At 31.0% G+C, this 288358-nt stretch overlaps 8 protein-coding genes across 13 annotated transcripts; 5 read left to right on the forward strand and 3 right to left on the reverse strand.

Annotated features, from left to right (window-relative positions):
* Nucleotides 1-19994: 19994 nt before the first annotated feature.
* Nucleotides 19995-23065, forward strand: LOC131850798 (tRNA (guanine-N(7)-)-methyltransferase). The gene is made up of 6 exons (XM_059201159.1): nucleotides 19995-20223; nucleotides 20397-20515; nucleotides 20827-21011; nucleotides 21290-21403; nucleotides 22254-22355; nucleotides 22871-23065. Exons 1-6 carry the CDS (start codon nucleotides 20150-20152, stop codon nucleotides 23009-23011), a joined length of 735 nt encoding a protein of 244 aa, XP_059057142.1. The 5' UTR covers nucleotides 19995-20149; the 3' UTR covers nucleotides 23012-23065.
* LOC131850797 (superkiller complex protein 3) lies at nucleotides 23062-27895 on the reverse strand. Its single transcript, XM_059201158.1, has 2 exons — nucleotides 27754-27895; nucleotides 23062-27040 (listed from the first exon to the last, which is right to left on the reverse strand). Exon 2 carries the CDS (start codon nucleotides 27038-27040, stop codon nucleotides 23234-23236), a length of 3807 nt encoding a protein of 1268 aa, XP_059057141.1. The 5' UTR covers nucleotides 27754-27895; the 3' UTR covers nucleotides 23062-23233.
* Nucleotides 27896-28195: 300 nt separating this feature from the next.
* Nucleotides 28196-60970, forward strand: LOC131850811 (rotatin-like). Its single transcript, XM_059201174.1, has 33 exons — nucleotides 28196-28356; nucleotides 28432-28622; nucleotides 29396-29592; nucleotides 29969-30085; nucleotides 30239-30437; nucleotides 30562-30699; nucleotides 31043-31273; nucleotides 31513-31682; nucleotides 31758-31965; nucleotides 32045-32509; nucleotides 32596-32740; nucleotides 33027-33176; nucleotides 33539-33663; nucleotides 33868-34079; nucleotides 34376-34512; nucleotides 35013-35228; nucleotides 36413-36680; nucleotides 37171-37343; nucleotides 38185-38448; nucleotides 39321-39541; nucleotides 41505-41649; nucleotides 42232-42362; nucleotides 49671-49779; nucleotides 51655-51883; nucleotides 52654-52826; nucleotides 53589-53756; nucleotides 54242-54517; nucleotides 54835-55013; nucleotides 55483-55684; nucleotides 56394-56590; nucleotides 57275-57506; nucleotides 59117-59220; nucleotides 60666-60970. The coding sequence occupies exons 1-33, from the start codon at nucleotides 28320-28322 to the stop codon at nucleotides 60807-60809; spliced, it is 6153 nt and encodes a 2050-aa protein (XP_059057157.1). The 5' UTR covers nucleotides 28196-28319; the 3' UTR covers nucleotides 60810-60970.
* On the forward strand, nucleotides 44285-46846 carry LOC131850810 (cytochrome P450 6a2-like). Its single transcript, XM_059201172.1, has 2 exons — nucleotides 44285-45792; nucleotides 46662-46846. Exons 1-2 carry the CDS (start codon nucleotides 44478-44480, stop codon nucleotides 46826-46828), a joined length of 1482 nt encoding a protein of 493 aa, XP_059057155.1. The 5' UTR covers nucleotides 44285-44477; the 3' UTR covers nucleotides 46829-46846.
* Nucleotides 60971-62600: 1630 nt separating the features above from the next.
* Nucleotides 62601-151470, forward strand: LOC131850680 (inositol-trisphosphate 3-kinase homolog). Of its 5 annotated transcripts, none has more exons than XM_059200985.1 (5): nucleotides 62601-63012; nucleotides 65148-65264; nucleotides 67206-67259; nucleotides 149944-150117; nucleotides 150342-151470. In XM_059200985.1, the coding sequence occupies exons 1-5, from the start codon at nucleotides 62929-62931 to the stop codon at nucleotides 151269-151271; spliced, it is 1359 nt and encodes a 452-aa protein (XP_059056968.1). In that variant the 5' UTR covers nucleotides 62601-62928; the 3' UTR covers nucleotides 151272-151470. The 5 variants fall into 5 exon arrangements, with proteins under 5 accessions (XP_059056968.1, XP_059056967.1, XP_059056972.1 ...); XM_059200984.1 differs by having other exon boundaries at nucleotides 62602-63012; nucleotides 65145-65264; XM_059200989.1 differs by lacking the exons at nucleotides 62601-63012; nucleotides 65148-65264; nucleotides 67206-67259 and adding an exon at nucleotides 114411-114622.
* Nucleotides 151471-154865: 3395 nt separating this feature from the next.
* Nucleotides 154866-158076, reverse strand: LOC131850723 (protein claret segregational). Its single transcript, XM_059201060.1, has 2 exons — nucleotides 157761-158076; nucleotides 154866-156793 (listed from the first exon to the last, which is right to left on the reverse strand). Exon 2 carries the CDS (start codon nucleotides 156791-156793, stop codon nucleotides 154898-154900), a length of 1896 nt encoding a protein of 631 aa, XP_059057043.1. The 5' UTR covers nucleotides 157761-158076; the 3' UTR covers nucleotides 154866-154897.
* Nucleotides 158077-159561: 1485 nt separating this feature from the next.
* On the forward strand, nucleotides 159562-165587 carry LOC131850708 (7SK snRNA methylphosphate capping enzyme bin3-like). Its single transcript, XM_059201029.1, has 5 exons — nucleotides 159562-160909; nucleotides 161788-161978; nucleotides 162652-162998; nucleotides 163778-163999; nucleotides 164561-165587. The coding sequence occupies exons 1-5, from the start codon at nucleotides 159885-159887 to the stop codon at nucleotides 165116-165118; spliced, it is 2343 nt and encodes a 780-aa protein (XP_059057012.1). The 5' UTR covers nucleotides 159562-159884; the 3' UTR covers nucleotides 165119-165587.
* Nucleotides 165588-219968: 54381 nt separating this feature from the next.
* Nucleotides 219969-287194, reverse strand: LOC131850699 (G-protein coupled receptor dmsr-1-like). 2 transcript variants are annotated; one of them, XR_009357850.1, is made up of 6 exons: nucleotides 287038-287194; nucleotides 250998-251864; nucleotides 238300-238480; nucleotides 231073-231239; nucleotides 225958-226034; nucleotides 219969-220521 (listed from the first exon to the last, which is right to left on the reverse strand). XR_009357850.1 is itself a non-coding variant. In XM_059201020.1 (6 exons), exons 2-5 carry the CDS (start codon nucleotides 251757-251759, stop codon nucleotides 225985-225987), a joined length of 1185 nt encoding a protein of 394 aa, XP_059057003.1. In that variant the 5' UTR covers nucleotides 251760-251864; nucleotides 287038-287194; the 3' UTR covers nucleotides 219969-220521; nucleotides 225958-225984. The 2 variants fall into 2 exon arrangements, 1 of the variants encoding a protein (XP_059057003.1); XM_059201020.1 differs by having other exon boundaries at nucleotides 231048-231239.
* Nucleotides 287195-288358: the final 1164 nt, after the last annotated feature.

A 288358-nucleotide genomic window follows, 5' to 3' on the forward strand; every position in this document is an offset into this window, starting at 1 on the left:
CAAAAAGTATAACGGGGTTACAGGATTCCATGCAGTTAAGCGCAACCGCACACAGTAATAAACGAAATAGAATTCTATGTGCATATATAGGAATCTTCAATGATTTGAAAATTATATACACTTGTTCAGGCCACGAAGAAACGACTTCAAACGTAACACGTTTGAAGTCTACTATAATGATAACACAAAACTACTGGTCAAAATTTAACAACTATATACGTGGTCATGTCGTTCTCACATCGTTAGTTAAATAGAAAAATAGCAGTATTCAAAATGTACATTTTTTACAAGACAAGTATTTATAGTTTTTTTTAATTTGTTTTTCCTTTAAAATTTTAAATTTACACTATAGTATTATATGTCATTTTAAAAGTATTTAGATAATGATTAAGACGGCATGGTTAATTTAATTGACTTATATAAAAGGAGACAATTCTAGCTTCTAATTTTGAAAAATGACATTTTTCTGTTTAATCGATGACACACAAAATACATTTTTTTTAAATCGGGTCATCTAGAAAAAAATTTTGATACGTTATGTAACACACATAACAAAACTGTAGAATAGTAACACTTTTTAATTGATTTTGTATTTGAATTCGTAAATTAAAAATCCTTTAATCTATAATAGCTACATTATTAATACAATACAGTAAGATATATAGGCAATATAATAATATTTCCATAATGCAAGGAAATCCGGAGCGTGTTGACAATAATTAACATACTAGGACTAATAGTTACCTGTCCATAGTTTCTTAGAAATGAGGTCGCACGTAACATTTTAATCCACCATTAGATTGTTTTAAACTATTCTGATGAAAATCTTAATAGAAAATTGACCACCATCAACATTCTTTCTACTGGGTTTGTACCTCTTGAAGACGTTGCTCTTATACCTGATAATGTTTTGCAAAGCTTAAGGTGTATTAATATTTGATCACCATAAAAACTATGGTTCTCTAAACAAGAGATTTGTAAGATAACACATAAAATATGATTATTGCACCATAGTTTACCTATACCAAAACGTGTGGATATGATAATGATAAGAAAGTTTACTTGAATTTCAAAAGCAATGAATACCAAGATTTTATGGTGTATTTATAACTTCAACGGTTAAAAAGATTGGCGCCGCCGTGGCGATCAATGGACGCGGATTTTATTTTTATCATACAATAGTTATTCTATTTTTCGAAACCTAAACTTGGTAAAATGTCGAGATTATACGTTTGTTTCAGATATACCTATCATCTATGTCATTTAAACCCATATTACAAAGTGAAAAGATTTAGTATTTTGTTTGTAATCAATAAACGAAATAAAACTTTATTACATAAATTTTCATTACCAGCGACAAATATCGTATAAGGTTTTTATTTAAAAAATATGATGATCATTAAAAAAAAAGAGAGAGTAAAGGCACTGTTTTTATTTTTTATTCATCATTAATTTGAAACATAAAGACAGGCAAAGCCCTTGTTGTTGACTTTCTACAAACATGCCGTATGTCATACCAATTGTAGTAATGCTAGCTAGTTCCATACTACAAGTTCGATCTTTGTACCACCAATTATTATAGCAGAACACATTATAAATATGTACAATACTAATAAAACATCTTGACTAACTAAAATTTGAAAAAAATTCTCAGCGAGTGATTTTCGTCATGTCCAGTTGTCAACACGATATCTCGTGAAAGTTGGCTAAGGTCCATAGGGGATGTTTGCCGCTTGAGCGATTTCTAACGAGGAAATGAATGAAAATAAATATGGTTGTCACATGCAGGTATTTGGGGCCGGGATTTCAGCAATCAATCAATTAGTTTGCTGCCACCTAAGCATGCTGTCGTTCAAGGCACGCAGTATGTACGCTTCAACAACAGCCAACATAGTTGATTCACTAAATAAAACAATATTAATCCTGTACCCAATAGTTATAAAATGATTATAATAATAATATATTCTATGATGACGGTAGTCGCCTGCCATATTGCATTTTAAAATTGCGTTTACTTCTAACTATCATACCAACCACAACAGTTCGTATTGTATTGTTTGAATTAGAAAATTACAGCAGTTTAGGCCCATATATTGATAGGCCAATAACAAAGTTCGACAATTACCGAGTTAGCCCAAAAAGTCGTGTACGTGGGTACATCAGTTTCATGTACAGTAACAAATGTCAGTGAAATTACAGGCAAGACGTATATCACATGATGATATAATATCCGTAGTGTAGAATATGTATGTATATAAACAACGGTTACCATTTACCATCAGGTGGTTTTAGTTTAAAAAAGGATTATTTACCTATCGATATTTAAACACATGTATCGAGTAAAAATAACATCACCCTCGGTGAGCTATATTTTCGTGGCCGCCCCCTAGGTACTTACAGTTAAAACCTTTTTTAATCAAAAACACGGAGCAAGCAACGGTACAAGGTAAAGTTTTATTTGCGGAAATGTTGATTTATTTAAGGGACAAAACAGTCACTTAACACACTGAAAATAGTCGCATTTAAAATATTGACGCACCTAAAAATAATGAACATTAATGTTGTTAAACCATTGTTTATGGCACAGTAAACATATCATATTCTATATACGATAAAGAGTATAAAAAATATGTATATTACAAATAAATAATACGTAATTACTATTACTTATTAGTGATTCGTAATATATAAATATAATATTAAATTATATATCTATTTGTTAACGAATAAGAAAGTTAAATAAAAAATAAAATTATTTATGGGAACTTCACGAAACTAAACTCCATCGATTCCAAAACTAATAAATACTCTAAAAAAAAATATTACTTATTTTAAATATTGACAACATCTTGTGTAGGTTTCCATGGGAATAGGCTATGTCATCATGGATCATCAGAATTGATCCACTAACTGATAGTAACATTAATGCCTCTGTAATATTGGGCAATAGTATTGGAATCGAGTATTTATTGATACACTAGCAATTATCAATTAAAACAGTCTTTTCAATACGAATTAAAAAATATTAAGTCTACAACACATTTTGCTTTAGAAAAAAAATAATTAAATACATGTTTGAATTCATAACTAGACAAACAAGATATAATAATTCAGACTACGAACGGTACCTCACACACAACTGATTCGTTGACAGTATCTCTCACGAACTTGTAATATGGAAAAAGACTGCCGTAACTCCGAGGTACTCGTAGTGGCAACATGAGGGGTCGCCGCTCGGCCAACGGTGTCGAGGGACCAGCCCTGCCCATCCATGATGATGACATATCTTAACAATTACTATAGCTTTAGTCCGAACACTTTTATCACAATACATTGTAGTATGCCATTTCCACATTTGAATATAAAACACGAACAATTTGAAACGTAGCTGATGTTAAATAAGGCTTAATTTCAATTGACTTATTCATATGACGGGTAGTTTGAAAAACCTCAATAATAATTTTAATTAAGGCATTGAACGAGTCCTGCAACAAGCGTCACATCGCTACAGACCCGTAAGTACTGTAGAAGATAAGATTTGATTGAAGTAATAGAATTAAATTATAAGTAAGGGGCTGCTTATCAGTTATCGTTGCGTGTCGGTCTGTTTGCTAACTACGTTTACAGTGACGATTAAACTGTTCTCTATGGTATTTAAAAGCGAACTTTACAGAACATATATATATATATATAAATTAGATTTTATTGTACATTAAAGTAATCATATAAAATTATTGATAAGTATTCTTTTCAAATTAGTTTATTTTTTATCATTTTTCAACTTAATTTTACGTACAAGGCTGCTAGCGCCCTCTAGCGATATTTGATGGAATTTTTACAAGATATAAAACTTCCCATGCGCTTGAGCATGACGAAAATTCAACGCGAGTTTATTTCACTAATCGTGACATTAACAGTTTCGAGATGAAATGTTAGGTGGCGCTGCGATCACTATAAGAAGAAAAGGACAATAGAAGTTGAAACAATTAACATACAATGCAATTGAATTCAAGGTAATTGATACCTATACAATGTTTCGTGACACATAATTGAAGTGGATTTTTATTATGATCTATATAAAATAGTACATAGGGAATATATGTTAGGTACATCTTGGGAGCGGCATTTGAGAAATTAAGTATTTTACATTATTACTGGAAGTACTATTACATATTCTTTGACATTGATAGTATATAACACTTCTATTGTATACTAAAAAACGAACAACTACATACAAAAGAATGTGTATATACCTAATATCCCTACAAAATTTATTTCATTAGGTATATGTAAAGTATAATGATATATCACATTTAAATGTGACTAAAACAGTCGGATAAAGACACACGGACAGACAAAGAAACACCCTTATTTGAGTTCAAAAAGTCCACGTCATTCGTGGACTGATTTTTTTTTGTTTTGAAGTGGTATACTCCTGAAGAAGTGCTATAGTTCTCAATCTGGATAAATAGTGATAATGTAAAAATAGTATTAATGTTAATCATAGTTCCCGGTTTACTTAAGGAAATCCCCAATTACAAAAGCGTATTAGCTATATTATATATTTAGCTATATTATATATATTTCTGATCATGCGTGGACAATAAATTTTTGTGAAAATTATTTATTTAGAGAAATATTAACAGAAAAAGTGCCATTAGAGTAGTATATAACTTATTCAAACACACAATTATTATGTAAATATAGGCTCTTTGGGCCTATTATGCATATTTTGCATCACTATCTATCTACCGTTTAACTAGTTACTTCTACTACTACTATTAAGAGGAACTGGGAAGAAACTCAACTGGTACATTTTATAACTGATGTGTCCGACTGGCAGTTTGTTATCTTTTAAGCTTTGGCTAAGCGGATTTGAATCAAAAACGGTTGTATCATGAAGACAGACATAAATCTATATTTTATAAATAAGCAGACGAAATCGTGAATCCAAAATGCAAAGTATTATAAAATTGAAAGAGTATTTGTTGGTTTGTTGCATTTTGTACGACAAAACTTTTAAAGGTTATTTGATGAGTAGCTGTATTGTGTCAGGAGAACGGACCTTCTTAGGGTATATTTTCTTATTAAAAAGAAAAAGTGTGTACACACAAAGTTACTACGTAATGGTATATATATACGTAGTACAATATGTTAAGAAACTAGTTTATATAATTCCAACATATAATAGATTGCCAGTAGTGTCGCCCTTCAATTTACAGCTAAGTTGGTCGCTCTGTAGCGTATAAATTAAAAATACAAACACGTGATTCACATACAAAATGCCAATGCACTAGGTACTGAATTACTAATCACTATTCTATTTCAGTAGGTACCATTTGTTAACAAACGAGCAAGCGTAATTATAAGTGTCACGATTGACTGAAGTGACCTTAACCTAAACTAGAAACAATTCTATTAAAGATCTGTTAATTTAGCAATTTATTTATGTTTATTACGACAGTACTCTAATCAAGGACTGGCAACGACTTTGATTACTACGTGTAGTTTTTAACTCAAATGTATACACATGTGGGGAGCGGATTGTCAGGTACACGATGGCAACGATGGGCAAATGAATTCACTTGCTGCTCATCCCACTATTTTCCACTGGCATGGCCAAAGTATAACGTTAGCATAGGTATCATCATCATTCATTAAAATATACATATAATAAGATTGTATTAGGATGTATGTAGATATCAAGCAAAGACTAATATGTCTTAATTCTTCATGTACAGAGACCTAACCTTCGATATAAGCTCAAATTTACCGCAGTAAAATATCTTAATAGCAATATAACAAAAGCAACGTTGTTTGAATAGACCAATAGCTGAATTTCTTTGACACTAGATACTTATTATACGAGTAAGTCATAAACATTGACCAATATTAATTATCTGTAAGACATTATCTGATAACATTATTTACTTGACCATTTAGTAACATAATAAGAATTAGCTGTTTCCCGCGATTTGTTTGCATTTTTTAAGATAAAAGACAGTCTATGCCCATCATCGTGATACAAACTATCTTCAGGCGAAATTCCATAGTGCCGTTTATTCGTGAAAAGGTAATATCAATGTTTGTTTTGGTACAATTATGTGGTATATGTGTATATTACATTAAAATTTATATGTTTATGTTTATTAATAATCGTATCTATGTAGAATAATATGTATATTCAAATATAATACAATGTATGTATTGTGCTACGAGTACCTATACACTAGTATGTCGAATGCAATATTTACATTTCTGTAATATTAAATCGGGTTCAAAAGTCGGTCTACACAAACGCATACAGTTAAGATATTTACTACAACAAGCTTTATTATTAGAGCTGATGATTACAGCAAACATTCACATGACTTTTAACTGTTGTTAATGTTATTCCCTTTACTGTGGAACAAATAACACGCCACATAGAGGCCGCTATAAAACAACGTTGTAACCATCTAATAAACGTTTTATTAGATGGCATTTTATGATGTTTGTTTTCGGCATTGTATTCATAGGCATCATAAGTTTCTCCCTAACACCATAATCATTACAGGAAATAATTTGCCTACTAATGCTACCACCAAACGGACTTTCTGAGACTTAATTTCTCTTTGTTATAGTATAAAATTTTATTTCCCTACTTACGGTCATACATCATACATGATGTCCTGGAAATGAAAAGCGGTCCTAATAATAAGTAGGTATTGTTTTGTACTGCCTCTTCAGTGTTGAAGAATAATAATAGTTGACATTAACACTATAGGTATATATAGTATGTTATACGAAACTAGGTCACCTGTAGGGATATAGCGGGCACCCCAGCATGACCGGTGTAAAGAGCTCTGATATACTATCGTACAGCTATATATCTACCTCAAATTCTTATTCACAGTTCGAAAAAAAGTTTATTCACATAATATAATTGTTAGTGGAAATAGTAATATTACTAATACTGTAGTAATGCTGTGTTCTTAGGTCATTTTCATTCATAGATATGAAATCTTCGGCACGTAAACTTTGGTAACCATTTTTCATGTAATCTACAAAACCGTTAGTATTCTCGCGATTTCGATAGATAAACTTGTGATAAGAGATACGCATCGCCCCCACAGCTGGTGTCAGACAAACATAACTCCTCAATGCGATAATTTCTTTATAATCATACTCAAAACCTAAGATAATAAAAGCAAAGAAAAAAAAACACCGCCCTGGGAAATTACTGTGAATTTCCCATCATCATGTCGTGTCATCATGTCCAACTCGTTGGAAGTCTTAAATCTTCTTTTAAATCGATAGCATTAGTAGTTTTTGAGATATATAGCTTTGCGATAGACGAACGGAGAAAGTCACACATTTTATTTTACTGTTTGAGAACTTTAAAATCAATTCCAATCATACTTTTTCAGAAATTCGTAATACACAATTCAGAATTTAAAAAAAGTCAAATGGACGCGATATTTATTTATACTCAACTGTGGCGAAGCAAAAATAAACGCTATAACATATGTGCTAATATGTATAATCACTATAAGATATCGAAAAGATTAGTTCTGATTTAGTACTATTTATCAAATAACTTGAGCCTCTTTATGTTTTCATTATTGTGCAGAGATAATATAGACATATAGATATTCAACCTTTTCCGGCTTTTGCCAGCTGATACTTAAATAACTCATGTATTAAAATGCAACTTTAATAATTAAACCATTCTTTGAGATGACAATGATGACAAAATACAATGGCATACTTTTCCTGCCAAATGTAAAAAGTACTGAACCGATTTCGAAAAAGAAACATATGGCAGTAATCTCAATACATAGTAAAAAGATTTTTAGTGTCGGTTTAAAAAAAATGATTTATAGAAAAGCCCGCTTCATATCTATACATACATATAAATAAAATTGGAGTGTCTGTTTGTAATGATGAAATAACCGTTTTTTACTACATTCATATGAATATAAATACAGTACATTCGGAAAAATATTTTTTTTTACAATTTTTATCTGTCTGTCTGTTTGTTCCGGCTAATCTCTGAAATGGCTAGACCGATTTTGAAGGGACTTTTTTATGGCAGGTAGCTGATGTAATAAAGAGTAACTTAAGCTACTTTTATTTTTGAAAAATAAATTTATTCCACACGGACGAAGTCGCGGAAACAGCTAGTTCTAATAAAAATTCGATGATACCTTGTTCATCACTATTTCGCCAATTAAAAGCGTTCATTGCCCATTAGATATAAGTACATATTTGAACGGTGCCATTTCATTAAAATTAAAATTACTAAAATGAGAACACGTTTGTACCACAATAATATGTACGTATGTACATGTTGCATATAACTCTATAATAAATTACCTACTTCAGTTATCACTGTTTTAAATGGTTCAAAGACAAACTAATGAAATAGCCGATTAATGAAGTGTTTTTACTCGTTAAGAGATTATTTTATATGCAAAACGATATTGTAATATATTGTTATTGATATCAATTAAGTAGCTTAACATCTTGACATTAAATAATATCAATATTAAAAGGTTTTTTTCATCTAATTATGATTATTAAATAAAATAATTGTGATTAGTACCTAATAATTTAGTACAATATTTTGTCGAGGCGTTGAGACGCCAATTGGTACCTAACCAACTAGCAAACTTTCTAACAGGTAATACAATATGCAAAGCCTAAAATATTGAGTATTGTCTATTATCTGTGATATTACTAAGGATCATGTATGTTTTTGGATGGTTGTCATATTGTTAGCTTAAATGAAAACACAAATGTATTGTGGGACAATGAAATAAATTCATTACTGTAAGCATGATGTCATAGGCGGGAATAAATGACGCATAGACTAGATACCAATATAACCTTGTACGATTCGTGGCTCTACTAACTACCAATCCCTGGCCATGAAGTGGTCATCAAACAGATTGCTACACAGGCTGTTTACACACATTTTGACCAGTTTAAATAACAAAATGAGAACAGGAAAAAAATATTTGCTATCAAAGTGGAATATAATACGATGCACACCTATTATAATTAGATGATATAGTAACAATCAGTACAATTCAGTTAAACATTAAGTTAACCAGCCGACATAATATGTTAATAGAATGCCTTCTTCATCTTGATAATAAGTGTAAAGTTGTCAAACACCTGAACGGCTTTTCATATAATAGTATATTTAATATTATATATGATATACATATATATAAGAACTGTCTCAACCAAGTCAGCTTTCACACAATAAAAAAGTATAAAAATCCGGTCAATTCATTGATATACCGAATAACATGTTAAACATCCCACATTTTTCGTTGGGGATTAAGAATATCTAAAGAATTTAGAGCGTAATAAAATAAGTATCATATTAATTATAGAGATGTGTGCTACAAGTGGTAGTTTTGATGTATGTTCCACGGTTGAACGGATTTAAATTTGGTACACGATAGAACACTTGTGATATCATAATACTTTCATTTTTAGTTCTAGGTTTGTACCAGAACTTGTATCCTTCAATTCACTTTCTGTGATCCATTCTCAATATTAGTCTCCATCGATACTTACTGTTGATAACGTGAAACTATGTCTGTCTTTTAGTTTCTATTTCATGGTTAAATAGCTGATGTAAGATGTTAATGAAATTTAGTATGAATATACACCCCGATTAATCGAGAGGACGGCATAGACTATTTTTTTTTAAAAGCAAACGAAGTCATGGGAGACTGCTAGTTTTCAACGATATACATACAACCAGTAGTGGTAAGTAACCATGTCGAGTCTCAACTCTAATTATAAAAGTAAATCCTACAAAATAGATGTCACTAAAATATTTTTGTACATATTATCGTGACATAGCTTCGTGACTCAATCATTACTCTATAATGAATGCAAAATCACGTTACAAATTATGTTATATCATAAGCTTTATGTTCATACATAGGAGAGAAAATAGTATCATTACATCAGCGTAAATCATAAGTTGGATATACCATGGAAGGCCATGCTCATTGTCAGACCAATTATTAAGACGTTGTCGTTTTATACAAAACTTATTGTTAAATAATTGTTAAAAACTTATTTTTAACAATAGGTCTTACAAGGACCGTAACCTACCACGGTCCACCGAATTTGATGTCACTGTAAATAAAATACTGTCCGCAGCGCCATGTAAAATAAAAAACGGACGTCTTGCACGAACTCCATTTTTTTCTTCTATAATTCATCTCCGTCACACATTACGTTTCGATACCTTACCCCCTTACTATACCTCCAGTCTCTCACTCTCGGTCTCCTGTACTATCTAATAAATCATCTGATTTTAACAGCGAAATTAAAAAGGCCTGAAATTAAGTTCAATCTCTAGCCACGCCCACAGTTTAAAGTTATATCTGTCAGACAGAATACTATAATTGAGCTATCGAGCAGTTAGAAGGTTTGACTTTGGTCAAGAGCGAGCATATCTGACAAGACAGATAACAAACGTTGTTTAACCAATCTGTTAAACAAGGCAATGGGCGCGTCCCATTGTGGCCGATTGGAATTTACTCTACTTCTTTGAGGACATATTTTTATGTATCTGTTTGTAAAGCCAAACAAGCTGTCAGCTGGTACCCGCCTGTAACCGAAACAAAACTTACAAAGACCGCTGCTTGTCGGTTGAAGGTGCGGGTGAATTTGAGGTACTCACACCGACGAATTTTACAAAGTCGATACAACGAATTGTTCGCGAATATTCACGATTTATAAATAAAGCGTGTTCAGGATAAATTTAGATTCATAGGGGCGGCCCTACGTAGGCGAACACGGGGATGATATCCATCGATTTTAGAAAATCTATTTTAATGTTTATGTTACAAACTTTGACCATGTTATCGCATTAGACACGATTTAAAATATATTAAAATAAGCAGTAATGTATTAATTTATAACATTTTTATCAGAACATTATAGCGTTTTTATTTTATACTTGTACCAATGTTCTTTATAGTAGATATATTCATTTGTAATGAAGTACTGCTCAGTACTATTATCTAGTCCGTATCAGGCTATTGAAATCTGTTCCTTTTTTTGTTTCCATCCATTGATTAAGGTTTTATTGGTAAGTAAGCTATTTTGTATGTTCTTAAGATGGATACATATAGCATGCACATACTATTCCGTATTACAAACATCTTTAGTCTAAGCAGGTTGTATCATCGGTTTGCTTACTGGAGCAAAGTGCGCTTGGTAATACTGGACATAAATAAAAACATGTGGCCACTTAAATTTCGAATATAGAATAAAAAAACAATTGAAAATAAGAACTGGAATAAATATAATTTTTATGAAAATACACTGTAGAGTGCACTAAACTGTACTTACTACACAACGGGAAGTTCCCGAGTGAAGGTGAGTAAGATTGGTGTTACATTGCTTATTTTGGAGTGTAAGTATTTCTCCTACCATTTCCATTAATATTTTACTTTTTGAAATATAGAGTATATTACTAATACATTCTCTATTTCTATTTATTCTTTATACGGATTCGTAATCCAACACATACTATATTACATGTATCTTCTCGTATATACAAAACCCAGAGTTCTTGCTTCATTCGGGGCTGATCATAGAATCGTTCACATAAGATGATTACAAAATTTACGTATGAAAGTAGATTTTTTTTAATATTTTTAGTATTATTCAGTTACAAGACACAAACAAGACAAAATACATAGGTATATGTATAATAAAAAATACTAATAAGAAATGAATTATGTAAAGGTTAGATTGATAATAAACAGTTGGAAAACAAATATCTCTGGGGAATTACCAAAGACGAGCGACCCCATAAATAGAATAAACAATCTTTATTTAAGTCACCTGTTTCTTTGTTTCTTGCCTCTTAGCAAGCGTTTTTTTACTTATTTATAAAATGTTTTGGCGCCAAATAGAACTGTTAATAAATTTAAAATAATTTTCAATGCAGTGTCAAAAAATAATTTATAAATTAAATGGTATGTCTTTTATGTCGTAACATCTTTGTCAAAACAGTTTATTATTTATTATATTGCTAAAGCTGTTGTCCACGACATCGTTGTTGCATGATATTCGTTCGATGACAAATTGCTCCTTATGATCGTATTCGTGATATTAAAGCCAGTAGGATACGTGTTATGATAGTATGGAATATACATGTAAGTATACCGTCACCTGAATCTGTTCTCTCAGCTATCCTTCATACAAACATTTAATTTAAGAATAATTTGGCATCTTCATAAAATTGTATGAATTTATAAGTATTTTACCAAAACATAGTTTCATTTTTATCAACTGTTACTAGACAAATACTTTACGAAAAATCAAACGATCTAATCTAATAAGGATATCATGATAAAATCTAATCACATCTTGGATATCTCTGTAGTAGGTAGATACTCGCATCTATTATAGATACGTTGTGTCTTGGATATAGAAATGAATATGTACAACTGTTAGGTATTAAAGAACTAAACTAATTCAAGATATCAAGCCTTTGCATTAATACGCTTCAACTATCATAAATACAGATTAATTCCAGATTTGGATTCTAGATGCGACAAGGTTAGTATGCGATGGGACTGACACGGTTAATCCAGACTCCTGAACTCCCACGTTATGCACACCAAATATCTTTCCTATATGAAGCTAATAGAAGAACGCATTGAACACACAAACGGATCTTCCGTTAAATTCGTAAGCTATTTTCCAGGTAATAAGGATGGATTAACTATAATTATTTTAGATTTTTCCCTCGGGAACTTCCGAGATAAGGGAACGGGTAACACAGGTACGATAACGGGTAAGGGTGTAAGAAGTTATATTATTGTTACATTTTCAATTACAAGTTCAAAACCACGCAATATATAAAAATGTATTTAGTATTTTAGTACGCCTAATTTGAAATGTTGAGCTAATATTTGAAACTCTTTTGCAAAGAAATCATAAGTATTTACTGCATGTAAAATTATTACTACTTTTAGAATTTTTAAGAAAACAATAACAATTAGCAGTTTCTGAAATACAAGATACAGCTGACACACTTACAACAGCTAAAATATACATATTTATTACCATAGAATTCTTCACTGTGTCTTCTATTTTCGTTTTCTTAAGGTTCAATAAAAAAAGATCATAATTCCCTTAACCATGTTTAGATAGACAAATTGTTGGCTACGATATTGCTGCAATGCGACAATTTTACAACAAAATAGTGAGATAGAATATTTACATAAACTGGTATAATTTTTTTAAGATAATTCACATCCATTAACCCTCTAATGACATTCTTTGATAATGGCCGACATCTTGACGAGTAGAAATATGTAAAATCACAGTAGGTATTATTTGAGTAAATATCATTATTAGGTAAGGAAATAAATAGTGCCCGCAGCTCAACACCGAGTTACTGATTAGATTGGGCTGGCAGTATTCATCATGACACGCATGAAATAAATTGAATAACAACAAGACAGACCCATCAAAAGAATATTGATCGCAACTAGAATCAATTGGCAATAAATTTTAATTAATTAATTGCATCTAAACTAAACATATGCAACCACAGACCCTTCTTAGTAAAAACATAAAATAAGAATTGATATGCGTTGATTCCATATGATCGATTGTAACAACAATTACTACAATGAGCATAAATTTCGAAGATGAGATAAATGTGACTGCGTGATGTGCATGAATGTGTTGTATACTCCAGAATTTTTCGTTAAAAGACGGTAAGTGTTACTATTGAACCAATAAACCAGATTTATATCTACATTAATTGTAACAGAAAGAAGTTGTAAAAAAATCTTTGTTGTTCGCCGTAACAGGTATGACATACGAATACACAGTCCCGACGTTGGCAGGGGCCGGGGACTGACTGACTTGCTCTAACTCTCATACAAAACAACTTGTGAGCAAGAGATTTTTTTGCGGAAAAACAGTTTATCTTGTTTAAAATAAAAACTATTGGTTATTATATACATCTGAATTGTACTATTTATGTGCGAATTTAGTATAATGTATATTGGAAAATTCGAGTCTTAAATCAGTCCCGTTTTCTTATACGAATCAAAAATATATTTTATAAGACCAATCTTTGAGATTTTTTTCTCTGCTACAAAAGTTAATCAATCATGTAACGAGAACTGTCAATATGATGTCAAAGATCTGAAAAATGAAATACCTAAATATCAGCCCCGAATGATTTGTAATTGCTGAGAAAAGTTAAGGTATCTGAGGTCAATATTTGCGATGCGTCGCCTTAATTTTAACTACCGTACTTCAGAGATTTTACTATAACTACAATAAAGCAATGTATATATAAATGTGATCCACTTTGTGAAACATGAGTTTATATACGACAAAGGATTAGATTACGAGTAGAGAAAGATACACAAAGAAAATAACTAAAACAAACTTTAGATCAGAGTTTGTAATAGAAATTGTCTTTTATGACACACTATAGCCGCAAAATGATAATACTGACACAATATTTTTCAGTGACTATGATAAACACTTTCCTGTCGCATGTAGATGTATGACTACATCGTTCACCGTATAGAAAATTAGTCATTATAATCTGAATGAAATAAAATATTTTAATTCAAAATAAAATATTGGTGTGGGTATAGATATTATTTATAATTCTATTTCTGTACGATGTTCACTCTTCTTTAGGTTATTACCTACATCAATTCCCACGAACAAGCTTATCTATCATTTCCATAAACCGTTCTCTTTATTTCTAAGGTACTTACAATAATAACACCTAGTAGAAAAATAAATTTATTATACTGATGGCCAGACTTTACTTTGTGACAGCCATTTACTAGCTACATTATTTCATTGTACGCTAGCTGTTACCTGCGACTTCGATCTTGTGGTATTTTAGCAAAATAAAAGAAAAGTAACCTAAGCTACGCCTTATAATCTGCGAGTGAACGTCCCGTCAAAATCGGTCCAGTTGTTTCAGAGATTAGAACGGATCAAACAGATTATTTTAAATTAGTTTACGTTGTAGCGTACAAGTAAGTAAGCGTATAAGTACCGTATATACTTCATATGCATTTATGTGAAAAGCCGTTCATTTAAAATTACAAAAAGCCTGGTCTATTTTACTTCTTTGTATAGATTTCATAGATACAACTAAATATTTACATTGCTATCACGTGAGCATATAAAGCGAGTGGGTGACATGGAGTTCAATTGTCTGAATTAAATAGTGTCAGTACGCGGTTCGTTCATGATATTTTATTGATGTTGTCATCGGTAGCTTAAGTACCTACAATGAGAGTGACTGTGATGTGAGTGATGTTGCCACACTATCCAATGTGTATAAATAAAAACACTCCTAAGCCTCGTAACATATTTTTTATGTACTTATACATCGTGATCTTTATCTAGTAACATTGTGTAAATAGATATTTGAAAGAAGATGCACATAAAATAAGTTTTTATCTTAAGATTGTCTCTCATACAAATTACCGAACATACCCCAAGGAGTTTCTGGATACATACATGCAGTAAGACGAGACGCATTAGCGCGTGAAAAAAATAACTATATTAATCAATACGTACTAGCAATCCCGGACAGTAATGAGTTTAGGGTAAACCATATAGAGAACTACATGATGTATGACTATGTTTGGGGCGAATAGTGTAATTCATACGGTACCATAGTTAAAAAATCTCCTAGTGCGTATCGGTCAGTTATAATACAAATTAACCTCGAGAATCTTACTGTATGGAGTACAAGGCCAAGGGAATGCCGAGGTAGTATATTGCTTGAGTGCAACCTACTACCAATAAAGATATAAAAGAATTGAAAATTTTACCCAGAGTATGTACAGTAATAACCTATGTAATATCTGCTTGGGTTGCTTGCAAAAAAAGACTGTTAATTCTTTATTAATTGTAGAAAAACGAATCCTAGAGGGAGCGCTCGCACATTACTCATCGACGAAATGTAAGAAAATAAAAACATTGTTTCCATGTAATCGTAACATTGAATAGTACATATCAATTTCGCCTTGAAATGTGTCCGATTAAGTGATAACCTTTAACTTGATTTCATCGAACCCAAACCTAAATCAGCAAACCAAGAAGCTTGATACCAACTCTAAGGTTACGTCAATTACGGCCATCTACTTACGTATATATGTACAATATTATGACACTTGTTATAACTATATAAAGCACGATTTGTTTCAACTTAATTATATGAATTAACTTATACTATAAACCAGTGCCTTATACAGTCATAGTGAGTATATAAGTACCTATTGCTGTCAATTTCAGGATTGTTCCATAAAGTTTTGGGATATGCACCTAACCAAATTAAGAGACTCATGACCGATGAATTATTAATAAAATAAACTCTGAAGTCTAAAGAGAGACGAGATTACAAAATAGCCCGCTTTTTATGTTTTCAATCATAATAAAACTCTTTTGTAAAGTCATTATAGTTAGAGATATTTTTATGTCAATTTCGGAATAGAACTATCCTAGTAAGAGCTCTAACATAATGATGAGTGTTTATTTTCATCATTTTTAGGATCTAAACAGATCTCATAAACCAAAGATATAGTAAAAATGTCAAGAATCATGTAGTCTTACATCAAACTATTCGATAAAAATATTTTTGAGGACTGTTTCGCAAATTTAGTAAATTTTTTAAATTATATATTTACTACTTTTTTATTATCTACATGTTTAAACTATAAGATCTATGGGAACTTATATATGGGAGATATTTCGCTCATTATCTCTGCCTGGTTTACACAATATCGCAGATAGATCGCTAACGTGTACTCGCAAGTTTCACCGGATTTGTCCTAGTTTTGAAGGCATTGGAGGAACAATTGCGGACGGTATCTCCAGAAAGCTTATAGATTTGGTGGTAACACCACCTATGTATTTGCTAGCAATATTGCTCTGATTTTGAAATTATTAATATAATTATGTCCTTATTGTTCATAAGAAATTGAGTTTAGAAATTAGTACCTAACAAATATCTTGATATCCACATTATATTGTAGAGAGAAAAACTAATTTTAGTACAAGTGTTGTTGCACAATTAAAAAGGTCAATGCCAATACACTAGATAAAAATAGAAGACGGGTCGTACATTTTATTCGTTGAACATTATATTTTGACGTAAACTCCAGTTTCAAGTATATAATGTAACATGTGCATGTAGAGTTCGTATCCTATAGTGTCAATAGCTACTTGATAGCAAATTAAGTGTATTGTTACAATCACACATCGGAACCATGCATGTGGGATGTTATGTACCTACGGCTGTTTGCATGTGTGTCATAGCAATAAATGCAATTAATAAAATGAAATTAAAGTGATATTGTTAAGTTAATTAAAAACCTTAATAAGTAGCTAACGTAATTTTTATAAGGTGGTTACTTTAAGACATTTTACGGGATCAAGGCGAGCAGTGGAAAAATACTCTTTTGTGATACGTTACAACCTTGTTATCTTAAATTCACAAAAAATGTACAATACAGAAAATTAACTAAGTAAGAAATATGAAGGTTACTTATACGTAATGATATTATCATTGTTAAGGTGGAAGTCATAAGAAATAAGAGTACATATTTTATTCAAAACATTGTAACAATTTTCGTAGATATGCATCATATTTAAGGGAATAATTTTGAACTATGCTGATTACAAGTATATACTAAAAGGTAAAGCTGAATGCCACTGTACTACCTCGTGAAGTTTATGTGGCTCTCCGCTCCAGATATCTCTCCAATGAATGAAATGATGTAAATGATTCCGGTAGCGATTATCGCGTTTCTTTCGCGAATCCGTAGGTGAGGGTGGTGCCGTTAAGGATTCACGGCGTCCACTGGCGGTAGCCACCACCATCGGTGGTAGCTGTGAGCCCAGTAAATGTTCAGTCTCCGGTCCCTCATCGGACGACACGCTATCCATGAGCGAACGGACTGGCCTCGACCCACGTTCTCTTCCCATACTAGCCTGGGATTCTTGTTTCTTCATTTTGTTTTCATTAGTTTTAATTCACAACACAAAATGAAAGGCGAATGGAAACACTGAATTGAGTGAAAGTGTTGCGAGTGACAACATTGCGAATGGAAGCGATAAACACTAAACGGGTCAACGTGCAGCGCAGACGGCGCCGGTGGCAGACTGCTGTGCTGGCTGTATGGTGTGGCGTGGCGGTCGCTTGGCGCACGTGGGCACCGACGTCAAAACAAGCCGACGCTGCGATATTCGCGAATCAGAATGCGTAATTTACATATTATACCCTATTTATATAATATAGGTAATATATTTTATTAAACTGATAATCAATTGACACTATTTAAACATAATGTAAAATTTTAATTATATAATTAAGTAGAAGTAATATAATGATTGATTCTTTATTTTAGCTAAGAATAAAGACATTTTAAAAATTTTATTAAAGAAATATTGCTCCCAGTAAAAAAACAACTTATACAGAAAAAAAATACTTATATGAAAAAAAAATTTAAATCTTAATGTGTACCTTGGATCAAGTGGCTATAAATTTGGTTTATTGCCTTTGGATGTTATTACTGATTTATTTACTCTAAATTAAATATTATCTTATTTATATTCATAATGTAAATTATTTACAATCAAATTATTATTATTAAATTAAGCATACATATATAATAGTATAATCTTTTTATGATTAAAATAGATCTGTACACTTACTACATTCATTTGGCAATACTGTTAACTTCCTAAAGATATTCAGTAAGTGTTATATAAATAGTCATAGTAGCATGTGTCCAGTAATAAATTTATTTTCATTTATTCGGACTACTAACATTCATAAACCATAATCATGAACCATAACTAAATCCATACCTACATTTCAATTACTACGGTAAATTGTGACTTTATTTCAAATAAAGACAATAACTTGAATGAAACGGAGCAAACAATTCAATAGCCAAAATACATATTATGTTCATTAAATATTAGAAAACATTAAATGTGCTTAATAAATGTGGTTGTAATATTTAACAGATATAATTTAACAAAAGTAATTGTCATCACTGTTAAAATTGGGATGTTTATCAAACTATTGCAGCCATTTAGTTATATAGCTGGAATATATATTTTTCCAAAGGATGAAGATGGAATGTTGTACTAATGGTATGTGCTGACGAGGAGTCAGTGGAAGATGGTACAATGAGGATAAGATTAGGTAAATTAGACCACCAAATTGGCAAATTCACTCAGAATTAACTATCAGGATTTTCTAACCGCCTTCCCCTTCACCATGTTTTAGTGAGAGTAAAATTAGAGACACTATTTAGTATACTTTTTAATAACAAATTATTATAAATTAAGTTAACTATTGTGCTTACATTAACTGACCATATAAAATAAGATAGCATTCGAAATTTGATAAATAAAGTTTAAATAAAACTTACCTAGAGATGAATTAATGTGGAATTGAGGTAGTAACAATGCACTTCATGAGTATTAATCAATTATTTTACGATTTATTTCATAATTTTTAAAAGAATAAAATAACAGTCAAGTAAAGTCAAGATATACAAAAATTATTTCATTTTCTTTACTAAGGTCACCAATAAATCAATAACTATGATTTGATTATCATAGTGAATATTTAAATAATAATATAAATAAAACAGAGCTATGTTAAACGTCGTATTATGTCAAATCAAAAACAAATTATCAAAATACCAAGCACAGATCAGCTAGAATTGTCACTGAGGTCACAAGTGTCATAAGTTATAAATCAATGTGGCATTTCATAATTTTTTACTACGTCCTCTCCAGCATTCTCTAGTAAATCACTTCGCTACAAGTTACAGCCTACTTATCAGTACCTCTTAAAGCTTTTTGGTTTTTAATTTATATTGCAAGTACAATAAACTAGCCGGCTTTTGACGTTCTTTATTGACTCTGTGTTGGCTTTGCAGTATCTGTATCCTTTGGCACTAATCTGTGATTGTGTCAGTTCAATTTGTCGTTTGCATAATATCGATTGTTATAGTTTATTTTTTGTATATCTTAGTAATATAAATTATAATAAACCTTATAATTGTCCATTCATTTAAATACAAAGAAAAACAAAACAAAAATGTCATTGCCACAAAAGAAATATTATAGGCAACGTGCTCATTCTAACCCTATAGCAGACCATTGTTTTGATTAGTAAGTTTATGTTTAAACTACTTTTTTTGTTACGATACACACTATTTGTTAATTTTTAATTATTTAAGGCTTGTAATAATTACAATAATATCTAAACTAACTATATAAGTAAATTAAGTAACTATGTTAACATTTATTGTATTATTCATTTAGATCTTTTTTCACTTTTATAGTCCTGTCCATCCTAATGAGTATGACTGGTCATCATTGTATCCCTCATTGAAAACTCATGGAAGTACAGTAAATGAAATAGAATTTTTAGATGTTGGTTGTGGATATGGTGGACTACTGGGTAACTTTATTTGTAATACTTAAATATTTATAATAATTAAAAATTTTAAATTCCTTTAATTGCTCTTCAATTTATAATCTGAGATTAAAAATGTTTTTTTTTGCATTTAGTAGCTCATTTCTTGAGGGTCTTGTTGATGCTTGTTACTTATTAGCCATGACTACTATTACACGATTTCATATTTTTACAATGGTGTGGTATATTATATTGTATTTTAAATGGACTCATATCATATCTGTATTATGAATATGGTCTGTTGGTCTAAGTCTTAAGATTTTTAAAACTGTTACATGTTATTGTTTACTTTACAGTAACTTTGTCTCCAATGTTTCCCAAAAATTTTATACTGGGTTTAGAGATAAGAGTTAAAGTGTCTGATTATGTGAATGATCGAATCAAAGCATTGAGGTTACAACATCCTGATCAGTATCAAAATATTGCTGTATTAAGAACAAATGCAATGAAATATTTACCAAACTTCTTTAACAAGGGACAGGTATATTTTACTTAGTTATAATAATGTATTCATAAAAACAAAGTGCAAATAGAACGACAAAGTAGTTTTGTTCTTAAATAATTTTTCTTTTTAATCAAACTATTGGTTTATTGGACAATGAAACTCATTATGGGATTAAATATCATTCTTGCCCTTTCTAGTTTTCTTTACATGTCACAAAAAATATGTATTTACTTTTGCATAACTCATAAGGATATAATGAACTTTCTAATTATAATAATACTCTTACAGTAACCTTAACCTATTGTTTTTTGCAGCTAAAGAAGATGTTTTTTCTGTACCCTGATCCACATTTTAAGAAGGCTAAACATAAATGGAGAATAATTAATAAATGGCTTTTGTCTGAATATGCTTATGTTTTGGGAGAGCAAGTATGTATGTAGAATAAAAATTTTAAGTAGTACTGATTGATTTATCTAACATTACAATATGTAGTAATAATCCAAGGTAAACTTTATAAAGTCATTTTTGTTGGTGAATACCCCTATTTCTACATCCAGGCATTTGGCTTTGTAAAATGTCTTTCAGTCCAAGGATGAGATAAGGCAGGGAAATTACAGTAAAAGAGGCATCATGATTATTTATTATTCTGTTGTGTAATTGTCATATTTTGGGTACCACATAATTTAGTGATGTTACAAATGTTCTGTTCTTGTATATTAGCTTATTTATCATCTATACATATAAATAAAATTTGAGTGTCTGTTTGTAATATTGAAATAACCATGTTTTACTACATGCATATGATTATAATGCTAATCTCTGAAATGGCTGGACCGATTTTGACGGGACTTTTTTGGCAGGTAGCTAATGTAACAAGGAGTAACTTAAGTTACTTTATTTTAGAAAATAAAGTTAAATGCCACATGGATGAAGTCGGGTGTACAACTAGTTATAAATAAACAAAAATCCTAAGTTTACCTATGTTTTCTTTGTAAATAACTGGTCTACTTAATTTTTAATTTAATTTTGATTATATTCGTTTATTTTAAAGATTTCTATTTCTTCAATTTATACTAACCAATTTGAAGTGTTTATTATTTTCCCGATTTTGATACCATATGATATCCCACAACACTGTCCTGTAACAATTTTACATACAAAATCGCCTACTTCATTCACTTCTTTATATTAAAATTTTGTTTGAGTATTTTACTGTGAAATGCTTAATCATTTATAATTTTTGGCTAATTTAACTCTACTAAGTGATTATTATTGCAGGGTGTGGTGTACACAATTACAGATGTAAAAGATTTGCATGATTGGATGGTATTACATTTCGAGGAGCATCCATTATTTGAAAGGATATGTGAGGAAGAGTTGGTAAGTTATATTAGATATTTGTAATATCTGCTAAATGTAGTATTAAACAATTAATTTTTATATAATGTGCAATTAAATACAATTATTCATGAATTGTAAAGGTGTTTCAAAACTTGAATTTTGATGGCCCCAAAAAAGTAAATGTGTTGTAGTAGTGAAATAAGTATTCAAATGAATTTAAAGTTTCAAATGGTAACTTCAAAACTAATTAGCACACATCATAAGTACACATTATATAGTTCTCTATCATGCAGGGGAAATCTATATATTTTAAGATATAGTTATGATTTTCTCCACTCTTTAGTGCACAATGGCGTTCAATATGGTTAAATTCAATAGAAATTTATGATAAAGTATGCATAGGCATAGGACCACAATCCACAAACTGGCGTTTGTGGCCTGTGGATTAATGTTAACACTTCATTCACAATATATATTAGGTGTAGAGTAGAGCACCTCAATAGTGAAAGAGAATTGCAATACATTCTTCGAACTTATGATATTTTTGGTTACAGAAATTGGATCCAATTGTAGAAAAGTTATATGATAGCACTGAAGAAGGCCAAAAGGTTACACGAAATCGGGGAGACAAGTTTCTTGCTGTATTTCGAAGAATATCTGATAATCTTAGAGAAAATACAATAAATGATGTTTGATATTATTGCTTTATTCTTAAGTTATTATAGCATATAAAAATATTTTTTATTTTATTACAATGTGTTTATTTGAAGAAAGTTGTAACAAAAACATTAAAATAAAATAGTATAGTTAGATTTAACAAGTTTTCATAAATTCATAATTATTCACCTCGCAACTATAATGCATAGAAATATAATAAAAGCATTTGATACAAAACCTAATTATTGATGGTAACTTTATTATTTACCACCAATTTTTTTTTCTAAAATACTAATCCACCTACTTAGAGGCCTTGTTATGTCTAAATGACGACGCACATGACTTGCTGCATTTAATATCCAGTCTTTTTGGGTAATCCACATTTTATGTGTTATAAGTGAAAGTAACAGTGCAGCCCATATCTCACATTGTTCTGGATAGATATGAAGTCCTTCTTTAGCTAGTAAGAGTGCTTTAACATGGTCTCCTGCAATATGTTCTGCAATACTAGCTGTAGCAATAATTTTTCCTGGATTACAATGTTGTTCACTATCTTGTGCAGAACATAGTGCTTTTTGAGCGCAATTGCTAGCAGCTTTTGCCCTTGTTTTTGAAGCTCTTAGACAATACTCTGACATAAAGTACCACAAAAGCGAGTTACTTGGATGGTCATGTAGAGAATCACTTATTAATTTTATTGCCTGTTCCATGTTATTTTCACATACAAGAAGATATGACTTCAAAAAACCTATGTCAAATCCAAACTCACTTTCCTTCTCATATTTTTGTAATTCATGCAACGCAAGCTTAGTCAGGCTTTGATCAGAATGCAATAAGCCAAGAGAACAAATGGCAAATAAACTGTAGGCTGTAGGTTTTTTCTGTGATATTTGAATACTGTGAAACACTATAGTTTTAGCATCATCTAACCCTTTAAACTTATACATAATACCAGCCATGGCCACAAGTAAATCAGCCTTTTCACTATCTTCGTTACTCAGCCAATTCAAAGCAGTATCATAAACAGAATAGCATTCCTCATATGAAGCCTTTTTGAAAAGAGCAAGAGCTAGACCACAAGTGGAATCCAAGCTAGCTTCTGTAATAGCTTTGTAGGATTTAATAGCCTCATCATATTCTCCCAATCTGAGTAAAATTCTGCCAAGATTTTGAAGAGTTATATTTTTATTGTCTTCCTCGGCATATTCATGAGCTTTTTTATAAGAACTATGTGCTGCTCTGAGAAGTCCATTCCTTTCTTGAAGTATGCCAAGAATAGTACTGGCACATGGGTTATTTGGTTCAAAACTAGAAAACCATTCAACTAAGTCTATGGCATAAGGAATGGCATAAAGACCATCAATTTCATATTTAGATTCTGGGTTTTCTTTATATTTATTTTTCTTTAAAGTTCGACACACCCAGTCTGCATACCCAAGAGCACTCTCAGGATGGTAACCTAAACGTGCTGCATGTCTGAAAAGATCCATTGCCTCTTGTTCTCGAATAGCTTCTGCTATTAATCCTTGCCCTATCCAGCTTTGAGCGTGAGATGGTAATGTTGATTGCCCACGCCAGAAACAATAGTTAGCTAACTTATGAAGTTTTAATTTCAAATATAAAGTCCCTAAATTGCACCATATCTTTGCTACAGACCATTTACGGGTTACTGATAATGCTTTGATGAAACAATGTTGTGCAATATCATATTTTTTTATAAACAAACAGATTTTACCAAGCAAGTTCCAACTACGCCAAACAGTAGGATTTTCTTTAATGCAAATTGATGTTAAATTAAAGGATATTCTGCAGTCTGCCAGGTTTTGAGTGGCATGATAATAAGCAAGATATGCTGATGCTAAATCGTAAGAAGCCAATTGTTGTTTTTGTTTTGATATATGGGAATAACACGCAATTACTTTTAAAAGTATGTCAGTTCTTCCAAATTTAATGGAGTCTGCATTTGTATCACTGAACGAATTTTTTAGATATGCATAGGCATATTTATTTGGCAACTTTGTTATGAACATCAAGGTTTCTGCTAAGAGTTTCCAGAGGCATAAAAAGTTATTTTGTTTTAATATAGCCTTTATGACATATTCTATTGCATTCTGAGCACAATCTCTAGCATTTCCATACATTTTAGCTGCTGCTTTTTTCTTTGCAACTTTTATCCATGTTTCTGAAATTCCTTTAAGACATAAAAGAGAATGAGGATTAATCACTAATACATTTTCAAAAGTTGCTATTGCATCTTCATACTGAGTCAATAATGTATATATGTATCCAATTCTTGTAAGACAATGAACAGTTCTATTAGGATCAAGTGTTATTACTTTATTGTATGCTCTTAATGCAGATGTGTAAGATCCCCTAGAAAAGTATGCATCAGCTAAACATTCAAATGCAATAATATCATTCTTATCATTTTTAATAACATTTCTAAAACTTACAATTGCATTCTCCCATTCTCTAATATTTAAGTAATGTAGTCCTAATCTGAAATTTAACCAGGACTCACAAGGTTTTATGTTGGTTTCTGCTGTTATAAGTAATTCAAAATTCTCTTCCTTCATATTAAGTTTTATGTATACCTCACTCAAATGTTTAATAGTTTCACTATCTGTATTAATCAAGCTATAAGCTTTTTCATAGCATTTTTTAGCCTTCAAATAATCAGTTCTATAATTATATATATGGCCAAGATATAAAAATGTTTCACCATGTTCAGAATTAAGTTTAGCAGACTTTAGAAGGTTTATTAGAGATTTGTCATATTGTTTCAATTCCCAATATGATTTTCCTAAATAAAATAGATGTAAGTAATGGTTAAGGTTTTCTTCTAATAATGTTATTGCTTCATTATATTTTGCTTGCTTAATATATAGTTGAGCTTTAAGTTGTGCAAAATAATTTGTTGATTGCAATAAATTAATAATTTGGTCAGGTGATTCATTGCACTCAATATAACATTCAGCAAGAGTAGCTATCTCAGCTGTGTCCAAAAACTCTAAAGAAATATCATTAGCTGTGGAAATGGCATTTTTCCATTTCTTTTGATTTGCTAATGCCAAAAATAATTTTTTCTTCAGAAATACAGCAAAGTTTTCATCTTTTACCTTTGTCAAAAAAATTGAAACTAGTTTTTGTGTTGTACACCATTTCTTGAGCATCACTGTACAATTTATGATAAATGTAGCCTCTACAATATCAGCTTGATTATAATTTATTAAGGGTATGCATTGTTTGTAGGCATCTAAATACAATCCTTTCTCAAAATTAATCATACTTCTTAAAAGGCCAGGATAATTGGAGTTTTGTATTCCTTCAGTAATTTTGTCTACATACTGATCAATATCAAATCCACAGAAAGATTTATTTCGGATATACATCTGACATAAATATTTACATAGTGATTCTCGCAACACAACATTTGAAGAGAAAAAATTCAGACTAATAACTTCTTTAATTGCTGACATACAGTCACTTTTTTGTATGATAACTTTCATATACAGAATTTCTAATGCATCATTTGGATCCTTTCTATAAATTTTATCAAGAACAGCTAATGTAACTGGTATATCATCTTCCTTACAAGGAACATCAGCTTTTAAAATATGTATTAATTGATTTTCTGCTGCAAACAGCAATTTCTCAGCATAGTCCTTGCTCAAATAATTTGCAATTATCTTAATACTCTCACTATTCTTCAAAGTACTTCCTAGTTGACCTAATTTTGTCAACACTTCTAAAGCTTTATCTTCTTCTATTTGTAAATTGAGGATTTCATTGTAGATAGAAAATAATTTCATCTTATCATTGTTTCTTTCATAGTAGTTAGCCAAGCCTTGCCAAGCCAATGGTTGATCAGGTTTAGTTGATACAGCCTTTTGGTATGCTAAAGGAGCTTGATTGGAATCTTGGAGTGATTTTCCAAGTAGTACTAAAGCCATATAATTCTGTTTATCATTCCGTAAGATGCTTTTACAGCATTCTTGAGCTTCTTCATATTTATTTTCTACTATGAGTTTCTTTGCTTCTTTTAAAAGTGATTTTATATCCGCCATCTAGAACAAATAATAATTTGAATAGTGTAACACAGGTAAGATAAGTGATTGTTAAAATTAAAAGAAATCCTTAAAGAGTAAATGACACTTAAATATAGAGGATCTGTTTAAATGATTAACACTTATCCCTGTGAAAATGTGTCATTTATTTAGATATACCGGTTTTATTCTATTTTAATACATACTTGAAAAAGATGTACAAAGTTTTATGTGACAATACTTATGGAAGAGGATTGTTAGTAATCGGGACTAGTGGCCTCAAAGCCTGAAATGCCATATTTGGTTAACCTCCAAGCAATCCCTCTCTCCTGGAAACTATTGTGGTTGATTCATACTGAATTTGTCATGATCGTGTGTGACCTGACTTTATTGTCGTACTAATAATTTTTCACTGGTACTTAATTACCCCCTTCCAATCGATTCCCACCCAATTCAAACGGGGATCGAAATTACGACAGCCTGAGTCAAGGTTCGAATCTTCTGCGGTGCCCTCAGACTAAAGTCGTATTCGTTAGGCTAGAGTTGACCTTCAGCCACTCCAATAAGTCTTTCAGCAAGTTTGGAGTGCCATCTGCACTCGTCTCCTATCGTCCGGTGAAGCTGTAGTCCAAGTGCGGCCAGCAGCATTAGGGTAGTCCGAAAAAAGGTATTTTATTATAATTTAAACTTGGAAATAATTTTATACTGAAACTACATTAAGTTTTATAACTTACCGCAATATTCGCTTCTATAAAATCTATTATATTTTAGACATTTATTTAGCATATAAGTACTGTAAATTAAAATGAAATAGGTTAAAAAACTTGGATTCTGTTAAGATATGAATAAAATATTATAATTGAGGTACAAAAAGCAGCTTTATATAATTATTTTTGCATTATATTAAGTTGAATTTATTTGACAATGATAGATAGAAAGCCTTTTTTGAAGAACATTGACAATCAAGTGCCAGCACAGAGCACAAAAAAAATGTTCTATTTTTTCTATTTTCCCGTTACAGGGAACGGCAAAAGGATACTCATACAGCCATTGTTTTCTAATTCCCTTAGTCAAATATAACTGTCACTGTCATAGACCTGTGAAATAAATTCACTTGTAAACAAACAAAACATGATTTTTATACCGGTAACTGTTAAGTTTGAATGAAAATATAAATTAAATACTTTTGCTTCTAGTTGTTTAGTGCTTTTCTCGTGTTTTTCAATTTGATCTGTTTTTGTTGCAGTTATGTTTTTATTCGTATTACTTCTAAAGAATACGTCTTAATGCTTTTCATAAAATGTCGCGAGTGTTATCGTCATATATTACTAAGCTAAGTAAGTTAATATTATATAGATAACTCTGAATAAAGTAATATTTTTATTAAAATGAAAATATAATTCATTTTACAGATCATCCGCTCAAAGAGATAAGAGAACGTGCACTTAAACTTTTAAGGGCAAAGTTAGAATTAGGATGGAAACTAGAGGACGAATTGTCAAACACTAGAGAAATCCTAGAGGCTTTGTTGGCTTGGTTTCATGTTCCACAACCACCAACGTTGCAACGGGAGGTAATTGATTTATTACACACCACAATAAAGGTTAGTATATCTATTAATTATTAGTATATATAATAAAATTAGGCAAAATTATTAATTTTTAATGTCAAAGAGTTCCTTTATTTTTAATATTATGTTGCTGGTCACCTATGTATGGATTCTAAATGTATTAGCCCAAGCAGTGAGAACTGTCTTTATGTATACATCTACTCACTGTCATACACAATATGTAAAATTCTAATTGCCACCATATTGTAACAGTCCAATTTGGGTATACACAAATGTAGTGTAGGTTACCAACACAAGTTTTCAGCAGTTAGCCACTGTATATCACATTGAGATGCTGGTGCTATCATCGATAAGAGATCTTTTAGGTAATTAATCAATCCAAAATTATCACCATAAATTGTTAATGGTTATATTAAAAGTTGATGATATAAATACTTGAAACAAGTGTACCATTCAAACCTATTGTAGAAGTGTAATACGGGTGGGTATGAACTAAGCAGCTTCTAATACTACCATTTATTAATTTTAATGATATTAAAAGTATGCTTTATAAATTAATAGATTAATATCTAGTAATTTTAATTAGAACGCCATGTATAGTAATTTTTCACATTATCATAAAAACACAGAAAGAGATGGAGAGCACCACTCTTTGTTTTATTATATGTATATAGATTGGAATTTATTGTTCTAAGAAGGATTAAGTAGGGATTGTCTCAAAAATATGTATCCTAATAATAAGCGAATAGAATTGTAAAAGAAACTTAATATGTATAGTAGAATGTAATATTGTACATTTATTTTAGACTAAGGCAGGAACATATATTTGTAAAGAGTTTGGGATTAAACAAATTTTATCCAGCTTAGATCAAATAAAAGACAAAATTGATGAGGATGCATTGGAAATTTATGAAGATATTATAGACATACTCCGTTTCATAAATACAGTAGAGTCAGAGGAAAATATAACTGTGCCCCGACTGAACATACCTTCTATGTCAAGGTATGTATCACTGTTTATATACTTTCAAGAGGTGCTATAATATTAAATTAAAATGAAATTCCAGTTTTAGTTTTAAATACATGTTACAAAAATTCTATTTTCCTTGTTAACCTCACACTACACACTATACCTCATCTAGAGACTGTTTTACGCTGCCATACTCAGAGGCATCTAATGATTACACTTTATTTTTCAAGACTATGCAAGTTGTAGGTTTAAACTTCAATCCCAATGGAAATTTTTGTTGAAAATCATAAAGAACTTTAAAAGGCTTGAAATTTTTATCCCTTGAATTGTTATGCTATTAATAAAGTTTAGACAAAGTTTGATTGTCAGTTTCATTAAAGGATATAAGCAATAATAATTGGTTTTTCAGCTCAGAAAGTGAGGATGTATCATCCTCCAATAATTACTGCAACTTGGGTTGGAATTTTGGAACATCGAAAGAAACTGCAGATTCAAATGAAAAAAAGGAAATCAACACTTCTGATTTGTTAGTGGCTAAGCATTATATTTGTATGTTATATGTACATATATTATACTTGTGCCATACTGTGTATTATTTAGAAGGAAGTTAAAAACATAATATATTAATTTGAAACTGTTAAAAACAAAACAAACAATTAACACTTTAACACTATTTTAGGACTAACACTACAGAGAGTATCAAGCTACTTCTTTTTCCCTGGGTGGAGTTAGCTCCGTCGGATTTAAAGACAATAAACCTTATCGAAGATTCTCTTAAGCTATTAAAATCCACCCGAAGATGTTGTCGGTTTATTCGTGATGTGTTTTTACGTGACTTTCCTCCTGAAATTTTCTTGAATCGACCGAAAATAGTTAAGGTATTAACTATTCCATTTATTACAATTTAAATATTTAATTTATTAGTCATTGCCAAATTTAAACTGGACATACAAGTTTATGTCATTTCCAATAGTTAAATAATGTTTTATTGCTTTATTCCAGAATTTGCTTTCCATATCAGAAGGTGCAAATGGCGGTCGGCCAGGGGAATCTTTGCAAGTATTGCTATATATTACTCATGCATTACGCAAACAACTTATACAGTTTTCTAGTGTCGACTTGATTCACGAAACCAACAAGGTATGATTTCTGCTTTTCAAATATTTAGTATCAAATTAAGTGAATTTAACTATATAATAATACTAACTATGGACGATTTATACAGCGCCATCTAGTTCCAAGCGAAGCAGAACTTGTGAGACAACTGATATAATAGATTACTTAAATACATTTTTTTATACATAATATAGGTTTATATTATTTTATATAAAGAATATATTTTTTACATATTTCGATTATCTAAATTCTGAATAAACTAAATGAGCAAACAAACTTTTGTAATTCTGTATAAAAGCAGTAAAGGTACATCGAAAAATATTCCAGGGTACTCATCACATTAATTGTTATTATTTTCCGTCCACAGGTTTCAGTTGACTGTAAAGAATTAGATGACAATGTAAATATAGAGCTTGAACAAATGACAAGTGATGATGACATACTCCAAATATCACCTCACCAGGATGATGGTTTAGCAGCTTTGAGACAGTTGCCTGCACCCACATATGCCCATGATACTTTGCACTCTGTTTTGTCTATAATGGCTAGGAGTGTTGTATTAGTTAATACTGTTGATAAGACTGAAGTTTTAGATCTGGTATTATTATTTATATTTATTAGTTGCTTTTATAATTTATTATCGAGTAACACGTGTGCCGTGTTATTGGTCCAAAACTATACAAAAGGAATAGAATATGTATTTTCATAACTTGTTACAACTTATAAATCTGTTGATGGGTCACAGCATTCTAATTACCATTACAACACTATATCTATATACATTGGGAAATTATGCCGACCCGTAATTATAAAATCACCCATTATCATTTATTTCAGAAAGAGCTGAATACATGTTTAAGTTTAGTCGAATGCCTTATTAAGTTATTAACAGACTGCGTTAGTGAAACTTTTTGGAGCGTAGATCACAATTCAAAAACTCTTAGAGACATATCCCATAAAAGCTGTATGGTGATGCGTTTATTGGGAGATCTTTTAATGAAATATAGGTATGGTATTCTAGAATTATTATGAAACTGTGACAACGACGAGAAATAATATTAAAATGGACTAATTCTTTTCAGTAAATCTTTTACCGACGATTCATCGAGGATTTATCATCGTATTGCATGGTTACGTTTAGTGCAATGCGCCGAGTGCCTGTTGAGTTGGGCACGGGAGTCTGCTTTGCCTCCCACTTCGTTGATACTATCACTGCAGGTGGCTCAGCTCGATCCAGCACTGCAACTGTTATATCCAGAAATCCATAGAAAAATCGCACTAGCTTTACAGGTTTGCCCATCTAATTTTCTAAAAGGAATATTAACAGTTTTTTCGACTGTCAAAATATTGTAAATACTTTTTTTTCCAGAATGCAAGAACCTCTGTTGACCAGGAATACAAAAGTAAATATAGAGAACTCACCAAGTTATTTTCTTGTATGGATGACGCCGTAAAATTTATGAAAAATAAGAACCGTTGCCGCAATACCAAGGATGTTTTAATTTGTATAAAGAAATCTCTTCCCGTTCTGGAATTACATCAGAGTGAAATATATATAAACGATGTCGCGAATATGTTGTTAGATAAAATTAAAGATTTTAATTTGAATGATAAGGATTGGTCTATTGCACGTAACATTACTTTGAAACTAATGGCTCACAATTTAGACTGGGTGCGTGCAAAATTTTATATCATGATGGCAGATATGGTAAAGTTGGCTTTAATCACGGATGATGCCCACCAATCGGATATGGAAAATAGGTTGATGCTATTATGTGATGTTGAAATATTAACGGAGATCTGTTGCCAAGGACTTTCTTCAAATATAAAAGAGGCCAGTGTCATTCTTAAATCCATTTGAATACAAAGTATTAGCTTTATTGACATATACATTTATTTTTTGTTTTATTTATATTCTAGGTGGAAAGTAGTGCCTCTGAAATAATACTGTATTTATTGCGCGGGCGGATGGTATTCAGCGAGAGCTGTTGGTGGAGGCTGCTGGCTAGTATGCTGCCAGTATTCCCACTGTTGCATGTTTATGCAGCACATGACACACAACTAGGTGAACTTGAAATACTGTTAATAATATTTATATATACAACATATAAAAGTTTGTTTTGTAAATATATAACAAAATTATCTAATTGGGATGAATAAGGAAGGGGTCTTACGATTGTGGGTCTAATATTTTTAGTAAAGAGAAAATGTCTTACATCGGAATACAGACTTGAACATTTTATTTAGATGGGTTGTAATACGATAAAGGATATGATATAAATTAACTAAAATAGAATGGTAAACCTTGTCTATTTTATTGAATAAAGCAATAATTGTTCTTGATGTTGTAGGCCAAGCGATTTGGAGATCTGTAGAAGCTGACATAGCAAACTGTATGGGAATACCAGTCGCTGATACAATATGGGGACGAGTGCGCATGTTGTTTGTGCGCTGTGTTGCTATACAGCTTGAAGCTGCGCATTCTATTTGCCAGTCATTGGGTTCGTTGGTATTTTATTTATACATACAATTTTAAGCTACTCATTTTAAATAATATTAAACTTGGACAATTCACACAGCGCCATCTCAAGCTAAGTAGACTTTGCGTTATAATTACTAGACAACTGGTAGAAATACTTTTTTGTATTAGTATACATAATATATGTACATAGAATACATGCATTGTGTGAGGAATCGAACCCGAAAGCGCTAAAATGCTAGATTCCTCGGAGATTACTCAAATCTAAATCTAAATCATAGTCAAGTTTTGCGTCAACACATTATAGGCCATAATTTTGCTAAATTTTAAAGAATTTTGTGGGTAACTTACATATCATTTTACTAAATGTTAATAATATTTTAGATGATGACAGATATTTGCCTCCGAAGGAATCTCTACGAGCTGATGTACTTTTGAATGCGTTAAGAAGAGTGGAAGTTCAAGATTTTAATATAGATTATTCCAGTTCCCCTTCTAAAACTCCACAGGTTTGTCCTATTTATGTATTTTTTCTTTACTAGTGATTCAATTTGGCATGTAATAACTTTGTTTTGTTTGTATATGTTAGTATAATATACAGCTTAAAACTCTGTGGGATAATGGACCTATCCAACAGTGAAAGAATTTTCTCAAATCAGTGCAGTTATACATATATATATATTTTAATACATAAAATTATTTGTTTATTTAAGACTACCGGTCTTCTACAAATAGTGGATGTTCTGAAGCAAGACTTAACTCTGGATGAGGATGGAACTCGATTAACGAGTTCGGGTCATCTCACACTGGAACCTTCGCTTCGCCGAGGCACGTTGCAGCAGTTGGCCGTGATGCTTCGACAGCAGGAGTTGCATGAAACCTTTCTACAGTACGATGGGATCAAACTTATTGTTGCTATATTGAGGTGAGTTTTGTCTTATTACCGGAGTAGGTAGAGCTATTTTATGTACTTGCTATATGATAGAATAATATGGACATTCCCTGAATCCCAGGATTTGTTTTTAAGTCGAAAAATAATAAAAAGTCTTATTATTTTTACACAGAAGAAAACATATACTTCCTATAAGTATAAAGACAGTTTAAAGGATAGTACAATAAATAGATATAAACTTGATTCATTAAACCACATATATTTGTAAATCTAAAAATGTCTTATGTTTATACAAGAATCAACAACCATTTAACATTTTCATTTTACAGACTGTCGCTAATGGTTGATGACTATCTCGCCTTTCCTGAATGTGCGATCAGCTGCGTGTCAATATTAAATAGTATTTGTTTCGTGAGTCGCCACACATTGTTAAAGATACAGGACTTAGCGCCGTTATTAATTAGAGGTAAATTAAGTGTTATTTGCGGAGAAATCATACTTTTTAGTCAAACCTAAAGACGAATATCTAATTCGAGATACAGGCTATATACATCTTCAATACTTCAATGTGGTATAACAAATAAAACTACTATGAGTTCATAACAAATGATTCTGGAATACTATGATATTTATGTCTGAGAGCGTCACAAATATATCCAAATGTTTATTGTAATTTTAAATATTTAATATTTAGACAAGTTTATTGACAGCCTCGGTGGCTTAGCGGTTTAGCACGCCGCCTTACTTCCGATGGTCGCGAGTTGGAATCCTCATTCGGTACAAACATATGTATTCATGAGTATGATTGTTTGTATCAATCTGAGTGTTTTCTTTGTATAATATGTACGTATTTACATCAGTTATCCAGTACTCATAACACAAGCTCTGCTCGATTGTCCTTAGATATTATATTACATGTGAAACTGTAAATGAAATTAATCTCGTGTTATTTGGATTTACAAACAGTTATCCTAGTGTTCCCCGCCGATGAATCCGCTGTGTCGATGACCGCCCAGGTGTTATCGCTAACGGCCTGGGCGGGGTTCGCTCTGCAGGAACTGGCGGCGTCAACCCGCCGCCGCGTGCCGTCTCTACCGGCCGCCGTTGTACAACGGACTGCACTGCCATTCGCCACTAACACCTACTGGCACACTAGCCCCAATGCCGAGCATTCTTCTGTTGGTTAGTATTTATGAGATCAGAGCAACATTAACGGTCTTATTACAAAAAATCTATTAAAACTCGGACGAAACGTGGTCTAAATGGTCGAGGTTTAAACCATTCCTAATGTTATATTATTAATACTTGGAATAAACCAAGTTGGAATAAATTAGTACTACAGTTAAATCGTTCATTATATATTCCCCACAGATAATATACAGAAATCAGTCACTCATGTCTGTCAGCGGACAATTGCGTTCCATTTTACCAGAAAACTGAAATGATCAAAAAAATTACTTCAAAGATGAATGTATAAAGTAAAAACCAAAAATATTTGTATTTATCTATGTCTTCATTACAACTATTTCAATAATATATAATATTTATTACGTACTATTAAGCTAAAAATCAGTTTTAAATTACAAGTAAGGACGGAGTTACGAAGAAAAGAAACGGCGAGATATTTTTATTGGATCGATTCAAATGGTGACTATTTCAAAGTCAAAAGAGTGAAAAAAATAACAAATGCCGTCTTTTATATATTTTTATTATTATTAACTAGAAATATTTAAAGCTAATTGTACAAATTAGTCTTAAATATTTTTAGTTAATATATTTTTAATTTAGTTAAGCCTTTTTTCAAAAAACAACAACTTACAATACAATGCAAACTCCATTTTAAAACAATATTTTAAAATGGAGTTTGACTTTTTCCTTTCGACCACTGTTAAACTAGGGGCATCGCAGGTCTAACTTTAGACCAGAGACGAATCACGGTTTAGAGATAAACTTTGTTTTGTAATAAGGAATACTTTAGTCAATGGTTTATTACTAGTGCTAAACCAGATTTATCTTTTTGTAATAAGACAGTAATAGTCTAGAGGAACATTAATAGCATGTACTACGACAGTAAAGATATTGTCGGATAAGTCTGTGTGAAGTAAAGGTTATAGAGCATCGGAGCATCATATAATGATAGGGAGGGAGTTCAACTATTGCATTATCGGGGGAAGGGAATTTTAATAAAGTGTGCTAATAACTTCATTGCTAGTAATATACCATGTCAGTTTGATTTCCACGTGGTTTCTACTGACGTAATTCTAGTGCTCATCTTTTCATCCTCCAATGGTGCCAGCGTAAACCGTATCCGCAGCCAGGTGCATTATTCCACTTCTCTACAAAAAAAACTATATCGCTATCCACAGAGTGGTTACTCAGTGAGGAGCCGTGGCGGGCCGCTGTCCGTGTCCGGTGGTGGTGCAGCTACCACAGCGGCGCCTCGGGCCTGCTGCGCGGTCCCACGAGCCCGGGCCCGGAGCCCGCGCCCGCGCCGCTATCACTGCAGCCCACGCCCAGCGACCTGACTGCACTAAGAGCTGCGTGTCCTCTTCGTGCGGCTGTTAACGGCTTGCTAGCGATGGAAAACGCCACCTCTCATAGGCAGGTGGTTGACGCGCTCAATATTCTGGAGAGGTAATTGATTGTTGACGATTATTAACTGCCTTTATACGTACCCTCACTCATGCGCCAATCGCCTTGCAAGCGGGAAATTGTCTGCATGTAGCTAGCCAAAGAGAACCAAAAATAATAGCTAGATCGCATCCTCTCGTTGTCTGTAAAAAAATATGATAACTGCCAAATGGCAGGCATGGTACGCAGACAGCTAATTAGATTTGTCGATAATTTGTAAATTTTAACCCTGTCTTTGGAAAATAAAATCTCGGAATCGTCAACATAGAATTTTAAGACAAAATACATGAAATACACGGATAATAACGCTCTTAAGAGTGCACTAATAAAACAATTATTACTAATTGCGCGCGCGCTTTTCTGATTTTCCTTTGCAGGACAAGAGAAGTGCATTTATTTAAATCACTCGCAGCTTTGTCCCCGTGAATTTGATATTTAAATATGATAATCATCTTGACATTTATATTATTGGTAGAATTCAATTAATTTTTAGTTATTTGCATCTGTTACCATCGTCGTGTGTGACTGGAGCGGAGATGTCGGCGTTGCCATGGCAACATACTCGACGGTTTCTTGCTGCGCCACCGGCGTCATCGCGCGATTCCGCCCTACTTATCGCGCTCATGCAATTCATTCTGATTTATATGGATACCATACCTACTGACTGTGAGTTATAAAAGCGGTAAATATTTACGAATCAAATAACCAAACGTGCATGGCAATTGTTGATCTTTCACGGGATTTTCATAGGCACCTATAACCATAAATAAACTAGCTTTAAAAATAAAGAAAATCAGTTGAGTTTCTTAGTTATTATTTGAATCTGTATATTTAACTGACCGGTAGGAAAAAAATATTAATTACAAAAAACTTGACGTTCACGAGCGATTAATGTTCAACATGAAATAAATGATTTTTTAATTTGAATCATTATGGCATAGATGGTTGTAGCCAGGCAGATGGCCGGTTGTAACATCAACTCAAAAGCTTTAATTGCATAGGAGTAAGAAGATCATCAACATCAGGCCAGCAACTTAACGATGCATTAAGAAATATGTATTATGTTTATTGACTATGGCATTGTATTATGCTTTGTACATTCAGTAGTAATAATCTGTCGAGAACTTTACATTTTAATATTGAGCACTGCATTGTGTTTATATTATATTTAACAAAGCAGTAGAACAAAGGCTTTTATATAGTATAGAATAAATTGAATCAATTAAAATTGAGTAGTATCAAAATTTACAATAGCTCACAAAATTTGTCAAAGAGCAGTACTTCTAAACTATAGAAAACGTTACTACTATGTACGTCTTAGAGAATTAAATAATATTCTCCATAATAAATAAAATAAAATTTCTGCAAAATAAATATACGTAGGTTTACAATATACATAGCTAACGATGAAATATCAATACAATAGCAAACAATGGTTTTTTCAGGGACAGGTTATCTTATATTGTTATATTTAATGTTTCTTTGACATTTTATTGTTATTTTGAAGCTGCAATGATGTCATGGATAAAATCGTACTTCATTGGGAGCGACTCCATCGTCATATCTTTATTAAGTCGTGACGAGCAATCTCAGCTGACGCCACAAGAGAACATTGAAGTAACACAGTTGCACATACACATTGTCAAAGTAATACTACGTTGCGTTATGCTCTTAGAATACGATGACTATGATAGCAGCAAATTGGAAAGCTTACTAAAGATCTTGTTGGCTTGTCTGGAGAAGATTGATTTGAAAAATTTTCATATGCTTGGTATGTATTTTCTTTCTATAAATTCAAACTCACAGTTTTACCGAAGCAAACTTAGTACAGAGTCGTTTGTCTTTTATCAAAACCAGTTTCTGTTGATGATTGATATAAAAGTAGTTGTCATTGTCCTTCGGAATGGCAACACATGTGAGGTGGTATAACTGTGGTAGGGGTTATGTGATGACATGATGACTCTAGTGGTGTTAAAGTATTATAGGTATATAGGTATGTGTATATAAGCGACGATTACCACTAACTTTACTCACTTTACCACATGGTATATTAGCTAGTTTACCATTCCTATTACATAAAAAACATATTCTAGAAACAATTTTTACTTCTCCATTTATTATAGGATTAGGCATTATATATTAATATAATTACTATAGCTTGATTAATTGATTTGATAAAAGTTATCGTTTGATTTGTTTTCTTTTTGAAAATAACAAAAAAACAACTTAGTGATATCCACAGATTTGCACCTATATAATTAAAATTAATCGGGACATGATTGTACTTATTACTGAAATATGATTATTTCGCTTAATACTCTGGATTTCGCATGAGTACTAGCATTAATTTGGTTTGTAAGAAAGCAAAAATAGCGGTGAAATTATAAAGTGCGTAGAGGAATTTAATTAGCTTTTTAATACTGAAGTAATTATTTCAGATTAAATGATAGAAATGTGCTAATATAGTAAGGCATTCTACTTTAAATGAAAAAAAAAACTTCCTTAAACTTACTTAACAATATTAACTGCAAACATTATTTTTTTACATATGATGTATGTATCGATCGATGTAAAAAGTTATTTATTATTATTTACTTAAAGTTTGTAGTTATTAATTTAAATTAATGAATAATGTTCTTCTAGGGTACTTAAACGAATTGATACGCTGCATACGATACGTTTTGCATTCTCGTTATTGCAAATTGTCGGAAAATACACTTCTGCAATGCCTCCAAATTATGACGAACTCTCTCAGCGGGTGCGCGTCAGGTGGCGGCTGTAAAGGCCAGGCTTGTAGATTGGACATATGTTTAGTTTTGCTGGCTTTAATGCGACAGATTAATGAGGAACAGATACCAGTTCAGGTATGTGCTATAATAATGTAATAGTTGTATCTTTAAAGCTCGTCTTATAATTCTGAGATATAGGACTAAAACTACTAGGTATATACGGACGCATAACATGACTAAGTTAGTTATCAAGAATTGGGGCGGGGGACGGACGCCGTAATGTACATTGTGATGTGTTTTGATTAATATTATTATAAATGTATATAATAGTGCTCTCACGAAATAGATTATTATTATTTTTTAAATTATTAATTTATATAATATAAATTTTATGTATATTATCGGACGGTACAAAAATATGAACGAAATGTACAAGACTATATTTGATTTTATTGTGTTGTCTAGTGTGTAATAATGCATATATATTATTTTTTTATTTATGTATATTTTTTTTTGTATCTGCCCTGTTTATTTATGCAAATTGTCAGATATCAAGTTATGTGATTACATAGATTATTCGAAATACGTTGCTAGTTGATGATAGTCGTACTCTATTGTTTATTATGGGTAAACGACCGCCATAATAGTTATTAGCTTGGAATTGACGACGTAACAGTGATGACACTAACACTTACTCAGGTTATTCATATTGTATGACCTCTATAGTTTAATACAGTATTAAATTTATACAAGTCTACCAGTTGGATAAATTATATTATTTATTCCTGTATAATAATTACTATATTGTTTATTTTTAAAATTAGAACACTTATTCAAAATAAAATTACAAAGTACATTTTTAAACATCATCATCATTATGTATTTGACTATACTATATATAATGATATAATTTTATTGCTGTTCTATAAAGCCGCACAATGTATTAGACGCAGTTGTAGACTCGGGAAAAACTAATTAGTTCTATCTATGAAAGATAGTTCAAATTCCTAAGATTGTTACCAATGATTAATCAATCTTTCTACATATCAGTATCAGACAATTGTAGTATTGTTTTTGATAAAGGTAAAATTGATAAAATTCTTGTAGAATTTGTAAAAATTTTATTACTGTCTTCAGAAATTGTTCAATTGGAATAAAAGTAACAATTCCGTAACAAGGGACTGAGGCGTTTACATAATAATATATTAGGAGTACATATATTAAAGAACTATTAGCTTTATGCATGTAATAAAAAATAAATAATAATAAAATTATGCTAATATTGTATGTTTTATGTATAATATGTATTTTTTTATTCAGGGTAATGTTATGTAGTCGATTAAAGTTGTATAATGTGGCTGTGTTTGTATTAAACTGCTCAATATATCCACCCAAAAAACTCTATATAGACACAATTCTAGAAAATATTAGTGCATATAAATTTGAATATAAATGTATATCTCTAAACAATAACAAAAGATACGCTTATTTAAAATGTTTGTTGACATACAATGATAAAGTTTATATTTTTATACTGACAATAATAAGTGCTACTTCTTTGAGTACTAAATAACAAGATGACATGTAATATATTTGCTATATATAAATGCTCTTATGTATTTTAATTATATGTATGTATTTTTCTTATTGTATTATTTGAAAAACATAATATAGTTGAATTATGTTTCGAAATTATCAGCGTTCTTGTTTTAATTATTTTATATTTGCATGTGTTAAATTAACTAAGTTCAAATATAACAGATCTTCGGTTTAACCATGTATCTTTAGTACTAGTAATATTATGCAATATATTTTAGTAAAAACTTGTTAGCAATTAATGTCTCCTTACATACTATTAAAATGGTTAGGGTTCTATCGATTCTTTAAAACTATAATATGTTACTATAAAACATGTTAAGCGATTGTCACTTGAATATTTTATTTTAAATTTAAATTTTTATATTTTGTCTTTTGTTAATATTATAAAAAAAACTATCATATAGCCTGAAGTATCAAGACTAAATTATTAATAGAATTGATGTTATGAGAATAATACGACAAATAAAGGTAAATATATGTGAATTATATCCTAAACCAGAGATGGTGTGACTGTTGGAGCGGCGAGGTGATGCGCGCTGTAGCGAGCTGTGGGTTCGGTTCCAGTGCGTGTATTCGCGCCGCTACCCTACAGCTCATGACGTGTTTACTCCACCATGTGCAGCTACTACCACAACTCTTGCAAGGTAACCACAACATTTCCTTCAAATATATTATTTATTAACTTTTTATACCACCAAATGTGTATTATAAGGATAATTCAAAAACTACTTCTCAGATGTTGATCAAATTTGTATAGGACTACACCTGAATAAATTTGTAAAATATCAACAGCATTCAAGTAAAACCATCAAAATCGATTAATGTCGCACTTAGTAGTTTAATTGAGAAACTCTTCCTAATTATGTAGATGGATGACAATCATTACATAGTATTACAACAAAGTTGTCGCTGCTGTCTGTACGCTTACTTCTTTTAAAGTAAGTAACGAATGTTAATGCAAGTTTTCAGTACAATATTCATCCGACAATTTCAAAGATTTGTAATGCAAACCAGCGAAGCCGGGTCGGGTCGCTAGTATATTATAATAAGATACATATATTATGAGAAAGACGAGCGAATTCTGGACATTTTGGTGCGTTTGTTACGTGGTTAACATTTGTCAAATCTTCCTTATTTCCCCATCGTACATTAATAATGATAGTAATTAAATATATTTCAGTGAATTATATTATAGTAAACAATAAAATTGTTGACTCGTCCACTAGCGATTCCCGAAGAATCTCTGTCGCTTCGTGCCTGTCGTATACTTTGTGGGCGGAAGGAAGCGAACGTAGTAAGGGCAGCAGCTGCAAGGTTACTCGCTGCTGTAACTGCCCGCACTTCGCCGCATTCTAATGTAAGTTTATATTACTATATTTTTTTGTTATTTCTCTAGTCCATTCTTGCGCCAGGTAGCACTTTCTGTTTTCACTTCTATACCTTACTATAGTAAGTGACGTGGAGTTTGCAGTCTATTAAGTACACAACTTTTCATTGTATGAGGCCTTCAAGCTTTATTGCAAAAATTGAGAACTAGCTTTTTATTAAACAGCAGACTATATGAACTTTGGTTGCATCAGGTAACCTAAGGAATGTATAGAAATAAAACGTTTTTTATTCATTTTTATAAATACGTATCTGAGCTGAAGTTTTATGAATACTTTGGGAAATGTCTTAAGTTACATTTTGAACATTATTCTGTTGTCCTTACGGTGCTAATGGTTTATAAATTATGTATGTATGGCGTTGTGTTCGATTATTATGAAATTACAAACATAATAATAGCGACCACCTATGAAGATTGACTCGGTATTTCGATTATAATGGTCGCCATTGTGTTCGATATCGGAAAAGAATCAGAATAAAAATGAATTATAGTTATCTATACGTATATTATGTGATGTGTGCATAGTAAAGGCATACTTAAAAAACTTTAGAAGTATGTATGTACATTTAGAATTCTAAGATGTTTTAAAAAATCCATATTACATGTTTTGCGTTTTCTATTTCATCATATCTGAATACCATATCATTCGGACAGTATAAAGTACCTATAAGATATTGAAAAGTAAATAATGTATTTAATTATTATCCAATAGATGAGCTCATAATACTATTTGTAGTAAAGCTATTAAATATGTATGTAATGACTTCATATTTATTGCATTTAGAATTACAATAAGTTATGCCAGATAAGTAACATTATTGGTTCTTTACAATCTACGTAGTAGGCATACAGAACATCCGTGGACTGTAATAATATATTTTTTAACAGATTGCATATGGAATGCTGATCAAATTTATCGATAATCGTTTAATTACAAATATTATTTATATCGTAAATTACGGTTTTATACTTCAAACACACATTTGTAGTGCTGTGGCCCTATAAATATAATTACAATACTTTTGCCATAATCCTCTTTTCTTTATCGTATATTATTTGGCACCTGCGTAATGTCTTTTTCTTCCATTCTGGGATCCATTTTTTACAGATATCTTTCACATGGTCCAACCTTCTCATTATCTGATTTCATTTGCCTTTATAAATATCCACATTCATATAATAATACATTTTCATTAATATATCCTCTTTATCTGAATAGCTTCCTTTTTCAATTGTGTTTGTGTTAAAAAAATACAGACATCTTTACAAAGTTCACTTTTATATTAGTGATGTAAATTTACAATTGAAACTTACAAGGGTTATTTAAAAGAGCAACACACAAGTTTCTTGCTCGTTCTTCTTGTGATGAGACAGCTTTCCGAACGAGTGGTAGATAAAAAACAAATTGTTATGACTATTCAAAAGTGCTTAAATTAAGTTTATTTGAATAAATGATTTTCTATTCTATTCTAAATAATTAGAAATTATAAATCTTGAAATATTAGTTATATTTTTTTATATTGTAAAACATTTGACATTATATACATATGTATGGTAATGATGTCATATGTTGTTCTGTCTTTTCCAATCGGATATGATGTGTCTGTGAATTTCTCTCGACACCACACAACATAACCACTGCATAAACAAAATCTTAATGTTTGAGTTATAATACAGAAATAGCACACGATACGTATCTTATTACCATTCCTGTTTCTGAAAACAATAGATGTCGTAAAGTGGAAAATGCGGGTATATGCTAGTCACGGGCACCATACGTCATTAATCGGGGCCTTGAGTACGTGCCGAGTATAGGCAGGTCCTTATCATGAGTTGTGTTCGCTAACTGTCGGCCGATACACGTAGTACACTTCATTTGTGGGCCGGCAGTCCGTCCACACTGCCGTCAGCGTCGCGCCCTACAGAGAGCAGACGTATCGCGTACCGCGTAAATATACCACATTGTTTACTCACACACAATCGTACCGGCATGTTGTGTATCCCTTGCAAACAGTATATTAAAGATCGATAAGATCGTCGTACGTATATATTTTGTGAACCGGAAGTGCATTAAATCAAGAAAATATGTCGTTCATTGTGATATTGCTATTGATAATAGTAGCGTTAGTTGTGTTACTAGCTATTATTCATTACACAACAAATGGAAGGAAATATTGGCTGTTGAAAAAAGTGCCTTACAGAGAACCATGTCCGATATTTGGGAATTTTGGGCCAATATTCACAATGAGGCAGAGTTACACAAAAATGTTGCAATTTTTTTACGATAAGTACAGTAACGAAAAGTACGTTGGAATATTTCAAGCTCGTAGACCGACGTTAATGGTAATAGATCTGGATATTGTGAAACATATATTTTCGACGGACTTCCCTCACTTCAGCGACCGTGTGTCTGTTTCTACTGATACACGACGAGAACCGTTGCTTCGTAACCTGGCTAATATGAGTGGTGCAGAGTGGAAAGCGATGCGACAAATAGTCACACCCACCTTTTCCTCGGCGAAGATGAAAGCAATGTTTCCATTGATCGCCGAGTGCGCTCAAACATTAAATAAAGTGCTACAGAAGGGATCATTAGATGAAGTTAATGTACACGACTTAATGACACGTTATACGACAGACGTTATTGGTAGTTGTGCATTTGGTGTAGATCCAGAATCATTAAAAAATCCTGATTCTCCGTTTTTTAAAATGGCTAATAAAATGCTGAGACCTACTCTGTCTACAATATTGAAAAGGTATTGTCGTACCTTTTTTCCCCGGATATTTAGACTATTGAATTTGAAAACATACTCACGTGACGTTGAAACTTTCTTTACATCTATTATTAATCAAGTCTTAGCTGAACGAAGGACAACTTGTGTTCGAAGAAAAGACTTTCTTCAGCTTATGTTGAACGAACAACATTCACAAAATGCGTTTCCTATGACCGACGCTTTGATAACATCTAATTCGTTTATATTCATGTTAGCTGGTTTAGAATCGACAGCAACTACTCTATCATTTTGTTTATATGAGTTAGCCAAGGCCAATGATATTCAAAATAGAATAAAGCAAGAGATTTCGGAATGTTTGGATCGACACAATGGTTTGAATTATGAAGCTGTTTGTAGCATGCGGTTGACAACACAGGTGGTGCTGGAAACATTGCGGTTGCATCCTCCGACACCTCTAACGACTCGTCTCTGCACTAACCCATGTACACTCAGTGGGACTGACTTAAAAATCAAAGCGAAAGACCCTGTACTCATTCCACTACATTGTATTCAAAGAGATTCAAAATATTTTCCGAATCCCGATAAATTTGATCCGGAACGGTTTAAAGACGATTTGAATCCACCAGGGTTTATAGCTTTCGGTGATGGACCGAGGAGTTGTCCGGGTAAGTAGAGTTTAAAATTATGTTTATCATAATTGTTAATAACTAATTAGGAGGTACTTTTCTTCTAATTAAGTACTTTCAAATGCGGTAATTATTTTGTTTTCCTAATCATAATTTTTGTTTACTTATTTTTATCTTATAATAATTGTTCGAAGTGTGATAACATATCCCTAACGTGTTAATGTATTCAGAAACAGCGTTGACATGCCAGCAGTCGTAATTTTGGTACAGACTAATGATATCAATATTTCCGATAGATACTGATTTTCATAGAAACTTTTTATATCGATCCAGTAGAGGTTTAGAGAGTTTTGTTTATCATCTCACCACGATATAAATAAATTTCATTGTTTAAATAATATTGGTACCTATTAACATCTTTGTTCAGGAACATTGTTACATTGTCTCTTGAAGAATTATAAAGTAAACAAAAATTGAACGCAATTTGTTATATAAACATTATTCGAAAGGAGACATTAGGTAATGTTTAAGTAGACTTATCAAAAATATTTAAAATGTATTAAATAAATCCAATAAAAAGACAAATAATAATTATCATATACATATAAAAAAGTCTCTATTTTATGTAATAATTTTGAGCATTTATAAATAGTATATATTTTATTTAATTTTGACCATATCCTTTCTTCGACTGCTGTTTTTAATTATGTATTATAGCTAGCTACCTTCCTGAGACATAAACAGTTAATTAAGAAAATACTCGGTTTTCTTTAAACAACGCATAAGTAGGCACGGAAACAGCTAGTCATTCATAAAATATAATATTCTCTTTGAAAATTGACAGATAATGCATGCGTTGCGAGTCTTACCTAGTGAACGACTTTAATAACCAGCAAATTATTTTTCAGGTGTTCGTTTTGCCCAACTAGTGGCCGTGGCTGGTTTGGCAAGTATACTGACCAATTACGTCGTGGAACCGTGTGCCCGAACTACGCCACGTATCCATTATGACCCTCGCAGTGTTATGCTGAAAAATAAAGGCGGCATATGGCTTAAATTTATCTCCCTAGAATAATATTGTTGACCTAAAAGTCTGTACTTATACAATAACTATTTTAATTTAAGAGCTACTTGAGCAGTTTGCTATTGACTGAAGTTCTAATAGATTTAAAGTATCTGTATATCAATTTATCAGATTCGACAGAATACAAACAGAAGTATCTTATATTTATAGTATTTACGTGAATAATTATAAATTTGAGAAAGGTTTTTTAGTATAAAGAAAAAGATTTATAATTGTGGTTATAACAAAGATAAACAGTGGGAAAGCTAGTACTTATTTTTGTGTCTAAAAATACATAATAATATGTACTTACTTGTGGGTTAAATAAAAATATTTACACAAGCTTTTGATAAATTGAATACTGTGTATAATTGGTACTTATGCTTTATATAAATACAGTCAAATGTCATCGTACTGTGATATGTTTTTATAATAATACTCGTAAAAACAGTGAATGTTTTATGTTGGGTAGAGCGTGATGTTGCAATATGGCGGTCTAATTTCAATATATATATATAAAGCTTGGGTATAGCATAGCGCATTGCTGACATATTTTGCTTTCATCATTCCACGTATCAATTTGGACTTTGTATAAAGTCGTTTGCGTCGGCACCTCTGTCCTACCTATTTCAGTCGGTAGTTTGGGTTATAACCTATGTTTCGATTGAAGGACAAGATTTAGCAGTGAACAGGTACAGAGTGATGTCACCTTAGTCCTCTGGAATTAACACATGATAGGTAATCAACGTTACACAATATGAATCGGCTGGCTCAAGTACGGTAGCTGACACTTACCCTCAGGTGGGCAGTTTCAGTTTGATTGCCATTCTAGATACTTAAAATACCATATGGTACTATAATTTCTTGACTCGATTTACAGGAACTCCATGCAGCGCCTTTTTTTCAATTAATTTTTATTTACCTCAAACGGATTTCTTTATTCGGTGTGAAGATACGTATGGTATAGATATAGGTACATTTCGGTTAGCTATTATAAACACAGTAAGAATTAACATTGGCAGCAATAATTGTTTTTCTGTTTAAGTGTTATTTGTATGAAATTATTAATAACTGATGTTCTGATGCATTGAGAGTATGTATATTATACATACTCTCAATGCAGTGCACTGTGGGGTGTGTAAAAACGGAATATGTCTTTTTTATTTGTAGAAGATATAATCCTTTGACGCTTTAGTAGTGTGCAAAGGTATGTTTTATAGGAAATATTTGATTTCGTTTAGTATTGTAATCTATCTATGACAATCAAGCCTGGTAAACACCATTGTTATGTTTAATGAAACTGGTCGTCCCGTTCTAATGTATATTTAATTATTGTATTATCGTGTTAGGGATTAGCCTATGGACGTTTTCGGAGAAGGAAAAAAACTATTACTTGTAATTTTACCTTCTATCAAATTAATAAATTTTGGTAATAGCATGAGATACAATAGTACTTAATTATTTTAAAAACACGTGATGTAAATGTTCAATGTAAGTTTTTAAGTGGCAGTAATTATAAAATCATTTTATTTACTTATAATCAGTGTTAATTAAGTAGAAATATTGGATGTTTTTATTTTATACATTATACTAATAAATATCTCAATTTTGTGGTAGTATAACATTTTAAGTTTTTATTAAACTGTTACATTATATAGCAACATTTATGGTTTTATTTGTGTATCATCAAATCAAATCAATATCTTTATGCATGTAGGTCTATTACAGACTCTTATGATGTGTCAAAATCTATCGTCAGTTTGATGTGCATTCGAGCTAACAAGAACTGACAAGTACCTCAGCTCTTATTCTTTTCAAATGAGCTTGTTTACAAATTTATTGATTCATCTTATAGGTCTATAATACTAGACATTTATTTTATTTTCCAAATATTTCTAAATATGATTACTGTATTGTACAAAAAAAACTTTATAGAAGTAGATAATTATAGAAAAAAATAACAGTACTTTCTGTACAGTGTATACACAATATTACGGTAATATAATTCAGGGAAATATAAAGTAACTCTACAATAATATTATTTATATTTTATGACATAATCTCAAAGTATCATTTCTATTTACTATTGAATATTCCTAGAAATTAATTTCTCTCATTATCCTTATACCAGTATCTACATACATATTATGTATAAGTGGAAAAACCAACATTCTATTCGTTTATGAAGCATTATCATTGCTTTGAATGCACACTTTTACAAGTATCTGTATTATTTCCCTGTACTTAAATGAAATGTATTATTATTATTTCTATTCTACATTTATTGATTATTTTCAATGTGTATATGGTTGTTTGGATGTTTAAGGCGTTAGATATTATAGTCTATATAAATTAGCGAGTGGATTTACATATTTTTTTATATTTTTTATTTGGATAACAAGAACCTAGCTGGAATATATGGTAACTTATATATTAGCTTCTTTGGCTTATATATTGTCTTCGATTTCGACGCATATTATATGTTAATAGGTAGCACCGCTTACATATTTCTTGGTTAAGGTAATCATTTACTGATAAAAAAACACCTTCCCGTAGTAAATAGGTAAATTGTGCTGTACATTACTTTATACTGTTTATTCAAATTGAGTAATTACATTTATTCTTAAGTCTATATACAATTTATGTGGGTGTTAAACCGGAGTATAGTGACTTATATCTGCAATATTGTCAAAATAACTTCAGAATTGGTAAAAATATCATGTTAAACGAGTTTAAATGGATTTGAAAAGTTTGATAAAAAAGGTTTTTTTATATGATCAGATTAATGGTTAAACTAGGCAAGCTATTTTCAAATAAAATTATTGTAATGCAAATAAAATTGACTATGTTTCAGGTATTAGAATTAGAAGTATTAGAACATCTGAAGGAGAATAGCTTTTTGGAAAACTGTTTGGAGATTTTAATCGACTTTTGTAATGAGAAAGAACACAAAAGTTATTTTGGTAAGTTATGGTTTGGTTTGGTTATAACAAATTGTCAGTATTATTTAATTGTAATTGACATTCCATAAAAAAACCCTATCCCATGTCACCTGACTGGTAATAGATACCTGTATAAGAAGAGTACTTCTCTTATCGGGGAATACACGTGGCCTATAAAGTCAAAGCTATAGGTAATTAAATGCAAAATTATTTATGACTTATTTAATTCGTACTATGTTGTATTTTCAATCAATCGTTATCATTGGCAAATATTTTTGAAATTTACTTAATTTACTTTTAGCGATACTTGCTAGATAAGATTATAGTGAAAATATTTATTTATGTATGTTGTATGATCTGATATCATATCCGCATAATTTTTGTTATGTCTGTATAGATTATACTTTTTTATTTGTGTGTAATTTTCTTTGTTTTCATTGGCTTGTGATTTAAAATTATAATTATAATAATACATTTGTACAGCATGTAATAGAATTAACGTAACATAACTAGTCACATCTATCACACAGCTGTCATACAGTTTGTTTTTTAAGGGGTGTTTCGGTTGCAGGGAGAGATAAGAGAGAGGTCTGACGTCTTAGTCCTCCAGAATAGTAATGAATGAGCGCTCCATGATAACGTGGTGTCAGTAGTTCTATTCATTTATTTAGGCGACAGGTATAGTTTACCATCAGGTGGATAGCCAGCTTTTGTGCCATTCCAATTGAAAAAACATTTAAATTAATATAGCCAACATATTGGTTCTTTTAAGTTACCGATAGTGCTGGTTATTTATTAAATTGAAATTATAATCCTTATAACAATAATCGTTTAATATCTACACGTTTTAAAATTAATTTATATATGTTAGATACTATGGTATATACATAATAATTAAAATTGGTTTATCAAATTCGTTTAAGACTGATCATGGATCTTATTAAGAAAATTTTTTTAAATACCAATTTGTTTAAAAAATTATATGTACAACTTATAATCAAATTTAATAATAAATATAATATATATATATACTGTTCATTTATACTTGTCATTGCATGATAAAATGTTATAAAAGATAAAATGAAAATGAATTATTGAATGATGGATTGATTTAAAAATCTAGTAATTAATATATTTTTAGCTGTATGCATGCTACACCTGAGTCTACAGGGGGTCTTTGTTTGTGATATAATTTTGTATTAAAACTACTTTGAAATCAGTTAGGTATATACGCTATCGTGGTCAATTAATCAGTAATTAATAACGAAGTTTTCCAGGGCGTTGTGGAAATCAACTTAACAATATATATACGTGCAAAAGTGCCAATAGTTTCCACTAAAAACAATCAATTATTACAGTTTTGTGTGACTCGCTGGTATATAGGGTATTTTAGTCTCGCCTAGCCCTGTAGGGAACCGACATATTTGTACATTTGATCTATTTCAGCCCAAATAATCCAACATAAGCCTGTTTTATCTATTCCATGTTGTAGCTCTGGTTATGTTCCATTTATTGGTTCTGCATTGGCTGGCACACACTCACACATACACATGACATTATATTAACATATTTACTCAAACTGTTACCATAATCTTATTGTATACACCCATGTAGAACCGCACAAATGTGGGGTTCGTTCTGGTCTACTGAGATAGAGACCACGTGCCTAGTTCAGTTACGAAACTCATAGAAATAGCTTACATTATATACATTATTTTAACTTCTATATACTGTGATTGTGGTTTGATAAATGAATATTATTTTCATTATAAATCTAATTTAGGACTATAGTTATTACTGCATTCTTGTATTACATTTATTTATTAATTAATACGTAATTGTCAATATGTTTATATCTTAAAACTAATTATATATCTATTGATATGATGATTTCAGAACTCAACGTCCCTTTATCAATATTAGAGCGTCGTGCTGAGCTCGAAGTCCGGGCGCAGAAACGTGCTGACATCCACATATTACCGACTAGAACGCGGCTGTATGGCCGACCGCCGCCGACTGCTGACTTGATCGCCGTGCTAGCTGATGTGGTTCACAACACTAGTGCTTTCACACAATGCCCAGTACAAGAGTGGAATGAACAGGGATTGTACCGACTATTGTTCAGGTAATTCACAGGTCTAAATAATTTTCATATAATTATTTCTATTAAACATTAGTGGGCCGCTTAAGATGCACATGCTCATAACTTCGTGAATTTTATATAATATGAAAATATTTAAAATATATTATAATGGTACAATAATCCTTTTAAACAATAAGAGAAAATTATCAAATCGGGGTAGTGATTCTACCGTTTACTTTCATCGCAAATCTCATGTTATGATAATGTCATTACCGTCATTTTTCATATGAATGGCAATTTTTGAATAGGAATTTCATATTTCATTTCAATATGTTTGATTTTAATTTTAATAATTATAAGAATGTAGTAGTAATTATGACGGCGAGAAATAATATTGATTTATCTTGCCTGGCTGGGTGGGAAATTTATAATGACTCTAGGTGATACAATCTATAACAGGATTGAATGTGATGATAAAGCAAGTACTTGCCTATAAAGTATAAAGGTTTTAAAAGATAATATCAACAACGTGACTAAATCAATATATTAAACGTAATATTTACTTTGTTTTTTTACTAGTTTGTAGTGAGCAGCAACTGCTCTACCATATAGTAAACAAGTGAAGGTACATGCATACACCCATACATAAACAGAGTTCTATTTATGACGATTTGACATTTATAATAATAATAAAAAGAGTGTATTTAACACAACTCTGTCTAAAACAACGAATAGTGTCAATTTTGAATTAAGTCCCTTTTCAGTCAGTTTTATCAAAGTTGTCATGGTATTTATATAATAATTGTAAACAGATGTGCATCCTGGCGAGGCAATGATGAAAATCTCGCGCAGACGCAGAAAGTACGCGCCGCGTCTTGTCGTGCTCTCGCATTTGCATCCATGCAGAAATGTGTACGCAGTTCACTGGCCGCCACTAAAGACTGCTTGTACAGTCTACTGATGACATTAACCCCGTTGGAAGAAGGTGTGTTCATATTCCTATTCCTCCTTTACATCTGAATGAACTAACATTTATTTACTATAAGCTGTAATTCGCAACTTCGACTATACTAACGTTCATGCCCGATTAAACCTCGAATAACAATTTTCGAGATAAAAGATAGCCTATGTACATCGTGATACAATCATTTTTCAAGTCTTTCATTTTTATCCATTTAAAAGTTTAATCGTGAAAAAGTAATAAACGGACAGACAGACAAAAATTGGTTGGCATTAGTAATATAAGGATTGTAGTACAACATATGACACCCTTACATCTTTAATTCATTTAATTTCACTCATTAGATCAGTTTAGTCAGGCATACATTGAGAGCACTCTTATTTACTAATTTTATAAGTAGTCTAAGTATTAATAATAATTTTAAATGAAGTGAATAATTAATAGTAGATTAGTAGATTATAAAATGACGTCAAACATACATTTAATACTATCTTGTAAAGGAATCAGTAATTTACATTGTCATATATGTACATATTCTACATATTATAACTATAATTTAGTTTGTTCATTCGTACATGGCATATAGTGAACCAATGGTATTTCTTATGTTACTAATAATTGTATAAATCCTGACTGGCACAGTTTAGAACTGAGAACTTTGTATAAATAAATTGTAGCTGCAAACCTAATAAATTAATTAACGATATTGTATGGTTCCAAATTAAACTTTTTTATATATTAGTTATTTATATCGTATTGAAATGGAAACAATTTTATTTATTCCAGATGAATTTGACGTATATACGATAGAGGCCCGTTCTCAGGCTTTATTGCTACTTGGGTCTCTACTAGGCGAGCGTGCGGCCAGCGAGACCGTGTGGTATGAGCTCAGAAACCGACAACCAATACATTTCTTCAGTTTACTATTACAGAGCTTGCAAACCGACGAAATTGGTTAGTTGATAAGTAGATAAGTAACTATATTACCGTTATAAGGCCACGATTCTTCAATCGTATTTTAAAATATAGCTCAGAAACTGTTGAACATCAAATTTGGTTCTCAATTGAACAAATCTCTTTTTTTAAAGGTGTTCGAAAATAAAGTACTGTATAATTTGTATTCGTGTCTAAGGTACGACCTGTATATATCTGGATATTCATAGTCTTTGTATTACTCGTTTGTGTAATATATCATCATAAACAAGGCGGGTGGCTTGGTATATTGCTAGCAATATAGTATTATTAAATCAGATTAATTTCCTTTCATCCAGAAATGAGAATTCACCAGAAAATCTTCGGTGTTGATTCCTGGTAAAACCGATGCCCTAGCCCTACCTCACATCAAGTTTATCCCGCACTTCTCCAGTAGTCACCAGCGTATCTATAAACATATACCTACATGTTTTTGTGTACTCTGTCAATATAAAATTCTTTCTCAGAATTTCAGTCAGCTGGCTTGTACTGTTTGTCGCAATTAATCGTATCAACACACAAGAAACTCTCGGATAAGACTACTAACAAATCACTGATGGACTTCTTCGATAATGTTAAATCTCCATTTGCATTACCCGAGGGTGCTGTGACCGCAAGAAGCGGCGCAGGAGATGTGGTAACGGACTGTCGACCTGACTATATGGCGGAGGAGTTGTGTAAAGCGATTATACATATATGTCAGAAATCTACGCTGGAGATAAAGCAATATCAATCAAGTCAAAGTATGTAATCCATTTTACTTGATGTTTTCTTTAAGTACTTAATATGAACGATGGATTTAAAGGGAGATTCATCTGTTTTTTTTTTCAATCGGACGGTTGGAGTGTGTGAAAGATGATATGCACAAATAGAGAGTAAGCTCAGGTATGTTGGCCGATAGAAATCAGTGAAGATGACATACTGCGCCTACTCTTTAAATGGGATAAAGGCAACACAATGATGATGGAATGGCAAACGAACAGTTTATCCTATTGAGAGTTCTAGGTGAACAAAATTGTTTGTATGAAGTATGAGGTTTTATAATATTTTTTGACTGCAGATGATGCATGGGTGCGCGCGCACGCGTGCGCGGCGCATGTCATAGGCGGTAGCGTGCGCGCGCGACTGTACGCCGCCCACCGGCGACTACCGCGCACGCTTCTGCTAACACTGCAAGCCTTGCGCGATCATCTCTCGGTTGTTGGGAAGCCGGCTGATATTATCCGGAATGCGGACCATGTACTGTGTCTATATTTATTCATTTATATGCTATTTTATTATCATTATTATATATATCGCCAAAGACTAATACATAGTAAGGTCGTCATATTCCCGTACGTAATTATAAAAATATTAGTTTTAATTAAATATAAAAGTATTAGTTTAAGAGTTTTTTGTGTAAATAACTAATAACTTGATCGTAGACAGATTCGCATATAGGACTATTCAAAAATATAAATACCTATGTTTTTATTTTTGAATAGTTCTACATACATATCACGGTTGATGTCCAAAAAATATAATTTAACACTTGTTATAATTAATTTTATTCTTCTCATAATATATCTAATTCAATTGAGATCTATTTGTTATTTTGTATGGATTTATAGCTACATAATATATTAGTCTAATGTTTTCATTTCGTAATTTTTTAAGGTTATCTATCGTTAACATAGTTGTATTAAATATTACCTACACATTTTTACAGAATCCTGTTTTACATACCCTGTACTGGGTGTTGATCGTCATCGACTGTCAAATGGTGAATTGTATGTCAGCCAAAGAGGCATTCGCAGAAGACAACATAACAGTCTCCCTGTGTCGACTATGGCCGTGGTGCATGATGACGGAGCGCTTGCGATTTACCATCATACATCTGCTGTACACCTTTGTTAATAATAGTCCTAAAGGTATTTTAATCTACTTATTTAGTTGTACTTTTTATTTATGGACTACTAGCCATATGCCACGTTAGCCTCATGATTTATAAAAATTACACGTGTTGTATGTGTTAGTCTGGGATATGATCTATTTGTGTAACAAATTTCATACCAATCTGTCATTAGACTTCCAACCTCCTTACATCCACAATAGTCATATGACACAATATATTTACATGTCTATTAGTTATTATGTGAAAGAGTAACATATATTCATTTGTTCATCTTCATAAACTTTCGTATTTATAATTTTATAGCATCCTACTATAGTATGGTTCAGAAAACGTATATTTAATTTTTAACGTTTTATTATTGTTTGTATTTTGTTAATGTTGGCAATAAAGGTTTTATCTATCTATCTTTATCACGTTAAAGACCGCATGCCCACCGGTGGTCACTCCGCAATAACATTACCACCACGACCACACGAATTGTTTTAACTGGGGACCGTTTGTTCACCTCTAGGCATGATTTGAATTAAAATGTATGTACAGTAGTTCATTAGCTGGTCCCTCGAAGAGATACTGCATATACTTAGTCAGTTTGACATAGTTCCATAGTCTCTCTAGTTAAGAATAAAAAAATGCCGGTCCCTATGTGAGAAATAAGGTTTTTCATTGCGGTCTTCAACGTGTTATTAGTAAGGTGTCATACAGTAGACTTGTATCGGTGTCCGCAGCATGGTCGGCGATGTGCGTGTGCGTGTCGGGGCGTAGTTTGGCCGGCGAGGTGTGTGCGCTGGCGTCACGTGAGGCCACGTTGGTCACACGATGTCGCCGCACTGCGGCTCAAGCACCGCACGCGCTGCTGTTGCTGTGTATGGCCACGCTGCGCCGCATACTATCGCATCATCAATGCCGCTCTATTTTCATAAAGGTAGCAATTTTGTTAAGATATGTAATTATATACTTCGATAAGGTTACGGTTTCTTGGAATGGTTATCAAACGAGACTGGAGATAGATATAGTATTAGTTGTAATAGTATACAAAACTTGAACTTAGTTGGAATTATATATGATACTGAAGCTTTTTCACTAAGGAATAAAGTGAAAATCTGATAAAAAAACTTGAGTTTAGTTATTAGAAATAGAAATAGAAGTGGAGTCACTACTAAAACAAAACAGCATTCTTGTTATTTTGTTTACTTGAAATATAAATAATAATAAATATATCTATACTTAATAATATTATAAAGCTGAAGAGTTTGTTTGTTTGTTTGTTTGTTTGTTTGTTTGTTTGTTTGTTTGTTTGTTTGTTTGTTTGTTTGTTTGTTTGTTTGTTGGAACGCGCTAATCTTAGAAACTACTGGTTCGAATTGAAAAATTACTTCTGTTGGATAGTCCATTTGTCGAGGAAGGCTTTAAGCGTTTGGGCGTTTGCAAAAACTGTGAAAATTATTCATATTTGAGGGTTTCTGTTGCGAGGGCTGCGCGAACGGAATCGCGGGCACGGCTGGTGCAATATAAGAGTAAGTTAATCGAACGCATTAGAAGTGAGTGATAAAATTTCGTAAATGTGTTAAACAGCCGTCTTAATCGTGTAATATATAAATGATTCTAGAGCGAGGTGTTGCGGACGGTGTACGTAGGTGGCGCACGGTGGCGCGGTCCGTTGTCGCTGGTGTGCGAGGCGCTGGCGCGGCACCCGGAGGGCGCGGCCGCACTGCTGGCGCTGCTGGTGCCGCCCGCCTCCGCTTCCGCCTCCGCCTCCGCGTCCGCAGCCGTTCGAGCCGCACTACTGCCTGCGCTCGCGCATGCCGCAGCTCACCATCGTAGCGTCTTCTTGCAGTCGCGTAAGCACTGCCTATGTCCTAACTGCGATCGACAAATTTCTACAATAAGGAATGACACGATAGGCTGACTGCACTGGTGCCCAGCCAGCGAGGTCGGGTTTCGTTAGCGCGTGTACCATTCCATTATCAATATTTGTAAAAAAAAGATATCTTCCACAGGGAGGAAGAGGGTTCTTAGTGATGTGGACTGATGACTCTATTGCTAGCAGTGTACCATGTTAAGAAAACTGTCATGATAAATTCTTGGTAAATTTGTCACGAATCGTGATTCACGATAGACAAACTTATCTGAGTTTATATTCGTCTATCATTCTCCTCTGGTACCTCGCTGGCGTAAATCTGGAATCTGAATATAAACTCAGGTCATTGCCTATCGTGACTGGTGAATTTGTCATGATAGGCAATGACCTGAGTTTATATTCATCTATCATCCTCCACTGTTCCTCAGAGAGCGTATACCCTTAGCGCAGGCGGGTGCAATCATTCTATTATCATCCGTTAAAAATATAGCTTTCACAGAGCAATTAATACTACGTTTTATAAGAGTTGATATCGGCCTTATGAGAACTGTACTATTAATGAAATCTATGTAATAAACTGTAATGGTCCTAAAAAAAGTGTTTGCTGAGCTGCATACATACATTGTTTTGTTGAAAATAACCGGATAACCGGATATATTTGTAAGCTCGAACGCTTATAAATATCAGATATATTTGTAAGCGTTCGAGCTTCGTCCACTTCAAATGAGGATCGTAAATATGACGGCCTGAACCGAGCACCGAACCTACATCGGTGCTCTCAGGGCAGTAAAGTTGTATTCGTCAGTTAGGAGTTGACCTTCAGCGGTTCAGTAAAATAATATTTCTACAGTACAAACTGTCAATAAATCTATATTGAATAACCAGTTTTAAAATATGTACACTATCGAGGCGCTAAAACACCCGCACCATACCGTCACTTTCGCAGTTACTTTATACAATACACATTAGACAAGTATTTACAGGAAGTTAACACGTACCCGTGTGAAAAGTCACTATTTGCTAAGTTTATTATGACATCAAGACCGATTAACAATATGATCTACTGACAATACCCACCCACGCAGACAACTTAGTACAACATTCTTCGCCTTGTAGTCTTATTACATTTAAACTCCCTATTTCGTGGTTATACATCTATCTAATAACTTAGAATAAACATAAAGAAACCGCCAAAAACCGAGTCAGGGGAATGTTAAAAGTAAAATAGGATATATCTAGATTTATATATTTTTTTTGTTTCTCTGTTTGTACGAGCTAATCTCCGAAAGTGTTGGACTGATTCAAATGAATTATTACATGATGTTACATTAAATCCTCGGTCAACAATAAAAAAATTTATTTTTGGAAAATTAAAGAATTCCTCTGGGATAGTTAAAAATTTATATTAGTATTTGATTACTGCCTTATCTCACCTTTCGACCGAAACACGGCTTGTAAAGCTATTGATGATATTCAGGTATCCTCGCAGACTTTTACAAAGTGGTAAACTTTGTAAAAGTCTGCGAGGATACCTGAATATGCAACCTCATAATGCATACATGGCAACTAAATTGTGTATATTTTTTGCAGCTCATCTGCTGGAACTTCTTTCTGGCACTCTGTTAACTGGCGATACAGAGGAAGTGACATCAGCGTCCCGAGCTGTATGGGCTTTAGCTGCAAATAATCATAAGGTACAAGTACAAGATTTAAATAATATTTAGCAAGATATAGTAAATACATAAATATATTCATGAGTAAAAATATAATAATTTAAACCTAGCTAATCCGTTATATCACACCGATATTATTTCTGTTGGATGGATGAGTACAAATGTTTGCATCGGGCGAGAAATTGCAACCGCGACCCGATGAATGCGCGTCGACGATGGCGTCTTGTGACTAGCTGTTAATACTTTTTAATGTTTTAAAAAATATCTAGAACAAATTGTAGTTAAAGAAATATTGAACATATTTATCACTAAATACAAGGAAAGTAAAAAGGATTTCAATCTTCGTGTGATGCAGTATCAAATAAGCAGAAGCGAACTGAAGATTATATGACTACCTATATGTTAGTGGGAGATTCTAATCTTTTAGTATGCTACGCTTCATCATGTAGTAAATTGTTTGTTTCTTTACTATATCTATATGTAGGGATAGGACAGTCCTTATAATTTTGAAAAAAAGTTTCGTAACCAATTTTTGATAATACGTTGCTGTGAACTATCGTAATTCCCGTCTCTAAATTTCTAAATGTATTATAATAATATGTTGGCAACTATTACAGTTATATATTATAGTATATTAGTAATTGAAGATTTTGTGACTTTGTGTATTAATTATACATAAAATATGGTTTCAATGGTTGCCAATGTGCATGATATCAACACGAGATTTAACTCTATTGATTTCAAAGCCAGTCATCCTAAACCCTTTTAATTCAAATGAAAAAGTCAACAATATGAAGAAATGGTTATTATGATGCTTGTATATAGTAGTTTAGTTATTACCACGTTATCAATGCAGTTGTATTGAGTGTTTTCTTCCCCTATTCCCATCTTATTTAATTCTTACTACGTCACCAACGGATAATACGGATGATTTAATTTAAATAAATATTTAATAATATTTATTTAAATTAAATCATCCGTACGTAGCAATCGCCGAAACAGAATCCATTAAAGTTTCGACATATTTCCATGACACCTTTTTTTTTAATCTCATGAAATTTTACATACGCGTATGTAATATAAAAGACATGTATATACATTTTTAAGACAGATATTTTAAACAGTTCTGGATTTATCGTTACAATCAATTTTAGTTGAAATGGCACAGTTGGTGCTGTGAGCACTAATTTATATATTATTTTTAAATAGAGTTATATGGAACATACCTATGATTTATAAGTTATCCCTATGCTTAAATGCAGACTACTTTAACGATCTTGGAAAAAGAGGTCGTCTGTATTTCTTTATATTTTCCACGTCACATTAGTTGACTGAGAACCAATTTTCAAATTACTGTATTTTGCGATACTTCTATGTTCACTCATACATATATTTAAAGTCATTTATTTTGTGGAAGAAATATTATTAATTCTCAGAATTATATATTTCGTTTTTTTTTCATTTAGGCCAAGCTTCAGCTTCGAAGTAGCGGTGTAGTTGCAGCTGTGTACTCAGCATTACAGCGGCTGCAACGCGAACTAAAAGATCCTGCAGCACAGCGAGTGCTACAACTTCTCACATACACCAACAATATCTTACAAGCTACTTAATAACTCAAAAATAAATATACTCTTGAATATCATTGAAGAAAAATAAATCCGAATATAGCCTATAGAAAACTCTTTTCTGAAAGTTTGTTTGAACTTATTATGTGTTTTGAAATCGAACTCCACGTACCAGTGATCCTGATAAATACTCAATGAAATGCTGAAACAGTATTATGTGTTTTATTTCAAATACTACCAGTAAAGTTGTGTGTTTCAACAGGTTACAGCCTTTACCGTGTAATAGAAATGCCAATAACTGAAATACAACGACCTTACTCAAGGAAGGCCAAAGAATACAGAAAAATTAATTCTTCATATAAACTGCGCGGTTCTATGATCGATTATGCAAATTTTTCTCATATTTGCATATTGCAGTCTTTTCTTTGTCATATCTTACTAATATGATATCTGTGGGCGTTTATCTCCTCTACTTAAATACTTGTAAAAAAATGTATTATAGTGAAACAGTTAAGTGGAATTTAATGAAGCTTGGTATACAGATAGAGCATATCACACACATCTGATCTTAGTTCACGTGGGCAAGACTTAAAAATATGGATGCTTAACACCCGGGTAATAAACCAATCAATTGGGTAGTTAATAGCCCGTTTGTTGTAAGAAATGTAACACGTGATATGCACACATCTCCGAGAGTATTTGAATACAACCTACCTGGCTATTTAGCGCTGCCACAGCTTTTGACATACAAAGTTATGGTCAAATTTGATTTCACGATAGTCATAGCAGTACAACAGTAAGATCAGAATGTTTACGAAATTGTCCAGTTTCATTGATTACTACCACTGAATAGAAGTTTCAAAGAAAGTAGCTGTAACGTTTATCATTATTATAATTATTTGATTAAAATCATATTGAATGAGCTTTACTGTAGCCCAATATATTCAGATAAAGTTACCAATATAAAAAGAATATAAATATGAACAGCTGTAAGAATTATTATATAAATATAATATAAATGTAAGAATTGATCGTAGCTATGGTATATAACCTAATAATAACGTAAGTATACCCACAATTGATATTATATATTATTTTGATGCAATATTTTTAAATACCATCCGTTTACTACTAGCGAAGGTACTTAATTAAATGGTATTACTGTATAATATTCTCTTGTCTGTTATATTACGAAGGTACAGCACTCTGCTGCAAAAAAATCATATATAGAAAGAAGCTTTTAATGTAAGTACAAAATGCGTTAATAAATAAATGCCTATTGAAATAAGTCAGTAATTCAATAACTCTGCTTCATTTAATTCCTACCAAATAGCTCTGTGAATATATACATAATAAATGTATTCTCATGTGTTTTATTCGTGAATTTTAAATTGATGTATTATTGTAAATATGAATTTGAATAAGTGCGTAATAAATATTTACATTTCAAGAATTTTATCGACATTTGTCATTATAGCAAATAACACTCAGGCTTGTCTATTTGTTTACAATTATTTCTGCCTATCCTGTAAGAGCCCTCACGTGATAATACAGATGCATTTATTTAGTATTGCTTTTACTATTTGTGTGTGCTTTTATCATAATATAAATACTATATACTAAGGTACAAAGGTTCATTTTTGAAGACGGTCGTCGGTAGTTTAAATGTGGTAAAAATAAAACATTTATTATACATAATATTACGATATTCACAACAGTGTACCTATTAGTTATGCGTTCACGTCAATTGTTTGTTGCTTGGCGATTATGACGGTATAAAATATCGAAAAGCGACCGCTTACCCGCAGTTCCCGATGTTAAAATCTACAACAACTACATGTCTCGTTTATCCAGTCTCGCCAAGGCCGGGTCTGCGATAAGGTTCAAGGCGCGGATAGCGCCACAATCGGCGCACACGACGGCCAGTACGAATTTTATGGAAGTTTGCGTTACTCATTATCGGCATAAAAAACGATAATCCGCGTTTGTGCAGGCGCCAGTGCGTCCGCGTGCTCCTGCCCGTCGCACCTATGTGGTTATAGTTTGAAACGAATCGATCTTTACGGAACAATGGATTGGCGATGTCACCGTGCCTGGACGCGCAGAGACTGACTTACGTCCGTGCACCCTGGATTGTGTGTCAGTGTCAGTGTAGTGTTTGGGCATGGAGATCTCTCCGCGGTTCAACTTCCCGCCGGAGAGCTACTCAGCTGTTTACACGGGCGACGACAGTGCGACTAGTGCGAATGTGAGTACCGGTGAGTGGCGAGTGGCGTCGTTATCAGCGCGCGGCGTGCGTGTGCGCACCGACAAGGTCGCAACGGCACACATTGGTGCATTCAACTCGTTTGGTTAAACGAATTAATATTTGTACAATCGACCGGCTTCCCTGCTTCGGGTCCCTGTTTACGTGCTCGTAGTATCGTAGTTAGGATTCCACCAACCAAATAGCGATCTCTATTTGGTTGGTGGAGTCCTATTACCTTATCAAATATTAACCTTATTATGAATCTCTTTCTAATATTATCAATTACGATATTGTGTCCGTAAAACCATCGCAGTGAATCTTAATTTTAAACATTGCTTGCAATAGGGCTAATAGTCCTAGTATTAATTTGATACTAACAAATCCCTTCCTCTGTATACTAATATTGTTAAGAGTTAAACTTTCATGTTGGTCATGGGCTGCATACACATGACATGTTATGATCGGTTTTAATACTCTTGTTTGTTTAATTCCATTTTTGGTTAATAATATAATATACCAACATACGACAGATACCTAATATAATAAGTTACACATTTAACTTGCCTACGTAACATGAGATGGTAAATATAATATTTCAACTTTTATCCTTGTCCGTTAGGCAGTATTATGCGTCTAACAATAATATATAACTTAATTCACAAATACCGTAATGATAACTTGTTCGAGTTACGATGTTCAATAAATGTACCTAGGTAATGTATTTAATTCATATGAGCACCGTATGTGCCCACCAGCACCAGGTAGAGTTGGGCACTCGCGTTCCGCTGTCTGTAGTTGCGCCGAGATCATACAAATGTCTTCCAAAATAACGGAGGGACGCGGCTTATGAGGAATACCAGATATTAAAAATGTTATAACCGATTGTATATATCTTGAATGTGTTTCAAACTAAATATGTAAGTGAGGCCGCTCGTTATCCGTTAAAGCACGCACTCTGGCCGCATCTGCTTTGTTCTTTTGTTACGTCAAGGTTAACGCGATATTATTAATAACTTTGTATTCGATAATTTTATCATAAATTTATGTAAACATTCCAATTATTGTAACAACAATCAGGGACTTTGTAATCCTTAAGTTCTGGACACAGTGCCCGAGTCGGAAACTTCTATTAAGAAAAGAAATGTATTATGAAGCTAGTGAAAATCAGCTGCAATTCCAAGGGTGGGTTAAAGAACAGACGTGTAAAAAGAAATCAGTAATTTCCTCTAGATTCAAATTGCTATCAAATCATAGTTATATATTGTAGTTAATAAATAAATTAGCTCGATGTAGCGTGATAACTATAAGTACCCTTCGCTGATTCATATGGCTTTAATCCGGTGAAGCTGTAAACGCATAGGCCTTTACAGCTGACCATAATAGTATCGTCTTTACAACTTCAAAAAGGACTTACAACATAAAAAAAAATTAAGTTCAATGATAGTTTTTAGGAAAATTTATTAACCTAAAGAGTACTGAAATAAAAGGATTGTTACTACACAAATGTATAAATCTTCATCTACTACGGCTATCCGTTTCCTGTTTTCAAGAATAGTGTTTAAATAAAAACTCTTTCGGTATCTTCGGTACCAATTCCCAGAAAATAGGTTTTCGGTGCAGATACTGAAAGTTACTTAGAATCCACCTTTTGATTTCATTAATTAATATCATGAGTAAACCCTGTACTTTTTAAATTAATATACTCTTTGGCTATCTTTTGATATATTGTCAGATATTCACACTTGTAGAACATTTATATATTATAGAGCATAAAAATATCTGAAGCAAAAGCCAAAGTTTTGTATAATACGGGCTGAAAGATTGTTAAATAAATACATAAATATTGTTAGGACCCAATAGCGGTGTCTACTCCCAGATGGGGTAGACCGAGACATTGTCAACTAACTTGAGGTAAACGCAACACTTGCTTTCTGCTACTTAAATTATTATAAAATTTGAATTCGATGTAGTAGGCGAATCTACAACCATCAAAATTTCGGCGTTATCATCATCATCCTCTAAGACATTTATATCTGGTGAGATAGTTTGCTATTCCGGCTATAATAAAATAATAAATGTTCCTTTATGATGTTTCATCTGATAACTCTAACGAAACTCATATTTTTTCACAGCAGGCGGAATCCAATTCCAAATCGGCTATTTGTCACACTTGTGAGACGTCTCCGGTCGGATCGCCGCTGGCCTCAATTACCACTCCACCACCATCACTTTTCAGTTGCTTCCATTGTGCAGTAAGTGTATATTTGTTTTCATATCTAATTACATATATCCAATACTAGTGTTTTTCAATATTTTTGAATATGCGACCCTATGTAATTTGAAATTTTCTATATTCGCTATAAAACGTAGTGTATCTGTCAAACGTACACATTTTTACTTTGATATAAAAAAGATATGCTCAAAGCATTTGGAACAGAGTACAGGAATGGACAGGACGCAATATTCTGTTTATCCTGTTCAACAAATTTATCCTAGTGAGGCGGATGAAGTTGTGGATAAAATGAAGTAAGAAAATAAATCGCTTATTCAGTGTACTTATTTACATGACATTACTACTAATTGCTATGGCTCGTTCCGAGTTTATCTGTGTAGTTTATATTGGTATATTCTAATTTATAAATAAAGTATAAGTTATATACCTAATGTTTTAGTTAAACAGTGTATTTAATTAAATTTAATTAACCTAATGGAAATTAATAGAACTCAATTAGCAATATTTATTATTATTATGATTCCGAGTGGGCATATAGCTAAACTGTTTATTCTAAAATTTAACGAGACAGTATAATATAATAATTTTGATACAAAAAAACTATATAATATAAATTGCTATTTTTTGCATGGAAAGTGGAAAACAACAAAATGCCATTGTAATAAATATGATAACAAAAATTATTTCATATATTACTTGTAAAGATTCCTAATATATTATACATTGTAAAATGTTAATATTACATTTTTTCTATACAGTATATTTTATATTTTTAATGAACTTACAAATGGTAAGTAATTTCATTGTTATTTTACACTTTTCTGATTTCATGCTTGTATAAATTGTTTTTTGTGGAACAATATACAAATTGTTAATATTATCATTTTTTTTATGGATGATAATGGTATGATGCACCCGCCTGCGGTAATGGTTTATGCTGGTAGGGCACCAGTGAAGGATGTTATGATGAGCATGAGGTCAGGTCATTCTTACGTCACAGGTCACGATGGGTTACGTGATAAATTTACCAAGAATTTATCACGATGGTTTCCAGGGGGAACTGCTTGGAGGCCAACATGACATGGTACACTGCTAGCAATGGGGTCATAAGTCCATATTAATAACAATTCCTTTCCCCCCCCCGGTTAACCTTTATTGGTTGTTTGAATATTGATATTATGGATACTGTGAATAATAAATAAAACCTGGGTATATGCACATTGATAATATTGAGTTCGATTGATTAGATACAATCAATAGTGCTTATTGAGTTACGGTGTTTTTAGAACATAGAAATAGATTAGCGTTCGGCTAATCTATTTCTATGTTCGATTATGGGCGAGTTCGTACTCGGATAATTCATTATATAAAATTGGGATTTCGTTGTATAACCAACTGGAATAAACTAATACTTTTAGTGCCTATATATACCTACCACAAAGCATTCGCGAGAACTGTACCCGATGGGGTTAAGCCGTTTTCGTTTTCGTTTCCGAGGACTATGTGTGTAGACATATAGACAAATGTTATAATAATCATTATTCTGTGTTCTATTATGTTAATAGATTCTCCTTATAGTTTTCATCTTCTATGTATAGACGGCGTTTATTATAAGTCTTCTGTATAATAATTAATTTAATAATAATAATATCTAAGGACAATTCCCACAACGCAATTTAATCCAAGGAAAAGAGCTTGTGTTATGGGTACTACACAACTAATCAAATACTTCTTTTTACATATTTTTTTATATTAGCATAAAATAAAAATATTAATTATATAAACAGAAAACACCCAGATCACACTCATGATTTATTAATTTAATCAATTAATAATATATTAGCTTTATCTCTATCACTTTAATTGCTACATTCAGTGGGTCCGTTTAGCATACGAATGATACCATTATCAGTAATATACTTACACCTAACTGAATTTGAATTGTTTTATCTCATTACAGTTTAGAAATGGCATCAGGGTTATTCGGAAAGAGAAACATACAGCAGCAAAAAAGGTAAGTACATAATATGGTTTATTCTATATCGGAAGATACATTGGCCGTTTCAATAAATACAATAGTAAAAAATACCTATTAGATAAAGCCAATTGCACTCTAAATTTGACACATAAGCGTGTCTGGCATTACTTATTCATACTCAAGAATTTAGTGATTATTGAAAAACTAAGATAAAAGGATCACAAAAAATATATGCATGCTTAGTGCATGCATATATTTTTTGTACAGACAGCCCAGTATATAAACGACTACATTTGCCCGCGATTACGTTCGCGTGGCATAACTTGGAATGAATATTAATTTATTTTACAAATAGGTCACATATTGATAAATGCTTTAATAAGTTATTTGCAGTGTTTTAATTTAAATACAAACTTACTCTTATTTCTTTTACCCCCTTAAGAGTTCACTTCTACAAACTTTGAATGTAATGTTTACGTAGGTAGGTATATTTAATCAACAGATACACACTACATACATACAACTAGCTTTAAAAATGACGAAACTTCCATACAATCTTTCATCTCCCCATTCAACTTCTTAGAACCTTTTTTTAATAGTATTGTATTTGTATTAAAAAGTAGCCTATGTGCTTTCTCAGACTCTAGGCTATAAAACTACTGAACCGATATAAACTTGGTACACAGAAAGGTTGGTACCAAAATTTAAATCGGTTCAGTAGTTTTAGAAAGCGTCAGACAGACAGAACTACTTTCGCATTTATAACTTTAGTATTACCACAGATAATATAATTAGTACTATGCAACATATTTAACGAAGGAAGAACGAAATTGTGTCATAGGTACGAGTACAATACGATTAATAAGTCCAATATTCAGTTTCCCTCAGTAATGTAATATACAGTTATTATTCAATTAAAAATTACTTGGGTTCGAGTATATGATTAAATATGTACATATTTACATAGTGTGCGCTAGTTCGAGTTTATCAATACGTAAAGATAATATTTACTGATTGCATAATTTTGTAAAAACAGTTTATTGTGATAATATTTACAGATACTTTATTTCGGCAAGTGGTCGTGCGCCTACCTATTAATGAAACATAATATATGCTCTGTATTTATTAAATGATTTTTCACATCACATCCATTTGGAAAAATACCTAAGTACCTGCGTACGTACTTATACTCTGTAGATTTGGGATTTCCGGACAATTTTCAATATTTGTCAAAATACCTACCTAATTGTATGTCAACTAAACGGTCGATTGTGTAAACATTTTCTGTACCTACCTGCCATCTGTGTATTTTTTGCTAAATATGCTATTTATATTATTATAAGTATTATATACCTGATGTTAAGCGGTAACTGTTGCTTATAGACTCGAACAGCAACACCACGTTATTATGTGGCTACTGCATACCACGCATGACCATTTCTATTTCAGAGGACTAAAATGTCATGTCTCTAATATAATTAATTATATACGTAATATCATTTATTTCGTTGTAAAATTTAATTTTAAATAATTGCTCAATATTTTCTAGCGATTGATATCGCTTAATAATTAACAAATACTTGTTCCGATTTTTTAAATTATTTCACATGTCTAACTTAATTAGTTAATTGTGAATATTCTTTCTACAGGCTTTTAGTTTCATAGGATCCATGTATATATCATAATGAATTTTATGTCTTCTCTGTCCAAAAAAACAAAATCGTGACAACCAAGAAAACTACTTATACATTACAAAATAATTGTCATGGTAATTGTTCCGTTATAAATTGAAAACGAGAAAACAGTGATTTTACGTAGGCACAGGAAAATCACTAAAATATTTCTCAATTAAAAAATCGTTTACCTTTGAGCCCAAATTTCCAAACACAGGTGTCACAGGTTAAGGGGCGTCTTGATATCTTTATTCAGTTGTCATCTTCAGTGAAGTGTTTGCGTACATACGTGTGGGTATTGAATGTAGATTTGTGGTTTTTCACATTTTTTCTTTTCTGTCAACATGGGCAATCCCTCGAATACACTTATAATACCATAAATTCTTATTGAGGTGAGTAATAATATTACATCTTTATTTATATTGCTTTTGTGTTCAAAAATAACTTCTTTATTTGCTAATACTATAGATGTGACAGTTTGTACTGTGTTTAGATATTTTTGTGTCTATTAAACATCTGCCATGTTTAAATTTTTGTTACATTGATAGATTTACATGTTGTTACTTGTTTCATTCACATGTTTTGATCTAATTACGTTTTTTTTTCTACAATAATCCATTACAACTGTTGGGAAGTCCTGACTGGATGGTAAGTAGGTGAGCCATAGGATTATTTTGTTTTTCGAAACAACTTAGTAAGTATACATTGACATATGTAAGTCTTTTTTATTTTGTCTTTACTCATTGTGTTGTATTTTAATGAAAACCAGACATCCGGACGCACAGTTTTCCAATTTTTTTTTACAATTATAAATTAATTATTGTTATATATATGTTATATATTGGTTTTATTAATAGAAATATTCTATTTTTCATAATATCACGGCGAAGGTGCCTACTGAGGTAGACTAACTGCAGTTCAATTCGGATTTTCGTTTTGAACTTTATTTTGTGGAGCCTCACTTACATCCCCTGAGGTGTCCAATGGGCACTTTTCCACAATCAGTCGTTAAGAAATCAGGAGCACATATTTAAATCGTTTTATATTAATATAAATGCTGCCTTCATTATTCTTTTTACCATTTTAAATAATAATTTTATGCCCAATAATTGACAAAATGGGAATGCTCCTATTTATGCGGCAATGATATTAATGGTCCTATTCTAGCTTACACAGGGGACTTACTAGGGGACACATGATTGAATAATTGGACGGAAAACAACGAAATTATTCCGGTCAGGACTTTTGTATATAATTTGTGAATCTGTCCAGCTCGTAACCAGTGGTATTTGTGGATTTGGGAATCGAATTCTTTTTATTAAGTGCATGCAATGAATTCGGGCTTAGCTTTTAGAATGTTTTAACATTATGTGTAATTTAGAAATAAATTGCGATGCATTTATATTTTTCCTATCTATTGACAGGAAAATAAATAATAGACAATATTAATACTATTTTCTTTTATGTGTCCGATACTCAACATACTTCATAAAGAATGACTTACTTACTTCATTATTTTGTTATTATTTAAGTACCTAGTTGTGATGTTTCTATATTCGTAATAGTCGTGTTTTTTTAGTAATACCAAATTCAAGGACACTGTTCCAGTTTAAACAGCACGTAATTACGGAGTACTCTGTGATAGATCTATGATAGATATATACTCTATATCGCTTGGCGCCTACGGATAATAAACTCACCAAGTTGTAAAAAAATCATTTTACAATTCATTGGTTCATCGCGCGAGTCATAGGATAAACATGATTTTATGTCGGTACGGTTCACGGTGTATATTTATTTATAATTATCGAACACTATTATCGAATATAATTCTATACTATCCTTTTTCCATAGGATGAATGTAGTGGTGCCCCTGCCTGCGCTAACGGTATGAGCTGGCGGGACACCAGTGAAGATCATTACTAATGTATCTATAGGCCTCATTGTTACTAAATAAACCTCACTTTATCCTCCACCGGAGCCCCGTATAGTATTAGCGCAAGCGAGTGCACTATTCTATATTTTAATAACTTGAAGAAAATACGATCAACAGTGTTCAAATGATTACAATATCAGTATAAGTTTGTGAATTATAAATACCTATAAAAATATTTATAATTATAGCAATAATACTTTATCATCTTTATCATAATGGAGTGTCAAAGTAGTGACAAAATGTAACTAAATAAATAATAAATAAGCCAATCATTATCCGTAGATAAATTAGTCACACCCACGCAGTGCACATTTTGTGTAATTGGATTTTAGTCCCCAATGATTGGTTACAAGAGTTCGATTTTAATTTTGTTATACTAATTTGCTAGTTCAATAAATTACTAAACAGGATTAGTAGGCAGAGCTGTATCGGGTCACTGGTAGAGAATTCCTTGGATCACTCCCGAGATCGCCGCGTCTGTAGCGAAATAAGTACTAATTTTTCATAGTACCCGGCTGAGTCGATTTTACCACTACCGCAGCACCAGATTTCAGTGTCGTGTGTAAAGGGATTAAGAATACTCAGGAAATCTTCTTCTACTTTTAAACTTTGCATATTAAATTATTCATGCGCAGTTTGTATAAGGGGTTTTAAAAATTATTGTATGTTTTCTACTTTACTGAAAATTCATTTTCATTAATACTATCAATAAATTTCAGCGTTGTAGATATAGGTATTCTTAACAACTAACTAGAGATTTGCTTGAAACTGTACAAAAAATATTTTTACAAATGTATTACACATTTGTAAAAATAGATACCTTAATAGTTTTCTATATTGTATTTTAAGTTGTGTCGTATCGGTCACGTGGAATTTAGATTGAGTAATTTCAATAGTAAGCAGACTTTAAAATTATGTTCGTACTAACATCCGTTTATTCAAAGCAAATTTATTTTTAGACATTGATTACTTACAGACAGTTTCAATTTTACTTAAGCTGACACTTAACATTTTCTATTGTATAATATAGGTACCAAAAGTATCAATATATTATATTTATATACAATATACATATTAATATATCGTAACATCAATATTACAGATTTTTTTTTTCTAATATGCCTGTGAATACCTATGGAATTATTGAAAATTTAAAGATATATATTTAGTCAGCGTTTTCCAAATTAGTGGACGTGATCACCTTGTTTTTCTATTCGGATTTATCTCTTGAGAACGTTTACATTGTTTGTTAGTTCTTCAAGTTATGTGGCTAATCCATATTTTTATAAATATGGATTCTGTGATTGATGGTCTTGCGGTAGCGGTTCTATGTGTTTGGCATTCCAATGTTTGGAGGTTCGATGCTCGTTATTCACATCTGTAGGTATTTGTATTGGTCTGGGTGTTTTCAATGTATATTATTGCATAAGTAGGTACGTACCTAAAAAACAGTATTAAAGTTTATCTGTTGTTTTGCACTTATACTATGTATTTTGGTTAAGTTGAAGTTTAGCTGGCGCTCTGTGGATTGTTCTGGTTTACTATTACATATTTTCAACCGATGTCGATCTCACAAGTGATGATAAAACAAAAAAAATGGTCACAGAGCCCTGAATAGTTATTGCTCTATAAAGCTGGTGGATTATGGTAGACATGCCCCGCCCCTCGGAAAATCAATGATTAAAAAGACAACTTTTTAGTTATCTGGTTTGGGTTATTGGTTTTACAAGGAAAATTCCATAGCCCACCCACCTTACTCAACATGTCAATCCTTTGGGCTACATTGGTAATTTCTTTAAAACCTTGTCGTTCCAACGATCTTTATGTAGTTACTATATTGCAACAAAAGATTCAATTTGATTAAAACGCTTGTAACTATTTCTACATACTTAAAAATACATCCGTTAAAAATGTTTGTAGAAACATTTGGTGACTATAGTATTAGTAAAACTCTTTATACGTATACAAGTAGTTGATTACATATATTGTTATTCATTGTTTATCGAGAAATACAATAGCAACGTCTGGTGATTTAAAAAAATTTCTAATGATTCCTTGGTGTTCATTTGTTTTACTAAACAAATGAAGTCCAAGAATCATTAGAATTTTCAATGGAAACAGGTCGCGTCTGAACGAAGGGGAAATGTTCGTAAACACTTTTCCGCCCGAAATGTTAAGTCACGTGTATTTGGTTACTACTCGAGAAAGTTATTTCGTGTTTTACATTATTGCCGCTTGTTTGAAAAACGTGGTCGGAATATATTACAACTAGCCGTATACTGCTACTTTTCATGCGTAAATTATGATAAAAGTATCCTCATTAAGTATTAGTGTACGTTAGAACGTTACAAATGTATTTTAAGAGTATTCAATAACTCAGTAAATCATCCTCGAAATAGGGTGGGGATTTGTTAGTTTTGAGTGTCAATATTCGATTTGCCGACGATATCGTGGTCGTGGCTGAGACCCTGGAAGACCTTAGCAAAATGCTCGAAGACCTCAGTAGAGTCTCACAAGGAGTAGGTCTTAAAATGAACATGGACAAGACGAAAATTATGTCAAACGTCCATGTCGTACCTGCTCCCGTAACAATCGGAGATTCTCCACTCGAAATTGTCGATCACTACGTATACTTAGGGCAAACTATCCAGCTAGGTAGATCCAATTTCGAGAAAGAGGTCAATCGTCGAATCCAACTCGGATGGGCAGCGTTCGGGAAGCTCCGATATATCTTTTCGTCCAAATTTCCGCAGTGTCTCAAGACGAAGGTTTACGACCAATGTGTGTTGCCAGTGATGACTTACGGAACAGAACTATGGGCCCCATCAACAAGCTCAGAGTCACTCAGAGGGCAATGGAGAGGGCTATGCTCGGAGTTTCTCTGCGTGATCGAATCAGAAATGAGGAGATCCGCAGAAGAACCAGAGTGACCGACATAGCCCGAAGAATTGCGACTTTGAAGTGGCAATGGGCAGGGCACATAGCTCGTAGGACAGATGGCCGTTGGGCAGTAAAGTCCTCGAGTGGCGACCACGGACCGGAAGACGCAGCGTGGGAAGGCCTCCAGCAAGGTGGACCGACGATCTGGTCAAGATCGCGGGAAGGCATTGGATGCGAGCAGCGCAGGACCGATCGTCGTGGAGATCTTTGGGGGAGGCCTATGTCCAGCAGTGGACGTCTTCCGGGCTGCGATGATGATGATGATGATGATGATGAGTGTCAATAGCATCATTGTAGTTTGACACCTTTTCGTGATATATTTGATGGACATTGATATAACAATATCGGGTTTTTGTTGGTTATACTTAAATTCTAAAGTGTGCGGGTGAAACCTCTGTTAATGGCGAGCGGAGCGATCATAGAAACTTACAATAGGCATTATGACAAACCATTCCTCAGAACACAATTCATTGTACTTACATATATTCGATAGAACACGAAAAGCGAAGCGATGTCGTGCCGTGCCAAAATAAGGGGTTCTATATTGGTTGATATTGATATATATCTATATTTTAAATAATTTAACAAATTTTAGGTATTTATTTTTAATACCAGCACTGTTTCTGTTTGTTTGTAATATTTTAAAAATATTTGTTGGGACTTACGACTTAGGTATATGCAGAAATTACCACTCCATACTAATATATATATATTAGAGATAAATGCGAATGTCTGTCTGTCTGTGATCTTAATGACATTTGACGCTAATGTAAATAATAGCATAAGGAGAAATTTATCTCATAACAAAAAAATATGATATCGCTGATATCATTTATTTGACTAATCATATTTTTTACACTTTTACTAAAGGCATATTGTAGCTATCGTGAACAAAAGTAAAAAATAGTTTCATTTACTAATTCAGTTTTAAACATTTGCTTTAGGCTCTGCAGAATAAGTGTTTTTCGCTATTATTGAATTCTCTCAACTCAGTGGGTTTAATATCCAACTAACATGCAGATTACTCGTACATTATATATGCATATTATGCAGTTAGTAATTATTCTTTATGTTGCAAATGGACTCACGTATGTTGACTATTTCGGCTCCGATAAGTAGGCAGGCGGCAGGAGGCAGCGCGGTGTGGCCGTTGCCAGAGGTCAGTATTGACGTCAATGGAGTCACGTGACCGTCTGGTACATACCTATATACTGCGTTGGGTATGGCTTGGCTGCCACCACACCACAGCTCGATCGCACACATGGTGCAATTATTATATTATTTAGAAATACATTTATAACAAAACTCAGATTGATACCAGAATGTTAAATCAAAATTAGGTAGGTACCTACTTACAGAATTTATTATTTATCAAAAATAGCCCTGACTTATACCAATTAGCCAATATATAAGAAACGGATCCTAAATAAGCTATTTTGCATAGAAATATCTGTAAGTATGTATATATAGTCTAATATAATAATGAAACTAATATATAACAATATACAGCTTCATTAGAGGATATTATTGTATACGAATTTATACATGTAAACTGATATTAGTCATAACAATATAAGTATCGACTAACAAGGAAGGACACTCTAACTATTGCAGAAAGAAATATCCAGATTTATCTATTTGAAGTTTGTTTCGGGTATAGTGGGTATATACCCAAGTTAATGTGTAATATTTTGACTCAATAAATAAATATACAATAAAAATAAGAAACTTGGGCTTAAATTTGCCCAACTCAAACTCATTTAAACTTGGTATGTATTATGGTAATTAAGAGTAAATAGAATTCTGAGACTGCAACTGAAAATTTATATTTAACATTTAGGAATTAATTTAATCACTAATAGAAAACACAGAGTCAAAATTTATCGTTTCCTTCTAGCGTATGGTCGGCAACCCTAAATTTCTTCCACTTAATGCCGCTGGACACTGCATAATATTGTGGCTAATTCAATTCTTGGTAGTCAGGTCAACACCCCCACAATATTGACAACAGACAATTAGAATAAATAATACTAATCAAATTTCATGGAGAGAAATAAAGTGAATTAAATCAAAAGCTTACAAAATAAATAACAGAGATTTATTTTTTTATTATTATACTTCACTAACAGGATGAACGGTGAACTCTTACTGTCTGTATTATAATAAAATTATTAGAGGAATTAATATCACTAACAATTGTGAGTTATATATATATATATATATAATATTATTGTGCGATGGTTATGTGCCTGATCAAAGTGACATAGCAACGAACTTTGATATTGTATATTTTCCCACAAGTTTGTTGTAGGAGACGTGTCGCAACATATTGTTACGCTGACATTAAGGGCTCTTATAATGTTGCTCCGTCATGTCAAGTAATTAAAAATATATAATGTAAGAATAAAAAGTAGACTTTATAAAAAGTCTTCTACGAGGGTAGTTCTGTCTACGTACTTCAACCGCTAAGCAATTTTGTATGTCAACTGTATTTCAGCTGAAGGGTCAACTTAATGGATACCTTATGGATGTCAGCAATATGATGTTGATGTATTTATTTAATCTGTATTTTTTTATTATTGGGGGTTTTGGGCTTCTTTCAGTTACTTGTAACACTTCGACTTTCATAGATCTATTGTGATCATCCTTTTATATTCTCCTTAAGGATTTTCTTTGGAGTGATGATTTTGATCTCCTCAAGGTAGAGCGTATACTTTCCAAAGGAAATATTTCGGTTATTCATGAGTGGGCTACAACCACACAGGATGTGTAGTGGCGTTCCCTCTTCTTGGCGAAATCTGTAGATTTATTGTTTCTCTAAGGCGTATATTCCCCATGTATTTATTTAATTTGCGGTGTCCAGTGAGGACCCTAGTCATGATGCATATATTGTTGATACTTAATAGCAATAGTCTATTGGAGTATTGATTTGAGTAGCCCGCTAGTAGGGCTTTTGAATATACTAATACTGCCATATTATGCTAGTGATTTAGTGCTTCATTTAATCTGTAGTCCATTTAATCTGTATTTATGTTGATTATAATTTTTTTTAATACATATATTTTAAGAAGAACTATATAATATCATGTCATCTGTGGAAGAAATAAGCTGACAAAATTAACAATTTCGTTTTGTACTATTAGAAATTTTACTATAATTTAAACTATTACATTTGTTGTGTCTACTTATATATATATACATATTATACTATCAGTGCTGATGGACACAATGTTATGACGTCAATCATTTTTAATGAGATGATCTGAAGTTAATCACATTCACGATGTACACAATACTGAATACAAATGTGGGAGCTGCTCTGTTGCGCAAATAACTCTACCCAACTACAAAAGAATGAATAAAACTGTTTTTTTACTTCAAACTTGTATAAGTACTGCATAATAACGAAATCTTACACTTTACTATTTCTGGAAATATGTAGTTTTTATATAAAATCCTCACTATATTGACTGGATTATGTTTTTGTAAGAAGAATATGTACATATATTATATACAACTGAAGGTTGGTTAATTACTTTAACTAAATCATTATAGTAAAAATAAGCAATTACGCAAAGCAATACATTTTTTCTGTTAATATACCCATCAGAGCACGTAAAATAAATAAAACTGTTCATCTGGGTCTAGTTTACTGGAATTTTTATATAGGTCATTTAGAGCGATAGTACCAAAATAGGACAGTCTGATGACATATTAAATAACCTCAACTATTCATATTATAGATAACAAATAAGCATTTATTAATAGAAACCCCGGTATATTGTCAGAAATCATCATCATTATGAAGCCGGTCACCAAATGGAACCTAAATGCGTTTCATTAGGGCTAGGTCGGCGTAGGGCTCGCAGCCTGCCATCGGTCACGTAGGCTTCTAGTACAGGCTTGTAGCACGTGCTTCAGCTAATCACATTAAGATTTATGCAGAAATACACAATTACACTACGAGCAATTATACAATGAAATAATTAGCTATTGTTGTTTCCTACTTTCTTGCTTCTAGGTTCTATTATAAATAAAAAAAAAGTCATTAAGAATCTGTATTTTACCACTTATATAGGTAAGTGACATTATACATATATATAGTAACTTTATTACACTAATATTAAATTCGAACTGCTATTTCTATCTATGCTACCTAATAAAACAAGTTAGTATATGCATTTAAAAAATTCTAACTTACATTCAATTAATCTATAGATTAAAAAGATATAAACAAATTAACAAACGGAATAATCATATTCTAAAGCCACTTAAAAAAAGTATGTTCGAACTGTTTCTTATTTATTTTGTTGCTAGAAAAAGATAAAACTCGTAGCACGCAAGTGTGACTTCCTTTTGATTTATTGAAGAATTGTAATAGTGAAACTACAGTCGGGAAAATAAAAAAATGTATCAATGTAATTTTAATCACCAAGCTACGACAGAGTTTGTTTACTTTTCAAAATGCAAGATACAATTCTAGACGTACATGTATATGATATGTACACATTTTCTTAGAATATATCTCTGATGGATTTATGGATTTATTGTCATCTTTTTTTATCCGACAGGTTGACCAAGCTAACTTTCTTTCTAATAGTGAGTGCCAATCATCGTGTCTAAACATGAAGAGCACTAGAAATATCACGTTATCATATATTCTTCATGCAGATCTCGGAATCTAAAACGTTAGGCCTTGTAATTTCATTGCAATGTATCCCTTCAACCAAAAGGCAATTTACAAAATAAACTGCTTGGCGACAGAAGTACATGACTTTGTGTAAAATATAATTGTGATAAATAAGTATTTATTATGAATAATTTCTATAACAATGACATTAAAAAAATGGTCACATGTCGCATAAAGTTTTTTAAACTTGGTCAGAAGACGTACGTCAATACTTAATTACATTATGTGGTTGTACCAATCGATCAATTAAAAATATTGCTAAATGCCATTAGGGGCAGTGCGAGATTACAATATGATTGGTCTCATTAGCGATAGTGTCGTTTTAGAAAATCAATTAGGAAGGAGCGTACGTGACTGGATACAAGTGTGCCAATACCGATTAAGAGCAGAGGGCGGTCTGTATAATTGATTATTAATATATCGTATTCCGAAAAACAATAAGGTTTTCCTCATTCGTTAACTTAAGGTAATAACATGTAACTCGGATGTTTTAGGTAAAGATCGAGGAAATCTTTTGTATTTATGACTTTCTATTGAAATTACTTGTTATTTATGTAGACTCTCGTACTGTTTATTAATTATTTTGACCAAGATAAACCTTGTACAAAGTATTTTCCTATGTAACTTGGTAACTTGAGTATATGCAATCACACTGTAATTGCATACACACAACTCATGTTGGTATACCAATATAGAACATCTAGGTAAAAGATAATTGTTAGAAAACGTATTTGTACTCTTGGCACCATTACCGTTGCTGTCTGTTGATTATAAGTGTAACTGAAGTTTTCAGTATTGTATTTATTTCTGTATCAACGCATAATTATTTTGGTAGCAACATAATACTAAACGTCATACTGCTGCTTGTAGGGACTGGTCTGCTCTAATTCTTACGACTGATTTACTCTTATTAGTTGCTTAACCAGTTGGTTCTATATTTCATATTTTTTTCTATTTGAGTATTTAATTGAATTAGTGCTAATTGGTAGTTTGTTTTCACATACTTTACTTTTTACTTAAAATGTAAAGTAACAATAAAATTATTTAAAAGAGCAACACACAAGTTTCTAGCTCGTTCTTCTTGTGATGAGACAGCTTTCCAAATGAACGGTAGATTGAAAAAACTGTGATGACTATTCAAAAGTGCTTCAATGTAAGTTTATATGAATAAATGATTTTCTATTCAATTCTATTCTATAAAAACTTACATCTTATTCATATATTCTGTTTAAGTGTTTAAATGGCAATCTTTATATTATAATATTTTCTTATTTACTCTTATAATGTAGGCCATCTGCACCATATAAATATTTAAAAAGTAGTGAATAATCTATATTTACACAAAAAATATTATACTACAATAATTAGAGTCTATTGTTCCTAGATTTTCACTCAAGACATAGTCAAATATCGTAGAGGCGTATCAAATATAGATTTCTGGTACTTCAACTGTAATTTATGCATTTTTCTGCAGTATTGCTAAAGTGTCAATAAATAAGGAAAATAAATCCAGAAAAGTAAACTGTATAGCAGTAACAATAACACCTATAGGGTAAAGGCCAACGACCCATCACCCGGGATGGTGTTATAAATGCAGACACCGCGGGGTAAACGCTCTATTCTCCAGATACCATGCATTATGCATACGATGCATCATTGACCCTCCCATGATAGACCGGCCGTTCTTTCCATTGAAGTCGACATCTCCTGGTTTGCAATAATTTAAGTCAATAAAAAAGTGATGGTCTGATTATGAATTTTAGTAATCATTCGAGAGTAAGATTTTTGTACAAAGTTAACTGTTCTATAACTATACAATAGTTACCTAATAATTCAACTTGCATGGCATATATTCTCGTGGCCAAACCTACTAAGCATCTGAACTGGAACTGGAAAACTCTATTTCTATGAAGAACCATAGATAAGAGAATATGTACAACTAAATAATATAATGTAGGCATCGTATTTGAGCCTTATTGACGTGGTTTTGTTATGATACCTGTGCTGTAAATATTTTTGATAAAAATTATGGTAAATAGATAAAGAACAGCAGATGTTCAGTACATCGTACGTTAAATGTACGCAGTTAGCAATAACAATTAGACGTAAACTTCTCATACCCTACATATTGTTTATGAAAAGTAGGAAACTACATAAGTTCAAATAAATTCTAGCGAACTCTAGTTAAATCTTTCAAATATAAAATATTTTATTGGAACAACTGGTGATAATTAAAACTAAAGTCAAAACATTAATTATGGATATAATAACAAAATTACATATTGAAGGATTAATCTGCGAGGCAGAATAATTTAGCCAAATTTAATTAGGTAAAAATTAGGTTCTAGAGATATCTATAAGAAATTGGATGGAGGGAAATAAATAAGAGTAAAAGTTAAAGTAACCATTCCCAGTAATAAATTAGATGGCAATTAAAAATGTGTTATTAAATTAATATTATGGCTGGTAGCTGCTATAATTACGTTTGTAATATTTTACTGCTAAATGTTTGAACCATTTTTTTCTAAAAAGTACAAGTAAATTAAAAACCTCTGACATAAAAGTTGGTTAAGCTCCTTCGTCAACTAGAATTAGAGTTTGGTGAACCCCCTTAATTAACTAGAAATTGAGTTGATAGTCTTCAAATCTCTGAATGTCTCTCTCCAACAGTTTGGGAGCTATAACACCATATACTCGTATATTGTCACAGATTTGCAATTATCTTTGGGTTGTGAGTAGAAGGGACTATATTAGATAGAATATGTATTGATATTTATAAAGCCGCAGTCTCAGTAGAAATTTTCTGTATGTATGTGTAAATATATGTATTGCATATATTTGGACATATGTATTGCTGTTGCATTGAACTTTACCGTGACCGTCACACATGGACATGAACTTAACGCGACAAATTACGAACTAGGATGCAAGTAGGGATTACAAGGATTAGTCATATTTTTTATTTTTCGGTAAATTTATGGGCGACACAAATATTATATATTCGGATCCGATGGGTCCCTTCTTTTAATTAGTCTAGTTATTACTATTATATTTATTTTTACAGTACGTAATTAATTTCACATCATGTGCTGTACATGTAATGTATATAAACAGACAAATTAGACAAAAACAACTAAAGAAAATCTAATTCTCCTTGTTTTTTATTCTTACGGTAAGATCCACTTATATGGTTTAATATTCTAAGAAAATTAACACAGCATGGAATACACAAATGTGCTGCTAAAAATAGTTCTTCTACTATATACAGATTGTAATTATTTACTTACTTGCCATACACAGAATTAATGGTCCACATTGCCCTATTAAGCAAATTTATATATTTGGTGTTATAAGATACCAGGTACTTGGTCAACAAACCAGAATAGTATAATAGTAGAATATATATATGATAATAATGTATAACAGTAGCACCTATTATTTTATTCAATCTTTCTTCAATTTATTTCACAACTACAGAAAGTATACAATTGTACGTTCAAAATTCATTTAAGAAAGTTTATTTTATTATAATGCAAAATTGAACGCATTTTAATAGTTAGTTTTGCATTCTAAATAATAATAATGATACTTTTTATGTATCAGATGTATGTACAATTTTTTGAAATTTGTATGTATAGCTCACTGCCAATATGATGTGAATTTAGAATTACATTTATTATTTGCACATAATTCTGCTACTATATCCATTATAAATAAATTCAAAAATATATCATATGTCATATAATATTATTTCAGAGATCGCAAATAAATTTTAGTAGTTGTGACGGTTTCCTCATTATGGAGGTGAGGAATTGCGACGTTAGCCATACGACTTACCGTACAACTTTGTTACGGACTCGGTGCATAATAAGGCAAGCGGCATTGTTGTTCAAGTAACCTACGAGTATGGGGCAAAGGGCAATGTTCGTGACCCGGGATCAAGTAAAAAAGCAGACGTCCCAGGGTAAATGCACTCCTGTCCGGAGACTATGCATTATGCAAGCGATGCATCACTGACCCTCGCATGGGTTGGCTTTGTCTCACCAACAATGTATGTAGGGTTGGCAACTCCTTTGGAGTTGCCAGAGTTGAAATAACTTTTTATTGCACGTACTGTAAAAATTAAGAGAATAATAAGTATAATGTGATCGTGGCTTAGGTTACTACTCTGACTGCGAAGTCTCAATCGAACTTTCAAATTTTTGGTCTACCAAACGTAGCCATGAGTTCGAATCTGAGCAATACTGTAAAAAACTTTGTATTTCTGCGAAATGTGGATTTGTTAAATGTTGCGTTCATCACTACGTCCACAATAGAAAATGCGTCTGATCCCATCTGAGATAAAAGCCGTGACAGTACCTATATTTTATATATTTTTATGAATAAGTACAATTTTTTATAGAGAAATTTCTTTAGCCTGTATTATTTGTAACTAATTTAAAGAAAACGTAGTATATATAAAGATTAGTTTAATGTACACTAAGAAGCATAATGTAAAATATAGTGACGTGGACTTTTCTTACTAGAAATATTATTCCAGTCTTCGTTTCTTATGCCTGTTAGGAATTATGGATTTAAATTATGAAAAATATTATATATATAACAGAATTAGTATAAACAGTATTTAGATATACTTTTAATTGAATGCCTACAAAATTATCAAGTATTTGTAAGCTACTATACGAATAAAATAGGTAGGTACTTTTGACAACCATATACGTAAAATGTCCGTTTCAAATAATTCATAAATTAAATAAAAACAAGGAAAATGCTTTCAAAAATATATTTTATATTAGGGACGATTACGCACTATGGCGGTGATATCCTTTTATTTAGTAGCTAATTAAAGTTTTATTGTCTTTTATAATAATAAAAACAATATTATTATCCTTACTTATACTCACGAGGTCGTATGTATATACATTTATTCTGAGATACTCATACACAGATTTATTTTGAGCCTTGTCTAGTTTGTAGGACATTGTTTTTTTTTTATTTATATTTGGAATACCGAGACTATTGACTAAACACAACAATTAATATAATTAAAACAGAGAAGCCACCAACAGTTACACATTCACAGTACTAACACGAGAGACGTTATAAGATCTTAATATCAAAAATTAATAATAATATAGTAGGAAAAATAGGTGCGGAAACCCATAAGAAAACAAACGATTTGAAATAAAAAAAATTGCATTATTAAATATAGTGCTTAGAAATCAAAGAATTGCTTGCTTATCATGTTTCTCGCTGAAGTTATTCTATTAGAAAACAAATTACATATATCTATTACCCTGTTTCATTTATTGCTCGCCACATATAACTGTTTTGCCTATAGTTCGATGACACAGAGGGTATAGAGATAGGAGGAGTAAATCTGGTTAGTCTAGCTGTTTTAAAGAAAAGTACAATATTACTAGTTATATTAGGTAAACAATATTAATAGCATTGTTACTGAATAATATAGACAACTTAGGAACTATAAAATATTCTTATTATTGTTTATGGAGTCCATACTTAAATATGAAATGCATTTATTTTACAGGATTATACCATAAATTGGTGCTTAGACCTTTTGTCAATAATGAAGTCAACACGTGTAATTTTTCTAAGTTTATTGGTAGGTTTCTTGAAGAAAAAATAAAAAAATAAACCATTTTTTTAACTTCTACTCCAAGCTGATAAAGCTGTTAAAGTAATTTCTCTCCACACCACTTATGGTAGAAAATGCCGAAAACTGTACTATATTTTATATTGTGTGCAATTAAGTTAAACTAATAAATAAAAATAAAATAAAGTAACGTATCACCGACATATACGGTTTAGTAGTTAAAATCTTTTAGAATTTTACATATAGGTAGTTATTATTTACCCGTGCAAAGCAGGTCAGATTATTTAGTACTATTTATGTAGGTACATATGTATGTACATGTTACTACTTATTTATAGGGTAGCGTGTATCATACGATAGGAGGGCATTTCCTGTTTCCCATTATGTCAATGTCATCATAATTCCGTTTATTATGATTTGTATGTTGCGTAAAGGATATTTTTTCCTCGTATAATCAAGATAGTGCGCAGTTCCATCTTATTTATTGTAAACCTGAGGTTTGTTACAACGAATGTAACTACATACATTTCGATAACATCAACAACTAGAATTACCTATTACAACCTATTACGTCTCGTTTTAGGTTGTGTTTTATGTCACGTATCTGAACTGTGCGTTGATCATTAAAATAACTGCCACAGTCCTGTAATGTCTATTTTTGAACAAAAATGAAGAACCGCTCTTTGTTGTGCCAGATAAATACAAGTAGAAACGAAAGTAACATACTTTTTGTGTCTACTTAGTTTAAATTTTAAAGAATAGTGGTCTCCTAATTTTAAAACACATATGTCTAAATTATATTGTAGGAGCGATCAGTACTCTCATTCCATGTACTCGTTGGTATATCTAAAAGTATATTTATGTATCGACTGACAGTAACAATTGGGGAATCTACTAATGGTTTCTAAGTCAATTGATGGCCGTGCGGGGTGGTTAAATCGTACATTTAACTAGTTTCTGTAATATACAAGGATTTTGTACTGGTATAATTAATATCTATTTACTTGAACACATTTAGGGTTTGAACAGCGGATCACAAATAAATATGAAAGATGGAAAGACCTGAAAACAAGTATACAATATATATTTATATAAAATACTGTAGAACTCTTTAATCTAAACTTTTCAAAAAAAGACATTGTTATGCCTTTTATAATAATCATTGTAATAGTCTATCTATTAATAATGTACACGAGCCAATTAATGACTTAACATGTCTATTATTATTTAAGATATCATGTTCACGTGAATGAAACACAATCATTGAGTGAATTGTCTCAACACGTTTCATCGTATATATCTACGTCAGTGATTTTGTAAATTTTTTATTTGAGATATGCGTAACCTGATCCTGATATAAAATATTTGATGCCAAATGGAAGTATCATATTAAAGCTGAGTAGAAAATTAAACATTATTATCATTCGACCAATTTGTATGCAAGTATGGAGGCGTCGCCGTCACCGGAAATTAGTTAAGTGAAACCCACAACAATCGTGGTAATCGCTCGGAATCCTGTGGTTTGGATATTCTCCCTGGAACATTCTAGCATAAATCAAGAGCGTGAAATAACCGTGTAAGTCGTGTGACGTATACCAAATTGTACGTCTGATACCTAAGCAATTGGGGTTAAACGCGGGTTAAATTATAATTGGGTGTGACATCTAGTTGAAATATTAAACGATGCGCGTTCGATGACACGTGTCCAATGCGTGCTGAGTGCTGAGTCGGTGATATGTTTACTGGATAATATGGTAATTTCTAGTTGAAATAGAAAATTGTGAAAAATATATTCTTCACTACATTTTGCTTGTCATTGTAGATTGACGGTAGAGATTTCTAATGATGATATCTAATGTTTTTTTCATATATGTAAACTTACCGTAAGGATCAAAATAACTGCAAAACCTTAAAAGCATAATTAATAACGGTTATTCCTTTCTTTTATGGTAATTGCCAATTCATCGTACTTAGTAGTTTAAACATAGACATACTTAAAAATTAACTATACGTATATGTAACATAGTAAATGTAATGCACTAGTTCAAAGCAGTACATTAAATAAATAATGAGCGAGATGTTACAATCAATGACGTCAATGGTCGTTGTTTATCATTGTTTGATTTGGATGATCATGTATGTACCTACCTATGATATAGGTAGGTACATACAGGATTTATATTGACCGATATGAATGTATAGTATATGGACAGTGTTCTTAGCCTCTATATTTTGTATGCTAATTTCGATGATATAAGCAATGATATTATTAAGATAAGATATAAGCATTATTTTAGATTAAAATACATGGAACAATTTTAAATATTGTATCTTGTTGTACAAGATGAAAAATCGTACGGTCCCAGAATATATACATATAGTATAGAAATATTGAAACTAACAGTATTTTTTAAAGAAGTGTTATGTTATTATTAGAGAACATTTACAGATTTATTAAATCTTACTTGAGCCGGGAATCAAATGAACTGCAGTTTAAATATTAAAGATTTTGTCGTACAAACATTATATCTTATATTTAAGAAAAATCATAACTTCGCTTTCCACTAACTCTCGAACTCTAATCCCAAGTAATAATAGTCTAATTAGTAGATCTAAATAGGTTAATAGTTTCTTTTACGGCGAAACAGCAATGTAAGAAGTAAATGTAGCCGATATAGTTATCTATTACATATAGTACATACAAGGTGTAAATATAAGAATTGCTGATAAATTAGATGTATCATATACACATAAACAAACGTAGAAGGACTTTATTTTAACAAATTTTAGGTTTATAAAATGTAAAATACATATTGACTTTGTAAACAAATAGTCAGCTAATTGGTTATAATGGAAAAAAAGGTAAAATAAAAACACCTGTTTTTATTTTCCTTTAGAATGATTATGTATAATTACTATAATAATACTTTGTTGCACCAATAACAAAAGGGCATACAAAAAAGTCATACTAATTATGAATATGAAATGAAATTAATTAAAATTTATTTATAAAAAAAGGTACAGTAGTTATAAATTGCTTTACAAATTAAAATGTGATATAAAAATAGGACTGATATAATTTAATAATTTTCCTGACATGTAATATTATTATTATGACAAATATAAATATATGACACAATTAATCCATGACATTGATCTTGTTTATTTTTTATAATTAAATATTTACCGTGGCATTTCCAATTGATTAGTGACTGGCATAAGCTACAATTTCACCCCAAATTCTATGGGATTTACCTATAGAGTTGTGTAAACTAGTTTGAAAAAGGTTTTTTTAATAGAATATAGAAATACCTTATCAAATACTAAATAGTTTTTTACTTAGTATTTACAATTATAATGTCAAAGTACGTTTTGTCAATAAAAATTCTAGAATAAAATATTTGTATTTAGTCCTTAACTTCCTTAGTTTTTTTAGAAAGTCTCTTTTCTTAGGAAAACAATCAGTCATATGTTACATTAGAAAATATTTAAATAATTAGATTTAACCAGTTATAACCAGCCGGTAATATATGTAAAGTGATTGCACTTAATGATAATATTTATGGATATTGGCCTGAAAGTCAATTGCCCACAACTTTTATTAATTTTAGATAAGGTAATACACGTTTTGATTGATATATATATTATAATAATATATATAAGATATTGTTTGAACCGCTGTAATTTCAGAATGTCAGAATTCCGCTGATCCGATTCATGAAACCATGGCAAATGTTTTTGTATGTATAGACTGCTGCTATATAGTGGGAGCCTATATGATGTCGAGAAGAACAGGCGAGGTCAGGTGATAACGATTCTCATAAATATATACAGGGAATTCCATTTATACTTGTAGTATGTGGGTTATAGTCCATATGTTACCCACTTTACCGATGGCAGCCGAACCGTACAAGTGTTATATTAATACCAATTATCCTATTTTGCTATCTAATTTATGACATTAAATTTCGGAAATTTTATTGAGAACAAATAACCAACAATGATTTTTTGTATTAAGTAATACAATATGAAGTACTTATATTGAATACTAAACATAGATGATATGTATTTATTGCTAAATATTTGAACTTTCAGCCACTGAGCAATATGTAAAACAGTAATTTAAAATTTCTATAGAGGTAGGAATATGAATGTCATGCAAAGGTGATACCACTCCGGTTTGCAAATATAAAATCTTTGACCGCCGCCTTTGACGCATTTCAGAAAAGAAGCCGCATAATTGAGCTGGGTACTTAATTATTATTTAAAGAATGCGAATTGCTAAACATATGTAAGCAATTTTGCAATTCATGAAAGTATACCTTACATTTTGATTTATTTATGTCTTATTTGAATACCACGCTGAAGCGAGGGCAATGTGTTTCACAAAGAGCATTTTAATTAGAAACATCTTAAAATAGAATGTCTGACATAAGTTGATTTATAGCACACTTGTATTGTATTTAATAATTTCTTATTAATTCTGAGTTTATGAATTTCAGAGTATTGTGGCCTACTAGGCCTGGATAAAAGTCGGGTTAGTACACTAGTACTAACCCGACTTTTATCCAGAAAACTTCAAAAACTTATCTACTATATTTTCAAAATTTAAAATACTTGCATTGGAATTAAAGTCACTATTAAAAACTTTATAGACATAATAATCAAATCATTTTGTAAATGTACTCATAGCTTGTTTAGTTGGTTACTTAAATAACTGTTTAGCAAAAACTATAATACAAGCACAGCTTTTAACACTGATTATTTGAACTTTGATTGATTGATATTTTGGTTTACTGTGCGTCGACTTATCAACTTCATTAGTAAACATCAAGGATTATATATCACTATTCACTAATATCAATAGTAATAATAAGAGTAATTTTAATAAAATACTTATTTTATTTTTGACATGCTATCTACATGTTTTACATCTTTCTATTTTCTACACACTGTTAATGGAAATATAATTATTTAATGGTTAATATTATACACTATCTTACTGAAAACTGACGCCTACCATCCTCTAGCAACGCAGAATAAATATACTATAGTTGTACTGGGGTAGTATGTGGGTTATTCTTTTCTATTTCTCGAAATATAGGTATAATATATTATTACGTGTTCTTTTGTAATGGTCAGTAGCGCTGAATGTTATGGCATTTAAAATAAATTTTAATAAAGACAAAAGATGTGCCTCTTCTGTTGTACTACTCTAGTTGTTTTATTACTAATTAACTACCCGAAACTACTTCCGAGTGGATATAACCTTTTTTTATTAAAATAAATAAGAGTTTAAAAATAGGTACTGGTAGTTTAAGTTACCTACTCATTATAACGTTAGTCATCTGGTATTCGAATTCCCGTCAAAATCTATCGAGCCGTTTCAAGAAGAAACAGAAAGACGGACTGCCGTTTTTAAATATGTATGAACCGTATAAACTAACATAAGTATGTACCTATTTAGTGAGAAACTGTTAATTTGAATTTTACAAAATGATACCTTCATTTTATGATATATTTGAATAAATTCTGAAATAAAGTAAATTTTATACACTGTAAAAAAATTGTTGCATGAATCAAAGTATTTGCATTATATACAATGCTTTTATTACAATATATACATATATACAATATATAATTGCAATAGGATATCACAATTTCTTGTTACAACTAAAAATATATATATATTCTAATAATTTTGATATATTCAGTGTTGAAATATTAAATTTATGTAGTCTGCGAGTTATATTTATGGCGTGGGGAACGGAAGCAGGAAATTTTCTATAATATGTGTACCCCAAGCGATGCGTCGGGGCAGGGCGGCAGGTCAATCGCCCGGCGGCTACATCTACATTTCATTATCGCTTTGATTGTCGCTTGGGAGTATTTGAAAAAGTTTCCTATTAAATATTAAAGGAATGGTGCTGCATATTCAGCGTGGCTTCGGCCAAAGACCGGGCGTCCCGTAAATCGTGAGCACACACGACACGATTGGTCGAATTGAATTTAAGGTTCACATTGTATTGTGATGCACTTTCCTAAAAATACTCATATTCAGTATATTAAAATTTTACAACGTGCACTTTTAATAGTACTTGGAACTGCTATAGAAATTTTAATTATATTTGTACTTGAAGACCTAAAATAAGAGAGACAAGTCGGCACTAGTCTATTTCAAGATTTGTCGGTAGTGTTCGCATAAAATGTTAATGCATATTACAGTGAAAACAATTCATTTACACATTACGACCAAGACAAGTGACGATCGAGGGCGCGTGGAGCGACCAGGGTTCAATGTATCCCAGAATAATGTTCCTATAATATGAATTATTCCAGTATAAAATACATGTAAAATTAGTATTGAAATTCCTTTGTCCGGCAGCGATTTCAGAGTGCTCAATCTCGATCACTCTCGCTCAGTGACGCAGATGAAACCTTGTTACAAATTAGTTTACAGTCAGCTTCTAAATAATTTCTTTCAGGGTTAGAATGCTATGTTAAATTAGTGATTAAATTAATGGTATAAATTAATTTGTTATTATTCGTCTTTTACGTAACTTAAGTAACAAAAGGTTTGTGTTGTTTTATAAGGTTCATATTCTATAATTTCCCTGTAAAATATCTCTCTTTTGAGAACATTGAAGCTCGTGGCCAGAAATAAATAAAAGAAATACATATACTTACTTGATTTTATAAGTAATCATCTGGTAAAATAGTAAAATTTATGTTGGTTTAAATCAACAGTTCATAGTAATTTATAGGTACAATATAGTGGTGGGACAATATGTTATCCTGTAATATCATGCCTTATCTCAGCCTTCAATTAAGCAAGATGCTTAGCGGCTGAAACTGATAAGAAAATGTCTGTCTAATAATCAACGCTACCTCTCAGAAATTATTAGTAAATTAGCCCGTAATTTTTACACAATTATGCAAGTGTTCAACTATTATTAAAATAGTTGTATAATAAACAAAAATGATGTAAAGTTCCTGGAATGACTTAGAGCAGTAATTGTCACCATAATGGTCATCTAAGTAAGTAAGGTCAAGATATAATGTATGTTGCTACCATATACAGATATTATACTAATTCCGTCCTCATAATAAATATCTTTATGGAAACTGGAAATTCAGATTTTGAGAATTAGATGACTTCGTAGTATTTATTGTTTTCCTCATAATACAATACAAGCATTTTCTATCGTTTCATTCACGAGAATATGTTAACTCGAGATTCCTTGCTGGGTGTTGGATAGGTCAGTCTCTTGTGATCCCGCCTTACTGATGGTAAACGCTAGCAGAATATCAGCTAAAATAGATAGAATGTAGTTAAACTCACATATATTAGTAATACTACTAATGCGAATACTATTAATTAGGCTATAATTATAATTAAATACTACCAAACTGGTATGTCAAATACATATTGCCAGATGTTTTTTTCTCTTCATAGTCAAATATTATATATAAATAATATAGATACTGTTAAGTGACTCATAGTGAGCTTATTAGGAGAATTATGTGATATGATTTAATAAGAGATATTACGAGTAGGTACATCATTACATCTGTGTGTGTATGTTCATCTTTGTTTTATTGAACTGTCAGATGAAATAAAATGAACAGGAAAACTAACTTATTTCATATGGACTATATTTTAATATCTCAAGTTTTCAGGGAACGCAGAATAAATATATGTAGGTATACATCTATAAACGTCATTACTTATCAGTTCATTGACATCATTTTTATATTTCTATTGTATTTTATATTACCTTATTAACATTAAAGATTTCATAATTGTATGTAATTTAATGACATAATTGTTGTGATTAACATTGCAATGAACATTGACTTTTTCTGCTGAGATTTTTACAAACGACGCTGTCATTATGCACTTGTGAATAACAAATGCTATCACCAACCGTATTGATTTATAACCTACATTGTATCTACAAACAGAGAATTGGATCGATATATTGTGTAAATTTAAAATTATAAGTTATTTTTTTCTTTAAAATCGTTTAAGACAATATTTCATCGCTAAACTATAAGTTGTAACAGTTGAGACGGATTTTTAATAAAACAACATAGATCACATAAAGTATCGCGATACTACTAATATTCATAAGGAAAACCGTTATCCCATCCTTATGGAACTAGATATTTCCTTACGTTGATGGTGTTGTGTAAAAACAATGATGAATGAATACATATATATGTGTACAACACATATACAAATATTTATGTTTATTTATTAAATTTATATGATAAAATATTATTAGAAGAGTTTATGAAAATTGTTTAAATTTTAGGAGAGTATTTTTGTCAAATCGACGCTAAAAACAGATATGAAACATTAAAAGGTGTAATACGACTATATCGCATTAAAAAAAACGGTGTTGAAGTAATTTATGCCACTATTTTAAACTGGCTTCTTCTTCTGCATTGACGTCAAGAACAGGTCCAATTCTGTAGTTAATATAAAACAACCATAAATAGCCGTGTTTGCAACAGCGCTAGTGTTTATAAAGGCGTTCAACAAGTATAGATTACTGTTAACCTACATACACGTAGGTACTATATATTTGAAGGTATTTGAGGTAAATGGCGAAAGGTATTTACTAAAACCGATTTCAGTGTCGTGTGTTGCGACTGCGAATCAAGTGCTGGGAAGCTTTCCGGTTTTATTCCAACTTCGCCTTTTGAGTTTAGATAATCGGAGCTGATTCTATAATCATCAATATTGCTCCGGCATTGTATCTGATTTTATTGGCCTCTTTACGCTAATTATTACAGGTATTTAGAAAAAGTCGATAAATTACATAGGTACACTTGTCCTTAGATGTTTTTTTGGTACTAGGGGCGCCCTTGTTTTCTCAAGGATATTGAGAAAGAGAAAGAGAGATTGAGGTTGTGAAACTATGCGCAAGTAAACTGGGAAGAAATTCTCAAACAGGTTATTTTTGCATGGTTGATAAAAGTACCTTATTCATTTGGTCATTAGAATCTATTTGTTACACGTATAACAAATACGTGTAAGAAATAGAAGTTACATAAATGTTAAATAATATGAATTTCCTGTCAAAACAAACATATTTAGGATCTCATAACTCATAGTGTTTGTGTAGAGATTTGAATCATTTAGATATCAAATTACTTCCACATGAATATTGATATTTATCAAATTTGCATTTTCAAAAGGACTTAGGTCCCACTGCCCATATTCCAATACATATTGAAATAGATTATATTATTATTATCTTCAAACAGCGCTGTCATAGAAATGGGGACTGGATTATATTTACTTAAGATAAATTATACAAAATACGATAAGTATGATATAGAATATTTATAAACAACAATTAATATTTTAAATATATTCTCTAAAATATTATTTATCGCCACTTATTTATTTACAAGATCGTTGTTCACGTAAATTTTGTGTATGTTATGTATTTCAAGATCTTTTTTATGTAGACATTTAATTCATGTAAATATCTAAACGGAAAAATATAAATGTAAAATATTTTGTATCAGTAAAAGAACAAGTTAATTACATAACACTGTATAAGTGAAATATGTACTCATAATCATGAGTTTAATGTGCGCAATACAGGTTTAGGTAAACGACCGCAAACCTCACGTTCCCACGTAAAGCGGTTACTCAAAGTGAAGAGAAAGTGCAGGGTTGCGCTGAGCTGTGTCGGCCCCGGCCGCTGCTGCGCCATTGACGTCAAACAAACCACTGCGTTTCATAATCCCACAATGAGCAGCGCCTGCGCATACAACAAACGTGATAGCATCATTCGTAGAAATTCGATATCTACATTTTCACCCGGTGACGTACGTTTGACGTAATTACGTGAAATCAAAACGTGTCAATAGATACAAATAACTATCTGATTTCATTAATGTTCGTTACTTATCTTAAACTATCCGGTTTATGTTAATTAATATGTAACTACTGTTTACTGGCGCGACGCTTTTAACATTCGCTTTTGTATTTAATAGATATAATAAAATAGATATCTGTTACAAAAATAGCAGAAAGTGGAATACCTAAGTATAAAAATAAATAAAACATAATGGAATTTTGGCAATTAATAGAACCTGATCCTTAAATATTCTAATAAAATTATAGAACTACATCTGAATATTTATATCTACTGTTCCGATATATTAACAATGATTATGTTTATGAATGGATTAGATCGATGCTAGTTCAAAATGAACTCATAAACATGTTTTTAAATTTTTAAATTTACTCAATAGCAAACTGTGACTGATATAAAATTAGCTTAGAAATGAATAAATTTGTCGAAATTGGCGAACAAGTGTCAATTCAATAAAGTTATTGTCCTATTACCTACTTATGTCTGTAGCAACATGAAATGTTATCTACAAATATTTAGACAGATGTCGATATTTATAGATCATTAACACCTTCAATTTTATATTACACTTACAGATTTCTGAAAAAAATACACATGACGTTACAAAACAAAGTTACAAAACTCGGACGACTTTGTAAAGTCGTCCGAGTGGTTACTTCAGTAGGTTACTTTGTAAGCTGTGTTTCGGTTGTAGGGTGAGATTAGGTAGTGTAATTACAAGATAAGAGACATGACATCTTTGACCTCCGAAATAACAACGCTGATGAGGGTTTCACAAGCATCACATAATAACCTAATGTCCCTGCTTTTTTTGTATGAATGTACATATACCACTACCGCTTACTGGTTACCGGTTAGCCGTCAGTTTGATTGCAATTCCAATTAAGTACATAAAAAACAAATGTTGTTTTAAATATTTACCTATTTAAGTAATATTATAATATAGACATTAGCTTTGTTATTCAATATACCGCGTCAATAAATTGTCGCGCCAGTTGCGTAATTGAATGCGCGTACGCAAAAAGCTCAATTGATCATTCGGCTCACGACGACTTCTCTACTGGCATAATACAGAACTACCCACACAGTATGTCGTTCGTCTATTTATTACAATGAAGAAGTTCACTACGACTCATATGCAATGTATGGGCTAAACAGGAAGTTTACTGTCAAGCAGGTACTATTTAAGATAGCAAACAAGCTGATGGAAAGATGAGAAAGATACGAAAATAAACACGGATACCTTAAAATATGCTATTACCATTATGATACTCCAATTATATCCGCTAGTTTTGTATATTTTACCATTTCAACTCCTACATAACATAGTAAATACATAGTAATAAATACATAAAACTGATAAGGTAGGCCGTATGGTGTTAAGTCCGCCAAATGTACTGTACTATATATTGTATTTATTTATTTAATTTTAATTCACACAGAATTAAAGTTAAATAAATAAATACAGAATATAAAAATCTCTACACCTGAATATCTCATACATGTGTAGAGGTTCTCATGGAATTTAGCGTTAAATTGATGGCAAATCATCAAATCAATTTTATAGATATAATTACCTTTATAAACAATATACATAAATTATTCATTCCAGAACAGCGATTTTTTTAATTGGAGAGCACTAAGTTAAATTTTTTCTACGGTTACAGCAGGGCGTTGGTTGACATTCTAAATGGCATATTTTACGATCAGTATGCTAACTAATCTGATCTTTTTCTGGTCCAATTCGGTGTTTTTATTATAAAAATATCGATAGTCAACAATTATAGTAGATATCCAGATATTAATGTATTCTGCAAATGTAAAATCTTCCGTACTTGTAATTAAATAAGCAAACAGATATAGCAAGAAATAACAACATTGTATTCAAGTCTTGGCTTCGAACACTCATCAACATAGTTCTTTATGTCACAATTATGTACAATACACTTATGCTTTACGTGCGAAAAATAATAATGTTATTTTTTATATTATCTGTTTTTCTATACTTAGCATCACTTTGTAAATAAACAATTATAGGATTTATTTCTATTCATATATTTATATAATAATAATAAACATAGTAATTAATAAACACAATACTAATAATTCTTAATTTCATATACTTAATTAATTTTATTAATATAAATGCCAAGTTCAATAATTAAGATTATGCCAATTATTAAGCATGTTCCAAAACGGACAGAGTAAAATTATAAGATCCTGCTAAGTTATTTAATAATTATTATTATTTAAATTAATTGTAATACACCATTTTTATAAAATTGGTTAATTAAAATTACTTAATTTGTCTAAATCTGATATGTAAACGTAAATACATACATATACTAGTATTGTTAAATAATAAGGTTCACATGTATACATTTCCAAACACCATTATTTGTGCACGATCATAATAATTTTAAGTAAAAGTACAAAAATATATTATCAACTGTAATAAAAACACGATTTTCATGTAAATTTTTGTTATTCCTAGAATAATTACGCATTAAATGTAGAAATACTGCGTCAAATATTTTTGAGGAAATATTAAATCCTGAAACATTTCCTAGAATTTTATAGGAATATGTTTTAGAGATTTAGTAAACTCGTGTTTAAAAATAATAAGATCGACTAACTGAACAGAAGTATAGATTAATATTTACAAAACTTAATAAAAGTCGTTTAATATGCTACTGATAAAAAAAGCACATTTAATTAATTATATAGAGTCTTGTATGGGCTAACTTAGTCATCTGTCATTATAACTGAATATTAATTTAACAGCGACTAAACCACTGCGAGTAGAAGTAGTACTATTATACCAAAACATTACATTATTATTATTTTATTAATGTAGAATGAATATTCCATTATCGATATCCTTAGACGAAACATCCATGAGAACATTAATGAGGTTAAACAGGCGAAGCTTTTGAAAACAGTGAGGGTTACAGTATTTGATAAAGTGATACCTAGACGACGTTTAGATAGGAAAGACTGTTGTTGTTTTTCTTTACTTACATAGGAGAAATTTCAAAAACTGCAACACGTACCTAACCTACCATAGATTCTGTAACTTCTATCATCACCCCTTTAATTTGAATTTGATAATCTTCTTAATTTGAATAACAACTAATAGGTATGGTATGTATAGTAATTATTTGCATACAATACCTATTGCATGTAATTGATATTTAATGATATAAAAATTGCAATAATGAAGGGGATATTTCCCTTCTCAAATATCAAACCCCTGTGAATGCTGTATTCAGTCGTATATTTTGTCTTTCCAATAATTTTATAAACCATGAGTTGTAAATTATGTTCATATATTTATGAAGTTCATAGAAATGACTGCTTTGTTTGTATGTTCAAGAATCGGGATAAGTTTCCTGTTTAAAAAAAAAAAATTAATATCTGTTATTGTCCATATTATTCCGGTTGTTAATTGGGTATTCATTGAGATATTTTAACATGTTTGGAAAAAACACCGTGTTTACACAAAATGTAGGCACGCCTTTGTTATATGAAATAAATGACTAAGCATTCGGTTTCCTTATTATGTATAATATGCCTACTTTCCACTGTGTATTAGATTTTGTTGACTATCCACAATTTAAAATTTCTGGAGTTGTTAATGCATCTGGATTTAATCAGCATATATCACATTTAATATTTATCTGGGATAACTTAAATGCACATTTATGAAATAACCTACGGTAATAAATATAAAATAACATCAAGTATGCATATGATTATATTACATATATGCATATGATTGTATATAACCTACTTATATATAAAGACAAAAATAAACTAAAATCACTTTTTTGAACTGATTACTTTACATTATTATTATTTATTTCATTCTTTAAATCTATAAAACTATTACGATATTATTATGTTGTGCTTAGTTATGAATATCCCGTAAAATTTTGTCTCATTATTAACTTAAAAGAAAAGCAAAAGGGCTCAGCCCTTACAGCTATTGTATTCGATAGTTTCCCAATATTGATCGTATTAAACAGAAGAAATGTAAGGTAACGTCAGATCATGTTACAGAATACGCAAATACAAACTAACAGAAACTGTATTTGTCAACTGTGTGACATGACGTGGATGAGATGTATGTATTATTTATTTATATTCTGCGGAGTTGCATTGTTGCAGTATCTTTTTAATAAATTTGTGCAAAGGCAAAAGGACATGAAATATGCAGTAGTTGCTATATTCTTGTCTTGGAATGATCCGTAAACGTATTTATATTTATAATTCTAATTATTTTATTAACAAACACGTTTATTAGTGTACATTTATACTACAAGTATACGATACAGTACTTGATTTTTTACATTATGTATTTTCAAGTAACTTAGAAATTATAATTTTCTTTAAATTTTAAGTGATTAAGGAGGCGTGTCATTATTACACAATATTAAAGTATGACAATTGTCACAGTTGTTTACGTACTTACAAAAGGTTAAATTTATATATTTATCATTCAATACTGTAGTCAGGTTACTAATACTACATACCTATTGTATTCATAATACAATATTTCACAGTTACCATAAATACGATTTTTTGATATAACTTATCGGTGTTATACAAAATACCTCAAATAATTTAATTTTATACTTAGTGTTATTGTTGGTTGTATGACGTTTATTGGATTTAAAGTAATTATTATTGACGTGTAAACCATTATTGTAACTATTAAGATTGTGTAGTATTTTTGAAGCAAGATTTCTTGTTGTCAAGCCATTACCTATGTTATTGAAAGACGTTCACACCTTACTTATGGATTGTCGTGTCACATAAGGACATGTGCGTGCGTCACACATGGCCGCATTTAAAAATATTTTATTTATATATTTCATATATGCCATATTGCCGTCTTATACATAAATTGAACGGACAAACACTACCGTATAGAATTTGTCTATTGTCCAGCGAATGTACTTAGCAGTAGATGTAATGTTATCTATGGTAGCTATATTTTGTTGATATTCTACAATTATTTTCCTTTTCAGTAGTTATTACTTCTTAACGGAATCTGCAATCCAAATGACCGGATATAAAAAGATACATTTCAAAAGTACTTTTATTAGATTCTTTTTACTAAAAAATATTCAATTTTTATTGCGTAACCAATAACTGCATTAAAGACACCCCTTCTAGATACTAACGGGCCAGCCTTTCCACTAATCAGATGACACAGTACGTACGTAAATGAAGGATGTCAGGGTCGCGAGACGGCGCGGGTGTTGCTATTGCTATCAGATAAGAGGTCGTGGCCTGTCTAGGCACAAGTCTGGCCTCGAATTAGTACGTACCCACAGACACGGAATCAACTTGAGACGAAATTGTGTACAGTATTGCATACAAATGGACTTTGATTATGACAATTGTGTTATCATTACAAGATATTATGGATATACCCACAAAATATGTATATTAATGCATACTTACAACAATAAATAAAGGTACTGAAGTTCAGCTCTACATTACAAGCAAAAAAAAAACCTAATATGATGGAACTAACCAAATCAAAATGAAAGTAATTATTTTTATTTTTGGAATATTTTTCTATTTGGAAATGTTTATGTACTTTTTTCGTAGATAAAAATTTATCTGCATTTTATCAACATGGAAAACCAATATCCCTTTAAATAACCGGGTTATGAAGCAGGATTTTTCCTTCCTTATTGATAACCGACTGCTTTTTATTGAATTGGATTTGATTTCATTATCATTGATAAGTAATATAAGTACATAAATCATTTTTGAATGAACCACTAAGCTTGATGGTAAATGCCATCAAGCTTGGTGGCCATCTCATCTATGGCATGTCATCTAGGACAACTTTCAATACCATCATTGTGGAACGTAACAAGAATGGTTACATAGAACGAGAGAATTATGCATAACTATTTCGCATGAGTAACTCACAATAAACTGTAGTGAACGAGTGATGAGAATGAGTCGCATTCATGACACATGAATATTGAAAAGTAAAAATAAACTTGTTATATTGTAACTGTAGTGAATTATAGGATTAATGTTTTGCTTCATAGTCGACTTCAAAAAGGGTTTTTTAATTCGATTATTTATTTTTTATTAACATACATAGAATAATAAATATAATAGTGATATACAGATATCATGTGCTATCTGTATGTGCATATGGTGCTAGCATATACCTGGCCAATATAATTATTACTTACCATCAAGTAGGTAGTCAGCTTCTTACCCATTAAAAACATTTAAACATTTTTTCGAACGATGTCTTAAAAATTGTTCTTATGCTGAATTAAAACGTTGCAGTTGTATTCCACTAGTGAAATATTATTGACGTATTAAATCTCCAATATGTATATAGGTAGAGATTTTACAAATTGATTAGCTAAAATTCCGTTTCTTTATATAGATTTGTATATTTATGGGTTCATCTGTTGTCAATTAATGATAACCCGTTGTATTTCAAATACTATTTTGTAGGACTGTTAGGAAATGTCGCTCATAATTATTAATTGCTATTTATTACGACCGCACTATTAAGTAGGTGCAATTTCCCACGATTCGAATGCTTGATGCGTAGAAACAAGTAAACTTGTGATGTAAACGGGAAGTTGACAGCGTGTGAATCTGTGAATGTTTATCAGTCGTTGACATGACATGTTCCATGTTGATATACATATGTGTATATTTCCTTCCATTGACATAAAATTGACGACAAATAACATTTTGCTAGGACGACTTTCATACAGTTTATATATAACTACTTTATATACAGTTTTTATATAACCACAGTATTTATATAACTTAATTATTTATTTACTCTTGATAAAAAAAAAACTACGCGTTTATATTTAAAGTGTACTTGAGGTCTAATCTTTCTCTGATACTGATGTCCGCCTATAACCTTGTGATAATTGCCTCAGTATCCGATAAATAAGAGAATACAACGCGGATAAGAAATCCTTATGAATGAGCGATGTCAGAAAAAATAAACTGGTTGGTGTACTATTGTAGAAGCATGATCGTACACGTGATGTACCTGTAATTTAACAAATAACGTAATGATACAGTATCTACATAACTACTACAATTTAGTCATTAAAACTAATCTCGTAATGTGAAATACATGCGTGTCCATGTGACATTTTAATATTGAAGATATGATGAGCAGTATGGGGTTATTTTTGTTGTTATAATTATAAATGTATTCTTACCAATATATAAATTTAATTTACCTTCCTTTGGGGCTACTGACATACAATCTGAAAGTTGGTAGATTTGCTCGAAGGCGACTAATGTTATGGACGGTAGCTATGCACGTCAAGCGAAGAATAACAGAATGTCGTCTCATGTTGAACTTTAGCAAAATCGAGAAATATGACACTCTTGAAGTAAGTTGTATGTGTCGTCTGTTGGAATAGAAATATGTAAAATTTCTTATAAATTGCATATTCTTATAGTTGGTATACCATTAACACCTTTAATAACTTAAGGGACATTTTTCACAAAGTCATCTGTACTTAGGTGTATCTCACTTGTTCCAAGCCTGCCGCCAAGCAACAATTGTAATCTTTGTTTTGGATGAAGGGTGACATATGGAAGAGAAATTACAGGGAAGAGGGGTATAACATTGATTGTATTGCGAGCCATGAAGGATACCACTCAGGTGTCAGCTTGTTTACTTTTTCATTACATAAAAAAATAAGAATAATATATATTATTGCGATCAAAAGAGTCGAATGTACGACTGAAATCTAAAAAAATAACACGATAGGTATATTTGATTAAAGTATTATTATAATACAAAGCGTACTTATTGATAAACTTTATTTACATATTACATCAAGTTATATAATCAGCATTGTTTACCCACCACTTACATAATTTAAATTGACGTTTGTTTTTATAGTACTGGGATATTCTCCGTAGGTGTTTTGTGTGCTAGGAATAATCAACCATATGTTGACGGAACTGTTCCTGCTCTAACGGTATACAATGGCAAGGCTCCACTAAAAGAATATATGAGTAGAATACGACTGTTACGACACGACACTGTTACGACACTATTATATAGCCTATTGAGACTAATTCGGCAGGATAGTTTCCTGAACCTACTATGGTTCCTGTAGCAATGGGGCCAGTAGTACCCATTGCTAAAAAACCCTTTGCCTTAATTGTTGAGCGTGAAGTCCATAATATTCCAGACGGATTGGAAAATGGTAGAAGAAACAGCAACTATTTATAAAAAAATTTTAGGTCAAAATATTTTATATATTTTTATTTTATTATTACATACACAAAGTTATACTTCAGCGTTGGCGATGAGTTATTCTAGCTTACCAATTTCAAGTATCCAGTTTGCGTGGTATGCTGTGTTTGAAGACTGGTATACTTTGATGAATTGTGGAATAAGACATTTTATTAGTCCTCCAGAATAGCTAGGTATTAACATAACGTCGTAGGGACGTTACAGATAATGTTCGTGATGCTGTGTATATAGGTGATGGTTGCCACTTGCCATCAGATGGCATCAGATTGTCTAGCACCTCAATTATATAATACACACTCATTTAATTAGTGGATGTGCGTTTTTGTACCGATATCTACGTATTTGATTTGGCTGGCACTCAGATGCATGATTACATCACGTGACTAACCTTTGACAGCTAACTGACTAATATTAATATTTAATTAACTGTGCTATAGTATTGACATTTGTTAAGTATCTTTTATATAATTTGAGGTAAAAGCTATTGTTGGATATTATACTTAGTCGTTGCTTTAACTGTTTACGATATTGGATTTCAAAGTTGCGGAAAGTAGTATTATAATGAAATACGAGAAAGAGAGCAATAAACTTCTTAGCATTCCATGGATTCACGGTACAGGTGCCGGATCCATAGTGTGGCAGAGAGGGAAACTCCGAGCAGTTTTCGAGACTTGTGACCGGTATAAAGTGTATTGAGGCATATAATAATTATTATTCTAATTAGAAGATAAAAATAATCCATCACATTTAATTTAGCTATTGTATTGCACTAAATATTTTTGTCAGGACTGAGGTTGCTTTTTTATCGTGACATAATGTAAAATTATTTTCTTATATTTTCATGTTATTTTCTGGTTTATTGTATTGTTTGATAGTGAGTTGCGCAGACGATTTGTGACAGTACTAGTGGAAATAGCCAAAGACCCGAGAGACGTGATAACCCGGTCGAGGGCGTGCGTAAGTCTGGTGTAAATTTACTTTCCACTTACAGGAAAAGGAGGATATTTTTCACATCGGTTGCCAAATGTTATCAGGTAAGCCATCGCTCATTTGCTATTCCAGGTATCTGAAATGACATGAAAAAAAGTCAACATATCTTTTTTATGTTACCTAATATTTATGCCTTGATTCTAATATTCAGTTTTTTGTATTCAATAAGGCAATTATTTTATTTAAAGATTTATTTAAAAAAATGAGCAAGAAATTTTAAAATCAGCTTTTTTTATTTAAATCAGATTTGAGACGTTTGTTACATCCACTTAAGAATACTTTATACTATTTAATGAAAATATATAGGATATAAAAAACCCAAATTATCATACGAGGTTTTTTATCAGAAGTGGATGAAGGCATAATACACTTGATAATTTCACAGTTAAAATGATTGATCAATAAAACCGCGGACACTTAGATATAGAAATATTAAACAGTGTACAAAATCCTCTCAAACATTTTGGAACTTAGGCACTAGAACTTAATGTTTCTAATAAGATAAATCCGCACGAAACAGTTAGTATACGATAACACATGTTATTGTTTATACATAGAGAGTATATACTGGTATTATCTGGAAAAAGACAATGTAATCATGTTTTATATGTACCTATATTAGTTGGCGCCTTAACCGATATAATATGTACAAAGTTTACAACCTTTGATCTTCGATTATCGAGCTATTAAATGAGCCACAGCATAATTAATACATCTCATAAATTACTTTATTAAATTGACATCAACCATTGTTTATGGTATATTAGTGTGTTAATTTTATTTGTAACTATGGGAAAAAAAATTGAAAAAACAACTAAAGTAGCGTTAATTTTTCTTCGATTACCAGATAATCTTAAACAACAAAATGTATTAATTAATTAAAAAGAAATAATTTTTTAGATCTCTAGTTCTTGTTAAGTTTGTATTATTCAAATATCTGAGAATAGTACTTCATATATTTAGTTTAAGAAAAATATATATGGTAACAACATGAATAAACTTTGCTAATGTGGAATTGTTAATTATATCGTGACATATACCTAAAAAGTATATAATAGAATTCAAATACTTTAGTCGGTTGAAAAAAAGTGATGGTCCACTTCACAGAAAGTGGGTTAAATAAATAGGTATATGGCCTGCAGCGAGACGGCCGCGGCCTCTCTAAGTCACTAATCTAATCTTAGGGTGAGACGATGCTCGTCGATGCTCGTTTATTATATCTAATTAATACTACATAATGCATTTCGACATCGACCGAGTGACAATAATAAATTGAGTGATTTATCAATGAGAACAAGATTATTAATTAATTACCTATATTGGTAATTATAATAACAACAAATAGATTATAACTATATTTATACATTTGCTGTCGATAGTTTGTGTATAATAATGTAGGTATTACTATATGTTTACGGGAGACTTAAACTTTATTATTTAACTCGGTTGGTAACAATTATAAATTATGTCATTATTAAGTTATCGAGCTGTTTGAGACTTGTATGGTGACATAAGTTAGGGATGAGTTTTATGGTTCGCAAATGCAATCAAATTTGAAATGAGAATTCCTATCAATTGCGTTACATAATTAAACCAAAGAGTTCTAAAACAGGATCGTGAAGAATGCTAACGCAAAACTATTATTACTACCTACGGCAAATTGAGGTATACCACACCACACAGTAGGTTTGAATCACACATATGCCATCCGTGCTACACAAAATCATCCACCCCTAGAGATTCTTTGGGTGATTGATTGGTGATGATTTTCGTGAAATTTTTCCACAATTTAAAAGGACAGTATACTAAAAATGTAAATTTTCACGGGAATATGGCAAACTTTTTTGCGTCAGCGACGTCCCGTGTAACAGCTAAGTAATAGATAATAATATTCTCGGACATATATAGAAACGTGTTAAATGACACCAAAATAGTGACGTCTGTGCTTAGTAAATTTTCCAACTTAGTCTCCATTTTATAACAAACTAATTTGTAAATCATGAGTTGACATATATGTATAGGAGTTATATATAGATATTTTTTATGTGAAGTCTCTAAAATAGAAGTTTCATTCTATTCAAGATTTATTGAATGTTACAGCCGCTATATTTATTTTATCACATAATATAAGCATTTCTATAATGAACAAACATCTCTCGATACCCCTTTTATAATTCATCAAGTCGTTTAGGTTACATGTTGCGACAAAAATCCACACTAATAAAATTTTATTTCTATTTCTTCATGATCTGGTAAAAATCTAAAGGAGGACCAGAGCTACAAATACAGATCATAAAATTAGCAGGGAAGTGTCGAAGGACCGATGACCGCCGACATAGACAGAATGCCCTCTAGGTAGATCAACGTCCTGTATAACGTTGTTATCGGATTAACATAAAGCACATTTTTCAATTCACTACGACTGTCAGAAAAGGGTCCCAATTTGACTGACTATTATGTATTTATGTTATATATATTACACAGTGTCTTTGTGAAAAATAGTTTATTATTTTTAATCTATGGATTTGAAGATTATTTGTTTTTAAATTTGACTGAATAAATTATAGGTATTTTTTGTTTAACGAAATTTATATTTTATAAGCAAACTGTAGATGATATTTTTTGTTCTATGGCTACTTTAGAAGAAAAAGAAATTAAACCAATAAAATTTTATTAATTATATATTTCAAGTAGTAATATATTTATTTTATTTATTTTAGGTAATCAACAGCTTATACAATTTACAGATAATATGTATATAGTATTACTTAGTTAGTAAAGCCAATAACAGATACCTCATGAATTTTTCTTTAATATTAAAGTTATATTTAAATTGGTTATATAAAACAATAAAGTTACACACTTAAACATTTAAACAGGTCAGAACCAAAGAACCAAAGATATAAAATAATAATAAACATAATGAAAACAGGGAAGCGTGGCGGGTTGTAACTTTGTTTTTATTTAAAAGATTTAAGAACTAAGAGACCAACCATATTAAACCATCACTTGAAAGCATATATCAAGCTGCTTGACTGAGTGATAATAGTAAACATGATTTTTTTTCAGAATAATCTGTTCTAAAATAAAACGATGTCAAACTGTGGGTATTGTAATATTGAAGAGATGCAACGGAAAGATATTGCAATCATTGTATTATGTAACATTATCATTCCTACTGTTGGGGTTCGTTACGTTGAACTTCCTAAACCGCTAAGCCGTAGGTATAACGTCTCTTATAAGTAGACATTATGTTGCTCCGTAACAAATGTAATAAATTCAAAATTATGTATTTTACCAAACGAGTTTGTTGTTAAGTAATCTATTGGTAATGAATTAACAGATTATAAATCTGATGTACCCACTTACGCTATTCTGTGATGAGATTCTTTGATTTACATAGTGTGACGTCATACAGACGCTGGAATACTGTTTGTTTGTTCCCAATACATGGAAAAGTACATTTTAGTGATAACTTAAGAACTCAGAGTAAGAAAATGGTTTTTATAGTTGCTACGTATGAAATATGTTTAACATACTTTTATTAGCTTCTTATCAATTTACAGTTTATTACAAAAGTATTACAAAAATGTGTGTATACAATCATGTTTATAATAATAACCAAATTAATTTTACAGTTACTCGTAATATTATACGTAATATGTAAATTACTTTTCGACTGCAGTGAACTCATAACACTATGTTTTACCTCAATTGTTTTCAACCGACTTTAAATGGGGTAGCTTCTTTTGTTAAACCTTTTTATTTTCACATTGCCAGAATTTAAAGAACCCTGTTTTCATAATAAAATAAAATAAAAATAATAGTTCTATTGGAATTTTACAAATATACTGACATTTATAAATAGTTCATCACATCGTTTATACGTATCAGTATATTATTTCAGAGTGGCTTCAACTATATCTCAGGAACTCTACAAATTTATATAAAACAACATGATATGTAATCGTTCCTACCTATGATATCAATTAAGACACTAAGGGACATATTTACTTGCATCAAAAAGGAAATATGGCCATTTGTTATATTTTTATTATTATGTATCTATACAATATACAAGAAACATTTTATAGACTTGAATAGAAGAGGCGCCCTGACACTTGCAGTTATTAATTATTGATAACGATTCTGCTCGCTAACCGCTTTGAACCGGATTGCTATTGATAACCAAGAGCCGACGTTATTATTAAGTAAATATGTAAAACATCTGTTCATGATTTCATTATTTTCTAGAAAAACATACCTGAACGCTAGAAGCGTTTATGAAAAAGATATGAAAGTAATTTTTCTGTTCCTTGATGTTACTTTGTGAGTTAAGATGAATGGAGAAGATTCACCAAATTTGATACTACTTTGACTAAATAAAAAAAATAAATGACGTTTCAAAATATGAATAAATTAATTTTTCGTTTTTTTGTGTGACGAATAGCAAACAAGCTGACGACCCACCTTATGGTAAATAACAACTGTTGCTTGTATGTACTAGGTATGTATGAACCGAATCTAAGGACATAGGTAAGGCAAAGGTTCCCATGCAGACGAATTTGTACAAAGTCCACCCTCTTTATTCAGATATCACGAACATTATTGCACTTACAAAGAAGTCATACTAAGGTTTCTTGGAAGAGATCGCTATTTAGTGATAAGGCTATTGTTACCTCTGTGTATTGCTCATTGTGAGAATATGTTTTTATACTTAATAGTTTGTGTAATTGTATCAATTGGAAGAGGAAGAATAAAAGTACTCATTTTATTTCGTTATATTTACATATGTAAGTCACAAATTAAAAAAAATACTGTAATGAGCGCAAAAACTGTTCTGTAATCGAAAAGCAATCGGTTTTCAGTGAACGCCTTCAGATGTAATCGTATAGATACTCAATCAATATTTATTAACACGGGAAAAGCTGATTGTTAGTGAGAGGGACAAGTGGCTCTATTGCTAGTATATATAATATATGGTACATTGCTCAGGTTTCACGTGAGAATCATCGTTATTAAATCCTGGTGAATTTGTCACGATGAGCTGACTGAGATGTTTGTCCTGACTTCTTACAGCATAGCAGATGAATTAGCATGGGTGAGGGCTTCACTCCATTGTCATCAATTAAATACAAATATCTATAGATGTAGAGTTTACACAAATTCGTCTGCCTGGGTACCTTTGCCTCACCTATTTCTGTAGCTTGCTTCGATTCGTTCCGATTTCGTAATGAAATACTGGATACAGAGGCATAACTTTACTCCTCTGTATTGGCGACGCGACGCATTAACATGATGTCTGTGATGCTGCTCATGTACCTGCACGGTACACTGTACGGTTGTCATTTTCTATTAGGTGTAACGTGAGTAATATTATATAGGCGAATCCAGTTTTATAAAAAAAATACACATGTTTACTTATCTAAATATATATAAGACTACCACTTATTGTATTAAGTAAGTATTAGGTAATATTTAATTAAAACAAAATTTCATGTGCCTCTGATACGGATGATACCTTAGTCATTAAAGTTGATTCCGGGTCAAGTTCCTATGCTTTTGTGTGTCACGATTGGTTTGAAGTTGACGCACACTTACTTATTACGTTTTTGATAGTTTACCTCACAATTATAAAATAATAGACGTCAAGCAGCCTATTTAGAATGCAGACAATACACAAGTATAAACAGCATGAGTTATTAAATTCTTATGAATTTTGTATGACGACATATACGTACCTACTCCATAAATCGATGACCTATAGTGGTATTCTGAACAAAATTCATTTATGCCACTACACCACACTAATTTATATATTATTTGTGTATTAAATTCTACATTAAGTTTACTGAATATAAAATTTAAAATACAAACATCTAATACACAAATAGTTTTTTTATCCGTATAGTAATATGATTTTGTATCTGGCAATGGTTTTGGTTTTGATTAATGGGTCTGCCCGGTTGGATTTTTATAACAAAAATATATTTTATTATTTTGATAGGAGTCTTTTTAGGGGTTCGCATAAAAATCCATCCCGAATAATTATGCCACGTACAATACTTGTGTTTTATCATTAGACAAATTGAGTCCAGTCGCTGTGGGGTGTCATAATTCAGAGCAAATCTCTAGAAATAGTAACTTTACAATGTACATGTAAATTAGTTCTTGTAAAAAAGTTTTGCAAACTACAATAAAATGTAAAACAGTAAAGTTAGCTTATTATATAACAGTCATTCTGTGACTATCGCATAATTATTCACTATTAATAATAAATACTAATACGATCTGTGTTTGACATAATGACTGTAGGCGACAATTTTTACTGGAATAGATTTATTTAGTTATGTAAAATAAATGCAGCAAATTACTAAAACAGTAGTACAAAATTGAGTAAGTTTCAAGATATTAAACAAGTATACATGCTGCATTGGTTCTTACAAAATATAGTAATACAAAAATGACGCACTACAAGCGTCTTGTATGGATTTACGTGACTAAATTAGTTACCGTTGATAATGACAAGATTTGTTATAAGGTCACAAATAATATCTATCATATAAAAGTATTATATTATCAGGTATAAATTCATGTGTTTATTGTGCCGTAAACATAAACACATATAGTATATAGAATGTGCTTAATTTTATTAATATATGATATGTATCTAAATAAAACAAATATTACGATAAACAATAGTTTAATCATAAATATTTAGAGAACAGGATAACTAAGGTATTAAATAGGTATATATTTTTATTGTTATGTGAAAATATAGTTACAAATTACATAATCACATACAATTGTACTTAACAGTATTAATAATTGATTACATATTAGAATTGCTAATTTAAAAAAGACAGATGCACGTTGCCGGGCAGGCTATGATTTGCACGTGGTGTAGCAGCCTGTAGTAGCACTGCCTGTTAGCGGCCTCACAATTATGTTACATCTATTTTTTAGGACAGTATCATTTGTCATGTCACATAGTACATAAAGCCTCGCTTACACTGGCATATAGGTGTAATCTAATTATGATTTCAGTTGCTACTCTCGGTTTATTTCGAAAAAAAAAAAATATCAATTTACTTTTCGAATATGTTTTTCTTTTTAACCCCGTATGCTATTGTAGTAAAATATTTATTGGTAGAATGATATAACTTTACAATTTTCTAATTGTTATGTTTTAAAATAAAGCACATATCTTTTCCTTGTTATTAAAAACGTGAGCTATTTATTCAAACCTGAACGTGGTAGTATATTAAAAAAATACAACAACTATTAATTAAATTTATCAAATGAATATTTTTACTTAATAAATTGTATAAGAAAAATGTATAATGAATATTAAGTTGTCAGGAAAAAGTATTTTATAGTTAAAAGCTCGTTAGTTGACCTACGTGCGCACGCGCTTATCATAAGATGTATCATGATCATAGCTCATTGACGTCAGCAGGTACAGGGTCAAATCAAATAAGCCAAAATACGAACAGCCTTTATAACAACTTTGATAGTGCCGGAGGGTATATTATGTAGAGCTATTCTAAGCTTCAATAATTAAATATAAAATTTATTGCTATTATAAAAATATACATTAGGAACGTGTTATATAATTTAGATAATAGTAGATACTATTTTAACGGTACAGTAAAATATTGTTTATAGCTAAAATTAATAGATTATTAATAGGTAACACAGGACAGTAAAAAAGTTTACCTGTAATATGCAGATACCATTGGCCTAGTTTTTAGTATTTAAATTGTGTAAGGCGAAGTAGATTGATGAATATATAAAACTCTAATTGACCCGTAAACTAAAGTGATTTCAAGTTCTTTTCCATAAATAATATAATACATAAACTTACCGAGGCAGACTTAGTACAAAGGCGTCCGTGAAGTTACCTATTTCTTTTATCGCTAAGCAACTTGTTTTGTAAGATGTTTCGGTTGAAGAACGAGAACAGGCTGCGAAATTACTGGATAGGGAAGCATGTAATCGTAGTTCTCCGGACCGGTAAAGCATGAGAGGTATCACAAGAGGCAAGATGATGTTCTAACCGTAGTTCTGTTCATGTATAGATAGGCAACAGTTACCACTTACCATTAAGGCGTGCGTGATCTTTTTTACCATTCCAATGACATAAAGAATATAATAATAATAATTATTATAAGTACTACCGGTACGTTGAATAATAAATCCGTGTTTGACAAAAGACTAAAACATTTGACTACCATAAGCAGGTACGCAAGTCCATTTTGTTTTGTACTTTACCATCATACCAGAAATGGAGACTTTTATTACGTCACTATTTTGGTTTATTTAACGACAGTTCTAAGTTCACTGCCATAAATAACCAAACTAGTTTGTCCAGAAGTACAGTCGTTTTGGGATCTTCTTTCTTTTGAAGTCGTTAAAATATACAAAGTTTATTTATAACTGTTTCGGCGGTATCATACGCATGTTTATATTATATTAATTTCTGTTTGTTAGGCAATTACAATGAAGCAAAACACTAAATGAAAACAGGAAATTTGCTACAATATATCAGTGGAAAAGCAGTTAAAAATTGTAAATGATAGATTTTGCCTTTGGTAACGTAGGCGTAAACGTAATATCAACTTTGAAAAATATACACTATCTTGAGGAGATAATGACCATTGCTCTAAGAATGTCCCTGACGGGTCTAGGTAGGGTAATTTAAAATGGGGCGAGAACAATATATAGACAAGAACAATAGCAAGATGCAGAGCTACAGGACTTAGCACATGACAATAGTCCAAAACTCTCAATAAAAATTGGTCAAGCCATTTTTCAGATTAGCGCATAGAAACAGAAGATATTAGAGAAGAAGATATTAGAATATTGATATTTTCCTTCTGTATAATTCTTGAATTTCTTCCTTAAAAAAAGTATCTGTGTTTCAAGTTCTAACTCTAACAACCTCTAACAATACTCCGGAAAAACTGCATTGAAGTCCATGTAGTATTTTTTGGATGATGTGCAAATATACACTGTATGATGTATGTACTGATTATACATACATTAAAAACTGTTATTTTGACTTCTGTAGCTGTAATAAACACTATAAGTGTTTTTTTTATATCAGCCATATATACTGGTCCTTTACAATTTACTTATATGTATATTGATACATTGGCAGATACTTACTGAAGTGTTTTGACTCAAAACAATTAATAGAAATGCTGCCTAAAGCAATAAACATTTTGAATGCCGCTAAATGCCAAAGTCGTGACTCAGCACAGGAGGAAACGTCGCTGTGACTACCAAGTACCTATGTTAGATTTTTGTTTTGACATTTTTGTTAGGTATCGCTATCTAAGAAATATATCTTTTTGAAATACTGATGACGTTATAATATTGTTTTGTAATTAACATAATACACAATTTTGTAATAAACATGTTTTGTATAAAATTATATGATAATACAGCCCGCAGTCTGGAAATTTGATAAAAAAGTAAACAAGTACCTAATGAATTTGGTTTCAATGAGAATGAGATGAGATAAATTTATATCATATATGTCCCAATGAAACAATGTAATCAACAAATTATTATATATTAGCGGATCGGCGGCCTGACTTAAAAAAACTTTATATTATATTAACATATATATATCTAGTGGATACCATAATACATACTTATCTACTGAACCAAAGTAATTTAATATTTTCATTTAATTATTATGTAAAACCTTTATATTGGAGGTAATGAGAATAAATTGCTATTTCTTGCGGTTTCGCCTGAGCGAATCCGTTATATTTAGTTAACTGTACTCCTATTCTACTGTCTATATGTTATTCTATACTATTTATACACTAATTCTTATTGATATCGTCAGGGCACAGTTTTATATTAGTTCCATATTAATATTCTTCCAATGTAAGTTGTTAAATATATGTAAATAATTGAATGATATACTCATTCAAAAATAATTACGTATTATGTTAAAATAATAATAATTAAAATGCAATTTGTTAATAAAATAAACTATTAATTGAAGTCCGCACGGACAAAGTCGTGGAATGAAACTATTAAATTATAATTAAAAACGTAACATGCTAGCTAAGGGATCATAAATGATAAACAGGCCGGTTCTTTCTTCGTGTCTAAAAATAAATTAATATTAGTAATGGCGTTAATAGCCCCTAATGTATGTGTCGTTTAGATATATTATCTGAACCCTTTTGTCACTTCTACTTTCATTCTGTTTATCTTAATAGTCGACTTTCTACTAAAGTTCTGGACGTTACTTTTATGACGTTCATGACCTACACTAATTAATAGAAAGTAAAAAACAAACTCGCAAGTGGACCTTACATTAAAAAGCACTTCGTGCTAAGAATAGCATTATTGCGATCTCCTTTCTAAATTTGTTTTTTTAATCATTACTATTATACGTATAATGAAGTAATATTAAATGTTCTATCTATCGTGACACCTTATTAATATTAACAAATCGACAACGTAACTGCGCGTTTTGTAAATATTAAAAAGAAAAAGACGTGAGTTTTATTAATAACCACAATAATTTATATGAAATACCTAACAATGATATGGATAATGGAAACATATTTGGATGTTGCAATTGCATATAAGTATATAGTGTATGTGACATACAGGTGCAATAGCTATACTATTACATTATTGACTGCATTACATTATAGACATCTATCTTTTAGCACTAAGTTATTACAAGAAATATACATATGTTTTCTAAAAGCTAATATTCATGGTTAAGGACGAAATAAAATAAATCTCGCTATGCTTCATTATTATAAAGTCAAAGATACTATTTAAAATAGCTGTTATACATAGATATGCTAAAAATATAGGTACTATAACATTGTTACTCATAAATTACAACTCTTTATTTGTATTCAAGCCATGTCTGGAAGTCCAACCGTTAGGCATTTGAATAGCTTACATGACCAAAGTTTCAACCCTAAAGCGCTCGATATCGTCAATATTATTTAAAGAAATATGAACTCTATTCTAAAGGCAATATGGATATTTTACAAATGAATCCTTTGCATGACACGTGAAGCTTTACAGCGTACACAATAAAAATAACCGCTATACGAATACGAGTTACTACGGGACGCTACTAACACGGAGGAGAGGAGGGGTCTGTTCGTTAAAGACATCTCGGTTACTTGCACACAATATTATCTCATTCATTGTGCTTAGTGATCTTAAAAATATTAGAGATTGTACTGTATTTAATGGACAGTGATGTTTGAGAATTGAAAAGTGAATTTATTTTGGCTTTCGTTCAATTAGGCTAGCGTGGTGATCGTAATTCGTACAAAAGAGGTTATGTTGACTAAAGGATTTTGGACGAGCGTAAGTGTACAATTACTTTACTTATTTATCTATATCATATTAACTTTGTTTGATATATAACTCTAAGAATAAATACTTACCGATAGTTTTTATTGTGTACATAATGTGTATTTTAATATTTACAACCAAACGTTCAATACGCAATGTTTACAAAACCAAGTAATGTTTTTATTTTTTATCTATCTTGATAAGAATACGCGTTGAGTGTCTATATATGTATGTTCTGTTTTCTTTATTATTCATGCATGTATTATCCTTCTTAGTATTGATAAATATTATTTAAATACTATATTATATTACAAAAAATCATAATGACTTGTAAATGGTTTTTAGATATTACGATGTAAATCATCACTTTAAAATTTTACTTGGATACCTAATTATTTTAATTTTTCTATGTTTGCTAATAAATAATAGTCTGGATATTAATCATGAATAATGTAATAAGTATTTTAAAAAATGGTTGAATATTATTGTGATTAAAATATATCTAAGATTGTATTAAAATAACTTCATAATAACAGATCTTTGTTCCTAAACCTTAATAGCTGGTTGCTTGACACAGAGCAGGTAGAGACTCTCCACAGCCATATGCTTACACGTTGGTTTCGGAGATTTTTGTCGGAGGTCAGACAGTACTACATTATATTACCATAACTACTATTATATTAGGACAGGAATAGATTCTTACTTGCCTTTATATATTTTAGATATGTTGTATCAGTATGCTATTCAGAATTATTTTTTTTATATCAACCGGATTACAACAACATACTTCTGTAAAATGCTCCTGAACATGATGCCAGTTTTAATTTTAAAAATCTACGCGGTATTTGTCTTTTGACAGAAATCATTCAATATCAATTTATTTTCAGACACATAATTTTTCCTTCTGATTGCTAAATGGTTTCCCCATAGAGCAGTAACAGTATTCACTGAATTCACTGTTCATCCTATACCATTTTCCTCCATAATTGAATCTACATATTAGAATTAGGTACAACTGCGTCCATTAATTTTAATAACTCATTATTCATTATATTATATTCCTAATAGTGATTTCGAATTTATCTCTTTCGCAAATTATTACTTATGTTTTATTCAAATTCCAATGTAGCTTTGTGTGACACAGAATGATAAGGATATAAGTTGTTTGTTGTTATTTACAACACTAAAATTTAAGAAAGTATAAATGTAGTGTTGTTGTTTTGAAGTCCGAAGACCAATATAAGTGTAATATTAAAATTCTAATTGACTTTAAATTAGTGTGAGCTAGAGTATCGTCAAAATAACTCTTCTCTAATATGCAGCAGATGCGTTGATGAGATTCGTTCACCTGATGATGATAAAGAAGTGTCTGGTCATAGGCTACGGTAAGATATCATTCTTCCGAACTTACAAATCTTGTTGCATTGCTGTAGAAATAAGTGAGACAGACGTGCCTATATAGCCGATTTTGTATAAAGTCTGTCTAGCTTACATTCGTACTGTACACTACTGCTACTGTTGTTACTTGTACACTCATAAAAGAGGTTTCATTTGACTACCCTTGACCTTAATGATAAATATTACAGTATAATCTTCCAGTATGCTGTGAAGTAATTCTTGTTACTGTTATTTTATCTAATCTCCATAACGGGGTAAAAAAGTAATACGTCATCTATACTTTTTATCACCATTGAAAAAAAGAAGGATAGGTATGAACACTTTAGATTCAGTAAAACTAAAGGCTGCTTCGTATCAAGTTATTATAAACGTCCTTATTATATGAGAAATAAGAAACTTAATGCAAGGCAAACAAAACACGTTGGTTTGATGACGTCAATGCCATCATCGGATTAGCTTCCGCAACTGCTCAAATCTAGGTCACGTTGTCAAAATAAACTTTGCCGTATGTCATTCAATGGTCTAGTGTCTAATAATGCAGCCAATTTACTAATAATGCATTTATCAAAGTGGTACAAACTTTCTTAAAAGCTCTAGTTACCTTGTAACAAGGTCGGGGCGTGGGTTTGCCTCAGTAATGTATTGTATTATTGAGTACATAGTAAAAGCGGGTCGTGTCGGTGTCCAGTCCATCATATGGACCAGGGAAAGTTCAGTGAGGTGTGGATAACTCAGTTTCTTTTTCGCAAACGCCGCATGTTTCGCATGCGCGTCGCGTTCTATACGTCAGACGTCAGTGCTGCGTTGAACCTACGTTCACTTCGGACGCGCGATTGGCGCTCGTGTCCATGACGATACCATTTGGCTCGTGTTTATGAATAAAGAACAAGTGTTGTGTGAAAGATGAGTGGAGCGGGTGTGGCGTCCAGGAATGCGGAGCCTGTGTCCTTGCCCGCTCAGCTACCCGTCAGGTTGTACATGCGTGCTCTGCGACAATATCAGAAATTGCTCGATTTAAAACGTCTCTCCTTCAAGGACAAAGTAAGCATCGCATTTGAAAATCCTTTCCAACAGCATACAATTAACTAATTTGTGAATTATAACAATTATGTACCTGATTATTATAATGTAATTAATGCTTAATTACTATTAATAGGTAACGTATCGTTCATCTATTAGTATCTTGCGTATGAACAGTGTTCATGTTGGAGGCACACGGTAGCTTTAAGCTTTGAGTTTACATATCGGCGAGACGCGAACGTTCTGCATTACGTACGAGTGTATGTATATATGTATGTATGTAGGTAGGCATTAAATTATTATAATGTTATTCTAACTAGATCGATGTACGATTTACACACGATTTCCTTATTAGGTAATTAATTTGCAACAATGCTTTAGTCGATACGTTAGAAATCGTTGGACTACATATTTCATAATAAGCATAAATGGAGATTTTGTACAAAGTCGTCTGCGTGGGGACCGCGGTTTCATCTGCAGTCTGCAGTTATGCAATTTGTGTTCCTATTTCAAGAATAACATTTAGCTTGGGACTAGATGACGTTGAGAGAATTGTCCTGGAATGTTATTATTATTATTGTCAAACAGACAATGAAATTACATGATTAGGAGGATATCACAATAGTATAGGTATATTAAAGGCAAAGCATAAGAAGTACCTACTTCTGGTGTCACAATATATTTTGTAACGTCCGTGAGATGTTTTTCACATCTTTAGGCGATCGTTACAACTTTCCATAAAGTGAGCTGTCACTTTAGTCCTTACATTTACATAAAAAATCTTCTAATATCTAATTTCATTGTATATGCGTACTCTAATATTTATGCAGACAAATAAATCAAACCTGTAGGTATAATTTAACATCCTTATGTTAGCTAAATGAAAAATAAAATTATTATTCCCATGACCAATCATAGGAACAATAGTGCTATTATTGACATTGCGGTTAGCTCGACTTGTACACATTTGTCGATCACATTTGAATCAAACGTAGCAGGGGGCGAACGTCCTGCCATCTATGCAATATTTGTTAACCACCATCGCAGTAATACTTCTAATTTAAATTTACATTCAGTTTTTGGTATCGCTTATATTTTGTTTCAGTTTTGTGTTTTACAAATCGCTATTTAGCACTAAGGCTACTCATTGCTACCTTTTGTTGTAATTATATGTTTTTTTGGATACATATTATTTTATATATTGTTTTTTTTTCTATCAGAAGATCACAATAAAGAGTTTTTCATTAATTCATCCATGATAATGGCCGAAGTTACGACGCATGACTGTCATGTTATGTTATGATCAATATAAAAATAATAGGCCATACTAACGCTAGATACGTACGGAGCCGAGTGATTAAAGACAGTTACTGAATGATGTATAGGCGATTATGCCTAATAAATATAATAGGGACGTCAATGACCTTGAATTATGACGTTGTCACGGATCATAATTTTATTAGGTAAGTAGAGACCTCCTATTTGTTTCTCATATATACAATGTGGTCATAGCCTTTTTATGTACAAATTTCTTTTCTGTTTTAATTAGTAGGTATTTGCATTATTGTGACAACAGTAAAAGTAAACTAGGACACGTAGATAGCAATTTTATGAGTTTTCCTTTTAGGTCAGCTTTTGTAGATAATATTTTATTATTTATTTATTTTAGGATATAGGAATTTGGTCATAAAAAAATCTAAGAATGGAGAAACTTCTAAGGAGATATATCTGAGGTCTATCTCATCTACTTCCTCCGTCAAAAGTTCTTCCTCCTCCAAGTTGCTTTGTGTATTTCGGTTGTAGGGTGAGAAAGGCATTGAAATTATATGAATGGTAACACGGGAGTGTTATCACGGTGACATACGATAACGTGATTCTCGCAGAGATGCTATGTAGGTGACGGTCACAATTTACCCTCAGGTGAATTGTCAGCTTGTTTGAGAAAGGAAGTAAACGAATGAAGGGATGGGAAAAATATATTATGCCAAATAATTTGGGGTACTTCTTATGAGGGAAGCCGATGAAGGATATTGCAAATAAGTTCTAATGTTACAAAGCTTTTAATATAAGCATTTCATTAATATTTCAATAAGTGATCCAATTGTCTGTATACGATAGGCATATGAAAACGTTTGCAGATTTTATCATATTTGCACAGTAAAGTACTTCTTGTATTACAGATAAGATTGATAACAAGTCCTTTGTAATATATAACCTGGGTGTAGATATAGTTATTGCTACCGTGTATGAAAATAAACAGCATTGGATTTAATATTTTGCATAATACATAATCATGTGTATTATTAACAACTTTGTCTATATACTTATTGATGGTCGTTTTCGTTCTGAGTTTCTGCAAGAAGAATTTAAATCCCCAGTTCCATGTGAGCACTAAAAATATTCTTCATATTTTTGTTTTCCAAAAAGTTTACATAACTTTTCAGCGGCTATAATTTAATTATATATACATTTTGTCTTTACTGTTATACGGTTTAAGGCTTGACAACTCAAAGTATGTTAGGCTATTATCTCGATAATCGACATGAATAAATACCTAAATAGGTATGTACGTATACAATTGTGCCATTTACGCAAGTGTGACGGCATAATTGTTTCTTTTTAGCATGACATTAAAATGTAAAAACGGATAACGCGTGACAATGACAATACAATTTGTAATGGGCTACCGTAACTGACTATACATTTCAGGTGCTGCGAAAGAAATGTTGATATCATTTCTATTTATGTAGAGGAAATATTTGATTGACACGTGAAAGCTAATACCTTTTATTCTACATAACCGATGCTAATAATGACAAAACGATTGCAGATATAATAATTTAAACATTAGTAATAAACTTCATTGAAACACATTTGAACAGATATAAGTGCCCATGAGAGACGAACTTGACATTTATAATATAAAATTGAATCAATGTAGATCAGATCAATTGAAATTAGAATTAATAAAATCTGATCCGTTTTAGAAAAATATCGCATAACATATAAACAAATGTCAATTACGTATGTCTCTTTTTAGTGACGAGGTTAAAATATTTCTTATATTTATGTTAATAAATATTGTTTTATATAATCGTGTTCAAAATATTCTAAATTCTTGGAGAGTGCCGTGGGAAAGACAGATATTATTAATTCATACTCATATTCTTAGTTTTTAGGGGACTTTTTCTACACAAATACAAGTTTAATTACTACTGCCAAGATCCTAATAATCAACAATAAGTTCCAAGATTTAACCACTAGTTTATTTACATTATTGTTTATCAAACTGACTATTTAATGTAACATCCAGCGACCAGCAAGCATTGACTAGTTAAAAATTACTGACAGCAATCCGTGAGTGTCAATTAGTCAATGTTAATATTTAATATACTAATGGAGTCCATATTGCTACAATATTACATTTATTTTTAGATATTGATGGTGTAATTTGTTTTAATAATTATTAATTTAAAAAACCATCGGGTTTAGATGTCTATTATATATCTTTTGTTTGTACTGGACGCAGTGTGAACTGTTCAGGTTAGCTAATTAAAATTGAATTAATTAGATTATCGCAATATAATGCTATTAGGTGATCAGATGAGCTGAAAACTTGTATACGGTTTTAGACAAATTTTAGTTTTGACTAGGTATTGATTATAATGCTTAAGGAGTAAGTTTATTTAAAGTATGACGAAACTAATCAGCATCATGGAAATATTGGAATAGTTTTCCAACTATTGTTGTCAATAGGTAAGCCACGCTTTTACATATAAACAATACAAATACATATACAAACTGTACTACCTGTATACCCTAAAACTAATTATATTCAGTAAAGTTTTCAGTTCGTAAATCCTAAAAACCTATGTAATTTCATTTTTGGTGGTCGGCACTAGTAGGTTTCATAACCTACCGTTGCTCTCAATGCAATCGCACGCGCCAATCTCGTTAGCCGTCACACACGTGAGTGCATGATGGTCATTTGCACGATATATTATTTACACCTCGTTTTGTTAGAAGGACTATATGTTTGTACGTAATGTGATACAGAATCAATACGTAACTCTATTGTTTTACATAATAGGTAAAACAGAAGTACTCATATGTTTGAAAACATATGTATTTTGAGGGCTATATGTGATAATGTACTTTGACAATAATTTGTGTCGTATATATGATTTAAAAGGTAATTATTTTATTGAACCTAGGTAGTAAGTATTGAATTTATCCTAGCTAGAAACATAGGATCCAGGAATCCGTATTAGGTACTCACTTTTATTGAATAATTCTTATAAGCCTATAATACCTATACGCCAAAAATTTTTAGTACGATAAATCAATCACACAGTATCGTGTACTAGAATCGCAAGAAAAGTGCTTGCTACACAAACATACTTTCATTCCTTAATTCTATTTCTTTCACGTCCACAGTCTGGACAAGATAGGGTTGTCTATAACTCCATGAAAAAGGTGTGTAAGTCGAATATCGATAGCTGTCTATTGGCCGATGACAACCTTTCCGCGTTCATTACACTTCCTGTTGCCCGCACGCTGCGCTGTCGCCACGACCAATCTCAGCGTTTGCTGATTAGATACTTCCGTACATATGTCTGAAAAATGTATATTATATATACGTAGATCGACTATAGTCAGAACATTGCTGTGATTACTTTGTATTAATCGGGTATTAATTTGTTAGCTATGTTTCCAATTTTATTGATCTTCATTAATTTTGTATTAATGTATGTGTATGATTCATTAGTACACATGGAAAAATGGCGATATATCGCATATAGGAGAGGCAGCTATAAAATATGTGCACTATTGTTTGGTCTGCATTTTGGTAGGTTTTTGCCTACCCATTAATAATGTATACTCAAGTGTAAGTATTATCAGATAAATAACTCTTATTTGTACAGATATATACATATACTTTTACCTCCTTGTAATTATGAGTATATTGTATACTATTGCATTTCCGCCATGACTAAGAGCTTCATATTCTTGGCCTATATTCAGTAACTAACTTATCTAACTGCTTAAGATAAGTTTATTATGTATCAGAGATTGAAAAATTACCATTAAATTACAGGTATATGGTAAGCAATCTTGTCAATAGCTCATTTTATCAAAAACGTTTTGACGCCTCGGTGGTCTAGTGGTATAATATACTGCTTTACTTCCGAGGATCGCTGGTTCGATACGTCGCACGGCACAAACATTTGAATTCATGAGTATGATTGGCTGTTTTATATGTATAATATGTATGTATTTAGAAAAAAATATATATGTGTTAGTATCAGTTATATAGTACTCATAACACAAGCTTTAGCTAGCTTAACTTGGGTCTAGATGGCGCTGTGTGATTTGTCTTGAGATTAGTATTATTATTCTATTACATATTAATTTTATATACATATAATAATCGTGTTTTTAATATCGATATAAAAATTTGAAACCTTAACATAGAAAAAAATGGTAAAATATTATTGTAAATTGCTACTTTTTGAGGTTTGATGAAAATTAAACCACATTCATTATATATATAGGTAAGCGCTCTGTATTCATATGTTTATAGGAATTCACAGATTCAATGCTGCCGTACATTCCTCTATCTATGGCATGAAATAAAGCATCTGGTTAATATCTATGGAGATATTGTAGTTTTGTCTTTGGATTTAAATTGCATTCGTCTAAAATAAAGTAATATGCATTATTGTTGTAACTATATTTTAAGGAAGGAAACTATTATTTAAAACAAATACTTATGATTTAATCCTGGGATATAACATGAGTAGCAGCAGTTTAACCAGTTTACCAATCGTTATTTCCATTATAATATTACTCGTAATTTATTACAAAATATCCTTGACTCTTTCGCAAAAATATTAGTTAAAATAGATTCCAGCTATTGCGTAGATGCAATTCCTTAATAACTCAACAACAATAAAAAATAATATAATTGATACAAATACAGTAATTTATTTAAAACTACTCACTCTACGTTCTAATATCATAACTGCGTATGATAGAATAATTGCTCGTAATCTTGATTCAATTCTATTAATTCCCTTTACCTTGTTATTACCATTAGTTTAAATGTTTTTTTAATGATCTGGCTGTATAAGATAGTGCTTTATTATATTTTATTATATACTAAATACATTGTATACAGGCGAGGGAATTGTCAGTAATAGGGTATTCGATCATCATGGTATCTCCCCGGGAACTCCCGTAGTTAATTCCTGGTATATTCGTCAAAATCAAAGTTGACTAAGCTAATTTTATACTCGTCCTTTCCTACTCAATCATTATGAGAACAGGCAGGATGAAATTTCATCATAGTTAAAAAAAAATATATACAATGAATCTAATTCTGCCGCTAAAGTGCTTGTTTTGTAAAGTTTGTTTTGGTTTAGAATGGTGACATATGGCGGTGAAATACACATACAGAGTGTAGGGCATGATATGTTAGTCCTCAAAAATATCAATTCACTAGAAATAGGCCACTGTCGCCACTTTCCATTAGGTGGTCCGTCAGTTTGTTTGCCATTCCAGTAAAAAATTAAAATAAAATGATATGTATAACCTCGCATAGCTAGCATGGATCATTAACTAAACTTAAAAATAAAGCGACTGTAAATACTTTTATCACCATTGTTATTTAAGACATTATCATGAAAATGTTATTATTGTATCAAATGTTGTGAACTTGGTATCGGCAACGTTGAGTGGAATGTAAGAATCGTAACTATTATTAACAGATATATTTATACTTATATTTTAAATGCGTCGGTCTAAACAGATCTTAAATAAAATTTGATGTTAATTTCCCATGGTACAGTAAGATCATTGTACCATGGGAAACAAATATATCTAAAGACTAATAAAAGAAATATATATTACCAACTAGTAAAGAAATTACCTAAACATGAATATATGATTAATTTATATGCGGTCGAAGTGGGAGCAAGAGGACCTGCGAAATATTTCTACAATATTCAAAAAGATCTTGGCCTGTCTACAACTGCAGTAAGTTCTATATTAGAAAGGCCTACCAGATTTGACTTGGTAGGGAGAGAAATACGAGTGACAAACACGGGTTACAAGCTCCGAAACTGCTCGGAATTTCATTCTCTTCCACACCATGGACCCGGCTCCTGCATGATGAATTCATGGAATGCTAAGAAATTCGTCTCTAGACTGTATTACGAGGACAAGCAAAGGCTGTATTTTATCTCAAAAAACGATAAAGTCGCGGGAATCAGTAATACTACAGACTAGATATATTAGCACCACGATAATATTTATATCACGAGGATGGATGTAGACTAGATAGGTATATCTTTACTTTAATCCAAAAAAGCAGATACAGTCATGACTAACAGTAATATTTGTATAATTTAGAAATTCACTTCAATTACTCTGTATTTCAATTATTCAATTATTTGTAGAATATTTGTTTGTATTAAAATTTCACACTTTAGTTGGAAGTTCTTTAGATTGAGTGATCAGATTGTTTTAATCAGCAAAAATGATGACTTGATTAATGTTTAATATTATAATGCCGATGTTTATTTTAACTTTAATTTTTTTAATTTTCACAAGCATTTTGTACTTCTCTCATCAATAATTGGCACATAAAACATTAAAAATTAATACGTAGTAAGCCAAAACTCTGTTCCCATATTTGGTTATGTGACCTTCTTGTGTTAACTCTTTTGTTGTTTGATAGTGTTTATCTTTTTCTATAAAATACATTATAAAATAGTAAAATGCCTGAACAATTTATGAATGAACCAAAGTTAAGATACGATTGTTATTGTGATGTTACGAGTACTATAAATTAGTAATATATACCTAACGGCGTATACAATACTAATTAATAATAATCTCTACCATATGTAGTATATGATATAGACTAACGGTAGACGGACAAACTAAAATAATATCTCCGTATAGTATTAGTATAGACTCTACAGTAAGTAGTAATAATTATATAAAGAGCTTTTTTTCATATAAATTATTTTTTGTTCATAAAATATAACGTTAATCCAAAATTTAGATGCAGTAGGAACAACATTTCAACAACTCATTATGTAACTTTTAGAAAAAACTTTTTTTATATTGCAAATCTAATTCTCATTAAAATTTGTGGAGTATTTAATAATGTTTAAAATGACAAGTAATAAAGATACTGTTGCTTTTAGGAATCCCGCGCCCATCACATGGTTGATCATGGTTTCATCTTAGAGAAATTACCATATCGTGACAACCTTTTATCGGATCAGTGTCCACAATGACATTCATTTTGTTTTCTTATGCTGCAATTATGTTATATAGGGTTATCTACAATGCTCTCTATACAGCGTCTATTTTAGTCGGATAAGGCAATCCCGTATCGGACTACGTCAAATTATCGCGTGACATTATTATTATTATTATAGTAACAGTACAGATGATGAAATAATTTATTTCAACAGGGTATAGTAACTCATTTTTATTTGACCTTAACTACATATCGAATATTAATATAAATTGCTAACACATTATATTTGGAAAGACTTTGTTGAAATAGTTGAATCTCTATCACAAATTGTTTAAACTATGCAATTTATTTTTGTTCGGGATAATATCTGGTACTACTGATCTAATTTAGATTTTTTAGTTTTGGTTATAGAATATATAAAACTTCCACCAATATGAGCGGAGATGCAATATATGTTGAAAATAGAGGAAAATGTAACGCAGATGAATTGGCGCAACTCAGTAGTAGTCAGCTAGTAATATTTAAATATCCACAGCTCTGTCTAGATATAAAAATCACTGCGGTGATTAAATAAATGTCTCGATAATTCATAGATAATAATATTTTTTTCACGTCGAGATAACCTTCAATCTTTTGTTATCTTGATCTATCATTTACTACCTGGGTTTACTAAGGATGTTTTTTTGGTAGTCAGGTACATAGTTTGTGGTATTTTAGTGACTTTGTCTGAAATACAAACAAAGTTATTAAGACTAATATAAAAGACGACAATCCATTCAAAGCAGTTAGTATGTAAATTAATAATTATTCAGCGGAAGTGAGTAATATCAGTTGCGTGGGTGGAACTGCAATATGGGCACATAGATATAAACCATTTATTTTTATAACAGTTATGTATATGTGGTATACTGTGATTTTAAAAACTAAACTAAACAGTATTGCTTCTTTACCTGTATTATAGTAAATAAAGAGTTTATAACTTTTTTACCTTGCTATTAATAGGTGGTTTCGATATGTATTAATATTTCTTATGTTTCTCGACAGAGCCATTTCAGTACAACATTTTTTTAGAAGATAATTTTAGTTGTATTTTACATTACAGTGAATTAATACTTGATACTTTCTTTTTTTTTCTTATAACGGTTTACAGTTTTTATAAATTTATCTAGCTAGATCTCAAGAGTCAAATTCTCAATCTATGATGTATCACTACAAATTAGAACTTAAACTCGAGTTAATTGATTTTGGCCAGGCCTTGTGTGCCAAGATTTCATGTATCGTAATGTATATTATTTGATTTGTTTGAAGCTAAAATCAGAACGATACTATTAATCAATATAATAAATTAAACTTTGTATGTTCAAGTCAATATCAATATGTATTCAGAAATATAATAATGAATAATACTAGGTATGTATATTAAAATTAACAGAGATTTGTTGTGTCTATCATATTGAAACTTGCTGCCAATGAGGTTTTAAATTTCAGGGTGGTAAACCACTAGTAGGCCACCAAGACCGCAAGTTGCAATACACCAGTCAAGGCCTCTTATCTGCATTAAAACAGGCAAAAGAAAACCTAAAAATGGCTGGTTAGTTAATAACAAAATTGATCGTTATATTATCAAATGAAATAACTAAGTTACTAAAATATAGGTAATTCATGTAACCATGTGAGAAAAATTAACTAACAACTATCATCTTAATATAATACAACAGACAAATACTACAAATAACTTAGTCCTGAATTTTAGAAGGTATTTCGGGAATAAATCCCGATTGCTCTCAGTATGAAACTAGATTGAATATCCCGGATTTCTGAAAAACTGGTAACTGTACAAAATAGTAGACAACAACTCTACACTGTATATAGACTTGTAGTTGTATAGATACTTTAATAAATTTTAGAAAAAAATATTGGTGATTATAGACATTGTCTACTGAATACCGATCATTAGAAACCGGTTAGACGTTGGTAGGTAATTATGGCTGTACGTACTGCAGCACATAGAGGTGAACTAGTTGGGTACATTGAGATCTTAGATACTATTACATACCTACACATGGAATATTAATATTATTTATACTTATATAGGAATTAAAAAAAAATGAAGTAACATAGATATATCCTAAAATAGTTTTATTACGAACTAAACACTTATTCTCGTGCCACGCCGTCCGTTTATTCCCCCGTAAATTCAAACGGCCTTCAGCTGCTCTATAAGCCCTTCTATATCTTTTGCACTAGACCCGTCGTCGTCGTCACCGTCCGGTGAGGCTGTAAAGGCTAGTTGAGGCCCACAGCATTAGAACAGCTCGAAAAAAACCAAAAAGTACAGAAACAAATGCTAACGTAACGAAATATTTAATCAAATATCTAATCATATCAATAGGTCATGTCTTCACAGACACTTTTTTTAAATTTTATTACATTATGTATTACTAGAACCCAATTTATACTATATTGTCTTTATAAGTTTTAGCAGAAGTAATCAAATTGTAACATAAGATGGGATTTTCATTTATAAATAGATGCGAGATACGACGGATAGATATTGGATGTATGTAGTAATGTCATTGTACGTACTCGTAATAGTACTTGTAGAAGTAATAGTTAATAACAGCATTCTGGCCGTCTTTTATATCATTGTGTATGTGTGTACGGCCGGAAATTATGTTCATTTCCTTGTTGGCACTTTAACCCATTGAATATAACTCTTTATAGTAGACATTACATCTATAAAACTAAGTTAGTATTATAAATTAATTTGATTATAAGAATTTAAATTTCAGATTATTACAGAAATTTCTACGATAATAGTAATTAAAATAGATCAGTTTATATTCAATAAAGATTTGTTTGTGGAGGTCGTGGAATTTGATTAATATAAATCAATCATCATCATTATAATATACTTAGTACTTTGTAAAACTTCTTTATTGTTACGAAACTAGCCAATGAAAGGCGTCGAAGAAAGCATTGCTCTCAATTTTTGTATGAAAAAACTTGTGCTGTTGTTTATTGGGAGATTTATTAGTTACAATAATATCATATAAGAAAAAATACAAAATATTACATTGACGTTGTTTATGTCTTTAACAGGCATTGTAACAATAAAATTACAATTACCTAGGTCATTAGGAAAGTATACTCAAGATAGTGCATTCAAGTGAATAAGATACATACTTCGGTATAACAACTAAGGTAGCTCAATAATGTGTAATTAACGAAAAATCGTTACATTTGAATATTAAATATGCTGCACATATTTTTTTTGCCAGCATGTGGAACATCAGGACGGACCATAATTTACGAATATATTTTTTAATATTAGTTTTATATAAAGTGTTATTATTGGAAAAACAAGTGTTACAACGAGTTCATTTATTAACATTTCGATTACCACATTTCATGAATTACATACCTACACTATAAACTGATATATAAGAGTTTAAAACTGATATATGTGATGCATTTTTATCTGCAGTTATCTTTGTTGTGATTCTTTAACAATTACATACAGTTTAACCTATTTGGTATTATTTTCTTGTTTTTCTGAACTTTATCACACTGCGGGTTTGCATATGTATTTGTAGAGCATAAAATATATTTATAACCTCGGGTATTATGTTGCTAGGAGATTATGATATCGTCAAAGAATATAAAGATATTTAAACTCAATTCATTCAAACTTTAAATGATAATAATTGTTTGTACATTTAGTTGTCTTGTGATACGTAACTCACTTCAATAGACAGTAGCAGTGCAGTATACGCATTTTATATTATTTCTACCGCAAATCAGAATCACTACTTCATTGGAAGAATACCTAACAATTCGGTGAATTATAGCACTTTGGTCGGTACGATAATTTATGATAGAGAAGGTATACCTAATTACTTCTCAAGATCTACTGTGATAATTATATCATATTACAGTTTCATCGATGCCTTATAGAAAAAAGCATGGTATTCCTTTCCCAAACCGTTAACCTGAATCTAATGGTAGAGTATCCAAGTCGTTTGTGCTCGTTAGACGTTTTAGGCTGGACGTGATACTTGAATTAGATTATTGATCTCCTTGAATTTTCTATTGTCGCTGTAGGTCGTTGCCCAAGTCTTAGTAACATAAAAACAGTAGATAGGCGAACATTACAGATTATTGTTACTGTAGAGGTTATCGTAACAATAGGTACCTACAAGTAAAACATGACGTTAGTTTCAGTATAAATACGTAGAACTGTTGGGTTTCTGTGGTATAAATAGCAATATATGTATACCTATAGAATGATACCCTGTCTTAGGATAAGGATAGCAGACAGCACGTGAACTCATGCCTACTCACGTGCTCACCGTTATCCCATGAAGCATATAGATAAAAAATATTCGGTAGGTATTTTAAATGATTCGTAACCAGGCAAGTAAAATATACATAGTGCCTTTATATATTTCTCATAGACGTGCCCAAACTCGCTATTCTTAAGGTATAATGTACAACAATGCATTGCCTACTATGCGCTTGATTTTCACACTGTCAAATAAAAATATTTAGCTATTATTCCGACTTTTCACGTTTTAACTTCCCAATTTACTCTTGTATTGTTTTAATAAAAAAATATGTGGTTTATATTTTTTTAAGAACAAAATATTTACTTGTACTTTATGGAGTCATATCTACGGTCTATATATAGTAGTATAATATCCCCTAACAGCCATCCCTCATTATGATGCATCGTCTAATTCTGGTATACTACGTCATAATGTCTAATATAATTAAAATAAGCTTTTTCATTATTTTACCTAAACAATGAAGATTATCTATTTATTAATATGTTAGATACATATAATGCAAACGATAAATGCAGTGTCAATTAAAATTCATCCTTAATGGATATATAAATTGTAATGTTTTTACTATTATACTTATGATTTCGACTAATTAACTATTAAAAGCGAAACTAAACTGTATACCTTTATTAATTCCTTATTTTGCATTGAAATTGGATGTAACTTTACAATACAGTAGCGGTGAGCTACGATCTCGTAGCAGTATTATGTGTCTCTTTTAGAGTAATGTAGAGTGAGCCTGCTTGCGCTAACGGTCCATGCTATAGGGATATCATTAGAACGTGGATGAAGTCAGGTTAGTCAGCCTAATTTACCACGTATTAACTACAATGTTTTCCAGGGGAGACCGCGTGGAAGTCAGCCTGATTAGACATTACAAGCGATGTTGTCATTAGCCTCCAGTAATGATTATAATAAATCAGTCTAATTCTAAAGATACATATTTGGATTTAACATATAATTTTGTTACAATTTATCCGTAACGTCTGAGTTAAATGAATCTATACTTAATTTCTGTGTTGCTTTCAGCAAATATCACAGTTGTATTTTTTTCCTTGTAATATAAATACTTGTTAAAGTTACCTACCTAACCTACATTGAACATCGTTGAGAAATATATTATTTGAATAACAACGGGATGTTTGCTTAAAAAACTGACCTACTGTACCAACTTCCAAATTATTATCACAAAAAACTATAAACTATGTTTATAAGCTGTCCTATGTACATAACATTATCTATCCGGGGCCGTCACTATGCTAGTTGTAGATCAAAAGGATATGTGCACAAAATATGCCAAACCAGTCAGGCGATATGAATTGATAAGGAAAATGTGCGTCGTAGTACAACACCATCATTCATATATTCGATAAGTTATCTTTGTGGTATTTTGCCTCAATGATTCAAATGAGATGTTGCGCACGCGTCTATTAAATATTATCGATATTACTTGCGGCTTTAGCATTTCACGCTACGAGCAAAGTAATTGTTAATAATGAAAGAAAATATATTTGTAGAGGTTCTAATGAATGATAAAAACAAAACTTATCAGTTTGTGATATCTAGTTTCATACATCATACTTTTGCAACTATTATACCTTGAATAGCTGCAAAGTAATCATACTTATTTTTTATAGGAATATATTTCTATAGCTTCCATGGCCTTTAGATATTATTCCGAGGCGAACTCTCTTTTCATTTCAGGACGTCAAACATGATCGAGTTAAAAAGTTTTTATTATAATATCAGGCCTACTATGAAGTCTAAACTAAATGTCAATCTATCCATTTTAGTAGGGTTTATTTAAAATTACGACTAAATTGATTAAAAATATTACAACGCCAGTCAGTTCAAAATCTATGAAATATGGAAATAATACGATGCTAATTTCTAATATATATTTGTGTTTAAATCATAAAAAGCTTCAAAATATGTTATACAATGTTATTGGATCAGACTTGGTTACCAGAGAAGATAGACTGGTGACATGAAGTATTATTAAATAGAACTTATTTAGCAGTTTGAATATTAATTTATATTATTATACCATGTATGTGTGATTAGATTGAGAAGCCATCCTCTATTACTTATATAATTTAGTCACACATAACTTTGGATGTGAAACATCGTATTAAATCGATGAAGTAACTGACAGTCTTATGTGCTTAGTATGTATGTATGTATTCAAATTACATCAAGTATATCGTAATCGCGGATATATTCATATATAATAGATTGTTTTTGCACTGGTACATTAATATACAATTGAATTTCGTTTGTAAAGTTTTCGTATATATATATATATATATATATATATATATATATATATATATAATATTACGTAAGTGACTTGTATCGGGAATTATATGATGACTGCTAGATTTAACTGTTGTCTGAATGTTATATAAGGTCAATATATTGTAATAGGCAAAACAATTTTCAGTTTCTGTATTCTGAGTGTATTCTTATTCCTTTTACTTATTAACATCACCGATAAGGTATAATTTGGTTGATTTATCTACGTTTTAGTAGGAAATAGCATGGCAACATTGAACTATAGTATATTCTTAAGTACTCAAAACTAGTGCGTTCTCTAAAATAATAATATCTCTCTAAAGTAGAACATATTTTGTGTAATTTGGCTTTTGACTGTTCGCTCTAAATATGCAAGTATTTGTTATAAGTACATTTATACGACCGATGGTACTATCAATACGATATTGAAACCTTCAAGAAAAGAGCTTATTCCTTCATAAACGGCTGGTACGGCACTTGTAATCTCCCTTGTGTTACGCATCCTCATCGGCAGTCGGCGGCAATCAGTTACCATCAGGTGAGCCGCAAGCTCGTTTGCCCCTATGTTATAAAAATGACAATAATGTAATGTCATATAACGATAATAAAATTATTTCTATTATTACTTAAAAAAATAGTAAGCATTCGCTCTTATACATTAAATTGCTTCATGGTACATTCAGGTGTGCCAGTTACTTCCTCCTGTGCTGTGTATAAATTTGTACATACTATATACATAGAGAATGTTGTATAGTGATTATATATTATACGCGTATATTTACAGAGTACATTACATATGGCACGTAGCACTTGCAGCTGTTATAATCATAATAATGCGCAAATTTTTGAGTGATATAGTATATAACATAATATCTAATATCTTATGTTATATAAGTTTATGTATAAACATGTGCATTGCTCAATGACTCTATATGACGCAATAAAGTGCGTAATGATGATCAAAAAGATATTTAATAGTAAAACATATGCGCTCATACGTTATAATAAGCATTACTCCCTTGATGCCGATGGAAATCTTGACGATAACGTCGATTTCCTCGCATTTTAATAAAAGTATACAGCATGGTTACTAGCATACGATTTACTTCAAATTTGTAAACATATCTTGTGAGTTTTCAATGTTTTAGACATTTACCAGGAATAAGGGAATTCCCTGCCATTTGTTTTTCATAATTCCGATCAATTTAGCCTTTTACGTCATCCTCGTCGAAGAAATAATGTATCCTGTGTTCTTCAAAGGTACATATACGAAAAAAATCTTGCTAGCTTCTCAGTAGCCACATTTGGATTGGAGGACGCGACAAGTGCACGTGTTACATAATGAATAAGATTATAATATTTTTAAAGCAGCCAGGGGCCCCACGAATTTACTGGAAAAACATTTGCTCCCAAATGTCGCTCCTTAAAAATCTTTTTACATGAAAGTACAATAAAGGCATGGTTGTAATCCCGTTGCTTTACATAAAACCTATTGCTACTGTCTTTTTATGTGACGGCACAGAATGGCATCATAATTTATAATACGGTTGTATCTTTACAAGTAAAGACTAAAACTATTTTTATTGAGTATATATGTGTGTGGTATGGCTGGCCTGGCTTCATCCAGGTGCTCATAACTTTATTAATTTTATACATATAAAAATGAACATATAGGCTATGTGTCAGTGCAATAATGTACCATTAGCAAAAGAATTACTCAAATCTGTGCTCTCTCCTCATAACAAAACTCCTCTTTCTTAATAATATTAATATAAATAATATTGGTATAAGCTGTTTTCCTATCTTGTCACATTCGATACATATTCAACATTTTGTTATTATAATACTATTGATATAATTTATGCCCATTTATAAATAAAAAACGGCAACAAAATATTGTTTTAAACTAAATTTAGTTAGGTACTGTATAAAACGCTTGTATTTGGGACAAAATGTGAAACATGTTTATTACGTCTGGAGTCAATTTTTATCTTTTGGAAACGTATTTTGAATAATGTGACGCACATTGTAGCCTTGCGAGATGCGCCTTATTTCGTAATCGCTACTTCGCTGTTTGTGTGATCATGCGATATCTAGCCTCCGAACCTGTTACTGAAACTTTCATTGCCTCAATTCTTTTAATCTTCTATTATTTTTATTTTTGTCGAAATTGATTATACCGATTTTATTTAATTAAATAGATATATGTTGTCCTAAGATTTTATCTTAATCTTATCCCTAATGGGTAACTTTTTTAAAGCTAAAATTTAAGGTAGCTAAAAATCTATACAACCATTTTTTCTAAATATACAATACATAAAATATTTTATTTATAAACTAATGTAAACAATATACCGAATTAGATTTTGTAGAAAGTCGTCTGTGGGTACCTATGTATCACCCATTTCAGCCGTCAAGCAGTTTGCTTTATAAGTTAAGTTTCGGTTGATTGAAGGATTAGATGTACATAATAACACACGCGCACGCAGCGACACATTAGGAGTACATAATAACGTGATGTCCGTAGTGCTGTTCACGTAGATCCACTACCACAATCTGTTACATCCTTAGTTTGTTTTCCATTGTAAAAAAATAGTACGTTAAATGTCGATTTTCGTAATAAAACAATAAAAAATGGTTCTTTTTATATAAAACTAGCAGCTTGTCGAGGCTTGACACGGATGTATTACAAATCTTTATATTTCTCGACTGTTCCTATACTAGAAAATTCTGCATTATATATATGCCTAAACCTTCTTCTTGAATTACTCTATTTATTGTTGAAAACTGCATTACAATCCGTTGCGTGGTTTATAAGATATAAGCGAACAGACCGTGGCTGTGACTTTGTTTTATACTATGCAAAGATTGTGTATATAATAATGATTATATGTTATACATACTATATTTTTTATATTTCGTAACAATTTCGATTCGCAATCGAACACAATAGACACATACTATAAGTGATCAAGATTTAAATTTCCTCAATATATACTGAACCTTTGGCGTTGGCAGGATACAACTCATAATCACATCGCTTCCCGCTTCCGCGATCCCTTCTGAATTCTGATTCAAATTCTGCAATACTACTCTGTGCTTGTAAAACTTTAATATTTCAATAACTATAATTAATTTGTGTTTTGTATAGAAAAAGAGGTCGTCGTGTTTTGTATAGAAAAAGACGTCTTTTGCTCTGTTTACAATTAAAAGACGTCCGTTCTCATGATACGATCTATTTTGACGTTTCCTTAAAATCCGTACAGTCGTTTAGTCTTAAAATTGTAATAAATAGAGTAGCAGAAATTTATACTATTGTATATGTATATAACGTCAGTGTGGAATAGGTAAGTTTAATTTTTCCTTAGGTATACTAATGGAATTTCCAATGATACAACGACGTCATGAAATTTTAATGTAACAGACGTCATATGCATAGTTCCAAACAAATAAATAAATATTCATCGGTTGACATTTTTGTTGTAGACAAAATAATGTACTTTAACTAATAGTTAATGTACGTAGTTTAATTGCAGCGAGAAAATGAACTGGAAATAGGTATAAGTATGTAGTATTAGTTAATAAAAGTTAAAATACAGACATTGCAGTAAAACAGGACTGTTTTTAATTGCCACAGTTTTTGAGATATTTTCAAAACTGTAGTTCAAATAATATAATATTGTTAGCGTACGATATGCTTCATTTAATATCCTCATTTTGATCAATGTTAAAGGCTATCCACTTCAGTATCTAGCATTTATTTATTACAGATATAACTTATTAAAACATAATTGTACTTAATTAATTAGATTAGGTATAAAGAAAATAAAGTTCTTAAATAATAATTAATTATAATTTTTGTAATATGTTGTATATATGCATGTTTTATATGCGACAAAAATAAACTTTTCTTTATTTCTTCAAATGGTAGTTCGCAGCAGTTGGGGTTCCTAGGCGCATTTCGCTGGTATTTTCATCTGTTAGTACTTTTTGTTGTTATATAATTGTTTGTTATATAAGTCATTATTACTTTGATTAAATCTACAATATATATTAATTTATATAAATACCACCGAAACACCTCCCTTCGCAAGGGACTGAAGTACACATAAACTTTCTAGAAGAAGTCCTTAAATGATAGTGAAAACCGTTTCATAATCCATTGCTTGGTTTAAAAGAAGTAAGCTGAAAAACAAACAGATAAAAATAACTATAGTGTTTTATACTGCTAGTAGATAATGAACATTTTGACAATAATCTTACTAAAACCTCAATTACACGTAGTAACTATTTTGAGAGTAAACTTATGAATCACAATGTGTATATCTACGTACAACTTACTACGTCTGTGATTTGGTCCTGATTCATCTCTAAGCCAAATGACTCATTCGTAACATGATGGATACCTGGTAAATCATAATAATTATTGTCACTGATTTTTAACATAATAGTTGTTGCTTTACTAGAAAACATTACCATATCTATAAGTAGTAATGGAGGTAAATGCCCACGTTTTTGTTGGGTTTTCAGTTGAAATTTACCAATGTGTATTTTTATAAACTCATATTCTAAAAGTACTTTACAATTATTACAGCTCACAGCGTTATTATAGAGCTTAATAGGAAACCATAAATTATAAGCTATTGTAAAAAGAATGATGTCTACTAGTAATAACAATATGCATACACAGGTTAAGTACCATTGGTTACTGTTATGATTTTAAATGGCCGACTGTGACGAAATATTTTATTTCACTACAACAAAAGTAGCAATCATGTATATTGCGCTTATGGATAAGTTATTTACTACACAATCTATCATATTGACGTATACACATGCGACGTATATTTGACACAGGTGAAGATAATATTGTATGAATTAGATTTAACAAAAGGAGGAGTTTGCAGGCAGCTGCAAACTCTCCAGAACTTGCGGCCCTACAAACTCGATGAATCTACGATTATAGTAGTGTCAGGTTATATGGTTTAGCATATCGCTTTATGGTCGCGTGTTCGATTTCCCCCTCGATGCGATCTTTGAGTAATACAAACAATCATGCATATGTTCATGAGTATCATTGTTTGTATTGGTCTGGATATATTTTTTTTAATTATATTATTTAACTATTTCTATTATTTGTCTAGTATCCATAACAGAAGCTTAACTTAAATTGAAATTCTGTGAATTGTCCAGATTACTATTATTAACCTAAAACTACTATGTTGTTATATGTTGGTAGATGTTTATGATACCAATAATTATGTGCCATAATTATTGTCGAAACTTCATCTATAATTATATAAATCTACATACTCAGGCCGTCTTTTATAGATCTTATATCTTTTACTTTGACAATTAGTACATATTCGGCTATAAAAAATAGGCATACATCGTTGCTAAGCTCTTAAAATTATTGGCAATATATATCGCATATAACGCATAACATAAATCACATAAAAACGCAATTGACTTGATAACAACGAATACACCTGATTGTAGTAAATAACTAAAAAGTCGATACAACGACGCATAATAATAGCATAACTTTAACCCTTATTATTTTTTTAGGTTATTACACCCATATAGTGGCAAGTCAGAAATTATAGTCAAAGTCATCACTGAATATAGAAAAGAATGAAGGCAATAACTATCGATCTGAATTGATTTGATTTAAATTATTACACCATAACGGATCTCATATATATAGTATAAATAGGTGATAAAGTTACGTAGGAGGTTTTTCGTTAGATTGGTATTGTAATGCATCTGTGCTTCGGCGTCCTGTGTATAAAGAAGCAACTGGCATGACACTATAATACCTTGACCCCATTGACTTCGTTTATCCTTAAGTTATGGTGTCTGGCGTCCGCTAGTTCCGCTTCAGATCACAACTCGGCCTCTTATTTTGTATTCGCGAGCGCAAGTTTCCGCTTGTGATTATAAACATTTGACCCCGAAATGTGCAAATGGACAGCTTAAACAATGTGTACATGTCCACATGTCCTCAACTTTTAACATTTGTCTTTAGAGCAAATGTACAGTCGGCTTTACAGATCCGTAAGACAGGGTATAGTGTACAGGGTACAGGGTATTTTTTCATTACTGTACGAGTATAGAGGCAGTAGAATCAATTTAAGGCCGTATATTAAATGAACTATATTAGTAAATTACACTATAGATTGATAAATTTGTAACTGATTAAAATTTATGACGACAGATATGTAGACGTTTGATAAAGACAATATTAAATTGCTGTTTTGGTATTTTAGCTTTGTAATTCGCAATTAGTAGTGAATGATACCACTGCTTCATTCACGACATTCTCAATGTACAATATCTTATTTTGTCTGCATTTACACCTAGCCACGCGATTTATCACTATAAAAAAATACAAACGTTTGAAAGCAAACAAAAGCGGCGCGTTAACCTACAAGCACCTCTAATTAGATATTAAAATGCACATTTCAATATACGTATTACATTAAAGTTATTTTAATATTTTCCTTTGGAACACATAAAAGTATTTAATATATGCAAATATATCGTCTAGCTACGTTGTAATATTATTTCTACGTATCAATAATACTAAATAACTATTCTATTTTGATTTATGTAAATGAAAAATCAAATTATGTCTTAATACATATGTACGTGGTATCATTTTCCAACTGATTATATTCAGAGCATGTTTCTTAAGACCGATTTTTTAAGTCTACAATCTACGGTAATTCGGTTTGATATTGATGAATTTTATTGCTTCCTTGTTGCTCCCATATCAGTTTAGTCCCAATTAGGATTTTTTAGTTTTTGTTCAAGAAAATGTATATTACTACTACTCCTGATACAAACTATATTCACGACAAAATTCAATCAACCGTTTAGTTATAAAATTTAACACTGACTGATTAATGTACTTTCGTATTTATAATATTTTATTTGTCTATACTTAATTTGTGTATACTTCCCTGTAGTAAGTAGAGATGTGTGCTATGTCTAACAATAAAGAAACACAAACATATATTAAATGAATTTTACGAAATATTTAATCATATGCCACCCGTACTGAAGTGTGGTATGAATACATCGTCATACCACACTTCTGCAGTTCCATTACTGTGCGGTATCTTCCTGTCAGCTAATGGCCTATTGTGAGACATTTTATTTCAATTTAAGTACATCATTCATTATCGTTTTATGCTAATATATAATATTATTAGTTTTATTTTTAGCTGAGACCTTAAAAAGAGATTTGTATATTGATTGTACATGTTTTTATATACATAAAATGATTGATGAATAATTTTAATGTAAAATTACATATACCTATTTATTCTAAAGATATCCTTGTAATACTAGCAATTCCTAATCAAAATATTGTATTATATTTCATTTCTTATTATTTTTAACAGGAACGACAAAGAAGCTTGCAGTCCTCCCGTATATAACATACTTATTATATATAATGTACATGCATATTATAGATATATTTATTGCTAATAGAAATCCGCGCGATAACCCTATTCAGAGCAAGGACGATGTTAAGGGGCGAATTGGTGGAAAAAGAAAGAAAATTGTAATATAAAAAAAAAAATCGTCAAAATAAATCTCTAGACTTTAGGTTTTGACTTAGGTTGTAGATCATCTGAGTAGTGTGCAATTACCATTTACCATCAGATGGGCCGATGCTTGTTTGCCACCATAATAGAATAAAAAAAAAACGTTAGTCAATGTAAAACAAAATTTAGCAATTGTTTACTTGAAAACGGCATTGAAACACTCACTATTTTAGTAACTTTGAAATATTCAGAATAAGAATAGATATTATTTATTCATATAGGACAAGTTTAGAAATCCTTTTTTTTAAACAGCAGTATCGATTTTTTTTTCAATATTTATTAATATCCACAATGTAAATTTTTAAATGTGTCATCAAGAAAATTAGGACTCCTAACACCCCTTGGCACTATTAAGTGCCGACGACCGTCGACCCTCATTTACTTCTTTTTTATCTTTTAGCTTCCACCATGACAATGTTGATTTTCTTCCAATGTCAGGGTTAGACAACACTCCCTCCCTAAAGTCTATATATTGAGGTTTTTCGGTAATTTTGATAATTCAGTTCACTGTAAAGGACTACACAAGATATGAATGTAGAGCATTACATAATTTATGAATGACATTGTAAGGAGTTTAGGCTTTATATTATGCAGGACTTTAGCTTTGCAAAGACACCTTATCTATAAACATGTATCGTATGTAAATGCATTCTAGTATACATTTGTATATATAAAAATTATTATTCTATGACGTCTTTATTTATTAAATAGACTGTACCTTATAGAATTCTTAATTTGTGAACGAAGAATCAAGTCTCATGTGGAAGGTTAAATCGTGTAAATCATGCTTAATATTATGTATACATATAAAAAGGAAACGCTTCTTATTGAATAATCACAATTAAAATTACATACAGATGTTGTATATGTGGCGTAGGCGTCACTAATGAATTCTATAATCTATGCGCAAACGAAGTCGTTTTAATTTTCTTCCTAGTTGGATAATAAAAAGTAATTATACCGACAGTAATTCCAAAAGAAATATTCAAATATGTATAGGGAGCAGTGAATGCTGAATATTCCCATAAAATTATAGTGTATAATTAGAATCAAACATGTATGATTTAGGTTTATGGGCAAAACTTCGTTTATATTCGTCCGATATACGAGTTTCGACCTTGGTTTCTTTCATGGTGAGGATGTTTAGCTATTTTTTGTTGTTCTACACTTGGTTTGAAATTGTATCGTGACTGCTCAAGTGGTATGGTCATCATTTAAGGGACCCACTCTTTCATATCAGCGTCGTATTAAGTAGGCACTACAGACAGCGTATAACTAGTTTTTTATGTTAATTGACGACGTAACGAATGAACGTCAGGCTTTGCATTCGTGACTTATTATAATTCATAGTTGTGGTATCAATGAAAATGAGACATTGTGAATGACCTTATAAACAAAGAGAAAAATAAATTATTAAATTTTCATATTTTTAATCTTGAGAGCATCGTGACCTAATTTAGTAGTACCACATGTAAATTAAAATATAGCCCGCACGAAAAAATTATATTTCTAATGATAAACGTGCTGATAAAAAATAAATAAATGATGATGATATGGGTATGCACATGTTTTATTTTGCACATTGCATTCACCACGACATTAACAGTTGGAAATTCCTCTGACCACTTTATCTAGTATAAAAGTCGTGAAGATGTACTATTAAAAAAATTTGAATCGTACCATCATCTTTATAAAAAACTTGATCCACCCATTTGCAGCGTATCATAAACCTGTTTGTTCCGCGACCTAAACACCGGATGAGTCACATTAAGAAGTTAGATTTTGAAACTATTGTGGTGTGTAAAATATGGTGAAGTTGATCAGGCTCAGCAGTCAGCTGTGTCAACACCACCACCTGTTACTCGGCAAACACCGCCCTGCGTCATCTGGGTAATTTTGACACAACAAAACACCATTGAATAATATTACATTCATTAAGCCGAACTATTATTCATCTGAATATTTTGCAAAAGCTACCTGTACTATATTAATATGTACGGAATTAAATTAGTCTTCAAATAATGCTTATTTGTGACGTAAAATATTATCTATATTGATGTTACCAGTATACGTGTCGCAAACGGTTTGTACTACTACCTACTTTTCTCAACCGTTGACTGTATATAATAGGGGTGACGTTTTATATACGCCGATCATTACTTATACAGATATGACAGAATATACCTATAACAATTAAAAACTCCTATTTGTATTATGTCTATTTTGTAATTATTCTGCCTTGATTATATTTTTAGTGGTTACTGTTTTACTTTCGATGTTGCGGGTTTGATTCTTCGCACGGTGCAAATAATTGTATTCATGAATATGATTGTTTGTATCAGTCTACCTAGATACCTACCTGGTACAATATTGTGTATGTATGTAAAAAAATAACTAAGTATTTATATGAGTTGTATAGTACCTTAGGAATAGATGGATTTACAGATTGACTTCTAAAAGAATAAATAATGAGGTTGTTGTTAATTTTTCTAAACTGTGATGCGTGTGTGAGATGCACTTTTAATAATTACGACAATAAATATACGAAAAGTACTTATATATAGACCCAGTTATTACTCAATGTTAGCAATAGCATAGATAAGATAATATTAGCAATAGTAATAACAGTAGCCGAATCCAGTAAGAAATCATAAAAATAGATGTTAAAATAAAATAAATAATAAAAGTAACCAGACTCGCTGTTGTATTCTAATGTTTTAATCACATAATGTCTTAAGACATTACCAATTAAGCCATGTAGTTACTGATATTAAGCATTTGATACACTTGACATAACATATTTCTCTGGCTATCTACTTATAACCTATGCCTATATACTTTACAATCCTGCAATGTGAAACATTTGCGCGTGTCTGCCACAGAGTAAACTTGGCGTAATCTATTAGCCACTGTTAAACATATTTGGTTTGGATATTACGAACTGGTCTGCTAACACGACATTTTTAGCAACGCGGCAAACATCGGAAAAGTACGGGAAATATATCAGTACAATAATGTTGCAATAAACTGACAAGTTGATCGACATAACTTTGTCCAAAATCGTCTTCGGAAGTAATTCTATCACATCTATTTCAGCCGCCAAGCAGCTGGCTCTGTCTTATAATGGAATGGCAAATCATGACGGGTACAACGAGTGGCATATAACTTTCTTGCACTGTACTTAATATATAGCATAGATAACATAATATAAACGGTTGCCACTTACCTCAGCTAATTCTTAATAAATGTCCACTGCCTAAATACTATTAGGGATGATTGGAAGAGATCGTTACCTCTTTACATATTTCCTTTTTGTAAATATATTTTATTCTATCTAAACAATTTTTTTAACAACTACATTTTCTTCGTATGTCTTTAACATCAGTAAGTCAGAACAAATCAGTTTGTATTTAAGGTGATAGCGTTTTTATATTGATGGCGTGATTTATGTTATCATAGTGGGTATATTGTTTTGATATAGGTTTACACTAAAAATAATTAGGTATGTATATATATCTTCCTATTTTTTAATTATTTTGCTTTATAAGTTGATGGTGTTTCGCTAAGTAATAAGTAAGAATACCTGTCTACTATTAACTCTTTAATTAGCGATCAGGTAGATACGTGTACATATGTAGATGTGTATAGATAACACCCGTAAGCTATACATGTCAATGTTGTCAAAGTTAATGTCGGTTTTGGTATTTATATTAATTAAATAAACAAAAGCAATATTTAATAGAATAAAAACACAATTCTAATCAATGTTTATTTATAAACTTTTACCAAGTATCTAATTATACACATTTAAACATTAGTGATGCTTTACTTAGCGGCACTGGTAAACATATACCTACATATAGACGTGATCCTTGAAATCATTTGTAACAAAAAGTCACAATGCGGCGATAATTAATTTATGTCGCCATAATATTAAATCCTGTCATAACTCTACCATTTCTGTTAATTTTGCCATAATTGTTTTAATTGATTTTATAATAGCAATTAGCATTAAAGAAAATAAATTTAAATTAGTCACCATCACAATGAGTGTCATCCAAATTTTACACTTTAGTTTATTTACGAAGCACTGGTAAGATAAAATTGAAAATATTGTGTCCATAACCATAGTTAACGACAAAATGGATAAACAACCAACATAAAACTTACCTATCCCAAATTATCATATAACGAGTTGATTTTTACATTTCAAACATCGGGTGCATTTATAGTATCTAATGGGTCAAGGCTTTCGGTTTCATAATGATAAATAAAATAAAGTGTGGGTCAGACATTATTTATGAACAGCACTGTTGTAATTCATACCTATCTACTGCCAATTTTGTTTCCAGATATCTACTATCAGTTGTACAATATTTTATAATGTAAAGAGACAAAATATAAAAACAGATGAAGATTAGATATATGTTTAAGAAAACAGTACAGCGTTCTGTCTACCCTACGAGGTAGACAGTTTTCAAACCAAAATATATGTATTTTAATTTGACACTAAAAATGTAAATATTTTAGTGAATTATATTTCGAACCACGAGTTAGTATGCCATTAACTATAATAGTTATTTATGACGTAAGTCGATTAAGTAAATTGTGACTAATAAAATAATATAAGCGCTCGAATTCTATAGTAGTCAAATTCTATATATAATAAAGATTTAGTTATTTACTCAAAGAGTTCAATATCGGGCACTTTGTTTATTTGTATACTACAATATCGATCATTAACAGGTTATAGTTATAGAATTATCTTAGTCTAACTTGACACGAGAGAGACATTAGAGAATAATAATACTATTGTCTGCTATTTGAAAATGTATCATATTTATTAGTAACAAAACTTTATTTGTAACATGTAATATATTTTAATAATACCAAAATAATTAAAAATTTGTAGCGTATAATTTTCTGCAATGGGCACTTGGTACTGACTAGAAAAATAAACTCTTAGTGCGTTAACTAAATATAGGATGTTTAAGTTATTAACTAAGTACTGAAATACATTTTGCTACTATTTATATCACTCTGCAAGTTTTTAGTCAGTCACGCTATCATCCTTGTATGTACCATTCAAGGCGTATGAACTATAACGTCACACATTCACAATATTGTACTTAATCTTTAGAATAACAGTTCTTGCGTCATATATATCTTACCAAAACATATGACGCCGTTTAACTGCTGGCTACGAGATGAGCTTCTTTTAATTACACTGTATTCTAGCAATATTAGGGTATTTTTTTTATCCGGAAACTTTCCTAATAGATTCAATGACGTTTTTAATAATGACTTTCAAATATTTTTATTATATTCCGACGCATTCTCAGAAATAGTAAAAATTTTAACCAAAGTCAATTAATTTAATTTAGTCATTATTACTATGCTTGTGGTATTCTTCGATCTGGTCTGTATTTCACGACAATACTACATTTTAAAGGGTCGTAATGTACTAGATTTTAAATGGCCAGAAGAAAATAAGTTTTATTATTTTTAAACGTAGGTATTACTTGCATAATTATTTATTGCACACTAGATACTTATCGTTTCATTTCATTACCACAGCTCAGAATATATTACATAATGTTATTATTAAAATCAGATTAAAATTGTGTATAATTGTCTCCCTATTTATAAATAGGGATCATGGATCTGAACTGTGGCCTCGAGACATGCATTAAAGCCACGCGCCGTCTATGCATAATAGCTGAATGCAATGCACTGCACTATTGAAACTTTATAAGGCGACCCTGACCAGGCCAGAACGACTGCATAGAGGTTATAAACATCATTTGTCAGACGTCAAATTTACAAAGGATATCAAATTCACATACAAGTATGCTAGCTATGTTGCGCCACTAAAAATATTCAAAACAGAATTGAGATACTATACACAAGTTAATATATTTTCTAAACGGATCAGTTATGATTTAGTCATGAAGTCCACTCTGGTATATTATGTTGCATAATATTTTACTATGTAATCATTTCCTATAATTGATTGGTGTATAACGTAATTTTTTGCGAATTTATGTCATCCATGAGTTCCTAATAAGTCAGGCGAAATATTATGAGAGCTTATCAATCCAGCAATCTAGAACAAACATCAAGACAGCAATCCAGGCCATCTAATATCCTTGACACCATTCGTTTTCGCATATAGTGCAATGTCAAAGCTCTACCTACTTATTTATATAATGTGTTTTATGGGACTCTGTAATTTATTTTATGAAGTGCTAGTTGCTAGTATACTCGTATGTATGTATACTACTGTGACATACTTCTTGTTTGTAGGCATTTGCTGGTACTGATGCATGACTCTGGTGTCAATAATCCTTGTATCTATAATGTGAATAAAAGTGTCGTAAAATTATGACAGACTACAATGTTATTTTATAATTATTATGTAACTTGTAAAATAGCATTGTATTCTGCCATAACTTCAAATGTTTCAAGTCATTTGGGTATTTACTTATTATCATAACTGTCATTGTGAATACAGAAAAAAAACCCAGTTAAGAACGAGTATTGACAGCCTTTAAGACGTCGTTCTCGTGGTTATTAACGTAAAGCTATGATTAGCGGGAGAGGAAAGAATAGTGAATAAAATTTGTGATATTCCTAAAGACGTCAACTGCGGCTTATCAGAATAGGGATGTCAAAGAATTGATTCTTTAATGCAGTGGTGCTTAACAGTATGAAAAGTTTGAAGAGAATTATTTAAAGAATTCGAATAACACATTAATACTACGACCGGAATAATCACGTTAATTGCACATTTAAACGAATCGGTATCTACTTAATAAGAGGAAGATTTTGAAAACTACACTCAAATCGGTGAAGCTGTTTTTGTACACATAAATTTGACAAATTTTAATAATCAATATTTTGGTTAATATAATAGAAATATAATATTAGTATATTGATATAGAAATAATAAAAATGTAAACAGCGCTACATATACCACACTACCCACTAAAGAAATCTAGGTACTTGTGACTTGTATTGTTATGAACTTAATTTAAATGAGTTCTACTTACATGTTAATGCAATTGACTCTTATTGTAATTACTTGTGATTAACATTATGCGTCTTACGTAAAACGGATAGTAGAGCCTACCTAATTGTTTTTTCCGTATAATTATATAGCGCAAGTAACACAATAAACAATAGCATCAACCACGTCGAATAAATAAAAGATATTGTTTATTGTTAGAATTATTAAACTAAGAAACAAAAAGCACAAAATACTAACAGGTAACTCATCGCCTATACCATTGAACTAGAACTAGGAGTGAATGCAGAATGCAGTTTTGCCCAGGAATTCTCTCATATGTAGGTACATTACCTATGAAGCCTTTAAGGTTTTTGTAAATTTATCTATTGGAATTTTGTCGTTGCTGATGACAAGATGACACCTGTGCTAATTGATTAATTTATGCCAGTGAGGCGACGAAAAAATAAAGGAATAAGTATGTAGTCAGATCAGCTACCTCATTACCTACGATGACTGATGCTGGTGAAAAAACAGAACAAATTCAATAAAATTTATAAATAGAAATTATACTTATTAATATAATTTAAAACATTACCTTAAAGTTGATATGAATTTTACACTTGGTACCTGTAACACAGCTGATGAATTCCATTAGTGAATGTTCTTTCTTCGAAAACATAGAGCTTGAGAATTATAGTCCTTATTCAAGTTATATGATAAAAATATTTTAACTTACAGTATTGTAATTACTTACTCCAAATTTTACGATCTATTCCCAAATCATTTGAAATACATTAAAATATTTTTGGTCGAAATGGGTTTAAGTAAAAAAGGAGTGTTTCCTGCATTCCCTTTTTTACGATCAAATTTAATTCTGTAATATTAAGAGGTAGCAACCTATTGGTGTACAGATTTCATAGGAGTGAGATAAAATGTTATAGTAGGTCGGTTTACGTCAATAAAGATGTATCTACTAACAATAATAGAATATCTTTATAGACTTTTACACATACATACATATTACTATACAATGTACATTCCAAGCCAGCGATTACTTTTTACTGTACTGTAAGTTTCATCATACCCAAACCTTTACAACTCATGAACGTCCCTATATTGGTCATTGGTCCTATAATACAAAGACCCTAATTAAGAAATTTTTCCTACTGATAGGGTTTATAAATTAAGGGGTTTAATTGCGAGTTTGCGTACTATTAGACATAGTAGGTAGGTCAATGTCTATTTTTTAATCGCTCATACGACATTCTGGAGAACAATAGTGACACACAGTCTTCACAATCATTATAGTTTGAGGATACAACCTTTGGTTTTGAAAGATTAGTCAGGATTTTTCTTCATATTTTTTGTCTATTACACACTTCGTAGAAAGAAACATACCTACAATAAATATACATACAACGGAGGCCCCAAATAATAAGACAAAGACAACGCGGTGATGATGATTAAAGACTAGAAGGAAATTACGAGCCTTCTTGGGTATTTACAAAAACTACTTTCTTAGTGAGTGTATATGAAAGCCATTTTACATGACAATGGCAAATTATCTAAGCTTAGATAAACTTAACAAATATTGACATAGTGTTTATACGTTCAAAGTAATGCATATAATTGTCAGGTTTCTTAGTGATGTTATTCGTTAATAGATTGTGGGTTCCAATGACAATTTAGGACAAATATATCTTTATTTTTGTAATCCGAAAAGTCTACATTTTATTTTTAATCAGTAAAAAACAAAGTACTATACGTTATTAATTAATTTTATTAGGTTTCCTAATGAGAATTAAACGTTAGTTAGTTGTCAGTAGGTATTAATGAATAGAGTAAAATACTCGCAGTCCCAATCTCAAAATAATTATATATTTTTTCTTACAAACTTATTCATATATATATATATATTTAATATATAATATATAAGCTATTATTTTTATTTTTAAAGGTACTTGCTTATTATAATTTGAGGTATAGTAACTCTCTAACTCTAAACAGACAGTCATAAAATGTAATAATCACTTATTTGTGGTCATAATCGGATAAGTTACAGTAAATATGTATATTTATGTCTTATGTAATTGTGACTAGTTATTATTTAGACGTACATTTTGTATTCGTATATATAACCTATATATACGAATACAAAATGTACGTCAATTTTATGGCCTGGAACGATGTTCTATAGAGAACATTACCGTCATCTTGGATAACATTGTTCCTTCCCACTGCGTCACGCACACAGGACACCAGATATGGATTACGTCATATTTTCTAATGTGCGCTTTATACGTAGGTACGCTATTTGGAATTTGTTTTGTTAACTAGATTAAATATTTACCCCACAAGATATTTAGAGATAGCAATGTGTAAATAACAACTTTTTACATTTTTAGGTTCTATATACCACATAACTGCTTAATACTAGTATAAATTCATGTTCTTACGTCGTAAAGAGGAGATAATCGTAGTAAAATATAGAGATTATTATTGTTAAATAAAAATGAAACATATACATGAACTGTTCTTTGGTAAATCTTAAATTCTTATTTACGGGAATTTATATTTTTGGAGCACTACTTCTTAATCTTAAAGTGCAGAAATATTTAAAACTGTCTGTATGATTCAATTTTAATCAGTAGTTTAAGACAGAAATATTCCTCTTTCTCTATTTTCAGAACATTAATAACATATGGATTACTAAAAAATATTTTATATATGATAACTATATTTATTTCATGTATAGTATATAATAATCACTAACCGAATTTTCGAAGTGTTTTTAAATATGTAGCTGTACCACTCTGAAACAAATATCGCAATAAATGCATTCTGTAGCAATCAACCGTAAATCTTGCTGGTGACACCTATTAACAATGAAGACAACGCGCTGCATTCGTGGTGTCAAACCTATCAATGTATTTTGTGAAAAACAGTAACACAAGGGAAACTCATGAGGCAGCGCGGGCGGCGTCGTTCAGTCCGCCGCTACGTCACGAGAAAGCCGAGGTCTCTATATAAGATCGCGTGACCCTCCCACTAGCACCATTCGCAGGCTAACTACAGTCGTTTACGTACGACCATCGCTCGTTTCCCGCGCTCTATATCGTTATCGCTCATTTGTGTTCGCGTATTCATCGCACGCACTCGTACGCCATGACCGTCACCAGCAAGATGAACAGTGTTTCCCGCCAATCGGTGGTGAGCCGCCTTGGCCCTGGCGGGCTACTCTATGCTGCCAATAAAATATTAGCGGTACGTTATCATAATGTGCAAAGTGTTTGAAAACGAGTGACAGTATTGTACAGTGATTCGTGGTGTATCATTACATTTGGTGTTAAACGTGTGACTTTCGTTGTCCTCAGGTCGCTGTGCCAACCAAAGAAGAAGAACGCTGGCGTGGCAAGGATGAGGGTGCGCTTTTGTTCAAACGTTGGAGACGCACTCCGGCTTCTCCGGAGCCCACTCCCGCTTCTGCTGCTGCACCATCAGCACCAGCGACCGCACAACCCTCGGAATTACTCAAGTTCCTAGCTATTGTAAGTTGATAATTTTTATTGACATTTAATGGTACATAACTAGGACGATCAATTTCATAGTTTAGTTACTAATTAGTTCTTCACCCTCTTTGTAATTTCACCCTTAATTTTCATTAAGATAATAATAATTCTAGAGAATTTTCTCTTTTTTTACTTCATATTTGGACTAAATACTTTTTAATATCGTGTAAGCATTATTAACAGATTGGTTTTTTTTGTTACAGAATGCACTAGAATTGTCAGCACCTGCTTCAGACGCTCTGTTGAAGTCCCGCTCGTCTGAATGGTTTCAGTTGTCGGGTCATCCCGGATCTCTTGCTCCTGCAGGTCCGGGAACCGTGTGGAAGCGGCGTGCGGCTGGAGACCACCCCGCTCATAACCCTGAGCGTGACGCTTATGAAGCTCTCGCTGCATGTCCTCATATGCGTTCCGCAATACCACGTTACTACCGTGAACTCGAATATTCCGGGGAACGGTTCATCGAACTCCAAGATCTGCTGCATGGGTTCCGTGATCCTCATGTTATGGACATTAAAATGGGCACTCGCACCTTCCTCGAGGATGAAGTCAGCAACGCTCGTGCACGCTCTGATCTCTATGAGAAGATGGTCCGTTTGGACCCAAACGCTCCCACCGAAGCCGAACATGCATCACGCGCCGTCACTAAATTGCGTTACATGCAGTTCCGCGAACAACGCTCATCGTCGGCTCAGCAAGGCTTCCGCATCGAAGCCGTGAAGCTCCCTGGTCAACCGCCTCTTACTGATCTCCAAAAAGTTCGTGAACCTCAACAGTTGGCAGCAACAGTGGCACGATTCCTTGGACACGATGAACGTGCACGTAAAGCCATTGCCACACGACTTCGTGAAATAAGAGAACTCTTCGAGCGGTCGGAATACTTCAAAACTCATGAAATTGTTGGTAGCAGCATTTTCATCATTTATGATGATGAGCGAGTCGGAGCTTGGCTTATTGACTTTGCTAAGACGAGACATGTACCGGAAGGAACCCAGGTGGACCACCGTTCACCTTGGAAACAAGGAAACCACGAAGAAGGTTTCCTGTTTGGATTAGATAGGTTAATAAATACAATAGAGACTGCTAAGTTACCACAGGGAGATGAGGCTTCGAAAGAACCAGATGTGTCACGCTGAATTGTAGGCGAGAGGACCCTGGACTCGCCCCGCGGTCGTTGTCACCGTTCGCTTGGCCCCTGTGCCCTAGTACTGCTCCCTTGCGCTCCCAGGCCGACGCACGGAGATGTACAAAAAATTGCATAACTATTTGTGATGTTTATATGGAAGAGAAATGCGATGGATCGCTTTATATTTTGATCTAGTCCTTAAATATTAAATATCGTATTTTTTATTTCATTGTACTTATTTTCTAACCTAACTCTATACCTTTAATATATTTAATGAATCTTCACCCAAGTCAGTTAACTTTAGGCATCTTAACTAGTATTATTGTTAACGAAATTGAAAATCTTTAACACAGAACATTAGGTGTGCATAAGTATTACTACAAATATCGAATAACCTGATGATCCATCTGATGGAAAATGGTAACCTTTGTCTACAATCATAAACAACACCCTCCATATCAAACAATACACAGTGCTACTCATGCAACGTATTTGACAGCCTCGGTGCTCTAGAAGTTTAGTACATCGCTTTACTTTCGATGGTCGCGAGTTCGATTCCTCGCGCGATACAGACATTTGCATTCATGTGTATGATTATTTGCTAGATTCTGACTAGAAGGCGCTTTGTGAGTTGTCCTGGGGTATTACACAGATGTTAAAACGCAGTAGAATTTAAGTATATGTTGGTACTTAAAATACCCCTTTGGTCTTCAGATATAATTAGAAATTAATTTCATTAGAAAACTCACTAAAATATTATTTTTCATACATAAATATAGATATTATAAGAGATTTTTAAAAAATGGCCAAGTATATACTGTGGTGTAACTATAAAAAACCTGCTAACTTTCATTTTCAAACTTATACAATGTGAATTAATGTACTACTGTATTTGTATTGATTGACACACAGGTGACTAATTGAAATCTAAATTATAAAAGTATAAAGTATCTATTATATTGTAGATATTAATAATTAGGATGCACTCGATAGTTGGCGATCTGATACTCTGCTTTAGATGCTGGACTAATCTATGCACAATAGACACATTTCTTTAAGTATATTTTTATTACATGTGTATTTACAAAAACAGAATAATATTAGTTGTATAATATACAAGGCACATCTTTTAATTCGTGAAAATTTATTAAGATTAGACGGCAAACATGTAGCGGGCCAAGTAGCTGCGGGCTGGTAAGTCATAACCGTCACCTATATACATGTACAGTACTACGGACATCACATAATCATGTGAGGCCGGTGGTACCATCACGTCGATATTTTAATGTACAAAGGACTACTACAATTTTACTGTCATTATCTCGAACTTCGAACCAAAATACAGGATACAAGTCAAGCTACTTGCCAGCTGAAATAAGTGGGAGAAAGTCACTCACTCATTCCATATCAATACCGCCATTACACACTTTTTGGTGAATGATAATGAAATAATTATTCAACTTGTATACACTGGCAGGTCTCAGATATGAAAGGCTGAATAAGAAGCCAGGATGAGGATGAGCCAGTTCATTTAACCGCACGTTGTTCATTAAGTAAATGTAAGGAGTTATTAACAGTAGTTTTCAGCGTAAACGTTCCATACGTACCTCGGGTTTTTTTATGGATGATGAAAGAATAATGCTCCGGATCGATACGATAACAATGGACTCAATTTCTGGTAATCTACTGCCCGAGGTCTATAGACCTATGTTATAACATTACACCTTAGTAGAAGAAGCGAAAAGTTTGGTGCTAAGTTTGTTGACACAAAGTTCTCTGAAGTCTGTTTACTGTTATGGTGTTGTCATAGCCACACTACGGTTGAATGTCTATAGTGAAATTATGTAATTCTATTTAAGTATACTAGCGCCATCTACTGTCAAGTTCATTCATCCTATCAATAACTATTAAGTTCGTGTGCTAGCGCCATCTGTCGACAAAATTATTATTTATAACTGCAAGTTACAATTTTAATAAGCATATGAACAAAAACACTGATATACGCAGTTTGTGAACGTAAACATGTTTAATAGAACGACGTTGAATGGATGTAGAATATACATTCAGCGTCGTTTTATTAAACACACAAATAGATAATATCCTAGAGTAATTGCATTTGAAGCAAATTACAAGGATATGAAGTAATAAGGTACAGTTACATAGTTATGTCGAAACAATCTCTTCTAGATAAAGAAAAAAAAGGTAGAGGAGAGAAAACAACAGTGGTGAATGGAATAGAAAAAAATATCATTACTCTTCTTCATACCAGATCTTTTTCGGGGTAAACAGAGAAAGTAGAGGTTATTTATTCTGCTATATACGAGGACACAGCCATGTGATATTTCTAATAACGTAATAGGTACAAATAGTCCGCTATAGGTTGATCTCCACAGAATTTCTGGTGGATTCGCCGCCATAGCCTATCGGAGTGATGACCTCATGCTTATGGTATCCACCTATGGTAAACCGCCAGCGTATACCGTTCACGCCTCAGGACGCATATTAATTCATAAAAAATATATATAAATTACGCAGTATTGACTTACAATTAGTACTAGGTACTGGTATATAGGTCGTCGTAGGTATACTACAATATAAGTTGACTGCCAACTGCACTAATTGCAATTCTGAATTAGTAAATTTTGGCATTTAAGTAAATTTAAGTAACGCAACAGCTTTATAATTAAAAAGACATTCCAGTTGGCAATGCTGAAAGAAATCCAAAATCTAATTTTACATTATCTTATAATAATGAGCACATGTATAAGTGCTTATATTAAAAAATCAATCGCAATATTCGATGGAACTATGGGGATCGGCTTCATACTCGAACATACAAATTCTCGATCGTTTCCAAAACAAGGCATTAAAAACCATAGCCAGAGCTCCTTGGTTCATAAAACATAGAAGTACATACATATCTAGAAGTGGCAACTGTAAAAGAAGAGATACAGAAAGCCTGTGGAAAATATAAATACAGATTAGCCGGCCATAAGAACACAAATAACTGTCCATCTATACAAAAAAAGGGCTCATCTTGCCAACAAATGAAGAAATTAAATTAAATAGCACCTCACTGGATGTGCGATATCCAAATACCCATAACACCACACAATCTGATTATAGCTGGAGGGGCTGATTGCAGATAGAAAAGAAATGAATATGAAAAATAAATCTCAAAAGGGCCAAATAAAGTAAAAGAGTTGCAAATATATTTCACCCAAACAAAAATCATTGAAATGTGTAATTCAAGTAATATAAAAATATTAATATTATACAAAAAGAGCAAAACGGTAGCAAATAAAACATTATTTCTAAGTACTTACATAATTATATTAGCATATAATAGACAAATTATTATTGATTATTACACACAAAATTGTATTCAAAACCAAACAAAAAATGAATCATTAAAACTAGGTAAATCTAATTTAATAGAAAGTTAAAATCTATTTGTAACTAATATCTATTCACTTGGTCAGGGTTGTTAATTTTTAATATTACCTTACACTTTTATTCGTGTATATCTTTTGGGTAATGAAGGACATAATATATTATATCAATTGAAAAGCACATTTGACCCAAGAAATTATACAAAATTATAAGTCATTTAAAATTAATGTATAACAAAAAATATTATAGTGAGTCAACCATTGTCAAATTTTTCTTTGCTTTTATTGTCCGGCAACTGTTTACCTTGGTAGCAAAGCGTAAGGAGTTCAGAGTTTCACCAAAGCATTCATCAAATTGATTGATATTGACCAACATCAGAGTTTTGGAATTACCTCCAAGACTAGGCATCAACAAATGAGTAAGTTTTGAGTTTCTGTATGGAATATGGGACTGATTTGTCTGCAAAGACAAAATAACTTTAGATAGCTCTGATAAGGATCTGTTAATATGTTTAGTTTCATCCATCCTTTGCGAAGTTTTTCCACTTTCAGAACCTGCCAGATCAACCAAATTTAATTGACTGGTGAACTTTTCTTTACGCTTTTCATTGATAGCAGATATCTTAATTTGTGCAACTGAATGGGATCGAGAACTTCTTTCATTGTTGAGCGTAGCTGCAGTCTGTCTGTTACGTTGAGCAAATATCATCAGTCTGATGAAATCATGTGAACTCTTAACTTCTTCTTCTTTCAAGTTCGAAACATACACATCAATGCCTTTAGAGTTAACCATTTTAATGTCATGGCTTTCTTGGTCCTTGCTTGAATTTAATAAGTCATAAATAACCTCATTGTATATTTCTAAAAAGGATGCTTTAATTTGTAATTCCCAACCCATCCTTTTTAAATCTTCCATACATGTGAAAATCATATTAAAAGCTCTTGGAATTATACCATATTGCTCTGTGCCACATCCACCTTCCATGGTGAAAGTTTTACCAGAGCCAGTCTGACCATATGCAAATATACATACATTGTATCCATCTAATGCAGATTGTACCATTGGGGAAACCTCAGCAAAAACATCTTCTTGAGTTGCATGAGGTGTGAATATACCATCAAATGTAAAAGCATGCTGTGATTTTCCTTTTCTTGCCGAACTGAAATTTAATTCAACTTTTTCAACTTCTATAGAGCATGCATCAAGGACATTCAAATTGAACAGTGGTTTTGAAGTCTCTGATTCTAAAGGTGGTCTAACTCTGCAATAAACTCGGATATTTCCTTTTAAGTCCTGTATAGTATTCCTCAAATCTCTTTGTTCTTTATACATTGTAGCTAAAATATTTTGTAATCCATCTGCATCTGACTTATATTTTATAATTGACTGTTGGGCTTCTTTATAGTCCAGTTGTAATTTATCATATTCAATAGATACTTTCTTCAGATGCTCAGAAAGAACCCGTAATGCCTCTGCTTCTTCTTTAAGACTATTGTGATGTCTGGTCAGATTATTGAACTCTGACTGCAAAATTTCCAACTCGATTGTCTTTTTCTTTAAGCCATTAGTAACTTCTTCTAATAACTGAGTTTTACGGTGTAAATCTTCATTCTCATGCTTCTGAATATCGAAATCTATTTTCATCTTTTCATATTCAGATGTTTTTTCTCTTAAATCATTAAGAGTATTTAATAACTTTTCTTTAAATATGTCTCTTTCATTAGAACAACTCTGTACAGTTTCCTTGACCTTTTCATATTCGTCAGACACCTCCACATGTTTGTCTTTTAAGTCAGTAAGTTCACTTTTAATTGTTTTATGTTTTTGTAATAAGTCATTAAACCTTGCTTTATAGTCATATGGTGGTATTTTAGGAGCTACTGTAGATGGTTTCTTCTCAATCTTTGTTATCTTTGGAGGAACAGTAACACTTGATGGTGCTGTTGCTGACCTCTTAAGACGAGGAGCAGGTACTGACACACTTGGTCCATTACGCATAGGTCTGGTGTGATTCAAAATCAAGTTCTTCTTATCTGCATCACTCAAGCCATTAGCAATTGTTCTAGTCAGTCCACTGGTTATCAGGCCAGGTTTATTCTCTTTAGCAGTAGCTTTTGGTAATTTTGGTATTCTGGACATCTGAAATCAATAAGACAAGAACTTTTTGACTGACTAATATTATAAATGTGAGCCCATAAATAAACTTATAGTCATACAAGTGTTTCACATGTTGATATGATATGTGAGTGATCTACTGGTACATTTTGTCCACATCAGACACCAAAGGAAAGTCTATCCCTTAAAGCGTGTTTGAAATCCATGAAGGTCAAAACTTAGAAAACATTCAAATTCCAATACTGGCATCTCTAATTGTAAAAAAAGAAAAAACAAGACAAAATTCCATTTAATAATGAAGAATAGGGCTAACTGTACACTTTCCATCACATTATCAATTTCCAGTGATGACTCAAGGCACCTATATCCGTGACAAACTATCCTATATTGTCTTTGCAAGTAATAGGTTGCCACTGTACACAGGTTTCTTGCTATATTACAGTATATAATACATTTATTTATTAGAAAAATTGTTGTGTCTGCTATAAAAATCAATTTTGTCTTACTTTTTAAAATAATATATGTGAATAAACAACTACAAGTAAATGTAATAGAGTAATTAAATCCTTATATTAAAATATTTTTTTTTATTTATTAGGAAATCTTCATACATCTTACTTAATAATTTAAATAAATATACAAAAATTTAAATTGTTTTCGAAAATATAAAACTAGATACTTTGTTTTAGTTGCAAAAAACACTATCCATTACAGTAAAATAAATTATTTAAAAATAAAAAGGATATGAGGACTAATTTATAAAAATAAAATAAAATATGTTACTGTAGCATCACTGAGCAAATAACTTAACTATACTATAATTGTGATCACAATCCAATTTTTAAACATGTGAAACTATTCATTATGAATAATAATATTATTAAAATTGTGTGAAGAACACATAAATAGGGTTTTTTTTTTCAAATTAGTAGGGCAAAGAGGAATAACTAGAGAAACAATACTTTGATTAAACATTGAAAACATCACAAACCTTGTAATGTTAATCTTATTGACCGTCGATGTACACACACTACTGTGTATCATGTAGTTTCTATAACGTTGAAAAATATATACTAAGTATTAAAAAAATCTTAAAAACTTGTTCAATAGGTACTTATTATATTTATTATAATGAATCAAATTTCAATGTATAGAAAATATTTAATTAAGCACAAAAAAAATACGTTGACATATTAATCACTAAACTTGCAAAAAAGTCCAATATTTCACATATACCTAACAACAATACTAACATTTATAAATGAAACAATTTATAAAGACAAATTATGTCCACTATATGTTAAAAAAGAAACGGGCATTCAGCAATTCAAAATTCAAAATTGACAGGACGCTTTTATATTTTTTTTTACTAATGATTATTTGGAAACGGATACTTACTCTTTTGCACAATTTTTTTTTCATTTTTTATACCACGTATTTGGTAAAATAAAATTATAGAAATATAACATTATTAAACATTGAATTCTATGCTAAAAATTGGCGTTTTCAGGAAGGCTTTTTGTTGGACAGTATTGAAAGGATTGATAGGAAAAGTACAAGTCGCTGTGCTGTATTCTATGCTGAAAAACTTATTTCCTGGTATTCTAAGAAATAAGCTTCTATAGCCATATCGACTGCTGAGGCTGAATACTTAGCCGGTGCTCTCACTGTTTGTGAGATAGTTAATTTGAAGGGCGTCTTGTCAGATTTTACCTCACTAAATATAAATTATAAATTATTGATTGATAATCAAAGTACTCTGAGATTAATTGAAAGCTACGAAAATAGTAAAAGATCAAAATACATAGATATTAAAGCTCATTACGTGAAAGATATTATTGCTAAGAAAATAATCAATTTATCCTATGTAGAAAGTAACAAAAATATATCCGATGTATTTACTAAAACTCTATCTTTCAACCAACATTCTTATTTAACTTTCAAAATGAATATAATGTAAACTTGACTTCTATTGTATTGTATAAATTTCAAGAGTTAAAAGATTAGTGTTGTTACACCATCTATCGATATTACATACGGTGATGTTCGATGTATGTTCGTATGTATCATAGTAACAATTTTAAATTTACTAGATTAAAAATTGTTACAGTAAAATGTTGGACATAAAACTCCTTTGTTATATTGACATATAATTTGTATATAAAACGAGAATACATACTAATAAAAAAGACGACTGCGAATAAAATGGTGTTTCCTTATTTGCCCTGTGCATAAATAAAATCCCAATACTTTTGAGCTAATAAAAATATTGTTTTTTGTCGCCAAATGAAAATTCCAAGTAGCTGAAGCTGTATCAAATTGTTAATTAGAATATCTTTTCATCAGCAGGTTCTCGGTAAGCCCGTTGGAGACTAAACGCCTAATCTGGCAACCCAATTTAGACCGAAACAAGCCAAATGTGTACCTACCTATAATGTCACCGTTGAATAGATAAATAAATATAGATACTGTATTGACGAAAAGTATCGATTCATCTTATTTGATAAAATGTATCGATACCTTAGGTAAGGTACGAATGGATTATTCCTATAAAATCTTTTAAAATACTCCATAGTTTTATTTAAATTTATTCATTAATTATTTTAGATTTTGGTACCATTGTAATGGATATGATTTTATTCTTTTAAATAATTTCCAAAAATAAGTAAATGTATCACATTACAGGTATCGAGAACAGAATATCGATTTGATTTGTCATGTACTTTACTCGATAGTAGATACATGAACTCGATTTGAAAAATATCGATTCACATTACATGTCCGGTGTCGCTATGAATGAATAGATGGCCATTTTCTTAGCTGTCTTATGGTACTCTATATACTGTCTTGAATCTATATTTGTGTCAATGTGTAGTTTTCTCCTTATATTGAAGATAAAAGTGATTTCATCGCAGTAAACGTTTTATATTTGTTGTTATTGTTAATTGTGCACTCTATTTTGCGCCATTATTAACATAAATAAACAGAATTAATAACCTGTTTACCACCATTGACGGATGTCCTTGCACATTTTGCAATAGCGTAGTGGCGGTAAATTTGATATTTGAAATACTATGGATTATAATGTAGTTATTGTGTAATATTATCTGGTGCAATGGGTAGTCCGGAAGAAAATCAAACTGTGAGTAATAACAATAGTGAATTAGATACGGTAGAAAACGAAACAGGTGGCGAAATTTCTGAAAATGAGGTGGCCGACTCATCCGCTTCTTCACAGAATGTGTCTGCTTGTCAGGATGCTAATACTTCCAAAGAAGATGGAAATGGTGCTGGAGGTGCAAAAAAGACCAAAAAGAAATCACGGCATGGTAAGAAAAGTCATGTGCCACCGAAAGACAACCCTGATCGAAGTACGGTGCGTAGAGTTCACTATACAGCCACAAAATTTAAACAAGGCAGAAAAAGAGCCCAAAGTTTTCCAACAATTTCCAAATTTTTTCTTCCACATAAACGCCCACGGAAAGACGCTTTTATACCACCTACGAAATTTCTTCTCGGAGGGAATATCTCAGATCCATTGAATCTAAACAGCTTACAAGACGAAGATATTAACAGAGCTATGAATGCTGTCACCCCAGAGTCATCACCATTGCCTACACCTCCTAGGCACAAGGCAAAGATAGATGTAATTATTCCTCCTAATATCCGAGATCCACTTAATTTGATGGAACCTGTGGATAATGAAGAATATGAAAAGAGGTTAGAAATGCTACAGCGAAAACCCCGCAAAAAAGCAAGGATTAGACGACGTACAACTGACCATGTTTCTCCCTCAAAGGAAGTGCCCATAGAAAAAGTAGAAGGTATTAAAGAACCTCCTCCTCCTGAGGCATCAACATCAAAGTCAAGAAAAAGATCATGCAGTGACAGTGATAATTCATCACAGAAGTGTAAGGATAGTAAAAAGTTGCGACGTATGGATTCATTGGATAAAATTGTGAGTCCTGTGGTGCCTCAGCCAGGTGCATGGATGCGACCAAGACCACAAACACGTGTTGTCCCTCCTGAGAGACCAGCGTCACCACATCGTGCTAAATTAAAGAGTGAATCTGAAGGAGAGCATAAATTGCCAACATTTCATCCAAAAAATTCACGCTATCAGTATGGAAATTATGATAGGTAAGACTAATATTAACATTATTGGCTTTGTAATATTTTGTCTCCAAATATCTCGATATAAAGGACACTGTCTTTATTTACATGATGTAGTGAGATGGTCGAACTAACTATAGTAAATATGAAAGGATAGTGTGTATCTGTCTGTTGGTTTACTTGTTACACTTTCATGTCTAAGGTATCTTAATTAAATTTAATTTGAAATTAGATTACATATATCCTGAGGAACAATGTAGGCTATCTTTTATTTCAAAATAAAAGCAGATAAAGTTGCAGGTAACAGCTAGCCTTCAATATGTTTATGTTTGGAGAAGAAGACTAAAAATTTGTTTGTATCATTGGAAGCTTAGTATGCTGATGCCTAATCTGAAAATTATAGTATAAGAGGCATTACATCATAGTCATCTGGATTAGCAATGAATGAGTGGTATTGTAGGTGTTACATGATAATGTGATGTACTTAGGTGTTCATGTATATAGGCAATGATTACTGCTCACCATCAGGTGTGCCTACAGGTTGTTTGCCATTCATTACATAAAAATGATATTTGTTTTTAGTGAATATACATTTATTTGGTTAAATAATGCATATATAGTTAACTTTAGTTTTCTAAAACAGTATGTTTAAACACATTTCTCTGCAATAGTATTATTAATTGTATGTATCATAATTGTTTAATTAATTCCGAGACCATAGAAATTGAATGTATTAAAAAATTTTGAACCATTTACTGGCATACTAGTTTTTGCTCTTGACTTTATTACCAGAATAAAAAGTAGCTAATGTTCTCTGTTCCAAGCACTATTTGTGTGTCATATCTCAGGACTTTAATTTATAATAATTATGGTATTAAAGTAGGCTTTATTAAATATCATTACAGGTATTATGGATACAGGAACTTAAATGCAATGATGGATGTCCGCCTACAAGTATTTGAGATGCATAAACATCTATTCCAAAACAAAGACGTACTGGATATTGGGTGCAATGTTGGTCACATCTCCACTGCTGTAGCTCGTACACTTGGTGCTCGATCTGTCATCGGCATAGATATTGATCCTGTACTCATTGGTATGTAAAATATACTATTTTAAATTAATATATTTAATATGTAATATAATTAAATAAAGCATACAATTATATATTTGAGAATTTTGCTATCATATCGCAATGAAATATCAAAATAATAAGAGTCCCATACATTTCTATAATCTAATCCGATTGTCTGTGCTGAGGAAAAATGATGTTGTTGATGCTCCTGCTTTGAACTGACCCCACACTAAACATATTTTTATTGCATGTTCTATCATAGATATATGATAGTTTATAGACCAAATACTCATTCTCAATAATACTATTAGTATGCTAGTCCTAATTATCTGTAATTAGATCTTGTTATGGTATTTAAGTTTGTTGGAAAGTCTCAGATTCTAATAACTCAGAGACTTTCTTTACTTGATTCTTCTTTTAAGTAGACTGTCAAACATTACAATAAAATAAGTTGTCAATAAAATATATTCTTAAATATACATCACTTATGTTCAATATATATTATGTGCAACATATACAATTTCAAGTTTATTACATGATGTTATGAAAATAAAAATTATATATATTTCATTTACAATTTATTGCACAGAATTATGAAATATAAGGTTTTATAAATAAATAATTGACTCATTTTATCTACTAGTTTTAATTTTCGTTTATTGATTGAAACTTAAATATTTTTTTACATTTTCAGGTAGAGCAAGAAAGAATCTTCAGTCCTTCATACCTGTTCCAACAGAATTAATTAAAGAAGACGAGAAAAAGATTGACATGGATGATGACAAAAAATCTGAGTGTGAAAAGTGCAAAGAAGATAAATGTGAAGATTGCAACTTGGATCAGAAGCAGGATAAGGGAGAAGACTCCAAGAAGATTGGAAGGAAATTTAGGAAGCCAAGAAAGAATCGGAAGGCCATAAACAGACAAGAACCTGGGAAATGCTTTTTTCCAATGTCAATGGCAATGCTGTATGGACCCCTTGGCGACTCAGTGGCAAATCTGTCACCACCTACATTCCCCTACAATGTTACATTCAAGCAGGTGTGTTTGATTGTTGTAATAACTGATGATTATGATGTTTGTCTATTTGTATCTATTCATGTTTTAAGTGTAAGTAACAAATTTATAAAATATCAAAGTTAATCACAAATGTAGGTCATACATACCTATGATGTAATTAATTTGTCAAATTATCAGTAGACATGTTCGATATACACAGGTCAAGTACTCTTTCAGTTTGATTTAATATGTTGTTGTATTGAAATGAATCAGTATATGCCATAAAATCACATATATTGTTTCTGTATTAAGAATACTTGTATATGGCATATATAGGAATAAATGCAATAACTAATAAACCATTAATTTATATTATATTTTATACCCTTAAAACATGAACAGATACAAATAGACAGATTAACTCTTGGATATGTCTTTTAATTGATGCGGACAATGTTCATTTCTTGATTTATTATATAATCATGACTTGGGTTAGATTTAAAATCTCATCTGTTTTAGTGCTAATATAGACCATATAGATTGCAGCCATTTTGCTTTTATTTTTACATATAAATTAAAATTATGAGCAATTGTATATATTTAGTACTAATCGTTAATACCCATGTTTAGCACAACACTGGTTGTTCTTAAAGATAATGAAGATTTCTTTTATTATTTAATTCTTCTATTTTAAATATCTATTAACAATTAAAATTCATACATTTAATTACTACTCGAGCATGTGGATTGCAGTTCGCCATTTGACTGAGCGTTGCCCAGCGGTGACATATATGATTAAAATATTTTTTTTTCAATTGCAGGGCAACTATGTGCCGCGTGAAGATGTAGCAGTAGGCTCTGGCGAGAGCCCGCAGTTCGATTTGATACTCTGTCTCTCCACTACAAAGTGGTTGCATCTTAACTGGGGTGACGCCGGTCTCAAGCGCGCTTTCAGGCGCATGTTTGCCGATTTGCGTCCCGGAGGAAAACTCGTTCTCGAAGCCCAGAATTGGGCTAGCTACAAGAAGAAAAAGCGTTTAACGGTAAGACTATATTCATATTATTATTAATTATATAAAATACATAATCTGTATTATTTTTAAAAGGTCTCAAATAGAATCAGTCAACTTATTTAGAGATTTAATAAGAAAGGACATTTTTCTAGTGAGGATTCAAGGCACTCCCTTTTAAAATTCTAAAACTAAATAATAATTAAATTTTCCTTTTGTACATCAGTTGGCATTTATATTTGATTAAAATTGAGATAGCTTTTTCCGTCCCCATTTTAATTATGATAGTCATTATAAAAGTAAAAAATAATCAATAAGTACAATTAAAAAAAAAGCTATTCCAAAACACCTATTATTGTACATCTATCTTGTATCATTGTGCAAAAGTTGGCATTTATATTTGATTAAAATTGCATTTTAATTATGATAGTCATTATAAAAGTAAAAAATAATCAATAAGTACAATTAAAAAAAAAGCTATTCCAAAACACCTATTATTGTACATCTATCTTGTATCATTGTGCAAAATAGTGGGTAATAGTATATATATAATTTCAGTTATAATAATGATTAATTGTACTTATTTCTTTACAGCCCACCATTTATGAAAACTTCAACGCTATAGAGTTGTTCCCGAATAAGTTCCGCGAGTACCTGTTATCTCCTGAGGTTGGATTCAGCAAGTGTTGCATATTGGGCGTGCCACAGCATGCCAGCAAGGGCTTCCGACGTCCTATACAACTGTACATTAAGGGAGACTTCACACCGAGTAAGGCACGGTGGTCAGATGCGTACGCGCCCTCATCCCATCACCGGCAAGAGGCGGAGCCGCCGCGGAGGACTGTATACGCACCGATGGCGCCGGCGTACCGCCCTAGTGACGACGCGCCCTCTTGCGGTGCTGCGACTCCATACTCACCAAACTTGGACTCGTGCGCTGATGATTCGCCGTTCTACAATCCTCGTAGCGACTCGTACGCGCCGTCGTACCAGCCGCCCAGGCCGACGGTGTACGCGACGCTGCCGTCACCGCTGGGCAGCGCGTCGCCGGCGGCGTCCCCCGCTGCCTCCCCCGCCCCGCACGCGTCCCCCGCGCCCGACCCGATGTCGGCCCGCGGCTTCCCCGAGCCCCCACGCCCGTACGACGATTGAGATCCGCCGAGCGGACTTCTCGCCATGGACCACTATTAGAATGAGTGGACGTGCCTTTAGCATTTACGAAGCACGTATGTTGATACGACTATTGGACGGTGTACCTTAGAACTGGTGTTCGTTATACTTGGCTGGATGGGAATAAGTGAACGCCAGTTTTATAAAATAAATTTTACCTGTGATTTAGATAGGGTCGCATCTATGTACGTGCCTTTATAATAAGTGTTGATGATAAATGATTTCACCACTGGTCGGTAGGTCGGGTTATCGCTTCAACATAAGAGTGGATCATTAAATGATTACAGTGATTCCCGATATAATGCACGTCTTGTCATTTCTAAGTTCCATGTCTCCCGCCTTTCTTTTTAATGTAAATATTGGTTTAGAACCATAGGATTATGTATCTTATAGGATGAATGTATTTTATAATAATATACTCGCCCATTAATCTATAATTGTATTATTTATTTTCCCTTTTATAATATCGCAACATACGAAGTTGGATCCAGGGAAGTATATTATCTTCACAAGCAGTTGTTATTCTAGTCTCATACGATATTAAATAAATATATATAATAAGGCGAACTCCACGCGGTTTCCCCTGGAAAACAATGTGATTAATTCCCGGTAAATCGTCACAATGGAGTAACTGGCCTATCTTCATCATCTACTGGTGCCCTGCCAGAGAATACTGTTAATGTAGACGGTTCCACCATGCCATTATCGTTCACTAAAATGTACTAGTAACTATCTATAGAATATAAATTAAAGTACACAGTACCAAAAAAATATAGGTAATAGTATTCTTATCCAAATTTATTATGTTATACCTAAATTAAAATTTGAACACTTTCAGCTCACTCGTGTGCATTTAAAAAGCAGATAGTGAAGTTATAATATTCCACAACGCATTATTTGCTATTTTTTATTCAAATTTCGAATTGAACGCCCAACCAACCAGTAGGCAGCGCGCTGATATAAAAAAAATGGCGGGAAAGAACAGTGTCCGTCACAGAAAAAATGAACAAAATATAATTTTGTGGCTTTTTTATTTTTTTTCTCGCACTTAGTATGCACGTTTGTTATAACTTATAATGCGCTTATATCGTAATATACCAACTATTATCCAGTAATAAAATATTAAAATAGAGGGAGCCAACAATTTCCGTTGTTGGCTCCGTTGGTCCCAGACGGATAAAGACCACAATACGCCACTGTTATTAAATATTATTATATATTAAAGTCTATCAATACTTCAGTACAAACATAATAAATATTACGATATGCACAATAATATACACAATATTTATTGAACGTGTTGTCTTTACCATACTGTAACAGTATGTACCTATAGTAATAAGTAGTAATCACATGTGCACGTTCCGTTGAACACGTCAATGCGTGGGGTAATGAATGCTATTATAGTCTCAAGCGCATTTACCTAACTCCAGTAAGAATATTTTTGTTTTGGTTTATATTTCACGCGTCATGGCATGGTGCGGATTGTCGGCAGAAAAGTCATGACGAAAAAGAACGGTCGTGAGTTCTAACATAGTTTGCATAAAAAAAACGTGTGTGATTGATTCTCTAGTGATGCAAGCGCCGATAGCAAACGTTAAGTGATTCAGAGACGGTTGAATCTAGCGAAGACAACCACCGTGTTCGCTATAAGTAGATTCTTATCAACGACTGGTCGAAATATAAAGTTAAAATAATATAAAAAAATAAAGTATTTTTATTCTCAATGTTATGTGAATATGTATTGAGTAGTTCACAGTTTGAAGTAAAAAAATACATTTCAGTTAGTCACAAACTTCTCGCATCGATCACAAGAAAAACTACTTTTAAACTTTCTATGACATTTGAATTTTAAGTAATCTTTAGTAGGTACCTGTGTCTGCGATCGCAAATAGCCATATACTACATTAAAAATAAAATTATGAAATTTCAAATTTGGAACGTCACGTATGGAACATCAATGTTGTTTTGTTTCACTTTATAGGCATACATTTTTCACTTCTCAAACATTCCGTGGCATCACTGTTAAATTCAGTGTATAATAAATTCTAACCTATTTTTATTTCCTTATTATAACAACTTAAACATAGCAATATTCTTCTATCAAACCTGTTTCTAAAAATTTGATAATTTATTGAATGATACGATTACGATACACGTCAGGGTATCGTGGCTGTGATATATTCATAAAAAATTGCGTAAGAACAAATAGTAGGTAGCTATTTATTCTCACGCAATTTTTATGGATTTACCTATATATACTACCACTACTGTTTAGGTGTCCCTTAAGAAAACGTTTTAATAATATTTTCAAGGATTGAGATTCCAGTGCTGCAGCTATACTACCATTAGTGCAGACTATAACGCAAGGAAGAGGCTCTTATCGTTATGGTATGTAATTATTGTATCTGTGTTTATGGAATACACGACGTCTTCTAAGCAAGATATGGTCATCAACCTGGCAAAATATATTGTTATAAACTTATTAATTAATGAAACCAATAACCTATTACTAAAAATGTATCCTCTATTTGGTTCCATACGCATTTTCCTTTCATTACAAATATGTAAACTCACTGTAAATTCAAAGATCGTAAATTTGTAATGGCATTAAAATGTTTATTAGATTTTTTCATTTAATTAATTCGTTTTCAAAGCGCTGCTCTTTCAATTTCTAACAAATTACCGCTTTTAACGGGGCTCCGGTAATATTATTGCGTCGTTAACGTAATATGCATTTAACCCAATTGCAGCAATGTGGACGATGTAAACAAATATCCATTATCGCATATATATTATAATAATGGCTGAAGACATTTAAATTATATTGTTTACGCCTTTCTTATTAGCTTTCTTCCTTCATCATTTAAAAAGTTGACTATATTGTTCTATAATGTGCGTCGTCAGCTGATATGTCCGCTATAGGGGAGACCGGAGTAAGATGGGATACTTAAGAGAAAAAACATTATAATTAAAAATAAGAAGGTTTGATAAAATCCGCTTACGAAAAAGGGAACACTTACAGTTTCAATTAATATAATGATAATATTTTATGACGCAAAATCACATACTTCTTTGCCAAATAGGCATTATGTCAAATATCCTGTCTTGCCCCATCATCATGCCTATTTACGAAAATGATATAAATTAAAACATTAAACGTAATTTTTCATACTAGTTCATTAGAATTAGTTTGTGTAATTATATTAACAATAAAGATATATATATACAGTGGTGGACTTTAAATTGTGTGTTATAATTGGTATAAAGATGATGAAGAAAGGTCAGTTAGGTTTGGTAAAAAGTAAGTAAATATCTATAGGTCCTATACCTATTGACGAAATATCTCATTATGTTTCGAAGGTTCGGCGACATTGTCATCGTTTTGTTCGTTTTATTATTACATCAGACCCTTCCTTCAAATTAATTTTGTGATGGCGAGATTGTACCTACCTATTAAAATAATGAAAAAATTCTTTGCAACATATTTGAAGGTAGGTAGGCGATAAATAAATAGTAGAAAATAGTAAGTATGTAAGTATTACTTAATAAAATAAATATTAATATATACGTAATATAAAAAATCAACTGAATATTAGGAAATATAGTTAAAATCAGTAATGTTTAGTATGAAAGAGTAAACGACGTCCGAGAAAGCATCAATTTCAGAAAAGATTCACAATACATTTTGTCTGACCCGATTTGCACTCTGGCTTTAGTAAAAATATTTTTATTTCCATTATGAGTAGGCTGATAGTAACAACCTATTTTAAAATTTTAAATCCATAGTTCTGTATCCGTAAATCTGTAGTTTTTAAATATAAAACAGTGACGAAGAGTAATAGATTTTCATACTAAAATTACTGTATTATAAACTAGACAATGTTGTGTTTGACAAAGAGAGTAGATACATTTCCCTAATAGATGTGCCATAAAGTTTTAAATTAAAAACAATTTCATTGTACCTAGATAGCCGTAAGCTACGTACACAGTCGTAAGATTATCATCACACAGCAATCTAGGTAAAAGAAAAAGGAGCAAGTAGTTAATTATGAAGGGCTCTGTTCTTACAAAGTAAAATTACAAATTAATGACGAGGAAAATTTTGTTTAAGCATACTTTCCGATGAATATGAAATATTTAATCCGGGCTTGTTATTATTAAGATAGGTACAGAGACAGAGATTGGCTTTACTTTGAATCAATACTGTTTCTGATATGTACTAAAAAGAGGAGGGATTAATATGTAGATGTACCTATCTATACATATAAATAAAATTGGAGTGTCTGTTTGTAATATTGATATAACCGTTTTTTACTACATGCATATTAATATAAATACGGTACATACACCAATATAACGTTGTTTTCAATTTTTGTCTGTCTGTCTGTTTGTTCCGGTTAATCTCTGAAATGGCTGGACCGATTTTGACTGGACTTTTTTTGGCAGGTAGCTGATGTCATAAGGAGTAACTTAGGCTACTTTTATTTTAGAAAAATAAAGTTAAATTCCACGCGGACGAAGTCGCGGGTCGCTATGGACGCCTGGAACACCCCTGGTGTTTCAGGCGTCCATAGGCTACGGTAACCATTTACTATCAGATCGGCCGTATACTTGTTTGCCACCATAGCATATAAAAAAAGTAGAGTTAAAAAATTCAAACGTGACTATTGAAAAATCATACCTTAAAAGCATGAAAAAAAAATATCCTCCTTTGGGATAGTTAGGCGTGGTGGTATGACATTTCATATATACCAATATGGTCATATGTTTTATAATGCATAGTTTTCTTGGTGTCTCTAGTTTTCTACATTATGAGATACGAAGGAGTAGTGTAGTACGCACTTCAAAAGAGTTGGCTTCCATTGTGATAATAGAACTCTCAATTGGGTACAGTTTTAGGAATCAATAATAAACTGAAAATGAAATAATGTAATAACTATGATTGATGTATGAATAATATTCCATTCTATTCTATTATAATAATGACTTAGGCATGCGTAACATTCACATCATATGTTAAATTGCATCTCTCCACAAAAACATATAGTAATGGTTTTTACCTCAGTTAGTCCCCCCTCCGATCGATCCCCCGTCATATCAGTCCTTCCGCAGGTTTGGAGTGCCATCTGCACTCGCCCCCTAACGTCGGGTGAAGCTGTAAAGGCCAGCGGCGGCCAACAGCATTAGAGTAGTCCGAAAAAAAAACCTCAGTTAGTATTATTTCAAATATTAAACATTAATAATTTCAAACTGTTATTATGTTAAATTATTAAAATGTATATTTACTTTTTTCATAAGTGGTTACAAAATATGTTATCTTATGCCAGCCAATTCTCATAGCTAAACAGGTAGATTGAATTCTGTCAAACGAATGAGTGGGAAGGTAATATGAGTCAGTCTCCTAATATACTTACCTACTTAATAATATGTTAATCATATACATGATGTATATACATACCTATACGTGTGTTGATTTGTGAGAGGCAAGTATGATTTACGAGCCATATAGCATTAATTACGTAACGTATTAAAGGTTCCCTAGTTCAGGATAATATTAAAGTAAGTTTGTAGAAAATTAGGTACAGGTTTGTGCTATAGTGTATACATACTAATCTAGTACTATTTACTTTAAGGGACGGTACTTTTTTATCTGTCCTCTGTATTAGCACAGATAATATAATATTACATAGTATTATATTATTGTTAAAATATTCTGGCAGAAAAACGCTTAGGTTTGGCCTGTATGAAACGTATAATTTATTATGCCTACACTTAAAACCACTCATAATAACTTGTTATTTTTAATTGGGAATACTATTTTTAAAGTAACTTGTTGATGCTAGCAATATTCATTGTTTAGAAATAAAATTAACGATGAATTGACAAATGAAATTCAATAATATTTAATATTAAATGTGCTCGATTTTTTCACGTACGGTTTCAACACTACTTACTACTCACTACTATTCTTAACATTAATTCTTATATATATTTTATTTTATGTGTCTGCTAAATGAAGTAACGTGATAATTGAAAATAAATATTAGGTATAGGTGAATTATAAATTATTAACAAAATTAAATTAATTTAGGACATTATCGGCTCCGAATATATTCAAGCTCTCAAGTTAAATGATCGTTTCAATTAATTATAAGGTAAGTATGAAATAATAAATTTTCCATCAACATTCCTTATGCGTCTTATCGTTAAATTAAACGAATTCTTCAAGAAATGAGTCCAACACAATTCCTTGCCATTGATTTTTGACGCTGGACTCTTCTGCAAGATAACACTTCAACATTTAATTAAGAAGTTCTAAGGATTGCTCTGAATCAAATATAAAGTTGGGGGCAAAGTCGCTGGCTGATTTGCGCTTCGTTTTCGAATTACATTATTTTATAACGGAAATACCTGGTTTGCCTGAATATAACAATAACTATGGTGGTCTAGTATATCTATATACTATAAAACCTTCAAGGTTTTCTGACAATGGTTTACTTTTAATTTATATGAAGAATCGAAAATTAAAAATGAATAATTACATAAGTTAGATACCATAGTATGTCGTGTTAAGAATACATTTTTTTTTTGTAAAAATACTTGTTATGAACACCAATGAATAAGAAAGTGGTATTATTTTTTGGGTTCGTTATTCACACGGATACAGCGCTATTTAATAGTAAGCCATGCAGAGCTTGTGTTATGGGTATAAGACAATTGATAGATACACCTTGTATATTTTTTTATAATACATACATTATATATATATATATATATATATAGAAAATACAGTGTTTAATACAAACAATCGTACTCATGATTATAAATATTTGCATCGCGCGAGAAATAGAACCTGCAACCTCGTGCTAGGCCGCTAAACAACCGAGGCTGTCAATGATGCAGGGCGTGGATTATTATAATAAGATTACAGGTGCAGCAGTTGATGAATCTATTCATCCGTGACAGTAAAGTACCTACGTTCATCTATCTAGCATTTATACAGGTGCTCGATGATCTTTGCTAGTCTCCGCACAACACACCAGATACGCACCTAAAGCTAGATAAATTATACTTGTGGTGATGAATGGACGTCGTCTACGCCCACGTCCCATGACAATAAAACAAATGAAACTCGGTGAAATGTTTAACTTTCATTGAAGCATTGACAGGCAATAGTTGAATTAGTTGTATGGGATATGCTTCCACATTTGTTATGAAAATAATCACTACTGAAAATTTCAATTTTAGCAGTAGCCAGCATAAATTTTCTCAACAGAATCTATTAATATATATAAAAAAAATATGACTAATAGAATAAAGAAGTATGAAAAAAATATAGACTTTATAAACGTAATAGAACTCAAAACAATGTTTGTTGGAATATATTTGATTGTCTGTGCGATAGCTAACTCTAGTCTTAGAAATAGCTTAACCATCAGTAATATATTGTTATAATGTTTAATGATAAGTTAGTAATAAGTCCAATTGAATTGCAGACAAAAAGTTATACATGTATAAAGTCCGCGACTTTATACATGTATTAATCATAAATCAGCTAATCATAAATAATAGAGTCATTATTATGTTTAGATTCTAAATAAGTCAAGCATAGAATTAACTACAGCTGTTGTAACTATTATTCAAAATTTACTCATTTTAGTATTACAGAGTGAAAGTTCAATAGGCGGTAATCGCTGTAGCTGCTCCAAATTAACGAAATTTGCTCCCTTTGCAAGTTAATAGAATTGTAAATTTGAAATTTATCGTCTTAAGCCGTACATATCGCTGTGAAATACGGATACATTAGGGTACCTATTGTTATTTAACTGTTAAATAGCGTAACTATATTATTTCTTACATTTAATTTATTAACAGTAAAGCATTGATATAATGATTTATCAATTTCAATGGGTAACCAATACCATTACAAACCAAGACGGAACCTAATTGTTGGCGACAGACCTCTTTTTATAAATCTTTTATTATTTTGAACAATGATTTTTATTTTTGTCATTGTCGTTAATAGTGCCGTTGCTTGTCGTATTACCAGTAATAGAAGTTGGAAGCTGAATAAGTTTTTTCAAGAAGCAAAGTGCTAGTCTAAAGCATCTTACTGAATCTTATTGAAGTTGAACATTTGGAACCTCTCATAAAAAACGCATGGTCATGTAATCGAGGTACAAAGTAATGCGTATACTGAGGCATTTCGGCACTAACTCTGAACCTATCTATTTCACATTAGATACGAAATGAGACGGTATATATACGAGCATAGTCTGTTTATATAAAGAGTTGTTAGGTCGGTGTAAGAATTGTGACTATCATTTACACGCTAGTTCCGGAGAGTTTGATTATACATCACACAGTACATAATCTGATCAAGATCATTAAGTCAATCTTCAATCAGGACTTTCATTCACTTAAGTTTGACAATCTCCGGGAAAGGGGTTGTTAGTAATATGAACTGATGACCCTAGTGACGACAATGTTCCATGTCAGGTTGACCTCCACGCGGTTCCCTTTGAAAACCATCATGATGAATTCCTGGTGAGTTTGTCATGATACGCAGACTGATTTGACTTCATGTTCACTTTATCATCCACAACTGGTGCGCCGTCAGGTGAGTACCACCTGCGCTAATGGTTTAATCAATTTAAGATAATCTGATATTACTTCTTTATGCAATATGTGGATTAATTTGCTCACGTAGGCACATCTCTATTTATTTGTGGATGTTAATAAAATGGTGCACCCGCCTGCGCTGGTTTACGCTGGCGGAGCACCAGTGGAGGATGATAAGATGAATATGAGTTCAGGTCATTAGCCTATCCTGACAAATTTACCTAGACTTTATCACGATGGTTTCCAGGAGTAACCGCGTGGAGGTACATCTCTAATTTAGAAATGCGGTCTATATAGTGCTTGCGTTAGTCACAAGCGGTTTACCTCAATTTATTTTCAATCTCTTTCTTACAGGACAGCCTAATATTACAAATGTCAGGCTGTCCTGTAAGAAACTGCTTATTTTCACCTTAAATAGGTATGCAGACAATTAACAAGTTGTTATGTGTGATGTCTGTGGTGGTATTCATGTGTAGAGTATTGGTGTGGTATAGGCGATGTTGCTCATCAGGCTGACCATTAGCTTGTTTGTCATATCAGTTATAATAAACGGATTAAGCAATTGAAACATTTTTATATATTTACTTTTAATCAGTAAGCATTTTTATTAAAAAACAGGGCCGCGTGGTTAAGACGAACTCAGTAGTAAATTTAATATAAGGTATATAACTAACTCTACAGTTTTTTTTTCTTGTTTTTCAAATACAAAATGAAGTTTCTTCTGAATAAAATACGTACACGTGCGTGCGTGCCAACATGAGTCGATTTCGTAAGTTTTATATTCTTGTTTTCCAATTTAGCTCCGCAATGTAAATAAAATAGTGAAGTGAGGGTCTGGTTCGCAACCATTGGGGACCCTTATTTTGTAATACATTTGCTTTTAGGTTTCGGGAATATATATTTTTTAATAACTCTTTATTGAGCACTGATAACATATAAAGAAAGAAAATGGTATGTTATAAAGTACACTACAAAAGGCGATCACAACGTTATGTTATAAACAATATCTTACAGAATTAAAAATTTTGAATTAAGGTATGGAATATGTTTACAATTCATTATTACTTGTAAGAGTTCAAGTAAGTAAATACTGATGCCATTTAATTGCTGAGTGCCACGGCATGCGAAATACTATAGTGTCTGATCCTTCAAGATTTACTTCATATTTACAATATGGCAGTATACTTAGTTGTGGCAACCTTTCATAATATGGAATTTATATTGTAGTTCTCAGTTATTATCATATTAGCATTATCAGCTGAACTTGACATTAGTCAGGTGAACTTCGTCTAAAGCTCTTATACTTTTTAGAAATTCTGAGCTACATATTTAATTTATCAGTATTGAATCTCCTCAGGAACGTGGAATGGAAGAATTTAAGGGTAATAAGATCTTAATTTATCGACTCAACTTAATCTTGCACAGTTAATTTATGGACGGACTCCTAATACTTCAGTCGTTCGAAGTAATTTCACGGTAAATAAATAACCGATTACTTAATTTAAATTCTAATCTAACACATCTTTTAAAGGGAAGATACGTGTATGTTGAAAAGTAAGTAGAATCCGGAATCGTATGACAAATGTCGGATATAGTGTTACGCATTTTTGTTAAAAGAGACGTTGTGAGTTAGCACCATAAAGTTGTTTTTAGAATATATGCGGTTAAGATGTCGAGGAATATGAAACAGCACTTAGATCCAATATTTAGGTTTGTGATAAAGTCATGTTTTCTAAAGAGTTTGGAAGAGAATAAAAGAAGGATATCCGAATATAAAAGTATAATAGTGAAACAGCACATCATAGCTGTTATAAACTGACAATCATATTACTTGTAATTGCCGATCATCTGATGAATGCTGGAATAAATCCCAGGATTGAGTAGCATTCGCCTAAAGTCCTTTTTAGTAATCGCCACTATTACGTACGAATGATGGTGAGAGAAATGAACAAATGTTATAATATCAAATGAGAAGTCATAAATTTACCATGTGCGTTGAAGCCAGTGGTAAAAAAGTTTAAACAAAGTTCGGTAACATTCGTCAATAAGTATTGGAATACTGACATGTGAATGACCATCTTTCGTTGCAAAATGTTGTTGAAAAATCTGAAGGAACCAACCAACATTGCTGTATTGTATACTAGTCAAAACGTCTGGAGACGTAACTAACTTTATTTACCATTTATATATTTTTTTCGTGTTAAGCCCAATTGACTATATTGACAATCTATATATGTAGTAAACGTTTGTAAATGTTGAGTTGTAGAAATTCTAGTTCCTAATGATTTATAACTCTGGTAATTAAAAGTAGATTAACAAGCTTCTTTTCTTTGTATTTAAAAGTTTTTCATTTGACTTCTAAAAGTAATGTTCATGTGATGCAAAGGTCACAGTCCAACCCAAACATTTAAGTTTGATTATTTATTTAAATAAATAAATAATCAAACTAAAATGTTTCTCTTCATTGCACCAATTACAGAATAAAAATAACAATTAAAATAGAAAATATACATTGACTGATACAAAAGGCGGCCTTATCGCTAAGCAATTTCTTCCAGACTACCTTTGGGTGGATAGAGAAATATTTTTATATGTTTTAAAAAGAGTTTTGTATTTGTACCAAAGATAATGATAATCTTCCATGGATCATCTCTTCCATGTTAAGAAATGTACTGGAGGCCTCGTTCTTGTCCATAGATTTCTGTATGTTGGAATTGATACTCTTAAGCTTAATTAAAATTTCACTTATTAGCTGCTCCGCCTTTAATAAAATGGACTACGAGGGTGAAGAAGTCAAATAGCCTTTGCGGGGAAAATAAATAGATTGTTTAAATTAAATACCTGCCATCCCACAACTAAATCTGAAAAACACAGGTCTAGCGGTTTAGGAAACCGGCTTCCTTGCGATGTCTCGGGTACGATTGGTCGTAATCATTTGTATTTATGAGTATCATTGTAATCATATCGGTCTGGGTGTTTGCTATGTATATTATATGTGCATTTACAGAAAATCTCAGTATTTACATCAGTTCTCTAGTACCCAAAATAAGCTCTGCTTAGCTTGGTATTAAATGGTTTTGTGTGAATCAACCCAGGTTTTTATTAATATTATTAAACATGGCAGACATTAAAATTTTGCACACAGCGATTGCCATAGACCCGTCGTAATCTGTGAGGTTAAACAAATCCGATGGGATTTGACCCATTTCAAGGTAGTTAGCGAGGATCACATTAGCAAAATTTGTAGCAAATTTAACCCCTCTTAGATTTAAGCATAACTTATTATAATGTACATATATATATGTATATATATATATATATTTATAAATATACAGGAAAATATTTAAAGGCTAGCTGTCAAATCAATGCACACCCCAAATCACTGAATCTAGAAACTAACAAAGGGTTATTGGAAATTCCCACACGAACACGAACACGAACGGGAAATAACAAGTTCTGCGAGGCCTAAACCGCGGGGTTTCCTCCCTGTTGATACAACTATATACAAATTATATCGCTTTTACCCAACTCCTTATAAAAAGCACCGGAAGGCAATTTTATATACATACGTAACATAAATCCTTAAGCAACGTTTAATTAAAAAGATTTGCTACATTTTAATAAATGTGGTGCTTACTACACTTAGTTAAGCAAATTCTGTAGAAAATAAACAAGACAGCCATAATCTTCGTAAAATTAGTTTGATTATTCTTTTTGATATCAATAGGTATAAATGGTTTACATACATCTCAAATGTGTTTTTTTAATATACAGTATGGCTTATGGCTAGTACAGTAAGGCCGGACAAAAGTTTTTTCAATATTGAAATTGTAATAGTATGTAATATTATGTTATCTGTGGTAATAGCAATGAAACTCAACTATTGTATTATTTGTAGAATTCTTTCCTTTTTGTAATTGATAGCTTGAATGTTGTTTTAATATATACCTAATCAGAATTACTTACTTACGTACTTAGTCAATATTAGTGGACTTTAATATGAAATACAATTCATCCTATTGTATGATAGGGAAAATATGTGAAAACCACATATAGTAAGTTAAATTAACAACTCCTAGCAATGGTCAACTTCTACCTAACATTTGCATGAACAGCGTTCGTCCTTCCAATGGTACTTTAATGACCCAAATTTATGTTTGCTTTTCTCTAGATTGTAAATTAAGGGTCACACAGACCCTTTGTAATAATAAGTCTTTATTATTTTCATGAATTTATTGATAACGTTACACTGTTTGCTTCAGGCAATCATGTAGAACATTTTATTCACTTATAAAATATTTATATATACGTACAACTGTCTCAATCCTTATCCTTACTAATATTATAAATGCGAAAGTAACTCTGTCTGTCTGTCTGTCTGTCTCGCTTTCACGCCAAAACTACTGAACCGATTTAAATGAAATTTAGTACGTAGATAGATTAGACGCCGAGGAAGGACATAGGCTACTTTTTAATGCGAAAAAGGGTTGTAAGGGGTTCAAAATGGAAATACAAGGTTATCTTTATGCGGTTGAATACATCGCACACTTATTCGTCATCTTTTCATTTCACTAGCTAACAACCAATCAACACATCGCGTGCGTTTGCGCCATTCGCCATCTTTTCATTTCACTAGCTAACAACCAATCAACTCATCGCGTGCGTTTGCGCCAATAAGGTATCCATCACAGAGAACAAAACCACAGATAAAATAATGTAAAACGAAAGATCTTGCCGAAAACATGACGTTGACGTTTAGCGAAAATATTGTTTTTCGACACTTTTTTATGATAAAATCGTATATCGTGTATATGTGTTTTTTCTTTAAACCTGAAATTGGCCGATTGCGATACAAATTTGGCAATTTTTTTTATTAATTTGTTTTATTTTAGCCCAACTTAAAGTTTTACAATATAAGTTACATAAAGACCCTAGAGCCAGGGGGAAGGGATTGTTAGTAATGTGGATTGATAACCCCATTGCTAGCAATGTACCATGTCATGTCGACCTCCACGCGGCCCCCCCTGGAAACCATCGTGTTAAATTCCTGGTAAATTTGTCACGATGGGCTAACTGACCTGACCTCATGCTCATCTTATCATCCTCCACTGGTGCCCCGCCAGCGTAAACCGTTAGCGCAGGCGGGTGTACCATCCAATATCATCCACAAAAAAAAATATATAAGTTACACAAAATAAAATCAATGTCCAATGTCAAATAATAATAAATGTCAAATGTTGTTTCTCTGTTCTGACGAATTTATTAAAAAAAAACTTAATAACAATCAGAATTTCTTCACATTTTATTATTTACATTTTTTAAATAATGTTGTGGTGTGGCACTATCCGAAATTAAATTATTTACCCATTTTTGTAGGTTATACAGAAATAATGTGTGGGTGTTTATTTAAAAAGCATTAACACAAAATTAATTAAGTATAGGTATTAATAAATATATGGTTGTTGCATCAAAATAGAATTTTCTTATTTCTCACTAAAATAAAAACTAACTGCATTTTTTATAAAATAAATAACCTTTTCATTGTGTCATATATTATGAAACTATTTAAATTATTTAGCTGATTGTAAGAAACAAAATGTTGGTTTGTAGATTAATACTGTAAAGTTACTATTTGTACGGAAACGACAAAAATATATTTTTGTGCTGCGACAAAAATCCTTACTAATATTGTAAATACGAAAGTATCTCTGTCTGTCTGTCTGTCTCGCTTTCACGCCAAAACTACTGAACCTATTTGAATGAAATTTGGTATACAGATAGTCTAGACCTTGAGAACGGACATAGGCTACTTTTTAATGCGAAAAAAGGGTTGTAAGGGGTTAAAAGGGGGATGAAATATTGTATGGAAGAATCGTCATTTTTGAAGCTAGAAGCTTGAAACTTATTTTTGAGGCTGTTGATTAAATATAAATAAATATGACATTCAATGTTTGTAAAAAAAATACCCTTAAGGGGGCAAAATAAAATAGGGGATGCAAGTTTTTATGTAAAATCGTCATTTTTGTAGCTAGGGGCTTGAAACTTATTTTTGAGGCTGTTGATTGAAAATAAATAAATATGACATTCATTGTTTGTAAAAAAATTGCCCTTAGGGGTGTAAAATAGTAAAATAAAATAGGGGAATGAAAGTTATTGACATTTGCTACTTAGTTTATTAAATACCTTATTGATATTATAAATGTGAAAGTAACTTTGTCTGTCTCGCTTACACGCCAAAAATACTGAACCGATTTAAATTGAAATTTGAAACAGACATAGACTAGATCATGAGAAAGGACATAGGTTACTTTTTAATGTGAAAAAGGGTTGCAAGAGGATTGAAAGGGTAGATCCAAGGTTATATAGATGTAAGCTAAAACGATTAAATTTATTTATTTCATTTATATTGTGTTAATTGAGTTAAATATTTTTTCATTATTTACGCGGACGAAGTCGCGGGTACAGCTAGTGTATATATAAATTCACTACTTCATCTTCATATATTTTATCCTTGAGTATAATGATGCTTCCGATACACTGACAGTATCTGATGGGGCACCAGTGGAGGATTATAGCATGTGATTAAAATTAGGTTAATTAGCCCCTAGTGATGAATTGACACAGGATCAATCACAATTGTTTCTAGTGAAGACCCTGTTGCGGGCGACAAAGAGAACGATTAGTCCGTCCTATTTTAATTATGCAATTGGGATGAACTATTTACATATTACTAGACTGAGAATTACTGATACACGAAAACACAAAACAATTTCAAAATAAATTACAATTACTGTATTCCTTTTATTTACTAAATTTAATCAACCTTTGATATACTGTACAATGAAGTAATTAAGGTAGCTTTTATTATTGAGTACAATTGTATAACTTTTCGTAGGCATTTCATTATCATCACAATTGTATTCTGTAAACAATATATTTACCATGTTAATATTATTTAAGGAGCTCCCGATATTTAGATGCTGTTACAAATATTCTGGTCACAGACTCATCCCTCGACTATCGAGTATCGTTTTCTAATATACGACGTTGTACGTAGAAAGCAACTAAGTGGGTAGACAGTTGTCTGTTCCTAATAATTGTTTGCATACACCGCCATCTTCAGTCGACCTACATCAAGATAAATATTCGTTTATGTAATGTCTACAATTGCATATCGTTACATAAATTTTAAATCATTACCGTTATAGCGCCTTTTGTATTTGTCAATTATACTACATAATATTATTAGTAGGTAAGTAGATTTTCTTCCATTTTGGTTAATATCCTTTTTATACATACATATATAATATACATTATTTTAATTTCATTGTCTGTTAAAACAATGAAGTCATACTTAAAACATGATTAAAGCAACCGAAATTATATGACACGTAGTTAAAAATTATTTTTTCTGTATATTTTATCTTTAAAACAGCAATATCTTTGCTAAAAACAATGGATTAGACGATGATTCTATTTACATGAATGAGTAGATTACTTCACATGGATAATTACAGATTTATATATATTTTTTTAATTCCTTTACTATTACCATGTGTGAGACATTCAGTGCGGAAACCTGATCACCGCTACTGGAAGCGTCTTCACTATATAAAACGTCCTTCTCTATTAGTGATCAAATTCTTTATTCACCTACATTACGCCATATGTTGATTGTCGTATGCCTCCTTCTTGTTAATGTGTATTGTATGAATATCACAGTTTCCACATCGTATAGTAATTATTATATATTACTATTTTAATTGTGACGTAGTGAAGTGTGTCTGCCATGCTCACTTAAATGTCCAGACAGGAAGTGGCGTGCTGGAACAGCTCATTGGACAACAAAATAAATCATTATTAGTTATAATTGATTATTTTTGTTAATATTTATTTACTTAAGATGATTGTGTGATGCAACATTTACTTAAAAGAGTAAAACGCTTGTTCTTGTTGCTAAGTCTGCGTTTCGAATGCTTGGTGGAATAAATAAAATATGACTATTCAACAATGGATAAATAAATCCATCCATAATCATACAAACAGTCCAAACAAGTGTAAATTACAGTCTCGTGTTCTAAGAAATTAAGTAACCATCGTAATTTTGCATTATGATAATTACTTCATTACTATCACGAGCTACTTTAGAGAAAATCGTTTCCCATTTTCACTAGGATTACCTATAGCTATAATTTCCGTTATCTGAAAAAAATATAAAAAAAATAAGTTAATAATATTTTTAGGGTAGTTCCAACGTCAATATTACTGACAAACGCCAATTTTGGCATCCTTATTTCATTTTTAATAAGAGGATTAGGTAGATTAGGAAGAGAGTGTGTCCACGCAATAAATTTACACTGTAGGTATTCTTCAGTAAACATTCTATCTGTAGTCAAAGATCTCTGAGTAGTAAAAGAAAGAGTCTGAGTAGACCAAGCGTTGGTGAGAGAGAGGTTCACCCAAGCACTATAGCAACACTTTCAATCGAAATTTTGAAGAAAATATTTACGTTTCGCTCAATTCTGTTTACTCTATCATCAGTAAATAAAAATAAAGATATATTTTTTGTTATTCTGAAGATTCTTTATAATTTCAATGTCATGCTATTTTTTTTTTAAATTTCGACTGCTTTCAATTTTATAAAAATGAGCTAAAAATATTCTATTTATTTAGTGTTGTCCCAGTTTTATAGTTACGTGTAAATCTAAATCAAACTAGTATAATTACTGTGAAACGTATATATTGTTTATTCTATGGACAACAATTCATCGAGTTCAGAAATTATATTATATTATTGATAGCAACATGTCTTGTATGGGGTCGCCTCTGGTACATGTAGCTTTAAGTACATGTCTATAGAAGTGCTTCAAAATAACGCGACGGGTCGTAATGTTATTTAGTTGTAAAGAATAAATACATTACTATAGTATTAATTTTGTTAGTTTATCTCAGTGCTAAGAGTATAGATGATTTCCTTTGAGAAATCCTGCGCTCTTTCGAGGGGATCTAAAATTTCAATTTGAAGTAGTTAATTACAGACGCAATGTAGGTATTGGTAAATAATTATAATAATTAAAGGACAACAACAAATACATCATCTATGCAATCCCATCTATTACTTAATGACGTAATGAAAAATATCTACAAATTTCATTATATCACTCCTTTGGGATATTGTTCGCAGCTCTATGTTTAACATATAAAAAAATAAAGTATTTGGACGTGAAACCTTAACACACGTTGTCACGTTTTTATGTTAATACATATGAATCGTAATTATAAAAATAAAGAATATATCTAATGATTCTTAGTAAAGAAATTTTTTATGACGTATCATTTCATTTTACTTTTGTATTTAATAAATTTAAGGTACCTTTCATTTTAGAAACCCATTAAGGGTCTAACGTGATTAAAAGAATTGTAATCAGAAAGTTTAAACATTATGATATTTCATATGCACAAAACCACCGCAAAAAGCCTAGTATCAGATATATTGGCACATAATTTTTTTGGGACGAGTATAACGGCTTTTGTTTGCAGTGTTGTATTAATTGGTTTGGGGCTTGGTTTTTCAATGAACACAAATAAATAAGGTGACAATTAATAGGATATTCTGATATGGGTTTAATTTCTGATAATTTATACAATTAAAAATTCAAATCTTTGGGGCCTTTGATATGAATTGTCCATAAATGGACTTACGCCAGTCAAATTTTTATAAAGCATATATCTAATTCGAGTTTCCTTTATGCCATAACACCGAATTGTACGTTTAAAATTGTACCCCTTCAGTATTTTAGTGCGGACACAAAACGTAGCTATAAATCGCTACAGAATTCGGGAACTTTAATGAAGTTATTTCGTTTCAACATCCATTTTGTCGTATATAAATCAAGGTATAGATAAATATAGGTGTAGACATTGAGGCGCTGACTAATAGATCAACATATAACAGAAATTGCTGGATCTAGTAATATAACATTTTGCACAAGGATCCTTTATATATCATAAGTGAGCATTAAAGAGACATAAAGATCTCCTCGGACCAGATCGGACAGTCGTAGAAAACAGGTGACATGCGTAAACGATAGAAAAGAATTTGGTGAAATTTTGATGGTTTGGTAAGTACTGGACTAACTATATTGCCACAGTATCTTTATTAAACATAACACCGTGTTCTGATCACAAAAAATCCTACTACAATCGTTGACGATATGTATATATATAAATAATAAATGGGATTTTAAGAATGTGTGCATCTACAAAAAACACTTAAAAATATGTATTGTGGTAATGAGAACCTGTTAAGTGTTATAAAATGATTAATATGGCCGCCAAATGAGTAAAGAAAACTGAAAATGACTTTAGCAAATTTAATTAAACTAGGTAAATGTTTCAATATGTCTAAAGCCGGTCGATGCTGACAACGAAGTTGATTTCATTAAATTTAATTAAACTAAACATAATTATGTATATTTCCGTTTGATGCTAGTACCGAAGTGGTCCCATTCTTGTTGACTCAAAACGCGGTTCTAGGGTGGAACAACCGAGTCAGCAACCGGATGCCAAACAGTAGATTGCCACTACAGTCAGTTAATGGGAACTGCTTGCACCCGTGATTTGCAAAATGGTCAAACAAATGGCCTTAGTAGGTACCGGTAAATAGATTAAATCATTGCAAAGAGAGTTGACTTTGTGTGTAAGTATATTATGGTATTTTATTGTTTTATATTTCACAAACAGGTCAGTGAGCGAGCCAAACGTTTGCTTTCGTCTGTTTGTAAATTATATTGTTGAACTTAATTTTCTTGCCGTGAGGAAACTTCATTTGTGACAAAGGGGTATAATAAAAGTAATTTGTATATTCTAGACAGTATATTTATATAATTTTAATTTAGATCAGTTCTTTATAGAAAAATCTTAACAATTATTGATATTTCGGCTAGTGTCTATTTATTATTAAAACATACGTACTTCTACCTGTATAAATGCTTATCTATAGAACATCATGATATTTTTCCACAAAATTCAGAAGTTACTGGTAATCTTTCAGTAGCGGGACACACGGACATATTTATCTACATACGAAATAAAACATCTAATTTTCAAAGGGTTCCTTTTGAAAATTAGATCGAGACTGGGAGACACAGCTATGTAAACTATCTCCACGTGTTTCCTTTTGGAAACCATCGTGATTAATTCGCCACCATGGGCTAATTGACCAGTCTTCTTTCTTATCCTATTATCCTCCAACGTTACACTACACCGTACGGCTGAGTACCATTAAAAAAAAAATATTTGACGTCATGTAGTAAAAAAATAATTTTCATATTCCATTATTTGAATGTATTACAATTATATAAATATAAAATATTATAGTTATTAATGAAATCATTAATGATGTAGGTATAATATGTACAATGTATTGAATATATCCTTAAGATGTCAACAATAATTAATTATTTGCATTCACAATTAAACTTAACCTCAATAATACCTTTACTTACCCTTGCTTACTAAATTGTAGATGGAAGTTGTACGATGTAAGGCCCTAAAGTTGTTTTAGCTGATTGTCCTATCCAATTTAGATAAAACTATCTGTACATGTATGCATAACAAATTATTTTCGTAAGCCCTTGCGTGATGCCATCTTATCTGAACAACCCTATTCAAAGAAAATTGGTATTGGTACCTTAGGCTTATTGTTAATAATTCACGCTAAAGCGTCACTTTCTGTATCAGTATTTTATAATCAAATATCGAGTTTTTCTGATACATTTATACTAAATTAAATGAGAAAACACTTATAATACACAGACACTTCTAATATTGCTCATTAGATTCAATAATTAAACATTAGAACAGAAGCTAGTCACTTATGTAACAATAATTTCATTAAAAAAATACACGCAATTATAATTAATGAAACTAACATTTCAACTTAACTTAAAATAAATATCCAGTATTTAAGATATTACACATTCATAATGGAGACTATTTGTAATAAACTAAAGCGCACAAATGAAAAGAAGTTTATGAAAAAGATATATCTCGTTTGATATATAAAAAAGGGATGAATGGAAATGACGGTGGAGGCTTAGCACTAGGTGATTGTACCTACGTCGACCTGACATGCTGAAAAGACCCAAGTAAAAAGTATAATACGAGTATACCAAAAACCGGCGAGTTATTTGTAACATGAGTTTGAATGTAAAGGAAGTTAACTAGATTTGTTTGATTCAGAAAGGCTTTCTCATGTGTGTATAACAATTTATGTAGACATAGCTATTCAATATTTAGCAATAAGTTTTACTTATAACTACCGGTTTTGGTTTTTGTACCATAAAAATAAATTTTACTTTAATTTGATTAATATACAATTGATAAAGTACGTCATTAAAAAAGAGAGGAATAAAATGTGGGCCTCAAATGGACCTGGTATAATCTGAAATATTGAAAACTGCTTCTACCAAAATCGTGAATAAGCAATTTTATTGAATCGCTGGCATATTGAGTGCTACATGCTTTGTTAATACAAAATGTAAGTACCCGTATTATAATTTGGATATTTCAATTGGGCAGCATTATAAAAATATAGTATAAAACAATTAAAATGTCTAGGATACGAATGCACACGTTTAATAAAATAAATCCACCATGAAATCCCCATTTTTAAGAATACCTAATATCCGGATACTGCATTGTTATTCATGTAGTATCCGGATATTAGGTATTCTTAGAAATGGGGATTAAAAACCACATTAGTAGCAATATATGTACTATAATACAATACTATGTTAAACCAACTTCCACGCGCTGCTTCTTGATACAATTGTGTTTAATTTCGATAAATTCGGCACTGTGATGAACTGAGCCGACTACATGTTTATATTATCATTCTCGAATCATGAAGAATAGTTTAAACATGACCAGGCTTAGGTTATGACCCTTACTACATAGGTATGCATACATACTAGATGCATCATCCTATTGCCAATCCTATAAAAAAAGTACGCATACTATATTTTTTGTTGTCATTTAAGTGATATTCAAAACATTATTCGTTTAAGGGGGTCTTCCTATGTGATGGGTTGAAAAAATCGATTTTTTTTTTTTCATAAATTGCTCCCTTAACATGTCTAGAATACGGTAGTAAAGCGATTTTAGAAAATTCGAAGTCGTTTTAAAGATACAGCAGGTAAAAGAAAGAGCGGTTCGGAGCGGTGAGTTGGCAGTTAGAGACCGGGCCTATTGTGTACCGTCGGCTTTATACCTGGCCTCCCTTTTATTAATATATTTGTTTATACAAGTTTAGACACGTTTCTACAGACTTAAACAGAAATTTCTATTGTTATAATATTTTACCGAAGTTATTTTAGTCTTGGTTGAACTTCGAAGAGAGCAACAGTTACAAATTATTTTTTTTCATAATGAGTGGACGGAAAGGAAGTACGAGTGGAAATGTTCATCCTGGTCGTAGTAAAAAAAGAAAGTTTAGTGGAAACCGTTTTACCCACCAAAATGATACGGTATTTACATCAGCTTCGGCCAAAAAACTTAAAAATAACATGAACATGAATGTTCCCATCGCTTCGAATTTCGCATATTGCATTTTGGAGTTTGTTTCTGTATTTGCTGCTGTTATAAAAGGATAAAACCAATAAAGGAATAGGAGGAAAAGAAGCAGGTAAACTTACTGATAAAGTTATCCAAGAAATTACAAAATTCTACGGATTAGCAATTCGACGCCATCCAGATTCGCTTGAAGATATGAGAAAGGAAGTTTGGGCAACGTACTATCACAAATGTTCTTCTGATGAAAACCCTCAGCATCAATTTTGTCCAGAAGGCGAAGACAGTTGGTGTAAATGGCGTAAGGCTGAAGCTAATAATGAACTGGACCAATTTCATCACGATAAACCACCTCTAATTCCGCAAGTCCAAGAAGCTATCAAACCGGTTTTCGAAGATTTATCGAAAGACGAATTATTAATTCGTTGTTTAGGAGCAGAGACACAAAACAATAACGAATCTTTGAATTCTTTGATTTGGACTTTCGCTTCTAAACATCTTCATTCTGGTCCCAAAGTTGTTGAAATTGCTAGCTACTTAGCAGTTATTATCTTTAATGAAGGTTTTCAAGGTATTTTAAAAGTTATGTCGATTATGGGATGCCCTGTTGGTCGTGAAGCCCAAGCGTATGTTGAGAAACGGGATGAAAAGCGAATCTTACGCTCTGAGCGGCGCGTAAGTGATGTCGTTAAACAAGCCAGGATTGACTCAAGAGCTGAACAATCTGCTTTAAAAGAGTTTCACGAGGAAGAGGAAGGAATACTCTATGGACCAGGCATCGCCGATTGAGAGTAAGTTGATATTTTAATAGCTTTTAACGGACTTGAAACTTTAAACGCGTTTTTCTCAAAACTGTGTTTTTCAAACTTTCCTCCATTGTATCTCAGAAACGGCTGGACCGAATTACTTGAAATTTACAGGGCACACTCAATATATGTAAACGCATGGAATGAACTATTATCAATCGAAAATTTTCAAAACTTCGATTTTTTTATAGCAAAAAACAAAAAAAAAAAACGCCTAATTTGCAACTTTTATTTCAAATGTCTATCAAAAATCCAATTTTTTTTATATTCATTTGATTATAGGTCATTCCGTGCTTTTAAGCCTACAAATTAAAACGCCGTTTTTTTTTTTTTTCAGATAAGCCGATCAGCCGGAATCGTGGAGGAAGTGGGAGCTCTTTTTTTCGAGGCGGGGGTGTTCAGAGCGCTGTAACTCTAGTTTGACTGAATATTTTTAGCTGAAATTTTATATTTATACTGTCCAAATATGTGTTAATAAATGATAAAAAACTTGAAGCTCTAAATATTTACTGGTCGTAGAAAAAAAAAAAAAAAAAAACGGCGTTTTAATTTGTAGGCTTAAAAGCACGGAATGACCTATAATCAAATGAATCGATTGATAATAGTTCATTCCATGCGTTTACATATATTGAGTGTGCCCTGTAAATTTCAAGTAATTCGGTCCAGCCGTTTCTGAGATACAATGGAGGAAAGTTTGAAAAACACAGTTTTGAGAAAAACGCGTTTAAAGTTTCAAGTCCGTTAAAAACTATTAAAATATCAACTTACTCTCAATCGGCGATGCCTGGTCCATAGAGTATTCCTTCCTCTTCCTCGTGAAACTCTTTTAAAGCAGATTGTTCAGCTCTTGAGTCAATCCTGGCTTGTTTAACGACATCACTTACGCGCCGCTCAGAGCGTAAGATTCGCTTTTCATCCCGTTTCTCAACATACGCTTGGGCTTCACGACCAACAGGGCATCCCATAATCGACATAACTTTTAAAATACCTTGAAAACCTTCATTAAAGATAATAACTGCTAAGTAGCTAGCAATTTCAACAACTTTGGGACCAGAATGAAGATGTTTAGGAGCGAAAGTCCAAATCAAAGAATTCAAATATTCGTTATTGTTTTGTGTCTCTGCTCCTAAACAACGAATTAATAATTCGTCTTTCGATAAATCTTCGAAAACCGGTTTGATAGCTTCTTGGACTTGCGGAATTAGAGGTGGTTTATCGTGATGAAATTGGAACATTCATGTTCATGTTATTTTTAAGTTTTTTGGCCGAAGCTGATGTAAATACCGTATCATTTTGGTGGGTAAAACGGTTTCCACTAAACTTTCTTTTTTTACTACGACCAGGATGAACATTTCCACTCGTACTTCCTTTCCGTCCACTCATTATGAAAAAAAATAATTTGTAGCTGTTGCTCTCTTCGAAGTTCAACCAAGACTAAAATAACTTCGGTAAAATATTATAACAATAGAAATTTCTGTTTAAGTCTGTAGAAACGTGTCTAAACTTGTATAAACAAATATATTAATAAAAGGGAGGCCAGGTATAAAGCCGACGGTACACAATAGGCCCGGTCTCTAACTGCCAACTCACCGCTCCGAACCGCTCTTTCTTTTACCTGCTGTATCTTTAAAACGACTTCGAATTTTCTAAAATCGCTTTACTACCGTATTCTAGACATGTTAAGGGAGCAATTTATGAAAAAAAAAATCGATTTTTTCAACCCATCACATAGGAAGACCCCCTTAATATGTGTAGTAAAAATTTAGGCATCTGGCATTTTTTTTAATACTATAGATCTTTAGCTAAAGAAGATGTTTGTCTCATACTGAAATTACAACTTCACAAGTTGTATTATCTATTAGACTTTTTATATATTTATTTATTATTAATAATTTTAGATATTATTTATAATATTATGAAGGAATTCTTACTTAGAATACAATTTTTTACATTCTACTTGTCATTTCGTAGATTTATATGAATAAATATAAGGAGAAAATGATATATCGGACACAATGAATCTGATCTAATTTAATCTGATTTTAAGCGACGTTGTAATAAAATAAATAACTACATTCATAATCCTTCATAATTTCCCACGAAATAATGTGTGTGTGTGTTATGTAATTATTAGGAACAGATCAGCGGTTTATAGCACTCATTGGTTTTTTTTTCTGTAATAATATGTCATTGTAATAAAGTTTTACAAATATTTGATAGCCATATCAATAATTTTGAATATATTAGTTTTATTTCGCGTTATGCTTAATATATCCTAATATCAAGTATCTATTACTGCACTTGATATTGTAATGACTAATACCACGCATTATCTATTATAGATTTCGAGTGTATTAGAGTAGGAAGTATTATCATTAAAACAATGTTATTTGAATTATTTCATATTCATACATATGTTTTATAGATTCCGCCAATTTTGTCTGCACACAACAGAATTTTATTATTCTGTTCGAACATTGTCCGAGATTTTACTTATCCGGTAAAAATACAACTTTTAATTGTCACTGGCTATTCCTGTGAGTTATGTGCTGCCTATGTTGGGTTTTGTTACATTAATTTTATTCATTAAAATACCCAACACTTTGTCAGGACTTTTAAAATTGCGAAAGAATATTTTTATATATTTTTTCGTACACATACGAGTATAAACTTCACTGCTTGTAAGAACTTAATCTTGAGAGATATTTTTATACCCAAGGCCAGTCCTTGTAGTTGTCCTACATTCTTACAGCGTTTATATTTCTTATTTAAGGGAGCTAGCATGCTGGATTCTATATGTAGTATAAATATATTGTATGAATCCTGGTTTTGTATGAATCTTTACGATCTTCACAATAACTGTTTACTAGCTTTTATGTTATCCTGGTATGATCTCGACGTAGTAATGGCATCGGTTCAGAGTTCTTGTTCAGAAAAGTTGTTATTCGAACTTAACCATAATAATGAAAGAAAAAATATATAATTAATTTTAGGTATATATTGAATATCCAACCAAACTTTATATTTAAAAAAGTACTGGGCTTTAAATTTATTTCGTAACTTAATCTTACCCGTCGGAGTTGAGATAAATGGTTGCTGAGATTTATTCGAGTTTTTGCTGCAACATTTTTGGCATTTTAAAAAGACAATGTATCCGCTGTTCCTCTATATATTTTTCTTTATTTATTTTTACCTTTACACGTCAAAGATGGGTACTTAGATTTATGACTTATATGGTAATTCATACTACGTGTGATTTTATACAAAAGAAAACGTAAGAGAAGAAGTATTATCGGTGGAAAATAATCTATGACAAACCAGATAATCAGTGGAAGAAAAATAGTAGATTTAGTATCCATATTAATAATGGTACCTACATATGTGAAAGTGGGTCAGTAAATCCGCTTTGCGATCGCGATGTTAAAAACAAAAAAATGAGTGTATGAGTGCCTATTTAACGAATGAATCAATAATCTTTATAGAGTCTTTACGCCCTATTTACTCATTTTTAAGGACACAAAATTTAATATTTAAATTAAATAGCTATCTATTGTTTAATCTTTTGCCCTAGTATATATTATAATACAGTCTGATTAAATCAATCGAAAATATTTTCCTGAGAACTATGACTATATGCTATTTTCATTATTGTTTTATATTTCGAAAATATAACGTCATGTATTTTTTACAATAATGACTTAATTGTGATCAAATTAGTATAATACGTAGATAATAGTTATCTACATATCTTTCCCACGACGTTTTGGGCCTTTAATTGACCATATAAGCTAAGTACGATTTGGGTTAACTAAACTGTAGGCTTTCCGAAGCACCAGAGGCCGTTTAACACGGGATAACGACAGTTATGTAATTGGTTTAGGAACGCTTCTGTGTGTAATATCTTTTAAAGCAGTTTAGTTTTGAAACCCTATATATTAAAAAATATAGGTATTTATAAAATTCGTTATCTTTAATAACAGTTTTTTGGAATAATTAATTTTAACATATATCGATACATATGTAGATATGATAAATTTGGGTTATTTCATAACTAACTGTGATCACACAACCGCATAGAATAGCCTTTGTATTATTCTGCTGTATAAGCTAAATTACTGTTAAATTTAATTAAAATCCGTTCAGTAGTTTTTGCGTGAAAGAGTAACAAACATCTATCCATCTATACAAACATTCGAGATTATAATATTACTAGACATTCCCGCGGTTTCACCCGCATTAAATTTCAATATAAAATATAGCCTATGTGTTATTTTGATACATAAGCTATACTATTGTGAACTTTTATCAAAATCTGATCAGTAGTTTTTGCGTAAAAGAGTAACAAAGATACATATTAACAAACTTTCGCATTTATAATATTGATAATAATAATAATACTAATAAGATAGAGAGAAGATTAACATCCTTATTTATAAAATGTAAAAAATATATTCATTTTAATATAGACTGACAGCTGATAAACTATGATCTAATATTTATCTGTCTCCATGTTATTATCATCTCATTGTAGACGAACATTCGTAGATTGAGTAAATAATTTGGTAGTTTTCCTACAACTGTAACGCGCTTCATTGTTCAGTTAGCTATGATGATTCCCTTCATTTTTGTATTTACATTGTGACTTATAAACCTATTTGGCTGGATATGAGTATCATGTACGCTTTAGGATTTTCGTTTCTAAATAAATATTGGAACTATTTATTGTGGGAGCAATGTTTTGTTGTTTTATTTGTTTGTCATACTATATATTGTACAGAAGAGTTAGAGATAATAGAGCTTTATGTTACTCGCCTTACTAGGAAATAATATCTTACATATTGCTGTCATGACTCCATAATGCGTTCGTTCTTGTTCCGATTATGAAGTAGGACATATTCTATATGCATTGCATGCTTCCAACGCTAGGTGAATTTAGGATTTAAAGTTCTATGTACAAAGGTTTAAGAGTTGAAGTATTATTCTTGTTGCGTATAGAGAATTTAAATTCTCTATATTATATATAAGATTTCCTGTGTTATTCAAAGTAGCTTCCTTTGTAAACGGTATTTCGGTTTGATGAGCGTGATATGGCATTGTAATTACAGGGCATGGCGCATGTAAGACATGGCGCATTAGCTCTCCAGAATGGCAACGCATAAGGAATACATGCTGCGTTTGTTATTTCAGTTGATATAATATATATTATAGTTTTTTTACCTGTTGTATCTAGCAAATTCTGGCGACTAGTATTAAGCTGGACATTTTAATGTTTCCAAAGTTATTTCGAAATTAGATTAGTAGTAATTTATGTAGGCAACTCGTGTTGGCGACAGTTGGGGAAAAGCTACATAATTTACTTTAATGTTGTTGTTGACAAATATTTATTTTAGAACAGTTTCTAAATTCGTGTATATCATGGTAATAAAAATCAATTAAATATATAAACATATATAAAAAATAATATTTCGGATATATTAACTATCGTAATAATAAGATACATTCTGTGCCGTAACAGATTTTGCGAGTCTATACATTTATTTGTATCTATACAAAATATTTTATTTGAACAGAAAATATTTTGGTATCGTTTTAAATCTTTATACCTATTTATTAGGCATTGTTCGGCCTAGGTATTATATTAGGGTATTATTTTTTGAATGGTGTACTGATTTTACGCGGATTTAGTTTTCCTATCACGTATTTAGGGGATGGAGCGGACATAAGATGGAGCTTTTTATACCTAACAATTCAAACACCGCAAAAAAGTATTTATTTGATTGCGAAGAACTTGTTTTTATTCAACGTGACGTTAAATTTTGAAATTAATTACCTATTGATTGAATACAAATAATTGTGCTTATAAAATTATTGCTATATCATGCTTTTGCTTAAAATAATACAAAGCGTTTGATTCGCTGATAAAAATATCCGTTTAACTAATCCTTTCTTTAATATCTTTAAAAAAATACGATATAATAGTTTTAAAGTGTACTGTTAAATCTTTATCATATTTAATTTACAAAAATAATGTACCTACGTAATGCATCTAAGTCTATTTTACTTTACTAGTAAAAACCAATTTCCTAATATACTGTAGATTCTATTTTTCTATCTATAAGAAGAAGCTTTCCGGTTTCCTACCGACTCGTCTGATATTATGGTAACTTTCATTTAATACATATTTTGTAGTGAATATTAATATATAATCACAGGTAGGTAAATGCCGAAGTACACCATGTGCGGAATAAAACTGGTTGAGTTACTGCCACTTAATGAAGTTTTTCCTGGAAGACAACCGATGAATGGCGTTCCTGCGCTACGCGTGTGAAGAATGCCTTCTTTTATTGCCACATACATTTACTATATGAGACTGAACTTACCTAGCGACACAAAAATACTATTTATTTCCCAAGAGAAACATTCATAGAAAGATTTGATCTCGGGATGATAATCCGCAACGGATATGTTCACCGCAATACCTTTTTATACCACGGCACGAAACTTTTTTGTACCGATCAATTTGTAATGATCTAATCTAAATGCAAATGTTGTACAAATTCAAATAAAACTCAAACAAGCTACTATAAAATCAGCACTTCGTTGCCACTTCCATTATCAACTTAATAATATAAGATTTTCTTTCAGTAAATAAGCGTTTTCAGAAGGGATAAAATTACAACGGGTCCAACACAGAAGCAGAGACTATATATTTTTTAAGTATAATCTTTAAATAAAATAGGAAATAAAGTAGTACCACAAAAGTTTAAAGAGAAAAGGCAGATTATAAATATTGTTGAAAATAGATAGGGGAAAATGTTGGGACAATTAATACGGTACCATCAATATATGAACAATATATTTTATATATAGATGGGAAAGGTATGATCGTGGGATAACGTACGACTAGGAAAAAGATAGAGTCTTGTCGTGCCAACATTTTAAGGGAAAGACGGAAGATATAGTACCTATAGTTTTTGTGACAGTAATATGTATTTACGAAAAAAAATCTATGTATTTGTATCAGTTGTCTAGTACCTATAAAACAAGCTAGCTTAACATGGGTCTAAATGGCGCTGTGTGAATTGTCCTGAGACTATAAAAAAATATGTACATTATAATTGTTTATTAGCCGCTAGAAACAAAATTTGGTATTTGGGGTATATATGATATAAAACGTGTATATGTACATTACATTTTCAATAGGTATATATATTACAGTCAATCAAAAGTTAATGACAATTCAAAGTTGTTAGTAAGAAAATTATTGATAAAGTAAGTTGTTACGAAGTTTTAATTAAGGTTCACACACATTCACGATACATGTAAGTACATGAAATGAGTTCCATTTCATGTACTTACAAATAATTACAAGTTGATATTAATTTATCCATTCAGGGTCTTTATATATGTATTATAAAATACGTATTCAATTTTTTTTGTACATTACGAGAGCTTTATTACATGAATACTTTGTTTATGGACGATATAAACAAAGAATCTGCGAGAATTTGTCATCATGGTTTCGAGGTGGACGTCAACCTGATACACTATTAGATATTATTCCTAGTACTGATGCTAATAATCCTTATAACTAACAACCTTGATTGATTTATAAATTCTGTATAATTCAGTATAATTATGTAATATTATGTTATTTGTGGTAAAAGCTATACTATTACATTTTTTTGTAATACAATGGTGGCACCATTATAGTATGAAAAAATCGAAATACCATTTAGAGAGATTTTGTTACGCGGAAAGTGAATTCTGGAACCACTGCACCGAATCGAAATTCATGCATTGTTTATAAGTTTCATAAATTACTATTTGCCGGCTTACTTTGAATAAATGCTACATATAAAGTTATCTTATACATAAACTTATCTTAGACTAAAATAAATGTGTGCGTATTTACCATATAATAAATATTTTTATTTATATATTGTGTGTTTACTTTATGTTCATTTACATCATTGTTACAGTCTGAAATATTTAAAAAGTTGACGTAACATCAAACTTTTGCCCTCTTCCTTTTACGCCTCGGTAATTTGTAACTTTTTGCTGATTCATGGAGACTTCATTGCAGATTGATTCTTAGCGATTCTGTGTTGGGTTGATGAGCGTGGAACGGTTTCCAAGTCACTGAGCTACGTTTATTTTACATGAATTAATCAAGGTTATTTCTTTGAAATTATTTTGTTGGCTTATTTTGAATGTTACTTTGACCAATTGATCGTAAATTGCGGCGAACACTGGATAGAGCTTTTAAATAGGTATGTTTCTCATAGTTCTAGTATCGGTATATTTTCGACGAGGCAGATTTTGTACAAAGTCGTCAGGGAGATTACTAAGTGCGGCCGCAGGAGTCGCGGTAGAATGCGAATGCTCGCTACTCTGACCATGGTGATTATAGGCACACCGTGTGTTTTTTTAGTGGGTAAGAAATAGAAATAATTTTTATTCAAGTAAACTTAATATAAGCACTTTTGAACATTCAATTTTTTTTATACTACCTCTCATTCCGAATGTAGACTCATCACAAGAAAAATGAGCAAGAAACTTGTATATTATTCTTCAATTTTATAATAGGCTTTTTTACAAAGAAAATATTTTATAAGACATTTGATTTTTTTTTTCCTAGCAAATTGAGTACAGACTCTGGCAGTTTGTTGTAACGTAATTTCGCAGTTTCCATAAAACGAATTACTAATTTTCGCCAATCGGCACTTAGGTAAAACTAGTTTGTTGAAATTACGTAAACTTTTATTAGTGTAAACACCTACTTTTCTTTAAGAATACGACACACCTCCTTCTTTGACGGAGGCACTGTCTTCTGAAGATTTTTTCACATGATAAAAAACGGGTCGTTACCTATTTCTGCGGCCAAGTATCTTTCTTAGTCAGGATTGTGGTGGTGATGGTCATGCAGATATCAGCGATGAATTCCACTTACCATTTGTCGGGCTGTCAGATTGTTTGTCTTTCCTAAAAATACTTTTACCTTTAATATTTACTTAAACATTTCTGTAAGTAGATCTTCCTTATTGCAGCTTGGATAGTTTTTGATTTAATTAAATTGAATTCAAAGTATTTATTCATGTTGGACAATTCAGGCATTTATAAACGTTACATTTATAATATTTGTGCGGTAGTGCTTTTACTCGATTGTAGATTGTAATTAATTGAGTTGATTGAGCCAAGTAATCTAAATATCGATAAATTTTTATTCTAAACCAGCCGATGTAATAAAAATATTTTTGAAATATTTGTCCTTTTCGAAAAATGTTTCGTTGTTATTTTTTTCATAGTAATTTAGTTTAAGAAAATGATAAATACGGCACTGACTTACTTATTCGCTATATAGTGATACTTATATTTACATTTAACATTTTGTAATAATTATTAATTATTACATTTCCGCAAACAGAGATTAACATCCTTTCATCAACTTTTCTTTTAGGATAACCTAAAATGAATTATATATCAATTTTATTACCAATAAAAGGGATTATAATCTGGGACACTTTATGGGTCACTGTAGTCCAATAGTATCTACCTAATGGAGTGTTTTATTGAGGATTATTTCTAATACACTGTTAGATAGTAACTATATATATATATATATATGTAAAAAGTATATAATTCAAAATTAAGTAATAACATACTAAATATATTCAAATTTTATTAAATGTGAATATATTTAGTAAGTAGCTCTATTAAACGAAGCCATTTGTATCGTAGGTAGGTACATAGATTTCATCTCTTTGTATGTTTATACCGACAAATACTTTGCTTTTCAATCTGTGGTTCAATTTAAGTGAAATTATAAAGCAAGAAAGTATAATGGCAAATACGAGTCATTATAGGTACCTATCATTAGTCACATCATTAGTTATTGCGTAGGCCACGATATATTTTATCACGTCAGTGACAGTGGTTGGAAAGATTACGGTTTCTACTTTCCTTCAGTTTAAGTATTCGCCATTTTTGTCACAAAAAATGCATATTTAATATCCAAAGTAACAGCTACTATATTTAAGTAACATAGATAGAGATAAAATCTACAAAGTTATGAAACTGTTTCTGTAAAGGTTGTTGATAGAGCTAAATGAATAACAATTTTAGTTTCAATCTATTTTATAGATGTATAATATGCAGTAAAAAACGGAGTTTATTTATGACTAGTAGTCACCGTAGTATACGTTTGTAGATGCCATCTATTGATCAAACGACAAAAATAAATAAAACATTTGTACAATGTTATTGAATAATTTATTAACATTAATGAACAATAGTACATGGCATATATAAAATCAGGAAAAAACTACTAATAATTTTGCCCTTTGTAGGGAACCTAACTAAATTTCCTTTAGTTTATATGACCCACATTTAACAACGTACACTCGTACTTCTTACGATTACATAAATATAACTATGACTATTCAAAATAAAATTCTTGCTGAAATTAAATTTATTTGAATAAAGTAATAAATTTTATATTATACGGAAACTATCTCCAAATTCCTTCAGTTGAATACTTGAAAAAAGAATACACAAATAGATAAACAGACTAGTATACAGGTTTCGCTTCATCACTATTCTGTTATATGTAAAGTTTTATATCGAAGGTACTCAATTTAGTATATATTTTTCAAATACGCGGATACATATACATATAAAGTTTGAATAAAACACCAGTACAACGCGATATTTTTAATACTTCGTCAATTATTCATGTAAATGGATCCGACCGAGGTCCTCTCCTTGCCGTTTTTCATTTTTAATTTGAGTTAGGAAAGTCTAGATATGGGTTATTTTTTAAACACATCTAACATTTAGTGATATATCGCAGGAATTTATAAAAAAATATCATTCAGACGGGAATCTACCGTATATTAGTAGAACTGGAGCAATTTCACAACTGTTAATACAGAATGCATATGAGTACCCCCTTCAGAGGCATTGTCAATTGTCGATGTTGTGGTGAACACAACACTCGCAATGCTTACATTATATTATGTATGTATATTTGATGTTAGTTTTTTGTTGTCGAGAAATTTGAATTTAAGACCTCTCGGATCAGGACAGTAAACCACGATGCTATTATTACCTGTTTTTAACTTTTTTCACAATTCAACACATTATATAAACGGTATATTTACCCTCATAATATTATTTGTGGGCTCCTGATAATACGCCATTCTAGAAATTTACTTATTATACTTGAACCTGTACAAAGATTACGACCAAACTCAATGTTAATATTAAACCAAAAGTACATCTTTCCATTATATTGTATTGTTTCTGTTTAGTTACAGTTAATGTTTACAGATGCGCGAGCCAAATTAACATGGTCTATCTCATCTATAAGGATTTTGTCTAATGGTATTGTATTGAATTCTATTAATACCTCCAACGTATCTAACAGAACTATTTTTCTAATTAGCGATAAATTGTTTCCTGTATCGGAAATAGTTTTCTATATAAAAGAGATTCAGGACGCCTACAATTATTCTCTCTCTGTAATTATCTTTAGACAGTCATTGCATAAATACAGTTCTATATATTTTTATACATTTTCGCACCATATAATAAATGTGGCTAAGAAAGATAAACTTCTAAATGAAGTAATGCAAAAGATTGTCTCAAGACTAAGACTAATTTCTTCCAGAGAAACTGTACTTTTTACGATGGAAGATCTTAGTTTATGTGGATTGTCGTGTGTCATTTAAAATTGTATCTTTATTAAGATTATATAGGTATAGGTATATATAGGTACACAAACGGAAATACAGATAATAAATTAATAAAATGTGATAGAAAATTATTTAAAATTGAATGCGGGGAAAATGGTCATCATCGTAGGGTATAATAAAATCATAAAATAGTACATATGCGAAAACTGTGTGTTTGGGTGTTAAAGTTTTTGGCTAAAACGTCATTAGGAATTAGGATAAAATTTTCAGGATACAATAATATAGAAGATATGATAGGATAGGATAAGTTGTTTTTTACTTTGGTTGTTGATTACTTTGGGATTAAATGGGACTAAATTTGGAAAAAATTGTCCTGATTAATTGTTGAGGAACCGTTTATTTCTGAATATCTACTATATAAGTAGTAAACGAGTTCAGGTTAAGTTACCATAGTAACCGACTGTGTTGGTAGGCATCATAGCATCGTCCTACGTGAATATTTGGCTTTATTGTTGCGATGTGAGAAAATGAGATCACGTTTTAAGGTAACCGCTCCAAGTGAAATGTTGTACTAACGCGAACACTGAAAAACTGCTGTTATTTATCGTACCTATAAACTGAAATTGGCCAATAGAAATATCCAAGCATTTTCTAATGAATATTATTAGAAATGAAATATTATAACAAATGATATCCCATATAGGGCAGTCGACTATTGGTTAATGACAATAATTTATGTATTTATTACATAATTACACGGAATACATAAATTCAATAAAAGTCGAAGATATTGTTTTTTATATAGTGAACAGATGAATAAATGTTTATTTAAATGTAAATAAGTTGTGTACTCATAATTCATCTTAGTTTTGAATTACATATTTATAACTACTGATATTAATTATTTTTGATGAGTCTGAAGCTGTCGCACGTCTCAAAGGAAATCTTTGTGCACGCTAATGTTATTTACTTGATAGATTGCGTGTCTGGCATAGTAGACTCTCATTAATAATTATAGTTACGAACTGATTTTTTTGTGACATGAGTTAGAAATTTGAAGCTGTTGTACTGAAGTGAGTCATTGTGTTGGCAATATTCGAATCTGGGTGTCCATGTTCACTGTTACTAAATTCTGGATATAGTTATATCTATTATTTATGTAGTTTACCTAGAAATAAGATTCTTAGAGATGCTCATTTAGTGAATTTTGAGTTTAAACCGTCTTACGTCGTAACTAATGTATTTTTATTACTCCATTTTGGGAGTGTCACTATATTGTCATTACATTTTCAATTGATCATGAAGAGTACAAATATACATAAAACTGATCAATCAAAAGAAACAAAATGGAAAATTTAAGATAATTATTAAAACATTCATACAAACTAAGAGGTCACGTGATCTATTTGGTAAATTGTAATTAAACAAAAAAGGTAATTTAGTTTTCTGTATTCTCATTCTTCAATTATGTTGATGAAATTGGTTCAGTGTGATGAGTGTTCTATTTGACTTTCGGTTTTTACGCTAACCCTTTATGACTAACCCAGAATACATGTGTGTATGGGATGTAAATGTTTGTAAATTTCCTAATTTCCCCATGCGTTCCAACCCCGTCGGCGTAAAATAAACGTATGCATACACCGCGTAACAAAATACGAGATCCGAGAGAAGGTATACGTAGCGGAATAAAAATGTGTGCTACATATTATGAAGGGAATAAATAGGAATGGAGCTTGCTCCTCCGGTGTATTGGGCAATAGGGACCGTTGTGACATGTTGTAATGATTATCATTACAACAAGTCACAACGGTTCCTATTGTGACACGGTAAAGGTGAAATATTGTCTAAATAATGAAATGTTTGTTATTTTTATAACACATATATCCATTGCTCATGTCTGTCGTAGTTACTGTCATATAAAACGAAAGCAAGTCTAATCAAGGAAACCGCAACAGCGATTATCATTAAAAACGTTTTAAAATAAACACATTAATAAATTCTATTTTGTTAACGTTAAGTATGCACAGAGTTTAATGTTCATTGAATTGGAATATTCTTCCAAAATTAATTTTGAATAATTATCTAGCTAACTCGGTTTGTTAACAAAAATAGAAGAGCATAATATATCCTAAGTATATACTTATACGCAATGAAATTCAATAATTACCTACAGATTCAATATTCCGGTGAACAGGGTGAGCTAAAGTGTTATTAAAATTAATACATCTAAATTAATGGATATTAATTTGAAGCAGTTAATTAAATTCTAATTTGGGCTTACCCGTACGAGTGGTTTTTGTTACGGTGATAAAAATGTTACTAACATTAACTTCATACATTTTCAAAGAAAAGTGCACTTCTAAAGGACAACTGACATTTCTTTTTTTTCACTTTCACAAGTGATTCGAATGTAATAATTATTATATATTAGATTATAAAGGAGATATAACTGTGCTCCAAGCTAAATTAATATTTTTAACTCACTGTTTTTCTTGTGTAAGTACGAGTAGGTATTAATTTTTATAACTGTTTTTACAATTGAAAACATTTACTCGAGCCATTCGATGTTATAGAAGGATCCTTATTTTTTGTAAAAAAATATTCTTTTCACACACTTTGAATCATATGAATGAGCTTATTTTAGAATTAGATATTAGAATTTATCACATTTTGGAAAATTGCCTCTCTCTTGATATTATCAGAACCATGATATGTAATAGTTTTAAAGACATTATTCCATACACAAATCCATCATCAATAATATTATTTGTACTAAATACCTACTTTGCGATCTTGTTTCCAGTTGTCTATAACGTGACTGTAATTAATTTTATTTCATACAGATTTTGTCATTTTATTACAGCTTTGTGCAGCATGTACTTACTACTTATAGTAACAACCTTATGCATGCCACTGTATACTTTTTTTGAACATCTTAAATAAGTCACAGTTAATCATGCATATTACGTTACAGAAGGATTAATCCACTGCCCAAATAGATGATGCTGTCTAGAGAGGATTATATTGATAAGAAACTTCTCCACTGTCTTTGGTAAATGCAAGATCGAAGTTAGATTACTCATGAGATAGAATGAAACAGCTGAGTCAGATGTCTTATTCTAACTCAGGCGTGTGACAGCGGATATCTATCTATCGATAGATTAGTTCACTTTACACCGCGGACACCAGTAACAATTGAATCTATTCGTCAAATCTGTCAACGACATCCGTGAGAAAGACCAAGGCGTTTGTTTTGTTCATGCGTGTCATTCATTTCTTATTGAATTCATTTGGCACTCGGTAAGGTCCTTAATCTCATTCCGTGCCTAATTATGCCCGCCGATAAGAGTTTTGTAATATGCTGAAAGATATATTAATTATAAATATTATTTAATTTACAGACGATATTCAATAGATATTTCGTATTTACATCCAACACTTGATGACATGGAGATTGTAAAGTAACTCAGTTACGATGACATTTTTACATATTACCTGAATGTTGTATATAATAATATAGTAAAATCGTGAAAATCTATTTGAACGGTCGTATGGGATAATTATTAAGCAATATGGGCGGATGCTACCGCGCTCATGGCTCGGTACGGTTCAGTACCTACTTTTAAATAAATCTATACACGACAGAGCAATAGAATAATGAAAGTTTGTCTCTTTGAACTTAAAAATTAGTATGTGTTTGTAAATAATACTAAAAAGAATGTTTCTAGCAAATATATAAGAAAGAGCCTGGAAATATTATTCCTCTACATTAATGGTATATTTTATTTCTCTATTTTATGATATAATAAAACTAGAATATGTTATTACTAGATCGTAAAGAGCACTTGGTAAAGATCTATAAAATTGCAAATTGGTTCTTACTATAATAAAATGAAGACATTTGCTTCAAAAAGTCAAACGACGATGAAATTTGTAATCGCCTTCACCTACGGCATTACAAAGACGCAACAATTTGATGACTTCAATTTTCATTCATCACAATCATCAATTTATAATAACAAACGGCTATTTGGCTCAAGTTTATGCAAATTATTTAATGAGGTACGTCGCGAAGAGTGTCCTAAATAATCTTTATTGTTTTGACAACCGAACCAAGTTGTAAAATTAATTACGTAATATTACAAATTCATCGTATTGAAATATTAGTATTTCGTGTTGTAGGTATGTATATTATTATGATAAATATATGTATACAAATAAAAATAATAATTTTATCTTCGCGGGTTACAGCTTTAAAATCTGGTAGTAAGAAAAAACTTTAAATGTTAACTGCTCGTTTATTGAAGTATAACGGTTACCCAGTATCCTGTATCTAGGGGCTAGGCGGGGCAGTGCCCCTAAAGCTCAGGAGGCCCTCGAACCCCTACCAGAAAATCTCAGTCTAACTGAACTTTCAAAAATGTCTCCCATTTTCAAAATAAATATGACAGGTTGCAACCCGACTTTACTCATGGCAACTCAGTTGAGATAAATTCGAAAGTTATGCCTTCAGAACTCTCCTAAATTCTGGCGATATGTGCGTTTTATTAAAACTGTAATGTAGGACCCAACTGCTCAGCAGTTTTTGATTTGCCCCAGGGCCCTTGGTTACCTAACTACACCACTGCCTGTACCATGCTACCTACATTGGAGATTAATTATTTCTATTTGTTTTAGAATTTTGTAATATGTAATAGAATTATCACTTGGCAACTGGCATCGTAGTAAAAATGAACAAAACTGTAAACACAAATTTATTCTTATGTCGTCGCAGACACATCTACGTGAGTGGTGTAAGCTGTCGTTTTGCTACGCTTGCGGACTGTACTACTAAACCTCCTATAATATTATATGGAAGTTGTCCCACTATATTGCATAGAGCTCTTGATATTTTATCATTCAGAAATACAAAAGCATCTATCTACTAGTATGTATAAGAATGGCTGATGGTTGATTAGACCCACTCAGGCGTGTTATATAAAAGTCTACCTGTCATTCCATACAATAGCTTCTCAAAAGAATTTCATTCATTCGGATATTTGATAAATTTCCTAGAACAGTGAAAGTACGCAGATATGAAAAGAAATTTCATTTATTAAATAGGGCAATAAAAATAAAATTACTTCTATTTTATTTGATAACAAATAACGTTGACTTTTACGTCAAATATTTTATAATTTTACTTGTTAGAAAAAAAACATTACACTATGTTATGTTTTATTCTAACATATTGATGGCACATATAGTCAGCCCAATGGCACTCACTAGTATTTGTGTATCGATTTGAACATTGCATCCCAATGAACGCGTCTTTACCTTTAACAAACCTAACGAACGCTTCCGAAAAATATATGTATGTTCAGAGTGAATTAGTTAATGTCAGCTCTGACTGACGGTACTGTAACATTGCGACTTAACGAATGCTTAAGATAATTCTTTGATATATCTCTAATTATTCCGTTCAGCACATATGTTTACTGGTCTTAATTAATGATTTGTCTTAACAGGCACTATTGAGAGTAAGTAAGTAAGCAAGGAGTATTTACTCAATCCTTTATGGGCCTACACTTATCTTATATATAATATAAAAGGAGAGAATAACATGATAGTGCAATCAGATAATTTTTTAAGTTTCTCTAATTTGTGTGGCTTTTAAGGCAAGCATTAAAATTACTAGCAGAAACATACATAAAAGGTTACTTACTTAAAGGTGGTAATAAAATTTCTAATGTACAATACTGAAACAATTGTACATTGATTAGGTTTCAACCTAATCAAAAATGTAAATGAAAAAGTAGATCGTTCATTTTACAATGCTTTACAGAGTAATATATTATAACAGTATAACAGTGTATTAAATAAGAAAGTAAAAGTATTTACCACGTAACAAGGATATGACAGTCAGTCGCTACCTGGAAATACATACAATAAAGACTCAATAATAACACGAGACATGTTCATAGAAAGAGAAAATACGTTTGAAATGAATGTGAAAAATGTTATGACTGCCAATATAAATAATGAAATAAAGAAGAATATTTATATTACATTAAATAATATATATCGACATATATACAATTTGTTTGTCAGGAATTCAGACACATCAGCATTCCACCAAAGGTAAAATAAAAAATACTAACATTCTGAATTTTAAAACATGTTAATGTTAATAGCGATTATTCCAGAGTAACTAACTGATACACACCGTGCATCTAAAAAATCATGGACTAAACATTACTCCATAATAAAACCCACTCTCATCCTCTATATGTAGCGTGCAATCACTATCATTTTTCACAAACTTTGTTTCTAAATAACTTTTATTTTTATACTGTCCTACTTCACCGACCTACTTGTCTCGTTATTAATTGCGTGTCATATAGTTGTTTTGTACTTATATAATACGATGTGAACGTTGTATATTTATTAGATTTATATACAAATATATAATTTATGTATTATATGTTCAATCTGTCTTACTTCTTGCAACCGCAGCTCAATATAGTGTAAATTTATGTATTATATGAAATTAATTTGACAGATACATATACAAAGATCTCTTGATGCATTAACTGTTCGGCTATTCGTCATGAAATCAAGCCTATATTTACTAGTACATTGTATGTATAGAGTTGAATTAAAACATAGTGATTCATTGTCTGGATCACTCGTACCACAGATGACATAATATTACATAGGAGGCGGCGTATATACCTACGATAATTTAGTGTAGAATAATAATGATTATTATTTAGGTAAAAATGTACCAAACTAGGATATTGTAGATTTATGAAAAAATATTTAAAATATTTGTAAACACTAACCAAAATGTTAAATCGTATATAACACAATCTACTTTCAGATTCAAGCAGTCAAATATTTATACAGCCATGCGGAAGAAGTGTCTACGCCTGCGAGCGACAAAATATAGACATCGGCAGAATACGCATCATTAAAGAATTATGGTAGTTCAGTGCGAGAGTAAGATGAAATTGTGTTGATAAATGTATTATTTTATATTTCTCTAAAAATCTATAAATAGAGAAATATAAAATAATCGTATATTCATATAAACTCAATACAAGCATTTTTGAATAGTCTTTTTTTATTCCACCACTGATTCGGAACGCAGACTTATCACAAGAAGAATGAGCATTAAAATTGTGTGTTGCTCTTTAGAAGTAGGTATTTTATCAAAGGTAGACCGTAAAAAGTTGTCTGCGTATCAGTTCACTTATTTCAATTGCCAAGCACGTTACTTAGTAAGCTGTATTGCGGTTGTAGTATGCAGATTAGGCACTGTAATTAAAGGATAAGGGACATGAAGTCCTACTTCCCTGGAATGGCAACGTATGAGTGGTATCGCAGGTATCATATGATAATGTGATTTCCATAGTGCTTGTTCATATATATTGACGACGGTTGCTGCTTGCCATTAGTAGGTTCGCCAGTTACTATTTCGATTGCTCGTAAAAATATATTTTAAGTAAATAACCTGTACAATCATATTATATACCCCTGTTAATTAATACCTGTGTCCGTCTTAACTATCAATCAAACAATAAAGAATTTTCTCAAATACGTTTCACAGATTCTTCCTCTTATATACAAAATTTGGATGATTTTAAATTTTACTGTTGATTTACTATTAGTATTATTATTATTTTTAATAACTATATTATTAAAAATATTATGATTGAAATAAAACAGCAGAATGAAATTTCTAACATATTTATTCACAAAATTCTTTATTCGTGTAGATATCTGTAAAAGTTTAGGTGGAATTACTAACTACTTACAGTTTGAAACTTGACGTTAAAATAGAATGTATAGTATAGAGACCGTCTCACATAGACCCTTGGCAAGATTTTATCTTATTAAACTTTTTTAACTTAGTGAGAGCAAACGATAAAAATCCTTCACAGACTTACACCGTGGGCGGCGCTTACTCAAGGGACTGATTACATAAGTAGTAAGTCAGATTGCACTTTGATATTATAACATTAAAGGACACTGCTATATAACCGGCATATATATATAAAACATATACATACACATACATATATAAAAATAACAACATGTTTAGGTTGAAAATGATATACATATATCTGTGTAAAAGTTGTACACTTTCACAAAATATAACATAGAATTTCTTATTGTTAAATGAATAAAACTGTCAGTTCAGATCTCGGATTTGAAGGTACGAACGACCTCAGTGGTTTTCTGGTAGCCGAAGGTCTGCAAGTGTGTCACAGCACTGCTGTTAAGTTAACATGTTATTTTTTTAAATTTAATATTATTGGAATCAACTTTAAATACCATGAATTCTTAATTTGTATTTTATTGTAGTAATTCTAAGGATATATTTCTTTCGACATAACAATAAACGGATATACTTTTTCCAAATTATTATATCATACGAGTCTGATAAAATCGTGATAAAATCTTTTATCTTAAGCCTAAATGTTGCGTTGTTTCCCACATCGAGTGCTATTGCCAAGATTTGAGAGAAAGGCTCATCAGGATTGGCAATGTGTACGTGACGCCCATAGCACTGCAAGATTAGGCTAAATTGATCGTTACCATCAGTCGCGTCGTATGCTGATGTGCTACATTTGTGGTAATAAAAAAATATTGTGAATTTACTAAAATCGAATACGCGTCGCTGCGGCGCAGGGCTCTATATATGATCTAGATATATAAAATATATGTTTTTTATTTTATTAAAAAAAAGTATATAAAATAAGAGTAAATACAGTTTCAGAAACATGCATGATAGATATAGGGCATATTATAGCTACAAATCTCCTTATTTATGGTTAAAAGAGAATAAACAGAATTGTTATTATAGTGAGAATCGTGATTGTCACAAATATGTCATTGTAGATGCCCATCGACTTTAGATATAGTATATATCTATCACTATACCCTATATCTATCACGAACGTGTTTCACTTCATCGTTATAAAAATTTATTATAAAAAAATACGGGATATTCAAACAAAATATTGAGTAAATAAGTTTGTCAACCAACTACTCTCATTTGTGTTTGGCCAAAACATTGGACAGACAACACATTAAAAATAGCTTGTAATGTATTAATTACAAGAAATTAGTATACACGATTTAGAGAATTGCGAATAGAAAAATAGAAATAAATGCAAGTATAAAAAGGACTATTAAATGTTTGCTTGTAAATATAATTACAATTGTGACAGCCTGTTTAATAATAATAATATTGTCTATTTAATATACATATTACTACACGGATTAGAATCCGTGAAATTAATATTTAAAAAAATATTTTTTTAGAACACGTAGTTCTTATACTAGATAAACACATACGATACATTATAATCGCAGAATGGTGAGTAAATCAGATAGATATAAATATAAAATAAAATATTGCAAGCATGTTTGTTCCGAGATGTTTGTTACTTAAACAATAACAACGCACTATTATAAGAGTTCCTTAATCCAAAGACAGCAATAGGTATATTATACAATATTAATATTGGTATTCTGTCATCTCATCCTATTTTACTGGGAAAGTCGTGATTGTAATAATAACGAGAGAGATTCGTTTTTCTATTTGTGTATGCGCTACATTTTCAATATTCACTACAACGACATAATATAGTAATAGTCTGCAGACGTTACAGCACAGGATTAGAATTGGCTTCGGTGGTCTAGCGGCTTAGAATACCGCCTTGTTCAGATAGTCAAGAGATAAATTCTTCATAATATGCAAACATTGGTATTCACTATCATTTTTGTTTGGGTGTTTTCTATGTACATTATGTATATATACAAAATGTATATAGAAAATACCCAAAATTGTAATTTTAATTAAATTTGTAATATTTGTAAAAATATAGATTTATGTATTTCTATTAGCTATCCGGCGGTACCCATAAAACAAGCTCTGCTTAGCTCAGCCCTAGATGACGCTATGTAAAGTGTCCTGAATTATTTATTATTAATATTTGATATCACACAAGATGTATTTTTCTTTCTAATTAGTGGTAGATTATAAAAATAACTAGCTCATATTTAAAATATTTCACTGAATATCTGTAGATATTCCCAATATTTCTGATTTGTTGTTTTCTGCTGGTATTTATGGATAATTTTATATATCAATACTATTTATAATTCTTTAACTAATCATACTTAATTCTTTACTTTTACAAATAATAACTCGAAAATATAGATATAAGATAATGACTCGAAAAAAATGTCGATAATCGCATTGCATCACCGACAGCGTAATACTGTACACATACATAAATACGTCGACTTTATATCTGTTATTTTATTATAGCGTTATCCGGGCGGGAACGTACTAACATTTTATGATGTTTCAAAATGTACGACAGGTCATTCCAGAAATTCATTCAATGTAACGTATACTAAAAAATAATATTTATTGTTGTGATTTAAATATTATGTGTTTCGTTATTTTTTGTTTCAATGCATATATGAGTAGTTATACATTAGTAGTCATTTCACAGTAGTACTGTGAAATGACTACTTATGCAGGAAAAACTACTCAACTTTACAATTAGGCTTGCGAGTCTAGGAATAAAACTGACAATGTATATTAGTGATAGTGTTTAGTAAATTTAAAATCAGTTTGGCTTATTATGAATAAATAATTGTACAAATACGTATACAGTAGTTTTAACGATATAAATTCATATTAAGTACTGTGATTAATAAAACTTTTGTGATTCTGACAAATAATAAGCTCAGGATAATATTGAAGTAACATATATGGTATATTACTATGTTAATAGGTATGGCGATGTAATGATGCAGTTATTAAAATTAACCAATGAAGATTAGCTTTACTTATTTTTATATAACTGAAAAGATAAACAAACAGACCGTACACATGGTGGCAAGTGGCAAATATCACCTGTATAAATGAAGAGCGCCACGGATATGACGTCCCTAATACTAATAAACTCATGCAGATGGAAAGGGAATTGTTAGTAATGTGGACTAATAACACCATTGCTAGCAATGTTCCATATCAGGTTGACCTGCACGTGATTCCCTCTGGAAAACATCGTCATAAATTCATGGTGAATTTACCACTATGGCCTAACTGACCTTACCTCATCTTATCAGCCACTTCACTGGTGCCTCGACAGCATAAACTATTAGCGCAGGCGGGGTGTACCATTCCATTATCATGATAAGAAAATAAAATAACCTTATGAATGGCATGCGCATTCTGGAAGACTAATATTGTGCCTCAGTTATGCATATAATTTTGTACAAAATCTTCCTCTAGAAATTGCTGACTTTCTGCATTATTAGTTGCTTTACCTCCACTTCACATTACTGTCAAGCCATTCTCATCAATAGGTACTTATGAATATGTAGGATTTTCATATGTAATGCGATTCGTCAATGCGTTCAGTGACGTAATATTACAGGTCCCTATTACGCTGCTAGGTCACGCGTGTAATATAGATAGACAGATGAATGAAACAAGGCAGCGGTGCCCGTAAATAGTACGATCTGAAAAACTGATCAAAATTCCGATCGCATATGCCAATGCTCTTCTCTGTTAGTCGATTTATTGAGTAATTGTACTTGGTTTATTTATTTTAATACCACTTAGGTGTGAAAGTAAATAGGATATGGCAGGTTAATCTAATTTGACTGATGGAACAAATCATGGTTTATCATCATCGTTATCATATATTTATAACTTTACTAGCTGCCTGCTGCAATTTCATTTGTTTTTCTTTTATATGTAGGATATCACGAGGGTGGATATACTTAGTCAGTCCTTATGATACCCTACATATATCTTCACGCTAAATTCCATTAGGACCCGTTCAGGCGTCCTAAAAGGTAACAAGAGTACTTTGAAATTTATAATATTTATTGGATTCTTAAACTTAAGCATTTAAGAAAAATTCTTGAGATGTCAATACTAGATCATTACTATATTGAAGTTAGATAAATATGAAAAAAGTTGTTCTGCGATGTGTGTACGAATGCATAATAAATTGCCAAGAGAATTTAAACTTTTATTAAATAGACTGCATATATTGGCATAAATTGCTGTAAAATAAAATATCGCCTTAAAATGATAATCAAGAAGTATATTTATTGATTTATTTCATGTAATTCGAATAGCAAAGAGCCTGACAGCCCACTTGATGGTAACCGTCCCTAATATACCACAATATCTAGTGGTAATGTCATATACACATATTAAATACATACATAAATAGGCTGGTGCCTATTACCGTTCTACTAAACTAAGATATAATATTTATTATCCTGTAATTTCACTGCCTAATCTGCATCATACTATCAAAACAAAGTTTGCAAAGCAAGTTGCTTGGCGGCTAAAATAGGAGAGATTAAGGTACCAATACAGACGACTTTCTACTGTCTACCTCTGGTGAATAAATAATGATTTTTTACTTACATAGCTTAATATTTGCATGCCAACCACAAATTAGCGGACCACAATTGCCTTTGTCAATAGTGGACCGCTCCGCTTACAACAAGTTTTGTGTATATTATCTATCATATACTGTATGTAAAACTGCATCATGTACCTTTGAAACAGTGAAACAATTTCTCATATCGATGCAGTAGTTCTGAAGTTAACATTCATCATAACACGATGTGCCTTCTCGTTAGCAGTACAAATTTTAAAATATACTAAATCTATATATGTATATATATAAATAAATCTCATGTAACAGTGTTAATTGGCATAGTTCTCCGAGACGGCTTAAGAACTTATGGTGAAATTTTATATACATGTATTTTTTTTATATCCCTGGTGATATGGTGGGCCCACCCTAAAAAACATTCCTAAATTTTCACTTTTCTGTGAATGTGAATGTACCCATATTTTTTAATAGGGATAATAATTTATATGGCAAAACACCGTTTGCCAGATTAGCTAGTGTGTAAAATATTAAATAATGTACGTATGAATATATGTGTATATATATTAATTAATGATCTTTACTCTAATATCTCTAATGTAAAGTTAAAAATAGTCCTGATAGCTTAATTGAGAATAGCTTTACATAGGTTTATAGATTCTTCTTGTAATCGATAGACACACAAAATGTGTACCTATAGGTAGGTGTAGCTAAGTAATATTATCTTATCTACGGTATAGCTATGCATTTTCAAACGAGTTCAATCGATTCCGTACGCAACGAAGATTATTAGAATCAGAATTAGATTATTTCTGATCGCTTCCCGTCAATATGCATATATTTCAAATAACAGAAGCTAAAATGTTCGCAAAATACACAATCCCATGTATCAATACACCGGATGAATTCGTAATTTGTAACGAAAAGTTTCTTTTACTTTTTGAGAATTTTTATTAAGATTTGTTACATGTAGGCATATCTATTAGTATTTTGGATATTATATAACTATAAGTTCATTAATACAAGATCGTAGTAATTAGTTATCTAACCTAGTCGTTTGTACAACGGATTGAATTTGGTTTTGAACGCTAATTGGAGAAACCTTCAAGAATAATTGATAGATTGGACTGAATAACTATTTAATAATTAAAAAAATAACAGGATTATTGATATTTTGTTATTTGACTAAAAATATTATAGATAAATCGTATATACCACTGAACTTTGGTCGTAGTGTTAGTATTATAACCGACTTAAAGAACATCACTTATGCCAACATATCTCTAAATTTGGTTCGAGTATCTGTCTATGAGAATATATTGTAATGTATTTAAATCATCTCTTTTATCATTACTATTTTTGAAGTGTTCATTTAGATGGTTGGTTTTTGTAATTTTACATAGTTTTTTACTTTTACCCTCAGAGTTATTCAATGTGCATATGTAATATATAATAAGGCTTCTTTTTACTTTATTTTATTAATATGAAATAGGGATATTCTACAATTATTAGGGTAAATTATTTAGCTTTTTGATAAGGAAACAGATGTCCTACGTACATGGAAAATGGCGTAATAAAGCCATTTATATTTTACAAAGTGTTTCTGAAAATTATACATGCAGAGGAACACGCAAACATAAATCAGAGCCGTGGCTTAAATCTGGCAAAATGCAGCTGTGTAAGGCTTCGCCAATGTAAAAGGGACTCTCGGTACAACTTTATTTACTGGTCACAAATCAAGCCCTATGCTTATTTTTCCTCGTAGATACTCGTAGCTATACAACCCTGTACCCTACGATATTTCATTTGTGTTTAAAAAGAATTACGATTTCTCAAACATGTGTATTCAAATTAATTAAACAGCTGCTTCGCCCATATCCCATATCCTTTTTCTTTATAATTAATTAATTAATTAATGGTATATTATATTTTATTTATTAGTTCCGATCAAAGAATGGTTTGTATGAGCTTAAAAATAGTTAGTCCTTTTCCGAGCAATCAGTAGAAAATAGTGATTGTCTACAGAAAAATTATAATGTCGGTGGACAAGGTTTAACACCTGAGTTAAGGATAACAGTCGTAACTGTATATTATTATTGAATTGCCTACACAGAATGAATGACATTATCTACATCTGTGTCGTAATGTAAAAAAATATTGCAAACCTTAGAAAGTATCTAGTCATCTTTTTTATGCTCAATAAGAAAATGTTACTGTCATTTGAAGTAATAGAAAGGCGAGGAAAAAATAAACTATATATATTTCATTATTTCGAACAAAAGCTTCACGGCATCTATACAGCTTTTGTAGCGTTAGGTACGTACCTACCTACACATTTTTTTATAATTTTTATACGTTTCATTTAACAAACCTCTAGATAATAATACTATAATACATCACGGAAATTAGAGTAGCATCGCATAATGAATATTAACAGGCACGCCTGTAAAACTTCAAAATAATCGTGGAAGTGTTGTGAAACAAATTAACATGAATATAGGGTGTGGTTGGGTCAGTGCTTACAAATTAGCCCTTTATTAAATGCATGAAATAGAAAGTCTGTGTTTACGTAGCGTACCACAATGTACGTAATTACAACTCGTGTTTATCATTTATATACAGTATTATAGCACACTAGATGACTCGGCAAAAGTTCTTTTACTCCATAATTTTTTTCGATCGTTTATTTGTTGGGTTATAAACCTATCCTTTAAGTTCCATAGAAAATATATTATTTTAACTCAAATGAAATGTTCAACATGGTGACAGCTCGTTTGATGGCAAATGGTAAGCGTCGCGTATACTCATAACGGCAGCTCCGCGGACATTACGGTATCGTATGGATGTGCTAACACCCATATATTGCCATTACGGAGGACTAGGAATATTGACATATTGTATTAGTTATCTAGTAACACAAGCTTAAGCTAGCTTAACTTGAGTCTAGATGGCGCTGTCTGAATTATCCTAAGATTATTATTATGTGGACGTTTACTAGTTTACCAGATACAAACTACTATATATACGTATACTGTTCAAAGAAACTTCTAAATTATATAGTCACCCTTACTAATAAACGTTTTATACAAATTATTTACCTGAGACCAAGACATTAAATAAGTCTTTGCAATTCATGCGAACGTAAAATGTAGCTAAATTAATGTAAACATTGTTAAATTAAAATATAATATTTTCCAGTTTTGGAGTATTTTTCTTTTGTCTTTAATAATATATATTTTTTATTAATCTGTACATAGTATAAAATAAAGAAACCGCCGTTGTCTGTTCGCTTGTCTTTTGAATTAGGTAAGGGATTTTAATGCTTCAAGAAGAAGTTTTATATGTATAATACATTCGTGTATGTATAGCATAGAACAATCTATAGAGAGAGATATTCCTGGTGAATTTACTACGATGGGCTAACTGACTTGGCCTCATATTCATCCTATCATGATTCAATGCGTAAACCGTTAGCGCAGGCGCCATATCATACCATAATGATCCATTTAAAAAAACTCACCCCTTCACCGAAACATAGCTTACAAAGCAAGCTGTTTGGCGACTCAAATAGGTCAATGAATTAACTTTTCTGATTAATCTTACCGGTTTATTTTTTAATTAATTAACAGAAATAGTACGTTTTAGTACGTTTTATTTATGCATCGATATTTTTTAACTTTTTGTATATTTTAAATCAGTATTATTTCAATTGCAACTGTATTGAGACTTATTGGTTGCATCTATAGTAATATTTTAAGCAGGTAAAGGATGTAGGTATGGATATTTGAGATAATCTCCAGTACTACTGATCCGATTTTGAAAAATCTTTTAATGTTGAGAAATCTTTTAATGTTAAGCCCGTTTATCGAGGTTATAAGGCTAAATTAATAGAAGCCAAGCTGGTATGTTAAATATTTCAAAAACAACGAAAATATCATGTAATTGCGCGGGTCAGCTAGTATTATATACATATATCTACATACGCAACGACCCTTTTAGAGATCACAGTTATAGTAGATAACAAAAGAAATGCTGAAATACGAAATATTCGGACTTCTTTTAAAATAATCCATACTTTGATGTTCCCAAAATACTCTGAAGCTATTAAGAGTATTTCGTAGGAAGACGCTTTTAGGGAGGAAGATTTGTTTTCAAATATCTACGTAAAATACGTAAACATTAATATGGTGATATTTCCAGAAAATATATTTTTTTATAATCTTGATAAAAATAATTAAAACCAAGAGCGTGATGAGCAGTGCTTTACGTGTATATTTTTCAACTGATTGTAAAAGGAGATTTAATATATTTTCTGCTTTGTATGTAAATATTCAATGTCAGCAATACAAATGTGTATCTCATCTACGATCACCATATCTGATTCGAAAAAAAAATATAATATTTGTTGTTTGTTTTTAATTAAGTATGTACATGTTATGCAGAAATGACAACTAATACGTATATGGTATACTGCAAAAAAACAATAAATAAAAAAATAACAAATATAAAGTAAAATAAATTTACATAGCAATATTTATTACCATTTGCTAGAGTTACCACATTGTGTATAACATTCATTACCATATTTACGGACATTTCCGATAAAAATTTGCAAAATACGGAAAGTTTATACGAAACAATTTGTACAGGAAAAATTTGCAGCGTGTAGAACCTCAAGAACAATAATCCTCATTTAAATCAAATTTCTACAAATGTATATATTAAAAAAAAGTTTATACATGCATTTTGATATTTTAGATAAGATTTCGTAGGCACCTGTACACTCGACTTCATACTCGTTGTATTCGAAATAAAAATAATTTATAACTGTTTTACTGAATAAAACAAACAGTATTTATTAAATGAATGAACATCGCAACGATATCAATTAATCTGTATCTGAGATTAGCAGCATTAGGTAGATTATAAACACTGCATGTTTATGTTACATTTTTATAAAAATAATCTAACATTGTTTTGGGTTCCATTACGTTGATAAAGTTCCACATTAATAGTTTTTATCTATCTTCCATGTATAGATAGCAACAATTAAAAGTTTTAATATATGTATGGATTTCCAATTAATAATGGATTTATCAACGAGAACTAATTGAACATACTATTATCCTAGATGGAGTAGTCAGATACATTGTAAACATGTTATGGTTAGCGCAACACTTGACATGTTCACATTTCGTTGTGTATGTATATGTTTTTAAATCCAACATTGCAGAGAGGGAGCGTCATGCGGGCGAATCTTATGCTCCCGTGGGTCCGGCGAATTAATCGCGGCGTATAGGAGAGGTTTTAGTGGGTAAAAGTCCCACAGTATCCGTTCGCATTCCTTTGCAATGACGGGCGGATCTTTTTTGAATATTTCCCGTCATAAAAAAAGGGGGTAGCCTAGCCTAGGTCAGTCAAGTAAATAAATTGACACAAACTGTTGTTTAGGTGTACGCCTGATTTTAACGCACGGCCTCTTGATTAAAAGTCAGGGTATCAAATCACTAAACTATGTAATAAAAAATAGTTATATCTATATTGAAATAAATACTTACGTACAGGTACAATAGGTTTTCAGATTCCCAGTATTCTTAATGCTCAGTAGCGAATAGAAAACTTCCTTATGTCGTAAATGGGTCCCTTGTGATGTATGAACGACGAATGGTTACCATTATTTATCCCGTCAGTTGGGCCGACACCTTATTATACGGTAGTTGCATTCATACTTTTTATGAGTAGGGAATCCATAAAATTATTATTGCAAATAAACTGCCATATTTGTTGGCGTAATAACTTCCGGAAACACTTAAAAATTTTATTCTATTGATTAATACATTGAAACTATTAAATATTGCCCTAAGGGAAATAGACTTTAAATTTTGACAAATTTATTTTGTTCTATAAAAGAAAACGTTACCTACCTACTATTAATTGAAATCGTTTTAGGTAACAAATCGATGTGGTCACAAAAACTGATAGGTATCCTAATATAATATGTTCCCGGAAATTTTAATTAAACCCGTGTGTGTTTCTTGGACATTATATTTTGTCTATTATGTAGACATAACAACATGAAACCACATGTTGCTTTAATGTGAAATAATCTCAATTTTGTAGGTATTTTAATCTAGTGCATTTTTGTACTGTTCTTTTAAAACTTAATACTGACCAAACCTAATAAATCGATAACAAAATCAGTCCTTTTATTTAATACGATATATGGAATTAATACGTTACTATAGTTGCAGACTATAAAACGGTGCAAAACAATGCGATTAAGTGTTATTAGATTGAAATTATTTTTAGAGTAGACAGATTTCACAGGCAGATTCTAGTCCAATACGAGTATTTGTAACGGTATCTATGACTATCTATGTCACATAAATGCTTTACTTTATACTTATCTGATTTAACATTTAACTATGAGTAACTACTTTTGCTATCAAAATTAAAATTAGTGACATAATTTTATGCAACAATGATAAAATAAGATAAAATTATATACCTATTATATACTGGTTAAATATGAGGATTGTCACATTCAGCGGTAATTGCATACACTATGCATTAAGTGAAAATTTTGAGACATTTATTATTTCTTTCTAAAATAGTTTCTCTACTTTTCATATAATTTTAATGTCGGACATAAGCTAACGGCCCAACTGATGCAAAGTGACAACCATCATCCTAGACATGAAGAACACCACAACATCACGCCATCACGTAATGCTATACTATAGTATAGTAGTATATTATATTAGCTATACTATAGTTTTATATTCACATTTACAATCACATCTTAGAATCAATACATGTATGCTTGTAATGCTCCCGTACTCTATACTCCATAATCTATCTCAATCTCACAAAGCAATCTGGACTTATGACTTTGTACACAGTCTATCTTCAATCGACAATCTTTCATAAACATCAGAGTATCAATTCTTCTATTAAAATGACTTCGTAAAACGTTCACCTTGAATTGTAAACTGACCACGAGGGAAGCCGCGGTCATCTAACGATGATAAACGAAGTATTTTCCTACACTTCAATGGTCAGACATGACGGTTGTGACCCATCAAATTACTGCGCCATATTTACAGTGAGCATGTGGTAATAACATATTTACGTTATTTGAACAAGAAATATTTAGCCTAGTACAAATGTGAATATAAACCGATAATTGGATAGACTGTTCAATACACGTCAGTCAACCTGTGAATGAACTGTAAATCAATTTATGACGTCTCGAAAGACGTGCCTATAGAATATATGATATCTTCTATTTTTGGTAGGTAGGTATATTTTGTTATAATATATAATGCTAGGTGACCCCCGCAACTTTGTCTGCGTTACATTTTCTCCGTTTTTGCAACACTTTTGTTGATCATTAAATAGCTTCCTACGATAAATAAATTAAATATAAAGAAAATTTCAATTCCTATAAATATTAAAATTTATGTCTAAAATTAGTACGTTCAACCATACGAACAAACTCTTCATATGTATAATAAAATTACACTAAATTCTTACGAAAATATTAATTATTATTAGTAAAAGTTTTTATTCATTTAGTTCCATTGACTCATAATAATAAATATTGAATGATTTATTAAATATACATTATGAAATAAAATTTTTGATTAGGTGGATTGTTTGTAAAATAAAACAATATGTATTGTTAATATGTGTAATTTTGGCATTCAGAGTGATGAAATACGTGACGTGAGAACAACGAACACATATCATTTTACAGAATATTATGTATTTGGTGACCAAAATATTAGATACTAGATACACGTTAACACATTACACGAGATTGAAAGTCGGTAAAAATATAAAAAATATAATGACTATACCTATTAAAAAATTCCTGGGATAGTATTATTTACAAAATTTATAATGTAACAAATGCAGTATGTACATCAAATAAGACATATAGATTCCTTTAATTAATCGAATTAATAATAAATCACTGTTTGGACCCTAAAATAAGTAAAAAAATACCTACGTATAATGAAATTAAAATTATTTATATACATAATTACTGCCTATACCTTAATTTAAAAATGCCTTGCATACTATTCTAGTCTAGGTCTTGCGTCGTGGCTCAAGAGACGCAAAAACTAGTCCATAATAAATTAAAAACATTACATGCTTATGATTACATTAAACTTTACAGGACTATATTCTATATTAATCTTCGCAGATATTATTCTTTAATATTGATGTCTTAAATTAGAGAGCGTAGTCATCTGAAAAAGAAAATAAATTACATTATTATTATATATTTATAATCGTATATGTATTATTACTACTACTTTCATTTGGAACATGTTTAAATATAACGTTATGATTCTAGAATAAAAAAGGTATCTAATATACCTAATCTTTTTCATAAAAATTCAAAAGTAATAAAAATAACTGCAAATAAAAAGCTAAAACATGCGAAACACGAATTTCATGTAGCAACAACAGGTACATAGTTTTAAATGAAGTAACTATTTCTCTATTCCAGATGAATATATTATAGAATATTGAAATTTCGTCACGTGCAAGTCGACTTCTACTGTACGTGATATTGCGATAAATTGAATGTACAAAAAAGAGTGCAATTTTAAAAATATCCTCTTGTACTATATCTAATATTTTAACAAAAAATATTATATGGTGATATTTTATGTTAATTGTTTTAATCTGTGTCATAAATTATATACATTTCATTCAATAATATTATAGTATTGCATTAAATTATGTTTTAAATTTGAAGCTAGATCCCTCACGACAATTTTCTGTTTTTACTTCAACTAATTGCAAGAGCGTTATCAATGGGACTGTTTTTTTGTGTCTACGGTACGGGATACAATATGACGATACACATAATAAACAACAAGGTGTTTTAATATTATAATTATAATATAATATAATAATAATATATAAATTATAATAACACTTGACTATAAAGTAGTATCTATATGGTAATAAATGAGAAACGTAGAATCTTACATAATCAAAGCCAATTCTAAAATAAAACTCTAGAATAAAAGTCCAGACTTGTAGCTAACGAACAAGGGTGAACAAAGACGAATTATATTCACAAGTTTAAGACTAAGGCCCCTCTAGCGTTATTATTATAAAAAATGTTATTCTTGTGCAAGTATAATAAGACCTACTCGTGAATATGAACAAACTTCGTACGCTAATAAACATAATTGTATCAAAAATACCTCAAGATTTCTAAGGAACACATTTGCCTAACTCTAAACTTCAACAAACCGATAAAAGTCCAGACTTGTTCTTTGTTTACCCACAGGCGGTTGGCGATGGTAGAGTCTCAGCCTCAGCCTCAACTCTTATAAATATTTTAGTAGCTATTTGGTTTATAAGTACATTAATGGCGTCGAGTAGTTGTAACTTAGAACAAACTTTGTGGGACAATTTAAGATTAATTCGCCAGTGATAGTTAACTGCAGATTTGGTTAGTAGTGTGTTAATTAAAATTGTTGTTTCTTAATGCTTCTTTACATTTTTCTACTCAATTCGATTTATACAAAAATAAGTATGCTGTTTGAGGTTCGACCTGTGGAAAGGATGTCGAATGAAAGAGTGAGAAGAAAAGTAACTCCGTTGCATGAATCTTCCAGTGGATGAAAAAGAGTACGAATAGAAGTTTTCAATACTAGGTATTCTATTTATCTTTCTTCTCTAGATAAAATACTATGTTATTCTGTTTCAACTAATACCATAGTAACAAAACTGTACATAGGTGAATACGCTGACTGTTTATTATTAAAATAATTATTATTTCAACATACTCATATATAAATATGAATAAATGGAAATCTGGTACGTGTCACAAAAACTTGTAAAAATTAATTTGTGGCTGATTCTCTCTAATGGTAAACGTTACTTGTACTTAAATTAAAATTCTAATTAAAGTCCGCTTTGCGAAAATAGAGTATTAGCGGAAATTATTATAAGGACTTATTAGAGTATGAATTACCTACCATTAAAATATAGAAAAGAGGCAAAATCATGGCATGGAGGCATCTTACATGTGGGGTAAAATATTATGCTCTTAGCGCAATATTTTTCATTAAATTAATTAAATTTTCGCCACGTATTATAAATTTGCAGATCAAATCTGAAGCAACTTATCATACTCACTATGACGTACTCGAATCATATGACTCACCATTATTACTATGTATTCAGACACTTACGGATAAGAGCGAGAGTAACATCACAATATTACTAAAGTAATCAGACATGACAAGCCATTCTTCTGATTATGACATAATACTACGTAAAATATATGTCTAGTTATGTATTTCTCTATTTTGCTACGTATTTAGGTTTTTATTTAATATACACATATATATATCTAATAAATCAACAGTGTCTGATCGAAAAGACATTCTAACAATTACTTTTTTTATAAAAATTGTTTATGTTACTTTTTGTTAATGGGATAGTTAGAAAACTATTTGTAGTTTTCTTTTGTTTACTTAACAGTAGAAACTGTCTAAAGAATTAGTTGATTTATTTTCAGAATACACTGAATAGATCTTGTTTTAATCAATCTAGTCTATGATGGTAGAACATGACATTAGTAACCTTGACAAATTGTTACTCTAAATATCATATAGCAGAATATTAGATAACGCAGATCACCTATAAGGAACAATTATTGTAAATATATTCAAAATACGATTGAGGATAATAAATAGGTACCTACCGAAAAAGAATAAACGCGGTAATTGAATACATATTTTATTACTTTGTTGAGTTTCGCTGAAATTGAATACGCAGACAAGTGGAATTGGCAGACGGATGTCTAAATATTTTTTTATGCTTTAAAACTATATTGTATTGGGTATAATAAGCACTGAAAATGTAAATTTTTTTTCTGTCATATTTAGCTCCGTATGAACTGCAAATAAATAAATGTATATGTAAAATAGGAGGCATAGACTAAATTATTACTTTAGAACGGAGCGTTTGTAGTTCTAGCACCTGCAATTATTTTCATGAAAATATAGACAAATAACCATAACATAATATGACATTTTTAGAAATGAATAGACCAGTTTAAATTACCTAAAAGAGGAAGTTTGAAAATATTCACTACATATATATTGCACTGATTACCGTATACGTATGCGACTTTTACTCTTTGATTAATAAATGATAAAATAAAATTTTGTAAGAGATCAAACATAGAATAATGGCCAATATATTGCTATTAATAATATTTAGGAATTATGTTCATACAATAAATATATATATATACGATATTTAAATATTAAATAAACGAGTTCATTTTCCCAATAAAATTGGATTCACTGTAAGCTTCCTTTTATGTTGGTTCTTCGATAAATCTTATAACAAGAATGTATATTCATTTAGATTAAGATATAGGTAGGTACACGTCATATGATTAACTTTACCGATTTTCTTAAAAAGAGGTGTAGACGCCAACAGTGTGTATTATTTATTACTATTATTTTATCTTTTTTTTCTTACTACTAAGCAACAAGTAAACTTTACGTATTAGTCATACCGCGTAGGTCGTAGCAAAATCCAAATAATAGATCTTATCGTATGGTATTCTGAAATAGTAACAATAACTACTAACTCATCCAGAATGGGGCAATAAGAAATTATTATGATTATACATGGGTCCTATTTATATTTCATTAGCTTATCGTAGTGGAGCAGAAGCTCATTAATTATTATGCAAATATGTAATCACATTCAAAGAATGGGACTAAAGGCAAGCAGTGTTGATGATTAAATTTTCAAATACAGCGTTAAATTTTAGTTTATCTAATGACCGTCGACTTTATATTTGAAAATTTCAGGATACTTCATACCTACATTCTTCCTTATACATCTTACATAAAGTAGATTTTCTGAAGTCGTTTAGCTTTTGTATTATAATATCACAAACAAAAGCTCTTTGTAAGTGTAAAATTATATTTTTATCCTAAATTCTAAAGTTGCTTTATTCAATAGCTAAAGTTATAATTATTCAAAATATGCCGAATTGAAACTGTTTGAAATAAAAGAGCCTTTTAGAGGAAACTTTTTATATACTTTTTATTCTGGATTATAAAACAATATTATAATATATACATTCTCTTCACATTGAAAAAACAATTCATAATACAGGGAAAATGAATAAACGAGGTTACTCTCTCATTTTTTAGTACCAATTCATGGTACACGAGTCCACGTTATACATATTTTGTGTATATTCGTCTACGACTTGTTTCCATACTAAGTTTGTCCTACATTAATCATTGTTTTCTGTCGATCGAAATATGTAATATTTTTTTGCTAAATAAGTATAATGTAACAAATATCTATTTCTTCTTGGTTTAAATTAAAGTAAGTACTTAAATGTAATTTTAATTCTATTTTCAATTATTTAATACGATACTAAAATAACCCATTTAGGGTACACAATTAAATAAAAGCAACTGATCTAAATTTAAAATGTGTATTAATATTAGAGAAGCAGTATGACTGTTTGGTATAAAAACAATAACAATTTAAACATTAGTTGCCAAAAACTGGTCTCTTTTTTAAATAATAAAATGGGATTTTTTAGAATCACTTTTAGTTCTTTTGGAAATAATTTTATTCAAGTCAAGCTGAAATGAGTAATGGGCACTAAAACATCATAGTTTGTTTAGTATTTTTTTATACGTCAGATAGCTGTCTGTGTTCAATCTCCACCTACGCGTTCCCTCACACAATCGATCCATATTTTCTTTGATCGTTCCATTAAACGCATCCACATTTATAAAACTTTCTTTTATCATAAATTATTTTTGCATGATGTAACCGGAACATTAGGGCAATTTGTTTAACTACCAGTAGGAATTTCTTTTTTATATTTTACAATAGCAATTTCTATTTGCATCTTTGTCCACGTGAACTAAATATATGGTCAATGAATGAATAATCGATTCTGAATGAATCTACTGAAAAATAGTATATTTTCTTCACCATATCGTATGCAATTTGATGCCAAGATTCAAGATTCAAGATTCTTTATTTGTAAATAATTATTAATTGAATCGTTGACAAAGACAGTACCAAGTAAGTGTCAGATATATGTGAGGTAGCTTGGTTACTTCTACTTCACTTGTTTCTGCCCATTACCAGACTTTATACGATGTCTAACCACGTATGTATATCATCATGATGTCATGATCTGTCATCTTTCTATAATTACTACGCTATATATATAATATAATAAGCAAATAACTTTGGACTAGATGGCGTTGTTTGAATTGTCCAAGGGTATTATTACATTAGAAATATGTACATTAGGAAACAAAAAAATACTAAGTTACGTGTAGCTACGTCTAACTCTTATTTAAGGCAATAATTACTATATGTATTAAATACTATTACTTACTTACTTACTATCATTACATATTACGTTATCATTACATAGTATGAAACAAAGTCGCTGTCGCTGTCTGTTCTTATATATTCTTAAATCTTTAAAACTACGCAACAGATTATGAAGGGATTTTTTTAATAATATTTTTTTTTATATAAAACATATACAATATAATACATTGTATTGTATAATATATGTACACTCGTGCGAAGCCGGGCGAGTAGCTAATTAAATGATAATGTAATAATTATAAATTAATTAATATGCTTACCTTATTCAAACTTATATTATACTTTCTTCAACCACCCTGATTAGGGTGGGTATTTGTCGCTATAGCGGGCCGGTGACCTGTGTATGTCAGAAGGCAACTGTTAGTTGTTAGGAACAAAGAGATATACCTACACTATAATGTATATAATTGTACTGCTTTATTATTATTAATACTTATTAAGCATTAGTGTGGCCAATTAGCGATACGAATAGATGTTATTGCTTGTATATAATAATGTACTCATATTATTAAGTACCTGTTCATTATGTGTAATCGTCTTTAAAAGTTTGATATATACATTTACTACGATATATATATAATGTACAATGTATATATAAATAATAATGAAAATATAAGTATGTACCTAATTTATTACCTAAAATACCGTCCTTTATAATTTAGGTAATATTAATAATTAATTTTCAGCTGTAAACATCTGACTTTAATTTTGACTAATTGTAGAGATATCTCTTATATCGTGTGGATAAATTGATTGTAATATTAGTTAATATAACGACTAGTGTCCTGTACCGATTATACCCGGGTCATTATAATTTTTAGGACTATTATATCATATTGGAACATAATATATAGTTTCTGTTACTTTAAAAAGAATGAATGTTACAAACAGTAAAATAATTTCTCAAAGTGAAACCATGGTCCCGGAGTATTCAAATATACTTCTCTCTCTATAATATATTAGTATAGATAGCACCGTTAGATTGAAATGTCAATTGAAAGATTAGATTATTTCATAAGTAAATTATAAATATATTATGTTCCATAGGAAAAGACTAATAGTTCTAACAAAATTTATGTACATACAATATAATTAACTCTACCCTTGTAATACGAGTATGAATAGCATGAAATATGAAAAGATCGTAGAACTGAGAATTCGGTCCTTGCTTTCTACATATCCTGTCATCAGTTCTTGTCGTGGTCAAAACACAGATTATTATAATTTAGAGATTATGTAGTCATTACACGTGTTATCGTAGAGGGTAAGGACGTGTCTACATGTCACTTATCCGTCAGTTGATCGATGAGGGAAGATAAAGTTTGGCAAGCGTGTATAAGGGTTCCGATACGAAATACGACGTAGGAGCACACAAGAACTTAATGTCAATCAGCGGTAATAACGAGCATCCTATCTTTATCCATTTTATTTATCTGAAACATTACAAATGACATAAATGTACTAACGGAATGAGATATCAAATGAAATAAATCTCCCAACGTAAAAGCTTTAACCAAATCATTTTGTCAGCATTTTCCTCTTCTTTCTATTATCTTTGAATTGGAATTTAGCCAAATATGCCAATTTATTTACCATTTTAATATTTTATGTCTTTCAATTAGGTAATATTAAATGACTACTGTTGTATTATAATACTATATGTTACTATGATATTAAATAACTACTATACATTATAACTAGTGGTTTTCGTGATTTTAAACACGTGTACATTTGTAGATCATCATCCTATTGATTTGGAAATAGAGATTTACACATTTACACCAGATAAAAAAGCAGAGATACGAAAGTGTCAAGATTCACAAAAAATACAATACAAAAGATTTATTCCATTATGGCCAGCATTATACTTTCAAGTAATTTTCTTTTAGTTATTTTCCTCAGCTTTCAGTAGCCTATATGTTAACCCATTATTATAAAAATATTCTGTGAATGTTGTCATCTTAATTCCTACAACCATTTTTAAGTAATATATTAATACAAAGAGATGAAAAGAAAAACACACAGTTTATGCCTGATCATGATTATATTACAATTTTATTATTACTATAACAATAATAATATAATTTTATTATAAGTCATTCAAAAGAGATATTTAATAACAAATAACAGATTTGTACCCAATGAATTTCGGGATTAAAAGTTAGTCTGTAACAAAAGAAGTTTATTTGAAAGGCTTGTCAATTTACTCCAGTGAAATGTCGATTTAATGCTTGATCGTGTTGTTGAAATTTGACATTTATCTATCCTCGTCCTTATAAACCTTATTTAGTGCTAGTTTTTTATGATGTCTTTTAAAGCGTTGATTTTTTATTTTTACATATTTATATTATTTATCCATGCTTTTGTATGCTTTGCTATAAAAATATTACGTACCTACAGGACTTGACAGAAGCCACCTGTGCCCGTGATGGGTCTTCTGTAAATAATTCCACGTAATATATATATTTATTATTGTAGAGTGTTAAGTTTTAGAGTTTATATTCAACTCTTCGGATTACAAATTCAGTTGATAAATATTATTTTATTGCTGTCAGTATGGTTTTGACCGTCTTAGTTTCTCATACCAAGCAAGTTATATCAACGCTTACGAGAGCAAAAAACGTTCGATAATGCTTTTTTAGAAAAAAGCATGGCTTTAAATATAGAAAAATAATGAGAATTTAAAATCAGAATTTGTTATTATAAATAAGAAAATATTCAAATAAATAATTGTTGGTAATAAATCTACACTCTAAATTACGTACTCTAGAGTGTATTTCGGTAATAAATCATATCAATTTATAGTAACACATTCTAACTTTAAATTAAATTCATTTTTTAAATTAATTGATATAATAAACTTTGGGATATTCCTGAGCAAAGGCGACATAGAAAATCATATCGCCTAATTGACGAACTATTATTTGTAAGAATTCACTCTCATTTTTTTCTTAAAACGGATTCTTAATTAGACATACTTATTTTAAAAAAATCCTCTTCTTATACTTCTATACTCTTATTTTACAAGAGGATAGATTTGCTTATTTGGTTGTTATTATGGAATGTTGTTAAAATTAATAAACTAAACTGTTACAAAATATCAGCGAGACATTAGCTATATTTAATTCATAAAATGTAATTAATTTAAGTATTAGGTAGAGAGATATAAAATACTTAGGGAAGTCGGAAGTTGATATACTACCAATTACCGTATAATTACAACGTTCTTAGACTACTCACGAATTAAGAAAGTTATCACTTATTCGAATAAGTTCGATACATAAATAATATCAATTTTATTAGGTTACATTTTTTTACTTTGTCTTGACACACATAAGTATATACTAAATAGGATTTCTAATCAATGTAATTATAATGCCCTTTTTTATTAGATAATATTTGCCTTCGTGATTTAAGTTGTGACCTAATACGTTTTAAATGTTTTTGAAAACAAAATACAATTTATTAATTCTCCGGGAAGGTGGGTTCCGTCCTCTGACATTTGTTCTTATTGTACACAGATATTTCTGATGTAGCATATTGTACCAGACAATTTCTCTAATATATCTTCACTGCACCAAATAACATTCATTGTAATAAAGGACAAGAATCAATATTAAAACATCAGAGTGTCTAAAGATGACTGAATTTTTGAGAAAATAAATATATATATACATATGATTATTTAAATACGTTTACTCAACATGGATCGATCGAACATCGATGATTTTCTTATAATCATTATAGCATACTGTCCTGTAAGTCTACATAAATTTTGGCAGGTTTAATGTGTGGAATAAACTGTTAAAGGAACAAAACACAAATAACATTAATAACAGCCTGTATTATTTTGATTACAATGGGAAACAGTAGGGTCTATTCTAAAGTTTCACACGTTAAACTTTTGTCTAAAACTAATATTTATGTTTCGTACTCAGTACTGAATGAAAGTATTATTTTATAGACTAAAACTAACTGAATATAGTTGCAACTTTTTATTGTATAAATTATTCATAACATCTTTTGTATTAATAGTTTCCCTATTATAACAAACTGAAATTATAGTTTTAAAGATAGGTTTAGAGATGATGCTTCAAAACCAATCCCAGTGTTGAATAAATTCTCTCGAGTTGTTTTGTCTAGGAAGATTATTGCGTCTTAGTTGGAAGAAGTTTGAAAATGCTGTAATTGTAGAAAACTCTAGCATTATGAACTTCTTATCACAATGTAGCATTTCGTTGTTTGTATTACCGTACTGTGTTTAGGTATTTGCACATATCAGGTTTATTGTAAACTGAATTACGAAAGTGAAAATTAATATTGAACATTTTATACTAATAACGATAACTTAAGACAATTTACAGTGTTATCTAGTCCCAAATAAATCTTATCTTATGGGTACTAGACAACTGATAGAAATACTAAATTTGTGTTTGGAATACATAATTCATAATAGACATTCAGACCGATACAAAAAATTATACACATGAATGTTGATTAAATACTAATTTTAAGTCTTACCGTCCGAGGAATCAAATCTGCGACCATCGAAAGTAACGCGATGTGCTAACCTGCTAGACCATCTACATAGGTCATCGAAGCTTTTAATCTAAATCGATTAGGTGAATATTAAATATTCCACTTTTGAGTTTTTATCGTTTAGTTTTATGAATAGTATCATTTTCCATGAATAGGCTTTCCCTGTATGGCCTTGTATTGTTGTAGTTGTAAATATGTTAAAGGTGTAGACAGCTTGAATTTTAAAAACGCTTTTTAAAAGAATACAATATTAAAAAAACCTGTGGCAATGAAACATCGGTACAGACTCAATTAGGTACATACGATACAATTGCTTTTATAATTCTGACAACAATACATATCTATTTTATATTTTTATTAGAATAGTGTTATTTTGTGCGCATGTATATAAAAACAAAATAGTAAACGATTCCATTGTGCAAATGACAATACTCAATTTTTTACATAAATATATTTCAACTGAAAATATTAAATTTGTAGGTATCGAATTAAATTATAAAATAATATTTTGAATAAGGTCATGCATAAATTATACAAAAAAACATATTTTATACAAAAATAACAGTAAAAAGCGTTTATGTTAAACCATAAAAAAAGTTTAATAGTTTATATACATTTATATTTACATTACAGTTTTCTATACAAATATTATACGTATCATTTATTCGAAGAATATTAAATGAATAATTACAATACAATTAGTTTGTGAAGTTATAATCTATAAGCAGATATTTAAATGTATTTAAATACAGAACATACCTACATTATATCTACGATCTACGTGGAATACTATTGGCGTATGATCACTTACACAATGGAATCTCGCCTTCTGATACCTGCGTTGTAGGCTCGAGTTTTGTGGCAAACTTTGCTGGTTCCTCGGTGGCAGACAGCATGCGCCGCGCCAGTCTGGCGAAGGTACAGCGAAACTGCCTGCTCATGCTGCAGTACAGCACGAAGTTTACAGAGGACGTGAATAATGCCAAAACGTCCATTAAGTCACCTGTTAAAGAAATATTTGCTAAGTCATCATTTTTGATGTTCAGTATCCTCAAATTTATACACATTAATAATACAACAAAGAAAGATATGTAAGAATACAGTAACTACTCCACGTACAATAAATTTAGAACGATTTTTAAAGACTTGGATTAAAATGGGAACTGATCCCAATTGCCTAGGGTTTTTCGTTGTTAATCTGTTTTATTTATACAGCATCAATTGGAAAGGATAGTATATTGGACTGATTCCCTAACATATAAAATGGAAATTTTGGAAATAAAAAAAGTTTGAACTTTATTATTAAATTTACCACGTGGCCGCGCAGTACGTATGATAGGAATGGTAATCAACAAAGGAGTGGTATCACAGGTGTCATATGATAGAGTGATATCAGTAGTGTATGTATATAAGTGACGGTTATCGATTACCATCGTCGATAGGTTGGCACCTGGGGTCAAGTGGGTTGGCTAACAACCATTCCAATTATGTAAAAATAAAGCTTTTTTTATAATATTTCATATTTCCTACTTTGTTTCTAAATGGAAATGATTGGGTATTATACTCACAAGTATACAACTTGGCATAAAGCACGATACGATAACTAACCTTGTATTGATTTGTATTGATTGATTGTGTATTGATATTGCGTGCGGATTGATCCGTAAGTAATATGTGACTTTTTATTATCACCAAACCAAAGCAAAATCGAAAGCTTTTACCTTAGTTAGATTTGTTTTTTTTAATATCCATGTACAATAGTAATATAGTAATAGTAGTAATAGTAATATATTATTGAGCTTATATTTGAACATATAAAGCTACAGTAAAGAAATGTACGCAATTTTTCAATGTATAATATAATACTGTTGTTTATTCTTCTTCTGTTTCAGAGAGTTAATTTTATTGTAAACTTTATTGTTGTTTCCAAAGTAGAAGAACAATTTAAAGGCAGATGTGCATAAAAGTTTTCAACCAATTTCAGATTGTCATATAACAAATAACAATAAGTTTCATGATATTTCAAAGTTGGGCAAATTTTACCTTTTACTCAGTAAACATTATTAAACATAAAACTTGTATCATGAACTTATGTATTTGTGTTTCTACAAATTTAATATTGTAAATCAAATATCGTTATATTACGACTTTGTATCCTGCTTTACAAAAAAATAAGCACTCGAAATATAGTCACTTCACATTTTCATATCATCTTATATGAACTCCATAAGATTTGGCAACTTGTCTCATGCTGTTTTCGCTGACTATCAGTTTTCGCAAATAGATAAATCTATATTCGTTTTTTTTTTACTTCTGTGCTTTTGGGAAAGTGACTGTATTTATCATTACGCTAGTGGGGTATTTTAATTTAAATTACATAATTTGGAAGTGCTTAATATCCCTTAACGAAATCAATGATAAACGAATGCAGATTATTCCTTGGCTTCCGAACTCTATTCGTGTTCCGAGTTCAAAATGAGTATGCTTCAAAACTACTTATCTATCTTGTATATATACTTAGTATATAGTATCTTCTTGCTTTATGCTTATAAGAATAGTGGAGTACAAACTAATGTAGTGGCGTCATAGTAAAGCGCTTTGAACTAATGGACAGCACGAGAAGTAGCAGCACTTGAATAGCCGTTAAAACATATTTTATGAAAGCGGGGTTTAAAATTACAGCAAATCTAAAGTATATTGGTATTGCGTTCATGACGCAAACAGCGGTTTAAATAAAGTTACTTAAGCTTAGCTTAATGTGATGACTTTGTGCAAAATTGGAATACATGCTGTCACTGTGATTGGCAAGATTAAATATACCGGATTAGTTACATTGCTCCAGGTTTTGCTATATATTTTTTCCATTTCAAACGTTTTTTCTGATTTACTATACTAGATACTACATTAGATAATATTTTTCAGGTTTGATTTATAAACTATTCAAGTAAAGAGAATATTTTTTAGATTAATTGTTGCCTTAGCGGTTAGCATACCGCTTTATTTCCAATGGCCGCGGGTTCGATTCCTCGCATGGTGCCATAACCTGAATTCATAAGTATGATTATTTATATCGGACTGGTTGTTTTCTATGTATATCATCAATGTATTTATAAAAAGTAATTATTTCCATCTGTTGTCTAGTAGCCATAACAAAATCTCTGTTTATGTGAAATTTGATGGCGCTGTGTTGTGGGCTATATGTAGGGTAAAATATTTTAAAATGGCACCACTATGGCTATAAAAATCCAATATCGTGCGTGTACGTTATTCCTTGATCATCTCTCTCAAATTACGTTTTTACCTACATTCTCGTACCGCCTAAAATAACTGGCATCACTCAAAACTTTATGACTGATTGGTCTTTTAAAATATATGAAAAATAAGCAAGTAGCTACTACGCAAAATAATCACAGATTTTATTGAATGTTAATTGTTGATATTTTGCTGTATTGAAACAATTTAAAAAACTTGTTAATATACTCGATTCATAATATCGCACACAAATCAATATTTAACTAAATGAAGTATATTCAATTCTATTAATGAAGTTAAAAGTTACAACTAATCAGCTAATATTTTGTAATTACAAATAAAATAAATGAAACTCATTTTGTACCTCAAAATGAATCAAAATTAACGTAAAATATAGTAGAAAAGTAGAGTGTATGTACCTATATATGTTTATGTCAATGGAAATACAGACTGATATTATGTATGATGATGACCCCAGACGTACAGACTGATATTATGAATTTCATAATATCTGTCTGTGACCTTTTCAATACTAAATAGTTGAACGAATCTTGATGAAATTTGACATCAAGATTGATCGTATAACACAAACTGGCTATTTTATCTTAGAAGATGACTATCTTAGATCTCAGAAGACGTATTTTTTTTGTAATGCACACATAGTCGCGAGCGACATCTAGTTCTCTACATTTTACTCAGAATATTCTCGCATCATTACGTAACTACTGTAATATGTAATTAAAAGGCGAAAATAGATTCTGAGAAAATACTCCATAAGCTCACAAACCACAAAAAACTCGTTTGAACGAAGAAAATGTACTTGTTTCTTGGCCCTTTATTAGCTATTCGTTGTTACGCGAACTGTTTTAATTGATTTTTAATCCTACTTCGTAATTACTTTCGATTGTAGTACAACTACAAAGTTAAAATGTTTTTTGTTCAACTTGGAAAACATTTTCTTTTGTTCAGTATCTTTAATTATTTGACTGTATTATTTTTAGGGTCGGTACGCGCACGTGACACCCCTGGTATCTCAGGCATCTGTAGGCTACGGTAACCGTTTATGATCAGATGGGCCTTATGGTGGTTTGCCATCATTATAATATTATAAAAACTGTGCTCTGAAAAAATGAGTTTGTGATGTTATAAGGGACGTTATAAGAAATTATCGCTATTATATAGGTAAATAAATATACAAAAATTTCATACGGTTATCTGAAATTATATTATATAATAAGCTGGTAACTACAACATAGTAGTCACCGGGTGACCACGAGCTGCAACAAAGTTGAACATTATGCAAGGCTAAAGTACCATAGATGCTTGAAAGTGCACTATTACAGGAATCTTGACCTCGTTATGTCTAAACACGAAAATGCTAATCTCTACTGAAATAATATATGTAAATTATTTTAATTAGGATACTATTATATTATGTTAGTAAGCGATACTATTGGTTTTAATTTTATTTTAATGTACATATATATGTAAATAGATAATACAATGTTCATATATAAAATCTCCGATTTCCTAGTATTTTTCCTTTTTCTCTATTTACTTATATGCGTATAAAAATAAAACTACAACATATATTGTTAAGGTCCGACAAGGTCGCTACCACGTGGACAGGAGGGACCCCTGTCCTGTCGTGATTAATTCTTGGGAAATTCATCCGTAGGACTAAGTAATTAGTTCATGCTAATACTATCATCTACTACTGGTGCCTCTATAATAGAATAATGTAGGGATAAGGATAAGCTATAATTACACATTAATTTAAAAAAGATATTCTATTTTTTTTTCGTTTTCTAAATTACTGGTAGCAGAGTTATGAGTTCAAATGTTTGACAAAATGAATTATTTAGTGCTGTTTTACTTTTTTGTAAGTTTTTATGTTGTTTTTAAAAGTGATTAGACAGCTGTTATTTAGACTGATGGATCGTAGCATTAATTTACGTAGCAATGTGAGCAGTTTATTTATGGGGCCACATGACGCAATATTTGCCGGTTATAATATTGGAATGCGATGCTTGTATAGCTAAATATTATACTTTAGAGAAATTCAGAAAATTGTCATTCCATTATTTATTTTTCTGCTAATACTATTTTCTCCAATGCTGAACTCTTTTTTTAAATTATTTCTTAATAGAAAACATTTGAAGATGTTGTTATATTTTTGTGGATCGTAATCCCATAGGTACAACAGTTCAGGCATATATTTTGGCAGTTCAAAAAACTTTATTTTTATTTGTAACATTGTTATTTAAAAAAAAAAATATTTCCCAAGACTATTTTATAAATAGGCCAAGTAAAAGAAAAAGTTTACATGTTTTTTATTATGTAAATACTGGCGCACAATCAGAAACTAGGACGACTTATAGACACTTTTCCGATATTTCCTGTAAAATTGGCTGTAAGAAGACAGGTAAGTACCCGAAATATCTTATGATGTAATACGTTTTTTGTTCTCCAAGAAACAAACAAAATATGTAAGGAGTTTTTTTATATACACCGAATTTACCTTTCCATAATATTTTCAATGATAAATTGAAGTTATGTTTACTCATGTAGTAAGAATTGCAAATTAAGTACGACCCCACCTGATTGAAATTGTGAACTGTTTATGTACTTATATAAATAAACTGTAACGTACGTAGATAGGTAATTTTTCGTTTGTTTCGTTTTCTATTCCTTAGAATTATTAAGTCTGTTAATCGTATAATTTTAGTATTTTATGTCATCTTTCATCCACAGTTTTGAATGCATGCTGCTGACGAATTATGTAGAACACCACGCAGAAAGCTTTTCTTTTGTTAAAACATCACTCATTAGCACTATACAATGCTATAGTTAGAATATTATAATTATTCATTATTTTTATTCTGTGAAAATGTATTTTATTATACCGACATTTTTTTTTCAGAGATTCGCAACACAGCCTGTTACGCTGTTCACTATGGTATTATAAAAAAATAGGACACGCTAGCAAAATCATATTCGACAAATGAGATCATTTACTTTATCTACTACCTCAGTCACAATACATTTATTTGTCCGCCTGTTTTTTGACGTAAAAAGGGTATGAAATGAGATTCTCTAATATTATTAAATATATTACAGTTTCTTTTTTTTCTTTACTATTTGATCATCGTAATATAGAAACAACAAACAACATGAACACAATATAATAGCACTTTCAATGTACTTTATCATTATTACTAGCTAGCTACCCTGGCTTCGCAGGGGTGTACATGTATTATACATATTGAATCACTCTGTCTATTTAAAAAAAAAATGGTTCAAAATCCGTTGCGTAGTTTAAAGATTTAATCATACAGACAGCGATAATTAACTTAAGATTAATTAACCAGGATTGTTCCGATGCCGGGTAAGAGTCTCTCGTCATATTAAGAGGATTTAACATACTATTACTACGCTGACTGGCTATGAAATGCCTTATTATATTTCCGTGTAGCAACAGATATAAGAATACAATAGATTCCCATTCCTTTTCATTCACAGAATGTTGTAAGACCGGACTAAAGGAACATAGTAAAGTACAAATACATGTGAAAGAAAAGGAAAACTCAACGCTTGTACACGGATATACGTGTATTGAGTGGTCCCAATAGTGGCGTTAATTTTACAATTACGCTATAGTTGTAAATAATGCAGATGTATGTTACGCGATTTGTTATAATATAATTTTGTTAGAGTTTTATACTATATATCTTTTTTGTATAATATCTTGTATATTATTTTCGTAGATAAAATATTAAATTTTATTTCATAATGTTCCTGTAAGCAGAGCTTGTGATATGAGTAGACTATGACTAGACAACTCATACATTGATTATATGTTTTTTTGTTTATGATTTATGTATTTTGTAAATACGTACATATATATATACATAGAAAACACTCAGGGCGTTACAAACAATCACATTCAAGAATATTATTTTTAGATTTTTAAAGGTGAATAGACTGAAAATCCTCTAATTTTAAAATAAAGTTTATACAACTTGATGCAACGAATTAAAAGATTATTTAACAAGATCTCCTGCTGTGTTCCCGTGTATTATCTTCGGAATATCTCTTCCTACTTCTAATTTATGTACAATATTTCACTTACGAGTTAAGACATAACATTTTCAGTTCTCAATCGATTGGTTATATGTCTATAGTATACATGTAAATTGTAAAATTTAACAATCAGAAATCCAGCGGTATGTAACATTCATAATATTGAGCCTTCCATATAAATTATCTTTGTATCATTAGCATACCTCGTATGTATCTACCGCCAATATAAAGAACAAACAATTAAATGAAATAAATCAATATATTCGAATAATAATTGAAATCCTTGTGTTTTTAACGGCTACATCTGAAATGTTCGAAATGTTGATTGGAAAATTGGAACCCACGTTAATAAATACATTTTCAAGATATTTTTTTCTACTAGATTTATATTCCGCTCAAGACTTTGAGACAAGAATATAAATTTTATTTTATAATAAAATAATATTATGAAAAATATAATTATACATATATAATTCTTAGAAACTGAATAATTCTTAAAATTATACAAACAAATAAATATCTTAAGCTCAGAATATTTTTATAATAAGATTCCTTGAAATATTTCGTAGAAATTTAATTATAACTTTTCAGGTATTTAATTCATGTGAACAAAAATGAAGTATATAAAGTAAATAAAGTAAGCTACTCATACTTAGATACTTTGTTTTTGTTCGCAGTTGAGTGCACACAACATTTTCTATTAGCTATATAAAAGAAAAATTATATACCGAACATGCTGTAACAGCTTTTGAAAAAGTCCGGTGCGAGAGCACTGGCAAGGCCCAGCAGTCCTTGGGGAACCTCCGTGGACAGGAATAGACCAAGAACTGCCAGCAACATTCTCGTAGTACGATCTGTTCTACTAGTACGTCGGGCACAGGACTCATCTGCTAGGCACTGCTTCTCCGGCTGCAACAAATCATATAAAATGGCTTATATATTAATATAGTTGATTATTGCCTTTACGAGTTAACAAAAGTATAGAGACGTTATTATGTGTGTATCTATAATAAATGTATACCTAAAGCCCAGGAAATAGTAATCAAATAACTATTATTACTCATGTATTTATTTACATTAAAAATCATGTCTAATTAAGGTAGTCGTCCCATCTATTTCTGTCCCGAAACTGCTTAATTTGGAAGAAAAAAAATCTTTCAGGAGTGAAATAAGTCAGTAAAATTTTAGGGCATGGATGCATGACACCTTAGTCTGAAATCACAACGCGTGAACGGTCCGTTTGGAACCAATTCTGTTTAGTTACATAAAAATTGTCTTTTTGAGATACGAAACACGCTACATAATTTTATTAATTATCCCAACATTTTTTTATTCCATAACTTCATTAAAACTCTTTACCCTAATAAATAATAACTTATACATAAATATTCATTAATTAAATATATATTCCGTCGCGTGTTTCCGACCTATTCTTTACCCCATTTAACAAAATATACATACATATTTATAGAACAATGGTTTCCCCTTTATTGTATGTTTTGTATAGGAAAGGTTTTTTCCACGAGAATTAAATTATAAGTCCAGATATTTTTACGAGTAACCCACTTTTTCTCAGTTTGTATATTGAGTGTGTAATGAAAAAATTGCTCAATTCCTTTAGTAGGCCTTCTAAAATGAATAGTATACATAAATAAATCCATTAACACCTCAATGTATTTTTACCAAAGATTGCCGTTAATTTTAAATTTGAAAACTAACTTCTTGACGGAACTTAGTTAATTTGTCAAAGCGAAAGGGTGTCTTAATTAAATTTGTTAATTTGAGCATTTATTAGATTACTAGTTCTGCTCAAAGTGTTATAGATCTAATTTATTCACATCTACATTAAATTAATACTAATTGAAATTCCGTGTATTTTTTTAGTACGCTTTAATTATATTTGTAGTCTCTAGACGGAGACACTACGATACGATGAATACTTCATAAATTAAAACATCAGTAGATGTTGAGTGGAGTGTCCAACTGCAGAATTCCAGCCACCATCGCAGGTATGCCCTGCGTTTTATTTCTCCGTGGTCTTCTGTGTTTCCTCGCTGTGTTCATCGTCTCTTTCCTAAGTCATAGCTTCTTATAGGTAACCTTGTGATCTTTTCCTACTTATAACCTATTTCCTGATCCAAATGAACTACTATAGTCCACTTAAGCACAATTAATTTATTCTCTAATTAGAAAGCAGAGCTGCAGTTGTTAAAACGACCGAATTTACATAAAAATTAATTCTTAATTTTTGTCAAAATAATATCACTCTCTTTAGAATCAATACTCTATAATGCTTAAACAATATCAGAGTATAAATAAAAAACCTTTTTACAGGTATCCCTAGGGCCATATGTACATGACTTTCCGATTTTTTCTTTTAATACGGTATAATTAAGGTAATAGAATTGTTAAATAATTTCTTCTCACTTTCGTTTATTTATACACATCTTCAAATTGGTTTCATTCATGTTTTCCTATGTAACATTGTCATATCTGTGATTGATGATGTGATGATTGATTGATTGATGATGATGATCTTAATAAATAATAATATGTCCGCTCATTGCAGCTCATTGTTAGAGCTCTAATGATAATGACTACAACATGAAAAATTATACTTACCGGTACAAATATAGGTTTCTAAAATAGTATAGTAAGTTAGTAGTTTAGATATTAATGTGTTTTATATGATTTGTTTATGTTAAAGAGCACGACTTTGATTGTGATTTCAGAACAGTTGTTTGTTTGTTTGCCATAACTTTATTGTGTACAGATGAAACATTTACATAAATCATCAGTACCCAACAATAGTATAAAGATGAGTTTATTTTAGTAAAGTATTGCTTGTACTTTGAGTAGGTAATGGAAGTTTCTTGATTTGTCTTGGTAGTAATAGATAGATATATTTTATTTTTGTTTTTATTTGTGTAACTGTAATAAAAATAACCTGACGGCTCACCTGATGTTAAATAGCCACTGTTGTATTTATACGTAAATAGCAATATGGACATCATGTCATGTGAAGTGACCGCTTATGTTGTTATTTGGGAGGACTAAGGTAACATGGCTTCTACACTGTAATTTCACTGCCTTATCACCTTTCAGCTAAGACGCTCTTTATAAAGCGGCTTGAGACAGATTTTCACAGACAACTTTGTACAAAGTCTACGTCGGTAAAGTTTTATTCATAATTATCTCTGTGAGTATAATAGTTTAACATAAACAAAATTTTGAAAAAGGCATATATGGTTTATTAGATTTAGGTTAGCTTGTATATTCGTATTCAAGGGTCGCATAGAATACCATAATGTCATTGCAGGACTTGATGACGCATTGTTTGTAGACAAATTTACACTGTCTCAGTCGAGTGATGTTCGTAAATGAAGTTCAGTTTGAGATATTGCTCTATTAGGCTAATGCTTTCGCAATACCTTCCATTAATACAAGGTTTATGCGCTACAGAAACGAATTATCATTATTACATATCACATACTATGTTATTATTGCAAAATATGCAGTATGATATGTATTGTAATAATCGAATTATGTTCCGTATTCAATGGGGTTATGTTTGAGCCCGGGATTATTGATTAACTTCAGTTTCATGGAATATTAATTAGCTAGATTGCCTGACGAGTGTCCCATATTGAGCTGTTGCTGCAATGCTTATTGAAAGTTTCAGGTACACTTGATCACTTTAGGGTTCCGTGAAAGCCTATTGTTGTATTAACTATGTCAGTCTTTGTCCCTTAAGTTAAGTACCCAGCTATATACTAATAGACACTTGTTATCGCCCAGTGGTGGAAATTCGACTAAAATTAATTTAAATTTTAAGTTCTATTGTAATTTTCTACATTATATACTGTGTTGTTATCACATGATAAAGTATGTAACGTTTCTTTTATAAGTTCGATTTAGTTTTAGTTTTTCAACATTAATATAAAAAACATTTAGTATTCGTATTCCATGTAAACTTTAAATATGCTAAATTTCATACTTCTCCGTCCGCGTTATTTTAAAAAAAGGGGAGTTCATAGTTTCGATACATGTATGTATAGATAGGATACGAACTAAGATGATATACTCACATTAAGAAAGTTCCTTGATTAAAATAAAGTATTTTTTCTTTTTAATTTCGTTCTTATTCTTTAAATTGTAATAGGTAATTGATTTAGGGGTTTCAATAGCTTCTGGAAACGTAACTTGTGACCTTTTTTATTGTATTTTTTGGAAGCAAACAATCGTGGGGTAAGTAATTTAGGCTCTAAAGGAACTGTAACATTTGTTCAATTGTGTCCTTACAAAATCCCTTTGTTAACTCACTATTTTTCTAGGTACTGTACAAAGAGTGTTACAACCAACATAAACACACTTATCATTTAAATTAACTAACTATTCAATTATATTCGAGCAGTAAATAATTTTTTGCGATAAAGATAAGAATTTCAGCTATATATTATGCAACAAAGGGGCTCATGTTCATGGTAATTTAATATTTAAGCCTAATTTATCATTGTTATATATTTTCTATTATAGTCCTTAAAATATCTATAGAATCAAGGCAGAAGTAATCCTTCTAATTTAAAACAAAAAAGTAAAAATTATAGACACTGTAATTGTTAAAACACAGTTTCGATTAGCAAATAAAGTAATTTTCTTTAGTTGGTTACATTTACAATTCTGTATAACTATCGTCGCTGACTAATATTATTATCATAATGGAATGCGTGTATTGTCTAATATTGAAAATGCTATTTCCTTTATGATTTCGTTCTGAAATTGTTGTAAATTCATGTTTTATACGCATAAAATATCACTGAGTTATTAGAAAACCAATTTGGAAGGAATAAACAACAAATTTTGTTTGGTATTTTTTCAACGCGATTTGAGGAGGATTTTTGTGTTCAAAATAATATTTTATATACAAATAAATTCTATGTAGATCACTTACGCACATACTCAACTCGATTAATTGTAATAAACAAAACTTCTAAATGGTATAATGTTTACACTATAAACTTGGAATTAAAAATAAACATGAAAACGACCCAAATACTTTGTGTATTTGAAAATAGTTTCTTTTGAAATCTCCTCTCAGTACCTACTTGTATTGATTTATTATGACTTATTATTTTATTGAAAACAATGGAATATTTGTAATATTCACTCGTATAACTATTTACTTATTCTTGAATCAGTGGGAATTTCTAGCTTATTTTTAATTTTAAATTGTAGGTACTTTATTCCTAAAAATGACTAGTTTTACGCATACTATTATATTAAAATAAGAAATAAAACCATATGATAGACGTTTTCAATTTGTATATGTGTTACATAATTGCATTTTTTGGTAGGTTGGTACGAAAGATCGATGTTTATAGTATCTATGTATTCCGATTTGTTTGTCTAGTGACATGAAGATCCTTAGTCACGATATATAACCATTATTTTTACTCATACCATATCTATAATAAATTTATTATTGCCATTTTTGGAGACAAAATTAATTGATGAGAAATAGAGGCAGATTACTACGGTACTGCACTTTGTACAAGTTTTTTCTAAGAAAAGTATTGATTGAATCAAATTTTATAACAGTTCTATTATAAATTAAATTATTATAAAATACTTAAGAACTTAGTAAGTAACTAAGAAGTAAGAACTCGGAAAAAGCTCTCTCTGAGCTGCTGAGTTAATATCCAATGAATACAAAATTAAATTTTAGCTATTTTTTAATTTTAAACTAAACTTATATTAGGCACTTAAGTAAAGATTTTATAACCATCTAGACATATGGCAAATTTTTAATAAAAGAATATTGTTCTTAAATTATTTAGAGCATTAGTCTACCCAATCAACGGGGAACGCTGGCTGTATCTTCAGAACCTTGCCTAGAGGGACTCCTTTTAATAATATATTTTAGTTATTACATTATATTTTTTAAGGTTAAATTCTTTGTTGTATAATTAAGTTATATATATATAGCTGGAATGTGTATATAGTATATAACATATAATGACAGTGTATAATATATGAAAGATTTTATAAATATTCATCGAATTTGGTAATTCTAATACTTTTTTTTATCCGCGCATGTAACACATAAACAGTGGGGTGACTTTGTGAAATGTCAATTAAATTTGTGTATTGGATTATAAAAAGTTTCGTCAAGATTATTCTTGAGTATACGCAAAATCATAATCCTTTCCGAGACGGGTTTCCTGATATTGAAAACGAAACACCATTTCTCAAGGTTCCAAACTCAAACAACTGTTTGAATTTGAGATCGATGAGGCGTTCAGTTTATTTTATATTATAATAAAATAAACGTTACGAAGATATTGAAACTGTTCTAGACTAGTTACACAAATATTTAATTCCAACGCCGTACCGTCAAGACAATACGTTAGTCAGTCAAAATTTTGATTATTTATTCACATTTCACATTCACATTCACGCTAGAGGAATATTAGGTTATCAACGTATGCTAAAATTATTAAGTATGCACAGGTAACTTCGAAATAAGTCAGTCAGTAATAAATTACATACTAGTTACAAAATTTATTCATTGTATGTATATGTAATTAGTGTTAGCGTAAGACTACAAGGTTCTTATGTCACCTAATTTTAGTTCACAGCGCTTGTTAATATTTCAGCACTAGAGACGCATGCCGTCTTACAAAGTTGAAACTTTAAACGTTACGTAATCTAGTAATTTTACTACGCTAGTAATTTGAATATATAAGTTGGAGCTGATACCTGAATTAATATAGGTACCTACGTATTATATTTTATTTTTGATTACTGTATTATCTCTGTTCATTTCGTCATTACCTTCTTTATAAATTACAAAATCTGTTTTTAAAAACTATTTCCCTGTCTGTATATTAATATGCCTTGTCTATTAAGGTTATAATGGGAAGTTTAGTGTTCTATCTAAGCATATATACTTAATTTTTGGTGTAAATATAGCGGGTACCAGAGTAGTTACATTATAAGTCTAATGAAAGAAAGTGGAGGTACCTACGAAAGTCAAAGCGATTACATAAAGCCTACGTCGAATGAGCTAACGGAATTGATAGTTATATGTAAATTGCAGAAACAATAAATACTTCAATATTATCGGCATTGATATATGCAACTTGCCAATTTACATACTTGTCGATTTTATGTGATAAGTTAACAGTTATTTTTTATGAAATATCTTTACAATGTTAAATACTATTATTAAAGTTAGTAACGGCGCGGCGTATCTCTTGATTCATCATCATCATCATCTCAGCCCGGAAGACGTCTACTGCTAAACAAAGGCCACCCCCAAAGATCTCCACGACGATCGCTCCTGCGTTGCTCGCATCTAATGCCTTCCAGCGATCGTGACCAGTTCGTCGGTCCACCTTGCTGGAGGCCTTGCCACGCCTTCTGGTCCGCGGTTGCCACTCGACGACTTTACTGCCCCAACGGCCATCTGACCTACGAGCTATGTATCTCTTGATTGCTGCTGTCTAAAGAAAGACTCTTTCTCGTATTCCGATAAATTATCTAATATCAATCAGTTTGTCCTTGAAAATAACTAATAGTTTGGTTTTAACAGTGTACATATAAACATACAAAAACTCTCCTGTTAGTTCTAGTGAAAAAAGTCACTTAAAGTGTGTTAGTTATGAATATAGTAATTGAATCAGTGATCATTCCTTTATTGGAAAGAGACAATTACAAGGTTTCAAGTAAAAAACGGATGGAGCAATTAGCATAAAATTTTCCCAAAACATATTTTTAAATATGGATCAACAAAAAAGGCAAAGGCTCAGCTCAAAGGGCTTAAATAATTAATTTGCGATTTTTTTTAACGCGTCGATTCTTTTATTAATTCATTTATCTTCAAATAATAGAAGGTGTCGTATAAATGGTTTATTATTATAGTTCTTTCGATAGTACATACTAATATAGTTGTTAAATAACCAGTTTTAATAAAAGGATATAAATATTATCGATTATTATTTTAGAAAACTGGAATAGTCTACATATTATACTCTATTGGCATGAATATTACAATACTATATAACAATAATAAGTTGCTAAGTTCTAGGGCGGATAGCGTAGTATATTGCTAAAGTTTCATAGAACTGACTGTGACAGTATCTTTAAAGCGTTCGTTCATTCAATAATTTAACCTTTGGCATATATTTCCCATACATGTTATAATGATAAGAACAATATTCAACCCATAACTAGCGAAGGAATATTAATGACTACCAAATTACAGCCTTATTAATATGTATTACAGTAAGTTGTCTTTAGTTCATGATCATTTCCTCATAGTCTCAGTAAGTAGCTATTTATGATCAAGTGTTTCATATAATAGCGTCTACTGAATAAAATCACATACCTGCGTAGAAGAAATAAAGAAAGGAACAGGTGTAACTGACATGTATTTATCGTGACAAACGAAACTTCAGTACAATTGGAATATTCAGAATATCGCATTTTTGTCTTGCATTTGCCATGCTACGTTATGAAAAAATGACATAGCGATAAAATGTGTGTTTATCAACATCATTAGTGAATACATTTGACTTCTGTTTACGTTTGTGCTAGTTTGTTACATTGATCATAAGACGTTCACGTAACGTATTCATGACTACCATTATAGAAAATTATTCGTTATTGTAACGTTTCAATGAATATTTTTTAGGAAATGTCATATGGTTACAATTATATTAATAATAATAATAATAATAAAAACTCTTTATTGTGCATAAAAAAAAAACAAATAATTACAAAAAAGAAATAAAAAAAAATATACGAACAAAAGGCGGCCTTATCGCTCAAAGCGATCTCTTACAAACAACCAGGGAGATAAAAGTATTGGGTGAGGGAAAGGTAGGTGGCGCACTATAAAAAGAGACTTAAATATTATATTAATACTAAATACATATACATACAAATACTAATTAAAAACTAAATTAATACTAAATACATATACATACAAATACATACATAAATAAAATATGTACAAAAATACATGTATGACGAAACAAAACATTAAAGAAAGATTTTTAATTAGAGAGAAAGTGAGATTTGACTAGTTTTTTGAAAATGGAATGGGATTGAGCAGATCTAATAGAAAGTGGCAAGGAGTTCCAAAGACGAATAACCTGGACAGCAAAGGATTGAGAAAAGAAGTTAATAGACTGAGAGCGGTTACCAGACAAAGACGTCTCGTACAGCGTAGCTCTCGGTCTTGCGGATCATTATAAAACACGAAGGACTGCTTTAAATAATTAGGAGGCGAAGGATTGATGTGTATAGTATAAAGGAGGGACAGTATGTGTCAATTCCTGCGAAAACGGATTGGAAGCCACTTGAGTTTATTGCGAAACTGAGAATCATAATCATATTTGCGGAGACCAAATAGAAACCTTATACACATATTTTAAAGTCGCTCAAGTTTGTTTAGCTATTATTATTGATTAAATTTTTCAGGCTATGTTAAATGATAGTTATAACTTAATGCCTATTAAGTTATTATAAATAAACTTTATGTAATTAACAGCAATAGTACTATACCTGTATCAGATAGTGCGGAATGAGAAATATAGTCTTCTGCAATTAATCGTACAGGAAAAATCCAGGGTTAACGACGACAGGGTTGGTCCGTTGTTATATCCGAAGATCAGGCAGATGCCGTACTTCATGGTTGAAAAACTTCAGGCAGTGGTTTAGGATGAGTACCAGGTCCCTTTTCAGGACCGCCATGGACAAAATAAAGATCGCCATAATGATCGACTACGTCAGATAGGAGAACGCACCTAGAGAAGAGGAAGTACTGTACTGCTAATAAGAATATAAATTAAAAGAAATATCACGTAACATCTACCTCATGGCCTTTAATATTTTATACTCAATATTTTTTCTATTTGAGTATTTAATTGAATTAGTGCTAATTGGTGGTTTGTATTCACACACTTAAACTTAAAAATGTAAAGTAATAATAAAATTATTTAAAAGAGCAACACGCAAGTTTCTTGCTCGTTCTTCTTGTGATGAGACAGCTTTCCGAACGAGCGGTAGATTAAAAAATGTAATGACTATTCAAAAGTGCTTCAATGTAAGTTTATTTGAATAAATGATTTAAAGGTTGCGATAAATTTATTAATGTCTGATCACGTTTAAAGGGTTCAATTTATTTTGCCACAATAGCAGGTGGGCAGCTCTGCGGCCAGCAGATCCTACGCGTAACTGAGATTACAAATGTAAGCATATTTATTTTATTTAATATATTTGTTGACACTTTGTGGGTGTCGAGAGCCATCACTCATTGTAAGTCATACTTTCAACAACGCCCATTTACAAATTTAATTTATAGTACTAAGTATTACGTGGAGAGGGGGAGAGAGGGATTATGAGTATTGAGAACTAGTGATCTTTTGCTAGTAATGTATCCTCTTAGCTCGACCTCCATGCGATCTCACCTGGTTTATTATTGTGATTAATTACTGGTGAATTCGCCACAATGGATAGACTGATCTGACTTCATCCTCGTCATATCATCCTCCACTGGTGCCCCACTACGATAAACAGGACAGGCGTGTGTACCATACCATTATCATCCATAAAAGAATAACTACGTATTACTTAAATATCTAAATGATCTTCAGTATGTAATATTATTCTAATTTCACGATGATCGGGAAAGCTTCATCTAAATGAAGAATGGACAGGTTCGTAATTATTACGGTCGAATTAAATTACCTACCAATAAAGGTACAAATGGTCCTATCTACGACACGTCTATATAAATTATTCACGAAGTTGGGTGTCTAGGCGGCATTTAATCGAATTTGTAATCAGGACAGACAAAAGTTAGCAGATCATCGCGACGAAGAGGAAACATTTGATGTGACGGAGACATTAATTGCACCTTTCAAACGGACGACCTGGTACATTTTTTTTAGTTTATCTTTACATTGTGACTTTGTTACAGCTTTATATTAAGATTAAAAACATCAACATATCGTATAACGAAATACGTTTTAGTATTAGATTAAAATTATTACTTTTTGAAATTTTCATAAATATTTGTAATACAACATATTATGAGAGACGCATATTAAAATTATAATATATAATATATTTATCGACTTATGCCACCCTTTGCAATATAGGCGGCTTCTACGCTGGATACACAGTTGATTTTTTTCGAACGATTCTAATGCTTTTGGCGCAGCTGGACTTTATAGATTCACCGAACGATAGGGGACGAGTGCAGTTGCCACTCCAAACCTGCGCAAAGACTAATAGAGCGGCTGAAGTCGATACCAAGCCTTAAATTGTATTGTAGTAGTGTGTTTTCTGTATTAGTAATCCTTAAATTGTCAATTTGAATTAATTCAATTTATTAACGTTCTTGTAAGTAAGTATATTGGCATGGAAATAAATTGAATTTAAATATTTTCAATTCAAAAGTTTTCTCTTACTAATATAATTTTTCTTAATGTTCACAATATATAGAGTAAAATAAATACAAGAAATTCCTTAACATTAGATAAATATGACACTGTAGTATAATGGGACAAATAAAACAAAACATTCACAATCTGGCGTTATTCCTCCTATGTACAAACTCTGTGATGTGAAGCGGTTTTACAGTGCAAAATGTCATGGCAATCTCAGTAATACAACAAGCACCGTGTCGACATATATCTTCCTTTTATGTTATACAATGGTTTCCTTGTATGTATATAAAAGGAGCCCCTGCTGAATCAACCGCCGGGATTTTTCCACAAAAAGATTGTTTCACTGGAATGACTTACCGAAAACTCTTTAATACCTCTTATTTTCCTACAATATAACGTTTTTTATGATCTTTAACTATTTCATCTATAGTCATTATGGAAATCCAGAATTAAAAATATAGATTTATTTAGCATAGCTTCGGTTTAAATTACCTAAAGTGTGATTTAACTATAGATTACCGATATGTAAACACATAAGTAATGCAGAGAAAAATATATAGCAGTAAGTTTCTACTAATTTGATTTTTTTAAAGACTTCTTATACCCATAATTTCACATAATTTAATTTTAAGTTATATTTCTGTCATGATATTATTATATATTTCTTTTGTCTCTAGCAACATCCTCAAAAATGTCGTAAAAATAATAATGGTATTTTTATAAACAATAACCATTTTTCTATTTTTTTCTAATTTTTTTACTAAAAAAAAACTACAAAATAAACCGTTATAAGCGCAAAATTATTAAATTTACTTAAATTATCAAAAATCTTTTTATCGATGCTTTCGACTTTCATTAAACTCATACATGTTACACCCAAAGTGAAACTGATGTTACACAGCTTATCGACAAATTGACCATTCTAATATAACAGTATATACTGTTATATTCAATCAAATGTAATGTGAGAAATTTTAAAAGTCAAGGATTAAGCCATAAAAATATTTTATCCTAATCTGATATAATCGGGATTGTTCTTAATCCTTCAAATAAACCAAACTGCCACGAAAATGGTTCAACCAATTGGGAATTAAATTGCCACGTATAGGCACCTAAAAAGGCTTTAAATTGTAGCAGCTCTCGTTGTGCATCGGGGATTAAAAAGATGTAACGACAGAGCGGTTGATATTTGGTTTAATTTTATGTACATAAAGCTAGCGTAAAGATAGATAGTGTTTAAAGTTTGATTTAGAATAGTGTATTCAGGTTATTTTAGAAGATATTATTATATATTTCTTTTGTCTCTAGCAACATCCTCAAAAATGTCCGTTAATGCTTTCGACTTTCATTAAACTCATACATGTTACACCCAAAGTGAAACTGATGTTACACAGCTTATCGACAAATTGACCATTCTAATATAACAGTTCGCCTATTGTTCTTAATCCTTCAAATAAACCAAACTGCCACGAAAATGGTTCAACCAATTGGGAATTAAATTGCCACGTATAGGCACCTAAAAAGGCTTTAAATTGTAGCAGCTCTCGTTGTGCATCGGGGATTAAAAAGATGTCGTAAAGATAGATAGTGTTGAAAGTTTGATTTAGAATAGTGTATTCAGGTTATTTTAGAAGGTTCGCCTACGTCCTTATTTGGCAGCAAGACCGTAACTATAAGCGTACTTTACCCTCGTCAAAAATGCTTATTTGGTCCCTAAATTTCTGAAAATTCAAGTAAACATTTGATGGAATTATATATTATCGATAAGAACTTAAATCGAGCACTTATTAGTTTTAATTGGTGTGTGTACTCCGCAATAATTAATTTTTAAATGCATGACTTACAAACGAGGGTTCTGTCTAAACTACTTTCACAATGTCGATGGATTTAATTTTACAAGCCCGTCTAAAATGAAATAATAGAAATAGGAAATCTTCTGAACAAATGTAATTATATTCTAAACTTACCTCATTCGGTCCAACTGTTGACCGCTTGAGAAGTTTTTGCCTTTTTCTCTCTGTCGTCGTTAACTTTGATATTAAACATGTGCTTAATATTGACAGAGCTATGCTCGGAACAAGTTTAAGTATTACACTGTAGATCCACATTATTGCTGTGACCAATTCTACATTTTTAGACATTTCTAACACATACACGGTCCGATTATGAGGCAGCGAGAGATCTTCGGCGAATTCTGAATTGTTCTGGGGTGTAACTTCACTGGGAACTATATTCATTGCGAAATAAATAGGAAGACACAAAAACGGACACATAATATAAGCACTCACTATGGCTATAGTTGTATTTCTTTTACTACACCAAGTTCGGTTCTTTTGTGGAAAGGCTATAGCAATATATCGCCACACTGCTAGAGTAACGGCCAACCAAATTGATATAGTATGGAAGGTTTGACTGAATATGGAATGGAAATAAACGAAAACAGTCCACGCGTACGTATTCTTGTTAACTTGAGGTCCAATTTTGATGTTCATGTGAAGGGCGTAGGGTATATATTCGAGCATAACTAGAAGATCGGCGACGGCGAGTCCTGTGAGGATGGAGTTTGTGGGGCTCGTCATCTCTCTTCGGCTGAGTACAGCAATATTGATGGAATTCGTAGCGGAGCCGACAATGCAGATGACCAGAGCGATGTAGCCGTGAAGTCGACTGTACGCCTTGTTGAAATCGGTGGCGCCGGGCACGCAGTACGCGTCGGTCGCGTTCGCCATGCTCGTCGTCCACTCTCGCTTCAATTGATGTTGTCATCGGCGCTGGAACGACACTACTCTCACGTCCAATTCATACTGCGGTGCCCGGTACGTCATCACTCAATCCTGCAACAACACAATTTCTATCATTATTAAAAAGCTTAGAGTTTATAGCTTAGAGTTTTAGCGTTACATAATTTTTATGTTAAATTTGATTAATGTAAATAACAATTTGTGCAAAGTAAACTGTTGACAAATTCTCCAGGGAGGGAAAATATAAACAAAAAAGATTTCAATAAAAAAACATGAATTATATTTATATGATCATCTATAAATGTAATCTAAACTCGTTTGGTGATTAATGTAAGTGAATAGAATTTATGATATAGGTGAGCGATAACAAGAAATAGTTGATAAATGACGATGTTTATTTAATTAACATATGGGATGTAGGACGTAGTAATTAAGATCTGGAAGATATGTGAGGTTTAGGGTGTGTTGAGTAAGTAGGTTGTTTGAGAGTAGGAATAAGGAAGTTGGAAGAGGATTACGTATACATATGTATGGGATGTATTACTGTATAATATGCAATTATTAATTACTACAAGATAATTACAAATTTACCATGCTATCTGAATCTTAAAGAAAAAGAAAGATTTATCAACTCAAGTATACTTATCTTAAATAATATTATGCCACATACCTAATACTTTTTATATGTTTTGGTCGACATGTAACTCTCTTAAAGGCAATGTTACAGTATTTTTGTTCATGACTAACATAAATATGCTAACAGTATACCTACGTTCAAGTTGCCAGTGGAAAATGACAAACCGAAGACGAAGTTAGGTTAATCAGCTCACCAAAACGCATAGCTATTGCACAAATATGTAAGTTCAGCTTTGGTTAAGCCCAAATTTGTCATAAAATTAGAGTTTCGTAACAGTTTCAGTTTTGACAAGCAAATTGCCCTGATTAGATATTCTACTAATAATATTTAATTTCATTATATGGTCTATATGATAATATGTTGTGTTTGTGACCTAAATATCTTACACTTCCTATTTTATTTTATTTAGAAAAGTGTTTACTACTGTTTCGTTGGTTTTGCAGAAATTTTGTGAGCTTTGTACCAAATATATATTTACATAGTATAAAACAAAGTCGCCGTCGTTGTCTGTTTGCTTATATCTTTTAAATTACTCAACGGTTTCAGCATAGATGGCGTGATTCAAGAGGAAGCTTTATATGTATAATACATGCGTGTTATAATATAGAACAAGTCAATAAATTTAAATATATGTAATGCAAACTAAAGAATTGGCTGTCACTTGGTAATTTTTACAATGTCCAAGAATATTTAAGTAAAACAAACACCTTCACGTAATTTGCATGCCTATATGGTAAATACTGCTGTTCAATCAATTTCATGTAACATCATTATTAATTATAATACTGTACCAATATTTCGCAAATAAATTATTTCATTTCATTTCTTTTGCATCCTTGCGAAGCTGGAACAGGTTTCTAGTAATTTTCATTCCATTTATTTACACTGCGGTTCCACCTTCACAAACAGGTCATTCAAAGCTCAAAATGGCATGATCTCAATTTGGATTCCATATTAACCAAAAATAAGTTATTTGATATTCAAATAGAATAGAATAGAAAATCCTTTATTCATATGAGTATAATTATTATATATAACGAATAAACTGTAAATGTATTATAATATGTAACATTATATTGTACTGTTAATAAATAAATATTTTTATGTGAATTTATATAGATAGTCGAAGTTTAGTGTTCTTGTTTTACTTGCAATAAAGAAAAATATTATAGGCGTACAGTTAACAATATCGATAATATAAATCAAATGTACAGATGCTTTCAAGATTTAACTATTCAGCGTACTTTGAAAATAAACAAAGTGCTGGCAAGCATATTTTTCCAGCTACAAGGTTGTTCAGCTGAGTATCTATTGTATGTACAAGATTGATTGATATACACAAACCGTGGGACAGTCATACTGTGCGTCATACTTGTGTACCAAATACCAATACATGAAGCTATATGAAGCTATGCAGATGCGATACATATGTTACGCATATAATTTTGTGAAACATGAATGATTTTGAAGTTTATAGACAATTATTATTAAAGAAAAACAATATTAATCTATTCTCAATTTGACCACGGACTAAAAATAAACAAAAAAGGTAGATATATAATGTATGTATCTGTTTCAAATATATGGTAGTGTTAGAGAGCCAATATATTAAGTACTAGCATCCGCCCGCGGTTTCGCCCGCGTGGACTATGGGTTATCGAGCGATTAAAGATACGTGCTCAGTAGTGGTATGTTATATAGCTTAAACCTTGCACTTCCATACTATGTCCAATAATTTTACAGGAAAGTTAAACTGACTATTTACTTGACGCAGACCCCGCATCAAATCTGTGTACCAAATGTTGTCAATCTGTACAGTAGGAACATACATTAAAAAATACCTAAACATTCAAATACCTTTAATAAAACAACACCTTTATTATAGTGCGAATATGCGTAAAATAAATACATCGGGAGTACCTACTTCAGGACCCGGCTAGTAAAATAAATAAAAAAAGTGAGTATATTGATGAAACGAATGTATAGAAGTTGTTTTAGGTATCCAGAATTTCAGGTTTATATTACAATATTGCTGATGTCGTTGCCTGGCTATGTTTTTATAGGTTTTAACAAATGATTACTGGAGTTGGATGAAAAGAAAACTCGAAATTATAATAAGAAGAAAATACGCTCACGGTCATGATCACGATTTATTGCTATAAGTATATTTTTCCTCTTTTAATAGACTAGCTATAACCCTTTATCCGCCAAATTTGCTTAAAATATAGGAATGTACGAATAAATATTATCATGTCACGATCTTAAACAGGCTAATATAGGAGGACAATACTCCGCGAAATAGATCAATATAAGCTATGTATTCTAACTAATATTTTTGTTCAGTAGAATTATTAATGTTATAATGTTAGTTAGATTAATCTATTACTTGTCAGATACAGTTTATAGATTGTTGTTAGTATATAATGGTGTAGGGTGACACTCTCCGGTGTCAAGAGCGTTTACGCTGCCTTCATTATACACGAAACAATTTGGTGAGATCATGTGACCTACGGATACCTTTACTGTTATCTACCGATTATTGATTTTTATGTGATTACATTTTGAATTTCGAATGGTAAACAAGTTGACGGCCCACTTGATGGTAAGGTGACGTTGGCGTATGTATATGAACTTAGTAGTCATCATGTGACACCTGTGCGACTACTCATTCTTATTATTTCACAGGACTAAGATGGCATGAATTGTTTAACTGTGAAATAATGTACAATAGATATTATTTTAAACATGTATTTTAAAATAGGTATAGGACATGCTGTATTTTGTGATAAATTAATGCTGCTTAAGTACAATGTTATGTTCATAGGCGAATTATACCACTTTTCTTCAGGAGAACCGCCTGTTTATTTGACATTCTGCTTTAATAAAATAGTCACGTAAAGTTCGAAAGAAATAAATTAGACAAATATACAGTACCTACACAGAATTAACGAAATAAGAAATAATTTAAAACACCTAATAAAATTATATTAATTATTAAAATTACAGCATATACCATATGAACATGACCCCGGGTTTTATTGGCATATTGGTGTCACGACATGAAATTAGATACTTCCTACTAAAAAATAACAGTTATAGAACATAAATAAAAAATTAAGACCCAGGACAAATTACAATATTTATATTATATTTAAAGACTAATTCGGTGAATGGCATTTAGCACAGCATTCGGAGTGGTAACACTAATACAGTATTAAACACCAACATAATTGTCATATTTCTATATTAGTCCATATATTATATATTCATCGAACTAATACCAAGTATTATTACATAAGTAACCATTTGTAGAAATGGCATTATATCACAAAACTCACATTTAGTTATGGACTTTTTAGCTTCACCTACAAATAATTACATAAAACAAACCCTAGTAAAAACGAAATGGTGATGATTATAGATTAGCAAATCCACTTACCTATATATTAGAAATATAAAATAGAAACTTAAATCGATCTTCAATGTTATGACATCAACTATAATTATAATTTTGAAACAAACTCTCTACACCACCCACGCAATAAAATCCATCCAGTTGATCTCTACTTATAAACGTATTTTGACAGACAGACACTGCTTTTAAACAAAGTATGTTTTGAAGAAAATATTTATGAATATACAGAATATAATTAATATCTACTAATATATATTCTTCATTTTAATATACATAATTTCTAACAATTTTAAGCTTTGATTTAACGTATAATTACTGAGAAATACAAACAAGAAATTAAATATTGCTTTTATACTATACTAGCTGTGCCTGCGGTTTCACCCGTATGAAATTTATAGCCTATATATGTGATTCTGATGTATAAGCTATATTACTGTAAAGTTTCATTAAAATTCGTTCAGTAGTTTTTGCGTGAAACAGTAAAAAGGATCTCCATCCATACCCACAAATTTTCGCGTTTATAATATTAATAAGATTACAAAGTAATTCAGATATTGTTTAGAGTAACTAACTTTGTTGCATTTTTAACAACATTTAAGAAATATCAGTATCCATTATGATAGAATAACAGGTATGTTATACTCATTCAGCAGAATAGAGTTATATATGCCTATAATTATGTTATTTTCGGATCGAGTTACATTTTCCTGTAACTCCACTAAATCTAGTTATATAGTTGGCCAGGAATTCCGTAACAATGCCACGTCATTGTGCTTGAAATATAACTCCCTTGATACGTTCGTTACTCAGTTCGGCGTGATGTTCTTAATTCAAACGTAACAGGTCGGTAAAGTTGTCAGAATCACGGGTAGGTATAATAGAATTACAAATTATTTTAAGTGGTTAATGGCTTTTACATCACCATTGGAATATCTAATTCAATATTATATTTATATTAATTTTCGATTAATAAATTTAAGTGTTTTGTATTACAAAAATGTTGTTGGAACAATAACATTATTTTATTCTTTAAAGGTATGTTAAAGCTAGTTGTATATTTGTCCGATTGAAATTCTTCTAAATTGTTGAAATAATTTATACTTAATAAATAAACATCGACATGAAAATGTAAATTTGAATCAAAATATTCGATAAGATGTTTATCGAAAAATGTTTATTGTGATAGGTACAAACTGTGAGTGCTAAAATATTTACGTAACGATGAAAAAATAATATCTATTGTAAACATTATAATTAAAAAAAAAACATGTTATGATGGTATTATATTGTAGTTATTATATAAAGAGTTATAAACTACAAAAAAGGATATTATAAAAAGACATTTGATTTTTTCAGACAATAATTGTTATATGTGATGTAATTGAATTAAAACAGGAATAAGATATTCAAATAAACTTCATATATTATTAATACTATCACATTCATTCTGAACACAGACTCATAACAAGAACGATGAACAAGAAACTTGTGAGTTACTCTTAATAAATATTGTTCAGTAATACAAAATTTGTAGAAAATTATCAAGATTTTTAAAGTTTACTTGGAATACAAATTGCTAAATAGCATGTAAAAGAAGGGAAACTCTTAAAAAAGTAATACTAGATATGTTGACTCATTCCTATAATTTTTACCATATACAAACTATCATAACTATTGTATTTTACTACAAACTATTGTAATTACGACGAATTTATACACATTATGTGTAATAGCCATTTAGAGAGAGAGTATTGATGCAGCTATCAAATTTATAATCTATGCATAAAAGGAATGCACACAGATTGCTTCATAAAACCACAGATAACATAATATTACATAGTAAAACGAAGAAGGGCGGTATGTATTGCGGAACTTCGATAGTTCGAGAATGATATAAAATCATAGTAAACCCTTTAGCCTCGAACCACACAAATATTATTTATTTGTTGTATTTCGCAGAGGCTAAAAGGTAACACGGAATTGAAAGGCCAATTTACGTTTCGTATTCAATTCAATCGATGAAAAGAATAGAAATTTATGCGTATTTCAACAGCAACGTCGTTGTTCATTTTCTCGAAACTCCTATTTGTTTTGATGTGCTATTTTAATGTCACATTAAGTAACAGTAGCAGTTAGTAATAGTATCAGTAAATGTCTAAAACTGAATCTGATTTATTAAAATTTTATGAAACCTCACTTCATATCCAATATTTGATATAGATGCTAAAGTCATTGTATATAATATAACAATGCTAATTTGTATATAAATATTTTTTTACAAAACCCTTATTATTTTCTACTTTCAAATCTAGGCTACAAATATCATATGATATGATTGACATAAAAATGTACGAATTTGGACGTATTTTGTTTTGACTGATATTAGGAGTTTGTAAAGGGCTATATTTTATATTATTAACCAACAGAAATAGAATATAATCAATGTGAGTGTGGTAAGTACATCAATGATATAAGAAAACCTAATGGTTTAGTCATAGTGATTGAATTATATCAACTAGTAATTTAAAGATAATCACAGTCATTAAAACATAATCGTGAGAATCCATAAAACAATAGTAGTTATCTGTGAAGTAATCTCATTAAAGTGAACACAATACATTTGGTTATGATAGGCATTATCATGTTTATTAAATTGACATCAGCAATATTCCCGATGTACCTATACAATTTCTAAAATCATTTTCTACATTTTTAATATACCTAATATTTACAATCTACTTAATTTATTATAAAAATAGTATATTTAGTTTCTTTTAATAAAAAAAATTAAAATTAATGTTACTTAAACATACAACATAATAAATGAAGAGTATTGATGAGAGTTGTATTTTGGAAAATAAAAATATCGAAATTAAACAAATACGTAGATAGGCAAATAGTATCAGTGAAGTACGAGTATGTCTGATCTGGTTAATCCCTGCGAAATGAGAAATCAGACTGTTGTTTCGTTTGATTATTTTATCTTGTTATGTTCAACAAACTCTCGTGTATTGCTTAATTAAATTTATTCGAGTATATTTATTGAACAATAATATCACACGAGAAAGGAATAAAATAAGCATATAATAACTTGAAGTTTCTACTTGGAAGTCGAAAGTTACAAAGTTATAGTTTACACAATGCAGACTCACAAATGAAGACGTTTGGATTAAATTATTACTAATTTTCTTACTTTAGTTGAAGATATGTAGTTTCTAATAGAATTTGCAATATTTATACAATTTTAATACCTTATGATTAGATTATTCTCTTATTTGAACCGAAGTCCATTCAATGAACAAACATATCAAAGACAAATATCAATAAACTAATTATGCCAACATCTGAAACAATCAACAGCAAATACTATTAATATACCTATGAAATGTGTTCGTACACAGATATTCCATTAGTATTATCAAATATTTGAATACCTCAATTCAATTAAGATTAACGATAGATATGTGACTTAAAAACTATAATAACCCTGTTAACATTTTTCATCAGATGAGCAGGCAGCTTGCTTGTTCGCCATTTTTCCAGTATAAAGGACACAATTATTCCAACTGTACTAGGTAATCGATTTGCGAAGACAGTGGAATAATCTAGGCCAATAATATATATATAATATTTAAAATTTTCAACATATGTAACAAAACTTTTCTAAAACGGCTTGAGCGATTCTTATGAAATTTAGTGTGTATATACCGTAGGTCTAAGTCTGAGAATAGAAACTATTTTTCATATACCTAAGCCTAAAGCTTTTTATTTTATGAACATATATATTTTTAATTGTATTAGGCTTCGACATTACAAAATATATATGTACAATCCTAAATTATTATACTTCTACCTTTAACCTCTATTTTTAATAGATTCATTTGTATGAATAAACAACGGTATATATATATATATATATATATATATATATATATATATATATATATATATATATATATATATATATATATATATATATATGTATATAGTATGAGATTAATTACTCATATAAATATTAATTCAGACTTATACAAGGCAAAAACTTTAGTAGCACAATAAAAACACCTTTACCTCATTCTGTGCAAGTCACGATTCACGACCTTGTAAAAAGAACGTAATGTAACAGAGTATTTAACCTTTATAATAAGTTAATAAAGCTTATATTCAGCTTTCTGGTGAAAAAATCAAGCCACGAAGTTATTGCAGATGAAAACATGATTAATTGTATATTTTTTTAGATTAAATAAACAGTTCACATACATATAGGTATACATAAATACTTTTACTATTTTAAATATAGAAAATTTTAGTGTAAAATATAATTAATTAAAATTTTGTGATAATGTGATGGTCAGGTGATACAATTATTATTTATATTAATTATACTTATAATTAATATAAATAATAATTGAATATGAAAATTTTGTAGTACATATTTGTTATAATTTAGTAATGATTCATTTTTTATTCAATTCATTACGAGAAGTAATGAATAAAACCCTATTTGAAAGATTGACAAAATCGCAAATAATAAAGAAATACATTCAATTTTTTCTATTTTTAAATTCAATTACATTCTTTAGAATATTTTAAGTACTTAGTATTAGGAGTTTATTTTACACCATATTCTCTATAATATATTATATTTGATTTTAGTATGGTTCTTATATATTATTATTTGAGATCATGCCAATTTTTTAAATATGTTTTTTGGATAACTATTCTATCACGTAGAAGTATCCTTGTCAGTTAAACCTAATAATATTTGTTACAATTTGTTATATCGTTCAGTACTTGCCTTCAGATAATTAAGTTTAAGTAATTACTACTAGTGATATACAGTTTCTGCTTAAAACTTAGTCTAGATAGAATGACTCGATAGATTTAATTTAGGCTTAAAGTTTTATAAGGATAGAATGGCATAACAACTGGGGTGGAACTATTGAAGTTGTTAATAGGATGCCTTGGATCGCGTTTAGACGCAAAGCCTTGGGCACAATATTTATAATTAAGAAACATGAAATTCCAGGATATTTTCTGGATATTTCTAATAGGTCTACCTATATTTAGTCAATCTTTATTTATTTATTTGTTAATACTTATTTAATAAATATTGATTATCTATAGGCACATAAATATTGAACCCAATGTTCACTGGAGACATCAGAGAAGCATGAAAGTATCGGGATGAAATTAGGTCAATTAGTCTATCATGGCGAAATCACAAAAAAAGAATGGAAACGATGGACCCTGTTACGAATATTCTTTACTCGGTATTTTTATGTCCCTAGTTGCAAAGAGAAAATAGGTGAAGAAAGATTACTGTCGCTTATATGAAACAGGGATTGCTTATTAAGTTTATCATCAACTTCTTGTATGTTCCAGGAGACTAAGTTGTTACGCCTCTATACCATATTATTTCAAATATATATAAGTATATATATTGATTGTACGTGGATATAAGTAAACAAATGAAATAGATTTGTAAAATATTAGAGATTGCATCTATTATCATTAATACTAATTGCAATTCCGGCATCCAACCGATACACTGATAATATTAATCAACATTTTATCAAGTGACAGATTCGAATCGCGAAGAGGGGAGAGTGAACGATGGGTACCGGCAGCGATTAGTCACAAAATCGATGGAAATTTTCCACTACTGGTCAATATTTTATGCCTTTAGGAAAAATTGGTAAATTCTGTTTTATTATATCAAATTTTATTGTACTGGTATATATAGTTCTTCCACTTCACCAACATACATATTTCTAAATATTTAGAGACTAAAACGTGCGAGTAATTCAACCTGCGGCCATCGGAAGGACAGCGGTCTACTAAACCGCTGGAGCAACAAACCCGTAAAAAGTTTTTAATAACAGTTTAACATGATGTATAATATTGTCAACGAATAATGTCCACCTACTATACCATGTCACGTCAGTCTTTTCAAGGAATTAAATAATAGATAGAAACAAACCAACCAAGTGCGTGTTGAGCACGTATTAACTCGTAACGTTCCTGAATACAGAAAGTTTTCTCCTTTGATACCTACGAGTATTCATTTACAAAGTATGTATTGTACCATTGAAAAGATTACATCACTATAGTAGAAACAAAAATTGCAAGAAATAGATCACGCAAAAAGAAAACTATGGGCGATTTATAGCTTGGTACGATCTCTTTCAAGGAACTTTTTGGCTATCGAGGAGGTAAAAGTCGTAACTATATATATTAAGCGGTATCTCCGCCAAATTAAGAACTACTTCAATGATCATATTTTTGTTCCACAGCTTTTACCATTGTATAATTATGCCGATATTATGTAGTTATAAACATTTTATCAAAGTGATTATTATTCATATGTACAGCTCCAATCATTTTTACACACCTAGAATTCAATACTAGTCCATATTAATATAATAAATGTGAAAATTGATCTATTTTTTACTGTTTAGTTGACTGGTATCAAGACATAGGCTCTATTAATCTTTATTCAATAAAAGTTGCAGATAGCTGCTAGATAAGACTAGTAATAGTGGCATTGTACTCGTAAGTTTCATCTACATCTACTACACCTACTGATCTTATTACGATTGAAGATGGGTACATACCACGGGTGTATTCACCCGTGGTATAGAACACAGCCTAAACGTCTGGGAACCTCAGAATAATTTGCATTTTCAGCAATTTACGTGGCAGTATCTTGTTTACTTTTTTGGATAATTAATCATGAAGATGCTAAGCTAGAACTTAGAAGTCGCAATTGATAAATGTTCTTCTTTTTTGTTTCTTTTGCTAAAATTAAATAAATTGTTATTTTGCAAACTTGTTCATGGATAATATGTAGTTTGTAATTTGCGTTATGTCGCGTCTTTTAACAGTTGAGATTTTTCTAATAGGGTTTCTCTGAATTATTTTGAACTAGTTGTGCCTGAGACTTTCTGCGCCCTGTGTGTTCAAATATATACATATATATTGAATACTACAAAATAAAAAATATGTATTTATTATCAAATTATGGAAAATTGATTACATATTGAAATTAGTCATAAAATTAACTATTTGGCTCCTATAGAGGCATTTTTCACCGCTTTCTTGGACCTATATGATGACTGAAAACATTTTATGATAGTTTAATATTAATTGCTCCAAAACTTTTTATGTAAAACTAAGTATATGAGTAGATAATTTAATCTTGATTTTAAGATTCTATTGTATGTAAATATTAACTAAGACAGAAAAAGAACAAATATCATCTATTTAAAAACTATTGTTTACTATAATTTGCCAGATACTCCAATTTTGTGTGTACATGTTTCACTATATTTACTGATGTGTAAAATATATATTAGTTTGTATTGAAAATTGTCTTTTAAAGATGTCAATGTTATTATTACTGCCTACTACAAATATATTTTCATAGTGAAGAAAAAAGCAATTATAATACTATTCGGCATACTCATATTTATTATGTTAAAACTCCGTGGTAGTAAATTTCTAAAGTCAATAAAGAACAAAAGTGTTTGGCATTTTATCAAGGCGTTAAAATAGAAAAACAAGTACCAGATGCTATTTTAATAAAACTTTTGGTTATTGATACCGCGGGAAGATTCAGTTCAATTGGTTTACGTCACGAGAAGTCACGAGATATAAATTCCTGTATATTTATTGTGTAACATTTAATACGAAACCTAACAATTTACCCGCTCGGATTGCATAATTGAGTTTAAGTTTAATATTTGTAAGACGTAATATAAATATTTATGTATTGTAATATGCTATTCATAGAACATATATAGTAAATTTTTGAAATAAAAACATTCTGTAACAATTATTACATATAAACATTAGTTGTAATATAGAATATTATTTATTTCATTGCATTTATATTTAGTTAATTAGAACTTAAGCCTGAATATATGAGTAGATACTTTAAACTTAAATTTGAACACTCTCCGTTTCGGTGAAATGTAAATGATTTAACAAATTGATATAAACATTTATGTACTTCCAGACGATTTCAGCGATATTAACAGCTTATCATAAGGAAATAATTATTAAGATTTTAATTTCAAATATTGAATCTCTAAAATAATCTATCTAAGTATATTGACTGCTATTTTTAATAGTCTAAAATAGTTGAAAAGTGATTTAGTTGGCCTTTCAAATAGCCTATATAAAGTGAGCAATCTGCGGGAAATTAATCATTAAATAATTCATTTCCAATTATAATTTTTACACAGACCGATAAATAATATAATGGTTGTAGATAAAGGAGTTAGTATCCTAAAGTAAAAACATAATTCAGACCATAGACAGCTGTCACTATTGTAAACGAGAATATTTCAAAGAGTGATCTTCATTCTTTCCCTCAAATATTTGTAAAATACCTTCGAAATACTCTTATATATCTCGAAAATCTCCACTGTCAGTAACTGGACTGTCTAATATATGTCTGCCTATGAGCAGAAACTTTTTAACAAATAGGATTAAAAATGTAAGACAGACCAGCCTACTATTTTCGCATAGCCTACGGATGCACATTGTGACTTTGGTAGGCACAAATAGTATCTATATTACATCATGAATACATTCTGAGAAGATATTAATTTTATAGCATAATTATGTAGTACTTACTACAATCAAGACTAACAATACATTAAACCTCACATCCATTACTTTATATGTAAATCCAAGTCCAGACATATATATACGAGTACTTATCGGATTATACCAAAGGCTAGCCGGCTTGCTAGTTAATTCTTCCTTCTGAGTTCAGACGGTCATGTCTTCGATTCCCGTACAACAAAAACACTTGTATTCATGAGTGTGAATGAATACTTCTTGGTAATCTAGTTGTTTTTCTATTTATTCTGTATATATTTACAGACGAAAATTAAGTATTTCTATCAGTTCTCTATAGCACAATATCGACTTAAATTGAATTAAACTGAGTGAATAGATCTGAGGTATTCATTTACTTTATACACATTGTAATATATACATTTTAATATTGTAATTCTACTTCATGTACTTATTATAACTTTCAGAGTAGTTAGACGAACTTGTTCTTTACTCTATGTAGTTTAATATAAACAGTTATCACGAGTATGCTCCCAAAATAACATTCCCTTTCACTGAGCTTACTTGCGTATCGTTTCGTACTTATCGTAATAACATTATGGTTTTATTGAGTATTATAACACCTGCTAACTCATAATCTAAATATAATCAGATATATATTCTCCGCTTCTATACAAAACTCATCTATGTATGTGTTTTATGTAATGCAATACTAAAATACTACGTCATGATATAATTAAAATGGATTTTTTTGTTACTTTATCATTTTTATTTGAACTGTGTCGAAGACATAAATTTATTTCACAATAATATTAGAAAGTCAAAACAAACTCTTAAAATATTTGTGAAGAATATTTTAGTCACAAGATATTTAGTCAAAGTAATGATATTTATATAATATTATTATACTTAGAATACTTCTCCTTTTACGTATCCTATATTATTACATTTTTTTGCACAAACAATACCTTTATTAATAAAGCTTAACAAATTAAGCAACGATTATAACAAGAAATAAATAAACAATACATAACAGTGGTACACGCGAAAAATGTAATTCTCTTGTTGTTTAAATATGAGTTTATCAATTATTAGCGAAGGAACAGAAACGGTAGAAAGTTTTGGTCACTGATGATACAACAAACTATTTACTTGGTATCGATAGTTTTGAGACTGTTTTCACAGAATAGTATTCGTACCTTATATATAATAATATTTATTTCGTCAAATAACAGTTGGATTTATCCGTATGGTAAAATAACAATTAATAGCTATTGTACATGATTCAACATGCAATTGGAAAGGTAATTCAGAAAAAGAAAAAAGAAAATTCAAAGTCAAAGCCACGCGGATCTTTTGATATTGAGATATTTTAATGAATATCTGCAGTATTAGGTAGAGATTGAAAATATCATTTTCAGTTAAAAATATTCAAGTATTGATATTATTGTGGATGGACTTATACTTTCGCCGTTTTAATGGAAGTTCACTGTTGTATCTACTGAAAAATCCTTAAAGCGGCTCCTTACAGCGGCAATCTTTGAATTTTTTATATGCAGGGTTTTCCGCGTTTCATTGGAGTTTAAATGTGCCTTACAAAAAAAGAATTATTAAACAATGGAATCTCCATTGTTGGAAGGAGAAAGATTGGGTAATAAAGTAGGCATCTACGCGGCCAATAATTTCAAATACAAAACTTCTATCCATTTATAACTTCAATGATGTTCGATTTTGCCTGTGCATGTCTTGACTACAGTAATTGTGAATTCATCGGTGGTAGTGAATTAAACTGCTACGTGCTCAGGGCACGAATAAAAATTAATTATATTCCATGTATAAAAGGTTAAAAGAAAATAACAATATTATTGTTATGAAAAAGTTCATTCAAGAGAATCATTTATGTATACAAAGTATTTCGCTCGGGGCAATCGGTTGCCTGCACATGAATCCTGCTGTTTATCCCCTCTTAAATAACCTTTGTCATTAAATTCAGATTCAGAAGATTGGCTCGTTTAATATGAATATCGCTGAAATCAAATCAAATCGAACCAAACTGAAAAATATTAATGTGGAAAAGGTAGAAACCTTTTGACATTAGATAAGTTTGTTATCATAATCACCATTACCATTATCCATTATAGAGCTGATCCTGAGCTAAGGTGTTAACTAAACCAGTATGAATTAAGTCGGTCTGGATGAGCATTTATTCGAATCAGTTAGCCCATCACGACGAATTCACAGTAAGTTATAATTCAGTATGATTTGTAGAAGCATAGAAATCGACCTGACAATGCCTGACATAGTACATTGCTAGCGGGGGGAAGGAGATTGTTAGTAATGTGGACTGATGATCCCATTGCTAGCAATGTGCCATGTCAAGTTGACCTCCACGCGGTTCCCCCTTGAAACCATCGTGATAAATGCTATCGTATATTGCTATGCATCGTGAGCTAACTGACCTGACTTCATGTTCATCCTATCATCCTCCAATGGTGCCCCGCCAGCGTAAACCGTTAGCGGGCGTAAATCGGAAGCGGGTGCATTATTCAAATTATCATCTACTTAAAAAAAAAGTACATTGCTAGCAACAGGACAGAGGGAAGGGGATTGTAAGTAATAGGGAGTGCACTGTTGTGATTTATCGACTGATTTATGACTGCTGTCGTTAATTTCTGAATTCTCTACCTAACTTCATTGTAGCCCCATTATCTTTCATGCTGCTCCGCTAGTGTATATTTAGCGCAGGTGGTTACATTGAAAATATTATTCACATTCGTTTCATTATTTCCAGTTCACCTTGCAAATATACATACATATGTATCAGAATCTTGACCTTTTTGTCCTCTGTATTATTGCCGACAAATATGTTATAACAATAACGTAAATAAAATTGAAAAACCATACGCTATAACAAACCATATCGGTCAGAGTCAGACAGACGAAATGACATTATCTAAAAATGTCACTCATGATTTAAGAAGTAGACGACAGAGACATAATACCGGTCTGGTTTTTGATATATGACAATAATAACAATTCTGTTTTAGGTTGTTACAAATTAGACTTCATTGTTCTTAATTTATTATAAACTATCTGTGCCCGCGGTTTCACCTACGTGAAATTTATAGCATATATGTTATTCTGATGTATAAACTATATTACTGTAAAGTTTCTTTAAAAAGTTCAGTAGTTTTTGTGTGAAAGAGTAACAAACAACCATACTTACAACTTTTGCGTTTATAATATTATTAGTAAGATAAGATCTGGAATAGAAAATAAGCTTAGTGTGTATGTCTACGACCACTGCAAATATCTTATGGTGAGTAGTAAACATGACTAACCAGTCCAACCCATTATATAACCAGAATACACTACAAAATTTATGATATTCTTAATGCTGGGCGGTTCCATAGTTAACTTTACTGTCATTTACAAACAATATGTTTCTACATACTGTTTACAGTACAAACAACCAGCGTAGTGTCAGAAATAGATAGGTCTCTAGCATCTAACACATATATTAAAATAACGTCCGAATGTGGTTTATTCTTAATAATATTGTACTTTTCTAATTACCGAATAATTAGCATAAATGTTTTATAGCTACCGTTTTACGCCACAAATATTAAAAAATAATTACTGTCCAAAATAGCATATATCTACTAGTATTATAAATTTAAATATAAGTCTATCTGTTATTGCTTGATACCTTTTACTTTACTAATAATAAGAATGTTGATTGACATTTGACGACACGATAGATTGAAAATATAGAGAAATGTTAAGAATATAAAAAAAGGTCGCTAGTTTCAGTTGGTAGTTAGTTATAATTTTGGTAGTTAGTTTATATCGTAAAGAAATATTTTAATAAAGTATCTGATTATCACAACTTCGCATAATAGATTAGTTCAGAATAATATTTTATTAAAGTAAGTATTTAGAAAAGTTGCTAATTTAAAATTGAAATTAGCAACTTTTCTAAATACTATCAGGTCTCGATTTTCGGGCAATATAATAAAAATAAAATGTACTATGTATAATGTAATTGAATATATCTTCGTACGTAGTCAATATAGTCGATAATCTCGTCAATAGTCTATTGATATATCTCGATTACATTTTCTACAATATAAATCTGTAGTAATGTAATAAATCTGAAAGTACTGATATGTGTGTATATGTGCGTTACATTTTCACATAAAACGGCTTCTAATTAAATTTTACAATAACAAAAATAACATAACAATAATGAGCACAACTTTTATCTCAAAAAAATATCTGGAAAAGGGTGAAATCGTATAGGACAATTTGTGTGGTTGCGAGTAATAGCTAGAACGAAAACTACTTAATCAACGAAGCTGAACTTTGTCAGGTAGATTCTCTATAACGTATAGACATCCAACAGGTATAATAAGAAAGGATTCCCACAGGAACCGAGGATAACGGGTTCGTACGACAAACTAACAATATAAATAACAAAGTTGTGAAATATTATACACAGTATAATCACTGTTTCATTTTATTCACAATTCGTTTTCTTTATGTATACGAGGCAGATTATATATTTTATGAAGTCTGTGGACTGTCCAAAATCCAAATAAACAACATTAATATACAAAATGTATGTATTATGTACGGTCAAGGTTAAATAGGCGTGGTCAAATAAAAGTGACACCAAAGTCATTTCGATAACAATCTGCTTATTTTCGATTCAAATATTAAATGTTTACCGAAGACAGTAGTATAACTAATTCTATTATACATACATAATGCCTATATTATGCGGCAAGTAACTGATTTTTACAAGAAAATGATCGTATAAATTAGACTTGTATATTTCGTGATGCCGTAAATTCATTCATTCATGTATATGTAATAGCAAAGTGATTGGAAACTTTTGCGTACTTTTTAACAGCTAGTTATATATAGTAGTAAATAAATTACAACTACAGCTTATAAATAGTTTAGTTATTGTAATTTATTTACTTTGGTCCTTTAGTAACTTCGTTTTGATGGATAGCCAGTTTATTTCGTATTTGTGAAACAAAATGTATTTGTATTTCCTCACGAGTGTGCCCAATGATTTTTTTACGTTTCATTTCCTGCCTGAAATTTTCAGTCCGGCCATGCCACATACCTCGTAATATTATGGGCTGCCCTCACTTAAAATTTCCATCGAAACGATTTTGTTTTCCTGCCATTTTTGTTTTCTATAAATAACCAAAAACGGATTGGGGTTTTCCAACAAGATAACTACTTTATTTAATTTAAAGTAGATTGATGAAATTGAAATATAATTATTAATAATTTCAGTCCTTATCAAAAACCACTTTGCTCTTCTGCTGCACTAACGCTCTTTTATAGTTAAGTAGGAAGTAAAGAATTATAATTAGATATATGCATCACCTAAAGAAAGTGCAATGTTTGGTTAATAATATTTACATTCAATGTACAGCTGGATAATTGACATTTAATAAGTTCTTAGTAACTGATACAGAAACAGTACTAAAATATTCAATCACACTGAGTTCCCTCAGTGTAGTGTTACAATTTTATAGGCATATTACATACAATGATAGGTATGATTCGCGTATAAAGTGGTTATTTTAACACACAATTCCGAAAATTGATGTGTAAAGCATAAAGCGTTTAATGTGTTAATGTAATATATACTTACAATGTAACAACATCAATAACTGCACTAATGTGTTGAATTTAGGACTTGGAACGTGCTAAGTAATAAATGTAAACAATACTTAACGCTATGACACCATTAAATGGATCGTGACTTGTTCTACTTTAGCACTGTATACAAAAAATTACCAAGAACGTCATCATATATCTCATACTCAAAAATGTAGTCTTTGACAGGTTGAAAATCCGAAAAGTAATCGTGCTCGTAATCATATTATTTGAAGTCACACTGTGATCAGTCAGATATTTCGCTATGTTTTCCGTATATTTAAATTTCTTTATCTAGTAAATGTTTCATCACTAGTATATGTACATGTGTTCTATCAACATATATATGTAAGATCTATTAACTGTTAGATCGAAACATAACACGGTGCTTGATAAATTTAGCTGACATTCCAGACTATACATTTACGTTATTCAATACTATATAACTACTCTTGCACTAGGTACCGACCTATCTCTATTAACTTTGTGTTAACGTGGGCATGTAAATCATGGACAACTAAATCTATTTGCAAATTAATTCAATTAAAAACTCACTTGAATCATGAAGAGAAAATGGATGACCGGATAAGAAAAAAAATAATGTAAGAATTCCAAGTTTAGGCATCTATCCTAATACAAAGCTGGTATGTTTTAATAATATTGATGTAATAAATATAATGCAGTTGACAGGTATATATAAATTTATTGTATTATTTTAATACAATAATATTATATATACTTGTCAATATATAGTACTATTTCATTAAATATAACTGGATACTATTTGTGAAAGTCTGTAAGTGGTAACTTTCAGACTCTAGACATAGAGTGAAATTGATGTCACAACTGCAGCTACTTTGCGCCGAGGTGCTTCAGAAAGTATAGAATTTATTGTTCCGTAAATAAGATTTTATTTCCAAACTTAAAGTCTCAAAATATTATATTTGAGTTCGTCCATTAACGTTCTGTAGAATTCTATAAATGTATTTATTATACTTTCACTTTGCGTTATTAAATAGTATTTAACTAAGACTTTTATATTTGTAAAATATGTATTATATGTACACAAATTTTGGGCAAATTTGTATTATGAAACTTATAAGCAAATTATTATTATTAAAATTAGCAACACGGATCACAATTTTATAAATATTTAAACTAATGGAAGGACTATTAATTTAAAAATAAAAACAAATGTGCAATACAAATAACAAAATATTTATTTTTAATTTAGGATTCTTTGGGATATCTAAAGATGAACGAATTTCTAAAAACAGTTAAATATTATTTGAATTAATTAATTTAAAATAAAATCTTTACTCATTGTAATTATTTATAATTTCAATGTAATAAACAAATTTATAACAATAACGATTTTTTCTTGATAATTATTTTATTATAGTTCTTATGAACATCCTATTTTAATACCAAAAATCCTACAGTTGACAAAAACAGAACATATCTGTTTTAGGCCGTCTCTTGGAATTGGTTTGGTGCAAAAAGGGGTTGCTATCAACCAATTAATCTAACATCACAAAACCTAAGTGCTAAGATTTTGGATAGACAGAGCTGACAAAATTGTAAAGGATTTGTTTTCAATCATTTGGTGTTTTAACCCGAACTACTTTCCGATAGTGAACCGTAGGTATAAATAATAGGAATAAAATTTATAATTAAATTATAATTGTCTCTACTCTTTGGTACCTTTTTAATTATGTTCTATTAGGTACCGAATTAAACGTTTTTTATTGTAATTTTATCCAATTTTATTACATTTCTCTCATTTGTTATATTGCGAAGACTGAAAACAGGCTTTTATCGTCGGCTTTTATTAACAGCGATTGTTGCGGCCTCTTGAATTTACCCTTTCAAATCATTATGCAAAATTATTTATGAAAAACTAATTAAATACCCCACAATAAATTTGAATTGTTTTAAGAGGAAAATTTAATAAAAATCAGACTGTCTATAATGAAATTGCTTACGTTTTTTACTAACTGGTATTTTTTAAAAAAGTTCATAAAATTATTTACAATATATTTAACTTATACAACATTTTACTAAGATAATAATATCATCAAGTAGTTGTCAAATACAATACGACTTTGTCTATTTTTCCGTAACAAAATAATTAAAAATTAACAAAAATTATGTATGAAAAGCTAAAATAATGTATGTATTTCAGTAATATAAAAAATATATATATTTATAGAAATTGTATGCAATATACATATGTATGAGGTGCATTCAATATTTCATTACTAATAATCGTTCACGGAAAGTAACTATCTTGCACGTTTACTATATAAACTATCAGACATATAAACAGATCTATCATTAACCAGTATAATTAACCTGTTAATGATCTCTCTCGTGCAGATGCAAAAGGGCTATATTAAAATGATAACGTATATTTACAGATCAAAAGAGAGAGTGCAATCACCCTCCCGAACCCAACCCTTTCAAAAGCACCACATATCAATATTTGTTTATGACAATCCCTAATCTCATTTCGGAATTTCATGTAGGAACTGGAATAAAATAGGTCGGAGTCCACATTAAATCGTTTATATAGTACCTACACCAAGGTAAACAAGTATAAACGCCGCAAGCCGCAAGTAGTTATTTTTTTATATTACTGAAATGGAAAACAAGCTGACATTCCACTTGGTAGTAACTGACAACCGTCGCCAATATAAAATAAGAGCTCCACTGACATATCAATTGCCCGTCTAATTCAAATGGGGATCGAAATTACGAGGGCCCGACCCAAGGTTCGAGCTAGCGGTGCCCACAGACTGAAGTATCTGTCAGGCAGTATCCATAAGTTCTTTACGGGTTTGGAGTCCGGTAAAACTGTAAAGGCTAACTGAAGCTAACAGCATTGGAGTACATATGTAGTCCGAAAGAAAATATTACTGCAGCTGCCATTCCGGAGGATTAAAATGTTCTGCCTTTGTACCCTCAATATTCACTGTAAAGTTTCTTCCATCCATTCACATACGAGTACATTCTTGTATCCATATAAATATATATAAGATATTCGGAACACTTTAATTAAACAACTTATTGGATTGAATACCACTGTATTTGATGGCACTAAATTGAACAATTTTCCGGGAACGTAATTGAACGTCAATTAACCTATACGTAATATGTGTCTTAATTATATCGCACAATAAACGACAGTATATGAAAGGTTAGTTAATAATGATACAAATGTTAGAAATTAGTGAACCTAAATAAAAAATGTGACAGAAATAATGTACAATAATAAGAACTCTTCTACCACATTGGGTAGTCAGGTTACATAGGTACATTGTCAAACGTCGACATCATGTAGTCTGGAACTGTCAATTAGTAGTGGTAAATACAACACTTGGCATTTCTGCATTTCATTTTATATGTTATCATATTTATATTTTATTCAACGGCGGAGTGGTGAACCGTCGCGGCGCGGCGTCGCTTAGATTAGTTTTGTTTGTTATCGGTGTTTCCATTATTGTATTGTCACTAAGAAATATATAGTTAGTGTCGGCACATTGCCCGATACTATAGACTTGAATTCACTATCTTTGTATTCTAACGCGGGTTGTAAACAACTTAGACCACAACCCTCTCTATCCAATAGGTATACCATAATAAATATATTTTTGTTTTAAACCATGAACATAGCATCAGTTTATAGAAGAATTAATTCAGGACTTGAAAATAATTAGAAGAGAGTAATCATCGATTGTCTGCATTGTCTACGTGGAATCGCTTTTCTTAAAATAAAAGTTTTTGTATAATCTTAAGTCAATACAATTTTGCTTTTAACTGTGTCTATTTCAAACGATTTTCATGATTTTACTAGGACTTCTTAAATACGGTGAAGACAGGTTTGAAGTTCTAAAAATAGTTAAAATTAGGATATTTATGTCAATAAATAAAATTTGTTATCTAACTATTAAGTCCCTGTCTATTAAGTGTACATATATATCTATTCTGTGTTTGCAAATTTTGTATCACAAAATAAATAAATTAAATACGTTATCCGTTGTTTTTTTTGCTTATTCTTTATTATCTAATCACTACATACACACTACATACACACACTTTGAACCTATTATATAAATTTGATTATTTATCTTTTTTACATGCCTAATCATATTAATACGAATCTCTAAAGTAAGATCTTTCGGCCGGGACAGATATTTCATTAATTTACATTGACGGCCTCGGTGGTCTAGCGGTTTAGCACACCACCTTACTTCCGATGGTTGCGGGTTCGATTCCTCGCACGGCACAAACATTTGTATTCATGAGTATGATTGTTTGTATTGGTTTGGGTGTTTTCTATGTATTATATAATATGTATGTATTTGCGAAAAAAATATAACATCCATATATTTGTATCAGTTTTCTAGTACCCATAAAATAAGCTTTAGGTAGATTAACTTGGGTCTTGATGGTGCTGTGTGAATTATCCTGTGATAATTATTATCATTATGGTTTTTTTCCTACATCGTGTAATGTACGAAAACATTTAGAATCAATAGCAATGTTTATAATTTCGATTTGTCTGTCTGTCAGTTTCTCACCTAAACGCCTGACCTAATCAAATTTTGTATGAAGGTAGATTATACCACTAGGACAAAAATACATCTTTTGTATCAAAAAAGGAGACTAAGTCGATGATAATTTATTTATCTCTTTTAATTAATTCATTGCTAAATAGCTAAGTTTGTTACTAAATGCCCGATTGTTAGAATTGCCTAAAGAAAAAGTATGGGCCTTTTAATTTACTTGGATGTGATTTTCTTAACCTAATATACGTTCTTTTCGTATATTCAAAAGAAAAATAATAATAGGTATGTAGGTATTAATTACTATTTAATATGTTTATTCATGTCTACGGTGCCCACATCCCTAAATACTCCAGTCACTTTACATTATTACAAGTCTATGAAATTATTTAATGTGACCCTAAAGTAAGACTACACGACTTGTAACTCTACATAGTATCTCTAACGCACTTACAGTACGAGGTAAGTAGCGTAAAATAAATGCTTAGTGCGGGTTAAATGTTTGCGTAACGCAAATGGGTCCGTAACGACGTTTCATGACTGTATTAGATGTATACTTAAACTACTTTTATGTATATTAACTAGCCGTCCGCCCAATATAGGCCTATGTAGCTAATGTCCTTCTGTAATATTGTATTTTGTAAATATTAAAAGCATTACATATTACTAAGCGCAAATAACACTACTTAGACTTCTCTTAAATTTCTATGTTAAGTTCCTACATGACGGTAAAAAAGCAGTAAGTCTACAGGATATTTTCAAAAGGGTTTAGCATGAAAGCATGTTTATTATAAACAAACAGGTTTTGTAGCATCCCAGTAAATAGAAAAAAATATCGCACTCTCATTTTCATATAGATTGAGGTACTTGCCGCAGCTGCCTATACATATATGTTTGTAGTTTATATTCGATCTTCTATGCAAATAGTGATCAGGATTTTATGTATATTACACACCGTGGCCATGACCTGATTATATTGAATACTGTAATTTGGTTAAATTAGTTAAATTGTTTTGGTTCAGATTCGTGGTTCAGGAAATAAAAATCAATACTTTTGCTAGTCTTGAATTTTATTCTCTACAGTCTGTTAATGTTATGCATGCACAGTGGTAAAATAATTATATTTGCAAATATTTTTCAGCGTACCAACAATTTTATTAATTTATATTAAAAAAAACATAATAAGGTTTAATATCCATAAGTAGCGTCAACTACAACTTTGTTTTATTTTAAAGTAAACTAAATCCACTAAAATTACCTGCACAACTCATCATACAAGTTTCTAGTAACAAATAAGTATAGATGCTGTTTGTCGCAATATTAAAGAAAGATGTGTCGCAATATAAAAGAAAGCCTACAGATTTCATGATCTGTAAACCAACTCTATCAGTTGAAGAGACATTATAAGTAGAAAATTAAGAAAATCTTCTGACTTGTTAGAGCCCATGGAAATTAAACTCAATCACGTGACAAAACATATTTCAAAGGTTTGAACGATGCTTGTGTCGTGTGTATTCATCAATCAAGTCCATCAATCCATCAATGTTTTTCTATTTGAAATTTACACGAAATAGTGCAGTGATATAAATTTCACGTTGTAACAAGCATAAGTACAAATATGTAGTTTGACATCTCTCTGTTGTCTGTTATATGTGCTGCTATACGTACTGTGTATACACAATCGACATTTATATAAATGACTACTATCTGTTTCCAATAGATAAGTCTGTATTATTGTAAATACTTCCACTCTGTATCTCGGGCCTTATTTATCGACTTGCAGATTATAAGTCGATGTACAAATAACCTTCTTTTAAAATCCATGTTACAAGAGTGACAAGCATTATTCTTTCCACAGTCCTGGAGATAAGCCGGTCCTGCAGTTAAGTAGGGCAGCCCAAGCCATTAGCTTTCTATTATACGTGTCTGTACCGTTTGAACACCTAACACCTATGAAATTTCTTTACTTCATATTATTTATAAAAAACTAGCATAGTAACAGAGATGGATTGACGTTTCATGTCCTTATAAAGAACGACGTTTTATAAAAAATATAAAAAAATCCAAGATATGAATAAATCTCTCTAACTACAAATTGGGCCTCAGTGAATTATTTATATATAATGACAAATATTGATTGGATTGTTTATAAAAATAATAAGTATACAAATAGTTTTATTTTATATTTTGGTATAAAATTGTCGGTGCTTTATTTTGAATTATTTAAGTGTTTTGAATATTTCATACAATGTGGATACAACTCCAGCATTAGGTATAACTTTAAAGATTAATATACGTAATTGAAGATCTGTCAATATACATTTGAATACATGTTAACACAAATGAAAGTAGGTATACTACAAATATGTGTATGTCTAGTAATTGTGCACTATACTGAAATATCCATAAGAGATTTTGAAAGCATTTATGTATTTAATGCAGTAAACTTCTTTTCACAATAGTGATAATAACAAAAGAAAAAAAATCTTTATATTAATTCAATATTTTGAATATTATATCCTAATAGTAATAGTACTAATAGGATATAGATTTCAATACCGTCTACCACCTTCTATCAGATAGGCCGTCAGTTTGTAAGTTACAGTTGCAAAAAATTATCTATGACATGTTTTTTATTCCCTTGGTCGGCTCTTACAACATCGGGAGTGAAAAGAAGTGATGAGACGTAGGTTTGTATTAATATTTTTACTCCATCGCTTTGGTGTTAAAAGGCCAGGGTTCTTAATTTATTTATTTTATACGTGATTCCAGACCACTCATGTTTTTTGTTAACCTGAGCGTTTTCATTTCTTCAAGTATCAACTTACTTGAAGCCTCTTGTGAAGATTTAGAATATATATATAGGCACAGAATATTTAAAGGATCTAGCTTAAATTCCCTGCCTGACAGTAAATAATATATGTAATCAAAGTAGTGTGAAGCTCTTTTGATATTTAATATTTGCGTTATTTATCTCTGCTATACTTACTTGCATAATTTAGATAAGGGTTTATGTCGTATAATTCTCAAGTCTTTCAAATAAGTTATAATATATAATAAATAGTGCTGTGATTTATTTATACGTTATTTAATACATAAACAAATGAAATAAAAGTAATATTTAAAGAACATCCGATAAAAATTATATGAATTAAACTTAACGAGTCTTTTATGCAATTAAATAAGGTATCGTTGTATATACCATAATAAAATTTATTGTAATAGGGTATTCTTAAGTACTTCGCTAACACAGAAATCACAGAAACTAATCGTTAGAAGATCTAGGGATTTTATTAGTCCTGCACTTGTCCTAATTGATTAAAGTCGGTTAACAAGTCTAATGCTTTTAGCAGCAGCTGGCCTTTACAATTTTACTGCACGAAAATCGTGACAAGTGCAGAGAACGGAAGGAGTAATAAAGTAGCTTATGAAGAACAATTTCTGTGTGACGAAAACAACTTTAGAAACCGCTGGGGTTTTTGACCTCGGCTGAAGTTCTCAAATTTCAATACATTAGAATGCGACAGAGAATCAATTGTAGGGGTTTATATTAGGTTTATATACAGGGCTATATAACGTATCCTTTACTATCACATACATGAAATTGACCACACAGACGTTTCTATCTCGGTCTAACTCAAGAGTGCGGATGTGAACCGCTAGTCTAGACTTTAAAATATAATAATATGTCGGACGCTACTGTCTTGCAGGAGATTAGATTCATTTGCTACTTGCCTTCGCCGTCAGGTATTCATATATAACATTATATTAGTATATTGGAAAATTAGTATACATTTATCTTTTACCATGTTAACACTTTCAATTGAAATGAAAAGTGTGAGGTTTCAATATTATAGATTTAAATAATTACTAACCTTTTACTTTTGATGTCAATTCAAAATAGATTTTATAAATATTTTAAATTCATTTAAAATTAAACTGTTGTAACAGATATAAGTAATTAGAGGAAAAATATTTTAAAACTCATAACCTTGATAAATTAGGAAACTCTTTAGATATTAACTTATTACCGACTCGCGTTAAGATAACCACGTTGTAAAGGAAAAACAAATAACCGGTTATATGAATAGTCAATGAACATTCAGTAGATACCTACTTGACATAATAGTAGACGTCATAATTTAACATCGAATATTAACAGAGCATTGTATTTTGAAGAAGATCTGATTATAAATCCCGCCGTCTATTAATATTGTTATTTTAAGGGGATTGTCGACCTAAACTTGACAGGGTAAATATTTTAGAATGTAAAGTGGTTATAGAATGTCAATTTTATTTTTACTTGGAAGGGGATAAATAAATAGGTAAACTATTAATAATACTACAGTAATATATAAACTATTAATAAATTAGATAAATTGGATGGCAAAGTCTATTTCATTACTTTATGGATTTATATCATTTTCTTTCATTCTGTAGGTCGCTGATCATCATTAAGTTTCCAATCTGAGTTCTATGTATGATTGATGATGCCTATTACAGAAACAAAACAGGTGTCGCAATGTGGATGAAACTCAATAACGGTCAGAATTTAATCACTAATTGGGAAGGTTGTAATGCTCTGAGTGGTCATGTCTTTAAACTGAATATTTGTGGTCTTACACACGCTAGTGGTAGCAAAATCAAACAAAAAAAAATCATTAAGCATGAAGGTTTGTATTGCCGTGCTAAAATTTAGAAAAGTCTACATCTATTTTAGCCAAGAAGCAGTTAGCTTTGTATACTATTTTTAGGTCGAAGTATGATATAGGGTAGAGGAGGCAGTGTTCCCCATGTCAAAAATCAGCTTGTTTACCTTCCTAATTTCATAAAAAAATATGTTCCTTCAACAACTTCAATAAAGAAAATTTTCAAAGTATAGGCATGTAACCACAGTTATTCCTCTTGAAGTCCACACCGAACCAACACTCACCACCGAAATTGAACCCGAAAATAAAATTTAGAATACCGAATTTATAAATAAGCGAAATGTTGTATACAATATCGTGAAGATTACAAACAAAATACGGATAATGTCACTATTCCTTATATCTAATGTTACATGCTTTAATTTAAAATAGTGAATCAATTTTAATAATATCTTGTACTAAATATCATTCAAAAATACACGACATAGTTTCGTTTTTACCATAGAAGGCGTCTTAATCCAATCGCTGTGTTCAAATTAAATTGACCTGAATCTACATACAGATTGAACGTTTGGAATCTGCGTTACAAAATATCTCCAAATACTATATACCTATTGTACCTATTATACTTATAAAAGGGAATGTATTTTTATTTACAAATATCATATTTAATAAGATTTCATAATTAGTGTTAAGTTAAATAAGTTGGAATGAATATATCTACGTAATATTTGTCTTATACGCATCTCTGTTTTATAAAAAAAAAATTGTTTACATTAAGTTGGCAATGAATTTTTAACTGACTACAGCAAGGAAGAGGTTTTTGCAAATTTCTTGAGTAGGTATATGTAACATTTCTGAATAGGTTTTTTTATAATCAACAATGTAAATAAGTTGAAATAAATTTCCATTTTAATTTTATCTTAAATGGATTAATTTTTTAGTAGTAAATAGACAAATAATCTAAATGGCTTTTGTTCAATGTTATTATGTTATTGTTTGTCTGTAATACAGTTGATCTTATTTGAAAAATTAGGTAATCTCTGTGATTGTAACACTGTTTGCAAGCTTCATAACTCAGATTTCAGATAATACCTTTTTTGTTTGTATTGGTGAGTTAGGACAAACAAGCTGACATCTTATCTGATGGATGGATACAAATGCAACCTATAGCTAAGTTTTGTACGAAGTCGCCTGCGATATTTTCTTTATCATGTGGAAAAATCTTCAAAGACCGTCCCCGTGGAAGCATACGAGCGACATTGTTGGAGTTACGAGATGGAGTCACCTATTTCAACCGCTAAGCGCTCGCTTTCAAGGTGTACATATTTCGATTGTAAGTGGCAAAAGGCGAAATTACAGGATGCGACGGTATCTTAGTCCTCGGAAATGGTAACGCATGAGTGATACCACCGGCGTCTTAAAATGACGTGATAACCATAGTGCTGATCATGTACTTATATATTCCAAACTATGTACAACGGCTCCAACAACTGCTTATGTATTTTATATTTATATAGAATATTGTTATCAATAACCATCAATGTGAATATATATTCATTATATAATTATATAAAAAAAAGTTATATAAGACGTAATGTTTTGTCGCATATACTATCCATCAGGCCGAACGTGACCTTTAGCTACTTTATAAGTCCATCCGCGCGTTTGGAATGGCCTCTGCACTCGTCCCTACTAATGTCCGGTAAAGCTGTAGAGACCAACTGCTGCCAACAGCATTATAGTTCAAAAAGTATACCATGTTCTGAACTAAAAAGAACATGTATTATAACTCACAACCTACTAGTCAAATATTGATCAAATTTATATAAACCATATGCACCAGCTACAAATACAAAAGAAATAATCACGTACAAAAAAATTCTAAAGGTAAGAAGGCATAAAAAATCCATTCGAAAAAAGAACTATTTATGGAAGGTACCTATTTGAAAAATAAGAGTAGTATATATACTTTTTTGTTACTTTCCTTATTGTTTGCATACATATCTTGAAAAGTATTTAATATTTTTTTATGTAATTCTACAATTTGCTAATTTATATCTCTATTTGTAAGAGTAGATATAAATTACATACGTAATCTTTCAAATATACTCAAGATTACACATATAGGTAGACTATATATTTTTTATCTTAATCATATATATAATCTTGTATGTATTCGAAAGATTATGTATGTAATTCAAATCCATCTAGTGTATCAGATAAGAAAGACGAGAGAAGACAATGTAAATAAACTAACTAATAAATTCTCTAGACATTTTGAATACCTACTTGTTTTTAATCGACATACCATAGTTTTATTTATTAGTAGTCTATAGTATACAAGCAAAATCACAATTATGGATAAGCTATCGACATCCAATTTACGAACAGACAAGCCCTTCAGACTACTACATGCGGTATCAAATATTGCCACATATTATGTATATTTATTTATACATCCACCAACTAGCTCATTCCCGAGTGTTCGTCAATTTATCTTCACGACAAATTTCATTAAAATCCGTTCGGTCGTTTAGTTATATAGATGTAAGAAATGGATAGAAAGACACTTACGCATTTTTTATTAATGTGAATTACACATTTATATAATATAGATAATACCTACATTAATATCATAACCCATAATCGGTAGCGTAATGAAGAATTAATTAATAATGGTACGAAATTCATTCATAAATAATCGGATGTATCTGTGTGCATTTTGCAAACAGTGAGCAATTACGGTATTTCTCAACTATTACAGTACGCAAATTTGTTTTTTAATAGATGAATATGGAATAGTCCACCTGTATAATCGATGCGGCTACATTTTTTTATTTTCACTATACATTATAAAGACAACGGAGAGCTCTATAAGCGAGTTATTTGATTGTCCCGGAAACTGGGATATCTAACACCAAAATGGAGCGAGAGTAAAGGAAAATCAATAGATTTTATCTAAATATATATAAAAACGATAACGTGAGCTCTGAAATGTGATATATCCAGGGATTATATCGAGTAGTTTTCATGAACAAAAGACAAATCCGCTTAAGACCGTCACGGACACGCATAGCGGGTTCCATAGACTTAAACATAGCTACTCAATTCAATTCAATATTTTATAACACAATAATACTACAATGTACTTGCTCTGCCCGTGGCTTGTACGCATAGATTTCAGAATGTTTGCGAACCAATTGGAACGAAACAAACATATAATAAACGGGAAGCTACAAGACATAGCTAACTACAATACATCAGTGAACACGGTAAAGTCAATTCTGAGATTGCTCCAAAAAACACAGTTATAAAATAAAAACACCCTAAAACATTTTTTTACCCAAGTAGAATAAGTAAGTAATAAGTAACGGATAACTTAGGATAAAATCTCAAAATGAACCCTGTGGGGATACAAATGTTTAATTTACTTAGTATTTCTTATCTTCTGTGAGTTATTAAGTGACCGAAACAATTGGATTTAATTGTACTTATTGAGATTTATCCAGACTTAATTAAAATCTTTATCTACGTATGCTTCAAAAGATGTATTTTTAACCGTAATGTTTTTAATTGGTTTCATTTTTGTTCTGTTTATTTATTACTTACCATACAGAGTAGTGTGTACATAGATAGTTGCAATAAAAATGTAGCTAATCGCTGTCTGTACATGAAATTTATTAACGTAATGGAACCTAGAACAATGGTTATTATAATTTCTGGTTGTGCGTTTGCTAATCTTAAAAACAGCTTAGCCGATTTGGGTGTAGTTTGCACCAATGTATTGTGGTAAGCTTCACTTAAAATTTTGTTTTCCAGTCTGTTTACAACCAAAAAAGTTATGTAGATACGAAGTCGCGGGCTAAGTAATGTATTCAGTTATATGTATTTAAATTTATTGAGTTATGTAGTCATAGGTATGTATATTATCGATATCTCATCAAAAAAGATTGTCACCGACACAGGCTAAGATCAAATGCCAGTCATATAACATATCTAAAAGAACCAAACAGTATGGGTACGTAGACAATAGGATATTAATTTCAATAGGCTTTGTAAGAACGATAAAATTGATAACGATATTTTTAAGCAGACGTTTCTTGAAATAATGTTTGAAGAATTGAGTAGGAGAATAAAACACAATAGACGTGAGAAGAAAAATCTCTTCTCTATTCTCCTTCAATGGAGAGTAAAAGATGTCAAGTTGTAATAATTTATCCTTTCAATGGTGATGAAGCCATGTAGATTTGTTACCAATTAGTAATGATAATGGGAATTAAAAATATACTATTAAGATAACGTGTTCTTGTATGTAATCAGAGTAAAATAAAATTTCAATTACTCATTTCAATAATGAAATTTGAGAGATTTAAGAGATTTTCAATTTCATGTCGCATACTTATTTTAAAATCAGATTGTTTCTTTCTTAATTATTTCTGTACAAATAGAAAATAAAAATGGAATAAAATTCTGCATCTTCGAATTATGTATATTGATTTTTTATTATTACGGGCGCATCTTCGACTTCAAAAGTAGGTAGATACTTCAATTTGATATAATGAGAATTGGATCTAAAAAGCTTATTATCTAAACAAGCTCTCTTCATTATTCATTGGGCATCGGCTTCACAATTGGCTTTGTTGATTATTATATAAACAATGTTGCCTATAGAAAGCCTTAGCCATTGTTTTGGCTTTGTCGATACAATTTTCATGATCATGTATACAGTTAGTTATGGATTTATTAAATCAATACACTATTACCATGACTACTGTAATGTGATGCCATCAAGTACTTAAGTAATTTAAATAATAAAATATGTTTTCTATTGTAGTATTTAATAAACTTATCTTAAGTAAAAGTAGGTAAGTCTATTTTCAACTACATACATCGTAAAGCCTTTTTCGATAAAAAGTATTCATATGAAAGATAAAGATAGTCGAAGCTTATCATGATCCATTTAAATCCTTACTAAGACTGCAAAATAATACTGTAGATATAAATGGTTAGAAACCCTCGAACTTATTCACTAACAAGTTAAATGAGAGTTAACGTAATTGTTAACAAAAAACAAGCATCCGTGGAAGCATACGATTTTGATGACGTTCATGAATATGTTAGCAAGAAACACTATTGCATACCATTATGAACTAAATAAATAATTGCCACAATCTAAAATAAATAACTATTATTAAGATTTTTAAATGCTTAGCGACAATTTAATATCATAAAAAATATATATATAGATTAAAAAATTTATTCGTCGTTTATGTAAGTATTAAAGTGGTGATAATTTTCCATAATGAAGTAGGATAATGGAAGGACTGTTAATGAGTGGTACTACTTAAATGAATGAAAATGACAGCGAGTGGTACGTTGTACCTTAAACATCAAAATTCAATCACATTTAGTAATCACTGATAATAATCTTAATGAGAAGTTTTATTCGGTCATTTTACGGATTTAATCATTTCGTAACTTAGTCAAATTAGACGCCACAGAAAGCTCAAGAAAAGTTAAAAGATAGATTGCTATCACTTAAACTCTGGTGATATATGTACAAATAATCTATAATAGGTTATATGATACATAACCTTAATCATGATTTTCATTAATTCATTATATCGGATACATACCTATTTTATGTCAAATATACACATGTATACATAAAACAAAATCCTTCCACCGTCCTTTTTTCAAAATTATAAATAAAAGTTTTACATTTTGATGTCTGGTGAAGTTCTTCACAATTTTGAATCCGTAATATACTTAAAAAGAAAATTCTTAGTAACTCCAAACTATATAATTTATATTAATGTGTACCATGTTGTGACAAATAAATTTCAATAATTCTATAAAATAATTTTTGTTCTTAGTTTTCAGAAATCTAGAATATATTTATCTTAGTTCATATTAATATTTATACCTATGTATTTGTTTCGTCGTGGAATTTTATATTTGGCTATCAAACTTTGTAGTACGCAAGGGAAATTAAGGTCTTTTAAGTAAGATTGTCAAATAAAAAGCTTGGGTGGATAAAAATACTTAGAGAAAAATATTTTTTGCTATACAAATATAATCAATTTTCTCTTTTGATATTATAAGTGTATATTTTCATTTATTATTTGTCTTATTGTTCTTTAAATAATGTGGATTATCGCTATACTGACCAATATAATAAATAAAAACTTTCAAAACCATAGATTAATTACTTAATCAATTTATTTGTTTTTTATTTATTTCATACGGCTAGGAAGATATTTTAAACAAATCCATAATTATTCTGTACACTGGCATTCTCCACTATAAACTAAACCTATTACAGTACAAGTTACTACGCAAAGAGACGGTGGTCATCCGTTGCTATGGTTTTGTGAATAAGTAATCTATAAACCTTATATATCTTATCCACTATTGGTATCATACCAATTTTAAATTGCTTGGTGAAACGAAATATACTTCCCGTCACCGAAAAGTTGATCAACAACGTAGGCATAATCTTGTTTCGATCAGACTAGTCAATGACTATCCACCACCATAAAATAAAATAAAACTAGTACGTGGCCATATGATTATGTATATTTAAATAAATGCCACAGTTCAAAGTGTTACTTCCGCGTTTTAATGCCAATGTTTGTTTTATTTTATCTTTAAAATCTCAACTTGTCTCTAAATTGTTCAATTCTTCCCTCACTATATGTTCCTTCGGTAAATTTATATACGTAAGAATACTGTAATGATACCATGCTTGTTCTACTAAACACACTGTTTGTACAAAGGTATGTTAAAAACTGTAAACTTATAATTTGTATCGTGATGATGTATACCTGTGGTGATGAATATCACCTAATCACCTGTCTGTTAAAAAATGATCCGGAGTGACAGCGTTAATCCTACTTGTTACCACGGAATAATGTAATCCAGGTTTGTATTTTCCTATGATAATAAGCCAAGGTAAAATACAAAATCTGGTTTAGTTAAAAATAAAACAATTGTACTTTAAATGGGACTTGGAATTTGGTAGATAAAAGTCATTTCATCTCGGTAATGCGTTCTTGTTATGAATGAAGATGACGGGAATTCAGTGGCGAGCAAAGTTGATTAAGAATAAGGATAATATATAAAAAGACAATTACACTTGCAATACAAACTACATTTATTTTTAATTAAATAACCTGGTATCATAGATCTTGCCTATGAATATTATAATTACAATTTTCAAATATTTAGTTTAAACTATGATTTCTAAATTATTTTGTTAATAAATACGTTGCTAAAAAATTTCCGTTTGGATGTAAAATACGACCTTTATAATTAATGAGACGTAATAAATTGAAAGCCATTTTAAATGTAACGCAAACACTTCATTCTAAATATGTAGATTCTTATTTATAAATTTTATAATAAAAAAGATTTGATGAGCAAATAATATAAACTAAATAAATTGGAGAACAAAAATATATATAATATTAAAAAATATATTTTTAGACTTAATTTTTTTATCCTACATCTTCTGGCTGTACCTTAACTAAGTATAGAGGACTACACTACAATTATATTATATAGGGGAAGACATTACAATTAAGAGCATATTACCATTTCCTAACAATGTATTTATTTAATTATTTAGTAAATTAAAAGTAATCTTAAGTTACTATCACGCTTTTTTTAATGTAATGACAAGTAAACAAAGAAAATACATGCATAGGGGTCGCCTACTTACAGGTCATTTCGGTCGATCGGTAATATGTCCATTGTCATCAGTTCATACGACAACCGGGGACCGTGACTATAGACCAATAAGTATGGGTTTGTAAACGCGAGTCCCGGCCTCGCTGCGGAAAACTGAGGCGCGCGGAAAACGTCTAGACACTACGACGGCTTGCTTCGCACTGTCTGCTCTTTGTATATTCCTCTTCACTTTGCCTACATATTTTGACAATCGTACAACAGGTCTAACACGCGGTGTTTTGTCAATTCTCATTGACACAACTCACTCAATAAACTTGAATAAACACTTACAAAGACATTGTTATGTTCCAGTACACACACATTTTCTCTATAAATATCACGTGTGGTATCACTCGTGCCAAGAGCAGAAAAAATAAATTGCTCACATAATACAAGTACAATATTTCGTATTATCATTGGCTAATATTTAGTGTTTATACAGTTTAAGAACATTTGTTCCCATGACAAATTGACAAGGCCTTTTAAAAACAGTATTAGAATTTCTTTAGAGATGAATAAGGTGTTTTTATATATTAAAAATTGAGACTATATATTATTTTGTAAATTGGCCTCACGAGGTCCAGTACACACTTGCTCCATTTGTATTTGTGTTAATCCAAACGTTATGAAGCGATTATAAAAAATGTTTTAAAAAGGGTATGTATCTCAATCTTACCTATTTCAGCAGCCTAGGAACTTGCTTTGTAAGCTTTGTTTCGGTTGATGGGTGAAATAATTTTGTGAAATTACCGGATAAGTGGCATCCTCTTCTTAGTCCTCCCGAATGGTGGTAACACGTTTGTGATGTTACAGGCATCACATGATAACATGACATTCGTAGTAGTATTCATGTATAATGGCAATGGTTATCAATTATTTATTTATTACTTTGCATACAATGAAAATGTGGCGAACTTTGCTTAACATTTATTACTACATAATAAAGATATCCTAACTCTCAGTATCGGGTGTAAGTTTAGAATTTCTATGGAAGCTTCACTGCCACTTATGTATTTTTTAAGTACTATGAATGTGGTTGTATGAATAAAAGTATTTAAAATTTAAAAGAATTCCATTCACACATATGCACACAGTAACTGTCCACTGAATTTCGCTGGGTATTCGCAGCTAATACAACTAACTAACTATAAACTATCGTAAAGTAGACCCTATTCGACGACTTTTAGGTAGGTATATCTAAATATTGCAAGAATATTTAAGTATTCTCGCTCTTTATACCCGTAAATAACAAAAATAATACAATATATTATTAAATTATCAAAATAGAAAGTACATACCCACGATCATTTCAC

Source organism: Achroia grisella, unplaced genomic scaffold (genome assembly GCF_030625045.1).
Source record: "Achroia grisella isolate CSIRO2021 unplaced genomic scaffold, CSIRO_AGI_Agris_v1 utg779, whole genome shotgun sequence".
NCBI lineage: Eukaryota > Metazoa > Arthropoda > Insecta > Lepidoptera > Pyralidae > Achroia > Achroia grisella.

Bases quoted from the DNA above. Each gene is read 5' to 3' on its own strand.
- LOC131850798 (XM_059201159.1), top strand. From the start codon at position 20,150: ATGTCATTGCCACAAAAGAAATATTATAGGCAACGTGCTCATTCTAAC. The intron at 20,224-20,396 runs GTAAGTTTATGT...TCACTTTTATAG, and splicing joins GCAGACCATTGTTTTGATTA to TCCTGTCCATCCTAATGAGT. The intron at 21,012-21,289 runs GTATATTTTACT...TGTTTTTTGCAG, and splicing joins ACTTCTTTAACAAGGGACAG to CTAAAGAAGATGTTTTTTCT.
- LOC131850797 (XM_059201158.1), bottom strand. From the start codon at position 27,040: ATGGCGGATATAAAATCACTTTTAAAAGAAGCAAAGAAACTCATAGTA.
- LOC131850811 (XM_059201174.1), top strand. From the start codon at position 28,320: ATGTCGCGAGTGTTATCGTCATATATTACTAAGCTAA. The intron at 33,177-33,538 runs GTTCGTTGGTAT...ATAATATTTTAG, and splicing joins TTCTATTTGCCAGTCATTGG to ATGATGACAGATATTTGCCT. The intron at 35,229-36,412 runs GTTAGTATTTAT...CGCTATCCACAG, and splicing joins TGCCGAGCATTCTTCTGTTG to AGTGGTTACTCAGTGAGGAG.
- LOC131850810 (XM_059201172.1), top strand. From the start codon at position 44,478: ATGTCGTTCATTGTGATATTGCTATTGATAATAGTAGCGTTAGTTGTG. The intron at 45,793-46,661 runs GTAAGTAGAGTT...ATTATTTTTCAG, and splicing joins TGGACCGAGGAGTTGTCCGG to GTGTTCGTTTTGCCCAACTA.
- LOC131850680 (XM_059200984.1), top strand. From the start codon at position 62,929: ATGGAGATCTCTCCGCGGTTCAACTTCCCGCCGGAGAGCTACTCAGCT. The intron at 63,013-65,144 runs GTGAGTACCGGT...ATTTTTTCACAG, and splicing joins ACAGTGCGACTAGTGCGAAT to CAGGCGGAATCCAATTCCAA. The intron at 150,118-150,341 runs GTAAGTTGATAA...TTTTTGTTACAG, and splicing joins TACTCAAGTTCCTAGCTATT to AATGCACTAGAATTGTCAGC.
- LOC131850723 (XM_059201060.1), bottom strand. From the start codon at position 156,793: ATGTCCAGAATACCAAAATTACCAAAAGCTACTGCTAAAGAGAATAAA.
- LOC131850708 (XM_059201029.1), top strand. From the start codon at position 159,885: ATGGGTAGTCCGGAAGAAAATCAAACTGTGAGTAATAACAATAGTGAA. The intron at 162,999-163,777 runs GTGTGTTTGATT...TTTCAATTGCAG, and splicing joins ACAATGTTACATTCAAGCAG to GGCAACTATGTGCCGCGTGA. The intron at 164,000-164,560 runs GTAAGACTATAT...ATTTCTTTACAG, and splicing joins AGAAGAAAAAGCGTTTAACG to CCCACCATTTATGAAAACTT.
- LOC131850699 (XM_059201020.1), bottom strand. From the start codon at position 251,759: ATGGCGAACGCGACCGACGCGTACTGCGTGCCCGGCGCCACCGATTTC. The intron at 238,481-250,997 runs GTAAGTTTAGAA...GATTTGTTGCAG, and splicing joins CAACAGTTGGACCGAATGAG to CCGGAGAAGCAGTGCCTAGC. The intron at 231,240-238,299 runs GTATATAATTTT...TTTCTTTAACAG, and splicing joins AAGCTGTTACAGCATGTTCG to GTGACTTAATGGACGTTTTG.